Raw genomic sequence first — 288,358 nt, 5'->3', positions numbered from 1 at the left:
GTTAAGGGCCTTCTACGGCCCTGTCTAGCTCTCCTAGAGTAACTGCCTGTCTCCTGGAATCTCCTCCATGCTCTTGAGATTGTGCTGGGAGAAACAGGAAACTTTCTGACAATCGCACGTGTGCCATCCTGAAAGAGTTGGACTCCCTGTGCAACTTCTGTAGGGTCCAGGTATCACCCCATGCTACCAATAGTGACACTGACCCTAGCAAAAACTAGTGAAAACCAGTCAGCAAAGATGAGTAGGGGAAAAAATGTCAGTGGCCTCCGCCTATAAAATCATTCCTGTTTCAGGGGTAGTGTCATTGTACCCCATCTAGTGCACCTGTTGCTGATTTTTTTTTTTTATATTAACAATTTTTATTGGTTTTCGTGAAATACAAACAATATATTTCAAAGGATCAGAAGAGAAAATAAACATAACAGAAAGGTACATCGATGGCAGAGTTAAATAGGGTCAGGACCAGCTAAATCATAATTAACAGTGTGAAGAATATCAGGGCCTTGCAATGTGGGCCGGCATAGAAGAAGTGAAAGTATCCCATGGGAGCAAAATCATCTCAAATACAGCAAACGAACAACTATGTAGTGCAGTCAAATATTCCACCTGTCTTACATCAGCAATAAGTTTGTACAAAATTGGCATTGAAGGAGGATCAGAGGACAACCAACACATAGGAATGCTTCTCCTGGCCGTGGTCAGCACATGGACAGCGAGTTTCCTGGATAATTTAGGTAGTCCTGGGAATGGTAAACCCAGCAAAAAATGTAGTGGATCAAGTGGGAGAGAGACATGCAGCAATGAATTCAGAAGAGAGAACATCCTGCCAAAAAGGAGTAATGGAGCTGCATGTCCAAAAATATGATAGAGAGAACCGAGGTCTCTACTACAGCGCCAGCAATCAGGAGAAGCATTCGGATTATAAGCATGCAGAACTTCAGGTGTTTTGTACCATAACATCATGATCTTGTAAATATTTTCCTTAAAAACCACACAGACAGAAGATCTAGATGCATTTTCCCAAATTTTCTGCCATGTCAATAAATCAATATCGCATTGTATAAATTGAGACCACCTACGCATATAAAGGTGAATATTGTTGGATAAAGAGGGGGCTTCCATAAGAAGTTTATATGTATTAGAGATTATACCCCTGTGATGGGGACCCTGCATACATAGACGTTCGAAGGGAGTAGGCTTCCCCAGAGTGAATGAAGGTGATAAAGTGGAAAAAAAGTGGCGTATTTGAAGATAAATATATAGGTGTTGAGGAGGTAAAAGGGCTTTTTTCTGGAGAACTGGGAATGAGTGTAACTTACGAGTCACCGGGTGTACCAAGTGACGCAATTGAAAAAGGTTAGCTACAGCCCAATGAGACATCCGGGACATGGCCATGTTGTCTGGGAGATTAGGGTTACAGAGGATATTTGTCAGTGGGGAGCAATCATAGGCCAGTGAAAATTTAGCCTTACATTTCTGCCAAACAGTCAGAGAAAATTGCATGGGACCAAGGAATAAATGGCGAAAGGAGGAGACATCCACTGCTGAGGTCAACCAAAGGAGAGAACATAGATGGGCTGGGGACAGTTGCAAGGATTCGATCTCAGTCCATGTGTTGGGAGGATAATGGGAAGACCATGACATGAGAAAACGAAGGTGAGTTGCGTAGTAATATGTTACTATATCCGGAGCCCCCGAGCCCCCCCTAGATCGTGGGGATAGCAAAACAGAGCGTGCAATCCTGTGCCGCTTCTTGTGCCAAATAAAATGCAGGAAAGATTTCTGAACAGAGTGGAGTTTGGACATAGGAACGGGAACGGGGAGGGTCGCAAACAGGTATAAAAGTTTAGGTAACACTGTCATTTTTAATACATTAATGCGTCCGAGGAAAGAAATGGGCAGAGCATCCCATTGTTTCAGGGAGCGAGAAATTGCAATAAATAGTGGAGGGAAATTGGCCTCGTATATGGATTGGTAAGAGGAAGTAAGATTAGTACCTAAATATTTTAAAGAATGGGTGCACCACCGGTAGGGAAAAGCTTCCTGAAGCGAGGATAGAACGGCTGGTGAGACGTGTATTGGGAGTGCCTCAGTTTTAGACGTATTAACTTTGTAGCCTGATATAGCCCCAAATTGTTTCAAGGTCAGATACAAAATCGGTAAAGAAGTAAAGGGACTCGTGAGTGTGAGGAGAATGTCGTCCGCAAACAGCGATAACTTGTACTCATGGGTAAGGAAATGTATCCCGCGAATATCCGGATTCGGCCTGATGGATGTGGCCAACGGCTCCAGGCAAAGAATAAACAGCAAGGGAGAGAGTGGACAACCCTGACGAGTGCCATTGGACATCTGAAAAGGGAGTGAGAGAAAAGAGGCTAATCTGACCTGCAAAAATGGGAAAGAGTAAAGGGCCTTCAAGGCTGCTACAAATGGGCCTTTAAAACCAAATCTCTCCAAGACCATGAACATGTAAGGCCAACTTAACCGGTCGAAAACTTTTTGAGCGTCTAAGCTCAATAACACAGCAGGGGTGGAGGATCGGTTAACCAGATCAACCAGATCAATAGATCTCCTGGTGTTATCTGCAGCATGTCTGGAAGGTACAAAGCCCACTTGGTCCCTATGTATGAGTTTGGAAATAATTCCAGACAATCGGTTGGCTAAAATTTTAGTGAAAATCTTGTAGTCGGAATTAAGTAGTGCAATCGGACGATAGTTGTCTACAATAGAGAGATCTTTATTGGGTTTAGGGATAACCAAGATATAAGCACATGAAAAGTCAGTCTGGGGTGTGACCCCCTTAAAAAGGTTGCTATAAAGGGAAAGAAGATGGGGAGCCAGGATACCAATAAAGGATTTATAATAAGAGTAGGGTAATCCATCCGGACCCGGGGCCTTACGAGAAGGAAGATGTTTAATCGTGTCAAGTAGTTCCTTTAGCGTAATGTCAGCATTAAGGATGGCAATGTCTGGGGGTAATAGTCTCGGAAGTGACAAGGAATCAAAAAAGTCGTCAAAGGATGACTGTGTGAGAGGCGGGTGAAGGTCTGGGGTCAAACAGTTATACAGTTTCTCATAGTATGAGCCAAAAAGGGTTGCCATGACCTGAGGATCATAGGTAGGGCTTCCGTTTGGTTGGAATAAAAGATCAGGCATCGTAGAAGGAGACTGAGCTTTAAGTCGATTGACTAACATACGATGGGGTTTGTTGGAAAATTCATAAAATTTCTGTTTAACCCACAGGAGGGACTGTGCAGACTTACTGGAGTCAAGAGTTTTAATGCGGTCACGGAAAAATGTTACCCTCCGGAGCCCAGAAACGGACGGCTTGGCCATCAACCGTCGTTCCGCCAAAGATAGTTGATGTACAAGAGAGGCCCTAGCACTCGCCGCAGATTTCTTTAAACGCGAGCCCATAGAAATACAGAGTCCTCGAAATACCGCCTTATGAGCCTCCCATAAAGTTGAGGAGGAAGCTACGGAGCCAACATTATGGGTAAAATAGGTATCAAGTCCCCGAGACAATTCATCCCTAAGATGGTCTGTAGTGAGGAAAGTCTCATTAAGGCGCCAGTGACATGGTTTGGATATAGCAGGAGGAAAGAAAAGGTTTAAAGTCAGAGAGGCGTGGTCAGACCAGGTAATGGGATTAATTTCAGAAGTGACCAAGAGTGGAAGCAATGGGGCAGAGATGAAAAAGTGATCTAAGCGAGAATAGCTACGGTGAGGGGTGGAGTAGAAAGTAAATTGTTTATGGGTGGGGTGTTTAATCTGCCAAGCGTCGAAGAGACGATGCTCCCTTATCAGTCTACGAAAGGATTTTGAAGAGGAGCATTGCCGCTTTGAGGGTGTGGAGTCAAAAAGAACTTTCCTGTCCTTATGGGGGGAAAAAATCAAATTAAAATCACCCCCCACAATCACATGCGAGGTGGAAAAAGAATCTAAGGCAGCTAGTGTTTGGGAAAGAAATTGCAATTGACCTGTATTGGGGGCGTATAAATTCAACAGAACAAGGGGAGTGTCACCAAGCATACATTCCAAAATAATGAAGCAACCTTTTTGGTCAACTTTGGAGGAAACAACCCGAAGGGAGCAGTGCGACCCAATCAAGATTGCCACCCCAGCCTTCCCGGAGGGATCGAAGGCCGAATAGGCTTGGGGAAAAAACCTCGAGGCAAAACGAAAGGAGCCAGCTGATTTGAAATGGGTCTCTTGGACAAAAATAATGTCTGCTCCTGAGGATCGAAACTCCTTCAAAGCCATCCACCGTTTTTGAATGTAGTTGAGGCCCTTGACATTATATGACAGAAACCTCAAAGCCATTATAAAATAACAAGGATTGAAGCAAATGTGTTAGCATAAAAAAGAAATGAAATAGCATCGATGTAATAGAATAAAAAACAAAAAACAGTAAAATAACACATGAAGGTATAAACACAGAGATTGACATAAGTATCCGTGAGGATATAAACTTGGGATCAAGAAATTGGCCCAAGTTGTCTAGGCCTATGGCTAGACAAAATCGGGAGCAGCACGACAACCAGGACATCAGAAAGGTCGTCATGCCCGGCCAGACAAAACAGAAGTGAAAAAATGCACCCAACAATGGTTCGGCTGGACAGAAAAGAGAAACCTGAGGGAAAATTATGCAAGGGAAAAAAAGAAAAAAAAATCCAGGAGGGAAGGATCGTCACCGGAAACACCCCGGAAAGTCACCCCAGAGAGTCCTCAGACAGGCGGATCGGTCAACTGAGGATGACGTGGACGTTGTGGGGTACGTGAAAGTCTCTTCCGACCTCCGCGGACTGGGGTCCAGATCTTGCTGGGGGTGGCGGATGGACGAGACGGAGTCGGTGGCAGAGGAGACACATCTTCTGACAAAGGTGGAAGTCCCAGGCGCTTTAAGAAGGAATCCGCCTCAAGAAGATCACGAAGCACAACTTGGGTATTATCCCTAGTTACGACCAGCCGGAAGGGAAACCCCCATCGGTAAGGGACATGATGGCGTTGAAGGTGTGTGGTGATCGGCTTCAGGGCTCGCCTCTTGGCCAGGGTAATCGGGGACAAGTCGCAGAAGAGTTGGAGTCTGTCACCTTTAAATTCCAGAGAGGATGTGTGGCGAGCAGCTAATAATAAGGCTTCTTTGCTTTGAAAAAAGTGGAAGCGAACTATGACGTCACGTGGTCTAGTGCCTTCGGCAGGTTTTGGGCCCAATGAGCGATGAGCCCTGTCAATTCGCCAATCCGCTTCTGGAACCAGGGGGGCGGTTGCGATAAAGAAGGATAGAAGGTGACGGTGTAATTGTGTATCAGCGATAGATTCGGACATACCGCGTATACGGATATTTTGGCGCTGTTCCCTGTTTTCTAGATCCTCTTGCTGGAGCTGCATTTGGGACATGGAATGCTTCAAATATGCGTTATCCTCTTCCAGGACATGAACGTATTGCACCAAATCATCAAACTCAGTCTCCAATTTATTCGTGCAACCTCCAATCTGAGTTATTTCCCCTCTGAGATCTAATGCCAGCTTTCCAATGCGGTGATATTGCTTAGAAAAATTTGCAGCTTATCATCCAACGCTGAAATTGTGAGGGAAGGAGATGGTACAGTGTGCTGAGATATCTGGGTGGAGGGAGGACGATTCCCTGATGCAGAGCATTCCACTGCCCCCCCCAGATATATGCTGGGGATCAGAGTCCTCCATCTGGGGCTGGGTCAGGGCAGAGGCAGGCATGGAGGCTGAGATGCATGAGGGTGCAGTACCCTCCGTGACCACCGGGGGGGGGCCGGGATCTCTCCCTGGGCTCCTGGCCATACTAGAGGCCGGGGATTGCGGCCTGGACAGGAACCGCCGGAGCGGCGAGGGCCGCGACTCCTGTGGCTGCGGGGAGGGGGGCTTCCAGCGCCCTATCTTCCCCATACAGGTCTCTCCGAGGTGCCGGGCTGGGTGCCTGGTAGGTGTGACTCACCCTTGTGCACAAGGAAGCAGTGGCACGTGACGGGTGAGTCTGTGCTGGCCGGGGATGAGCGGAGCTCAGCTAAAACGCAACCGCCATCATCCCTGCCCGCGCATGCGCCCTCCGTTGCTGATTTTATTAACACCAAAGCAGCTGAAACTGATTAAAAACCCCCTCTGCTACTTAACTGACCAGATCAATATCCCAGTAATTTAACTGACTTGTTCCTTTAATTTTTTTGAGATATATATATATATACACACACACATATATACACACACACACACGGGTGAAGCTCACAACATTAGAATATCATGCAAAAGTTCATTTATTTCAGTAATGCAACTTAAAAGGTGAAACTAATATATGAGATATAAAAAATAGCACTCACTTCCTCTACCAAAACCCCAATAAGTTACTTAACATTCCTTCCCCTGAAGTACAAAAATAGTAATAATAGAAATAAGCAAACTTAGATAAGTAAATAAACAAAATATATAAGGTCCCATAAACCTAAAGTCCAAAGTAAAGTCCAAGTGTCCAAAAATCTTTGCAAGTGATTTCCCAGTAAATCTTTATCCCCGGATCAGATTGGTGGTATATTCCAGAAAATCTTCCAATACCCCAACATAGATAAAATCAGCATAGAATCCATAGTATAGATGAGAATGCCTCCAAACATAGTTCTAAAATCTTCTCCAGCCATTGCCCATAGACCTCATAAACAGACCAGGGATCAGTATGTGTATTAAAAGATAAACATATTTTATTGTAGCAACTTACATTAAAATTTGATGAGAACAGCTTCCTGTAGTGAGATAGTCCAGACAAACCCCACTCCTTGACAGTAACTCTTATTTAAAGCCACAGGGATCCCTGTTGAAAAAGTCCGGATGTGACAAAATGCGTCCGGGGCACATGACGTGGTGACGTATTGACGTTTTTTCCGGAAGTGCCGTGGCGGTCATTTTGGGTTCTGGAACACGCAGTTGTTCCAACCCTGGAGACTTCCATGTTTGCCTGGCTTTCCTTCTGAAGTGATAAGTGGCTTTAAATAAGAGTTACTGTCAAGGAGTGGGGTTTGTCTGGACTATCTCACTAGTTTCACCTTTTAAGTTGCATTACTGAAATAAATGAAATTTTGCACGATATTCTAATTTTTCGAGTTTCACCTGTGTGTGTATATATATATATATATATATATATATATATATATATTTATTCTGGGCTCCCTGTGGTGAGCAGTTCCCCCAGCAGGTCGTAACTCCTGGCCAGCAATCAAAGTCATGGTGAAGAGACACCAAAGGATGTACAGTTTTGCTTACAGTGTCTGATTAGGCTTCTCCTTTTTGGTTAATGATGAGTGCATTGGGGTGAAGGATTGGCACTGAGGATTTGCCACTCTTTTGGAATTTTAACACATTTTAATACTCAAAGCAGGGACTCCTGAATTGTCTATCCCCGCTCTTTTTTCATTGGATTATTTAATGAACTTTATTTATTTATTATTGCATTTAGCATTATTTTCACTTTATTCAGTGTATTATTTTTCATTGAGGTATTTATGCATTTTTTAATTTTAATTTATTGATTTCAAGTCATGTTAGATCATATGCACATATTAGTCACATTGGCTTTGGAGATATATGAATTAATTTTTCTCATTTCCTTTTTGGACGTATTCTCCAAAACCTAATTTTGATTGCACTTTATTTGTTGTATATATTTTTACTGGGTTGGTTTACCTTCAAGTGCTAGCAGCTCTCCTCTCTGAGTGCTTGCTATCTCTTGTTTTTTATGCAATTTTATGTTCCAACCTTTTTTAAAAAATGCTGCATGTTCTTCTTTTGATGTGGTTTGATTTGATTTTTGTCCCAAAGACTTTAATAGAATTGCACAAAAAACGAATGCATATGTGTGTTTTTTTCCATAGCAAAAGGGTTCCTCTCCTAGCAACTTACAGTATACTCTACAGCAGGGGCGGACTGACAACTCATGGGGCCCCCGGGCAATAGGGGATCATGGGGCCCCTGTGTCCTTGCCCAAACTCAAAAAAGTCTATGATAAAGGTATCAGGGGCATCTCATGGGGCCCCCTACTTATCCCGGGCCCTCGGGCAGTGCCCAAATTTCCAAATGGTCAGTCCGGCCCTGCTATACAGAGGCTACAAAGGAGATGCAGAAACAAGGCAACAACAAACACAATTGAATATACTGTAATTTATTAGGCAACATATCACCCAGAACTAGCCTATCCCTATATTTGCAGTCACTGAACGGGCCCAGTAACTTTGCTTCTTCTGCCTCTTCATCCATCAAACTTGCGGCAATAGGCAGCTGTTGCCATAAGCATTGATTAAGTGATCATGACAACATTGCAGCACAACTACACAGGCGTACAACAGAGGAAACAGGAAGCTTGAAGGAAGATGATGCAGAATGATGTCACTGGAGATGTTACTTGTCATTGACCAAAACAAAAAAAAAATGCATGAAAAACACGTGAAAATGCTTGAAAAAAGTGGTCCTGAAGGAATAAAGCACAGTGGCTAAATGGTTACCACTTCTGCCTGGCAGTACTAGGGTCGTTGGTTCAAATCTCAGCTATGGCACCACCTGCCTGGAGTTTGCATGTTCTCCCTGTGCCTGCGTGGGTTTCCTGTGGGTACTCCACTTTCCTCCCACACTCCAAAGACATGCTGGTAGGTTAATTGGATCCTGTCTAAATTGGCCCTAATATGTGTATGTATGAATGTAAGTTAGGGACCTTAGATTGTACACCCCTTGAGGGTTAAGGACTGATGTGAATGTACAATATATATGTGTAAAGCACTGTGTAAATTGACGGTGCTATATAAGTACCTGAAATAAATAAATGAATAAATAATGCATTCTATGGATTACAGTAAAAAACCTTCCAATATCAGCTCCCCCCAGCCCCCCTCCCTCCCAAATATTTATCTGGTTTCTCTTTCAATCCAGAACTGTGTCCAAGATCAGCATTGCTTCTCTCTCATCACAGGACATAGAGGCAGCCGCGGAAGCCATTGGCTACTGCTGCTGTCAATAAAATCCTGTGGGAAGGGAACAGGGGCGGGGACACACAGAGCCCAGCTTGGGAACAAACCCACATGTCTGCCCCCATAGCAAGTGCTAGGGGGGAACACACAGAAGAGGGGGAGCTAAGAGCACTGGCAGGGAACCAAGAACCTGAGGTTTGAGGCCACTCTGTGAAACTGCACAAAGCAGGTGACTATAACATGTTTATTTTTTAAAAATACAAAAAATTGCAGATAGAAAAGTGTGAACCTTGACTTTGGGCCCATTCACACCTTTGCATACTGATAACTTCTTTTTTTTTTTTTGCCTGATGCGTTTTACTCTAAAAGTAGCAAGTATGAATTAAATAAAAATGCTTGTCAACAGGCCTTTCCATGGGTTCCGTGGCATATTTTGCAATGCACTTTATATTGCACAAATTAATATGTTGATGTCCATCATAACATGCATTGAGGTGTTTGATGGTTTGACAATGATTTCCCTTGATTTTAACTGAAAAGGCATCAAGCAATAAAATGAAACATTGAAAGGTAAAACATAAACATTATAATAATAATAACCTATAATATACCTACTATACCCTCAATGAAAATCCATTTTACTTTTCCTTTAAATTTATTTCTTTGCAATAGGCAGCATATTATGTAAAAAAAGAAAAAAAAGCTCTGTATCACCTAAGCTACAAAGGAAGCTGCAGACAGAGGACCACTTATCTCTCTCATTAAATGCTGCTTAATTCTGCATTTCCGTCATAGGAGTATCTGCAAGATAAGCAGTTCCTGCCTTTTATAGCGTAACTACAGCATAAATCCATCAAGGATTAAAGCTCTGTGTATTTCTGATGTTTAAAAAACAGCAACTACAATGAAAGTACATTCTGCTATATATTCCATTTTATTGTAACATAATATCCTGTTTCTATCTCTGACATCTAAGGAGCAAACAATTGTGAGATTATTGTTTAAAAATAGAACATCTTGCAGCATCATGAAGCGGGTTTTTATAGCCATTAGGAAGGGACATATTACAGTTGTGTACTTTTATTATTAGTAAAATAATCTGGCACAAGCGACTCATTAAGGGTGAGGAAATAAATTAGTCAAACTGTAAGGTCCAGATAATGTTACCAGGTGTCCAGAGATGCCATTCTGATATAGGTCATACAAGGCCCAGTACTGCCAGAAATACAGCCAGGAAAATCTGTGGACAGTTGGAAATTTTCTCCTGAGTGCATGAACCACAATGCATGGAATAGGTGTATTGCCATTTTTTCTCAATGGCACCCCAATGCACATATACAATGGAAATAAATGCATCTGCTCTTCAGGGCACCAAAAGCAAGATATCAAAGCTATGTGTATTGTAGTTAGCTGTTCTGCCCAAAAGAAGTGCAGATTCTTTTTTCTTCTGTTGAGGTTGCTTAGGGGCCCATTCAAAGTGAGGTTGCATTGATGCAAGAAAAAACATGCATGTCACTCTAAATTGAGAGAGGATCAATATCCCACTACAGGAAATATATCCCCAGGTTATAATGGAAGCCCATTCCTATAGTCATCAGCCACTATCACACTCTGTGCAAGGTTCCAAAAAGAGGAAGAGGAGCCACTCACCACGTGAAAGCCTTGAAACAGTTTATTGAGTCATCCAATACAGAGACTGTTCCATCCAATGTGCAATCCCACTAACATGTTTCACTCGGTCAGGCTATTATTCAAGCAGTATAATACCTTGACAGGGGGTTCCAAAGCTTCCCTGCTTGCTGCAAAAAGAATATATATCGGCTGTATCCCTGCTGGAGAAATTTCCCATCCGGACATGAAATGGTGAAAGCAGGTTGTAAATTGGCTAGCTAGGTGCTGCCCCAGAAGGGAGACTTGGGGTTAATATTTTTCTTGACTCTTTGATTTGGTGGGTTTCCTTGGGTCTGACCCACTAGTCCTGTGTATAAAAAGGGGCAGCGGTCCAGAGCTGAGAGGGTTGAAGAGAGAAATGCGCCAAGCCCTTGATCCTGGAGTGCCATAACTCTAACACTGTTTGGAAGACTAGCATGATGTAGTAGGTCACTGAAACCTGAGGATCGGCCCTTAGACACCAGCCACTGGGAAATGCCACTAATGAACCTGATCACACATGGACTCTATCTTTGCAGGTATGCCGGAGCAGCACTTCGGCTACATCCACACTGAGCTGAGCTTTTCAGGTGTTTTTTTAAGTATTTTTTCAAGAGATTGTGATCTATTTTTTTTAGCAAATTTGCAAACATTCTAGGCATTTTTTAAGGTGTTTTTCGTTTAGGCGATTTTGCTGTGGCCAATAGAAACTTGTGTAGGCACATACAACAGGAAAAATAGAATCAAGGACATGACTGCTGTACACAGAATTTCTGTACCTTTCGCCTTTATCTGGAGAGTAGAGATGAGCGAATCGAAGTAGCCGAAGTGGAATTCGAGTCGAATATCGGAAAAATAGCCTAATTCGGACGCGCGAATCGAAATTTTTCCGAAAATGGCGGCTGACATGTGCGGCGACGGAGCGGGGATGTCTGGGAAGGCGCGCAGACAAGGCGCGCTGACCCATAATGCATTCCTCAACGACATGTGATCGCATCAGCCAATCAGCAGCCAGCCAGCTAGCACTGTGTAATGGTCGAGCTATAAATAGCGGCCATTTTGGAATTCTTCATTTGCCTGCAGTCATTGAACAGAGGCAGACCGCTCTGTATTAGGGACAGGGACAGAGTTAGGGCCACAGAAACGATACTTGGGGACAGAGAAACGATACTTAGGGACAGAGAACTATTACTCAGGGACACAGAATTGTTAATTAGGGCCACAGAATCGTTACTTAGGGACAAAGAAACGCTAGTTAGGGCCACAGAATTCATACTCAGGGACAGACAGAATTGTTACTGAGTGCCAGAGAATTGTTACTTAGGGCCACAGAAACGTTATTAGGGCCACAGAATTGTTACTGAGTGCCAGAGAATTGTTACTTAGGGCCACAGAAACGTTATTAGGGCCACAGAATTGTTACTCAGGGACAGACAGAATTGTTACTGAGTGCCAGATAATTGTTACTTAGGGCCACAGAAACGTTATTAGGGCCACAGAATTGTTACTCAGAGACAGACAGAATTGTTACTGAGTGCCAGAGAATTGTTACTTAGGGCCACAGAAACTTTAGTTAGGGCCACAGAATTGTTACTCAGGGACAGACACAGAATTGTTACTGAGGGCCACGGAACTGTTACTTAGGGCCACAGAATTGTTACTCGCACAGACACAGAATTGTTACTCGCACAGACACAGAATTGTTACTGAGGGCCACAGAACTGTTACTTAGGGCCACAGAATTGTTACTCGCACAGACACAGAATTGTTACACAGGGACACAGAACTGTTACTGAGGGCCACAGAACCGTTACTTAGGGCCACAGAATTGTTACTCGCACAGACACAGAATTGTTACTCGCACAGACACAGAATTGTTACTGAGGGCCACAGAACTGTTAGTTAGGGCCACAGAATTGTTACTCGCACAGACACAGAATTGTTACTCGCACAGACACAGAATTGTTACTGAGGGCCACAGAACTGTTACTTGGGGCCACAGAAACGTTAATCAGGGACACAGAATTGTTACTGAGGGCCACAGAACTGTTACTTAGGGCCACAGAATTGTTACTCGCACAGACACAGAATTGTTACTCGCACAGACACAGAATTGTTACTGAGGGCCACAGAACTGTTACTTAGGGCCACAGAATTGTTACTCGCACAGACACAGAATTGTTACACAGGGACACAGAACTGTTACTGAGGGCCACAGAACCGTTACTTAGGGCCACAGAATTGTTACTCGCACAGACACAGAATTGTTACTCGCACAGACACAGAATTGTTACTCGCACAGACACAGAATTGTTACTCGCACAGACACAGAATTGTTACTCAGGGACACAGAACTGTTACTGAGGGCCACAGAACTGTTACTTAGGGCCACAGAATTGTTGCTCGCACAGACACAGAATTCTTACTCGCACAGACACAGAATTGTTACTCAGGGACACAGAACTGTTACTTAGGGCCACAGAACTGTTAGTTAGGGCCACAGAATTGTTACTCGCACAGACACAGAATTGTTACTCGCACAGACACAGAATTGTTACTGAGGGCCACAGAACTGTTACTTGGGGCCACAGAAAGGTTAATCAGGGACACAGAATTGTTACTGAGGGCCACAGAACTGTTAGGGCCACAGAATTGTTACTCGCACAGACACAGAATTGTTACTGAGGGCCACAGAACTATTACTTAGGGCCACAGAATTGTTACTCGCACAGACACAGAATTGTTACTCGCACAGACACAGAATTGTTACTGAGGGCCACAGAACTGTTACTTAGGGCCACAGAATTGTTACTCGCACAGACACAGAATTGTTACACAGGGACACAGAACTGTTACTGAGGGCCACAGAACCGTTACTTAGGGCCACAGAATTGTTACTCGCACAGACACAGAATTGTTACTCGCACAGACACAGAATTGTTACTCAGGGACACAGAACTGTTACTGAGGGCCACAGAACTGTTACTTAGGGCCACAGAATTGTTGCTCGCACAGACACAGAATTCTTACTCGCACAGACACAAAATTGTTACTCAGGGACACAGAACTGTTACTTAGGGCCACAGAACTGTTAGTTAGGGCCACAGAATTGTTACTCGCACAGACACAGAATTGTTACTCGCACAGACACAGAATTGTTACTGAGGGCCACAGAACTGTTACTTGGGGCCACAGAAACGTTAATCAGGGACACAGAATTGTTACTGAGGGCCACAGAACTGTTACTTAGGGCCACAGAATTGTTACTCGCACAGACACAGAATTGTTACTGAGGGCCACAGAACTGTTACTTGGGGCCACAGAAACGTTAATCAGGGACACAGAATTGTTACTGAGGGCCACAGAACTGTTACTTAGGGCCACAGAATTGTTACTCGCACAGACACAGAATTGTTACTCAGGGACACAGAACTGTTACTGAGGGCCACAGAACTGTTACTTAGGGCCACAGAATTGTTACTCGCACAGACACAGAATTCTTACTCGCACAGACACAGAATTGTTACTGAGGGCCACAGAACTGTTACTTGGGGCCACAGAAACGTTAATCAGGGACACAGAATTGTTACTGAGGGCCACAGAACTGTTACTTAGGGCCACAGAATTGTTACTCGCACAGACACAGAATTGTTACTCGCACAGACACAGAATTGTTACTGAGGGCCACAGAACTGTTACTTGGGGCCACAGAAACGTTAATCAGGGACACAGAATTGTTACTGAGGGCCACAGAACTGTTAGGGCCACAGAATTGTTACTCGCACAGACACAGAATTGTTACTCGCACAGACACAGAATTGTTACTGAGGGCCACAGAACTGTTACTTGGGGCCACAGAAACGTTAATCAGGGACACAGAATTGTTACTGAGGGCCTCAGAACTGTTACTTAGGGCCACAGAATTGTTACTCGCACAGACACAGAATTGTTACACAGGGACACAGAACTGTTACTGAGGGCCACAGAACCATTACTTAGGGCCACAGAATTGTTACTCGCACAGACACAGAATTGTTACTCGCACAGACACAGAATTGTTACTCAGGGACACAGAACTGTTACTGAGGGCCACAGAACTGTTACTTAGGGCCACAGAATTGTTACTCGCACAGACACAGAATTCTTACTCGCACAGACACAGAATTGTTACTCAGGGACACAGAACTGTTACTGAGGGCCACAGAACTGTTACTTAGGGCCACAGAATTGTTACTCGCACAGACACAGAATTGTTACTCGCACAGACACAGAATTGTTACTGAGGGCCACAGAACTGTTACTTGGGGCCACAGAAACGTTAATCAGGGACACAGAATTGTTACTGAGGGCCACAGAACTGTTACTTAGGGCCACAGAATTGTTACTCGCACAGACACAGAATTGTTACTCAGGGACACAGAATTGTTACTCAGGGACACATAATCGTTTAATTAAAGAGTATGTCAGACAACATGCAGAGGAGTGGCAGAGGAGGCAATGTTTTAGGAGCGAGCAGACGTGGCAGCAGAGGAAGGGGTCGAGGCAGCACTATTCGCAGCCAGAGGCCAGTGCTCCCGGTATCATCCAGCGGTCGTGTCTCCACCGACAACCCTGCCGTCATCGATTGGTTGGCTCGGTCGTCTTCCTCTTCCCAGGTCACCTCTGACACCTACAGCCAACGGTCAGTGGGTACGTCAGACACAACCGTTAGTTGGCATGGCCCGGGACCAAGCCCACTGAAATCACGTGTCCTCTACCTGCCCCTGTCCTTTGGTGTTCCCTCACCAAGCGAAGTATCGCATGCTGTGGGCTCAGCCCCACTGTACAGTGAGGAAGAGCTAACAGAGGGCGGTCAGGAACGGGGGGAGACATCCACCTTTTCAGCAGCCAGGCGAAGAAGTAGTGGCGAGGAGAGTGGCCCGGTAGCCGGTCTAGAGACAGGTCTGTCTCCTGACCCAGACGCAGCCGAGGGGGCTAGTAGTGAGGCGGAGACCCTACTTGATGATGAGGAGGTTGATCGCACTTGGCAGCCTCGTCGTCATCAGGCAATTTCTTCCGCATCATCAGGAGAAGAGGGTGGCAGCTTGGCAGTGAGCGAAACAGTCGGTGGGTTGCCCAGGAGACAGCAGCAGGGTCGCAGCAGTGTCAGTGGAAGCAGTGTCAGTGGAGCCAAACGGCCACGGAGTAGAGCACCAGCTCCACTGCAGCCTACCACCACGGCCAGTAGTGGTGCCGGTGTGCACGGAGGAAGCAGCAGTCAGCCAGTGAGGAGTATCGGGGGCAAAGTTTCCTACTCGGCGGTGTGGCAATTTTTCGTCAAGCCGCCCGAGGAAGTAAACATAGCCGTATGTCGACTATGTGGCCAGAAAGTCAAGCGTGGCCAGGGGGCCCATGTTGGGACTACAGCGTTGCGGCAGCATATGCAGCGTCGCCATTTGGTGGCCTGGGAAAACCGTGATAAAGATACGGCGGTTCTGCCCGCCCCAGCCCCCGCTCCATCACCCGCTCCGTTACTTGCTCCGTCACCCGACGTCAATCGCCCTCCATCAGCCAGTCAAGGCTCCAACACCTCTGCTGAGGGGAGTTGTCGCTCGTTGGCATCTTCCGCTCATTCAGATGCTCCTTCTCCTGCTACTCCTCTTCACGGATTCCGTCAGCAGTCTTTCTTGGAATCCGTTTCCAAGAGACAACAGTTTGCGAGCACGCACCCGACGGTGCAAAAGCTGAACGTCCTCCTGTCCAAGTTGCTGGTGCTGCAGTCCCTCCCTTTCCAAGTGGTGGACTCAGCACCTTTCAGAGAAATGATGGCTTGTGCCGCGCCGCGGTGGAGAGTGCCAAGCCGTCATTTCTTCGCCAAAAAGGCAGTGCCAGCCCTGCATTCACATGTAGAAGACATGGTGGGCCAGTCTTTGAGCATGTCGGTCTCTGCCAAAGTGCACGGCAGCGCCGACGTGTGGAGCTGTAACTACGGTCAGGGACAGTACATGTCATTTACGGCCCACTGGGTGAACGTGGTGCCGTCACAGCCGCACCAGCAACTTGGACAGGTCACGCCGCTTTTGCATCCACGTTTGCACGTCCTTGGTCCGGCAAAGATGTCCGCCTCTACCACCTCTTCTTCCGCCGTGTCCTCAGCCGCCACCCCCGTGCCAAGTCCCATTACCCGACCGGCATATCACATGTGCAGGGCGCAACGGTGTCACGCTGTTCTGCACCTGGTATGCCTTGGCGAACGTAGTCACACAGGGGAGGAACTTCTGAGTGTAATGAACAGAGAAATCGACAGACGGCTGTCTCCGCGCAAACTGAAAATCGGAACCATGTTGACCGACAACGGAAAGAACATGGTGTCTGCTCTGCGTCAAGGAAGGTTGTGCCATGCGCCATGCATGGCTCACGTGTTCAATCTGGTTGTCAAGCGGTTCCTAAAATCCACCATCCCACTGCAAGACATCCTTAAAATGTCACGTAAACTTTGCATGCATTTCAGCCATTCCTACACCGCAAAGCACACCCTCCTTGAGCTGCAGCGGCAGAACGGAATTCCACATCATCGCCTGATCTGCGACGTTGCAACAAGGTGGAATTCAACCCTACACATGTTAGACCGCCTTTACGAGCAGCGAAAGGCCATCACCGATTTCCTGATGTTACAAGCGGATAAAGGTACTCCCCTGTGTAACTTCGATGTCAGCCATTGGCAGCTCATGCGTGACACCTGCCGCTTGCTCAGGCCCTTTGAGGAGGCCACGCTATTCGTGAGTCGGCAGGACTATGGGATGAACGACGTCATTCCTCTGTTGCACGTCCTTGAACAAATGCTGTTAACAATGGCTGGTCAGGGTGCGGTAGACGTGGCGCACAGATCTCAACGCCACATGACCCCTGTGGGGGCAGGACAGGAAGAAGAGGAGGAGGTAGAGGAGGACATTTGTGCTCAGGAATTATTGAGTGAAATGGGTGGTTTTTCCACTCAGCGGACAGGAGTGGAGGAGCAGGAGCATCTGGTAGAGGAGGAGGAGACAGAGGACCCAGACGCACCGTGGCAGTATGCTGTGGAGATGGAGGCAGGGAGTCCCTCGCATTCCTTGGCACAAATGGCCCATAGCATGCTCGGTTGCTTGCGTAGCGACAGCCGAATAATAACCATCAGACAGAGGGATGACTTTTGGCTGTCCACCTTGTTGGACCCTCGCTACCGTTCAAAAATGGTGGCCTTTTTCACACCTGCTGAGAGGGAGGCCAAAATAACGTACTATAAAAACCACCTATGTAGTCAGTTGGTCTCTGCCTTTGTGCGCCAACGTCCATCCTCAGACACTGTGGGCCCTGTGCGCTCGCGTTCCGCTGCCATGGCAGCAGGGGAGGGGTGGGGTGGTAGGAGCAGTGGCAGCTCCACCAGCAGCGGCTGCCTCAGTCTGCAGTCGATGATGAGTAGCTTTCTTCACCAGCGCAGTGAGGAAACTACTAACCAGCCGCAGCAGCAGCAGCATCAGGTGGACCTGGAGCAGGACCTCAAACAACAGGCTTGGGCCTACTTGGACAGCACCCTGCCAACCGAGGTAGACAATCCCCTTGACTACTGGGCAACGAAACTTGACCTTTGGCCCCAACTAGCTGAATTTGCCCTTGAAAGGCTGTCATGCCCGGCCAGTAGCGTGGCATCGGAGCGCGTGTTTAGTGCGGCAGGAGGTATTGTAACTCCACGGAGGACACGACTGTCCACCCAAAGTGTGGAGAGACTCACGTTTGTGAAAATGAATCAGGCGTGGATTAGTCTGGATTTCAAACCACCAGTTCCTGACACAACTGACTAAATCTGCCATGAATCATGCCTCAAACATGTGCCACTTTCAGGTCTCCTCACACACTGCTGGTGTGTTCCATTTTTTGTCATAGGGTGCTGGCAGATTACGGGCCTCCCATAGCTGCTGCCAGGCCCCTAATCTGCCATGGGCCCCTATATACCGCCTCCTCATGCTGCTGCCAGGTCCAGAGTCTCTCATGGGTCCCTGTACGGCCTCCCATTGCTGCTGTCTCCATCGCCACACTCTGCCATGTGCCACTTTCAGGTCTCCTCACACACTGCTGGTGTGTTGAATTTTTTGACATAGGGTGCTGGCAGATTACGGGCCTCCTATAGCTGCTGCCAGGCCCCTAATCTGCCATGGGCCCCTATATACCGCCTCCTCATGCTGCTGCCAGGTCCAGAATCTCTCATGGGTCCCTGTACGGCCTCCCATTGCTGCTGTCTCCATCGCCACACTCTGCCATGTGCCACTTTCAGGTCTCCTCACACACTGCTGGTGTGTTGAATTTTTTGACATAGGGTGCTGGCAGATTACGGGCCTCCTATAGCTGCTGCCAGGCCCCTAATCTGCCATGGGCCCCTATATACCGCCTCCTCATGCTGCTGCCAAGTCCAGAGTCTCTCATGGGTCCCTATACGGCCTCCCATTGCTGCTGTCTCCATCGCCACACTCTGCCATGTGCCACTTTCAGGTCTCCTCACACACTGCTGGTGTGTTGAATTTTTTGACATAGGGTGCTGGCAGATTACGGGCCTCCTATAGCTGCTGCCAGGCCCCTAATCTGCCATGGGCCCCTATATACCGCCTCCTCATGCTGCTGCCAGGTCCAGAGTCTCTCATGGGTCCCTATACGGCCTCCCATTGCTGCTGTCTCCATCGCCACACTCTGCCATGTGCCACTTTCAGGTCTCCTCACACACTGCTGGTGTGTAGAATTTTTTGACATAGGGTGCTGGCAGATTACGGGCCTCCCATAGCTGCTGCCAGGCCCCTAATCTGCCATAGGCCCCTATATACCGCCTCCTCATGCTGCTGCCAGGTCCAGAGTCTCTCATGGGTCCCTGTACGGCCTCCCATTGCTTCTGTCTCCATCGCCACACTCTGCCATGTGCCACTTTCAGGTCTCCTCACACACTGCTGGTGTGTAGAATTTTTTGACATAGGGTGCTGGCAGATTACGGGCCTCCTATAGCTGCTGCCAGGCCCCTAATCTGCCATAGGCCCCTATATACCGCCTCCTCATGCTGCTGCCAGGTCCAGAGTCTCTCATGGGTCCCTGTACGGCCTCCCATTGCTGCTGTCTCCATCGCCACACTCTGCCATGTGCCACTTTCAGGTCTCCTCACACACTGCTGGTGTGTAGAATTTTTTGACATAGGGTGCTGGCAGATTACGGGCCTCCTATAGCTGCTGCCAGGCCCCTAATCTGCCATAGGCCCCTATATACCGCCTCCTCATGCTGCTGCCAGGTCCAGAGTCTCTCATGGGTCCCTGTACGGCCTCCCATTGCTGCTGTCTCCATTGCCACACTCTGCCATGTGCCACTTTCAGGTCTCCTCACACTGCTGGTGTGTTCAATTTTTTGACATAGGGTGCTGGCAGATTACGGCCTCCTATAGCTGCTGCCAGGCCCCTAATCTGCCATAGGCCCCTATATACCGCCTCCTCATGCTGCTGCCAGGTCCAGAGTTTCTCATGGGTCCCTCTACGGCCTCCCATTGCTGCTGTCTCCATCGCCACACTCTGCCATGTGCCACTTTCAGGTCTCCTCACACACTGCTGGTGTGTAGAATTTTTTGACATAGGGTGCTGGCAGATTACGGGCCTCCCATTGCTGCTGCCAGGCCCCTAATCTGCCATAGGCCCCTATATACCGCCTCCTCATGCTGCTGCCAGGTCCAGAGTCTCTCATGGGTCCCTGTACGGCCTCCCATTGCTGCTGTCTCCATCGCCACACTCTGCCATGTGCCACTTTCAGGTCTCCTCACACACTGCTGGTGTGTAGAATTTTTTGACATAGGGTGCTGGCAGATTACGGGCCTCCCATTGCTGCTGCCAGGCCCCTAATCTGCCATGGGCCCCTATACCGCCTCCTCATGCTGCTGCCAAGTCCAGAGTCTCTCATGGGTCCCTGTACGGCCTCCCATTGCTGCTGTCTCCATCGCCACACTCTGCCATGTGCCACTTTCAGGTCTCCTCACACACTGCTGGTGTGTAGAATTTTTTGACATAGGGTGCTGGCAGATTACGGGCCTCCCATTGCTGCTGCCAGGCCCCTAATCTGCCATGGGCCCCTATACCGCCTCCTCATGCTGCTGCCAAGTCCAGAGTCTCTCATGGGTCCCTGTACGGCCTCCCATTGCTGCTGTCTCCATCGCCACACTCTGCCATGTGCCACTTTCAGGTCTCCTCACACACTGCTGGTGTGTAGAATTTTTTGACTTAGGGTGCTGGCAGATTACGGGCCTCCCATTGCTGCTGCCAGGCCCCTAATCTGCCATGGGCCCCTATACCGCCTCCTCATGCTGCTGCCAAGTCCAGAGTCTCTCATGGGTCCCTCTACGGCCTCCCATTGCTGCTGTCTCCATCGCCACACTCTGCCATGTGCCACTTTCAGGTCTCCTCACACACTGCTGGTGTGTAGAATTTTTTGACATAGGGTGCTGGCAGATTACGGGCCTCCCATAGCTGCTGCCAGGCCCCTAATCTGCCATAGGCCCCTATATACCGCCTCCTCATGCTGCTGCCAGGTCCAGAGTCTCTCATGGGTCCCTGTACGGCCTCCCATTGCTGCTGTCTCCATCGCCACACTCTGCCATGTGCCACTTTCAGGTCTCCTCACACACTGCTGGTGTGTAGAATTTTTTGACATAGGGTGCTGGCAGATTACGGGCCTCCTATAGCTGCTGCCAGGCCCCTAATCTGCCATAGGCCCCTATATACCGCCTCCTCATGCTGCTGCCAGGTCCAGAGTCTCTCATGGGTCCCTGTACGGCCTCCCATTGCTGCTGTCTCCATCGCCACACTCTGCCATGTGCCACTTTCAGGTCTCCTCACACACTGCTGGTGTGTAGAATTTTTTGACATAGGGTGCTGGCAGATTACGGGCCTCCCATTGCTGCTGCCAGGCCCCTAATCTGCCATAGGCCCCTATATACCGCCTCCTCATGCTGCTGCCAGGTCCAGAGTCTCTCATGGGTCCCTGTACGGCCTCCCATTGCTGCTGTCTCCATCGCCACACTCTGCCATGTGCCACTTTCAGGTCTCCTCACACTGCTGGTGTGTAGAATTTTTTGACATAGGGTGCTGGCAGATTACGGGCCTCCCATAGCTGCTGCCAGGCCCCTAATCTGCCATAGGCCCCTATATACCGCCTCCTCATGCTGCTGCCAGGTCCAGAGTCTCTCATGGGTCCCTGTACGGCCTCCCATTGCTGCTGTCTCCATCGCCACACTCTGCCATGTGCCACTTTCAGGTCTCCTCACACACTGCTGGTGTGTAGAATTTTTTGACATAGGGTGCTGGCAGATTACGGGCCTCCCATTGCTGCTGCCAGGCCCCTAATCTGCCATAGGCCCCTATATACCGCCTCCTCATGCTGCTGCCAGGTCCAGAGTCTCTCATGGGTCCCTGTACGGCCTCCCATTGCTGCTGTCTCCATCGCCACACTCTGCCATGTGCCACTTTCAGGTCTCCTCACACTGCTGGTGTGTAGAATTTTTTGACATAGGGTGCTGGCAGATTACGGGCCTCCCATAGCTGCTGCCAGGCCCCTAATCTGCCATAGGCCCCTATATACCGCCTCCTCATGCTGCTGCCAGGTCCAGAGTCTCTCATGGGTCCCTGTACGGCCTCCCATTGCTGCTGTCTCCATCGCCACACTCTGCCATGTGCCACTTTCAGGTCTCCTCACACTGCTGGTGTGTTCAATTTTTTGACATAGGGTGCTGGCAGATTACGGGCCTCCCATTGCTGCTGCCAGGCCCCTAATCTGCCATGGGCTCCCGTACCGACTCCTCATGCTGTGACGTTGCAACAAGGTGGAATTCAACCCTACATATGTTAGACCGCCTTTACGAACAGCGAAAGGCCATCACAGATTTCCTGATGTTAAAAGCGGATAAAGGTACTCCCTGTGTAACTTAGATGTCAGCCATTGGCAGCTCATGCGTGACACCTGCGCTTGCTCAGGCCCTTTGAGGAGGCCACGCTATTCGTGAGTCGGCAGGACTATGGGATGAACGACGTCATTCCTCTGTTGCACGTCCTGGAACAAAAGCTGTTAACAATGGCTGGTCAGGCTGCGGTAGACGTGGCGCACAGATCTCAACGCCACATGACCCCTGTGGGGGCAGGACAGGAAGAAGAGGAGGAGGTAGAGGAGGACATTGGTGCTCAGGAATTATTGAGTGAAATGGGTGGTTTTTCCACTCAGCGGACAGGAGTGGAGGAGCAGGAGCATCTGGTAGAGGAGGAGGAGGAGGAGACAGAGGACCCAGACGCACCGTGGCAGTATGCTGTGGAGATGGAGGTAGGGAGTCCCTCGCATTCCTTGGCACAAATGGCCCATAGCATGCTCGCTTGCTTGCGTAGCGACAGCCGAATAATAACCATCAGACAGAGGGATGACTTTTGGCTGTCCACCTTGTTGGACCCTCGCTACCGTTCAAAAATGGTGGCCTTTTTAACACCTGCTGAGAGGGAGGCCAAAATAACGTACTATAAAAACCACCTATGTAGTCAGCTGGTCTCTGCCTTTCTGCGCCAACGTCCATCCTCAGACACTGTGGGCCCTGTGCGCTCGCGTTACGCTGCCATGGCAGCAGGGGAGGGGTGGGGTGGTAGGAGCAGTGGCAGCTCCACCAGCAGCGGCTGCCTCAGTCTGCAGTCGATGATGAGTAGCTTTCTTCACCAGCGCAGTGAGGAAACTACTAACCAGCCGCAGCAGCAGCAGCATCAGGTGGACCTGGAGCAGGACCTCAAACAGGCTTAGGCCTACTTGGACAGCACCCTGCCAACCGAGGTAGACAATCCCCTTGACTACTGGGCAACGAAACTTGACCTTTGACCCCAACTAGCTGAATTTGCCCTTGAAAGGCTGTCATGCCCGGCCAGTAGCGTGGCATCGGAGCGCGTGTTTAGTGCGGCAGGAGGTATTGCAACTCCGCGGAGGACACGACTGTCCACCCAAAGTGTGGAGAGACTCACGTTTGTGAAAATGAATCAGGCGTGGATTAGTCTGGATTTCAAACCACTAGTTCCTGACACAACTGACTAAATCCGCCATGAATCATGCCCCAAACATGTGCCACTTTCAGGTCTCCTCACACACTGCTTGTGTTTTCAATTTTTTGACATAGGGTGCTGGCAGATTACGGGCCTCCCATAGCTGCTGCCAGGCCCCTAATCTGCCATGGGCCCCTATATACCGCCTCCTCATGCTGCTGCCAGGTCCAGAGTGTCTCATGCCATGTGCCACTTTCAGGTCTCCTCACACACTGCTGGTGTGTTCAATTTTTTGTCATAGGGTGCTGGCAGATTACGGGCCTCCTATAGCTGCTGCCAGGCCCCTAATCTGCCATGGGCCCCTATACCGCCTCCTCATGCTGCTGCCAGGTCCACAGTCTCTCATGGGTCCCTGTACGGCCTCCCATTGCTGCTGTCTCCATCGCCACACTCTGCCATGTGCCACTTTCAGGTCTCCTCACACACTGCTGGTGTGTTCCATTTTTTGTCATAGGGTGCTGGCAGATTACGGGCCTCCCATTGCTGCTGCCAGGCCTGTAATCTGCCATGGGCCCCCGTACCGCCTGGTCACGCTGCTGCTGGGTCCACAGTGTGACATGGGTCCTTGTACCGCCTCCCATTGCTCCCACTGCATGTGCCACTTTCAGGTCTCCTCACACTCCTGCTGGTTTCCATTTTGTCATAGGTTGCTGTATGGCCTCCCATTGCTGCTGCCTCCACCGCCACACTGTGGCTCCAAACACTGGTTTGGCCCCGTGACTGGCCAAATGAGTGAAGTGTGCGGTGATTCTAAGATCGACGGCACTCATCTGCATGTCATACTGAGTGACAGTATTATTTCTCTTCCCCAGCAGACTCCAAGGGCATTTAAATTAAAGGTACAGTGTTCTGCACTAATATTAAGTCTCTCTGAAGCCTAGAAACACCCTTTTTTAAGTTAAATTCACAGCGAATTTATTCGACTCGAATCGAATATTGTCCACGAATTCGCCGAATCAGTCGAATCGAATTTTTCATTTCTTCGCTCATCTCTACTGGAGAGCAGTGTAGCTGTAGCTTTCAGTGTGACAGCAAGTTTCATCCCACTTTCTCCCAGGCTCTGGTGGTTCTTGCCCGGATCTTATAATGGGGATCCCTAGGATTGTAGATGCAGGGGTGGCCACCCATGAGTGCAATGAATGCTTCCAGAAGCAGACTCTACATTTTGATCACAAGATGGGTGTTTATAAGGTGTGGAGTGATGCTAGAAAAGGGTAGCTGCTGTTTGAGCTGAAACCGTCTGGAAAAAAAAAGATTAAAAATGCTCATTTCTTAATCTTTAGGCATTTTCCATTCAAGTCTATGGGGACAAAAACATTCAAACCTGCTTTAAAAAGTAGCTCATGTACTTTTTTGAACAGGCATTTTGCTACTGGCAACAAAACACTGTGAACAGGGGCGATTGAAATTAATATAATTTTCCTTGTTGAGTGTTTCTGAGTGTCTAGCTTGGAGCTAAAGAATGCTGAAGTGTAAACGGGGCCTTAAACTTGAGTTAGGATTAGGGATTTAGGAAAAAGACTGTTTTGATCCATGGGACGCTGTAATATTTTGCTATTTTATAAGTAAAGTGTTGAAACTTTGCCTTCTGCCTGGTCTGAAGTCCTTTAAAGGAGTGTAATGCAAGTCACTTTGCTACAGTTTTGGATCGCTAACATATTGGGATATGAAGAGTCAGCACTAAAAAGAGTCATCATGGTGCAGTACTACAAGTGGTTGCAAAAAAAAAAATGCTTGGTACTTCCAGTATGAGGCACAGTCTCCCTGCCTCCAACAATGCAATGCTCTGTGTTTTAGTGGCCAATCACCAGGCCCGAATGCATGGTCAGCTGAACTTGCTTAGGCCTATGTAACTCTTGATAAATTACTGAAACCTGCACAGGAATTTCAGAGGCTGCAGCAGTGGATCCCATTGGCAGAAGGGAAACAGTTTAGAACAGTCACTTGGTTTTAAATTTGTTTTTTTTTGGCTACAGGTTCACTTTAATTAAATATATTACCAATGCCTCCAAGCTGTTATTTGACGATAGCAGAAGATCTTAAATAAAATCTTGCAGCCACTGGCAGTGACAAGGTTAAAGGTACGTGCAGCATCAATGGCAAATCGAATTCTGAAGGCTCTGATTCTGTTAATTTCATTAATACGTGCTCCTTGGGGAGCAGCCAGTAGGAGGGATGAGGATAACACAATTAACAGCAATTAGGACATCAAAACGAGGGGCAGGTGCCTTCACAAACCTGGGCGTGCACAAGCTGCTCAACTAACAGTCCAGTTTACAATGTGAATTTATCTTAACATAAAGAACGATCTATATAGATAGATCAATAGGACCAAATCACAATATGCCCTTATTCATAAGCTTCTGTTCTGATTACCTAAAGTACCAGATGGAACATACTAACAAAAACACAGCAGAGCTAAAGCTGAAGATAAAAGAAATTCATAGCAAGTGGAGGTTTTTGGTAGAAAAGTTTCCAAAAGTTCCTTTACCTGTTTGCTATCACATTGTAGTGTGCAATGCCGTAAATACTCCTGGCCTAAGATAGTGTCAACATAATGAAACTCCAGCTCACATGCCTCGTGGTGCACTGCAATGGATCTGGGTTAGAGCTTCTTGCCTTAGCATGCACTAATGTGGAAGCATGCTGCCCATTTCCAGTACATGTGACTAACACGTGCAACTGAGCCCCCACCTACACACTGAGATTCAGGGCCAACTATTATTTTCAGTGCCCAAGCTCAGACCTCAGACGCACCTCTCACACAGGGCCCTGTGATTTGTCATGGTCCAAGTTAAAGCATGAGGAATCCAACCAAACCCCTGGGGTCCACAAATGAAAAGGTCACCTGCCACATGTTGCATGAGGGGGTTCTCTCTTACTACCAGGATTGTGATTCCTGTCCCCTAACCACCATCCACTCCCAAGTTGACCAGGCTTGCACAGTTAAATAACACTTTACCTCTTCTTCTCACTGTAGCTTAACTTAAACCACGATATCCATTAGTAGTGTTCCTGAGCTGAGGCAAGAAATCTCTTTGCTTGTAAATTGAACAAGTGAACCCAACAAAACAAACCAGATCTTGGCATTTCTTCAGAGGAAATCACATACACATACACAATAACATACACATGAACATGAACTTTCCACATTACTGGTAATAAAGTTCCCAGGTAATATCCTATTACTAAATTATTAATTTCCTGGTATTCCTAAATAACTGTCCAACTAACTACAGAAGGCTGTGGTGCTTACACACGTTCTTCCAGACATGCTGCTCTGCCCAGGCCTTGGGTCTCCACTGGTCCAATTCATCCCCCCAGTCTCTAGGGGGAGCACTCCTCCTCAGAGGTCCATCTTCTTGCTGGCATCGCAGATCCAGATTGGCTCCTCACTTCACTATATAAAGGAAGAGGGCTCAGCTAACCCTAAAGTCGCCCCTACAAAAGGGGAGTGTATATGATCAAACATATTAACACTATTCATGAGTTGGTGTAGGGTGCTAGCGAACCAATTTGTGCATATATAAACGGTTGTTTCTTGTTTCAGTTTTGCTTATAACACTTTTAAATTTCACCATATTAGCTCACAAGTAATTATTGGCACTTGATATAAAAGGGGAGTGGTTTCAGCGAAAAGGAAACCTCTAATTAACCCCTGATTACAAACGCACCGCATCATTAACAAGTTGTGAATGGGCCCTCAGACAGTTGTAGGATATACCCTAACCTCTTGTTTTGGTGACTATTGAAAATTTTGGATTTCACATCACTTTCTTTCTCTGTGACTGTAGTCACCAGGTAAAATAAAGTGGTAAAGCTACCTAGTGGGGACATGGACAGTAAAAACAACTTTATAGGGGTGCTAATCTTTTCTTACAGTATCCAAAAATATTTTGGCTCTTAAAAAAAATCCTAGAGACATATTTTTCACTGCATTTATAAAGCATTTTTACCATCGAGTTTGCTCACAACTCAAAATGACTATAATTTAAAGGGGAATGGTACTTAGAGTACTCTATGGAACATTTGCTGTGCGTTCACCATAGAGTCTCACAAGATCTTTACTGAGAACAGATCACAAACAGCCCTATTCTAATAAAAAGCCTTAGTTCACCTTAAATCTGTTCCATAATTGTAAACTAATCCAATTTTAAACATTTCTATTTATGCTTCTCCCATACCTGTAGGATCTGTGTAGGTCCACACAGTGAAGCCTGTCCCAAACACTTCCATCCTGTCCTCTTCTGTAGGACGGACCAGCCTTTAGGAAAAGTGTCTCCTAATGGTACAGGAGCAAGTGCCATCCTTCTGAGGCTGGCACATGTGTTGGCAGGTGTGGTGCCCTTTATTTGATGCCACTCCCCTGGTGATGCAGTGGGTGGAGTCTGAGCCCTTGTAATACCAGTTGTGAGTGGGGCCTGAACATGTCATGCAAACATGTCACCCCTGACTAATATTGTGTAGATCTGGGACCTAGTGAGTGGGAGAGAGCCCTTTGTAGGGTCGGACTGCCAGGAGCATTGAATATAAACTTCCAAGGGATAAGGTGGAAGAACTTTGCTACCCCTGACCTTCGCTTAGCAGATCTGTAGCTTGGTTTAGGTAGGTTTCGGGGCCTGGGACTGAGGGACACCTTGTGTATGTAACCACCTTTTGGAGACTAACTAGAAACAACTGGGAAGATGGCTAGATGCAAGGTTCTTTGGTATGGCACTGAGTGTACTGCACTGAGACCAGGGGCGGACTGACCATTTGGAAAATCGGCACTGCCCGAGGGCCCGGGGTCAGTAGGGGGCCCCATGAGATGCCCCTGGTACCTTTTTCATAGGCTTTTTTGAGTTTGGGCAAGGACACAGGAGCCCCATGATCCCCTATTGCCCAGGGGCCCCATGAGTTATCAGTTTGCCCCTGACTGAGACTGTGTATCACAGGGTGCCAAATTTGTTGCAGTAAAGGGTTGAAAAAGCATCTTGTCTTTTATTCTGGGTAACAGGCCTAAGGCCAGGAATATGCAAAGAGATGGGCCTTAGGCTAGGAATATGACACAATATGGCAAAGTATCTCCAAAAAGACGGGTATGTGAGTATTTCAACTGGAGAAGAAGCCGGGCAGAACCTGGGACAGCTTGGCAGGAATCGCCGCTTAATTGAAGGTTCTTACATGCGCATCACAATTTCTTGTGCCATAGATCACCCTCGTAGCCCCTGGCCTCATCTGCTCAGTGGAGAGCACAATGTGCAAGTGTTGGGCAGAAAGACAGACGTTGCTCCCTCTTTTAATGTTAGAGAGTATTTTCTTTTACAGATGAATTAACCTGTTAACTCCTACCAAGACACTACAGTATTAACTCATAAAACTTTTTGCTTGGACACAATTAGTATAGTTAGGTGATGTACACAAATGCTGGCTAATGTGCGCAGAGCGGCTGCAATATATCTCTGGTGAAAGGGGTTATTTAGCATTCATGCTGCCATAGTAAATAGGAATCACACTATCCTTCATATAAGGACCCATCATATTTATTACAAACCAAATGACATTATTATAATTATGAGAATTAAAACCAAAATCCTCTTTTTGAAGAAGAAAATTTTTATTTAAGAAAAGAGAAACTACCTATTGATCTGCAAAGAGTCTTGAGATCGCTCCAAGCAGATGCATTATTGGACATCACTGATATATCAATGACTCTTCAAGGGAGAAAAAATGGAGAGAAAAATTTTTCTTTTTTTTTTTATCAGCCCTGTGCACATATTAAAGCCAAGTAATAAGTAACCAGGAAACAAACACGATTTGGGAATTTTGTGGGGAACTACACACCTATCTGCCACAGCTGTTGCTTCCCATGATGTTGTCCATATGTGAGTTCAGCCGCTGTCACTGAGATCAAACTATGCACATTTCATCTCCTATCATTTTAGGACAGGTGTGAAAGGGAAATTCTGGTTTATGCAATGTTTGTTTCAGAAAAAAAAACACGCTACAACATTGTAATACACATGCTGATAAATTGATCAAAATGCAAAATAATGATCAAGTTACTGAAAAATATGGCAGGGCCCATTCACTTATCTTACACTTTTATTGCTTTTATTTCCTAATTTTCTGTCCCAATTGCAACATCAATTTCCACAGTGAGAGAATTTCTAACCCTTCCCCACCCCATGGAAAACTAAAGAAAATTAAAAAAAGTCCCTCAATGCCATACCTAGGAGAAAAGCAGAGAAAAGTAACACACCTACAGCTACGTTTTGCAAACCCATTTAAGTGCGTGAAGAATTTGGGCATTTATTTATTCTATTGGCCAGAATATTAATTTATTATGGCCACTGAAATGAATGAACACTTAAGCGCTAAGTGTCTAGCATTCAGGTGAGTTTAGATGCGTTTACATGTGTTTACAGTCAAATTCCCTTTAAAATGGCGTTTTTTGCTTCCAGTGTACATGAGTTCTTAAAGCGTAACTCCAGTAACTCCACCCTTGCCATCTCTCATTCTCTGAAGAACCCCACACTTTAAAGGAAAGAGGATAAATATCTTTATTTCCAAGGGTCCTCTGGCTGGCCCAGTGACATCACCAGTCCATCCTTCTTCTTCCTCGCAAAACAGTGTGTAATCATTACTGCAGCACAGTTCACAGCAATTGGGTTAAATGACACCATTCAGTACGGTAAACTGGTGACATCTAAGGGCAGAAAAGAATTAATACAGGAGACCACTCTAGACTGAAGGTGAGTATTGCATGAAAGCTTCTTGCCCTCTTTCTTTTTTATATCTTCACATGTTTTGGGCTAGCCTTTTTTTTTAAATTATACTCCCAGGCTAAAATGTAACTACTGCACTTTAGTGAGTGGGGAAGGGGGGGGGGGTATAGTAAGAACATACACTATAATGCCAAAAGTGTTGGGAAACCCCTCCAAATCTTTCCATTCAGGTTTTCCAATCACCTTTATGGCCACAGGTATATAGATCAAGCACCTAGGCATGCAGACTGCTTCTACAAACATTTGTGAAAGAATGAATCGCTCTGAGGAGTTCAGTGAATGCAAGTGTGGTACAGTGATAGGTTGCCACCTGTGCAATAAGTCCATCTGTGACATTTCCTTGCTACTAAATATTCCACGGTCAACTGTTAGTGGTATTATAACAAAGTGGAAGCAACTGGGAACAACAGCAACTCAGCCATGAAGTGGTAGGCCACGTAAAATGACTAAGCGGGGTCAGCGCATGCTAAAGCGCACAGTGCACAGAAGTAGCCAACTGTCTGCAGAGTCAATAGCTAAAGACCCTCAAACTTCCTGTGGCCTTCAGATTAGCACAACAACAGTGCGTAGAGAGCTTCATGGAATGGGTTTCCATGGCTGAGTAGCTGCATCTAAGACTTACATCAGCAAGTGCAATGCAAAGTGTCGGATGCAGTGGTGTAAAACACGCCGCCACTGGACTCTGGAGCAGTGGAGACATGTTCCCTGGAGTGACAAATCACGCTTCTCTGTCTGGCAATCCGATAGACGTGTCTGGGTTTGGCAGTTGCCAGGAGAACAGTATTTGCATGACTGCATTGTCCCAAATGTAAAGTTTGGTGTTGAGGGGGGATTATGGTGTAGGGTTGTTTTTCAGGGGTTGGGCTTGGCCCTTTAGTAGCAGTGAAGGGAACTCTTAAGGTGTCAGCATACCAAGACATTTTGGACAATTTCATGCTCCCAACTTTGTGAGAACAGTTTGGGGATGGCCCCTTCCTGTTCCAACATGACTGCACACCAGTGCACAAAGCAAGGTCCATAAAGACATGGATGAGTGAGTTTGGGGTGAAGGAACTTGACTGGCGTGCACAGAGTCCTGACCTCAACGCAATAAAGCACCTTTGGGATGAATTAGAGTGGAGACTGCGAGCCAGGCCTTCTCATCTGACATCAGTGCCTGACCTCACCAATTCGCTTCTGGAAGAATGGTCAAACCTTCCCATAGACATGCTCCTAAACCTTGTGGACAGCCTTCCCAGAAAAGTTGAAGCTGTTATAGCTGAAAAGGGTGGTCCAACTCAATATTGAACCCTACGGACTAAGACTGGGATGCCATTAAAGTTCAAGCATGGCCTGTGCTGCCACTAGGCAACTTAGGCAGCCACATGGGCGCACTGCCCCGTAGGGGCACTCTCTCTGTGTGGGACACCGCCATGTCATGAATGATCCTTTAGCTGAGAGGAGGGGAAGCAGAGGGGAGGAAGAAAGGACAGAGGAAGATTCCGGGTGTCTGGTGCCAGTGTAGCAGCTGAGCTGCTGCTTCTTCCAGTGTTCCTTTCAGACTCAGTCCCATACTACAAGCCAGCTGGTGGCTGCTGATCACTCTGAGGTTCAAGCCCTTCTTTTCCCATTCATCAACAGAGTCGGAGCTGTGCCTGTGGAGGAAGGTAATGTCTGACTCTGATGTTTTGCGTGAGTGTGATCCAGCCAGCTGGCCATTTATCACATGTGCAATGTGTCATTCAGGGCTGGTGCTTCCACTAGGCAAACTAGGCAGCTGCCTAGGGCGCACTGCCACCTAAGAGCGCCTGGGTGCAGCCTATGGACGTCTTGTGTGAATTCCCTCTCCTCATACACAGGAAATCATGAGAAATGATGAGGGAATGATGGTACTTTTACTCTGACAGAGGAGCATGCCGGGTGTCTGGGGTCAGTGTAGCACTCCTTCCAGTGTTTCTCTCAGACTCAGTCCCTTACTGCAAGCTGGCTGGTGGCTGCTGACTGCTGTGGAGTTTTGTAACTGTCTCTCTTTTTTTTTTGTTTCACTGTCTGGTTAATACAGTTAATTTATATTTGCTTAATATATATTTTGTCTTTTATATTGGTGCTGGTGGCATCTTATGGCACTTATTTTTGCAAATTAAAAGAAATTTATCAGTGTCATGTTTTGTTGATTCAATATTTTCTACAGCTTCTTAAATCTTTTGATTAATTTATTTTATTTGGGGGGGGGGGTGCAAGTAGCTGGTCTTGCCTAGGGCGCAAAATAAGCTAGCACCAGCCCTGGTGTCAGTGAGTGATGACACTAGTGCCTGCTGATGTGTGCCAGTGTTGGTGGTGGTGTGTTGTGTCAGATCTGTCACTGCATGGGATTGCTCAGTTCAGGTGTTCTCTGTGTGTGGGCTGGGCTGCCTGCTGTCACAGCATTTTATCTCCCCCCCATTGCCTGGGGAATTCCAACCTGGGATCTGTCAGTGTGGATCCATCATCCTCCACTCACTGCAACTGTCACCCTGCCACTGCCAGCCACAGATACAGTCTGTTCGTGACACTGATTTTGTTTTTAATATTGGTGCTGGTGGCATCTTATGGCACTTATTTTTGCAAATTAAAAGAAATTTAGCAGTGTTTTGTTTGCTTAATATTTTTTACTGTTTTTATTTTTTTTTCTTTTGTGGGGAGAGGGGGGGCAAGTAGCTGGTCTTGCCTAGGGCGCAAAATAGTCTAGCACCGACCCTGAGTTCATGTGCATGTAAAGGAAGGCGTCCCAATACTTTCTGCAATATACTATGTCCAGATGTCTAGTATAGAACGGCAAGGGGCTGTTATTTCTATGTCATTGTTTACAACCATGCCTATAAACTCAGCCGAGTGCCATCTCCATCATTGTGGACCATTCTGCTGTCCTAAGCCTCCTACCTTCTTTATACACCAGGAAACATTATTCACATCAAACCTGCCTCCTTATAAGAAGCCCATTCAGATTTCTAAGAAACAATGTGTTTTTTGTGTATGGGTGTGGATTTTTTTTTACTGGTTCTACTAGTCACTAAGCTAGAACATAATTAACATACCATTCCCATGGGACATCTCCTATTTTCTGCACATCATTGCTGACAGGTTTAAGTAATAAAAAAAAATCTATGTAACCCTGCATCCCTTTGTATCGCACATATAAATAATCAGCTGCCACAGTAAGAGTTTGTAACCAAAATGACAAATTTTACATAATTCCCTACCTTCATCTCCCAAAGAAGTCCCATACCGCCAAATAAATATTTTGGTTGCCAGATGTGCACATTCAGGACTTCAGGGACAAAAATGCCTTTTTAGTATAATATTTTTACATATATAAATCATGGTCATATAAATGTATATTGCAATTTTGGCTAAATCTGTGGTTCTTTTTTATTTTTTAAGAGATTTGATCTGATCAAAAACTAAAGCATAGTATATTTAGAAAGGTCACTATATAAATAAAAACATGACAACTTTTAGTCAAGGATGATTGAGAGGAATAATATTTTTTTTTTACTACATGACTACAAACAGGAGAAGGTCTTTATCCCTATCGGTCCGTGGCCACCAGAAAATAGTTTATTTTGTTATTAGGGCATATGGACAGTTGAATTGGATCCTAAAATTAGATATACTTTTCATGTTCAGTGCATGCATGCTAAGTAATATCTAGGTGTAACATTTAGGGTATGTTTAGGCGTGCAGTTGGGGGCTGTAAAAATGCTTGATTGAACTGTGGTTTTAGCATCTCCCAACCCGCCACCCTTAAGCTTCAATTGCAGCACACAGGAGTGTTTACATACCACGGTCAAGATGCTTCGCTTCACCCCTGCAGCAAAAACTACCAAATACGTCACAAGTGAATAGGAAAGCAAAGCATGTGACCCAAAACCACGTGCATTTATGGGGTTAAAACAGGCAGTGAAGAGGCCTCACATCACCTCCTCACCTCCTGTCAATTGCCTCTGAAATGTTATCCAAAGGTTTCTAAATCTAGCCCTACAGGCATTTATTAGTTCTCACATAGATCACAGTGCTCCCCCTGACAATGCTTTTATCTGATTTTCTCTCTTGAAGGTTGCTACCATTTTATTTAGGCATCATTCAGGGTCTTCCTGGATTGAGATGTTTGTAAAGAGATGATACAGTAATATAAATCGCATTGTCCAAGCAGTTCTTGACTGCTACAATGTTTTAGTCTCATCACTGGGGGGAGAAGAGGTAGAGGAAATGCTTCCCTCTGCCTGCTGCAGACTGATGACATCTTAGTCTAGCCAAAGTCACCTAAATGTAGCTTAGGACCTGCTCTTTTTTAATGATAAAATGTCCTTTATTTTATTGTTACTGTATATTATGACATGTCAGAAATGTATTCACGCAGACTGGAGGGTCCATTTTTTATTTTTTTATTTTTTTTAATTTAAATATTTATTAAATTTTTCATGTTAATACAAAAACCCAAAAAGGGAAAAAATTCTCATACAAATAGACATTTATAACATTTCTACCTTTCCCTTACTAAAAACTCTTTTCTTTCCCATCCCACTACCCCCCCTTTCCGCCCCTCCTCCCCCCTCCTCCCCCTCTGCAGACTCTAGCCCATTCTAATCTCTTGAGGCTTATCAATTTTTTGCTAACATCCTAGTTCATATTTTCCTATATTTTTCTTTCAATCCTGCTCTTTCCCACTTTTCCCATCTCCTAAAATAAACTCTCATCCTATCTTCCTACATATGGTATGATCTTTCCATTCTACCTATCTGGTTTACTCTATTAATCCAGTCTTCCTCCTTCGGTACTGGATGGTCCATTTTATGGTACTTAACAGACATTAGATTGCAGTCTCTGGCTCCAGCTGTTTTAAACTGGATCAGGCCAAATTCTAATGACTACATGGTAGCCCAAATGGTCCTGAACAACTGTTAAGAAAACTTTGTCTGCTGTTTTCACTCCCAAGATAATCCAGTGCCAGAACCATAAGCATGCTCTTGCCTTCTTCTACCTCTTTGGAGAAAATACCAAAGTTCTTAAACTTCTGATAAGGCAGAAACTGTCCCAAAGAAGTGGGCAGTTCACACAGTGAGTTATAGGTACCAAGGGGGCACTGGTGCGCAGTGGGGGGACAAGAGGAGTACTGGTGCTCAGTGGAGTGACAAGAGGGGTACTGGTGCTCAGTGGGGGGGACAAGGGGGGCACTGGTACTCAGTGGAGGGATGGGGGGAATTGATGATCAGTGGGGGGACAAGAGGCGTACTGGTGCTCAGTGGGGGGACAATGGGGGGCACTGGTACTCAGTGGAGGGACAAAGAAAGCACTGGTGTTCAGTGAGGGAGCAAGGGGGGCACAGGTGCTCAGTGGGGAGACAAGAGGGTCATTGGTGCTCAATGGGGAGACAAGGGGCTCATTGGTGCTCAATGGGGAGACAAGGGGCACTGCTGTTCAGTGGGGGGACACGGGAGGCACTGGTGTTTAGTGGGGGGACAAAGGGAGCAACTAGTGCTCAGTCTGGATATATGGGAGGTCCTGGTGCTCAGTGGGGGGACAAGGGGACACTTGTGCTTAGTGGGGGGAGATGGAGGGCACTGGTGCTCAACAGGGAGACAATGGGCAATGCTGTTCAGTGGGGGAACATGGGAGGCACTGGTGCTTAGTGGGAGGAGATGGGGGTACTGGTGCTCAGTGGGGCACAAGGGGAGCAAATAGTGCTCAGTCTGGGTATATGTGGGGGGTCCTGGTGCTCAGTGGGGGGACAAGGGGGCACTGGTGCTTATTGAAGAGAAATGGGGGGTCCTGGTGCTTTGTGGTGGGAGATAGGGGGTCCTGGTGCTTATTGGGGGGGTTGGGGGCACTGACAATCAGTGGGGGAGATGGCACTGGTGCTCAGTAGGGGAACAAGGAGGGTACTGGTGCTCAATGGAGGGGAGCAGGGGGTGCATTGGTGCTCGGGGGAGAGACAAGGGGGGCACTGGTTCTCAGTGGGGAAACAAGTGGGGCACTGTTGCTCAGTGGGTGAGATGGGGGGTCCTTGTGCTCAGTGGGAGACAGAAGGGGACACTGGTGCTCAGTTGGGGAAGATGGGGGGTCCTGGTGCTCAGTGGGGGACAAGGTGGCACTGATGCTTAGTGGGGGAGCTGAGGAGCACTGCCAGTCAGTGGGGAAGGGGGGCACTAGTGCTCAATGGGGGGAGATGGGGGATCCTGGTGCTTAATGGAGGTAGAGTAGAGGCACTGCCAGTTGTGACGGACGTGGCATCAGACCCCCAGCCCTTCTCACCAACTCGTGACCGAAGGACTAGCCAATCTAAAACCGTAACAATACCACGCTCAGCTGCACCCTGCACAAAGATTTTCCAGCTAATGCACCACAACCTATGTGCCGCAGCCTGAGAGTGATTGTTACTGGGTCAGGTTAATTAACCAATTAACCCTTCACACTGCCACCACCACCTTTTTGTACAGAGTAGGAGTAAATTCACCAATATTAGCAATAACACTATGGTGTTTGAATAATCATCTTTATACCACTGTCACCGCAGGCAGAGATATATAGAGGTTTTACAACACACAGTAGCGCTCTTCAGAGACAGGGATTCTTAGTTTGCATTAAAGGGCTTTAGAAACAGTTCAACACTTTTCAGATAATAGGATTTATTACTAAAAAGGTCAAAAGGGTGCAATAAAAAAATTTACAGAAAAGATGTAGCCTATATATATATATATATATATATAAATACAGAGAGCAATAACACAGCAAAGAGATAACAGAAAGAAGTTTTAGAGAGGTAGAGTACTTGCCAAAAGTCCTGGGTTAAGCAGATCAAGTTTCAGAGCGAAAGGGTTGTTATCGCTCAAGTTGGTTCCGATGTTCAAAGGGAGATTTCTTCAACTTCAACTCAACTCTCTGCTCCAAGCATAACAGCCCTTTTTCTAGGAACTCATCAGGGTGTCTCCTTGAAGCAGAGAACCAATCGCCGCATTTGGGGAGGGTGTTGTAGGCAGGGGACTCAGGCTAGAACCAAAATCCCTCGCAAGTTATGCCAGGGCAATAACCTTCCCTAGGTACATGTAACATTCTATCCACAAGTAGATTAATATGCAGAATCATCTGCTGAACGTTTAGATATCAAACATGCCATAATTTACTATTTCAGCTAGAACTATATGCTTTCTGCTCTCCTGTAGACTTCAACTAGGGGGTGTAAGATATCAGGCGACTTGTATTAAATTGAGCTATCCGAATATATGCCTTGTTTTTATGTAATTATTTCCCAACTCCAAATATAAAAATATATGGAAAAGTGGGGTTTAAATGTGTTGTCTTGTTTTACGGCTAGCTGGAATGTCTTTGAAGCCCAGGGAAGGACTGGTTTATGCCTTTACGATCCTTTCCAAGCAAGAGTCTCACAGACATACTGGGGCCAGGCTAATTGGGGTTTATAACCATGAAGCTGTCCTGCTGGGCCTGATTGCCTGTGCACTTTTGAACCCAGCACACAGGGACCACATATCACTCAACAGAGATGGAGGGGGGAATTGCAGGGGGAGAGATACAAGATGGAGGATCCTTAGCAAGATGGATGTCAGCGTCCATCTCTGTGTGCACGATTGCTACACCAGTCAGTGGGGGAGGGGGCACTGATGCTCAATACATGGCTGCTTGATCCATCTGGAATCCTGTAGAAGAACCATCCCTCTCTCACTGTTCTTGTTTGCTGATGACTGATGTAAGACAGGATCATCTGGAGGGATGCCAGTGCAGCGATAGCTCAGACAAGCACTGCTGCCACTTGTCAACAAAGTGCCCAAAGCAAAACAAGACTTCCTTTACTCACTTATCTGCCAGATTCTGACTGAACTCTAATCTAATGCCGAGCCCAGCAGAGGAAGCCAGTGGTGGAAGTCTTCTTTTCTGCCTCTTTGTTTACATGGTTAAGCTGTCACTGCACTGACATCCCCAGCATCCCTGCAGAGGTGCCGGTCACAGGTGTTCTGATACCACTGTTATGACTCTCCGCAGTGGCGCACCCTCAATGCGGCGCGGGGGGCAAATGGTTTCTGCTATCTTTGTTCAGTTTTGTGGGTTGCTATTACCTATCGGATGTATTAGGATTAAAGCATATAAGCTCACCATGCCCGACTATCAGTCTCGATCTGCTTATGTATACAAGTCCAATCTAAAAAGTGCTGGAAACAGGTAAATACAAAAGTTAGCTATGAATAAGGTCTGTTTGTAGACTGAAACACGTTAGCGTTAGTTTGCAATGGAATATTTTTACTCCTTTATGCAATAAAAAAGATTTTTGTATGCACCTGTTGCTGACAACTTTTGGATTGGACTTGCTTTTCCATGTGGCCTGTGCTGCCACTATAAAGAGTTATTATCTGTATAATGTGATCCATTTCTGTTTGTGACATTAAACTTGGAATGAGCAAGTGAGCCACATGTATTTTCTGTTCTCTTCTTGATACAGATACTACAGGCTGCATCTTTGTCATACCTTGCATTTAGATCACCAAACATCCTTTAATAGCTGTAAAGTTGAGAAAATTTGTTTTTATTATTATTAAAAAAAATTAGTGTGCCCATTAAAGCTTCAAGTAATAAGTAACCATATGTGAATATTTTGTGAAGTGGTAACTACACATCTATCTGTTGCAGCTGCTATTTCCCAGTGTGTTGTCCAAGTACAGACACTATCACCGAGATCAAACTGCATACACCTCCTATGACCCCAGGACATGTCAAAGCTGGGAAAGAGAGATTCTAGTTCATGCAAAGTCTGTTTCAGAAACTACCATGTAATATAGTTAAAAGAGAAGTATGGCCAAAGCTTTTTGGGCTGTACTTCTCTTGTAGATCACAGGAGTGTGCTTACATTTGTACTCTTTAACCCAGCTTACAGTGGGCAATTGCTCATTATCAGCTGATGGAGCAGAGCTGCTTCAAGCTCTAAAACAGAGGCCTCCAAACTTTCTAAACAAAGGGCCAGTTTACTGCCCTTTAGGCTTTAGGGGGACCGGACTGTGGTCTGTGGGAGTGGAAAATGGTAGTGAAAAGAATGGTACCCCATCGATGGTGTCAGTAAAGGAATAGTGCTTCATCACTGGTGTCTGTGGAGGAATACCAACACATCTTTGGTGTTAGTGGGAGAAATAGTTTCTCAAGGGCTGGATAAAGGCAAGCAAAGGGTAGCATTCGGCCCCCAGTCCACAGTTTGGAAATCACTGCTCTAGAAGGATCTTAGCAGCATTGTTGCAACTGCCTGATTGACAACTGGCTCCACTGCCCATGGTTCAGAGCTGGAATCAACTGCGCCTATCCCATTTGCAGCCCAGAACTACAGTGAGCAGGCCAAGATATGAGCCATCAGAAGTATTGTGATTGTTCAGTTCTTGGTCTTAGAGCCAATGTTGGACAGCTTCAGCATAGGGTTGAGTAATTTTTTCATAAGCCCATACTTCTCCTTTGAAGGAGTGTATATGAAGTCAAAACTTTTTTCTTGATTTTGGAGAGAGTGTTGAGGGGTTAGGTTTTCATTGATGTCTGACTCCCCACTGGAGAGATTCACTTTCTCTGTTTACCTTGGTGACCACTGTCAAGTAAAAAAAAAATCCAAAATTGTCACCAGAAGAAGAATAGTAGGGAAATCTACCTATAGAGGCACTTGTTCCAGTGATAACAAAGGTAATGTCCTCACTTTGTAGAGATTTCCTGTTGCGTCAATGGCACAGAAAGTGAAGCCAAAAAAACAGTCATGTATTAAATGTTTATTTGTAAAACTAAAATTGCATATATATAGTAAAATAAATTAAAACAGTTATACCCTTAAAAAAGTTGGCCTAAACCTTTATACAGTTTCTATTTAGTAAAGCATAATATGAGTTCTGTGTAATCCACAGCAGCAAGATTTTAAGCTATTCACGTGTGTGGTGGGTGGGTCTGCCTCCTGAAGCCTGTATTGTATATCTTTGCCTACACTATCTCCAATCAGAAACAAACTTTCAAGGCAAAATAGAATCTTATTGAGGGCTTTGAGTCTTATTTACTGACTGATACAACAAGTTAGGCGTCTGCAGTGGGTGTGTTGGAGAAATGCTTTTCGATAATACAAGCTGGTAAATAACAATAGTTTGCAGATCATCAAAGAAAGTATTGGAGTGAACTAATGCCTGGATGAAGGAATGGAGCCTCTGTCCATTGTACCTTTAAAATATTTCTACTACAACACTGGCAGCTAACATTTGTCCCCTCGCTTCGATTCAGCTCCATAGCCTATGCTCTTGGACATTGCAATCCACCCTGACCCCATATCCCTTCATTACCTTAAAATAGTTAATGCAACCCCCAGATGTTTTACTTACCTAACCGGGCAATGTACCAACAGAACTAAAGATGGCTTTATGTTACAGCTGTAAAGGGAGGAGAGGCTAATGTTGCAACATTGGATAAGGGTATGTGTAAGTGGGGTTGTGGAAATATGCCCACCCTTATAAGAGGAGCAATGGCCTCTCCATTAAAGAGAACCATGAAGAGCTCCAAAGAGAAAACTGACCCCTTTACAAAATCACAACACAATTACACTGTAGTTTCAACGAAGTAATGATCCTTAGGGCCCTTTCACACTGCTTTGTTAAAAAAAATGCAGTAAAATGCATATGCATGTAGGCAGGTGCCTGAAAATCGGGCTGTTATTAGAGGGTTTTTGGGCTGCCCAAGCAGGGAAGGATTAACTCTGGGCTTGCCAGTTTTCCTGGCTTTATATACATGTACATAGGAGGAAAGCTGGGTCCAGAGAGAGCCAGCAGTCTAGAGTTCTGGAAGGGATCACATGGGAGCAAGGCCCAAGGTCCATGACAGGAAGTAGCCCACAGCAACCTGCAAACTCCTGCCTGAGAAACCACCAATAGGAAGCCACAGCTAAGTTAGTGAGGTGGACTGAGTTTGCACTTTGATCTGTAATGTTGCAGAAGCATTTAGTAAGGTTTCTTAAACTGCTCAAAAGTCTGGTCTGAATTTACTCAAAGGGGTTCATTTAGGTACATGGCATATCTAGAAGAACATGATCTGTAAAGCAGACATCGGGTAGAAGAGGAAGTTTGTCAATGGGGTTTAACTAGACAAAAGAGAGATGGAGGAGGGTAGTTGCCACAGGTAACCATGAACTGGTGAGCAGGTAACACATCCAGACATCAAGGAGCAGTACCAGGCTCGGGTGACAGGTAGCGAGGGGGAGTCTGTAGTCCACCTCTCTCCCTAGTGGTCGATTTCCCAAACAGAGGAGTTCTGGGACCAAACCCATGGTACAGAGACCTCATGTATCCAGCTGCATGGGTTGGGAGTACAAAGGAGTTAGCTGTGTGCACGCATGAGGTCCATGCTGGTGCATGGCGGGACCTCATTCTGTCACTGCACTATAACAGTACCCCCATTTGCATGGGCAAGGAGGTCCCTCACAAATGCATTTTTTATTATTTTTTTGTGCATTTTCTGGTTGCCTGCCTCCAGTCATACACTTGCAAAACATGGACATGTTACTCAAACACAGATCAGTGCTTCAGCCATTGGTTTTCCAGCAAGACTGTTTGACAGAAGCAGGTCATTAGAACAGAGAATGGAACACACGCATTGAAATTTGTCCATTTCCTGCTTAACTGTGTGAATTTCAATACTTGTAGGCCCTGCTTAACAATTATATCCTTACTGAACATCTAATTTTATTAGGATTAGCCCTATTTTGTGATCCTGAGGAAGGCATTTGTAACTTAAAGTAGGACATGCCTGTCCAAATATACGTAAACTGAGGGTGAACTTTGAACAGATTTGTGTTGCTACAGTGTGCATGTTAATGTGGAGATTTCAGACATTGAAGGGGAAGTACACCATTGTACAACTTGGTCATCACAACCATGACCCATTGAAATCTTCACTGATGCATTCCTTTTTCTTAGTTCTCACTTCTCAAATCCTAAAAAATCAGTCTAACATAAAGGACTGTACAGTAGGTATCTTTGATGCCTGAACCTGCCTTCTCTGAACTGCCTCCCCTCCATGATCTGCCATTGCAGATCCCTAAAATCCTATGAACATGCAATCATTTTGAAAGCATAATGTTTTGTATGTCTCCTCCCTTTGTTCACCATTTACCACAAGACAGCCTTCAGGCTTGGTGACTGGCTGTTGAGGGATGTGCAGTATTATAGGAGGCAGGGGGCATGTCACATATTTCCCCTTCCCAGAATTACTGCATTTTTGATGGGTATATAGTCACTACAAAGTGAACCTGTGTTTTTCCAGTGCGGTTAAAGTAACAGGTTAATTTAACTGCCCCCTTCCCATCTGCATATATTACTTTCCTTGACCAACTCCAAGTTGTGACACTCTCCCAGCCCTATGTGACAACACTAGGTTCCCGAGTAGCTAGTAACCAGTAATGTTACATTAAAAGAGATTAAGGTTGTTAAATTCTCCCCTTTAGGAGGCAATGGTTAAGTGAATGGATGAGACATATGAATATGGTGTAGATACCTCTGATGCTGATGTATGATGAATGGAAAGTAAGAGCCTTGCTGTTGATGCCTTTTTTTTTTTATTTATCTACATTTGCAGGTGCTATATTCATGTATTTTTAATACTTTTTTATTTGCTTTGTCTCTTAGTGCATGTATGTATCTTTGTATATGTGTATATGCATGTGTATATATGTATGTATATGCGTTTATAAAAACTACAAAAGATTGCACTTTAAATAACCCCCTCCAACCCCTCATCTTATAACAAGTAGAGGAGGTGGAGCTTTGCTCCCAAGGCATCAAGCCCTGGTTATTTACTACTTGACCTCCATACAGGTTGGTCATCAGCTCTGAGGAAAGGGATTCATCCCCGAAACGCGTCAGCCATTTGACCGCACTGACAGTGAGAACACCTTGCCTGCCGTTGTGGCCATTTTTCTATGCTTTTTAGATACATGCTTCGTCTGTGAGTATGTTTTTATTATTCTTTCACTCCTACAATAAACCTTGGATAATGCACTAGGTGTGTGCGCCTCCTGTTTTCTCTCTATCCAGTGGCTGATTTCCCCGTCTGAGGAGGGCTGCACCCCTGAAGCATTTCCTTTGGTTGTCGCTGTCCTGGTACCCTTGGCTTCCCTTTTGGCTGTGCATATCCTGAGGCGCTGGAGAGTACATACGATATCATGTAGCTGTACAGTCCATCCCTCCCTGCCCAGAAATAATCATTTTTGTGCACGCCTGTACATGCTGCTTAGAAGACTCGAAAATTCTACAATACATTTGAAGAAATTATTTTCCAAAATTTAACACAACAGTTGTGATAGGTCAGAGTTTCATCACATACTGTATAAAGGTGTTCTGTTGATGGGCTTTAAGTAAACCTGTTGCTTTGTTTGGCATGGGCAAAGCAAAGGTTCACTTTAGGCTGGCCATAGATACTAAGGAATGGGCATACTGTACATGCATAAGTATTGCCACTTGATATTGAATTTTTCTAACAAACCTAACATCAATTGATGTACTGTATTGCACACGATATATAAAACAGGACATCACAGATGCATTTTATTACATTTCTGAAGTATCAGAATTACTTGAAGGCAGGTTAGAAACAGTTATATTGCTTGAAACATCAAAAACAGCAGAACAATACTACAGACTGCAGTATTTTCTTTTATGCTGGGACTAGTTTACATAGAGGTACTTTAATGCCAGATGCCCCCAGAAACTCTACGTTCCAACAATATGCAAGGCCTTAAAACTCACTTCGCTCTGCCATTCTACCAAATTTTGCCATATGATGCTTGCCTAAAAAGGGACAGCCCTCTCCCAGGCTTGACCTTCCCTAGGAGGAATTCAGGGTGTTTGTAAAACACAACGTAAGCTTGGAAGAAGAGTCATTGCTCCTCATTAGGAATTTAGGCAGTACCGTTGCTTCTTCGTCTACTGTACTACCACCACCTGGAGCTCAAAAGACTACTCCCAATACCAAAAAGAGTGAGTGGTGTGAATTGCCCACAAGTGAGCATCTCACACAGTATATTTATACAGTAACTGTGTAATACTGCATTGTGTTTATACAGTGACTGTGTAATATCTGATTTCAATTATTAAAATCGAATGCATATACATTTTGGCTACCCATTTGGATTACTACCTGCTTTAGTAACCAACACAGCTTAACCAAGTCACTTTAGAAATATGACAGCATTATGATTTATTAGCCATAACTGGTGCTCTCTCATCTATACTTTAAGTGCTAATGAGGACAAGCAGCTCTTCAGTACGAACACATAAATTCATCAACCTTTGTTGCCTAAGGCTGATTATGTGTATGTAGTTGTAGAAAAACAGATGCATGACATCAACTAAGCATTAGTCTTTTGATCACAACAAAAGTCAATGATTACCATTGCTTCCACAATGCAAGAAGAGTCTACCTTTAATGGCCTGGCTCCTGTAATTAGCTGTTAGCCCTGTCACTGAATTGTCAGATCAGAGAAGTCACTATTAGTCAAGAATGTATTACAGGTAGCTTGGCTGTGGTTGTCTGCCTATTCTTCCCATTGTTTTGCTGTGGAGATGAAGGCACATCATACATTTCATTTGTATAGTCAGCAATGAATTTGTGGACATCACATATGGACAGCAGCCCAAAAAATGTACAGCCAGCTCAGACTTTTTAAGAACATATTTACCATGACAACATTCAACTTTCCATAATGATGATATATTTCATAATTATTTAGTTAGAAACATTTTAGTAATGATAGTATATGATAACATGGAACCCTTCTGTGTGACAGCCACTGGGGCAAGTTGACTTCACCCTGTAGAATGTTGAACAAAATACAGCCTTTCGGAGGCAAATAAAACATAGGTATTGAGGAAAGCAGCAAGGTAACATGTGATTAGGATGCTGTACTTGCTTTACATTGTTTTAAAAAATCAGTAATTTTTTCATGGACTTTAAGGATTTCCTCATGCAGCACAAACTTGAATAAATGTGTGAATGGCTGGCTACACCAATACTTTTCCTGTGTCAAAGGGTAACCTATGCTTCATTGAACCTCCTGTTATCACTTTGAAGATGGCTGAGCCAGCGCATAAGTTAGGGGACCTAGAGTCAAACATGTGATTTCTTCTTAAAGTGGACTTGAAGTCTTGTTTATTACAGGTTGCAAGCAGACAGGCTACTATCGCAAAAGAGACATGCATGTCTATTCTGCAATGATATGTATCTACATGTCTGCTCACAATGATCTCCACCATTTACACTGTGCAGCTCAGCTTATATTGCCAGACCATTTACTGTGTGCAGACATGAGTTGCTCCTGCACATGTGCAGGGGTGATGTCTTCCTGTTCCAGCCAATGAAGATGGCCAAAGGCCAGCACACAGAAGAAAGGGAACTATTTGAGGTAAGCAAATATTCCTTTACTTTTGCTTTAAGCCCATGCATGTGTAGCCAGGAGATGCAGCTGGCTCTGCACTACACCAGAAGAGACAGAGCCTGCCACTGGGGTGTCTGTGTCTACTGTCCATGTCCATCTAGAGTCTAGGGACAGATCCACAAAAAAGGTCTTTTGCTGAGCTGGGACCAGAGCTGGAGAGACCTGTTGCTTACACCAGTGAGAGAATAAGCCTTATGAGGACCTAATCGTGAATACAGGAGACTTCTGGGACAGCAGTCCACCAAGCATATGGGACCGGACCTATTGCATGCCAGGATCGGTCAGCAACGGTGCTAATCTCTAAACTGACACAGGTAATGCAACAGAGACTGTTCCTTGTTCAGCAGCCCATCAGCCATACTTTATGTTGTGACAGTGCAAGGATCTGCCAGTGTGGAAATGGTCAGGAAAAGGACATAGGGTTAGTGCGTCTTTTGAGTGCAGGACTAGAGAGTGTTCCTTTTGAACTGCTATTGCAGCTTTCTCCGGATTTTGGTGTTTCTGGATAGGACTGTGTAGTTTGGAGATTTCAAAGTTCCTTGGAAGGGAAGAAATCTTCAACCCAAAATCCAGTTTTTGTGGAAAACAAGCAGGGTGTGTGTCCGGGTGTACACAGCCCTTATAATGAAGTTCTGTTGAGAGTTGCAATTGTAGACGGAGTTGCGAGTTTGAGTTGCAGTTGTTGCCATGTGGGCACAGACCCCTGTCAGAAGAGCTGGTGGTTCCTATCAGAGACTGCATCCCTTGTGTTGGGGACTTTTTGCCAAAGAATTAGGAAACCCAGGACAGGTACGCAGTCTTTGGAGACCAAGAGTCTAGGAGGTTGAGAAAACTGAGGTGGTTAGTAGGTTCAGGAAGGCTGGAGGAAGTCTGGAGGTCTCTGAGAGAATAAGTTAACCCAGGGGGGCTGGGGGTAGCGAGGTGAATTAGCAGTTTTTGTTACTGCCATTATCCATATTTTGCTGGAGTGGAACCTCTGCTTGGGCAATCCATTAATGTTGGAGATTTGCTTTATTTTTGGCTTTTTTAATAAAAGAGGGCTACCAGGCCCTTAAAGTAAGGACTGATGTGAACTCCCTTGGAAAATGCATCTACCACTAGTGCTACACATCCTCCCAGATCACAAGTGGTGGAGGATGTGGGCAAGCAGATGGTAGAATCCGGATATTGGCTCCAACAGTGAGATCGTGTCAAGGACTGTGGTCTGTGTGTGGAAGAGCAGCCAGTCAGAAGGCATTTAAGATGGTGTACCTAAGAAGGGACTGTGTAGCCAGATGATGTGCATGGCTGAAAGGATGCCTCTGAGAGATCAGTTTAGAGGAGCTTCCTGTATTGGAAACTGCTGAAGGCGGGTGCAGGTAGTGCCTGGCAGCAGTAGCCATGCCTGAAAAGGAAGTGACAGTTGTTGTCCTCAACAAAAAGAGTTCAAGGATACCCCAGCATGGGAAGGGGACCAGCATAAAGAACCTGGAGGGGATATCTCCACTGGAGTTTGAGGTTGCTATGGGCTGATACGTTCTGCACCTGGTAGCGTTAAGCCTAGCTGTCAGGTAAGTGTATTATGTCACTCCTAGCCATGGTGATTCAGATGTGCTACAATGTGATAAAATCTCTCCACCTGGGAGAGCCACCCCTAAGGATCCCATGGTGTATGAGATCGTGGAAGGATGGTTCAAGCGGAACCAGGCTAAAGTACAAGAGGCTGAGATTTTGGCCTCCAACTACATACAACTAATGAGGCTGTCTGAAGAGATCGAGGATTTCCTGGCAGGATAAGATAGTGTCGCCACAAGGAGGAAACAGGCAGTATCCTGTGTGAGTTATAACCAACTGCCTGATAAGTGTAGTCTGCAGTTAGCCCTAGCAACTGGGAACCCGTTTTGCTTGCAAGGGGTGCTGGTGGGTCCGGAAGAGCTGCAGAGTCGCCCTGTGTCCGCATGGGGGAAACAGCCTGTGAAAATGCCACAGATAACAGACAGTGCACTCAAGTGAAGGCTTTAACACCTACTACAGGATCTGGTAAGACTTTAGAAGTTTATGGAACTGATCCCCATGAAGCGTGAGTGTGTCTGTTGGGGAGATCCGCTACATGTTTGAACATGGACTTGCTGCAGTGTGCTACCATGAGCAATGGGGAGACACAGGGTGAAACCCAACTGACAGCAGAGCTAAAGACTGAGAAGGATATGGGGACTCTGCATGTGGCTGATGGAATCAGGGTGCTGGGAGAGCTGTACTAGGGGTGACCAAAGCAATCCGTATACAATGTTCCCTAGTGACAGAGACAGGTGCTGCAGAGTTGCCCAGGAAAACTTCCCAGGAGCCCGCATTTACAGTATGGAAGGTTTCCCAGGTCAGCTGTGGAACTGACTGATTGGGAAAGAGAGCCCCTTTAAAGAGCGAGGGTGCTATGAGAAGCAGCTCACAGGCTCTGGTGGGTAATTGGCAGAGACAACCAAAAGCTGAAGTTATGTCTATGCATAATGATGATGCTGATGACATTGAAAAAAATATATTTCTGATCATGTTATATTAATGTCAGTAAAGGTAATAATGATTGAATGGCAAAGATGGTAGAATATCTCCCTTGACAACCAAAGGCACAGCTGCAGAGTTGTCCATGGAAGTCTCATGGGATATCCATGTATTGGAGCCAGTGGCTAGCCAGGACAGCTATGGTTCTGCTCTGGCAGAACAACTGGGAACTGCACTACACAGTGAGAGTGTGTGGATACAGATCACCTACCCTATTTGTGACCTGGCTGGTAAGGGGTTAAATCAGCCTGCTAAGGCTAACAGTACAAAGCTGGGTGCGTCGATAGCGCCACCAGAGCAAGCTGGTCAAAATTGTGTATTGCAGCCAGCCTTGGTTGATGATGTATCATTCCAATGTGATATATATGTGTTTTCACAATGTCATATCTATAAAAGTGACAAATTTGCTGTATTGGCTAATTAATTCAATGTTCCTATTGTGCCTTCTAGAGCAGGTACTGCAGTGCTGCAGAGCGCTAATGAAGAAGACACCATGGACTGGAATATTTGATACAAAGTAGCACTCGCAATACTCAACAAAGTGACCATGGTTGTAAGGCTATGTTGTGTAACAATGGGGTGAACATAGCACTGCTACGCCCAACAGAGGGATCTTAGAGTGGCCGGTGGTCAAGGACACATTGGCCCCTACAAAGATTGATCCTCTCCAGTCAGATGGACCAGTTAAAGGCGCATGCATGGCAGTTGTGTTATCCACAAAGCTAAAGAATATCGAGTGCAAAAATGTCAGTGTAACTAGTTGTGACCTGCAGTGGTTCTACTGAATCAGAGAAGATCAGCGTGAGACATGCATCTGACAGCGCTGTGGGGGAGTACCAGGCTGTTATGGCAGATACCTCAGGTGAGGTGGAGGTCTCTTAAAATGTCTTAATCTCTCAAGTTAAAGTGCTTAACAATATGGCAAGTGGTCTCGGGGTTCCCTGTGATGGTGCTTCCAGTTACTGGTTGGTATGGAAGGCACTTTGGAGAGCTGGTATAGACATCGGAGGTCACTCCGCCTGATGGGGAGAACACTTCTGTCAGTGTGGTCCAAGGTGTGGCTGAGTAGTGGTCGGTAGAGGGCACAAATACTGCCTCACCCACTAGGCCTCATGAGAAAGAAGGACCCTCAATAGACATGGCTGTAGCAGAGGTTCTGTCTGTCACTCATGAAGAGGTACAAGTTAAGGTACCCAGAAACACTGAAAAAGAGAGTACTTATGCTATCAGAAATTGTGACATTGAAAGGTATGATCTTTTAAGCATTGGCACTGTTAACATTGGTACTGGTGACTGTGACGTTGTAATGAGTAAACCAGTGGGTATTATTTTATAAAGCAATGGTTTGTACTTGGATCAATATCAATTGTTAGTACAACTGCCCACGGAGCGTTGAACAACAGACGAGGTGGAGCTTTGTGAAGATCTCATAGCATATAGTCACTCACCTGTGCATGGTCCCTGCTCAGTCCTGGTTCTAACAAATACTGAGAGAGAATGCTGCCAGTATTGACAATTGTGAAAAAGGTGACTCATCACTGAATGAACCTGTGAATAAGGATGTGGTTCCCAAGGGTAATTGCAGAAGAGTTGTTGAACTTAAAAGATCTACAATGATGGTTAAAATGGGTATCAGTGAGGGAAAAGGTGGTTCCTTATCAGGCATAGTGTCAGGAGCAGGTTCCCTACAACCCCAGAAGTGAGTTGAAAGGAAGTAGCAGGGAAGGCAAAGGGCCCCTAGAAAATAAATATAAGCCTAGGGACACCAAGAACAGAGCGAGAAGGCTGAGTATAAAGAATTGTAGGAGATTCAGGGTAGGGCGAGTCTGGAAACATACCCAGAAAAAAGGGCTGGGCCTACATAGCTAACAGCTGGCACAGTGGTGTCCCAACCACAGTGATGGGTTCTTGTGTTCTGATCTCTGGATTGAAACAAGGGGGGGGGTATGTGACTGTGCAAGATTCTGCCACTGTGGAAATTGTCAGAAAAAGGACATAGGGTTTGCTGAGTGCAGGACTACAGAATGTTAATTTTGAACAGAGAAAACTGCTTTTGGTATTTCTGGATGGGGCTCCATAGTTTGGAGACTTCAAAGTGTCATGGGAGGGAAGAAATTTTCCAAACCAATGTCCGGGTTTTGTGTAAAACAAGCATGGTGTGTGCCAATGTGCTCAGAGCCCTTATAATGACAGTCTGGTGAGAGTTGCAGTTGAAGGTTGAGTAGGGAGTTACAGTTGCTGTCACAATGTGGAGACAGACCCGCCAGGAGAGCTGGTGGTGTCTATTAGAGAGTGCATCCCTTGTGTTGGGGGCTTCTTGCCAAAGGACTAGTAAATCTGGGACAGTTACGCATACCTGGGAGACAAAGAGAGGGTCTGGAAGGTCGAGAAAACTAAGGCGGTTAGCGGGTCCAGGAAAGCTAGAGGAAGTTTGGAGGTCTCTGAGAGAGTGAGTGAACCCAGGGGTTGTGGAATCCTGTTGAGGCCTTGAGTAGGCCCCTGCAACGAGTTACTGCAAACTGAAGCTAAGTGAGCCAGGAAAAGCCAATGTACTAGCAGCAATAAGGCTGCCAAAGTGTAGCCAGGTGGATTGGCATTTTTGTCACTTACATAATTTGTATTTTCTGAAGAAGAACCCCTACATGGGCAATCCATTTATGTTGGACCTTTGCTTTATTTTTGCCTTTTTAATAAAAGGGCTACCAGGCCCTTAAAGTATGTACTTACGTTAAACTTGGAAAACACATCTACCTCTAGAACTACACATCCCCCAGGTGACAATATACTGTATATATAAATATACTAATACTCTTAAACCCCTTTGCACCAGTTATAAGTGTGTTTAGGATTGCCATCTTATGGGTCAGTGTTCCCATTGTCTAATATAGCATCTTTAAATTTGTTCAATTGTCTGTTTATGAATTCATGCCTTGTTTAACTACCTTGCCATATACATCCTTTCAATCCACCAGATGCTTGTGGCCTATTTTCTGTGCATTATTATAGAGTGGTAGCTTACTAACTTTTAAGTTACACAGGTGTGTCAGTGGAGACCGAGCAGCTTAAAGAGTTATGGCAGAACAGAGACCCCATCATCGCTAGCGGCTCCTGGGGGGGTAGCGCTACACATATACACATGCCAAGTGAAAAGGTGAACTAACACCATACACCGTTCCCACCCCCCTGATTCTCACTGTACTTACCTCCATGGATAATTAGCTTTAACTGCCCACGCAGCTGATACAGGGTTCGGTGCTGGATCTAGCATATGTGATCTGGGGGTGCAGTAAAGTCAGGGAGGCATAATGTACACACTGCGTGCGAGTCACTGATAGTCTATCACGCAGTGTGACAGAGATGCAGAGAACCAGTATTTGCTGTTTACTGGGCGTGCTTCTGTACCACAACCCATGATCTGGAACATCTGACAGGTAGTACAGAGGTAGTGCAAGAGTGAACACCAGTATGTATTAGGCTGATTTTTAGGTATTGAACAAAACTTGTGCCCCCTTATCTCAAGTGTCCCTATGAGAATCATCTCTTACATCAGGAGTCCTCATCACAGTACCTCCTTACATACATTGTCTGCATCAGAGTGCCTCTTACATCAATTTCCACCCTCACAGTGCTCCCTTACATCAACTGCCTCCATCAAAGTGCTCTTTACATCAAATGCCCCCATTAGACTCCCCCTTACATCAAATGTCCCGATGAGAGTATACCCTTACATCAATGTCCCTCATCAGAGTCCTCTGGGGAGGAGTGGTGCCTCTGCCACTGTCAGTCCCAAGGGGCATCACGGAAATGGGTGAGTGGGCAAATCGCAGGGAGCCAGCAGAGGAGAGAGCGATACTATCTCCTGCTCATTCACGCCATTTTATATAATGTTATGTACTAAAACCTTGCAAGTGTGATATTTATATTGATATGGTTATGACATCTATCGGGATTCTACATGATTTGCAATTCCTTTATTTCTTATAATGGTACATAGTTGCATTGTTAGTCTGGCTGAAAAAAGACAAAAGTCCATCCAGTTCAACCATAAAAAAAGCTATAATCCTACACCCACAGGTGATCCAGAGGAAGGCAAAAAACAGCAAAGCATGATACAATTTGCTCCTGTAGGGGAAAAAACTCCTTCCTGATCCCCCCGGGAGGCAATTATATATTCCCTGGATGAACTTTATCTATAAATGTTAGTAACCAGTTATATTCTGTGTATCCAAGAAAGAATCCAGGCCCTTATTAAAGCAATCCACTGAGCTGGCCAGAACCAACTCTTGATGGAGTCTATTCCACATTTTTCACAGCTCTTACTGTGAAGAAACCTTTCCGTATTTGGAGATTAAATTTAATTTCTTCCAGACGTAAAGAGTGCCCCCTCGTCCTCTGGATGACCTCAAGGTGGATAACTCAACACCGAGTTCACTATATGAACCACTGATGTATTTATACATGTTGATCATATCCCCGCTTAATCTCCTTCTCAAGAGAGAATAAATTCAGTTCCTCTAATCTTTCCTCATAGCTGATCTCCTCCATGCCTCTTATCAGTTTGGTTTCCCTTCTCTGTTCTTTCTCCAGTTCCCCAATGTTCTTTTTGTGAATTGGTGCCCAAAACTGAACTGCATATTCTAGATGAGGTGTTAGTAATGATTTGTACCGGGGTAATATGATATCTCTCTCTCTGGAGTCTATACCTCTTTTAATACAAGAGAGGATTTTGCTCACTTTAGAAACCGCAGCTTGGCATTGCATGCCATTATTAAGCTTGTGATCTACCAGAACTCCCAGATCCTTCTCCACCATTGATTCCCCCAGTTGTACCCCCCCTAGTATGTATGAAGCATGCATATTCTTAGCCCCCCAGTGCATAACCTTACATTGATCAACATTAAACCTCATTTGCCACATAGTTGCCCAATTACACAGTGCATTGAGGTCTGCTTGTAAGTTGGAGATATCCTGTAAGGACGTTTATCCACTGGAAAGCTTGGTGTCATCTGCAAAGACTCAAATGGGATTTATATTCCCAGACCCTCTATTGTTTATTAATGTATTAAACAGTAAGGGTCCCAACACTGAACCCTGGGGTACACCACTGACAACCCTAGGCCATTCAGCATATGAATTATTAACCTCTACTCTCTGAATACCATCTTTTAGCCAGTTTTCTATTCATTTACATACTAATTTTTCCAAGCCTGTAGACTTTACCTTACACATTAGCCATGTGTGGGGAACTCTGTCAAACGCTTTTGCAAAATCCAAGTATACCACGTCCACTGCCACCCCTCTGTCCAAGTATACCACGTCCACCGACACCCCTCTGTCCAAATATACCACGTCCACCACCACCCCTCTGTCCAAGTATACCACGTCCACCGCCACCCCTCTGTCCAAGTATACCACGTCCACCACCACCCCTCTGTCCAAGGTTTTGTTCACCTCCTCATAAAAAGAAATCATATTTGTTTGACAACTTCTGTCTTTCATGAATCCATGCTGTCTGTTGCTTAAAATATTTTTTTCCAGCAAGAACTCATCTATGTGGTGTTTTATTAAACTCTCTAGTATCTTCCCAACTATAGATGTCAAACTAACAGATCATTAATTACTTGGTAAAGTTTTTGACCCGTTTTTAAATATAGGCACCATAATGTGATGGCTATATACAGTATGTGGCTGGAGGAGATAATTAGAGGAAAGTATGCTATGATGGGATGTCTGAAACAGTGAGCAGGAGGGAGTGTAAGCACCCTAAAGGCTGTGTACACACAGGCCAAATATCGACCTGTTCAACAGAAACTGGCCAACATTTGGACAGTGTGTACAACAGCTTGTCCGACAGAAGCATCCAATGCCAATGGCTGCAAGCGCTGATCAGTGTTTTCTGGTGGGGGGGCTGTCTCTGTTTTTTTTGCTCAGTCCCCTGGGTTGAGCAAAAATAAAAACATATTATATGTACCTAGCAAAGAAGATCAAGATATACAGAGCTTTTCCATAATTCTTGAGACAAAAGAGCGGTTGAGTGCAGTTTAAATTTTAGTGGACGAATTCACACTTTTTGGTGGAGTAAATAAATGAAAAGTTGACACACTTTGCAAGAGGACAGTACTTGTGAATTACATTTTTTTCTGACAAGACTTTATTTTCGATTAAGACTTTTTATGTTATTTGGGGATTAATTATTTTTTTAATGATTGATTTATATTCACATGCTTCACAGGAGGCTGTGTGTATTAGGGCAAAGAGTTGCATTATTTATATATGTTTTGCTGGAATTTGGGGATTCATTTATATAGCAGATACTTTGGGATATCTAATTACTGTATATAGAGTATGGAGCAGATAAATCCTTTTAAACAATTACAGAAGTACTAATTGTATGTAAATCACCCAATCACATTAGACACATGTTGTGAGGGTATACATGTACATGTGTCTCAGTAAACAATACCATATGGCCCTTTATGTGTCAACAGTGTCACCATTGTCACCTAAAGTATAACATAGCAACTAAAGAAGTGCTCTTATCCTGTGGATTTGTAAAAATGTTCTTTACTTTAGTGCTCATTACATGTTAACTTGGTTATAACAATCAGCTGTCTAAGGTACAAATAACATTTTTAATGTTCAGTTGAGATTGTCTATGCTAACACATTCTCTCCTGTTGAATCTTTATATAGCTGTGTACATTTTGTTATGCAACTGTACTGTATGTTCATACTTGTTTTTAAAAATTATTTAACCATTTGCATTATTTACTTGTTTTTGCATTAGTTTGTACACAGCCAAGGGAGATTATGTCATCTTCTGAAGACAAAGTGGCCCTCTTTATAAGGTCCTTGATATTATAATTTTATACAGTATCTCTCACTTGTTGCTCATGGTAGTCTTTATGAGATAGGTACAGTAGTTATATATTTTTACACAACACTCATAAGTATGTTTATAGACTATGCTGGCTATACATGGCTCAAATTTAGCATTATACCTGCTGAATCAGCCAGAATTCAAGCTATGGGTGGCGCTGTTGGCCAAACCTGGGTTAAAAAACTTTGAATTATAAATAGAAAAAAAATAGAAGGATCTAGGTGGGATAACTGTATGCCAATTTATTGGTCTACAATTTTTGGTATTCAAGCAGTTGCAGGGGAATACAATAGCCAGCAGCAGAGATTCCTCCATCCATGCTGTTTAGCATGGATGAAGGAATCTATTTGATTTCTTATGTTCATTTCACGGGCTGAATGAAAAATCTATGTATATATGGTTGGCTTTACAATTGTGTGTCCCACAGTGCTGGCAATGACATTGTGAAAAAAGTGGAATTAAAGGATAATCTCCACATTTGCTGGTTCAGCTTGTGTCTATTGAAGTACCCATATAATATCTGTGGTGTCTTGTACACAGCCAGATATATAAAGACACATTAATGTAGCAATACGCTCTTACCAAGAACTGTAATTATATTCCCACTCAAAAACCTATTATAGGATCCTAACTTTCAGGGCATGTTTGCAATCTGATTGTTAGCTGAATGGAAGTACTGTAACTGCAATTCTTAGGCTACTTTCACGTTGCTCTCTTGCAAAAACTCAGTAAAAGTGCATATGCATTTGTGCCACGTTTTTAGAGTAAGTTCACACCAGGCATGCATTAGAATTGCAGCGGTACATACTGCACATTTCTGTGTGATTCACATGTGGCTCTGTACGGTGGAATTTCAAGCCCATTAACTTTAAATTGGCTCAGATCACACTGCACCGTGCCAAAAGTAGTGCATGCACTACTTTTTAAAATGCACTGTAACCGGATTGCATGGTACAAAGTATAATGTGATCCTGTGTGGACAAACGCACTGCATTTGCAACCTGCTTTTGGGTGTCGTTAACATTTTCTTGACATCCACTGCAGATCACAAGAGCATGCAATTCTAGTGTGGGCATGGTGTGAACAGGCACTTACTGCATTTTTGCTGTGTTTCCAGTGTATTTTGCATCTGTGAACAAAAACATGGACCAGTGTGAAAGCAGCCTTAGTAAATCAGAAAAAGGAATGGAGAGAGAGAGAACATATTTTTATTATAATTATATAATCTTAGACTATCCTTTCCATATATAGTATATATATTATATATAGAGGGAGAGAGTCACCCTGGAGCATGTATTTTTTATAAGCTAGATATGGTACTTATGAGCAATTTACATTTTCAATACTTTCCAATTAATCTAAAAGCCAGGCTGTAATTCCATGTGTTTCATAATTTAAATTGCTAAATGGAAATGACTACATAAAAAAACAAGCCTCTGATGTGAGATCACCAGTAATACTACTGCTCATGGGACTTGGTGCTACACAGTTGACTTTGTTGGTTGGTACAATCAGTTAGGCTTCTTTCTTGGGTACTACTGATGTGAGCACAGCATCTTAAGAACACCAGCACTGTCTGCTCGCATAGTAAATGGTCAGGGCAGTGGGGGTATTTGTCAGATCATCTTGGTTTAAATTAATTTGTATATAGTTCAGGCATCTTTAACAGTCTACTAGTTACTGTAAGGTTGCAGAGATAGTTACCGTCTTGCAATCCAATAGTGGAAGAGTGCCTCTCTTTGTCATTGTTGCCATGCTAACTCTTAAAAATATAAAAGCCACCCCACTAAAATCACCTGTTCAGAAAAGCAGATAATATGGCTAAAACTGGCCATATGTGTAAAAGCTGTAAAACTGGCCATAAAGTGAAAGTACTGCTCAACCTCCTCCCTCCTATCTCTAAAATATTTTTAGTGTTCTCTTTGAATTTGGGGAGCAGGTACCTCCTTTTTTATTTTTTTGTCAGGTACCCTCTCCCACTTCCTCAATTTTTGCCTATGTGGCTGATGTGGCCAAACCAGTGATGCAAATTGGGCAGCTTCCCTTTACCTACTGCAGTGCTAATCAATGTAAATCAAAGGGCCAACACTACAACTTTGCCTAATGCCCCATTCTGCGTTAATATGTTTCTGTTATACACAGTATTATAGAAAATGTACTTTTTTAGGTGCCCCAGGACTACATACACTGTATATGCTATCTTAAACATTATGAAAAATGTATGAATATCTTTGGTAAAAACATGCTACACATTACAAAACATGTTAAAAATTCCTGTACGGGTTATGTCACCCCCTCCTAATTCAGGATTTCTGCATGTCCAAAAGTAAATTGATTCCACAACATTTTTTGTGGGATAACGCTGCATCCTCAGGAGGATGGAGAACAATAGATCTGCAACATGCAGAAGAGTTGATCATGGACAGTACAAAATAAATGACTGATATATTGAAACATCATACATGATAAAGGTAAATACCTCAATTTAAAAAATAGCTTATGATATTTCAATATAACAATCAAAAATGTTGTATTGTGTAAGATCATCTCTTCTGCATTTTGTAGATTTTTTGCTCTCCGCCATCCTCATGAGGCTCTCTGCCATCCTCCCAAGGAAGCAAGGCTATCCTGTAAAATGCTCTGAGGAATCAAGTTCCCTTCAACAGGATAAAACATGTTTGATATTGACGGGCAAGTATTGTTCAAATCTAACAATATACAGTATGTTGCAAATGCTTGTGAAGAGAGATAGCAAGGGATAGTTAGGAAAGGGGTCGCATAATGGGTTTTTATTGTATTAAAAAGGTAATGTTTAAAAAGGTAATAATATATTTTGTAAAATGTTTAAGGTAGCATATGTGAAGTCCTTGGGCACCTTAACAGTCTATTTTCAATAATGCCGTGTATAATTTATCACAATTGAGATGTGGCACCCCTGCACACAACCTACCTAAATGTATGGATTCATTTAATTTTGTCTCTGCCCAGAGCTTGCCCCCTTTGAAAACAAGTCAGCTATTGCCGTTCCAAAATTTATATTTTCATAGGTTTATTTAAGGACACCATAGTGCAGCAATGGATTTGGCCAGCTTGGGTAATTCAACACAATGTGCGCAATGCCTGATGTTCAGTGAAAACAAAAAAAATTGAGTTAATTCTAAAGGAGATCCAACCACTCTCAAATGTCCTGTCCAACCCTTCTATCAGGACAGCTGATTGAAGAAGGCAATTTGTCAGTGAATTCCTTTATCAGACAGTAGCCTGCTCTTAGTGGCCTGACATAAATTGCCTTACAAAGACCCCCTTTTGTCTTCTAAGCCCTGTGTTTATGTGGCCTTTATCTCCCATAGAACTTGTGGTCTTAAACTGCCCATAACAGCAACTGTGACTAATCCATGTAATGTATGTGTTTCTTAAGGGTATTGAAGTCAATCCCACTGCAGACAGACAGAGCTTTCATGATGGCAGACTAATTACTTCACATCTCTAGGAAGTTTTTAAACCTCAGCTTTTAAAAGACCATTATACTGCAGTAATAAAACTTGTGTAAAAACAATGGGATGTCTACTTGATACACATTTCCATGCAACAATATGCATGAGTTTTTCTGCAGCAAAATGGACAGTTGTGAATAGGCTCCCATGGCTTGTTCACTGCTAGATGTGTGCGAAACTATATTTTTGTAACATATGCTCATAGGTGTGAGTGGTCCCTGAGGCGGAACTCTTCCGTGCACCTGGGATCATAGAACATAAAATTTGGGTGTATTTCTTTAGCCAGGAGCCACAAGTGATGAGTACAGTTGCCCATAAAAATCAATGGCTATATGCAGATATATACCAGTACCTGCATGTACACCCCTGGATGTACTGTAGACAGTCAGCGTCCAAGCTTGTACATCTGTATGCCCGTGTGTTTATGTAAGTACCTGTGTATACCCACGTACAGCCAATAATTTCCCTGGGCAGCTGTACAAAGCCCATGTGGTTCCCAGTTGGGAAAATACACTCATACACCCCCAGGAACCTGTGTGCTGAGGTCTATAGGCAGGCCTTTTTTTCCAGTGGGAACATGAGGAAACCGGCACCTCCAGTACTGAACTGGGGTGTGCTGGAAGGTCTATTGATGCTGGCTGCTGGGTGATCTATTTTCACTGGAGGAGATCTATTTGTGTATGGTGATCTATTGTTGGTGGGGAGATTTATTGTTGCAGGTAGGGGGTCTATTGTTGCTGGGGGGGGGTCAATTGTTGCTGGAAGGGATTTACTGGTTGCAGGAGGGGTCTATCGCTGCCTGCTGGAGAGTCTATTGATGCTGGCTGCTGGGAGACATATTGTTGCTGCTGTGGGTCTATTGCATGGTATTTTTTGCGGGGGTCCATTTTAGCTGTAAGAATCTATTGTTGCTGAGGGGGGGGGGGTTATTGCTGCTTGCTGCAGGGGATCTATTTTATTATTTATCTTGTTATTAACAAATTATTTAGCACCACAAAATTATACTTGGCTCTGTATTCTCTAAAAAGAGTGGCACTGGAGGTGGGTAGGGGGTGGAACTAATGGACGGTGATCGGAGGTGGGGGGGGGGGGGCAGAGACTAGAAGTGACTCAGAAGTGGGGAGTTACTGCACCTATTCTCTAGAAGCCCTGCCTATAGGTATCCACAAGCAAAAGGTATCCAATTATATCAGATGATAAATATTACCCCATTTCTAATCCATTAACGCAAATGTACAGCCTTGTTCCACATATATATATATATATATATATATATATATATATATATATATATATATATATGAGATCAGCTTGATATCATTTTTACCGAATCATGTTCATGTTTTTTTTTTTAAAAAACCTTGTTTTTACATGATCATATTTGTACACCTGGGCAGCTACCTGCGCTCATAACACATGCAGGCTCCTTTTCATTGCTACACTATGGTTGTGCTTTAAAACTTCTTCTCACGATGCATGCCAAGGAGTCAGCCAACTCACTGCAAATAGTGTAATCGTTGTGTGCCCAATATGTCAACAGTTATCAACAGAACAATAAGTAATTGACTGAGTAATTGAATGACCCCTAACCAGGGGCGGACTGACAACTCATGGGGCCCCCGGGCAATAGGGGATCATGGGGCCCTTGTGTCCTTGCCCAAACTCAAAAAAGCCTATGAAAAAGGTACCAGGGGCAACTCATGGCAGACCCTGGGCCCTCGTGCAGTGCCGAGTTTCCAAATGGTCAGTCCGCCCCTGCCCCTAACCATATATTGTCTAAATGTACAGAACCTGCAAAATAAAAAATAGTGAGTTTGATTTTTTATTTCCCATGATAGTTTCAGAAATGTTTTTTTAAAACTAGATTCTCAAGAAAATTATACTAAAATCACTATTTGCGCACATGAATACAAAATATCTTCCAAAATTCATACTAAATTTAAAACAGCATTGAGTTAATAAAAAGCTAAAAATCTTGGGGCTGGCTTCATGCCTATACTTTATCGCAATTCACAACGCCACCCCAACGAAACTTGTCAGCATAACTTAATGCCTGCATTTCAGTGCTGCACTGAAAAAAAGGTTAATGTCTGGTTTTTCATACATTGTGGTGTGCTGGTCAATTCCAAAAGAATATTCCAAAAAAAAAACTCACGTCAAAGAGACACTGTCACTGCCCATTCACAGCAAAGTGAAAAGCCCCCCCAATGATATACACTTTTTCAGTGATTGCCCACTGCTGCTATCTTCATTGCAGCAATAACTGAAAAACCCAATGTTGGAGTTTGAGCAGTTGTCATTATTATTATTATTATACAGGATTTATATAGCGCCAACAGTCTGCTCAGCGCTTTACAATATAACATACATTGTCATCAACACTGTTATTTTCCCCTAAGCTCCATGCACACAGGGCGTTTTAATAACGCTGGTCATGTTAGCTGTGTAAATTCACGTTAAAAAGATGAGTTTTTGTATTAGCGTTTAGCCACGTTTTTAGCGTTTGTGGTTTTTAGCGTGTTCTAGCGGGCGTTTTTTTTTACCAAAAATGCTGGTTTGCCGCGATTTACCATGTTTTACCACATTTCGCTGTATTTTTCAGTGTTAAAGCGTTTTTACAGCTAGAAAACTCCTCTAGAAACCCACTAGTTCTGGGGTTTTTTCCCAGCCAAAAAACGTCCCTGCTAAAAACGTTGATTACAGTCTATGTGTGGATGGACACATAGGATAACATGCTGGGGAGTTTACTAGCTGTAGAAAAAAATGTCAACAGCCAAAAACAGCCACTGTAAAAACGTCCAGTGTGCATGAAGACTTAATGGGCCCGTCCACACTTGTGCATTGTGTGAATGTGTAGAATATTGCTTGTGATAAAACAACTGTTTTACTGCACATGACTTCAATGTATAGCAAAACACATACCATATTGCATTGTCGTGCCATTCACAGCTAATGGCACCCCAACACACTACTATAGTAGTAAGCAATGTACTGGTACCTCGACCCATCACATCATCGATGTAGTATTGGGCCGGGGCAGCATTCAAAATGAATGGACTTCTGTGACGCACCACACCTTAATGTGTGTGGTAACGCACCACAACACAGTGCAAAATTTGTGAAGCCAGCCTAAAATTTGTGTGTGTAGGAGGGGTGGAAGTGTTTTTTCTTGTTTTTGTTTTTTTTGTAGTACTCTCACTAGAGGACAGATTCACATGCAAAGGCAGGTCCTGTTTAAGTGACATTCGGGATGACGTTCTCAGTCTCCTTTTCTTCCAGCACTGCATTGAACTTGGAAGTGCTCATAAGTGACTTAGGATTTACTTTCAGTCTGCAGAAGATCAGTAAATTATGCGAATCATGTTTACTGATCTCCTTGCTCTCCAATGAGACTGGAAAGAAAATACAGTCAGTTCTATTGCTGGGAATGAAAACAAAGTGGCTTGTTAGCATCCATTATTAGTTAGTGGTGATGGTCTTGGGCACCAGATGGCTGTAAGTTTTAGATTGCTCAACCAACCATAAATTTAAAGCCTGTAAAAATGAAGCCCCTGTAAAGCCGGCTCCATCTTCGCAACATTGCCAAGATACGTACCTTCCTCACCCTTGACACCACCAAACTTCTAGTACACTCCCTCATCATCTCACGCCTTGACTACTGTAATTCTCTTCTCACCGGCCTACCCAAGTGCAGGCTCTCCCCGCTCCAGACCATCCTGAACTCAGCGACTAGACTCATCCACCTCACCACCCGCTCCACCTCTGCCACCCCCCTCTGCCTCTCCCTCCACTGGCTCCCGATTGCCCAACGCATCAAATTTAAACTCCTAACCCTGACCTACAAAGCCGTTCACAACACTGCCCCTGATTACCTCACCAACCTGATCCCCAAGTACCGCCCTACCCATACCCTTCGCTCCTCACAGGACCTCTTTCTATCCTGCTCCCTGGTCTCCTCCTCCCATGCACGACTGCAGGACTTCTCCAGGTCCTCCCCCATCCTCTGGAACTCACTGCCCCAATCCATCAGACTGTTGCCTTCCCTCTTCACATTCAGGCGCTCCCTCAAAACCCATCTCTTCAGGGAAGCCTACCCCACCCTCACCTAACGGCCATTCTCCCTCTTTCCTCCCACCCCTCATTCCCCTCAGCCACTTCCTACTGTACCTTTACCCCCTCCCTCCTAGATTGTAAGCTCGAAAGAGTAGGGCCCTCTTACCCCTCGTACGTTGTTTGTTGTTGTTGTACTGTGCCATGTATTGTCCCCCCTTTATTGTACAGCGCTGAGCAAACCCTTTGGCGCTATATAAACTCGTAGTAATAATAATAATAAAAAAGCCTACTGACCTGGCGTGCTGCAAACCGTACTGCTCCTCCACCATGACTACTGCAGCAGTGGCTGTAAAAGTGGTTAAGCCACTATGAGATCTCAACATAGGTTAATCTACAAATCTCTATATGTAAATTACATTAACAACAACATGGAAGAACAAGCTTATGGACTTGTGAAAGTCATGCTTAAAATGACCAAATGACAAATACTGAAACAACAACCTTAAATAAGCACTCACTGACAATAAGTTATACTTCCCCTTTAAGATCAGCATAGAATACGTGAATAACCTACGGAACATGTTTTAAATCTTCCAAAAAGACAGCCATATCCCCAGTTATGAATTGCATACATCTTTGGTTAATCTCTTGATTTATGTGCATGGGCGGTAGAATATTAGGAGAGAAAACAATATCATAAATTAGTTCTGATGCATCATAACTCTTAAAACCAAAAAAAAGGGGCCATGGTCTCTAAAAAGAATCTACAGTGTTTTGTGTTTTTACCACCATGAGTACTTGTGATGAGAATAATACAAAGTATTATTCTGATGTGGTAATTATTAAAACGGAAGTGAACCCCCAACAACGAACCGCCCTTTTCTGGTCTGTTAAAGTATATGTGAATCCTTACATATACAGTATATAAGAGGGGCAATCAAGTCAAACTGGGACGGGGCAGACTGACCATTCGAGAACTCTGGCACTGCCCGAGGGCCCGGGGTCAGTGGGAGGCCTCATGAAATGCCCCTGGTACCTTTTTTATAGGCTTTTTTTGAGTGTGAGCAAGGACACAGGGGCCCCATGATCCCCTATTGCCCGAGGGCCCCATGAGTTGTCAGTCTGCCCCTGAACTGGGACATTTAATTTTCTAGGTACAGTATAAAAAGGAATGCTAGGTGGGTACTACACGCAGCAAGCGTGTCCTATTACTGATAGGTGGCGCACATGTCACCGGCCAGTCCAGAGACCTTTACTCAAGATAGCAGACAACAGTGTTAGTGTGTACACGGAATAGCGTGTGGTGACAAAGTTTCTTGTGAATGAAGGAGCAAAACCTACGGATATCTACAGAAGATTTCAAGCACAGTATGGTGGTGAGACGCTCAGCCGCAATAAGACATTTGAATGGTGTAAACATTTCAAAAATGGTCGTACGTCCGTCAGTGACGATCCCTGCCATGGTGGTTCCCAGCCCACAGCAGTCATTCCTTTGAACATTCAACATGTGGAACGCCTGATCCTGGATAATCGACTCATGACCTGTAGTGAAATTGCACAAGAGAGGAATCTTTCTGTGGGAACGGTGAACACAATGATGACAAAGTAAAGCAAGCGGTCCTAGGATGGTTCAGGTGTACTGGTAAATCTTTCTGTGCCAAAGCTTTCCAGGCATTTGTTAAATGTTAGGATAGGTGTGTAAATGTAGTGGGGGAGTATGTTGAAAAATAAATGCAATTTCCACTTCTTGAAATTTGATCTTTTATTATATAAACTCAAATGTCCCCGTTTGACTTAAATGCCCCATATATAAAAAAAACATTCTAAATACCTTGTTTCTATTTTTCTGTAAGTGATCACATGACCTCTGTTCTCAGCTGCATAAGTGGCTTGGAGAATTGGGGGTGTAAATTTCAGGGGTGCATATCAGCAGGAGGCAGTAAAACAGCAGTACACCAATCTTCCCAGCACAAAGTCTTGGCCTTTGGAGGACATGAAAGCTGACCATAGTGGAATGGATGTGCTTCTATGCCTAGCATGGTCAGTTTGAAATGGGAAAGCAGGGGGATTTGTAGGATCACCAGAGATTACACACAAAGGAAGCAATACAAAGAGAATAAGATACTTTTTAATATGGTACAACAAGCACATATCAGCAATATAAAAGGTTGCATAACAAACATGTAGCACCTTCCTAGTTTTGCTAAGGGGAGCTAGAGTCTTGATTGTAAGTAAGGAAGGCTAAGTAGCAACCTGGGTGTAATAGCCAGAAGGTCAAATTGTGGTCAGGAGCTGAGAGGCTCTGCAGGCCGGCCCCTCTGGAATTTCCCCCTGTTTTAGGGCTTTGGAGGAAGGCTCTAGAGGCAGTGGGTGGATCTGAGGAGTGGCTGGCTTGCACTCTTGGGGGTTCTAGCCAATCCCCAGCAGAAGGCTTGGCAAAGGGCTGGACACACCTAAAAGTGTTGGAGCCTGCTCAGCTGCAGGGAGAGTTTGGTGGAAGATAGTGAGGAAGATGTGAGGTAGAAGGCAGGAGGATGCGAGGAGGCCCAGTGGGATGCGGCCTACCTGCAGACCTGGCGTTTGAAAGGGAGTAGCTCAGAGGCTCACTGGCCCCCAGAGCAAGGACCACCTTTTTGGCAGGGAAGGAGTAGCCCAGCTAGAAAGACCTGCATGCAGCCACCAACCCATCAGCAGTAAAGGAGAGTGAGAACCCCCTGCACCCCCTGGGTGGATAGGGGAAGGAGCACTCTGGTGGGAAACCAGATTTGCCACCTTCCAGTGACTATTCATCTCTTAAAGTGATAGGAAACGGATCCCCTGTTCAGGGATACCTCCAGATTGCTGGGTGAAGAGGAGAAGTTCATCTAGGGTCTGGGGTGGTACATTGGGAGAGGTTGGCCAGCTCTTCATCAGAGACTGTGCTGCAGAGAAAGCTTGTAAATAGTTCCAGGAAGTTGTCCTCAGTTTATCAGTTTCCTTCGAAATCCTGTACACCCCTAACCTTATTCCAGTTCAATTCCCCTAAATAAAACAACCAAACCAAAGCTCAAGGACTGATTTCTGACTCTGGATGCAAGTCTTGGTGAAGATGTGTGATGCCTGGCTGTGCAGGACTATAGGGGGACTCAAATCTTCTATCGACTTCTAAGGGGTACTGCTACAAACATTTTAAGTGCTTTGTAAGCTAATGACCTAGAAGAAGTATACATATCAGATGTTCCGGGCATACAGTTCTGAATCAATAACTGTACTTGAACTAAATTCGTTGACAGAAAGGCAGCTAGCATTCCCTTAAGACCGCCATACACAGTACTCTTTTCTTTTGTTCAAACCAGAAACAAATCAGTCAGTTCCCCCATCTCAATGCTTACATTGTGGATGGAAGAATCACCACTGCTGGCTATTGTATTGAGACGCAGATACAAACATGGAACTGGACACATCAAAGCTGTACTTAATAACATTGGATTAACATGCCCTTTTGAAACTGTTCAAAGTTGTAAATCACAGTACAGATCTATATGGTATCTGCTTACCCAAGTATATGTAAACACAGTCAAAATTCCTAAACCCTGATGAAGGGGAAGTCTGGCTCCTGAAACGCATTGGATTTTTCTCCACTATCACCCAACTTTATCATTAAAACTTTGGACTCTTGGGTGTTTGTTTGGCACTCTCATTGGACTGTATGTATGTGTGCCTATTATATTCAGGCAGCTTTGGAATTCAGTGCTTCTGATAGGCAGCAGTGACTGCCTTGTTCAGTTGATTTTTAAAGCCTCATTACATGTTTCCTGTCACTTTAAATAGTTTGTTTGAGCCAATCTGGCCCATATAAACTATTTCCTTTACTAACTGATGCAGTGCTGACAACACTGTATAAACTGTATGTAGCATTAGCATTATGGCTGCAGTACCAGAATTTCCTGTCTGCTGCCGAAACAAAATCAATTCAGGCTGAATACTGCTCAGCCATTTACAGGAAGCCTTATCAGTGAATACAACACTTTCCCTGATTGGCTGAAGTTGCAAGGTGGGTGGATAATGTCACAGTCACCACCTCAACCAATCAGTGGAAGCCTTGTATTCATTGATAAAAATAAAATACTTCTTTGGAGTGTTTGAGAAGGCCTCAGCCCGACTCAATTTTGTTTTGGGGCATGGGACAGGAAGTCCCCATAATGCGGATAGAACACAGCACTGTATACTGTATGTAGCTTATGCTCCATACAGTTTATACAGCATTGGCAGCCCCTGCATCAATTAGTGAAGGAAACAGTTTGTTTGGCTTCTCGGCCTTTTGGCTAAGATCAAGTGTAGTATCTGTTCTTATCAGTGTCCAGTGGGGGTGCTCCCGACCATTCTAGCTTTGCGGGGATGGTTGTTGTATAGTACCCTCACTGGAATGATGGGGGTCCGGAAGGCTAGTACCGGAGGGACAGAAACCGGGGAGCGCCACGAGTTAAGCTGGGGCCCCGGGAGTAATTCCTCTGGGAAGACTGGAAAGACCCAGTTCCTCCTGATTTGAACAAGCTATCTTGGTCTGGCCAGGGGCTGGGAAGGCAAAAAGTCCGCAAACTCAGTGCCCCCTGGGGAGACGCGCTCAGGGGTGTCACTAGTAACACTTGGGTGTGGGACCCCACGGTGTGAAAATGACACTTGGTCACTGTTTTTACACTCCTTTTTGCACAGCGCCCTAAGGACCAGGCCTTTTGGCTAAGTCCAGGGCAATTTTTGCTACGGGCCTCAGGGCCTGGTCTGTGCACATTTCGGCATGGTACCTTTTTTTAAATTTTATTTACTTTACTTTATTTATTTATTATGCACTCCCACGTTTGTCACTTTTTTCTTTGCCTTATGTGTGTGTTTTTCACGGATGGAGGGTGTGGGTCCTCGGGCCTACCCTGAAGTCTAGGGGGAGGATGTGTGGCCATACGGTTCCTTCCTCCCCTGATCCCTAGGAGGCTCTTCTTCGGGAGAGCCTCCTTGCCTAGTACTGGATGTCCGGCTTCGGCTGGGCATAGGGAACGGTGGTCCACCAGGCCTTTTGGCCAGGAGGACCAATTAGGAACCTTGTCCCCGTCAGGAGCTTCGTGCCCCGGGGGATCAGGGTAAGCGGTCCAAGCCCCTTTAGGGGTAGGACACAGCACACCCCTAAGTGCACTTTTTCGTGTGGTGTTTTGCACTTGCACTTTTTTTGTGAACACTTACGGGTTTTTTCGTTATAGTTGCACGTTTGCGGACTTAAAAAAAAAAAAAAAAAAAAAAAAAACAGTTTGTTTGGGCCAGCTTGGTCCAGAAGAATTATTTAGAGACATGCTTTTCCTGGAGTTAGAGTTTAAGAACAACCAAAATGCCTAAGCCCTGATGAAGTCAGAGTTTGGCCCTGAAATGCGTCTTTTTTGTTTTAATGAATCAATTTTTTCAATAAAAAAGTTATGATTATGGAAAATTATTGAGTGCTCTTCAGCGGTCTTGTAGCATAATGACAGGTAAATGATGCTGTTACATAGTTATATTTCTCTGGATGATTATGCATCTCTATTTTACATCTTGTAACACTTCAATGTTTTGCATTGTAAATTGGATGGTAAATCTAATCTTGACTTTTGGATGATTTAGGACTCAAATTCTCTTATATGACTGTATTGAACTGTATGTGTGTGGCTATTGTATTCATTCAGCCTTGGAGTACAGAGGTGTTGATGGACAGTAGCTGCAACCCATAGGTTCAGTCAAGCTGATTTTTAAATTGACATTTCTGGATCCAGGCGGTACTTGCAGGGTCACCCATGGCTTGGATTCCAGCCGATTCAGCAGTAATTGCCCAAAACTGGTGCAATGCAGTGGTGCATTTAGATTTTGTGCTGCCCTTGTAAACACAGAAAATCTGCCCCCCCCGGAAACCGCCCCCGCAGACCACCAGCCCACCCACATGCGACCCCCTCTGCACACCACGGCCTCCAGACACAACATGGGAGAGAAGGAGAGAGACAGAGAGACTCACCATCACAGCTCCGGAATCCCGGCTCCCTTCCCGAAGTCTCACGGCCACTCCCACGGCTCCCCTCAATCCCCTTTTTTGCCTGCTGCCCAGCCCCGGTGCCTCTCAGAGCCTCATCGACATGACAAAGGACAACCAGCATCCCCTCTTCCAAGGGGCAGCACCACCACCCTGAAAAATGCTGCCAAGGGCAAATGCCTTGTTTGGCTTGCAGCAAATATGCCCCTACATCTATGGGGGATATTTGAAGTGGAACTAAGCTGTATCTGTATACCAAAGAAAGAAAATGTCCATGAGAATTCCTGGGATGTATGGTATCATTTTGGCCTAGGCCAGAAACCAGGAAGCAATAGAAGAAATGTAATTAAAAAAAAAGGAAATGTAAATATACCTTCCTATCTATTTACTAATGTGAGCAGCATAAGGATTTTTTTTTTCGCCCTATAAAAAAAAAAAAAGACCGATAATTTTGAGAAAAAAAACAATATTCTTGACGTTTGCTATTATTTGCTATTAAACATGTCCAGTGAAAAAATTAAAAAAATCAATTTTCGTCATAAATTTAAGCCAAAATGTATTCTGCTCCATGTCTTTGCTAACAAAAAACCCAAAACGTGTAAATTAAGTGGTTTTCGCATTTACAAATAGTGGTATAGATACTGGGATTTTTTTTTTTTTCTACTAGCAAGTGCGGCGATCAGCGACTTATAGCGGGACTGCGACGGGCATTCTGGCACTGAGGGGGGAGCTGACATGGTGTCACTGACATCACCAGTAACACCAATACAGTGATCAGTGCTAATAAAAAGCACTGACACTGTACTAATGGCACTGGGCGGTAAGGAGTTAAGATGTGGGGCAATCAAAGGGTTAAATGTGTGCTATTTTACTGGGGGCTGTGTTAGTGTTTTCAACTGTAAGCACACTGCTTTGTATGAGCCATACAAAGCAGTGTGCAGGAGCTGACAGGGGAGAGAACTGTATTGTTTACATACAGTTCTCTCCCTCCGTCGGTGATGCTTGACGATCACCGGGTACAATACCAGATCATACGATTTTTGTTTAATCAGTACAGTGTTTGTTTGAAAAAATCGGAAGAGCAAGACCACGCATGCTCAGAAACGAAAGAATACATTACAATACAACACATTACATCACGTTTGGAAGTTGTATTATGTCGTATGTGACTTTTCCCAACTTTATTAACCTCTTCATTTTCTATATAAGACTAGCTGGCAAAAAAAAAAGGAGGATCGTTTGTTCTATATTCTCATTGTGTGTACCAGACTTTAGGCTAGGTTCACACCAATGCGTTTTGCAGTGCATTTTCAGTTTTACGGAAACGCACTACAGTCCATTTAACATGATTTCCTATGGGTCTCGTTCACATCTGTGCATTTTTAAATGGTGCATTTTTTTAGAAAGGGTCAGGGACTTTTTTTGTCTGCAATAAGTTGCATTTTTGGTTCTGACAGGGGAGAGAACTGTATTGTTTACATACGGTTCTCTCCCTCCGTCGGTAATGCTCAGCGATCACCGGGTGCCTGCAAGTAATCACCGGCCAGGATCTGGTGATTGACAGCCGAGGCTGCGAATAGCCCCCTACCCTGAAATGCAAAATCACGTATATATGTGTGATTTTGCGCACCCCTGCCGCCCTGTAGCAGTATACAGGGCGGCGGGAAATCGGTTAAGGAGGGCAGCAAAGACTACCTACCTATTTCTCTCAGTATGGTCTTGTATGCCAATAACAATTAATGGTAGAATCTACAAATTGTAAGCTCATGAGCAGGAGCAACAGAACCCCCTTGTACTAAATTGTGTTGTAACCAGGGGCGGACTGACCATTGGAAACTCGGGCAGTGCCCGAGGACCCAGGGTCAGTAGGGGGCCCTATGAGATGCCCCTGGTACCTTTTTCATAGGCTTTTTTGAGTTTGGGCAAGGACACAGGGGCCCCATGATCCCCTATTGCCCGGGGCCCCATGAGTTGTCAGTCTGCCCCTGGTTGTAACTGTTTTATAAGGCACTGCACAAATGGTGTTATACAAATCCTGTATAATACTAATAATATGAGAACGGTGATCTCGAGATAGGAAAACATTTATCAGCAATCTTAGGCCAGACATAAGTATAATTTCACAGAAAATAAAACCTCTGGTCATGAAGAGGTTAAGGCCTAGGCCTAGAGGATGTGACTGCATGTCATGGGCCTGACAACCCTAAAGCCAATTTGGTAGTAAATGCAGTTACTTACCTGCTGTTTTCTTTTCTCTGTTCAGAGACTTTGCTAATGAATTTCCCTTGCACAGAACTAATATGCATCTCCTGAAAAGATGGCAGGCTTTTGTCCTCTTTCTAACTGACAACAGAATCTGTTTTCTTTGTAAGCAGGCTCAGTTTTAATTGTTTACATCAAAATGGATGGCTACAGGAAAGAATACTTACTTGCCATGATCTTGCCATGACATGTTCCAGGGAAAGCAGCCAAGACTCTAAAGCCCAGTACAAATGATCAGAAAATCGGATGAAAAATACCACTTTTGAAGCGATTGTACGATAATCTGCCCGTTCGTACACAGTTTTCATCCAAAATTATTACAAGGAACAAATACTACATTTTTTTTTTTCATACAATACCAGATCATACAATTTTTGTTTAATCACTTCAAATCCAGACACTTTCACCCCCTTCCGGCCCAGGCCAATTTTCAGCTTCCAGTGCTATCGCACTTTGAATGACAATTGCGCGGTCATACAACACTGTTCCCATATTAATTTTTTAGCATTTTTTTGAGACAGATAAAACTTTATTTTGGTGATATTTATTCACCACTGGGATTATTATTTGTGCTATATAAATGAAAAAGTCCAAACATTTTGAAAAAAAATGTTTTTCTTATGAAATTTTGCAAATAAATAATCTTTCTTCATATATCTTGGCCAAAATTATTATTATTATACAGGATTTATATAACGCCAACGGTTTTCTCAGCGCTTTACATTATAGTAGGAGACAATACAGTAACAATACAGTTTGATACAAGAGGGATTTGAGGGCCCTGCTCCTTGGAGCTTACAATCTAGGAGGGAGGGGTGAATGGTACAGTAGGTAGTCACTGTGGGGGATGGAGTGGTTGGAAGAGTAGAGGATTCCAGAATTAGTAGAGGGCGGGATAGGCTTCCCTGAAGAGAGGTTTTCAGTGATTGCCGAAAGCCAAAATGTATTCATCTATCTTTTTCTTAAAAAAAGTAACCCAAATTAGTTTATAACCAAAAATTATAATTTTTCTAAATTATTTTTACATTCTTAGCTTTTGTTTATATCATTATTTATGTTTTTTTTAACATACCGTCACCCTAGCAGTACAATGTCACCAAAGTGACACTGTACTACTTGTGGGGGGTGATGAAGGTTATATTTTTTTTTTTTTAACACTGATTGCTTTTACACCCATAAAGGCTGTAAAAGCAATCATTTCTCCTTCTCCCTGGATGCATTCTTGCAGCCGTTGAGAAATACTGTGAGAGCTGTGATTGGTCACAGCTTGTCACATGGTACAAGGCTGTTGTGAATAGCCTTGTACCATGTGACCTCTGTGGTCATTCACAGATTTCACAAGTAGTAACCAATGATGTCAGGAAGTGACATCTTGTCAGGGGCGGACTGACAACTCATGGGTCCCCCGGGCAATAGGGGATCATGGGGCCCCTGTGTCCTTGCCCAAACAAAAAAGCCTATGAAAAAGGTACCAGGGGCATCTCATGGGGCTCCTTACTGACCCCGGGCCCTCGGGCAGTGCCGGAGTTTCCAAATGGTCAGTCTGCCCCTGCATCTTGCTTACTACTATTCATGTGATCACTGATTGGCCAATCAGTGATCACATGATCGGGACCTCACACAGAGGCCCTGTACAGCGATCGGTGTTCCGCTGTGTCCTCTGGTCCTTCAAGACCTCAAGTGACGAAACGCGTTGGGCCTGGCCTAGTGGACGTGACGTTGGAACGTTCCTCCCAGCTGTCGGCTGTGTTGATCTCAGTGCAGGAGGTTCGTCCCTTGGTTTTTCCCTTGTGGATGTGGCATTTTAGAGGCTGTCATTGCTGGTGTCGGCTAGACACCTTCTTTGTGAGTGCAATACTTTATTAATAAAATTTTACTGGTTTTAAACGTCCTGCACCATCATATCTCTTCTTATTCCTCGAGCTTTGCCCATGTTATTGGAAGATCATTTGCTGCTTAGCTGTTCCATATGTGCTGCCTAGCTGTTCCATATGTGCAGATTGGATCACTATTGGTTGCTGTTCCTCTACTGGGATATCCTGCAGATCATTGCTCCCAGAGCAAAATGCTATCATGCTGGTTTATAATATAATCAGCATATAGCTCTGGTGAGTGTATTCATTTCATCTGGTGTCGGATTTGCACATGGGTGTTTGTTTTCAAGATTGATATTAGGTTGATATTGGACTATCACTGTTATGGTGGCTGGACTTATGTTTATATTTATGAATTCATTTATTTTTATTATTTATCCTTGCATGTTTTGTGAATAATTAGCGCACTTTTTATTTGTACACCATTTTACCTTTTTTGGTTAGAGGTGCTGCTTATTATTTGATTTATTTTGCATTTTCTGTGGCGCTTCTTGTATCTGCTACATGCTCACATATGTGTGTTTTTAAATGGTGCATTTTTTTTAGAAAGTGTCAGGGACTTTTTTCTCCGCAGTAGGTTGCATGTTTGGTTCCATAGATGAAAATGCTTGTGTTTTTGTTGCATTTCTGCTGCTTTTGCTGATTTCTCCCATGTGACAACACACACCTCCCAAAAATGCAAAATGTAAAAGGCATCAAAAACACATTAAAATATATGTCAAGAAAATGGAAAACACACCAGGAAAATGCATCAGCTGCAACCTGAGAGATGTGAACCTAGCCTATACTGCACTATACTGAAACGCAATGTAACACGTGTTTTGAATGACAACCCAATGCGCCTAGCTAGCCTTTCATGCATTTTAGCATGCCGCAAAGCACAGATGTGAGCCATCTGTGCTTTGTGGTGGGTAGTGTTGTAAAAAAGACTGCAGGTCCATTAAAACCTGCGTTGTGGGTGTTGGCAGAAAATTCGAAATGTATGAGCTTCCCTCCCACATGAGCAATAACGCACTGCAAAGGTCTGAATGCGACCTAAACATTTATATTTTTTTAAAGCATTAATTTTAATATATGTAAACATGTGTGCAGGCTAGACGTTGTTATAAATGGTGCTGGTCCACATACATGTAATGTGATGGTTTGAGTTGTCTGTTTTCAATGGGACAAAGGGCCTTATTATAGGGCCCACTAACAGTGCCGGATTAAATTTTGTAGAAGCCCCTAGCCTGTTGAAACCTTGTGGCCCCCCTCGCATTGTTTTTGGAGGTTTCTCATGCATGCTCATTGAATGAAGTAGCGTGCTCATTGGCCATCATCTAAAGATGACCATCGCTAATGTACATTACACTTACGTAGGTTGCATCAAATTTTTTTTATAAACTGACAGCTGAAAGAAGATGAGCTTGTAAGTGAAAAACTGCAATGTGACCCTGATGTCTATGATTCATGTACTCTACTTGTTATTGGGTACACTGAATACAGTATTTTCTCTATATAGGCTTTAATCGCTTGCCTGCTGCCCTATAGTAGAAGTACTGCTACAGGGTGGCAGGGCTGCTCAAAATCACATGTATATATACGTGATTTACATCTCCAGGTAGGGGGCGCTCGCGCTGCCCTACCCACGCTGCCATAGGTGGCTATGGATGTCAATCAAACACAACAAACACTTTTCTCCTGCGCTAGGAAAGGACTCAGTAGACCCAATAGGAATGTTCTGGAATATGCACTGCTTGCTGCCCTCAACAGACCGGGGTGGTCCAAATACACTAGATGCAAATGGAGAAACAGAAAGGGCGCACCGACCTAGTGCATTATCGTTTAAAATATTTATTGAAGAAACAAAGTAAGTATCATGCTTACAATAGACATAAAAACACAGGCATGTCAAACTGAACAAGATGTATGATCCAAACAACATCTGAGTCCATACGATGGAACCCTGGATGACCAACTTGCTAACACATTTCGAGGACACAACCTCTTCCTCAGAGCCAACCAATGTCAATCACCAGGTCCCAGCCAGAGATTCCCCACCGGCACCTGGCGATCGTTGGGCAAAGCTGACAGGGGAGAAACCTGTGTGTAAACCACACAGGTCTCTCTCCTGCCAGTAAGGATATGCTGCTGTGTATTTCTCTGCACAGCAGAGCGATACAAAGCAGCATGTCTCCATAGTAAAATACACACAGCACATAATGTAAAACAGCACACAGTTAACCCTTTGATCGCCCCAGATGTTAATGGCCCCAGTGCCATTAGTACAGTGTCAGTACTTTTTATTAGCACTGATCACTGTATTAGTGTCATTGGGATGTCATTGGCAGTTAGTCAGTTCCCACTCAGTGTTAAAATGCCCGCTGCAGTCCCGCTATAAGTTGCTGATCGCCGCCATTACTGGTATAACAAAAGTAAAAATAAAAATTCCAATATATACCGCCATTTGTAGATGCTATAACTTTCACGTAAACCACTTAATTTACATGTATTGGGATTTCTTTTAGCAAAGACATGTAGCAGAATACAGTTTTGCTGAAATGTATGCAGAAATTGGATTTTTTTTAAAAATTTTACTGGATATATTTTATAAAAAAAAGTAAAATATCGTTTGTTTTTTTTCAAAATCGTCGGTCTTTGTTTATAGTGCAAAAAAATTAAAAATGCACCAAAAGAAAGCTCTATTTGTGCTGAGAAAATGACATAAATTTATTTGTCAGTTAAATTAGAGCAGCACAGTATCACAAAAAATGTTATGGTCAGGAAGGGGGGAGGGTAAATCCACTGGAGGGCAAGTGGTTAATGTAAAGTTTTTGTTTGAGTTGATTTTTTTTTTCTATCTTTTGTAAACAATTTATGAAAGCTTCATTGTAATTTTCTTTTTATGATCAAATCAATATTATTTTAATCCTTTGTCATGGGGCCCATAGGCTGGTGCCCACTCTGCCTATTTGATGATCTGGCACTGCCTATTAATGACAGTGACAAAGCATGAATACATAAAAATGCACACAGAAAGGTAAGAATCCAACCTTAGGACCTATTTGCACTTGCATTTTGCTGTATGAAAATGCATTACAAATAGTTGTGGTAATACACAGTATTATGCATATATTACTGCACATTACTAAAACATGGTAGCATATGTTTTGAACGGCATCCCAACGCACCTAGCAGTGCACATTCCTTTTAGCATGCCAAAAAGCACTGATGTGAACCATCTGTAGTTTGTGGTAGGTGATGTTGTAAAAATATGCTGCAGGTCCATTAAAACCTGTGTTGTAGGGTGTTGGCAGCAAATTAAAAATAGATGGGCTGCATACCATATAAACATACACTATATTGCCAAAAGTATTGGTCGGCCTGCCTTTACACGCACATGAACTTTAATGGCATCCCAGTCTTAGTCCGTAGAGTTCAATATTGAGTTGGCCCACCCTTTGCAGTTATAACAGCTTCAACTCTTCTGGGAAGGCTGTCCACAAGGTTTAGGAGTGTGTCTATGGGAAGGTTTGACCATTCTTCCAGAAGTGCATTTGTGATGTCAGGCACTGATGTCAGACAAGAAGGTCTGGCTTGCAGTCTCCACTCCAATTCATCTCAAAGTTGTTCTGTTGGGTTGAGGTTAGGACTCTGTGCCGGTCAGTCAAGTTCCTCCACCCCAAACTCACTCATCCATGTCTTTATGGACCTTGCTTTGTGAACAGTCATTTTGTTCCTTCAGAGTTGGGAGCATAAAATTGTCTTGGTATGAAGACGCCTTAAGAGTTTCCTTCACTGGAACTAAGGGGCCAAGCCCGACCCCTGAAAAACAATCCCACACCATAATCCCTCCTCCACCAAATTTTACACTTGGCACAATGCAGTCAGGCAAGTACCCTTCTCCTGGCAACCACCAAACTCAGACACACCCATCAGATTGCTAGACAGAGAAGCGTGATTCGTCACTCCAGAGAACACATGTCCACTGCTCTAGAGTCCAGTGGTGGCGTGTTTTACACCACTGTATCCAAGGCTTTGCATTGCACTTGCTGATGTAAGGCTTGGATGCAGCTGCTCAGCCATGGGAACCCATTCCATGAAGCTCTCTATGCACTGTTGTTGTGCTAATCTAAAGGCCACACAAAGTTTGGAGGTCTTTAGCTATTGACTCTGCAGACATTTGGTGACTTCTGTGCGCTTCAGCATGCGCTGACCCCGCTCTTTCAGGGTCAGTGTACCACGCTTGAATTCACTGAGTTCCTGAGAGCGACCCATTCTTTTACAAATGTTTGTAGAAGCAGTCTGCATGCCTAGGTACTTGATTTTATACACCTGTGGCCATGGAGGTGATTGGAACACCTGAATCCAATGATTTGGAGGGCTGGCCCAGTATTTTTGGCAATATAGTGTATGTCCACAGGCTGGTGTTAGTCATTGTTTTAAATGGTGCTGGTTCACACATGTGATGCGAAGATTAAGACTACATTCACATGGGAGTGTGTGTGCAGATAGTTTGCTACATTCAGAGGAGGCTAACCACCACTTCTGCATGCAGCAACACTCTGTGCTCTGACCACATACAGATTGGTCAATTACCTGTGGCCAGTTTATGTGCGCCCAAAACTTGGCAAAAACACAGACTTTGGATGCACACTGGTTGTGTTCAGGGTCAGTATTCGACTGTAATTGCTCAGATGAGAAGTTACATGTGAACAGCAGCAGCGCCTACCATTATTTTGTCCAGAGTAAAAATCTGATGGCTGCCACTGACACCAGCAGCTGTGCGCACACTGTGTGTGCAACAGCATTTACAACCCATGGCAAGAATCTGCTGCTTCTTGTTAGTGGGTGCCCTGGCTGCATGTGAACTCCTGTCTGAATGTAGCCTTAAATGTTCAATTTTTAATGTTACAATAAGTCTTATTATTCGCTTGCTGACCACCTCATGTAGGAGTACAGTGGCAGAGCGGTTCTACTGTGCTGGATCACATATCTAATACGTGATCCAGCTCTTTCAGGTAGGAGGCACACACCGCCCTGGCTGTGCTGTGATTAGTCACAGCACAAGCCTATCAGCGAATCCCAGCCACTGATTGATGGCCAGGATCCACTGATCGGCGGAGAGGAAGACAGGACGGAGCTCTGTGATTGTAAATGACACAGAACTCTCTCCTGACAGCGGGGATGAGCCAGTTTTTGTTATCCTGCAAAGCAGGGAATAGAACCTGGCACATCCCTTAATAAAAACAGCACACAGTGAATATACCAAGCACTGTTAGGCACACAGTTAACCCTTTGATTGCCCCTAGATGGTAACCCCTTACTAGGATTTTTTTTACCAAAAATATGTAATAGAATACATTATGGCCTAAATTGTTAAAGAAATTTGATTTTTAAATTTTTTTATTGGATATGTTTTATAGCAAAAATTAAAAACATTTTTTTTCCAAAATATTTGGATGTTTTTGTTTATATAATAAAACAATTAAAAACCCAGTGGTGATCAAATACCAGTAAAAGAAAGCTCTATTCATGTGAAAAAAATTACATAACTTAGGTACAGTGTTGCATGACCACGCAATTGTGGTAGTAAAGTAGTGCAGTGCCAAATAGCAAAAAATGGCCTTGTCATGAAGGAGGTAAAATCTTCTGAAGGGCAAGTGGTTCTAGGAATTAGTAATGACAATGTCAGAGCAGGAAAAAGTGATTTTTAACACATTAAAAAAATCGCACACCAAAAGGTAAGAATCCAACATTAGGGTATATTCATGGTTTCTAAAGCTCATGCATTTGCTGCATGAAACTGCATTACAAGTAAAGTAGTCGTAGTTTCCTGCTGTACAAGGGTGGTTCACACCTTTACATTTTAGTCTGAGGGTAACTATATAGTCTCATTCACACATAGGTATGTGTTTTAGCATATATACTACAATGCATATGGAACTATATGAATCCAGTCCAAATGTTTGCTGGACAGCAAATAATCATTCTTAGGAAACAAACACACACATCCGTATTAGGTGGATAGGAGCCTTTGTCCCTTTATTTTAGGAATTGGGCAAGTGCTGGCTTGTCATGGATGAAAACAATAGCCATCAGCCCAGAAAATCCTTCCCTAGCTGATGCGTTTTCTCAAGTCTGTATATGCGTGTTTTTTTGTGCATTAGCATGCATCGTGGTAAAGGAATCCATTCGTTTTGAATGAGTTTTCAAGCCACAGCACTGAATGGAAAAACATGCACACTATAATGTACTGTATGCCACCACACACTGTACAATTAGTGTGCTGGGGGTTAAGAAAACATAGACGCAGGATTGGAGATTTCATCCCTCCCAGATCACTTTGAAATCTCCAGGCTCCAGATCCCAAAACTGACTTTACGTACAAATGAGGAAACTGAAAAGCCAGTTTCCTCTGCATTAAGTAAACCCTCTGGAGCCCCTCAACCTGTTTTAGTTGAGAATCCTGGGATATAACCTTGATTCTCACAGTGACAGTGCCCAGAACTGCCACGATAGTATTAGATGGACTGGACTAACAAAGCCGAACTCCAGATAACATGCCGTTACCAAAATGCATTAGTCTGAATTGGCCTGGAACATGAACCCATACTTTGCCCAATAAGGTGGAGTGTTAGGAGCAGGGGCGGACTGACAACTCATGGGGCCCCTGGGCAATAGGGGATCATAGGGCCCCTGTGTCCTTGCCCAACCTCAAAAAAGCCTATGAAAAAGGTACCAGGGGCATCTCATGGGGCCCCCTACTGACCCCGGGCCCTCAGGGAGTGCCCGAGTTTCCAAATGGTCAGTCCACCCCTGGTTAGGAGGGAAGAGAGGAAGTCGGGAGGAAGAGAGTATCAGCTTCACATCACAACTTGCAGGGTTCACTGTTTATCCCAGCTCAGCATTCTAGGAAAAGTTGATGTTTGAGTACATTTTAATCAGCCTTTGTCTTGATCTTCTGTGATTTTCATGGAAGGTACTGTACATGGAGCCTTATGAAATCCATGCACTTTACATCGCATAATCAGCTCGAGTCTAAGCCCCCATGAGCAAGTTGTCACACATTTCCAGAAGTGCAACAACCCTCGATAGTAAGTAAGGTTTCCATTATATGAGACCCAGTGATTGTCAAGACAAAGAAGTACAGGCAGCTTTTTGGTGCAGATAAATAAAAAAGAGAATATTCCCCTCGCTGCCAATTTGTGAATACAAAACAAAAAAACAATTGCTAATTGCTGCTGTGCTGTTCCCATACCAACTCAAGTCTTACTCTATAATTAGTGTGGCTCAACATAAGATTAATTAATCTGTGCTATCAAGCTAAACAATCACAATGTGTCTCACATATATTGTCTGTAACTTGCTATGAATGCACCATGTAAACCGTAAACCAACTTATGCACTTGTAAATTCAAACATATATACACTCGCCAGCCACTTTAGTACTGGGTTGGACCCTCTTTTGATTTCAGAACTGCCCTAATTCTTCATGGCGTAGCTTCAAGAAGGTGTTGGAAACATTACTCAGAGATTTGGTCCATATTGAGTTACGTTGCCTTTCTATCATCTCAAACCAGTCTGCCCATTCACTTCTGACATCAACAAGTCATTTTTGTCCACAGAACTGCGGCTCATGGGATATTTTCTCTTTTTCAGACCATTCTCTGTAAACCCTAGAGATGGTTGTGCATGTTGGAGACCTGGAAGGCAGAGGTAAGTATAAAAAAACAATACCCAATATAAAAGCTATCTTGTAAAATCCAAATCCTATGATAAAATATAAATTTATATTTACCTCTGCCTTCCAGATCTCCAACATGGTGCTCAGCTTGCTCCCACACTGAAGGCCAGCTATGGGATCTGCCTCTTAATGTTGTGCAAGTTTGCACATTTTTCGGCCTATAGACATTGAGCATTTTCTCCCCTAACTGCCAGTCTCCTCCTCCTAGTAACCTGCTTTCCATTGGCCTAAACAAAAATGCTTACAAAAGTCACCTGTAAAAGATGCTTTAAAAACGCTTGAGAAGGCCAACACTTGAGTGTGAACCCACCAAGGTAGTCTCCAGTACACAAACCATCATGTGTTACTTATCTTCTGATACCTCCCTGATACAAATTTCATAGCTGGTATTCTGATCCTCACCCCACAACCTAGGGCGTCACTGACTTGGACCAGGTATGCAAGATGGGTGTTCAGGCTTTCCGAATTCACTGGCTGTGCATTTCAGGATCAGGATGGTAACCTCGGAGCCTGCACCTTTTAAAAAGAAAGTTAACCTTGACAATTCCTGTATTTCTGTGCTCATAGGTTCACTTTAAATCAGTATTAAACCCAAAAACAAAAAATGTAATACCGGTATATTCCAATTTATCAATTCTTAGATGTGGTTGCTGCATTGGTTTTTCTTTTTTTTTTTTTTAGAATTGTTCTTTTATTTTCACCTGGTGATCTGGCCAGTAAATCTGTTAATTTTCAACTTCCTTTAATATACAATCTGCCCAGACAGTTAGAGTGTTGAGAAACCCATTTACCACTGACATGGCTGCTTACAGTGCTCAGCTTTTTATTCATTTATATCTTACTCTTACTCCTTGACCTTTCCGCGGCCTTCGACACAGTTGACCACCCCCTCCTCCTTAATAAACTACACTCCCTCGGGATCAGAGACTCCGCTCTCTCCTGGCTCTCCTCCTATCTATCCCAATGGTCCTTCAGCATTACCTATAATGCTACCACCTCCCCCTCTCTCCCCCTCTCTGTTGGGGTCCCCCAAGGCTCTGTCCTCGGGCCCCTTCTCTTCTCCATCTACACCCCCTCCCTCGGCAAACTGATATACTCCCACGGCTTCAACTATCACCTCTACGCCGATGACACGCAAATTTACCTCTCCACCCCTCACCTCACCCCTTCAGTCTCCGCCCGTATCACCCACCTACTGAATGACATATTAGACTGGATGTTGCTCCATTTCCTCAAATTGAACCTTTCCAAAACCGAGCTCCTAATTTTCCCCCCAGCCCGTGCCCCCCCCACCATCTCCATCACGACCAACAACGCCACCATCAGTCCCACCCCGCAAGCCAAAGTCCTAGGTGTCACTCTAGACTCAAACCTGTCTTTCCAACCCCATGTCCAATCGTTGGCAAACTCATGCAGGCTCCACCTCCGCAACATCTCCAAAATACGTACGTTCCTAACCCCAGACACTACTAAACAACTCGTTCACTCCCTTATTATCTCACGACTGGACTACTGCAACTCCCTCCTCACCGGCCTACCTCATCACAGACTCTCCCCGCTTCAGTCTATCCTGAACTCAGCGGCCAGACTCATCCACCTTACCAACCGCTCCGCTTCTGCCACCCCCCTCTGTCATTCCCTCCACTGGCTCCCGATTGCCCAACGCATCAAATTCAAACTACTAACATTGACGTACAAAGCCATTCATAATGCTGCCCCAAACTACCTCACCGACCTGATACCCAAATACCACCCTACCCGTACTCTTCGCTCCTCACAAGACCTCCTACTTTCTAGCTCCCTGGTCTCCACCTCCCACGCCCGACTGCAGGACTTCTCCAGGACTTCCCCCATCCTCTGGAACTCACTACCCCAATCCATCAGGCTGTCACCTACACTCCTCATCTTTAGGCGCACCCTGAAAACCTATCTCTTCAGGGAAGCCTACCCCATCCTCACCTAACAGCTGATCTCCTCCACTCCTCCTACCACTCCATCCCCCACAGCCACTTCCTCCTGTACCACTATCCCCTCCCTCCTAGATTGTAAGCTCGAAAGAGCAGGGCCCTTGAACCCCTCGTGTTTTGTTTTGTTACTGTATTGTCTCATGTACTGTCCCCCACTATAATGTACAGCTCTGAGCAAACCTTTTAGCGCTATATAAATACTGTAGAATAATAATAATGTATATGAAACCTTTATCCAAAAAAAAAAAAAACAGTTGCGACTGCTTAAAACGTGTTATCTGGAGTTCGGCTTTGTTAGTCCAGTCCACCTAATACTATCGTGGCAGTTCTGGGCACTGTCACTGTGAGAATCAAGGTTATATCCCAGGATTCTCACCTAAACAGGTTGAGGGGCTCCAGAGGGTTTACTTAATGCAGAGGAAACTGGCTTTTCAGTTTCCTCATTTGTTCGTAAACTCAGTTTTGGGATCTGGGAGGGATGAAATCTCCAATCCTAGGTCCATGTTTTCTTAACCCCCAGCACACTAATTCTACAGGTGTGTGCAGGGCTTTAAATAATAACCTGACTATGGTTCTGGTCTCCACCCCGGCAGACAAGAGGTCGTTGCCCAGTAATCATGATGGCTCTACCTAGGAGAGGTGGGAGCCAGGGTAGTAAGGGGCTGCTAGCTGTATGTCTGAGAGAGCCAGGAGGCTGAACCTTTGTTTTGTTTGTATTGATGGTCGATACCCCTGTGTGGGAAACCTGTATTGTGTGGAACTTTCTTTTAAATAAAATTGGGCAAAAGCGGCCCTTAAAAAGAAGAAAAGCGAGTGGCTGTGTGCTTCAAAAGCTCTACATGTGATGCTAGTTCCCACACTACCCTATCCACAGATTGACAATGCTGCTGTCCAAATGTGTCTTCGTTGCTCCTCCATCCAGAGCGGAGTTGCCCTTACACTGGAAATGTATTACTGGCCAGATCACCCTGTGAAATTAAAAGAAAAAAGCCTAAAATAAAGGACACTAATGCAGCCACATCTAAAGAATGGTAATCTGCAATATATACATTTTTTTATTTATGAGTAAGGACTGATTCAACCTATATATTTTATAATGCTGTGCTAAGCAATATATTATATAACTATTTCTTCATATCCGTCACAAATTGTCATAAATGTGAAGTTAACACTTGCTGGAGAATATTGAGTGGAGTTCTCCTTTAAATAGAATTCTGTTATTGACACTTGACCTGCCACTGATAACATATTTCTTGAAGTTGATAAAATACTGCTGGCTCAGGCAGTGTGTCTAATCACCTCCTATGAATTATCTATTAGGTCAACATTAACATAAGCAGTTTATATAATAAAGGTGAGGCCTGAAATGGAAAACACTCCAGTGCCAATCTATGATGTATAGTTGTTTTAGCCTAAATGAACGTAGACGTTTCCTGCCCCATCACTTTCTGTTCTGAGCACATCAGAGAGCAATAAATCCTCACAGGGGTCCCAACCCTTCACTGTTCTGGGGAAAAAAAAAAGAAAAGATGGATCCACTTCAGGGCTAGGTTCACATTTGTGCATTACAACACACAAATAATGATCACCCCTTTTGCAGGTGTGCAGAGGTGCCATTAATCTTATGGGCACCCCAATGCACCTTGCTAACAAAGTACCATGTGTTATGGTGCGCCGCAATTTTTCAAAAGGGTCATGCACTTCTTTTTTGCAATTTTTATGCATACGGTAGCCCATTAAAATAAATTAGCGGCTATAAATGTGATGTGTGAAATTGCTCCAGAACAATTGTGCACCCAAATAGGGGTCTAAAAACTAGTCACATTTGAGTGAAGTTTACATTTGTGTGTCGTGGGAACGTGCGCAAAAACGGATGGGGCTGAGCCACACTGTGTGTGTCTTTGGACAGGTAAATATAAACCTATGTATTTTAATTTAACTCCACCAAAAAAATAAAATAAAAAACAAGACTTTACAGTCACTTTAACCCTAGGTTCACACTTATGTGGATTTCAGTGTGTTTTCCAGTCTGTTTACCATGATTTCCTATGGATCGGGTTCACATCTGTGCGTTTTGAGCTGGTGCATTTTTTGGAAAGAGTCAGGGACTTTTTACATGCAGCAGCTTGCATTTTGCGTATAATAGACTTCAATGGACCTGCACGAAAAACGCAAGTGTTGCATTTTTTTTATGCGTTTTGTTTTTATTTTGTTTGCTAATATGAAAGTATGGCAGTTCTGTTCATGTAGTGCGATTTTGGTACAACTTTGATGTGACTTTACAATCTCTGACACTCAAGTGGCATCAAAGTCACATCACAGCAGTGCAGGAACCTGTGTCCAATAGTCGCATGTTAGGGTTAAGTGCTAGGGTTAAGGTTAAATGTTAGGGTTAGGGTTAATGGTTAGGGTTAAGGGTAGTCCTTAACCCTAAGCCTAACATTTAACCCTAACCCTAGCCTTTAGCCCTAACCCTAACATGCAATTTTGGACACGTAAAGGCTCCTGCACTGCTGGGATCCCTGGTGACAAAGTCCAGAAGTGACGAAGCGCGTTGGGCCACGTGACGTCTGACGAACTGACGTTTACCGGAAGTGCGACTGCAGCCATTTTTGTTTGTGGGAACACGCGGTTGTTCTCACTCTCTACGATTCCTGTGACAGCTGGCCTCTGTATTTTTATATGTAAGTTGGCTATTAAAATTGTTATCTTTTAATCACATCATCTCTAACCCCTGGTTTATTTGACGAGGACCCTGGATGTTTCTGACCTTATCGTTTGGGTTTATGAAGAGCTGATCATTATGCATATGAGGAGAGCTGGTGTTATATTGCATTAGGGTAATTATGCATTTTTCTCACACCTATTGCAGTGGAATACCTTTTCATATTTGATTTATTCAGTGCTTTTGGGTGCACGGTTGGGATTAGGTTTGTTGTTTTTTTGTTTTTGGGTTTTTTTTGGTTTTAGTTCTTTCTTTCCACGGTTTTGTGAGACATATATATTATATATATATAATTTTTTTTTTTTTTCACGTGTGTTTTGCACATGTTGTATTCCCTGCATGAGACACGAGTGTCACACCACTGTTATCCCAATGATAATATACTATGTGTAGTTTATTTTTGATTTGAGGTATTCGAAGACCCTGGGATTCTTCTTCAACATTTATGGGACTATTAATGCAAAGACTATAATTTGAAGGTGGACTTTGATCCCTATTCGAGATATTCTTAATGTTTATTATTTTTACGGGACCATTCTGTTCCATTATAATGTATATTTTCTTGGTTTATTTTGTTACTTTTGTGTTTTGAGTAAGTCTGCTTTGGATTATTGTATAATTTAATGCAACTTTGATGCTACTTGAGAGTTAGAGAGTATAAAGTCGCATCAAAGTTGCATCAAAGTCACACTACATGAACAGAACTGTCGTACTTTCCCATTGGCCAAAAAATCCCCAGCAAAACGCTCAAAAAAAGCGTCAAAAACACAAAATGCACCGCAATATGCACTGGAAAAGTGCATCAACCGCAACCTGCATAGATGTGAACCTAACCTAAATAAAACCTTGTTTGACGGTCTAAGGGTTCTTGATTGAAAGATGATCATGATCTAAATGCATCCATATGTGACAATGCAGGTAGAGTTGAGTTCAAGCTCCACTCTACAGATGTCTTGGCTCTGGTCTCATCCACCTTAGTGGTTTCCAACTTCTTGAACTGCATTCTTCAAACAATTTTAAAAAATCCATCAGGGAGAGTAGACCCCCTTGTAATGGCTGTGGCAGGTATGCAAAGTGAACGCACAGCGTGTACGAAATTGCGTAAACTGTTGGTTCTATATAAATGCCTGCAACAATAAATAAATGGGGCAGGGAATGTGTTAATGTCAGGATCACCAGCTGAAAGCAAAGGAAAAATTTTGAAAAAGAAAATGTATGCAGCCACCACATCTAAGCACTGGTAAGCTAAAATATATTACAGATGTTCTTGGGTTTAAAGATGCTTTAAAGAAGAAATAAATGATATGGAAAGAAGAATAACAGGGTAAATGTTGACAATCAGTGTATCAGGTCACATCATAAACAAGAAAAGAAGTCTTTTGGTCACTTCAGTAAACCAGAATCAGGTTTCCAGCCCAGCATGACCCTCTAGTAATCGCCCAGGGCTTGGACATTCAGCTGTTCCCACATTGGAATTAAATGTGGAGGAGCAGTCTTGGTGTTGATCTGTCACAGTTCTCACTAGTAAAGCCGTGGGTGTTGGGAGTAGATGGTGCCCAAATGTACAGCTGACTCTCTAGGGAGAACAGAAGGTGAAGAAGTCAAGCAGAGCAGAGGAGATCCAGAGGTCCAGCTGGTCTTCTCATTAGATAAAGGGCTTTGGAGGACAAAGAGAGGTATGTGATGTGTTTCCATAAAGTGAGAGTGATTATGGTAAGCCAGAATGAGCCCTGCCATATGACTTGCATCTCAATTATACTGCAAACTCTGGATTTTAACAAAGGATCCTGAAACTGAATTGTCCATATTATATTTATACAGACATTTGTAAGTCTGACACCAATGGATTTTTGAATCGCTGATGTTCACGCAGGAACAAAATCTGTATTCCTGGGTGATTCCTGCACTTTCCCCTGCAGTGTGATTTTGCAGCCCAATAATGTGCATGGACTGCAAATCGCACAGGAACATACAGAGGGTACAGTATGTACTACTTTTGAAAAATACACCAAACCAAATCTCATGGTACTACATTAGCATGTGATCTGGTGCCCTCAAATGCACTGCCTTTGCAATTTGCGTTTGGGGTGTTATTAATAACATATTGCCACCAGCAAAACGCAGGAAAATGCATACAAAATGTGTCTTTTCTGCACCGTTCTGGTATGAATGGCCCTGTGAGGGAACAATCCACTAAAGCAGCATGCCAAAAACTAAAATGTAACTTTTATGCTTTAAAGTGTTACTAAACCCACAACAGCAAAATCAGTCTGTATATTCAGTAAAGAATGCTTGTTATACTCACTGTGGAACCTAAGTAGTTAATTATCAGCATTTTGTAAAAAGACTGTTTGATCCTGTCTTCTCTGATCCTCCCCTTCTTCTGCTGTCCCCAATCCATCTGCTGATAGTGTAGAGCTCTAGGAGTCACTTTGCACATGCTCAGTTTAGTGTGCATGGCTAGAAAGCAGGGGCTGACTGACAACTCATGGGGATCATGGGGCCCCTGTGTCCTTGCCCAAACTCAATAAAAGCCTATGAAAAAGGTACCAGGGGCATCTCATGGGGCCCCCTACCGACCCTGGGCCCTTGGGCGGTGGCCGAGTTTCCAAATGGTCAGTCTGCCCCTGCTAGAAAGTTGTTGTTTTTTTTTCTTTGGGAGAGTGCATGTGATCAGCACAGGGCCAATCAACACTGTTTGGACAGAGGGTCAGGGGTTATGCAGCCTCATAGGACAGTCAGAGCAGAAGTAAAACTCCTATAAGCTTTAACCAGTGCTTGGCCAGACACTGATAGAAGTCACAAGATTGCTCTAACTGCTGATGAGAAAAGGTATTTAGCAGTTTATATTTACTAAAATAATTGCATTTCTATGTTCTGTGTACTGTGAGAGACCAGATATAGTGAATGCAGGGTCCTGGGTTTAGTAACACCATAGGTTGAAAAGAATAACTGAATGACAGATCTGACTCTTTTTTGGCAACATAAGTGCAGCTAATAAAGAGTACAGTACTGGTACATTTAAGGCCTCCTTATACTTGGTACAAATAGGCTGCAAATCAGGTGAAATTGGCCAGTTTAGCAGAAACTGGATAACTTTTGGGTACAGAAGCTGGTCTCATGACCAGGTTCTGTAGAATCGACATGCTGGAAAACTAGCATCTGACTCGCATCCAATCAGTGCTTGCAGCCAAAGGCTACGAGTGCTGATCAGTATGTTCTGGGAGGGAGTTAGATTCTGAATGGCCACGCTCAGAACCTAAACTCCAATCTTGACAGATACAGAAGACAGTAGGGTTCAAGAATTCAACTACCAGTCAATGTGAGTCTTGCAGTCATTCTATGGATAAAATGCCTGCTTTATACAAGGCCTGCTGGTCATTTCATGAGACAAAGCAACACACTTGCTGTAATAATTTTTCTATTTGTATAGTTACATTTTCAGGACAAGCTTTCAGGGGTCACCTTCTTTCTTCTAAAGTCAAAGAAAAACTGATGAGAAATAACCAGAGCTCTGACAATCATTTCCTTAACCTGACATACACATCCAGTGTACACTACAAGTCCAAGGTTCATATATGGCTACATTATCATTGCTTGCAGCAGACAGCACAAAATATTATCCTATTTTCCAATGCCAGCCACTTGGGCAGGATTCAACCATCCAAAAACAATCTGTCCCTCAACACCATCTATTTAGCCAACATACTCATCCACTCAATCCACCAAAAATTATATTTTTGCTTATACCTGGAGCCTGGTGGACCAAGGAATCCCATTCATGGTACTTCTGTACCATGCGATCCGATGCAGGTAAATGCACTGCATTTGCAACCTGATTTGAGGTGTCATTAGCATTGCACTGACACCCGCTGCAAATTGCAGGAGCAGTGCATTTTGTGCACAGAAGGCTGGTTTCTTGCATTGCATTTTGGTATAAGCTGGCCTTTAAGGTGGTTTTCCATGTTTTTTAACCCCTTCCTGCTGCCTCTGGCTAGCCCTTTAAGTGGGTTTAAATTGGCATGTGATCTCTGTGATTGGCTCTTACAGCGGTCACATGATTGGACGCCCATCTCACAGTAGCTCGATCACACATCGTAACAACTCAGTCAGTATTCTGGTAGCATGCAGTGAGTGTGGTCACGGCACAGAGCCTCAGACCACCAGGACGCATATGTGCAGCAACTGACCATCAAGGACCACTTTTTCTGTTGATGAAGATATACGTTACAGTGGCAGGAATGGTGCAATGGGCTTTAAATTGTACTTAAAGTTTAAAGAAGCTGAATTAAACTTTTCCAGAAATGTTCTCATGCAAGAAATTGGTTTCTCATTAGACTCATGTTTTTTGCTTTTATGGCAGAAAAAAAGTGATAGTTAAAAAAATTACAACATGTAAAGCAACAGTATGCAAATAGTGATGGGCCAAAGACCCCCCCGTTTGGTTCATGGTCAATCATTCAAATCGACCACGAACTTCGAACCGGAACAATTCAATAAGTGGTATCTTACAGCATCTGAGTATGCAGTAAGATACTGCACAGCATTTAAAAAAAAAACTACTAAAATACTGTATTAGTTATATTATTAAGTCATGCGATATTTTAGTCATGAAAACATGCTTTATTGTTTCAGCTGACAGCTGAATGTAAAATGAATTTCTGGCAATAAAATATTTTACAAAACAAAATGGTGTGGGGTTCACCATCATCCATACCAAGCCTTTCAGGTCTGGTATAAATTTTGGGAGGGACCCCCATGTCATTTAAAAAAAAATGAGGGCATGGTGTTTCCCCTCAAAAAAAAAAAAAATACCGCACAAACGATCAAATACTACCAAAAGAAAGCCCAATTCGTGGGAAAAAAAGGACGTAAATTTAATTTGGGTGCAGCGTTGCATGACCGTGCAATTGTCAGTTAAAGTAAAGAAGCGCCGTAATGCAAAAAATGGCCTGATCAGGAAGGGGGGTAAATCCTCAGGAGGGCAAGTGGTTAAAAATTAATAGAATGTCCCCCGAAATAGATCAAATGTCAATCGGCGCTACCACCGACCTGAAAAAAACCCCAAAACAAAGGCTCTACTCTCAACACAGGCTCCACCCCCCCCCGTCTGACAGCTCCCCTGACCTGACAGTTCTTAAATATCTAAGGGGCGAGGCTACCAAACACATTAAACTTGAACATCAAGCCTGACACTATATGAAAATACCCAAAGGGGGAAAAAACAAATACAAAGAACACTAAGAAAAATATACTATCCTGAACATGCCGACTAAATAAAGAAGAAAATTTTTTTTATTTTGCGATCCAATTCTGGTGCAGCCAAAATAAAGGGTCCTGCACTATTTTGGTGCGAATGTGTATGGCTTAAATTGCACTGCCCAGAAATCGCATGTGATTTGCACAGGAATGCGGTTCGGTTCCTATGCAAGTCTTCTGCGATGTGCCGCACCGCATCAATGTGAACCCAGGCTCAAAGAGGCCGAATTGTTGGTGCCACTTAGCTGGTGCCTCTGTGACCACAGTTGCCAATTTATTCCCCATGTTGCGAGGTACAGTATTAAAGGTTATGATGGCATGAATAGTTTCCAGGAAGACATCTTCTGATGAGCATAATCGCGGTCGACATGATCAACTGACCGAAAGAGACAAAAGGACATTCCTCAGGATTGTGATCCAGAATAAGAAAACAACTGATGCAAAAGTGACTGCAAAGCTCAATCTCAGTCCCATGAAGAACACCTGTAAATTATGTAGTGTTTCCATTTTTTTGGTCTAACCCCTATATGTAAAGCGCAGCATAAATTAATTGCACTATACAAGTACCCTGGGGTGCTCTAAGAAACCACGGGGTTCAATACAGCCAACCTGCCAAAAAAAAACCTCAGTTTACTAGGCTTCAGTTATAAATGAACACAGTGAGTGATTGGTACTGATCACATATTGTGTTCATTCACGGGCTGGTAAATGTGACATCCGGAAGAATCATATTGTGTGCTTGCAGCTGTTGGTGGGAAGGTAAAGGAGGGAAGCCAGAAGCATTGTGGGGGTGGGGCACAGAGGGGGGCCTGAGCAGCAGGGGTAAAAAGTATGGTGTACAGGGAGGTTGATGGGTGTGGTGGGGGGCAATTACTGGAACTGATCCCCTGTATGGCTCTCTTAGCAGCAGCTAAAAGCCCGTGGGAGGAAGAGGAGAAGATGCCAGTTTTCAGCTGCTGCAGAGAAAGCCATACAGGGGATCAGGGGCGGACTGACCATTTGAACACTCGGTCACTGCCCGAGAGCCCGGGGTCAGTAGGGGGCCCCATGAGATGCCCCTGGTACCTTTCATTGGCTTTTTCGGGTGTGGGTGAGGACACGGGGACCCCATTATCCCCTATTGCCCGGGGGGCCCCATGAGTTGTCAGTCCGCCCCTGCAGGGGATCATTTCCAATAATTGCCCCCCCCCCTGCCAATCACCCTTCCTGCCCACATCCAGTTCACCCAGCTGCCTGGGCCCCCTTGCTGGCCTGGACCCCGTACAGGAGGACTAGTGGTACCCCCTTATCCACGGCCCTGTAAGTACCAGTAATATTGAATGTCACCCAAATCACTGAGCTCATTCCCTAATAACCACCCTTTTTTTTTCAATCATTCCTTCTGCTCTCATCACCATCTACAGAGGTCACAAAGCACCAAGTTGTCCAGCAAATTAGGGTCACTGCATGCAGAAATCAGGCTGTTTATGGCCACCCACCTCTGTGTCTCCTTTATATTGTATGTCCTGAGCACAGAGTGTCAAGAAAATAAAATCAATTCATTATCTAACCCTGTCATACACTTGAAAGGGTGCACCAAACTGCAATTTGCAGCCCTGCCCCCCCCAGCTGCTGTCATCTGTATGCACATGTGTAGAGCTGCAGCGCTGGGACCTGTCCTCCTATTCAGCTGCTGCCTGGGAAGGGAGATCGCCTGGTGTGAGTTAAATGACATGTAAACTACAAACCCCAGTGTGCAAAGGGAGAAATCCGAGAGGATAGGAGGGGTTTTTGTAAATGAACTCTGCTTGGGAGGGGTTGCAAATTCTTGTAGGGAACATGGGGGATGGGACTGCTCTGTATTGTTAAGTCTGAATAGGAACTGACTCACTTCTCCATGCTCAAGGAATCTTGCACATTTGGATAGACACAGACCTCATGCACACTTTTAGGGGAGCTGGATCCACAGTGCTGGGAGCCTTCAGAACCATCCCTAGGACAATCTTGGAGGGACATATAAAGAACCTGACGATCAAACCAGCTTTTGCCTCAATCCTGCAACTTTGTTTTATTCCCTAACTGGATTTCTCAAGGTGTTTGCAAGAAAAAAAAATCCACATTCTTGTTCCCCCTCTTTAGTCCAGCAGATGGTTTAGATTAATCGTTCTTCCCTTGCCTCTGCATACTTCCACCAAGGGGATTTTGTCTACCTTTTTTGTCTTTTTTTTTTTTTTTATAATTTTTTAAGGCTTACTAGTTTTAAGTAGAAGAAAGGAGATCTTTTTGACCTGATCTGTTTTAGACACTTTTTAGACTTTTAAGGGCTAAGGAATAAGAATTTGGGGAAAACTTGTTTTCTTTTGATTAGTTTTTTTTTTCCTCCCCTTGAATTCTTGACATCAGCAGAAGGATTAAAGTGGAAAGCTACTTTGGAAAATAAAGGATCAGAGATTTCAAGTGAGTATAATGATTTTGTTATATTGTATTGCCCGTGTGTTGGTCTTGTACTATTGTAGACTTTTTTTGTTTCTTTTTCTTCCATCTACATTGTATTTTCTCTATGGTCATGTGCTATTGTAGACATTTTATTATGTTTCTTTTTTCTAATTACATTGTATTTTCTCTGTGCTTAAAGTCTCGTTCTAGTGCAGACTTGTTTGGGTTTTTTTTTTTTAATTTTTTTATTTGTTTTTGTAATTTTAGAACTTTGGTGCTGTATTGAAAAATACACTCGTGAAAGCTAGGCATCTTTTAATGTGGCCAAGGAAAATCAGCTAGAATCATTCTGAACATATGTTTTCTGTTGGAGCTTCCTGCCTGGTTCAGTGTATGTTTTCATACTTGTACAATAGTGAACTTAAAGCCTTCCCTCTCCATCCAATCCCACCACCAAGTTGTTTTTTTTTTTTTTTTTTTGTTTCCTTTACTTAGAGCATTTCCATAAGGATCTGAACTCAGGGAATAGTTACTTTTGGAACCTGACTGCATCATTGTGTGATCATTGTAAAGCTGTTATGTTTTAGGCTATGCAAAGACCTAAATTGGCATTAGGTGCGCTCAAATATTTCATATGGCCCTCCTCCATATGCATATTCCTTTTTATTTTTTTATTTTTTTTTTTACTTTACTTTTGGTATTGCATTTTTTATTTTGACATTGTTCAAATTGCCACAAATTTTTGAGATCAAAGATGGGAAAACTTGACCCCAGATTATGTTTAAGCTCTATATTCTATTTCTCACGTATTTGTCTGGGATAATTTTACAGCCTGTATTTATCCTACTTGCTTGGACTGGTTTCAATGGGATAAGTGATCATTTCATTCTGTGTTTCACCAGAACTACAAGTCTCAGCATGACACCCACATATGTACAACAGCTGCTTATAGCCAGCCTGCCTGTCTCCCCACACAATCACACTTGGAGTCTTGATTCTGACAGTGTTTGTAGTGTGTTTGCACTCTTCATCATTTTGCTGTTGTATGTTAAGCCCACAGCAAAGGATTATGCGCAGCCAGGCTCTTATTTCTTTAAAGGGACTTAGGAAAAAAGGGCATATTTGTTGATGGTAATCTGGTGTCTCCAGGTCTTATTCCCAGAGTAGGGGGAGGGTAAACCTTGTACCCCATCTACCCCAGGGCTGGTTTGTTTTTCTCTGACCGCCCCCCCCCCCCTTTTTAAACCTGGCTTCTTCAAAATCAATTGGCAGCAATGATTAAGCCTTAGCTAAAGCAACTGTCAGATTTTTAGATCATATTAAAGTTAATTATACAAAAGTGTGTAAAATGTAACTTGGGTCTTTCATTGAACAGCAGGCAAATATTCCAATAACAACTGATCTGTGTATGCCATTAATATGCCAGGTTTATGTATTTTAGGTACTTCTATAGTGCCGTCAATTTACACAGCGCTTGCCATATATATTGTACATTCACATCAGTCCCTAACCCTCAAGGGGCGTACAATCTAAGGTTAGTGGCCAATTCATGCATATTCATAATAAAACTCCAGATCATTCAGACTGGCACATTCTTGCAGTTGGTTAATGATCAGGCCAACTTTGCTCAAGCCAGGTTTGGCATTTCAGACTTTGGGTCAGGCCTATTTTGCCCAGACCTGAACCCTTTTACTAGGGAGTTGCGCATGGCAGAGAGAGAATAGGGTGCTTAGCATATATTTTTAAACCTGCCAAGTACTTTGGGGCAAAAAAATAAAGTTTGGAGTGCTGGCATTCAGCAATCCAGTCTGTTTGAAATGTTCCTCTGACACACACACACACTCACACTCACACACTCTTTTGCTCTCATTAATACCAAGCTGCTTGCCTCTTCATACTAATAATGGTTCATGTGCTCTATGCGACTCTTCTCCAACATCTTCTGCTCTATGCACCCTCAGCACCCAGACTTCCTAATCTCATTTGCATTTTGATATACAAGTAAACACAGGTGCAAGGCAGAGGTCTTGAAAGTGGATTCCAAAGGCTCAGAAACCTATCATAATTTATAAAAACTTAAAAAAGTAAGCTGGCAGTGTTTAACAGAGCAGCAAATCCATTTACGGCTGTCAGTTGCCTAGTGCAGGTTATAAAATGTAAGCTTAGACTTGATTGGTTGCTCTAGGTGACACATTTGGATTATTTTTTTTTATGTTTATCCAGTTATTATAAGCCCCAGCCCTGGTTCTAGACCCTCTTGGGCTACCAGTAAACATTCCAGACCCTGTGAGTGTGCATAGCGGTGTGTTTCTTTCTAGCATTAGGCACATGCATTTTCTTTGTACGTTGACATGCGTATTGATGAGTGATTTCAATGCATTTTTGAATTTAGGATTTGGAGCGGATAGGGTTAACATTGACCAAGGTTTGGTAATATCTGTTGCCTGAGCATCAAGTTGCATATTATATGCATTTTGATGTGCTGCCATTGACTTATTTAGGTCTAGTGTACTAAAATGCAGAGAAACATGGAAATGTATTTTTCAAAACACCCTACACTACAGCATAGAGACGGGAGCAGACTTTGTTTTATTATGGGGAAGTTGGACAAATGTATTAAAATACAACAGTGTCAATGGGCTCTCAATGATTGTCACCTGATTCAACCAGCTATAGCCAGAACCCATAAAAATCTCATTTATTGGTAGTATGTGACCATTACAGAAATCTGGCCAACTGAACTCTTATGTCTGAGCAAATCCTACTATTGATATTGCTCTTGAGATGACCGCAAAGGTACATTGTAGTCAGAATTGACATTCAAGCCTTAAATTACATACAGGGAACACTTTATTCATTTAGGGATATTATTTATTTATTATAGGTACTTGTATAGCGCCATCAATTTATGCATTCGCACCAGTCCCTAACCCTCAAGGGTGTACAATCTAAGGTCCCTAACTCCCATTCATACTTACACATACTAGGTCCAATTTAGACAGGAGCCAATCAGGCTACCAGCATGTCTTTGGAGTGCGGGAGGAAACTGGAGGAACTGGAGGAAACCCACGCAGGCACAGGGAGAATATGCAAGCTCCAGGCAGGTGGTGCCGTGGTTGGATTCGAACCAACGACCCGAGTACTGCCAAGCGGAAGTGTTAACCATTTAGCCACTGTGCTGCCCTTATAGGTGTTGTATGCCAGTCCTGCCATCTGCATTTGTCAGAATTGGGGACCTTTGTTTTTTTGTTTTTTTTTATTCTACACTTTTTGTATTACTTGAGAGAGATTCCTAAACACTGCAGCTCCTTTCTGCCACCCACAGATAGCTGGAGAATCAGTGCTAAAAAAATTTATTTATACAGGATTTATACAGCGCCAACAGTTTGCGCAGCACTTTACAATATAAGGGAGACAGTACAATTACAATACATTTTAGTATAGAAGGAATAGGAGGGCCCGGCTCATGGAGCTTACAATCTAGAGGAAGGGGGAGGTGGTACAAAAGGTGATAGCTGCAGGGGATGATCTGGTGGAGGAGATTCAAGTACAGTTTTTAGTTGTAGGAGATTCAAGTACAGTTTTTAGGTGGAGGTGGAGGTGGGGTAGGCTTCCCTGAATAAGTGAGTTTTCAAAGATCGCCTAAAGGCAGACAGGGTGGGGACTGATTGGACATACTGTGGTAGGGAGTTCCAGAGGATGGGAGAGGCTCTGGAGAGTTCCTGGAGGTGAACGTGGGAGGAGGTTATGAGGGAGCTAGAGAGGAAGATGTCTTGGGAGGAGCGGAGCGGGCGATTTGGGTGATATCTGCGGATGAGGTTGCTGATGTATCCAGTGTTGTGGATGGCTTTGTAAGCTGTGGTTTAGTATTTTGAATTTTATACATTGGGTTAGTGGAAGCTAGTGGAGGGATTGGCAGAGAGGGGCAGCAGTCACTGATCAGTTGGTAAGGTGTATATAAGTCTAGCAGCAGCATTCATAGTAGACTGAAGGGGGGATAACCTGTGTACCGGTACACCACACAACTACCAATCATATTCAGACTTGCTTTGAGAGGTTCAATTTGATTGGTGATACAGCATGCAGAGAGGAATGTGTATATCTTCCAACCAAATGTGGATCTCTACGAACTCTGGCTATACTGGATAAAAAATCTCATTTAATTTGTATGTATAGCTAAAACATATGGAGGGTTTTGGATAGTGGTAAGGGGTTAAAACTCTCACCAGGTTGTTACTTCTGTCTGTGTGCCCACTGAGAATTCACCCTCTCCAATTGTCCTGATTACCGCTGTCACCGGGAATGAAGATGGACATCTGAAATTCTGATCACCAGATCAGGGCCTGAAGGGAACTCTTCCAACTGGGACATTTCTAACTGTAACAACTGTCTAAGAAAGGGTATCCCTCACTTTTGTAAAGAGATGGCAAAAACCTGAGAGGTTTTAACCCGTTCTATCCAAAACTAAAAAAAAATGTTAACGTGTTACTAAACCCACAACAGTAAAATCAGTCTGTGTATACAGTAAAGCATGCTTGTTATACTCACTGCGCGACCTAATTGGTTAATCCTATACATTGTGTAAATATGCTGTTTGATCCTGTCTCCTCTGATCCTCCTCTTCTTCTACTGTCCCCAATCCATCTGCTGCTAGTACAGAGCCCTAGGAGTCACTCTGTGCATGCTCAGTTTAGTGTGTATGGCTAGGGATTTTTTTTTTCATTGGGAGGGAGCATGTGGTCAGCACAGGACCAATCGACACTGTCCAGACAGAGGGTCAGGGATTATGCAGCATCATAGGACGATTAGAGCAGAATGAAAACTCCTCCTACATGCTTTAACCAGTGCTCAGCTGGACACTGATAGAAGTCACAAGACTGCTATATACTGTGGATGAGAAAAGGTATTCTATTTACTAAAATAATTGCATTTCCATGTTGTGTGTGCTGTGGGAGACCAGATAGAGTGAATGAAGAGTCCTAGGTTAAGTAACATTTTAAGGTGCCAAAAGATTCAAAGACAGTCAGAAGTTCCAGATACAGAAACTTATGCACATTTTTCTGAAAAATTCTCTAGATAATAACTAGGAATCTAGCATTCAGACAAGACCATTGACTTAGAATCTGCGGCCATTGCTCCATGACAATTGCAGCAGCAGTTAATGGTTAATACCTAGGTGTCCATTTATCAATGTTTTCACCTAAGATTCACACACCACTTTTACCCAAGATGAACATTTTTCTAACTGAATCTTTGTGAAATATATGGGAATCTTGAGTTAAAACAATGATAAATAGCATAGCATTGCCCTTTGCATCATATTGTTAAAGCAATTTGTGACCCCAGATGATGGGGGCTGTAAAAGTACTGTCTTTCCATAGCTAGTGTCATTGCTACATTTACCACTAGCGTTGGTGAATAATCTTGTTCTCCCTTGCTGCAAATAGAATCCTGTTCTATTGTCTCCAGGCGTGTGTTACAAATGGGCCTGAATTACAGTAAATAATTAGATTAAACGATGGCGTTCTACATACGTCGATGATTTTCTCTCGCTTATCTCTCTAGCCATGACCTGGCTGACGTGAAGGTGTCTGTACAAGAAGAATAAAAAAAAAAAAACCCTTAGTGTCAAAGCCTGGGGGTACCTTCCTAGTGACGTTGTTAAAACACTTCTTTTAATTGTCTGACATAAGCAGATCTACAGTTTATTCTCTGTAAAGGCAAACCATTTTTAAAAAATGTTTCCAACTATAGCGTTTCCACTGAATTTTAATTATTAATAATTTTTTAACTATATATGCAGCACAGCTAATAGAAAAACCTCATTACATCTGTCCAGATCTTTATTAAGGAATTATTAAATGTATGTATTAAAGCAACTAGCATACGTACGTGACTTTGACTTGGTATCCGCGTCTTACAATCCACTGTGCTGCTGTACTGAGAGTGGGAGGTTTGGGAGCCAGTCAGGTGGGCTGTATGCAAATCTGCTGACAAGCAGCGTGAGATTGCAGAGTGAGTAGAGGGATGACCTCACCAGTTTACTGCTGCTCTTTCACCATCCAGTGAGAAGGCTTGTGGAGAAGATTCCACTGTATTCTGTAAATGCAAGTGGTGCCATCCACATTGTTTTTTTTTTTTGTTTTTTTTTCTGTTGGGAGGTTTGTGTAAATCCCAGGAATGGATGGACACAAATACAAACTTTTGGCATTTCAAAGCAGCTCCTCTATATGTACTGAATTTCATCTTTGTTTTTAGCTGTTTGTCTAGCGTTAAAGTATTATTAAATGAAAAACGCTTATTTTTTGTTTTAGACAGAGTAAGGCAGGATTAGAACCCCTATTGGGCAGCACAGTGGCTAAATGGTTAGCATTTCCACCTGGCAGTACTAGTCATTTATTTGAATCCCAACCACAGCACCACCTGCCTGGAGTTTGCATGTTCTCCTTGTGCCTGTGTGGGTTTTCTTCGGGTACTCCGGGTTCCTCCCAAACTCCAAAGACATGCTGGTAGGTGAATTGGCTCTTGTCTAAATTGGCCCTAGTATGTGTATGAATGTGAGTTAGGGACCTTAGATTGTACGCCCCTTAAGGGTTAGGGACTGAGATGTATCTATGTAAAGTGCTGTGTAAATTGACGGCGCTATATAAGTACCTGAAATAAATACATTTGGTTTTTCTTGCAGTCTGTTTGGACAGAGTAAAGCAGGATTAGAACCCCTATTAGGTTTTTCTTGCAGTCTGTGCCCCCGTTTTTCTTGCAGTCCGTGCCCCCATTGGGGAGTCACCCTATGTGTCCTGTTTACGGTTATCATTGAAAGTGAATGTAGCATTACCCTCTTAGGAGTCACTGAAGTTTTGGGTCCCCCTAATGTCCGGCACAGCCATTCAACACGCATCTCCTAGATTGTAAGCTCTCTGGGCCCTCTGTTTCCTCTTGTACCAAATTGTATTGTAACTGTAATGTCTGCCTTCATTTTGTAAAGCGCTGTGCAAACTGTTGGCGCTATATCAATTCTGTATAATAATAATTAACACATTAACTTGCATCCAGGAGACAGTAACCAAGCTGCCTAATGGAACTGTGAAACTGAGGACAACTTCATGGAACTATATACTAGTTTTCTTATGGCCAAAAATTCTCTTCTTGGAGAGCTAGACAGCATCTCCATTTGTACCACCCCAGACCCTAGATTCTGCTATCCAGCCAAACTGGGTAAGTCACTGAGCAGGAGATCCAGTGCCTGTCAATTTAAAGTAAGATGGTCCCGGGTAGTCACTAATCTGATTTCCCACCAGTGTGCTCCTTCCTTTATCTGACTCGGGGGGATGCAGGTTTACTTACTTATTCCTTCTCCTGTGTTGTTGGTCGGTCGGTGGTTGCTACCAGGCCTTCTAGTTGGGCTGCTCCTTCCCTGCCACAGGGGGCAGGTCAAGTCCCAAGCTTTCCTACTTCCAAGATCCTCCTGCATGGACGTGAGCCCCCCTCCCAGGCTCCTACTCTCCAGCCTCACTTCCTCATCTTCCAACTGAATTCTTCTCCAACTCTCCTGCTGCTGAGCAAGCTCAGTTACTCTTAAAGGCTGTCCAGGCCCCTGTTGGGGATTGGCCAGGATCCTCTAATAGTAAAGACCAACCACTCACCTTCGCTTACTGCTTCTAGATCTTTCTCCAATGTTCTAGACCAGGGGGAAATCTCAGAGAGCTGGTCTATAGTGTTCCTCAGCTCTGACCTAAATTTGACCCATCTGGCTATTACACCCTGGCTGCTACTCAACCTCTAACAATTAAAGCTATAGCTCCCCCTAACTACCTAGGAGGGTGCTACATAAAAGTAAAGGAAAACCCCAAATTTTGGGTTGACCCAAGAAAAGGATTAGGGGTAAAATTATCCAATGGCCTGAGGGTTTCCAAAGAATTCCCTTTTATTTGCAGGGATTTTGTCACTTCCTATTTTGGTGATGGGACAGGAAGTGAAAGTAAATCTCCCCAATGGGACACAGATGACAAAAAATACATTGACAGAGGTCATATCCCTCCCTTACTCTACTCTATCCAAAATCAAGAAAAAAAGTTTTGCCTATAGTCCTACTTTTAAGCTTGAAAGAAACCTGTAATGAGAAAAAGTCAAGGGCTGATATTGCCTATCTACTGAAAATCTTAGCTTTACTGTTTTCTATCACTTATCCAGAAAGGAAAGCATACCAGAAGAGTCGGAGAAAAGTGAAAAGTCATTAATTGCATACTTCCCAAATCTGAGACAATTGAAGACGGGTAAAATGATGGCTAGACTGCTAACATCTTCAGAAGGAGATGTTGACAATGGTAGCCTCTATATTCTGTCACTATAGGATTCCTCTAGGTCTACACTCAACAAATTTCAGGCCAAGTCAATGCTCCAGAAAACTGGTGACTTTTTGAAATGTTTCTGTTGCTAACAATGTTCTTTAAAGTTCTTGCTGGCTCCTACAGTGAACTGGCTTCATAAATGAATATTAAATTATGATCCAAAGCATGAAAGGTGATCCTTTATTCTCATTTCATACTCAGTTTAATTGCTTAGTGACAAAACCATGGGTGATGCTGACACATAACCCTGGCAGGATGCGTAATGAGGGCATCACTGGTAGAGTGCAAGAGCTGAAGTCAACATTGCTTCCCTGCCTCGAAGTCTTCTAATGGCAGAGCACAGCCAGTGTAAACATCATGGCCATAAAACATTTTGACACTTCTGGGTGCTGTAGGAGAGAACGACACAATGTGGCTTTTCATATAAACTGAAAAGATATATTGAAGTGTTTGTTTAGCAAGTTGAACTGGTTATTTTGCTCACACCAGTACCCAATAGGCAAGGATGACCATCTGGCTTAATTGCAAACCTTTGAAGTTACTCTGTTAGAGAGAAACAGAAGGGTAGGTGTCAAGAAGCTGTAGGCCACATGACCTGAAATTGTTTTTCCATGTGTCCTCCAAGACCCTGGAAAAATTACTTTTCCAGATGGAATCTTTAAAACAAAATGGTTAAAACACTCCGTCATGTAACAACCTACCTTGTTTGTTTTAGTTTGAGTTTAATTCCAACAGCCTTTTGCCATCACGATGGACTGGTTTAAACTGCTTAGTAGATGCATCTCTGTTGTAAATTTGGCTATATAAATGAAAAGGAATTCCTAAGATTGTTTTTGATTACACCTTAAATGTATTTGGTTACTCCTGCTTCTCCGATTAAAGGGATACATTAATTTACTGAACTTTGCTTGGTGCTGATAATTTAGAAAAGTGCGTACCGATTATATTGATCATATGCAGAGTTGTAATTAACCTGACCCTTTTAAATGTCTGAGTTTGGCTTTAGCACTTCCAAATAACAGCCCAGACAACACATGCAGAAAATGAAAGTCAGAAAATGTCTGAATTCCTTTTGTTAATGCTTGTTCCATTTTTGATTCAAAGTATTAAAACCAAAGCAGAAAGCATCACTATGACAGCCAGAAGACTAGCATTTTCAGAAAAAAACAGGGCAGCCAACCTTTTTCTTTAATTACGAGTGCTCTTTTATGTGGTTGTTTAATCCTCTAGCTTTCCATGGAGGAATGAAAGGGAGGAACTGGCTTTTGTGACCAGACTTTTCATTTTACTGGAACTGATTGTTACTGGAAGAGGGTCTTCAGTTATGACCATGTGTCAAGAGAACAAAGGGCCTGTACTATATGAATTGCAGACCACTGGGCCTGTGCCACGCACATTATACATATGCCTCAGATGTTTGTAGAAATTTTTCAAATGAAACACTCCTTGTGCTATCAGTGTGTATACGGTATAGTCACTGATTGCAGAGTTTAGACGAAGCTGTTGTGCTCTGCAGAGGAATTTGGGCAATGAGTAAGGGGGATCTGGTTTAAGAGGATCTATCCCAGCCACTAGAGAGAGAGAGAGTTGAATGCTGCTTCTCCTTGGATTAAGGTAGTCCTCTTTCGTCCAGATCACTCCTGTTATTGAATGTATCTTCTACTAGTGGCTCTGTTAGAGCTTTAAGATGGCTGTCTTTTTTGCGGGAAGTATGACCATTCTGAGCAATGTGTGCAACAATTGGTCTTTTTTCTGGGGCTAATCAAATAACAAGCATTTCTGATGGACTGACACTAGCCATTATCAACTTTACAACCTAGAAGAAAATTTGAACTTTGGTGAAAACCCAAAAATGGTTCAAAAGAATGAAATCCAGCCAAAACCTTTTTTTCCACCCACAACTGCAAAAACAAACAGCTAATTATGGAACTAGGCATGATAGGGTGGTGGTAATTATCTTGTTGACAGAGTTACATATTGCCTAAGGTTTATGTATGAACAGCTAGATCAAACCTTCCCTTTATTATAAAATTAATGTTTTCATAGCTCATATTGCTGAGGCCACTGACCACAGGGCTGTAGCTTCTTCTGATAACATTTATTAACTCTGTTTTCTTGGCTATAAAGCTGGATACACAGGAGTGTATTGCCCTGACTTTGTTCATCAAGGTACAAAGTTGTTAATTTTTGGCAAAGTCATCATGGATACCTAAATAGACAACGATGGGTAAATTTGTGTTGTTGCTTTCTTCCAAAGCAAAGCACCAGCTTTTATGTGGTCTAAAGCAGTGGTCTCCAGATGTGATCCTTTGGCTGCCTTTATCCGGCCCTTGGGGCAATTTTTCCACTGAGAATGATGCTGCACCATTTCTCCCACTTGGGGCACTATTCCTCCCACTAAAACTAACCACGGGACACTATTCTTCTCACTAAAACCAATCGTGGAGTTCTATTCCTTCCGCTAAAACCAATGATGGCCTTCCACTAAAACCAATCATGGGACACTATTCATCCCACTGATAGCAATGACTGGGCACTATTCCTTCAACTGGTACCAATGATGAGACACTATTCCTCCCACTGACACCAATGATAGGGCACTATTCCTCCCACTAAAACTAATGATGGGGCACAACTCCTTCCACTAAAACCAATGATGGGGTATTGTTTACTCTTGCATGTTCTACTCCCACCCCTGGCCACAGTCCAGCCCCCCTAAAGTCTGAAAGACCATAATCTGACCTGTTGCTTGGAAAGTTGGAGTCCCCTGGTCTAAAGTGATATGTCAGAAAATACAGATATGACAGGAGCTTTATCATGGTTCTAGCATAGCAAAGTGCATTATGATGGCTTTTTCCTCTAAAGAGGCCCTAGTTTTTTGAATATGGGGTATATGTTTGGTTTTTAATGTGGGAACTGGCTTTTGGCTTGATTATCATCTTGTAAGATTTGTTGAAGCTGGAGTTAGGGTGTTCAAAGTGGGCATTGATAGTGTCTTTTGCTGGCTATGTGAAGCAAGTATAATCATTTTTGTATTTGATAATCATTTTTAGTCTTGTTCCAGTCTTTGCAGGCTGCACACAAGATCAGATTTTGGATCAATCATTTCACTTAGTGACCAGAGCTTTGGGTGAACAAACAAGAATACAATTCAGTCTAGTAATGTGTACATTCAAATAAGGTAGTAGTTGAAATAACAACACTATGAAATATTCATGCTTTATAGCACCCTCACATGTTAACATGTTTCATGCACTGTGGGGAGTGAGTGAAGAGGGGGAACTTTAAACAGAAGGGGTGAGCACAGGGTTTTACCTGTTGGACAATGCTAATTCCAAGGCTTGCATACTGGGGCTCTTCTAAGCCATTTCTCCTGGCAGGCGAAAAGCAGATGCAAAAGTGCTCCTAAGCTGTGTTTTTTCAAATGCGTTTAGGCACATAAGTATTGTATTCAATTCATTGGCTAGAATATCAATTTATTCTGGCCACTGAAATGGGGAAAAAAAGCTCACATGCTAAACGTGCCTACTGTTAATGCACGTTTAGTTGCATGAGAAATTTTTTTTCTGCAAAAATGCTCCTCTTTTGAATGCACAAGTGAAGGGTGTTTTTTTTTGTTTTTTTTTTTTTTTGTTTTTTTTCTACCTCTAAATGCCCCTACTTCTAAAACTCTTGTAAACGCCTAGTGTGCTTAGACACATAGGTTAACATGGAGGGGAATTTAGAGGCAGAGAAAAAGGAAAAACACAAACACCTGTAAAAGCAGCGGTTTTGCGCTCAAGTGCGCATGAGACCTTACGCTGGCCATATACCAGTTACGTTTGAATGTTTGTATGGAAATTCAGAAAAATTATTAGTGCATTTCATAGACTATTAAAAAATTTAGTATGCACCTCTGAAAATATTTATGCCATGCCAAAGTTTTGACTCTGTTTGATTTTGGTAGGCAGATGTGCATTACAATAAGTACGGTGTAACTTTTTTTTTTTTCCCAAATACTATAGTCACCACACTAGTGGTGTCTCGCTTGGGCTAAATAGTGTGCCAGGGGTGTCAGAATCACAGGACTGAACAGGATTTCTTTTGGCAAGAAAAAAGCATGTGTTTCAAAAATGTACTTGCATACAGTAGCTGCATGACTGGAGCTCTACGTTTTTTATCATTTTTATTTATTTTAATTTAACACATTTCAACATGAACAAGGTTTGTGGAGTCGGTCAGATTGGTCTCCCAATAGGCGTCACTTGTTAAAATAACATTCTGCTGAGAAAGGATGACCATTCTTTCACTTAGAAGGGACTCATCAAAATTTTAGGTCCTCTTTAAATGTATACTTGTCACAAGCATTGTGCAATTTTTGGGCATATGATGAACACATGTACAAGCAGGGAGTACTTTCAGTGTGAAATCGATCAGCAGATCCACTCAAATTAAATGCAAATGTTTTACTTTTTTGAGTAAAAATCAAGTCTCGCCATGCCCCGTCTTCTGAAATCTTTCCTGAGCAGGAGAGCTAACCATCAAAATAACCAATAGTGAGGCTTGAGCGGCAGGAGGGGTGGAGCCCAATGCAACAACAATAGAAATATTTAAAATTTTACATAAAACTTTTATCTGTCTGTATCTCTGGATCCACTAATCATTTACACACATGGTTTTTAAAGGCACTTTCTGATTATGCATTATTTTTCATCATTTGCCCAATTGATTTACCCAGTCATGTGACCAGATTACTGTAAATGGGGAAATTGGTGTGCGTTTACAGATTATTTTTTCCCCCTTTTTTTTAATATCATTAGTTTGGACAAATTCACAAAAAAAGAATGTTAGTCTTGAAGTCAAGCCAATCCTTCCTCCACTGATGTATTTTTTTTTTTTCTGCAAATAATTTAGAGTCCCGTTAGCAAACTTGTGAAATCACTTTCTGTAATTTACATTTCTTTTCTTTTAATAGGATCATTTATTTGCTGCTGGCTGCATTACAAGTGTGTGTGTATGTCTAATTATTTCTGGCATTAGAAAACCTACTGACGCTTTTTAAACTGTTAAAATTTGTGAGCTAAGATCATTTGAGGGTATATTTCAAGTAAAATTATTTATGTTGCATGATTTGTTTTCATGGTTTCTTGAATTATTTAGTAATGTGTAAGGGTCCATTCACAGCTATGCAGGTGTGGCAGTACACGTGTGGTTTTTTTTTTTTTTTTTTTTTGCGTGCTGCTTTTAGGGCAACCTATTCATTTCAGTGGGCTGCCCTACGTGCAATAAATCACAAAAAAAAGAAGTGCATAGCCATTCTTTTTATTTATTTTTTTAACCATTGAGCCGTACACAAAGTGCATGGTACTTTGTCACTCAAATTAGCAAGGAGCATTGAGGTACCATTAAGAATGTAGAAGTGATGTGATTTTCACTCATTCCTGCAATTCACAAATGTGAACATAGCCTAATGGTGTGTATACCATTTGGCTTCTGCTTCTCTTGACAATCTTGCCACTTTTAAAGCCGCTGGATATTGCCCTATGAACTATATCCAGTGCTGTATGGCTTAACAGTAGCTGGCGCTGGTGTAAAGAATTGAGCCTCTCGCCCACCCCCTTCTGCCCGCTATTCCATTCAGAGACCTTGTACTGCTAATCTTCCACAACGCAATGGGTTCTGCGATGGGACAGTAGAGATCCTGTCGTTCATCCACTTCTCCTTTATCTACAGCAGCCTTTCTCAAACAGGGTGCTCTGAGGTTTCTTCAGGGATGCCTTGGCAAAATTGCCACAAACTTGTATACAAGCCAGCGGGTGGAACAAGCCTGCCTTTTAGTTACACAAAGCCATAGGTTTTCATTGTGCACCATTACAACCTTCTAGCTGCCAGCGTCCTGACAACCAATGACATCATCAGTTGATGAGGATGTCAGCTGCCTGCATAGCATCCTAGTTTTACCCTTCCCTGCCCCTTTCCATCAGTGCTGGGTGTCACATTAGCTCAGTGATGGAGAAAAACTGAAGGAGAAGAGAAACCTTGGAATACTAGTCAGTATCAGTCTGCAAAGTGTATTTGCTTTGAAAGAATAAATCGCCTCTAATGTTGGGTGTCTTACGAGTGTGGATGTTAGAATAGTCTTAGAATGGGGTGCCCTTTTAAAATGGTCAGTCTTGAGGCACCCCATTTTAGAATGGGGTGCCTAAAGACTATCAATTTAAAAGGGTACCTCGGGACTGTCCATAATTTTAAAGGGTGCCTTGACTGAAAAAGGGTTGAGAAACCCTGATCTACAGAATGTGATACACTGGGAACATAGTAATACAAGCACTCTGAATGGTGGAGCGGGAGGAAAAAAGTGTATGTGTGGCACAACTCTTCACACTCTTCGCAACAACACTGGAAGATAGCCACTCAGGGCAAGATCTAGCCTCTTTAAAGGCTGCAATACAGGAGGATTTTTACAAGAAACCACAGCCTGCAGGACATGGGATATACAGCATTACATGTGACTAATATGTTTAGTGTATGTTCCCCCCCCACCCCAAAAAAAAAAAATACAGCTTTAAACCCTAAACCCAATATCCATCCCTCCAGTCCGTACATCACTACTCATCCTGTAGAGGACAAAAGACACAACTAGAAGTGTGCTTGTTGCTGAGGTTATTTCAGCCAGCGAAATCCCTGAAGACAGCTTATATCTGTGACAGGAGGGGTAAGTATTAATACTTTTTTTTATTTTCTTAGCAGGCTTGGCTTTGGGAGTTGACAATAGCAATAGAATAGGGACTCTTTAAGGAAGCACACAGATAACTGTCCCAGATCCTGCAGTTTCTAAAACGAGCCTTTTTTTTTCCTGCTTCTTTTCTATCTTGACAGGTTCCCTTTACAACGTCAAGTAGTGAATAGAAAATATGTTAAACTGTGCTTTGATTGTAGGCTCAGTAACCTATCACCTATTATGTCACTAGATCCAAGTGAATAGAGCGGTTGAATAATACAATAATTGTTTCCATTGGGTTGGGAAATTGCACATGTCAAAGACTTTCATGGAATGAAGATATGAAACAAAATAATCTGCAGGGACTGTGGTGTAGTTCGACCTGTCTGGGCCACAGAATAATATAAACCAGGGTTTCTGAGCTATAGTACCATACCCACTGCTTCAGAATTAAAATCCACTATAAGACCCTCTTCATCTGACTTTCCCATTGCCTTTATCCCCTTTACCAAAAGCCTCCCAGCGCCTCTCATCTATTCTGCCATGCATGTCCCCTCTCCTCCAGGATTCCAGCACCACTATATTGTGGGTTTCCAAAGACAACTGTACGAGTGACTTTCCTGGAGCAATTTAGGCTTAAAATGATTGTGCAGAGGGCATTTGAATATGGCTGTTTGCTCCATGGATGCCCCTGGGAGCAGGGACACAGACTTTGCTACCTCTGTTCCTAAGCCACTGTGAAATGGCCCTTTTTTTTTTTTTTTTTTCATAGCAGTTGAGAGAAGCATGACACAAGCCTGAGGACAGATTTTCCAGCATTGTGGGGAATCCGTGCATGAGTCCCACTGGTTGAATTTCTTGGTCTTTCTCCAGTAAGACCACATTAGATCAAATATTTCATATTCATCTTTACTGCAAGCTTGCCAAGATCTCAAGATCCAGAAGGTGCATGAAAATTGATGGCCAACCTTTTAAAGAGTAAGTTCTACAGTTATCAATAAGGATGACTGTTCCAGGGTTCCTTTTGGCTTGTAGATTGTGCTGATTTACTTCTGACCTCTATGATGATTTGAAGTTGAGTTGAAATATGTATGCATATAACATAAATTAATTTTTTTTTTTTTTTTTTTTTACCCTGTCAAAATATTTGTAAGGCTTTTTACTCATGTCCACATTAGCCAACAAGGAGACACCACTTCCTCCTATGAAAACTTTGTCCCAGTGTGCTCACCGAACCATAAATGAATGATGAGCATCATCGCATTGCTGAGTCCTTCCTCTTCTGCTCTAAGCACCTAAATGCCAATTCCTATCCCCTAGTGCCTAAAAACATTTTGAATTGACAGCTGTGCGCAATGCAATAAAACTTGACTGACCTGCAGTCCTGTACCTTCCCTCTCGAAATATTGGTGTGCAAATTTGGTGAGGAAAAAATAAACATTTAGGGTGTGTGTATTTGTATGTGTATATATTTTTTCTTTTCCAAAAGATAAGGCGGCACTAAAAGGGCTTGAAAGGTGAATACTCAGTGATGAGGTTTATTTCCACAAGGATGCAGCTCATCTTTCTCTTCTAAATAAACCTTATCACTGAGTGTTCACCTTTCAAGCCCCCAGTGTTGCCTTATCTTTTGGATGATTTGTATCTCATGTTTTGCTGAGCGCCTGGGCATATTTTTAGTCAAGTGTGTGTGTTTTATATAATTTTTTTTCTTGTGTTTGTTTTTTATTCTTTTAATAGTTTTGCTTTTAAGCTTGACGAGTCCATTTTAAATTTTGTAAATGTATTTTGCAATAAGAAATTATATGATGGATGGTTAACATCACTTGCAACATTTGTATAGTGGATGCATGTAGCCAGCCAGACTCCCGGAAATGCAGAATTCCCCAGGCAGCTGCAATAACCCCTATATTTCCCTCATTTAATGTCTCTGTAATAATCATAAACATGAGGGGAAACAGATGTCCCTCTGGAATTGACCACTGGTCACCGGTTAAGATGTGACTAGTTTATGCATCTCTTGACGCTTGACATGCCCTGCAGTAAATTGAGGAAGTTTGTCTCGGTTGTACATTTTTCAGTTTTTCCAGGCCTGTCTACTCTTCCTTTTCCATATATCACAAATGTTCTGCCTAAATTGGAACCTGAAGAGTGTGTGGCGCTGGTCCTTACCGCAGAGTTTAATTATAAACACCCGTGTGAGGGAAAAAGCGAATTTCACGCTGGTTGTAGCATACAGTCAGACTGCGTTGTGTTTGCAGTTCAGGTTAATAAAGGTCACCTGATTGGTTGCTAGAGACAACAGCCCTCATTTTTTCAGCTATTGCTTTTAGTTGACTTTAAAAGAAATCTCTAAGGGAGCAGAAAGATTTGACTGTCCAGGAGCTGAGATGAGGTAATTGATAGAAGCGTTTGATATATATCTTTGAAGGGTCGTCGAATGTAAATTACAAAACGAACGGTTCCATGTGTTCAGTACTAAAAAAAAACCATATCTGCATCATTGCCATACATTGCTTTTGATGCACGCGATCTGCATATGTCTGGTGAGATGGATACAATCCATTTCAAAGAGAAACAAACAAATTGATTGTTTTTGTGCTACCATACTGAATGTGTCCAACCCAGTGGGAAGTGTTTAAGACTGCAGTCATGTAGTAAATGTGGTTTATTTTATTTTTTTGTTTTTTTTAGGGCCTATTCATGCTTAATATGTTAAATACATGTTTTGGGGCCCTTTATGTGTCCAGGAGCCAAAAATGTACCTTAGGGGAAAATGTGTGTGCTTACCTAAAATTTGTGTATTGTTCTGTCTCTCCAATCGAAGCATTGATAGTGTGATCCCTGTAACTTACAGTTGTGATGAGATAGCGATAACTTCAACCTCAGTTGGATACCACAGTCAGTGACTCAATAAGACATCTTGTAGATCTTGTGAAGTTTATTACATAAACTGAGAGAATCTTTCTAAAGCAGAGGTCCTAGAGAATAAATTGGTGGGTTTTGCAATTTTTTATGTCACATGGTATTTGCAAAGCGGTTTGTCAACACAATTTTTTTTGGAAAAAATGCGCTTTATTGAATTTTAATGCAAAAAAACACAAAATATCCAGATTTTTGTGGTAAAATATAAAAGATGATGTTATACTGAGTAAATAGATACCAAATATGTCATGGTTAAAAATTGTGCTTGCCCATGCAACGGTGACAAACAATGTAAATTTTACTATCCATAGGCGACGCATTAAAAACCTTTGATAGGTTACCACTTTAGATTTACCTCCATGATCTGACATTCACAGTGATGCCTCACATATGTGGGATGATCACTGTTTGCGTGTGTGCGAGACTGATACGTGCATTCACCTTTGTGCAAGCATGGGGGAAATGGGGCACTTTTATTTTATTTATTTTATTTTTTTTATACTGTTGCTTAATGTGCTTTTTTTTTTTTTTTTTTTTTTTTTTTTTATAACTTTTCTTGCTGTCACAAGGAATGCAAATATCCCTTGTGACAGCAATAGGCATGTTGCAGGTACTCTTTATGGAGAGATCTGAGGTTAATAAGACCCCAAATCTCTGCCCTTTTTAAAAGCATTTATTCACACCAAAATCGGTGTGATCAAATGCTTTTTCTTTTTAAAAATGGCGCCATTTATTTCCAAGTAAACCGGAAATGATGAAAGATCATCACTTCTGGGTCACTATAACGCAGACCTGAACAAAGAAAATCCGGTCTGTTCAACTTTGTGACCAGCCAGTGGAAGCGCCAGCTGCTCGTATGGGAAATCCAGGTAAAGCTCCCACTGCTTGTAATAGCAATCGCAGCTGCTAGTTAGCTGCTCCGATTGCTATTACAAGAGAGCTGACTGTTGACTCTAAAAAACGGTACTGGTATGATAGCTGCAGGCATCATCCTGGTATATCCACTTGAAGTCCAATGGTGTACTATGTCAGTGACTGGTCAGCAAGTGGATACTCTGTGTTGTGTATAAAAGTGAACGTCAACCTACATACACATATTCAGATTCAAAAAACTTTACTATTCCCGAATGGAAATTATCAAGTTACAAATATACTTAATGAATAAAAAAGCAAAACACAATAAGAAACATAACCTAAATCACCAATAACAGCAAGTTATATACAATAACATGAATTGAAATTAAAAACTAAATGAAAAAACTAAAAGCATGTAATGTGTAAAATGTCTAAATGTGCAATGAAATGCACCTGCATAGGTCTGAAGCTGTCCTTTTTAAAGTGATATTAAACAATATCCTTATTCTCCAAAAATATTCCATATACCTCAGCTACTTTAAGTCGAGGTCCAGTCAAATTCTAAAAAAATAAGTCCGCAGCTGCTGACTTTAAAAAAAAAAAAAAAAAAAAAAAGTCACCTGTCCCTTAATCCCGTGGCGTCTTCACCGCAGCCAATTTCCCTGTCTGTCCTCTCTCCCCAGTGCCAACATCATAAGTGTGGGCACCCTGATGTGACAGCTTGCGGCTTCACAGCCGGGTGCCTACTGTGCATGAGCTAGTGGCACTGCACCTTGTGAATGGTCCGGTAGTCTTCTGGGTCCCAGAAGACCTACAGGGAGGGAGGGGGAGGACAAGGTCCACTTGCAAATGCCTAGGCAATCGCAGCAGGCGTGAGATCAGGTACCTGTCTAAATCGGGTACCCGCTCCCCAAAGGTTCCAATCTTTAACGGGGAGTGAGGGACAAGGCCTTAAAGCAGAACTTCCCCTTTTGGGTTGAGCGCCTCTTTAATGGCCCTGTAATCAATTTTTCATGAAGTTGTTTCTTACTGTGTTTTTCTGCCTCTTTGTAATGTCATCCACGAGCTTCCCAACCTACTCACCCCCCCCTCCCCCTTTGTATGTGAACTGCTCTATGCATGCTACATATCCCATAGTCCAGGGGTAGGCAACCTGTGGCTCTCTAGCTGTTGTGGAACTACATTTCCCATGAGGCATTGCAAAGATTACAAAACTGACAGTTACAGCTCTGACTTGCAGAGGCATGATGGAACTTGTAGTCCTGCGGCTCTCAGGTTGTCTACCCCTGCCATAGTCCATCTTGGAAAAAAGCAAGAGAGGGTGGCTATGTTCCTACATACAGTGGGACCATGGAGAATGAACGTAGCCACTCTCTAATAGGAAGTTGGATCACAGCAACAGCCAAAACAGGCCAAGAACAATACATTGGACTTTTTTTTTTTTTAAAGGATTAGTTCACCTGTAAGGAAAAAATAATAAATCCAAATATTTTTACAGAATCCTGCAATACATTAATCAGTGGATTGCGAGTGCAATGTCAGGCTCCTGCATACTCTCCCTCCAGCTTTCTGCCTGTAACTCTACAAGCTTTCAGTTAGAGAGCTGGAGGGAGTGTGAATGGACTACAAGGGCACTGATCAGCAGACTCATAGTCCACTGAAAACTACAAGTCATCTGTCGCAGATGGGATTTTGTCGTTTATGCATTCACAGATCCCTGTCACCCTAGGAGAGAAAGTGTGTTCCTGGCAGGATCACACAGTGAAAAGGAAATAGAAATAAAAAGTGGGAAAAAAATAATCCAACCACTGCAAGGCAAGCTGCAGTACATGTAATTTTTTGTTTTTGGGTTTAGATACAATTTTAAAGTGCGATTTCTATAATATACAGAATCAAAGTGATAATAAACACACACTGTTTAATTTACATTATTCCTTTCTGTATGTGGAAGATAGCACTGTAATTATTTTAATAAAAACAATGTATGTACCTTTTTTATAATCGATATACAGCTGTCACATGACCCAACTCTTTTGCAGCCTGTCTGCAGGGAAACCTAACCAGGAGGGGCTTCTAGGCCTCTGCTACTGGTCATGTACAGGTGAAACTCGAAAAATTAGAATATCGTGCAAAAGTTCATTTATTTCAGTAATGCAACTTAAAAGGTGAAACTAATATATGAGATAGACTCATTATATGCAAAGCAAGATAGTTCAAGCTGTGATTTGTCATAATTGTGATGATTATGGCTTACAGCTCATGAAAACCCCAAATCCACAATCTCAGAAAATGAGAATATTCCATGCAATCAATAAAACAAGGATTGTACATAGAACAATATCGGACCTCTGAAAAGTAGAAGCATGCATATGTACTCAGTACTTGGTATGGGCCCCTTTTGCAGCAATTACTGCCTCAATGCGGCGTGGCATGGAAGCTATCAGCCTATGGCACTGCTGAGGTGTTATGGAAGACCAGGATGCTTCAATAGCGGCCTTCAGCTCTTCTGCATTGTTCGGTCTCATGTCTCATCTTTCTCTTGGCAATACCCCATAGATTCTCTATGAGGTTCAGGTCAGGCAAGTTTGCTGGCCAATCAAACACAGTAATCCCACGGTCATTGAACCAGGTTTTGGTGCTTTTGGCAGTGTGGGCTGGTGCCAAGTCCTGCTGGAAAATGAAGTCTGCATCCCCATAAAGCTCATCTGCGGAAGGAAGCATGAAGTGCTCCAAAATCTCCTGGTAGACGGCTGCGTTGACACTGGACGTAATGAAGCACAGTGGACCAACACCAGCAGATGACATGGCTCCCCAAATCAACACAGACTGTGTAAACTTCACACTGGACTTCAAGCATCTTGCAGTGTGTGCCTCTCCATTCTTCCTCCATACTCTGGGTCCTTGGTTTCTTTAGCCCAGGTAAGATGCTTCTGACGTTTGTTGTTCAGGAGCAGCTTGACAAGAGGAATACGACATTTGAAGCCCATGTCCAGGATCCATCTGTGTGTGGTAGCTCTTGATGCACTGAATCCAGCCTCAGTCCACTCCTTGTGAAAGTCCCCAACACTTTTGAATTGCCTTTTCCTGACAGTCCTCTCCAGGCTGCGGTCATCCCTGCTGCTTGTGCACCTTTTTTCTTCCACACTTTTCCCTTCCACATAACGTTCTATTAATGTGCTTTGATACAGCACTTTGGGAACATCCAACTTCTTTTGCAATTACCTTTTTTGAGGCTTTCCCTCCTTATGGAGGGTGTCAATGATGGTTTTCTGCACAACGGTCAGGTCAGCAGTCTTTCCCATGATTGTGATTCCTACTGAACCAGACTGAGAGACCATTTAATGGCTCAGGAACCCTTTGCAGGTGTTATGGCTTAATTAGCTGATTAGAGTGGGACACTTTGAGCTGAGAATATTGCACCTTTTCACAATATTCTAATTTTCTGAGATTGTGGATTTGGGGTTTTCATGAGCTGTAAGCCATAATCATCACAATTATGACAAATCACAGCTTGAACTATCTTGCTTTGCATGTAATGAGTCTATCTCATATATTAGTTTTTACCTTTTTTAAGTTGCATTACTGAAATAAATGAACTTTTGCACGATATTCTAATTTTTCGAGTTTCACCTGTATATGGCAATAACGTGGTGTGGGACGATTTCACTCCCTTCCAGCCTGTGACTCAGAATAATGGAGGTGAAGCCTCCATCAGTCAAGATGTAATATCCTACCCCCATTGTGTTTAGCTGGTTAGTGGGCATGAAGGAGGAGAGAGGGATTGGGCTGTCATTTACCACTGTGAACACGCCCACATGTGTGACTATAGTCACATGGGCTGCTCAGATGTGGATAGGAAGGAAATGCTCAGCATAGAAACTCACTGAAAACATGTGCAGTAGCTGCCAACACTGCTCTGCAAAATCCCCAAATGCACTGGGGAGACGGACAGCAAGGTGAGATGGAGAACAGCAGGATTAACCAGGTTTTTTGCAGAATACAAAAAAGAATCCCAGAGTGAGTGAGTATAAACAGCATGTAATACAGCATTTATTGATAGTTTGATTTTTTTTTTTTTTTAAAGTGGGTTTAGTGACACTTTAAGTTCCCTTACAGTGATTCACTCCTCCTTGCCATGATGCATAGTCAGCAGCATGACTACTGAGTGGCAGCTTTCTCTGCCATAAGTCTGGTCAATGAACAATGAAATGGCAATATGATGACGACGGTTGTGAATCACAAGGATGGCTGAACTGCATTGCAAATCTTTGGTTGGTAAAGCAGTCCTATAGGTACTCTAGCTGAGTGGTTAGTGATTTGCCTTGAAATACACTTTGACACTTGATTCTGTGTAGTTACTTTGTGCATCCAATAGGACCCTGTGGAAGGGCATTGTAAACTCATGAATAATGTATCCTGAATAATGTATCCAGAACATATGTAATTGACCACGTGATGTAGGAAATTAAAATGCAGGCCAAGAACACAGGCATCTCCTAGTATTAAAACCATGTGGCTGAACCCCACAGGTGACAGCTAATTATTTTTCTGACATGCTGGCATGCATTTGCCTTGGGAGCATGCATATTGCTTTAATTACGTTATGTAGCCTAAATGTGCACATATATACATATTGTACATGCCATTGTCACCGAATCTAAAAGTGATGGAAGATCCATAATTTTACAATTTGTCTCCTGAGCAAGAATAGAGGGAAGTCTTCAAATTTGGGCACATTTTTTGGAGACAATGGCCTTAAGCTCACCACGCATGTTATCTGACTGTACAATGTTTATTTAAATTTACCAAAAATGTGTGATCTGAGGCTCTACCTTAACTGTCTATGCAGGCAGGCCCTTGTACAGTCAGATTGCAATGTGTGTGATGACCTTAGGATTTCCTTTCACTTTTGGTGAGACCTACACTCATTTTCTGTTGTCTCCAAAATGGGAAGTAAAAGAAAAGTACCCCAATGGGATGTAAGAAATAAATCTCAAAAGGGTTCTAACCATTCCTTCTCCCCTATAAATAAATAAACATTTTCGATATATTTTAAATACCTATCGAAAGTATTGCACAAAAATACACTGAAATGTATTGAATATACCTACCTAAATCCTAATATTTTAAGTTAAAAAAAGAGTATTTAATATCACTTTTATTTAAAATAGAGGTTATACTTGCCTGCTTTGTGCAACAATATTGCACCGAGTGATCCTTTTACCTCCTCTTTGGGAGTCCCCTACCAGCATTTTCTGCTCTTCCTGCCTCCGGGTGCCTCCTTAGCAAGGTGTGTGCTAAGTGGCAAACCGTGCATGCATTCTCTTGAACGGGCTGTGTGTGTCCACAGACACACAGTGCTGGCAAGCCATGCTCCTGCACCCTTCCCACAGGAGATTGACTGACAGTAGCATGAGCCTATGTCTCCCACTGCTCTCAGAATCCCCTGTGAGACCAGGAAGCAAGAAGAATGGTGCTGTAGCCAGGGGCATTAGAGCAGTGGAGGCATCAAGTAAGTGTTTAGGGATGAAGGGGGGACTAGAACAAGTAGTGGAGTGTTTTTTACCTTTTATGTAGAGAATGCATTAGGGTAAAAAAAACTTGAGTTTAGAACCACTAAGGGAATATTCCCTCTCATAAACTTCAGAACACAGATGCCTATTTTGTTTTTTTTGTTTTTGCTTGTCTTTGCTTGAAATTGCCTTGAGCTTTTGGATTTGAGTTGACACTTAGTTGTGTTTTTTTTTTTTTTTTTTACTTTAAAGGCAATTTAGTACTTAATGGTTCTTTGCAGCTTGCAATGCTATAATGTGATTTTACTTGGTGGGGGGATTAGATATAGAACAGTTATTTGCTCCAGTCATTTTCATACTATTTCGAGAAATTGGATAGACTTGCTATTAATGAATTGATTGATTCCAGTTTTTGAAATTTGTTATAAATGGATTCACACTTGTTCGTGTAGTTGGATGCGTTCTGATCTGAAGTAGAGGGTTATCAACATAGTCCCAAACTGTTTGTTGAACACTGAGCTTATTTTTTTTATGGTACTACTTTTTTTTTTTTTTTTTTTTTTCATATTAAAATTTTAGATGCAATAATTCATATTCATTCTCTCTCTTTTATTTATATATATATATATATATATATTTATATATTATTATTATTTTTTTTTTTAAAAATAACTGTGGAGAAGAAATACTTTTAAGAATATCTGATAATCATTTTGTCATAGAATACAAGCCATGTTGTGGGGTTTTAGAACATGAGCCATTTTAAAACTTGGTAAAACACGCTGTGGTTTTGATTCTTTGCAAAAACAATTGCTGCTCTCATGCTCACTCGAATGTCAACGCAACCCATTCAAGTGAATGTGGAAGCACCGCAGACGCCCTGCAACGACCTCACATCACCACCTCACTGCCTCTCGAACAGCTCTCGCTCTCTCTCTTTCTCTCGCTCTTATTTCTATTTTTATAATTTTTTTTTTTTTAAATAACAGTGGAGAAATTAAAACTATTATGGAGTGTTTAATCCAAGTGAATACACCAGTGTTTGGCTGCCTCCAGCCTCTGCGACAAGATGTAGACAACAAGTATGCTGCAAGTTCCAGCTGAGTGGCAATCCATTTCCTCTTTCTTTTCCTGGGCCAAATAGGCCTGAAATTTGCCCTACAGTCATGTCACCATCTGTTTTGACTGATTTTCACATACCATTTCTCATTGTTGACTGAAAATACTACAATGTCCTACACTAAAATCATGGAATCCAAACAAAAACCCTCCAGTTTATCTAACCTCTGCAAAATTCTGGAAATGGAAAAGAAACATGAGTTTGTACAGTCAAAACTTCTAGTTTGCATCTTCAGGACAGGAAGTGAAGGGAAATCTCCCCAATGGAAAGGCAACAAAAATCTACTGTACTGGCAGGGTTTCTACCCTCCTATGGTATTACAAAGCACACCAAAAACGTTTGGGCTATAGATACTTTAATGTGGTTGTAAAGCCTGAAGGTTTTTTACCTTTCATGCATTTTATATATGAAGATAAATCTTCAGTATGCAGCTCCCCCAAACTTTCCCGATCCAGCGATGTGCATGAGAGCTGCTGCTGTCCTGGCTCTCTGCCTCCTCATTGGCTTAGAGACCGCAGTGGGAGCTATTGGTTCCTGCTGCTTTCAAACACAGCCAGTGAGGATAGCGTAGGCGGTGGGGCCGTGCCGCACTCTGTGTCTTATGGACACACTGAGCTGGGCTCGGGAGTGCTGATGCACTAGTGCCCCCATAGAAAGCTGCATACTCTGGGGGTACTCAGCAGGTAGGAGGAGCCGAGAGTGCCAGCGAGAGACCCCAGAAGAGGAGGGTCAGTGTTGCTCTGTGCAAAACCCTTGCGCGGATTGGGTAAGTATAACATGTTTGTTTTTGTTTTGTTTTTTAAAAAGCCTTAGTATCACTTTAAAGTGTTCAATAAATGGCCAAGAAAGGTGGTTTTAAACCTTGCTGTTAATTGGCCAGCATGAGTATCTCTTGACCGTTGAGGATAATGCATGAATGATTTGCTGAACTGCTGCATGTCCCGACGTGATGTGGGCATTCAACATGGGTGTCTTTTTGTTGAATTCACAGACTTATTTATTGCAAAACAGCTAAGACTGAAAAGTGTTAGGTGGCTCATTATGACCATGTATATTCCCCTCCCTCCTGGATTGTAAACTCGAAAGAGCAGGGCCCTCAATCCCCTCATGTTTTGCATTGTATTGGTATTGTTCTGTCACATGTTCTGTCCCCCTTTGTAATGTACAGCGCTGAGCGAACTATTGGCGCTTTATAAATACTGTATAATAATAATAATAATAATAATGTATACTATTTAAAAAAAAAATCTAAAAAACATTTGATAAATGATGTATGGCCAGTGGGACATCTGTCTCCAACAAGATTAGATTTCTGTGTTGTAATGAGTAATGTGCATTAAGTCATTTTGTGTATCCAGATTTTAAATGTGGGACCAAACCTGTGGCTCAAAGGTCCCTCGGTACTTACTGTGTGGCCCTTGGGGCTTCCACAGACAGTGGTTTACTTGTGGTGCTTACTGAAGCCAGTAAAGGAAATGCATTCCTTAGATTGACTTCTAGTAGTTTAATGGTTTGGTTTTTCTTTCACGCTCTTTACTGTGCTATTACTTCTCTATTTTTACGTTTTTTTTTCCTCCTGATTCTTTCTTTATAATGGATCTTGAGAAATATAATATGTGGGAGAAGTAATTTTTGAGAAGGATGTAGGGAACACAGATGTGAAAACATTGACTTTTGTAAAGGGGTTCTAATAGCTGTGAGAGATATATAGATATATATATATATAGATAGATAGATAGATAGATATCTCAGTCTAATGTAACGGTTTCCTAGTCTGACTGTCTCTTGAAGCATGTCCCCAGTCTCCAACAACTTCTATGGCATGTTCAGTCTCTCACTACCTCCTGTTGCATGTTTTCAGCCTCTGATGGCTTACTAATGCAGTACATTGAATAGTACGTGTGGTCCTTTGGTTATGTCAGAGGCCATTCTTGAGGCTCCCTATATCAAGCTGACCACCACTGTTCTGGATCCCTGTTAGCTAGCAGATTACATATCATTTGCATGCGCCTATGAAAATAGGGGTGTAAAGAACCAATTTTCTTTAGTTATTTTCTTCGTTTTTATTTTTTTTTTATTGTTTATTGGCTGAGAAATCTTCTAGGGGTTGAAATGAGAGCTCATGCCTGACAAACTTAATTGCAGTGTTTTGTTTTTGTTTTGTTTTTTTTCTTCTACCTTTTCAGATTTTAATAATAAAAACTGCTAATCATTTTGTTCACAAAGTATGAAGATGTCATAGAGTACAAGCCATGTTGTGGGGTTTTAGAACATGAGCCATTTTAAAACTTGGTAAAACATGCTGTGGTTTTGATTCTTTGCAAAAACTCACTACTCTAATGCTCACTCGAATGTCAACGCAACCCATTCGAGTGAATGTGGAAGCACCGCAGACGCCCTGCAACAACATCACATCGCCTCCTTACTGTCTCTCAAACGTCTCAGAAAAGCAAACATGGATCGCTTTTCAGAGGTTCTGCAGTTTGGAAACAAGTCTGAAATTAGCCTTAATGTTGTGACTTTTTAATTGCATTCTGCTGCCAGCTGTGGTTTCTATAGCTGCTAAAAGAAACAAAAATCTCTTCTTGCACCTATGGTAGGTAGGATTTTCTATAATCTTAAATCCCTTCTGATGTAATTGGCTCATTGCCTTTCTACAGGTCTCAAGGTCAGATTAGATGCAGAGTCCAGCACATGTGCTGGGAGATGGGTTTGGGGTTGTAGTGTATGCTATTTAAGTAGGGACTGCCTTCACTAGAATCACATAATCGGTCCCAACATTTAGCACATTCTTGCCACTCACTGTTAGCATGTATGTTGGTATGGCCTCCGTTAGTATTTTATAGAACAGGAGCAGGTGAGACTCTGCAATAACATTTTGTTTTTACTTGCAAGCTTTATTTTAAGGAACTATCATAATTATTTTCCCCCCTATAGTACATGAAAGGTTTCAGAAGGTCCTGTGATCTTCTCCAAACCATTGTAAAATTCTAATTTCCCTTATACATTTTTACACACTACTCTTATCTGCTAAAAAAAAAAAAAAAAAAAAAAAAAAGCTAGTTGCTGTTATCTGTTTCTCCAGTTTTTCCCCTAAAGGTCTTCTGACCATGACCTTGCTTCCCATACAATTTTTCTAGTTTTTCTTAACTGATTCTTTTTTTCTTGTATTTTTACAGGTGTGGAGTGAGGCTTGTCTCCCCTCGACACTGGAGACCTCATGGATTCCTGTACTCTGCACTAGCCAAGTTGGGATGTTCTCTGGAAGGTCCTTGTTCCTCTGGGGTGTCCTGCTTGGCGCTGCTATCTCAGCTGCCCGGCCCCCTTCCACCTTGCCGGACCAAGGTAGGATTTTGTTTTGTGTGTTGTAGGTGAATCTTGATATTTAGGCTTCAGAAGCAAGCTTTTCTGTGTTACATGATTAGTTAAACTGAGAGGGACCTTTTTCTAAATTTTCATTACATGATCTCTGTTGCGTTTAGTTAGGGAAGTTGAAGTCCTACACTCCCTCTGCCATTCTCATTGCCTGTCCTCTGTGTTTTTAAATCTGATCAACTTTGGCCTGGGCAGGAACCTGGAGCAATTATTGTACCTCAAAAGACTTCCAGCCATGCGAATTACTGTAGAGGTAGAGCAAACTAAACCCCCTCTAATAAGTGCAGCGCTAAAAATGATAGATGAAAACATATATATCCCACATAAGAATTAGCAATAAATTATTATAAATAATTGTATATAAAAATGACAGTCTGTGTGGATATAAGGTGCAAAATGGTAATGAAATCAAGTGCTGGTGCTCCAAATGGTGTGGTAAAACTACACACTCGCCAGATGCGTAATTTGGGTACGCATTAAGTGTAACAGCAAGGGTCTCCTTAACAGGTAAAGGTCTGGTCAGGTGCGCAGATAATCCTCCTTCAGGGTGGTGATGTTAAAAGCCCAGCGGAGAGTAAGTAGATCCAGGTAGCCAGAGGTCCCTTTTAAGGGATGAATGGGTAAAGATGCCTGCTTACAGGAACTCCCTTCTCTGGATTCAGTGGATGGATGGATGACTGGTGCCTCTGATCAGACCTTTACCTATTAAGGAGACCCTTGCTGGTACATTTAATGCATACCCAAATTAAGCATCTGGTGAGTGCGTAATTTTACCACACCATTTGGAGCACCATCACTGGATTTCATTACCATTTTGCACCTTATATCTACACAGACTGTCACTTTTATTGAACTTTTATATACAATTATTTATTATAATTTATTGCTAATTCTTATGTGGGATATATATGTTTTCATCTATCATTTTTAGCGCTGCACTTATTTATTAGATGTTTATGATCAGGTTTTTATTTTGGTTACCTTGAGTGTTCAAGCTGCTGATTGGATAGCGCTCACTTTAACATTTTTCTATTTATTGTTCCTTTTAAACTAAACCCCCACCGTTCAAAATGCTTGTTTTTGGAAGTGACCGTGTACCCGTTAGCTGTGTTTCCTATCAACAGCATCTTGTGGAATGAGTTTATAGCTAGACGATAGCTAGTTTAATAGCTAGACGATCCGAAGGTCCAGTGCATTGTGAATAAATTGACTAAATAGAAGTCCTTACTCAAAACCTCCTGTTCCCACCGTATGGAAGTAACAAGTTAAAATTTCACTTACTGTTTGGTGTCTTATATCAGTATTGATTGATTTATTATTATTATACAGGATTTATGTAGCGCCAACAGTTTACTATTACTCTTGTGCGAGTGATATTGGCCTGCACTGCTGTGGTTTATTTTGGCGTGCACCCGAACTTCTATTGCTCTTCTTTTTGATTGCAGGTACCAACACTTTTACATTTTTATATGGCTAGACCTAGATATAAAGGCACCTTGTTTTATTCAAAGGAGATACATTTCCCAGTAGCTGCTAATATGGAACTAAGTAGGTTCTCAGCCCAGAGGCACAAACTTAATCCAGTGCAGACTTCCTGTCCTGCCTTTGTCCCAGCAAAGAACTTGTCTTTCCTTTCCATAGCCCCAGGCTGTCTTTACTACTCTTCTGGGTAAACATCGTGCATACCTCTCTGTCAGCCTGGTGTACATGGAGCAGAACACAGCCCCAGGTTACTGATTGCTGTATGCACCTACACAGATAGGATTACATATAGACACAAGATTATGTGGGCATGAAAAGCGAGAAGTAAAAATGAGTTGTAAGTGTAAACATGTCACCTATATTAGTACGGCGAGTGATCTGAAACCATGCTTTGGTGTGTCTCTGTAGCAGTGTGAACACTGCATTCACAGCCAGGGATAGGTAGTGGAAATTTTTGGCTCTTCTGTTGCTATGTTTGTTCCTCTAATGGGGAGATTGCACAAGTATACTCAAATCATAAGCATACTAAGAGTATATAAGTGTACTGTCATTCCCAGGACTTTTAGCTATTGTCCCTAAATATGTACCGGTAAATACCTTGTGGCTCATCGTGCACTGCTACTTGTAGTACTTATGCAATCAATGCCTGAAATATTGGTTTCTGTTGCAAATATTGTAGCTGTTCACTTGTTTTCTTGTTTTCTTTTGCAAGAAGAATGCGTTCGATTAGTCTAGTACCCACACGAGTCACTGTAGGGTTTTCTGTTTATGTTCATCTCTTATGGAGAGGAAAAAGCTTTCCTAAAAAGAAAATGGCTTTACTAGAAAAGACTCCAATGTATATTGCTTCTTTCCAGACGAGAACATCTTTATCTGTTCTAGAAATCTTGTTTGTACATCACTTGCAAGACCCTCACCTAGAGAGTGTCTATATGTGAAGACCCATTTCCCATAATGCAACAACAAATTATTGCTGTCAACATTTAGAAATCGTTTCAATGGTCAGGATTTGTTTCCTGCCGGACCAGTGAAACTTAAGCCTAGTACATACGATGAGAAAATTGGACGAATAATATGATTTTCGGAGCAATTGTCTGATAATCTGATCCTTAGTACATCGCTTTCAAGAGCCGATCACAACAGTTGATGCAAAATTATCCAAAGGGACAAGCGTGAAAATTTTCGATACGATACTAGAACGAACAATTTTGTTTAATTAGTATAGTATTCATTCGAAAAAAATCAAGCGACCAAAACCATGCATGCTTGGAAACCAAAGTAACTTCTTCATTTTTGATATGCGAATAGCATGCAAAAAAAGACGATCATTCATCTGATATTCTCATCTCGTGTATGAGGTTTTAGCAAATCGAAGGGAAGATTGCTTCTGAGAAAGACAGATTACTACATTTCACATTAGAACAGGTCCTAGGACCCACTTATTCCATGTTTAAATCTCTAAACTGATCTAAAAATATGAATGTAAAAGGAAAACATTAAAATATTCACTTTCACGTTACAGAAATAGAGTTCCCCGCCAATATGGTTAGTTCTGCAGCAGTGAAAATCACCAGCCTTACTGCTATGGCTAACCAGAGATTTGTCTGCCAACAGTTAAAGTGCATCTGTAGCCAATTTTTCTTTTCTTTTTTTTTTGCATAGGGGAAGGCATGATATTTTTGTTAACATGTATGTGTTTCATTTGGGGACATTTCCTCTAAATTTCCAGCCTAGAGACAACAGGGAGTGAGAGGAAATTTCTTCCAAATCTTGCCCATTATAAGATTTCCCCTCCATTCCTTTTTCTATTGCCAACCATTAAAAACGTATCAGTCTCTGGCCTACGGACATTGTTTACTAGGACAGCTAGGGTGAATTCCCCCAATGGACACAGCATTAAGAACCTGGCAGACATTCTAAACCTTCACTCCCTTGTCCAAGACTAGGTTTGAATAGAGATGCATTTTAAAACAAACTTGTAGTTGAGATTAAATGTTTAAATTTAAGCTTGCATATTATGTTTGAAAAGGTGTATGAGTGTTTCACCACCTTTATTATAAACCCCTTCAATGATAGCTGTAACATCCTCAATATCTTGTATAAATGTCTGCCTCATGTGACAGTTTCTAGGCTTGGCGGGAAGTCAAAAACCGGTTCAAGTAAAGCTGAAGGTGCATTCCTGTAGGCCATACAGGCTTAGGTTTAGTTAAATTGATCTTAAGTAGAGGTTAATTTTCAAAAGTATTTCTCCAAGTAATGGTTGTCACGCAATTTTGCCACCTCCCAATCGTATCAGACTCCCGACTCCAATAAGACACAAATAAAATGCCTATAGAAAGTGGTTGGACAGTACATCATTGTGAAGGCTTTATTAATACTTTTTGGTTGTCACAGCAGGTCAGCCCTACTTTACCCTTGTCACTTATCACAAAAGGCTCAACCCCTCCTCTCAAAGCATGACATCATCTCTGGATGATCCCATGCCTGGTATTTTTTTCCTCAATATTCAATATGAGCCATGGAAGTTTTATTGCACTTCTTAAGATGATTGGTGTTGAATCTGAATTGCAGAAATGCAATCAACTGATTGTACAGTTTATCAGAAATATAGGGTTCTTCCAAGCAAAATAAAATCCAGGGACAAACCTTAACAACCTAGTCCTGTCTTGAGAGAATATTTAAAAAAAAAAAAAAAAAAGTATAATTTATTATTTTTATATTCTATATAAAAGACATAGGACTTAAAAAAAAAAAGTTGTGTAACAACAAACTGGCATATAACAGTAACAAGATGTATCAATTGGCTAATGATGTAAAGGCTAAAATTATTGTTGCTGAAGCAAAAAAAATCAGATCACATCTGTAACACCTGATACATTTGGGAACCAAGTTACATTTGTGAACTCTTTTTTTCACTTTAGAAGGCAAATTGCCTCTGGTGAAGCACATATTACAGGATACCTATTTTTCCATTACTGCCCTATTTTTTTTTCTCAAAAGATTCCAGAACATTTAGACATTTGTGGTTAAATATTGTTATTTTTTAAACCAAAGTCTCTGAGCGCCTTAACAGTTAATGTTGTCAAGTCAGCATTGACTGCAGAGAGTCTAAAGTGTAAACATTTACTTATACTTAGTACAGTTTAACCTTACTGAGCAGCCTTTGTATCTGGGAGGTAAAGCAATGTTCTTTGTCCTAGGAAAGAAGATAAAGATGCACTCCAGAAAAAAAACATGTGTACCCATTACATCGAAATCAACAAATGCATTTTACATGAAACTTCTAGAAGTTCCTGAATTTTTCCTGATGAGAATGAAGAACCACACAGGAAATTTGAACATTCAGATATGTAACTTTGTTGTATGGTTTCTGGGGGTTAGAATGCACTCCTTTCATAAGGGCTTTTGAGTTTATGATGTATGCTAGACTGAAAACTAGGTATGTAGTTGAGTTGGATGAGTATTATATAGCACATTATAATTAGGTTGCTGCCTAAAACAGCTGCTGACATGTGGTTCAATAACCATATCTCGTGTTCAGTCTGGCCTATATCATACTCTCAAAAGACCTGAAGAGAGTGTTTTCTGACCCTCAAACCGCACTGGCTGTATGGCAAATCTTTTATCCTATATTGGAATAAATTAATCTGGATGTTCAAATTCCCAGTCTGGTGCTTCATGTTCAGATTTTTTTTTTTTTGTAGACACAAACCTAGGAAGTGGAGATCCTTTGACAACCAATAACCCAGATGCCCTGTCCAAATCCATTTTTTTTTTTTTTTTTTTTTTTTTTTTATATAACTCTTACAACATTGGGATAATTCTAAATCCCCAGTGCTTATATTCCATTTTCCCCAAACTGAATCCAGTTAAGCTGGCCATGGATGGACCAAAATTTGGCCACTTCAGCAGGGACAAGACAAATTTCAGAGTGTGGTCATCCCCATTTAACAGAAGTAAGTCATTACATCAATTCTGTCAACAGCCAACCTGGAAAACCTTTGTCCAACAGAAGATGCAGCTGTTTGGTGAATTTTGACAGTGGACATTCTTAGTTATCAGAATACAATGTTCCATCAGATGAGGATTCTTCCATCCACCTTGCTTGTGTGGATAGAGGATTTTTTTTTTATTTATGCAAAGTATCTATGGCCAGCTAGTGCTCCTTCATTGCACAATCCGCAAACTCCAGTGAGTGCAAGGCAAAACTGTGATGTGGCTATATTAGATGAGGACCTGGTTAACAAGACTGAACAGAATTTTAAATCCTTTGCTGTTCTCTCGCTTTCGATCCTTGTGATGGTGGTCACCAGGATGACTAGAGAAGGTGAAGCCATAATTGCCAAATAAAAATGGAAATTGAAGAGTCACACCACTGCTAAGATTGGTCCAGATACAGCTTCATCTCCATAAAAGTAAGGAGGACAGTCCAAGGACGGCTACTCTTTGGATTGTCCTCCTGACTTTTATTGGAATAATGTTGTATCAGAACCTCTTAGCAATTGTGTGGCTCTTCAATTTCCATTTTTGTTAGGTTACACTACAAACAAAGGAAACCATGGAAATCCTCTGGGATGTACAAGCTACCTGTCCAGGAACCAGATTATTTATATCAACATCAATACTTTAAGATAGCAATACTGATAGGATAACCTTATGGTCCCAGTGCTATTTTTCCACCTTCCTCAGCTGTAAAAACCTGACTGGTTCCAACCCCTCCCAAATTTCACAAAGGTCTCATTCATACTATGGATGTGTTTAGGTTAGCTGTGCTTAGAGAAGATAGAATTCTGTGCATCCAGGGTATGACTAGAAACTCCCAAGGCCTCATGTACACTGGGCATTTACCCCTGTTTATCAAAACCTGGATATTTCACCTGTGCCTTTTGGGTGACTGAAAATGCCAGGATTTGATGCACAGGGACTAATTTCCCAGTGTGCATGTAGCCTGAGGCCCTGTTCATCTAAGCAAGGGTCATGCTTACCTGCATGGAGATGTACAAGCTTTCGTGCTTCCCCATGCAGACTGTGCCATTGATGTCTATTGGGACTCAGTGGCTGTTCCCAATTTAACATTCATGCAGGTGCATGGCCCCAAATGCAGACATTTTTGTGTTCAGGACTATGCAGCCACACGAATATCAAATTGGGAGCTGCGGCTTTGTGCACGAAACACCTGTACCTCCCCATGTGGATAAACACGACCCTTGCACGAGTGTACACTGAATGAGATGAAAATGTGGCCAAATGCAGGGAAAATCAAAAAGCAGGAAAAAGTGATCTGGCAGAGATAAAGGTTGTGTATACTTCTCGAATAACTGTAGAGAACTATACACAGGAGTGCCAGTGTGCATGAGACCTAAAACTAATTTTTTTAAAAAAAGTGTTTGTCTTTAGATTCACCTTTCAAAAAGTGTTTTGTCTTTAGATAACCATAGATCAAGTGGGGTTATTTTAAATCCTAACGAAAAACCTCTTTAATGTGGCTCTTTGTGAGTGTGTGTGTGGTGTAGATGTTAATTTTCCCTTTTTCCTATCCCTTTTTTATTAGCTAAATACTAGTTTCATCGGATTTCCTGATCAGTGAAAGCTCTGTGCCAAAAAAAAAATAACAACTTCCACTGATGTGGGGATTGCAGCTTGTGTGCCTTTCCATTCAGGCCGCAGCTTGTGTTTAGAATGAAAGCTCTGTCACACACACTCTGCTGAGAGGAAGTAGATTAACATATATAAACAGTCATTTTGACCCATACACTTCATTAGCCAAAGGGGCCAGCAACATTTTTGTGCTGCTTCACACAAGGAGCACTAAGGAAGCTTTTGTGTCTGGGCTTGTGAGGAAAGGGGGGGAGGGGAGCGCCCACTTCACAAGAGGGGTGAGGGGTAAAAATCACACTTAAGAAAAGCAAAAGGTCAGAGGCCAACTGGAACAGCTGGGGCCCTGTGTATGCGTGTATATATGTTCGTTTTTTTTTCTTCAGGAATTAATCCTGAGGAATAAAATCTTGACTTGAAATTCTAAAGCACTCATCCATGTAACCCTTTTCTGATCTTCTTTTCACCAGATAATTTACAAATAAAGTACAGTTTAGCATATTTTTTAATATTCTTTGTAGGTTTGGATTGCATTGTGACCTCTCATTTTGTATAAAAATTGCTAAAATGTAAAAGTAAACTTTCACCTCCAGGTCATCTAAGGCTCATTGCCTCCGCAATATGAATTGGCATCACTTCCCCACCACCATTCTTGTCTAGGTAAAAATGAGCTGTTCCTGCTGCCTCAGCATCCTGGAATTCTTTGTCCCATATCCCAGGAGGCTGCAGGAATAGGGAATAACAAAGGTCAGTTGGGCAGGGCTGTGGTCTTCATCGGAGGCCACCTGCCTGACCCAGAAGAGGCAGCTGGCTTCCAATGCCTGAAGCCAGCCATAGGCGTTCGAATCTCAGCTGGTTCAGCAGGATCCGGTTGCGATTTTGAACCATGTGTGGGATAGCTGAATGTAGCCACGTTGATTGATCAATCAACTTGGGTACAACCAGCCTGCAGGATTTTACATGAGATTATTGCTAGCAGCTGGTATAGCCACTAGCAATAATCACTGTTTTTTTTCCCGGCAGGGACAGCTTCCCATGCCTCCCTGCCGGAAGAACACACCCTTGGTTGCAGGAAAGACATTCGCACTGTCTACAGTTGCAAGAAAAAGTATGTGAACCCCTTGGGATTACGTGGAGTTTTGCATGAATTGGGCATAAAATGTGCTCTGAACGTCATCTAAGTCACAACAATAGAAGAACACAGTCTGCTGAACATAATACTACACAAACAGATGTTGCCATGGTTTAATTGCACATAACATGTAAACATTCACAGTGCAGGGAGGAAAAAGTATGTGAACCTTTTGGACTTAATAACTGGTTGACCCTCCTTTGGCAGCAATAACCTCAACCAAACGTTTCCTGTAGTTGCAGATCAGACCTGCACAACGATCTGGAGTAATTTTGGACCACTCCTCTTCACAAAACTGTTTCAGTGAAGCAATATTCTTGGGATGTCTGATGTGAATCGCTCTCTTAAGGTCATGCCACAGCATTTCAATCGGGTTGAGGTCAGGACTCTGACTGGGCCACTCCAGAAGACGTATTCTGTGCTGTTGCAGCCATTGTTTTGTTGAATTACTTGTATGCTTTGGGTCATTGTCCTGTTGCATCACCCATCCTCTGCGTAGCTTCAGTTGGCGAACAGATGGTCGTACGTTTTCCTGAAAAATGTCTTGATAAACTCTGGAATTCATTTTCCCATCAATGACAACAATCCGTCCAGGCCCTGAGGCAGCAAAGCAGCCCCAAACCATGATGCTCCCTCCACCATGTTTTACAGTGGGGATGAGGTTTTGATGTTGGTGTGCTGTGCCTTTTTTTTTTCTCCACACATAGTGTTGTTTGTTCTTCCCAAACAACTCAATCTTGGTTTCATCTGTCCACAGTAGATTTTGCCAGTAGTGCTGTGGAACATCCAGGTGCTCTTTTGCAAACTTCAAACGTGCTGCAATATTCTTTTTGGACAACAATGGCTTCCTCCGTGGTGTCCTCCCATGTACTCCATTCTTGTTTAATGTTTTTCTTATTGTAGATGTGTCAACAAAAATGTTAGCATGTGCCAGAGATTTCTGTAGGTCTTTAGCTGACACTCTGGGATTCTTCTTTACCTCATGCAGCATTCTGCGCTGTGCTCTTGCAGTCATTTTTGCAGGACGACCACGCCTAGGGAGAGTAGCAACAGTGCTAAACTTTCTCCATTTGTAGACAGTCTGTCTTACTGTGGACACATGAACATCAAGGCTTTTGGAGATACTTTTGTAACCCTTTCCAGCTTCATGCAAGTCAACAATTCTTGATCGTAGGTCTTGTGAGAGCTCTTTTTTCTGCGAGGCATGGTTCACATCAGACAGTGCTTCTTGAAACCAGTAAACCCAAAACAGGTGTGTGTTTTTTAAGGGCAGGACAGCTGTCAGCAACACATCCAATATCATCACACTGATTGGAGTCAAGGTTGTCTCACTCCTGGCTCCAATTAGCTCTGGGAGAAGTCATTAAGCTAGGGCCTCACATACTTTTTCCTCCCTGCACTGTGAATGTTTACATGTTATGTGCAATTAAACCATGGCAACATCTAATGTTTGTGTAGTATTATGTTCAGCAGACTGTGTTCTTCTATTGTGACTTAGATGACGTTCAGAGCACATTTTATGCCCAATTCATGCAAAACTCCACGTAATCCCAAGGGGTTCACATACTTTTTCTTGCAACTGTATGGCCAGCCTGAGTAAGACCAAGATGGCTGTGCGGGATCTGTGCTGCTGCACCTGATCAGCGGATCGCAACAGGTCAATGCTGGATCTACTGGGCAGGTGAGTATCTGAATCCGGGACAGCAGTGCATGAAATGTAGGTTTAGCTAAAAAAAAAAAAAATCATAGGAGTGACGGAAGTTCCTCTTTAAAGTGACCTGATCAGGCTTAAGCAAAACTGTTTGAAAGAAGCAGGATAATACTTCCCTGACCAGTTGGCAAGTTAGCTTAAAGCAGTACTGAAATTGCACTGTAAGAAGCAGTGAGCAGGCAGGCTTTTACTGCAGAATAGACATGCACTTTCCCTCCTACTATAGAATACCCCTACATACCTGCTCACTGTGTTCTCTGGGGCTGTACACTGAACTGTGCAGCGTAGCCACACACATGTGCAGGAGTGAGATCATCCACTGTCAGCCAATGAAGTGGCCCAAAGACCAGCACTCTGAAGAAGATACCAGCATCAGTTCAGGACTGTTGGACAGATAAGTGTTAGGATTTTAGTTCCACTTTAAGCTTTTCTCCCCATTGCCAGTACCATCCAACATACAGTATCTGGCCTCTAGAATAGAGCAGTGTTTCTCAACCAGAGTGCCATGGCACCCTAGTGTGTCATTTGAGTTCCCCTGGGGTGCAATGAGCACAAGACTCAGTTTGTCTTTGGTCAGAGATAGATGAAAGGACTCTGTGATTGGGGGACTCTATGGAGTTGGGGAGTCTCTGATGTGATGGAGGGGACTGTGTCATGGGGAAAAGTGAGCATGGCTTCAAATCTTTGCAGGACACAGTAGTGTTGTAGGACCAGCAGGTTGGACACTACCCCACACACCAGGGATGTTGGATCATGTTGGCTCACAGCACTTGCAAGAGACCTGCCAGACAGGTAAGTATAAACATGCTTCTTTCACAGGGTTTTGCTGTTTGAATTTCTTTTATCCCACTAACCGGGTCGCTGTAAGCGCGCATGTGTGTGTAATATGAGCCCTTAATGTGAATCCATGGACCATACCCCCTTTTTTTTTTTTCCAGTGCATCACAAAGCATCCAAGTGTTTTATTTCTTGCATTGTGTCAAATACATCTGTTTTGTCCTTGTATACATGTTTGGGTGTAGCCTAGACAGCCAGCAGGCCACTCGAGCCAAAACTGAAATATTGTTTTTTGGGAACATTGTGCAAAAAGCAATAGTATATTGTATAGAGATTTGAGTTTTTCATTGTGCAGTTATCAAACAACCAATGTGGTACCCTCATAGTGCTTAATGTACAAAGGCTGCGAAAAGAATTCTCTTGTACCCTGCTGGCTTTAGGTTTGCATATTTAGGTAATGATTTGGCAAACAGTGAGTGCAAGCAATCACTGGCAGTCGCTGTTTTGGTATTCAGCAGACGCAGGTCCCACTGGCTGTTGAAGACAATAGCCAGCAGGGGAGATTCCTTTATCCATGCTGTTTTAGCTTGGATGGGGGAATCAACTGAGTTTGCTGAGAGAAGTCTAAAGGTGTACAGCTGGCTTTGGCCGAGCTTCCAGATCACATTAATATTCTCATTTTACAAAGCTTTTTATGGGGATAAGGATGCTTTTCAGTCATGTGACAGACTAATTTTTAAATCTCATTGGAATCTCTTGCACTTGGTCTCATGTATATATTATGAGCTTTGCCAGTGTGAACTGACTTGGGGTGTAACAGTCCCATATTTGCACATATTTTAAAAGTAGCCATACAGTAAGTGACTGTTGCCTTCTCCTTCTGATACTGACTACTTGATTCTAATAAATTTTCAAATAACTGGTTAAATACACTGATATCGATTTTGTTATTTGATCTTTAACAAAAAAAAAACACTTTAGCCAAAGCATATATTCAGTGATATGGAGTGGGGAAGGTGTAGAGCCCGTGTTATACTTTTTATTACTTTTTTTTATTATTTTTATTACTAACCTGTCCCACACTGTCACCCACAATTGGTATAGAAGAGTGCATGGCCAATGGTGACACCGTATAAATCCAAATGACAGAAATGACCAGTATTCCTTGAACACTATGTAATAGAACAGAGGTGCTAGTTTCATATATGTGCAAAACAATGTGGAAGCCATGCTGCCTTGTCAAGGCCTTTAGTGTATAGTGTGCTCCAACTCTAACCAACAGGTGTTTTTGTTTTTTTTTGTTTTTACTGTCTAAAACAATTGAGGAGACTTGTCAAAACAAGGCCAATCAAAACTCCACGCAGGGAGAGATGGACTGCATCTCAAATAGCATGAAGTTACTAGCGTACTATTCGATCTGCATTATAGCATTATAACAAAATACAGTAAAGCATTCATGTGCGAAAGCTGTCACATAATGAAAAGTTAAACCAGTATATCATTTTATGATACTATATACCAGGAGATTGCCAAAAGCCCCACCTCATCCATAGCCCTGGGCTACTAGTCTAATAATCCACAGATGGGATCAGAGTAAGGAATAAAAGGAGGGGGTGAGTATTGGAGGGATAGGGGTACCCGTGGGCTGAGTTGATGGGTGATAACTCGCCCTGATGTATAGGAAAGCTACCCAAAATATCAAGGCTTCAACAAAGTAGGGTCAAAGTCTGATGGTCGGAATTTATCGACCCAGGGTTGCCAAACCTTCCAGTATGACCAAACTCTGTCCTGTTGTTTTGTATTTTTTTTTTTTAACATGAGAGATGTGGGTTTTTGGGGGGGGGGGGGTTTGCTTTCTTTCTGGAGGACCAAAGAAAATTCTTAAAATTTTAGATCTATACAAATCTATTTGGTCATCATGCAATGGGTTCTTCTTTTCCTTCCAAAGATTAAATGGTGGCTGCAATTCATAAACAGAATTTCAGCAAATTTGGACTTAAAATTGCTATTCTGTGCAGATATTTGGTACCTGTTATGACTTCACTGAACTGAAATGATGCCACTATACATTATTACTTGTTTTAGAAATAAATTCAAACCGAACTGGCCACTGACAGGTCCTCTTAACACCTTCGCTACACCCCTTTGCTCTGCTGTCCTTATGTCCGAGTAAATACACAGTACTTTGGGCATGGAGGAGTGTATGACCTCTCTTACTCCCAAGAAGCAGTGCTAGGACCTAAGTGTCAAATCATCAGGCCCCAATACTGTTACATTGGGGGGAGGGAGGGACTCTAACCTTGTGTAAGCTCCTGAATGGAGCTGACACATGGATCAGGCTAAGCAGGTGAACAGGACTGCATGGGGTATTTATCCTTTGAGGGCTAATAGGGCAAAGTTTCAGGTTCATTTTTAAACTTCCCCCAACAGCTTATTGTACAATCTCCTTTATATTCACCAAGCAGCTGTACGGTTCAATTAGGTAAGAAATGGATAAAGTCTAAATGGTGGAGGAGGTTTTTTTTTTTTTTTGTTATATTTACAGGTAATCTAAAGAGCACTGCCATTGTAAGTTATAGAAATCTTGTTTAGTCCTTGGATTGTGTCTTTTCTTAAAAAGTTGAATGAATTTGAAGAGGCAGAGTCATTTTTGTATTGATGACTTTTTTCCTGCACAACTCAGGCAACAAGTCTATTTTTAACATAGAATGGTGTTTTATTTCCCTATGTTTGCATAATGCTTGTAAGTGCATTCTTGAGGATTGTGAGCCTTTATTAACCCGGCTGAGGGTCAGCAGACTCCTGGGCTTGTATGTGCAGAATTAATGAAGACCTGCCCCCACCAGTCACCGCTCACAGCAAACAAAAGGGTGTTTGCCTGTCCTAGAGGTATTTCCTGGGCTAGGATGGATGAGGGATTTGAATGTTTAATGGAAAAACAAATCAACTTACAGGGGAATAGTTAACTAGCGATAGTTTTGGGGATAATCCAAAATGTAATTAGCAGCATGCAATTAAATGATATTTATCCCAGCATGCGTGTAAATAATGAGGAATCATTTGTAAAGCTGGCACTCGGTTTTCTGCAGTCAGATTGTATTTGGAGCATAATTCTTCCTATATGGATATTTGTGCAAAAGCAATATAGGCTTTTAGTTAAGCTGGTGCAGAGTTATGATGGGTAGTAAACCGTAGTACCAAATCAGAGTTCAGCTTTCAGCAATTGAGAATATTCATACTAATAAAACGATTTCCCGGGGCTTACCATGTGATCATTACCTATGCACTTTGTTTTCCATTTTAAAAGTGTACCTTAAAACTTTGTGAAGCAGTACTGCTTGGACCTTGAAGGGGACCTACCCCAAAAGTTGCTCCTGAAAATTGTATGGTAGAGCAAATAAAAAAAGTATCACAGACAGTACTCAATTGTTCCATTTCAAAGGGCAACTATAATTGATTTTCTGCAAGTACACCTTATGTGGAAGTATTATTATTATTATTCATTAATAATATATTCATGATGCTGATGGTTCACACTCAATAAGTTTTTATCAAAGGATTTTAAAGAGCCTTAATTGGCACAGATGCATTTTAACAAAGCTCACATTACCTCTCATGCATGGGGTGAACAGGACACATAAAAAACGATTGTTCTCTGTGCCCTTGCGTCGAGCAATGCAAATAACCATAGCTCAATGGGCATGGTGTGAATGAGCCCTTAAACTCCCTTTTCACACTTGTGTGTTGACTTGGTTAGATTTGAAGTTGGATTTTTAGATGCTTATTCATATTCATTGCTGGACCAAACACATATCTGTTTTGCTGTCTTCCAAATCGCCAACTGTGTTAGCACATGCATCACAATGTAGAGAGAAGCAGTTGCATTGGTTTTGTCTGCAAAATACAGCAGCATGGATTAACGTGTGGTACAATGCATGCGTACGAATGTGAGCAGTCCTGTTCTGAGGTGCACCCTGCTTTTTACAGCAATGTGGAAAACCCCCTCATGCGGGGTCATCTGAGATAGATCATTGGGATTCACTGCCAGTCTGCAGCTATACACCTTTTAGATGTGGGGGCACAGGGCCGAAGGAGAGAAATCAATCAATTCCCTCAAGCGTGGATGGAGGTATCTCCACTGCCCACTATTGTACTCCGCTGCTAGCAGGACCTGCAGCTTTCAAATTGGATTCAGTCACTGTTTGGCCAACAAATTTCCACCTGACAGAAGTGCTTTTGCACACCTACAGCTCAAATTATGGCTGATTTAAGCAGGACGTAGATGAAACTCAAGCAGCGTATGGCCAACTTCAGCTTGCTAGTGGGCTAGGAAGCATCCATCCTTTTTTGTGCATTAGCAGTGCAAGGCTGCAAAGGGGGTTGTCTGTATATAGTGAAAGCATGGATCATAAGGCCAAGTTCATTCATACATCTTTCCTATAAGATTTGTATACACACGTCAAATGCTATCTTTTGCGGTAGCCTTGTAAGAAACATGACTTCAGGGACAGAAATGCTACTTCTAGATTTATGGGGATGAACCCACTTGTCATTTTCCTGGGTCTGCTTGTATATTAACATGGTCCCATAAATAACATCGAGATCTAGAGAGATATTTTCATCAGGGATTGTCAACCTCCTAATACAACAAGCTTGATGTTAGTTCGACTGCATTTTGGCCCTTGATTACACACTTTTTTTTGATGGCCAAATTATCAACAAGCAGCTTCCCTGTTGTTGAATGTGGATTAAAAGGTGTTATGTGGCTGAGTGCTTTCGCTTTTATTCCTGCTCTAATATGTGGGAAACTTCTGACCCCCATCCCGGTACTGAGGTTTTGGGATTAGGGTACCCACAGGCCTTTTTGTATGCTTCAGGAAGTAGAAGGGAAAAATTTAACTAGGCCCCATTGGTGTTTCCATGGAAACCAGCTAGTGCCTGCTGCTTAGAGCCATTCACTCCCTTTTGTCCTAGTTAGGCATTGTTTAAGGCCTTTATGGCTAACTCTCCATCAGCATCAGCTTAACTAAAGTTTTGCATCCCATACTTTGCTGTATTTGCATTTGAAAGCAGCAATGTTTTTAATTTTTTCCCTCCTTTTTTTTTTTTTCTGTTTAAACATGTTGTATCAGTTTCCCTTCATGTTTATTTTTTAACATTCCTTCCGCATGTGGTATGTACAGGTCTGTTTTTAGTTTTCTCCTGATTTTTCTTTAAACTTTTTTTCGTGTGTGTGTGCACACTTTCTTTTTTTTTTTTTTTAGTTCCTCAAGACATCATAGTATAAACTCTTGGGGATGTTAAAAACATTTTCAATTACTTTTTTGCTTTTTTAATCTTGTCATGAAAATATATTTGTTTATTATTTAAAAGTTAATTTTGCGTTTTTTAGTCTAACTAAAATGGAAGTTTCACATTTAAAAAAAAAAAGGATTCTTTTACAGCAGTAACGCGTGTGTGTGCACACTTTTTTTTTTTTTTTTTACAATTTTCACAAATCTGTGTATGTGTAAACTATGGCACTTCAAAGATCGTTGTGCAATGTAATTCAGCAACCAATCAGAATGTTGCTTATGGTGATCACACAATTTGATCATTTTTCTTAATCTGAACAATGTGAGATTCGGTCAAAATGAATGAATCAAAAGTGATCAAAAAATCTGCAAACAATTGGAAAGCCCTTCCCTTTCAATCGATTCAGATTTAATTTTGATCAGATTCTATCAAACTGAGTCGATCAGCCAGGACGGAATATTATTGATCGGTATACATTTTTTGGCAGCACTCAGATTTTTTTGTTTTGTTTTTAAATACTTAAGTATTTTGATCAATCAGATTATGAGATTGAATGGTGGAAACAGAGATTACCAACAAGTTACCATCATATCTTAACTATTGATAAAAATGCTACACATGAGGAAGTGGATATCGATCAGATGGTTTTTTGACTGTAGAACGACTTTTACTTTCTGCAGAGATCAACAGAAAAAAAGTCAATTGTTTGTTGATGTGTGTATGGCCAGTTGTCCACCAAAGGTCTATGCTTAACATCTGAAATTGGGTTGTGGTCGTCATTTGCATACCATCAATGTATTATTGCAATTGTTTATTTCTCAAGATGTCTTTTGTAACCATAAAATGTTTTCTATAGAGTTTTCTGATTTGTGTAGGAGTGTACGCTGTCATTTTGATTTAATTCTTAACACTTTAGAAATGAAGGTGATGGAAGTGCGGAGCCATTTTTTGCATATTGGGTTGACTGTTTGCCCCATGGAATTGAAAGGTTAACGCGGCTCTAAGATTTCATCTTGTTTTCTGCTACTTTGTTGGGAGGTCAAAGGGAGGAGGTAGAAAGGATTTAATTTCAAAGGAAATCTTATTTCCCACCTCGGAGAATCCAGCCACATTCACACAAAAGCCTCAAGCAGCAAACAGGGATAGAAAGGCACGTAATATCCAAGTAGATGTTTTGTAGCGACCAAAGAATTTGTTACCTTGGTGCATCCAATCAAATTCAGCCTTTTGATTTACACTTCTCTCTTTGATTGGTGCTGTTTATATACAGGCAGCACTGGTTTTAACTTTTGCTAATGGGTATTATAGACATCTTCGACAAATTGGTCCCCATGTATTTTGACAGCTATATGCTAGTCTGTATATAGTGAAAGCTTGGAACAGACTAAAACTGCAATTGTAGACGTTCTAAAGCCCTGTACACATGATTAAAAATATCGGACGAATGATCACCCGAGGCTACTAAAGTTATGAAAATTCTTGTATGACAGAATAATAACTTGAAAGTGATGTGTTGTATTGTATTTTTGGACGAAAACTGTACTGATTAAATGAAAAGCCTATGATTGTGGAATCGTACGAGAACACATTTTCGTGGTTGACAGTACAAAGCTTTCTTCTGGAATTATTTGAAGCAACAATCAGATAATTGTTCGATCTCTTTGGAAGCGATATTTTATTGTACGATTTTCTGATCATGTTTACTAGACTTTATTCCTTACATGGAAGAAGGTTGATTTTGAGAATACTGGAAACATAGAATCTTTTTGTAGGGGTCCCTCAAGGTTCTGTCCTTGGACCCCTTCTCTTCATCATCTACACCTCCTCCCTTGGTCACTTGATAAACTCCCATGGCTTTAAGTACCATCTCTTTGCTGATGACACACAAATCTATCTTTCTACCCCTCACCTCACCATTTCAGTCTCCCCCCAGCCCGTGCCCCCTCCCCTGACTTCTCCATCAAGATCAATAACACAATCATTCCCTCCCCTCATGCCAGGGTACGAGGTGTAATCCTAGACTCCCATCTGTCCTTTCACCCCAAATCCAATCGCTGTCCAGATCTTGTAGACTTCACCTCCGCAACATCTCCAAGATACACCCATTCTTAACCTCGGAAACCACTAAGCAACTTATTCACTCCCTTGTTATATCTCACCTTGACTATTGTAACTCCCTCATTGGCCTACCGAATCTCAGGCTATCCCCTCTTCAGTCTATCATGAATGCTGCTGCCAGACTTATCCACCTTACTAACCGTTCTATGTCTGCCACCCCTCTCTGCCAATTTCTCCATTGGCTTCCCATTGCCCGACAGATAAAATTCAAAACATTAACAATAACGTATAAAGCCATTTATAACTCTGCCCCAAATTACATCACCGGTCTTGTCTGCAAATATCACCCAAACCATACTTTCCGCTCCTCGCAAAACCTCCTGCTCTCTAGCTCCCTTGTCATCTCCTCCCATACTCATCTCCAGGACTTCTCCAGAGCTTCCCCCATCCTCTGGAATTCTCTACCCCAATTTATCAGACTGTCGCCTACTCTGCTCACTTTTAGGCGATCTCTGAAAACCTAAAAATAATAAAATCAAGCGCTGGGTACAGGGAAAAGAGACACAACAATGAATAAATGAACAAAAACGTACTAGCTGCTAGCATAAAAGTCACCTCAGGACATTGCAGTAATAAATGTATAATGAAATGTACGCTAGTATATCTGTGACATTCACAGATATATCAATACAAATAAATACAGTTAATGACAGATATAAAGTTCCCAAATAATAAGTGCAGAATAAAGTGGAGGTTCTGTGACTCCTGTGGCGGTGAAGAGGAATATAGATATACACTAACCAGATAGATGAAATGCTTGCGCATGGAGTATATAAGACCTACTCCTGGTACTCAGGATGTGAATCACTGGAATAGGCAGTAGTCATCTAAGCCTCAGCCACCAGGTGTCATGGGTCTGTAATACATCAGGGGTCTCCTGGGATGTTGACTTCAGCCACCAGAGGGGGTATTAAACCCAGACATCAAACTTCGAGTAGGCAGGAATCAGGTAGACCTTCAAAGAATGGGGCTCCCATGGCATAAACAGGGCCCCAGACAAAGCTTCTGATAGTGTAGTAACTTTAATGCAGTAAGTGATAAGCATACAAGGAAAACACACTTGCATTAGGAAATCCAAGATGGCTGCCGGCTGTGTATAGTAAGCAATGCGGTGTAGTAATCAATACAGTCCAGTAGAGGGCCCTCCAGCGCTAGTGAAAATGAAAGTGCTGTTGAGGTAAAATCCCAATAAAATTAAACAGTAATTTAAACATATGAAATTACAACTAATGGGAAAACTGGGGATGCTTCTTGCTCTTGATAAGTGTCTCAAAGTCTGGGGTGATGGTAGGGGCATTAGAGAGGCCTGGGGGGGCACTTGCCCCGCGGCCCAGTCCTCCCCAAAAGTGGGTTGTGACCCATTAGTGTTTTTTGTGAAACACCGATATTGAGCAAGTAAAAAACAAAATCCGTTTCAAAATATTTATACTAAGGGTTTTTTTTTTTTTCTTTCAAAAAAGCAAACGTGTCATACTTACCTGCAGCCCCAGTTCTACTCTTCTTGGGTCTTCCACTACAACTCCTGGCTCCTCCCCCTTGCTGAGTGTCCCCCGTGCAAGCTGCTTGCTCTGGGGGTACTCTTACATGCTTGCTCCCAAGTTGCCTCTGTGTCTATAAGACAGAGTGTGGATCGGCCCTGACCCCCGCTTTCTCTTCCCGGGCTGTGATTAACAGCAGTGGGAACCAATGGCAAGACCCCGGGAGAGCCACTGCTCTTGTGCACATTGCTGAATTGACATTGGGCTTGGTCCACCTGCCTGGAGTTTGCATGTGCTCCCTCTGCCTGCGCGTGGGTTTCCTCCGGGTTCTCTGGTTTACTCCCATACTCCAAAGACTTACTGGTAGGTTTATTGGATCCTGTCTAAATTGGCCCTAGTATGTGTATGTATGAATGTAAGTTGGGGACCTTAGATTGTATGCCCCTTGAGGGTAAGAGACTGATGTGAATGTAATAAATATATATATATATATATATATATATATATATTCTGTAAAGTTCTGCATAACGGCTATATAATTACCAGTAGTAGTAATAAGTGTTAGGGGGGCTGAGGGGGGAGCTGCACACTAAAAGGTTTTTTACTTGCATGCGTAGAATGCATGAAGGTTAAAAAAAAACTTCAGCCTTTAGAACCATTTTAAATTATGCTATGTGAATATTAATAGGTATCAAATATAAAGTACTGTAGGTGATATCCCAATTTGGCTAAAAAAGTGGAAATGCATAGTGGAAAGAAGTGGAAATGCATAACCCCCAGCCAAAATTGCAACTGCGCCATTCTGAACCCCATTTCTATGTCAGATTATAACTCTCAGGATGCATCCTAGTTCTTGGACAGGAAAACCGAATTCACAACGTTCTTTTGTTTTGGGACAGAATCCCTTTTACACCTGATTTGGTTGCTTTGACCAACACCTCCTGTGTTTTTTTTTTTTTTTTGTTTTTTTTTTGTTTTTTTTTTTTTTCTTTTTTTGTTTGTTTTTCTTTTAATTGTTAGACACTGGATCCACAGATATATATAATATCTATCTATCTCTATATATATTATACATACATACATACATACATACATACCAGTATCTCACGGAAGTGAGTACACCCCTCACATTTTCATGTGACAACACTGAAGAAATCACACTTTGCTACAATGTGACGTAGTGAGTGTACAGCTTGTATAACAATGTAAATTTGCTGTCCCCTCAAAATAACTCCACACACAGCCATTAATGTCTAAACCGCTGCTAACAAGTGAGTCCACCCCTAAGTGACAATGTCCAAATTGGGTCCAAAGTGTCAATATTTTGTGTGTCCATTATTCTCCAGCACTGCCTTAACCCTCTTGGGCATGGAGTTCACCAGAGCTTCACAGGTCGCCACTGGAGTCCTCTTCCACTCCTCCATGATGACATCACGGAGCTGGTGGATGTTAGAGACCTTGCGCTCCTCCACCTTCCATTTGAGGATGCCCCACAGATGCTCAATAGGGTTTAGGTCTGGAGAAATGCTTTACCCTCAGCTTCTTTAGCAAGGCAGTGGTCATCTTGGAAGTATGCTTAGGGTCGTTATCATGTTGGAATACTGCCCTGCAGCCCAGTCTCTGAAGGGAGGGGATAGTGCTCTGCTTCAGTATGTCACAGTACATGTTGGCATTCATGGTTCCCTCAATGGACTGTAGCTCCCCAGTGCCGGCAGCACTCATGCAGCCCCAGACCATGACACTCCCACCATCCCACCACCATGCTTGACTGTAGGCAAGATACACTTGTCTTTGTACTCCTCACCTGGTTGCCGCCACACACGCTTGACACCATCTGAACCAAATAAGTTTATCTTGGTCTCATCAGACCACAGGAAATGGTTCCAGTAATCCATGTCCTTAGTCTGCTTGTCTTCAGCAAACTGTTTGCTGGCTTTCTGGTGCATCATCTTCCTTCTGGGATGACAGCCATGCAGACCAATTTGATGCAGTGTGCGGCGTATGGTCTGAGCACTGACAGGCTGACACACCCCCCCCCACACACACACACCCCTTCAACCTCTGCAGCAACGCTGGCAGCACTCATAAGTCTATTTCCCAAAGACAACCTCTGGATATGATGCTGGCACGTGCACTCAACTTCTTTGGTCGACCATGGCATGGCCTGTTTTGAGTGGAACCTGTCCTGTTAAATCGCTGTATGGTCTTGGCCACTGTGCTGCAGCTCAGTTTCAGAGTCTTGGCAATCTTCTTATAGCCTAGGCCATCTTTATGTAGAGCAACAATTCTTTTTTTCAGATCCTCAGAGAGTTCTTTGCCATGAAGTGCCATGTTGAACCTCCAGTGACCAGTATGAGAGAGTGAGAGCTATAAAACCAAATTTCACACCTGAGACCTTGTAACACGAATGAATCACATGACACCAGGGAGGGAAAATTGGCTAATTGGGCCCAATTTGGAAATTTTTCATTTAGGGGTGTACTCACTTTTGTTGTCAGTGGTTTAGACATTAATGGCTGTGTGTTGAGTTATTTTGAGGGGACAGAAAATTTACACTGTTATACAAGCTGTACACTCACTACGTCACATTGTAGCAAAGTGTCATTTCTTCAGTGTTGTCACATGAAAAGATATAATAAAATATTTACAAAAATGTAAGGGCTGTACTCAATTCTGTGAGATACTGTGTGTGTGATATGTATGTGTGGAGAATATATATATATGTGTGTGTGTGTGTGTGTGTGTGTGTGTGTGTATGTATATATTTATATAAAATACACACAACCTATTCCAATCCAATTAGAAAAATGTGTGAATTTTGGGTTGAATTTATCAGTAGACCCCAGTGTGTTGTATACAGAAAGACTGTGCACTCTTTACCCTTTCCTGTGAAGAATAGAGTTAAACATTATCAAACTCGAGAGGGTAATGGTTGAGGATTCTTGTTATGTGCAAGCTAAGTTAATGAAGTATTATGGTGGTTAGTGAGACAGAAATCCTCTGCTTAATCAGCTGCTGTGATTAGGAGCTCATAAAGTAAAGTGCATTGCAGTTCAGGAATGTCATTATCAGCGGGTATGGTGCACAGTATAGCATGTTTTATGTTGGATATTTCTGTGGCCCTGCACAAAGCTGCCACAACAGGGTGTTGGTGTGCATTCCTTATGCATGCCAGTTACCTTCCAGATGCCAGAGCTGAAAGTGCGTTTGGCCCAAAGGAGTTTAAACATTAGTATGTTAAATAAGTAACAGACCGACATCTGAATTTATAGTTGCTGTACATATAGATGACCTGCTTTAATGGCAAAAGGTTTTGTAATTCTGTCCAAACTAGTCTTGTGATTTAAATGCCAGATAGCATAGCCAAGTTGGGTTGACACCATCTTGTTACAAAGTTAGGCAGCCCATACATGATTCAGTTTTTTTAATTCAGCGGGTTGTATGTAAAAAAAAAAAAAAAGTTAACTCCATTACCCTATCCACACATTTGAGTTGGATGGGGGAATCCTCCATGTTGACCTGTTGTTGTATTTTATAATAGTGCTGTAAGAATATGCTGATCAATGCTGCTGGCTATAGCTGGCAGTGCTGATCAAACGGCAGAAATCTGACAGAAGTTGTACATAAGTTTATCAGTAGATGGGCTGCATGCAGGGGTGGACTGACCATTTGGAAACTTGGGCACTGGCCGAGGGCCCGGGGTAAGTAGGGGGCCCCATAAGATGCCCCTGGTACCTTTTTCATAGGCTTTTTTGAGCTTGGGCAAGGACACAGGCCCCATGATCCCCTATTGCCCGGAGGCCCCATGAGTTGTCAGTCCGCCCCTGGCTACATGCTAACCATAAGTCGATTGAAATTTGGCAAAAAAAAAAAATGCAGAAGGCAAAAAGCCTAGAAAGTATTGTCCAATTTGTTCTTGTCCCCCCCCCCCCCCAAAAGAGACAATTGGGTATCCTCCTGATCAACAACCTTTCGTGTTATTACCTAATAAATGTTCTATTTTGTGCATTTAGGAATGCATCCAGTCCTCTTTTAAAGAAATCTACTTAGCTGACCAGAACTGATACTTGAGGAAACCTTTTACACACTTTCACAGCTCTTACTGTGAAGAAGGCTTTCTCTCTGTGGAGTTTCTCTTTTCTTCCAGAAGTAAAGGGTGCCCCCTTATCCTTTGAGTAGCACTACCCCCTTAGGAGTTGCAAGAGATTTGGAGCCCCGTATAGTCCTGCACAGCCAGGCATCATGCATTTCCTCATTCAGACTTGCATTTGGAGACAGAAACCAGTCCTTGAGCTTGTTGTGAAGTTTTATATAGGGGAACTTGTATGGGATAAGGGGATGTATGGGATGGCCAAGGGAAATGGCAACTGAGGACAAACTCCTTAGCAACTATGTACAAGTCTCTACAGCAAAGTTTTTCTCTTCTGGAGAGCTAGCCAGCATCTCCTGATCTCCTGTAATACCACCCTATACACCTGATGACTTCTCTCCTCATCCAGTTGTACTGGGTAAGATAGCAAATCCAGTTCCCCACTAGAGTGCTCCCTTCCCTTTACTGGCCCGGGACTGTAGGTTTACTCTTTTGGTGCCTCTCCTGTGCTGCCAGTGGGTCGGTGGCTGCTAACAGGCCTTCTAGCTGGGTCGCTTCTTCCCTGCCACATAGGTGGTCCCCTCTCAGGGGGCTGGTGAAGTCCACATTTTCCACCTTCCAAGGTTCTCCACCTGCAGTTGAGTCCCTCTCCATCTGGGCACCATCACAGGCCCCCTCCCATCCTTCTCTCTTCCACTTCTCCTCCAACTCTTCACCAGCTGAGCAGGCTATTCTAATGTTAAGCGTTGTCCTGGCACCATGCCAAGCCTCCTGTTGGGGATTGGCCTTGATCCCTCAAGAGTACAAGCCAGCCACTCCTCAGATCCATCCACTGATTCTAGACCTTCCTCCAAATCTCTAGAGCAGGGGGAAATTCCAGAGAGGCTGGCCTGCAGAGCTTCTCGGCCCTGACCAGAATTTGACCTCCTGACTATTACACCAAGGCTGCTACTCAGCTCTGTAACAATCTGGACTCTAGCTCCTCCTAGCTAACTAGGAGAGTGCTACATTTGTAATAACCCTAAATTGGCTACACTAAGCTTAATATAAGGACCACTTGTGTATTTATACAGGGTGATCAAATTCTTACCTTAAAAACTTGTCTTCTGTAGTGCGAACAAATTCAATTCAGCTAATCTTTCCTCATAGCCAAGGTCCTCCATGTCTTATCAACTTGGTTGACCACCACCTCTGCACTTTCACCAGTTCCCCAATATTCATTTTGTGAACTAGTTCTCAAAACTGAGCTGCATATTCTTTTTCAGTTCCATTGCAGGAATGCAGCTTGGTCCCCAATCCATCGCCAGCCTGCTAATTTTGATAATGAACTAGCCTAACCACACCAATGTCACTCTGCTCATTGCTTCTCTGTGTTCTATTGACAGCACTTTGCAATGCAATAGAGGTTGATTGGCTTAAAGTGCAACCACTCTGAATTCTTACAGGACTACAGTGAGCCAATATAAATGTATACAACATTAGAAATAACTGTAAATATCCTCCTGCACTTATTGCGGAAGTCACAAACCTAAACTAAAGTTGCTGCCACTTGACTTAAACCAATAAGTAATATTGCAAAATAACTGTGAATAGTGCAGCGCTAGAAACAAAATCTATCTAATAAGTAAAATTAGTGTTAAATATTGCTTGCCATGCAAACACAATGGTGCTCAGTGAAAAATTATTGCAAACAAATACATCTCATTCAACAAATATATAAGTGAAACAAAACCTTATTATAGTGACATAATACAAATAGTAGTGAAGTTGTTCTTTAAGGAGAAAAAAACATCCAGTGCTATATATCAATCTCTAAAAAACACTGTATGTGACCAAACCGCAAACAAATCAAATTGTATCTGTGTTATTTGAAAACATAAAGTCCATTTTTGAGATTGATATATAGCACTGGATGTTTTTTTCTCCTTAACCTCCCTAGCGGTATTCCTGAGTGTAGCTCGGCGTAAAATGTCAGTACCAAAAGCGGTAACCCCGAGCTACACTCGGGCTTACCATGCGGCGCTGCATAGGGATTCCCTGCAGAGCTTACCTTGTCCTGCGCTCCCGCGATGTGTCCCCTGCAGCGTCCCCGGCCATCTCCCCCGGCCGATGCCGGTATCCGGCTTCTGTGTTCCTGTCCCTGTGACGTCGGGACATACGGGCGCCGGGAAATTTGAAAATTAAAAAAAATGACATTTTTTTCCAAACAAATTTTACATAGTAAAACATTGCTGTTTCAACCCATTTCACATACATTTTGTCCTTAGTGCTTTGTCCTGTGCCCTGTCTGCATTTTGATTGTTCTTTCTGCCTGGAAACTGAGAAAAGTCCATGGCGTCCAAAAAGCATCCCTTTAGGTCAAAAGCGGGTTTAGATCAGCTAGAGAACAGCGATAGTAAATCAGAACCACTTGCAGAATTGAGTGATAATGATTCGTGGGGAAATTCGTCATCAGGCACTGAAAACGATTTTGTGACTTTGCTCAGCAATGTGTGAACTTGGCGCTCTATTTCAAATTTCAGTGTTTTTGGTTTGATTATATTATTGAATTAAATGTATTATATTATTTTTTATGATTATTAAATTATAATTTATGATTTTGTGTTTAAAATTTTATCATACCCGGGATGTTTACTAGACTCTTGTTCGTACAGATTTCAGTGAGTTATTCCTAAATATTACAGCCTACCAAAAAAAAAAAAACTACATATTTCCATGCAAAATAATGGTACCGCTTTCAGCACCAGAAATCTGAAATAATCATACCGCTAGGGAGGTTAAAGAACCACTTCACTACTATTTGTATTATGTCACTATAATAAGGTTATGTTTCACTTATATATTTGTTGAATGAGATGTATTTGTTTGCAATTTTTCACTGAGCACCATTGTGTTTGCATGACAAGCATTATTTAACACTAATTTTACTTATTAGATAGATTTTGTTTATAGTGCTGCACTATTCACAGTTATTATGTATACAACATTGCTGAATTAAATGAAGATGTTTTCTACTGCCCAGAGATATCTTGTAAATGCTGGTTTAAAAGGAATCGGTTCTTTTAAGCAAAACAAAGATTTTTAGCAAGTGTTAGCACTGCTTTGGATGCTTTTGCTTTGGTTTTAAGATGACTGCTTTAGTAAAACTTCACAAATACTTTTTAAAATTGACGGTATACAGACTATTATTTAACAAAAGCTAATATGAAACCATGCCTGTGTATATAAAAGGCCTAAAAGCTAATTCTCATAGGCAAACGCATGCCTATCAATGCCAAGTGTTCTCCTGGGAAAAGACATGTATTGGGATATACAGTATGTAAGCATCTCAGTACAAGCCACACTTATCATGGAGGTTAACATTCATCAACGTCTCATGTGAATAGGCCCTAAAATGTATAATTGTTTTTTTGCTTGAACACTTAATAAAGTGAACAATTGTCTACAGTGTTGTACAATGTTGCTACATTCTTTAAAGTGCATGGGGACGTATTGTCACCTAATAGCACTTTGTGAGCAGTCCAGGAAGGATATACACACCTAAAAAGTATAATTTCTATTATACTAGGGGACTAGAGGAAACACATCCTGACTTGGCACGTAAAGCTCTATAGAGTTTTTTCCAGGGGCGATTCCTACTTCGTTCTGTATCTATACCTAGGAAGTTCTCAATATAAGATCACCTAACAAGAAAACAAACACCTTGTATCAGATGTTCACATTTGCAGAAGAGGAGTGTTCCCACCAAGATATTAGCTGGAGGGCAGTTGTTTTCAACTAGTTCTTAACTTTCTACATGGGCTGAACCACCTAACTAAACATTTGTTTTATTTGGTGCAGGAAGAGATTCCTAACATGCAATTTCTGAGGTTTTGTTTTTATATGTTGCTGTAAGACGTGGGTTAACTAAATCTCAGGTTTGTCTATCATGAGTGAAATATGGGAAAATGAAGGTCTGTTGGCACAAGTTCCCAACCTTCCATAAAAAGGTGGTTAGGTCTTTCATGAACAGAACAAAACCCTTACAAAAGAGGTTGACCTAAAAAGAAAAATGTACATTCAGTGGGAAAGGGTCATTAAAGATGTATTTGTACAAAAAAAGACAAGGTGCACATCCATTAGAGTTAGAAATAATTATAGTAAAAAAGATTTTGATGAGTTCTAGCCCTTTTGAAGAGAGCTCACATCCTTTTAACACATTTTGGTTTCTTTATTTTTTTTTTTTTTCTCTACCAATTGAATTTGGTGACCATATCCCCAATCCATCTCTACCTAACCCTTGTCTACAACCTCTGTGAGGTTTCTGGGCTTTTTACCATACTGTAACAAATATAATGTAGCCATTACCGACGGCATTTTGAAGACCGCAGTTGCCTTGTTGTAGTAGCTTCTGGGTTCCAGTACAAGAATGTAGATCAGGAAAGTTAGAGTGACATCACAAGACGGGATCTGCATGCTTGTTCCAGAGTGCTGACACAAGAGGATTGGAGTAATAATTGGATCTAAGCTTTGGTGTGCCACACCAAAATGTTAAATTCAAAATGGAAGGTTTACAAAACGTGTAGTAAACTCAATAGCCAATGTGTTTAGGGGAGCTTAGCCCATCCCCCTCCATCAGGGTTGAGACCCCCAAAATGGGTTGGCTATTGAGTTCGCTACATGTTTTGTAATAAAACCTTCATTTTGGATTCATACATTTCAGTGTGGTGCTCCAAATCCTTGATCCAACTATTATCCCGATTGCCCAAGGTTTCCCTCAGAGGTCCTACACATCACCCCGATGCCCAACTAGGATAATAGTAGTAGAGTATTTTGACAATACCAATCATATGTACCGAGTAGAATTCACCTGGGGTCTCATTGCCATTCAATCTACCATGCCAAGTATCCACAAGAGAATCAAAAGACTGCTAACATTTTCAGAATGAGAGATGAACATTGGAATCTCCCGTTTGTCTCATGACAGGTCTCCTTTATTTACCATCAAACGGAGAGGATTGGATGAACGTTCTCTCATTTCTGTTGATAACCTTGGTTAGGCTAGAAACTGCTGAATGGATGTAATTTATTTGAGGGACGTATTCTTGCATTTTGATATTTAAACATATATTTTCTTAAAAATGTCAACAAAAGAGACTGTTGGCCATGATATTATTTGTAGTTTAATACATTTTCAGGCTTCCTTCTAAACTTGGTTTACAATGGTTATGTCTGGATCAGGGGCGGACTGACCATTTGGAAACTCTGGCACTGCCCGAGGGCCTGGGGTAAGTAGGGGGCCCCTTGAGATGCCCCTGGTACCTTTTTCATAGGCTTTTTTTGAATTTGGGCAAGGACACAGGGGCCCCATGATCCCCTATTGCCCGGGGGCCCCATGAGTTGTCAGTCCGCCCCTGGTCTGGATTCGTATTCCCTGTAGGACTTTGTATCACTATTGGTATATCATTGCTACCTGGTCATCCAGTTTTGACAGAATAAGAGTTTCATATTTAAATTTGTGTGTTTTTTCAAACTACTGAAAAGTTACACGTTTTAAAGTGTAGTATTTTTGTAAGGTGTGTTAGTCTAAATCTGTCTGTAACCTCTTGATACAAACATTTTTAATCAACAACTGGCATAATATTAGTGCTCTATAATACAAGCTTTTCATATGATTAAATTTTTCACAGGTATTTGTTCTCCAATTTAATATAACAAGCCAGGGGCAGGACTGAAATTAAATCCTCTTCTATGTCCATCTTGCCACCTGAGCATCATTATTCAAAGCCGTCACCCCAGGCTAAAATTTGAGCTCTTAAGTTAATTTTTTCAGCAGCGCTCACCGTCACATGGGGAGGAACGGCAGATTAAATAAGGCTGTTTGCCTCAGTTCTCGGCAGACTTGCAATTGGCAATAACAGAAATCGTACGCTCATGTAACCTCATATCAGAAACACTGGCATTTAATTTCATTATTAACAAATCAGAACGTTGCCACCTTACCAGTCTAACCTTTTGTACAGGGCTTTTCTCGTAATGGGCCCCATTATTGGTGTAAAATGGCTATTCGCTCTACCGTCTAAAGCTTTATGGCCATATAAAGCTGCATAAAGAACAGAAGCTGCATCTGTCAATCTTAGAGGCTTCTTTGGAGAAAGCACACAGCGAGCTGTTAAAATGCTAAACAGAGCAGATTGAGTACTTTACCTTTAAAAAAGAAAAGATTGCTTAGCAACGTGTTTCCTCTTTAAAGCTTCTTTACTGATGCGTCTTTCAAGAGGATCAATACATTGTGGCTTTTTTTTCTGTTTAAGACACTCAGACAGCAGATTTTATAATTGCAATTATAATTTTATTTCTAAATGTTCTTAAAAGTTTTTGTCTTTATTCATGTGTTGTAATGGCTCGTTTAGATAGCCAATTTTGCATTTTATGTAGTCTTTTGTGCTCATTGGCATGCTTGTAAATGCCTGAGGCTAAAGGAACAATATGGAACAAACTTTGTTTTCCTGCACAGTTACAGAAAAATCCTTCCTTTTTCTTGCCTGTGAGAAATTAGCATGGCGTGGCTCTGTGCTAGATCAAAGACAATCATCTTATGTTTATGAATTCCTTTAAGGGGTTTTATGCATATAACAGTCCAGACTGTGTGATTAGATCTATGCATTATGCAGATTTTTTTTTTTTAGGCCAATGTTTGTGATTGCTTAGTGATAAATCTGGTTCCAGGGGTGTCTTGGCCTTTGCATGAACATGCAAGTGAGTAATATGAACATGTTTCACAAATGTTTTAACTTGTATGTTGTTGTTTGGGTAGCTTAAAGTGATATTTTTGGGAAAAACTAACTAATACTTCCCTTGTGTTCGGACTGCATGCAAAGTCTCTTCTTCTCTAGGATGGCAGGATGCTCTAATGTGCAAGTAGCTTAGCTTCTATGGCCCCACCTCTCAATTTGTTATTGGTGGGCCAGTCATTGGTGTGAGAGGTTGCAGGTCACTGCAAGCAACCATGGATGTTCATCTTTCTATGCATAATAAAGCACCCCCCACCCTCCCATACAGAGATCCTAGGGCTCTTCAGAGGAGAGAAGGCAATTTTATCAATTCCATTTTTTTCTTCCAAGTTTACTTTTAAAGAGTGTCTGCTAAGCTGATTGCTGCATCTATCTTGAGCACATTACCCCAAATCTGTTTTTTGAAAATATCCTTGTGAAGGGAAAAAAATTGGAATCCACCTACTCTAGGACTTGCTTCATACCAGCCCTTTTCTCTTAATGTCATAACAGAGTAACTCTGAATTGGGAACCAAAAAAAGGTTTGGGCTCATAAGACAGGAAGTTAAGTGGAATATCTCTGGCAGGACACAGACTGGGGAAAAATTTACCTGATATGGTTTTAATCCTTCTGTTCTCTACCCAAAACAGTTTGGGATATATATATATATATATATATATATATATATATATATATATATATATATGCTTATTGTGAGCTTTTCAGTGTGCATTAGAATCTGCAGCAAGTTAGAGCCTGATTCATGATGGAGGGCATCAGCATCATCTAACTTTTCTCCACAGCCTTTTAGACCTACCTCTTTCAGTCATTGCATTTAATCTTTCAATCATGGAGGTTCTCAGCATCGCATGTGGGTGTTACCTAGGCCATGCAAATGTAGTCTACAAAGTAATGCCCATCCCTCCCAACTGACATCCACCCATCAAGGCATTTTGGTGTTTTCATAACTCCTCCCAAGAGCTAGCCCACTGCTTGCATCAGGACTGACTGCTTACATCCTGTGACCTGTTTTCTGCCATCAGCGGGCTAAAGTCCTCTGTTGGCTGATGTCACTGAGCTGGTCCTTTTAAAGTCGGGATCTACCCAGATGCCTGGACTGGCAGCTGGCTCAGCCTCTCGGTAAGCCGCTCCCACCCATTCCACAGCCCATCACTCCAGTGAGTGCTGGAGGGGCAAACCGGAGAGCCAGTGACTGACAGTCATTACTCTCTTCTCAGTGAAGACCAAGAACTGAGCAGAGCAATCCGCATTCTTCGATTGCTCACTTCCCAGTCTTAAAAGTGGTGGGGGACTGATGATGCATCCATCTAGATCAGGGGTGTTGAATTGGCAGCCCTCCAGCTGTTGCGAAATTACAAGTCCCATCATGCCTCTGTCTTTGGGAGTCATGATTGTTACGGTCAGCTTTGCAATGCCTCATGGGACTTGTAGTTTGGCAACAGCTGGAGGGCCACCAGTTTGACACCCCTGACTTCGATGAATATTTATGTATGTTTTTTTTTTTTTTAACATCCCGAACCTCTCTTTAAAGGACATACTTGATAGTAACCTTTTAGTTACACTCATCATTGCAGTGTTAGTCACCACTCGACTGCCTCTGTCATGAAAGAACACTTAGTACTACTGATTCATAGCTGGACTCTGATCATGACTTTTATAAACCTCCCTAGCACAGGACAAAGGTCACATTAATCAGCTCATCCTAGAGCCAAACTTTACATAACATTACTGCTATAAAAGACTAGTAGCTTCATTCCTTTCACAAACGTTCACATATTTTCATAAGTTTACTCATAAAAAGAATGATGGTTTTATTCCCATGGCAAACTTTCACGTTTTGGAATTCGATTTAACCAAAAAAATGTAAACCCAAACCTAAAACCTTTTACCACATGGTGTTTATTGAAAGTCTTCACTAAGCTATATTGGGAATTTCTGCCCTTTATCAATGATAATATCTGATACTGGCACCCTACAATACTTAGATTATTATATTACAATCGGGCGGACTGACAACTCATGGGGCCCCCGGGCAATAGGGGATCATGGGGCCCCTGTGGCCTTGCCCAAACTAAAAAAAAGCCTATGAAAAAGGTACCGGGGGCATCTCATGGGGCCCCCTACTGACCCCATGTCTTCGGGCAGTGCCCGAGTTTCCAAACGGTCAGTCCGCCTCTGTTTACAATTTTGCATGGAGTTCCATGGTTGTACAATGGGTAGGCTAAAACTAATTGACACAAAATGGACACACATGTGGAGATGTTGATGGGGACTCAACACATGGAACTTGGGTGAATTTTCAGGTCTGTGGGACACCTACTATGCATTTCTAATCTAAAAACTAGTACAAAACTAGACTTTTGGGAGGCATGCAAATCCAAAGCCTTGATGCATCAAAAAATATGCACCCTAATATGTTCAAATTTGTAATCTAATTATGTGTTTTTTAGTAATCTACATTTAATTATTCTCAAGCTAAATTCCCAGGATGCATTGCTGTTGTGCTACTACAGTATTTGATGTCTTTGCTCAGAGAAGCACAAATCTCTATATTTCTATTTATGACAGATTTCTTAAACCGATTGTATGTTATCTAATTGATTAATTTACCATAGCGCTTTTAAGCAAATATTAACTTAATTGGGTCAGAAAATGTTTTAAATTGACATGTGTAAAAAGTACCAAACCCATGATACCAAACCATATGTAAAAAGGATTAAGTGAAGGGAAGTGATACAATGCATATATTGCTTCCTATTGCTTTGTTCAGTAAACGTATGCTGTGTATCTTAGGAAGAGACCTCTGTACTCTGAAGGTCATAGGCAGCATTTGTCAGTTGATGTTTGCTTATATAATGTGCTTAATTGGTGAAGCCTTGCAAATATAATGCATCTTTTTCTTCCTGTGTGTCCAAGTGTTTACTTGGGACCCTTCTCTTATCTTTGACCTTGATAAGGAGAGGGCAAGAAAAAAAACTGGTTTCCTTTGCAGAGACTCAAACTGCAGGCCATGATTGTTTTTTCCAACTAGTGAAAATTTTTTTTTTTTTTTTTTTTTTTTTTTTAATGCTTAATCTTAGGGATCACTTTTTTTAGAATCCTGTACTACTACTAGGTATGTGCGTGGCCTTTAAGCAGTCAATGTACAAATGCTGTTCTGTGATTAAAAGAGGGTAGGAAAACTTAGGGGAAAAGGTACATTGTGTAGCCCCTAGAAACTTCAATATAAACACTGAATATTTTTGGTTTAGTCATTGCACTTTTTTTTGCTTTCCTTTTTAAAAAAAAAATTGCCATCACTCCCTGTGAAAACTTTTGATTTTAGAGTTTTGTTTGAATTGTAATGTAAATTGTTCTGAACTTTGATGAAGTATATTTAAAACCAAAAGCTCTCAGTTTTTTATTGCTGTCTATGTCTCCAGTGAGAAGGTTCACTCTTCTCTTTTTCCAGAAGGGTATTGTTTCTAGTACTGAAAGTGATGCCAAATACAAAATGTTAGCATTGTTACCAGAACACTAGGTGAGGAGAAATCTTCCAGTAGGGATATCTGTTCCATTGAAAACTGCCCAAACTGACCACAGATTGTGATTTTCTTTCCAGCGGGGTGGAAGGATCGATTCCATACCACAGTGCTATTGTGTTCAATGATTATTGCTAGCAGCTATAGCCACCAGCTAATTGCATGTAAAAAATCCGACAGGCTGGTTGTATCCAAGCTGATCGATGGATCAACTTGGCTGCAACTAGCCTGCCCATAGATGGATCGAATCTCGGCCAGTCCCCACTGAACCAACCAAAATTTGATCCATCTATGGGTGGCTTAAGGGCGCATTTCCCCTCATCTTTTTAAATGTTTCTGTTGTGTCCCTTGGGCAGGAAATAAGAGAACTCTCTTCAATGGGACACCATACAAAAAAAAAAAAAACCTGACGGGTCTAAATACCTATCCTCTTACAAACAAAATGGTCTTGCATATACTTTTTTAAATTGTTTTTGCTATGTTTATGTATCTCATGCTGGTGAGTGTCAATTGTTTTAATGTTTACATTGCTTTGCTACTATGTTAACATGTTCTTGGATGTTTTATGCCATGGGCAATTATGATAGACTGCTTTGAATAATATGCTCATTGGCTAATAATTTATTAAACACTAACCCTTTGAAGCTTGGCTTTCAACCTGTTCTTCACCCATGAAGCACCTGCATAGTTTTTTTTTATTATTTACCACTAAAAGAATGCCAGCTTTTTTTAAAAAAACTGATACTGTGTTTTAGGAGAATAGTCACAATTAGGGGCTATTATTAGAAGACCTAAATCAAGTGTTTTAAGACCATTCTATTATAGTCACAGATCTCAAGTAATCTTGAGAAACGCCTGTTATTAATCAAATATATTCTATATATATTCTATACAATATAGATTGTGGCACCTCCACCTGAATTTTTTTTAAGGACTAGAGAGACGGACACATTCTTTCTACTGTGCCCATCTTCCCTGATCCAGCATTTTTATAGTCCTGTGCCATGCACATACATGTAAAGTTCCTTTCAGGGCTACTGTGCCACGTGTTTAAAGATTCCCATCTGATCTGCTAGGAGATAACTGTCTGACATATTGTGCAGATGGAGCACCTGAATCAAAATTGTATACAGAGACATTCCTGTGGCCATCTATAATGGTGGCTTGGAGAAACAAGGGTATGGAGGAAAATATTTACACAACTCCCTCTTTTAACACCCTGCAAGCCCTTCTCTATCCAAAAATATACAACGTAGATCCTTATCAGGATCATTCCTAGTTGTGAAACAGAAAGTACAAGCAGTGCCAGGTAGAACTTTCTTGGTTCTAGGTCACCTCCGCTTTAAGGACTTTCAATTTTCAGGCCATCTTTCATTAAATATTATTTGAAGGTTAACCTGACTGTGGGTAATCAGAAACCTCTTCAACCTGGAAATTCATATATTTTCACAAAAAGATTGCATTCATGCAAAAAAAGTATAATTCACTTTTCTTGTCCAATCCCAACTAGTTAACATGAGCCACCTGTGCTTACCAGACTTAGAAAATAAAGGCCTCCCTATTTTTTTTTTTAATTCGGATTTCTTTGTTCCCCACTTAGTTGGCCAAGCAGCCAAACCAGAAATGGAATCGTATTTGGCTCGCCCTGGAGACTCGATAGTTTTACAGTGCAGGCTTCGAGAGGATGTTCAGAGCATCAGCTGGGTGAAAAGCGGAGTTCAGCTTTCGGAGACTAACCGCACGCGCATAAAAGGGGACGTGATCCAGATTCTCAACGCAGGGCTGGAGGATTCTGGGTTGTATACCTGTGTGACTAGCGGCCCATCTGGATCTGATACCGTGTTGTTCAGAGTTAACATATCAGGTTTGTAGCTGCTGTTCACCTGATTGTGAAACCATGCAATGCTGTTTTCGATTTGGAGGAAAAGCTTGTGTAAACCTAATGTTCCTTTACAGAAAGAGAGATCTGGCAGAAACTACAGGTATATGCAATGGTCTTCAGAACCTTTGAACGGGCATTGCACACAAAAGATTTGTATGAGATGGAAGATCTCAAGGCTGGGCCCTCATTCCAGTTCCTGATTTCTTCTGAAGGTTCCAGGCTAGCATTTCACTGGGGTTGCAATAGCTGCTGTCAAAGCCGTGGCTGGTAGGTCAGACAAAATCTTCCATAAATATTATGAAAAAGTGTTAGACATTAAGCTAGACCTGGAAAATCCAATATGAGTGTCTGATTATAAAAAATAAACTGTCAGCTACCTTTTAGTGCAAACCTAATGTCAAAATGATTAGTAGATCCAGAGATACAGGCCATTGAAGTTTTAAGCAGATCTCAACATCTTCTTACCGCCCTCCGATTCCTTTTTCCTACCATCTGAGCCTCCCGGTTGGTGATGGGCAGCCTCACTGACCAATAGGGAGGCAGGAAAGTGTGGTGTCAAGCTTGATACTTACAGGTAAAGTAGTAATTACAATTGGCTATCTCTGAATCCTAGGATTGTTTTGACATGCAATTTTCAGTTCAGGTAACCTCTGCTTGTGCATTATATCATCACATGCTAAGTCTGACTTGACCAGTTTTATAAAAGGTTGTGTTCATTAGCATGAAAATCAAGTTTCTGCTCACTTAAACACCTAGTTATTTAGGCAAATATTGTTCACATGACTACACAACTGAAGATCCAATAACACATTTTATAAATTGCAGCTAATCCTTTCTTAGTGGCTGTGGCTGCTTTTAGTTTTCTTGTTCAGACTTTTTGCTATTTATGTTCACCTGATGACACACTGATGGCCAGTAACACACTTCAGCTTCTGAGGTGACCACGCTTACTTGCTATACTGTATCTATGGAGAAGCACTGTTGTCACCCAAAGATAGGAATTGTTAGAACTGCAGAACACTTTATAATTTCCCCATCTTCATAACATGGGGGGAGTTGTTCTGTGGTGTTTACACACTTTCTAATTGTTTTAAATAGCACTGCAGAGTGCACAGGACAGCACAGCAGATATTGCAAATTGGTATTTTTAACAGACCAAAGGGGTGCAAATAATAGTTAATTGTTGGGGTCTATGTATATTTTAAAAAGAACTAATCACTGGTGGTAAGTAATATTCCTCGAGCATCCATTCATTTTAATTTGCTGCTTTGCTTTGCCGACGGGCCAGTTTACCAAAAACTGATGTTTAGTTGTGGTAGATGCCACGCAGCCTGAATCTACATGGACCTTATAAAAGGTGGACTGGATTTTCATGGTTGGGGCCTGAAGGCACACAACTTTTTGTGAACAAAGCAATGCCTTTATTGTAGAAATCTCAATTCTACATTGAACCATTTCATTGTTTTACTGTGATTTAACATGGTTTACAATATTGTCAATTTATATAAACTTATGTAAGATGGCCATATTTCTACTGATCATAGAAAATGTAGTATGGCCAAGAAGCCCGTTTTTCCTCTGCTGTCTGTAGGCACTGGCCTACTCCTACAATGGTGAATAAAAAAAAAAAATTATAATAGTTTTTAATCCACTTCAGAATACATGGTCTAAATTTTATTTAGCCATTTGGTCATGATTGGCTAAGTTGTATACTCCTACTTCACAATAACTGAATTAACCCCTGCTATGATTATACAGGCTTTTATTATTAATTGTTTACATTAACGATAGAAGTGCAAAATCCTATTTGGATGCCCTTTATCCACTCTGCTTGTAATGAAATGCATATCATTCTAACACTTTCCCAGTCTTTATCTGGGAGGGCCCAGCAGGACCCCATGCTGCTAGTTTGATCCCTCACCAGTTGATCAAAGAGGGGTAGCTAATTATGTTAAGCACAGTAAAAATCACTGATGATGTGAATGCCAGCTGTAGCAGTGTTTAGAAATGTCACCTCTTCAGCCTGCTGGTATCATGTGCAGGGCGTGAGTGTTAAAGGAACATTGAAGACTTGGTGGGATGTGTTTGTCCAAGTTCTTCTCAAGATATTTGGCCACAATTCTTTAAATGTGTTTAATGTGCCCTTTAGTGTAAACATTTTGTTATTTAGATTTTTTTCCATATTGGACAAGGTTTATCAAAATAACTGAGAAATGCCAAACAGAAGTTTATTTTTTATTTTTTTCATTATAGGGTTGGAACTAATGCAGGCCATAGACGGGTTGAAAATCGGCCGATTTTTCGGCCGAAAAAAAAATCAGCCGATTTTCGCACCATTAATGGGTTAATTGGTAGGCCATTTTTCAGGGTTTTTGCACATTTTTACCGGTCCAGTTGGAAAATGATGGGCAAATCAGCCGATAAAAAATCTGGGCATGAGCTGTGGCCTGGAAGGAGAAAAAGAATAAGAATTCCAGTCTGCTATTAAATTTGACATGAAAAAGTATTGCTGTTGCAACAATGTATCTATTCGTATCCAAATAGAAACATCTGTATCCGAAATGGATACATTGTTGCAACCGCAATACTTTTCATGTCAAATATAATAGCGGAGCTCTCTGCAGGGACAGAAGTAATTAAATGCCGGCCGTAGACTATACGAAAATCAGCCCAATTTTTTTTTTTTTACCGTTGGTGGTAACGGCCTATTGAATGACCGATTTTTTTAAAAAACTAAGCGTCTGGTTTTCGACCCGTCTATGGCCTGGATACAGCTGGCCATAGATAGACTGTTCGAATCTCAGCCAGTTCAGCAGGGACCGGCTGAGATTCAAACCATGTATGGGTAGATTGAATGTACCCAAGTTGTTTGATCAACTGTTTGGTCAAATTTTACATGTGATTATTGCTAGCAGCTATTAAAGCCACTAGTAGTAATTACTGGGGGGGGGGGGGGGCTCCCCCCTGCCGGGAAAACACACTGGCTTTGCAGGAGGCTTTCCCCCATCAACACAGATTGTTTTGATGGGGGAATCTATTTTCTTTCCTGCATCTCGTAGTTGCAGGAAACAAAAATTGCTCCATCTATGGCTGCCTTAAGTTGGAGATTCAGACTGGTTATTCTCAACATAGTTCAATTTTAGTTTGTCACTATAGAGCAATCTTCACAGCCTCGCACAAGTTCTTAGTGCTCAGACCTGCCCATCTTTGACAGTGGTCTTGGGCCTTTAGTGATAATTTGGTCATCTATGTAGTGTTGAAAAGGTTTATTTTCCTTCAAAAACAGGGACTGACTGAAGTCTAGAAATCAGACACAACAACCCGCATGCATGACTTCAAATTGATAACTTGCACTGTACCCATCTGTCTGTTATTTTTAACCTTCCTTTTAACATACCCAGCTGGCCAGCAAAAGTGTCAGTTAAAGGATTGAGGCAAACCATGTACCATTGACAGGGGTTATTTCAATGGTCAAATTTAAAAACTCTAATCGAAAAAAAAAAATTCTGTAACTCCCTCAAAAGTATCAGCTTTAGTCAGGCTTTAATTTGTTAATTGCTTATTTAAAGGAGAGGTACAACCAAAGCTCTTTCTGTGGATCACAGTAGTGCAGTTCTTTCTGCACTCCTGTAAACTGTTTTCAGCTGACAGAGGACTGAACCCGCTGTTGGCTGATGCCACTTCAGCCAGTCCAGGCTGAGGAAAGATCCCGACTTTGAAGTCAGCATTCACCCCAGAGTCTGGAGCGGCACCCGGCTCAGCCTCTCAGTGAGTCACCTCTCGCAGTGGCAGTGAGAACTCGGCGATCAGCCCACACGCGGGGGACAGATGCATCATCTGATCGATGCTGCATCCTCCTAGGTAAACAAAAGCAGACAAGGGCGCACTCTCATCGTGCATTACCGTGGTACACCATGTATTTATTGTGTAGAAAAATGGATATATACTCACAAACCAATGGAAATGAAAAGCAGAATAAGTAGTCCGCAATAAGTAGTCAGCTCTGAGGAAGGGGGTTAGTCTCCCGAATTAAGGGCACATTATTGCATTGACTGTTATTACAGACTACTTATTCTGCTTTTAATTTCCATTGGTTTGTGAGTATATATCCATTTTTCTACACAATAAATCCGTGGTGTACCACGGTAATGCACGATGAGAGTGCGCCCTTGTCTGCTTTTAATCACCAGTGTCCAGATTTCCTGATCTTTGAAGGGCATCACCTCTTCGTTTGGCATTCGGAAATTTCCTTTGGTCTGCATGAGGATTTGAGCGCTGGTTTCGTTTGTCGTTGGATTGCATCCACCTAGGTAAGTATAATTTTGAAAAAAAAAACACACTTCTTTTAAAGTCTATCTAAGTCTTCTACTCCATTTAACATTGTCCTCTCCAGATAATGCTGCTATGCAGTGGTGTCTACGATGCTGCTTTATAGATAAACCGGAAGTGTGTTACTAGCCAGATGGCTGGGTAAAATTAAAAAAAAAAAAAAAGTCTTAAAAAAAAAAAACTGGTTAAAACATCTAAGGATTGGTAAGCTGCAATATAATAAATCTTGTATTTTAGGGTTTAGATATGCTTAAAATCAAACAAAAAAAACTTGTTTTTGCATACAGTTTGTAATTGTGTAAGTACCTTGGGGCAGCCATATTTCTTTTATGTTGTACTGCGCAATGGTTGTTCACTGCTTCTTTACCTAGTGCAATTCGGATAAATTGCTCCATAATTGCAGTGCTGCACCCAATTTTAAGCATCACTTGTCATTATCCTGCTGTTTCTGATCACTTCAGAGAGATAATGAGCACCTCCCTTAGGCAAATGAGCTCATTGCATGGGCAAAGTTTCAAGATCCTTTCTTTTGCTCCATAGCAAAGTTGCGCATGTTCACTGTACAATAAACATTGCAGTGTGCCTAGCACAGACTACTCCTATAAGGAGTGGCAGGTATCTCCACATCCAACGTCTGACCTAATCAAAAAGACTCTTTATAATGCCAGTTGAGCTTTTCTAAGCTGTCCTCAAGTAGACTCTTTAATCACATTTCATCATAATAAAATTGAAAAATCACTTTAGAAATCTGTTTAAAAAGTACAATATTAATATGGAAAAACAAGTACTATGGGGCCACTTGTGCGAGCGAGCTCCTGAGCCCAACTCTGTGTCCTTAAAGCGGAGTTCCACTCACTCTGTAAAAAAAAAAAATAAAAGTCAGCAGCTACAAAAACTGTGGCTGCTGACTTTTAAAAAAAACAGCCACTCACCTGTCCCATGATCCCGCATTGCCCCCGCTGCAGCCTGTTTCACCAGCCGTCCTGTATTCCAGGTGCTGGAAGCTTGCGGCTTCACAACGGGGTGCCCAATGTGCATGCGCGAGTAGTGCTGTGCTTCCTGAATGGCCCCATCGTCTTCTGGGACCTGTCACGTGTCCCACAAGACTTTGGGGAGGGAGGGTAGGAGGACAACTTCCGTTTCTGATCGCCGCGGAAGTGTGAGCGGGTACCTATCAAAATTTGTACCCCCCACCCCGCTCCCCAAAGGTTCCAATCCTTAATGGGGAGCGGGGGACCAATCTTTAAAGCGGAACTTCCCCTTTTGGGTGGAACTCCGCTTTAAGACACACAAAGCTTGACCCTGCTCCCCACACCCTCTTCACTGGCAGTGATTGACAGCAGCGGGAGCCAATGACTGTCTGAGGCAAAAAGGAGGCAGAGAGCCGATGGTCTCTACCCTTGTGCACATAGCTGGATTGAGATCAGCCTCAGGTAAGTATAAGAGGGGGCTGGCGGGGAAAGCATAGAATACATGAAAGAAAAAAAACTTTCTGCCTTTAGAACCGCTTTAAAGGGACCTTTTTACAAGACCTAAAGTAGAATTCAAACCTAACACTAACTAGCCTTTAAAAAGGACCTCTCCTCCTACTTATGCTGCCTAACCTGATTAAAAAAGGATGGGTATATGTCTCTATTTTTGGACTGCTCCAGTTCTGTCACATGAATTGACTCTTCTACAGTGAGTAAATTTGCTAGCAAGTTCAGAGGCACAGGAAAGTCAATAAAATAGTTTATGGAAAGGAATATTGTTGCAAGTTGGCATTTAAAATGCATTTACCTGCAATTTAAATTGATGGTAGGGTCTCTTTATAAGGGGACTGATTGGGCAGACATTAGGCAAGAGAAGAGCTGCAGGGTAGTAAGTGCCTGCCACATAAAAAAATGTTCCAAAATGTTTAAGACACAAGATGTGTTATTGCTTCCTAACCCTACACAGCTTGATAATCTCAAAAAGCTGTCATAAGTGACTCTGTATCCAGTTATCGGGCCATTGATCAGCAGCCCAAAGCTCCTACAGACTAGCCCCATCCAGGTGTTTGTATTTGGATCAGTTAACAGTATTATGTCTGTAGGAGCTGCCCAAACCTTGCAAATATTATCTGCCCAAGCCTTCTCAGGAAAGAGTGTTGGGGTGTGTTTCCTGCTGATCACCATTATTTACCCCTGGGGTAGGATGGCCTAGGGAATGTCCATGGATTGCACTCTCCTCCATAGGAACAAATCTACATGTTCTACCAGTAGAAGTGTGCATGTCTATCCTCAAGAAAAGTTCATAGCCACTGCAGTGAGATATCAATAGGCACCTTCACACTATAGACTTCATTCCAGTACGCTTGTTGTTAGCCTTGCATTACCTGAGTGACTTGTTTCATGCAATCAATTTTGCAATACTTTTTATATTGCTACTAACAATTGTAATATATTGTAGCAGCATCAGCAGCAGGTCATGATCAATTGGTATTGTGCCTTTTTTAAAGTGTATTTCCCCCTTTGCAGTCAAATATGAAAAACACTTATTTCTTTGAAAATATGGCAAAGTGGAGATAAGCAATAGACATACAGTAAAGGGACATAGTTCTAAAGCGGGACAATTATTTTTCTTTTAAATATTGAAAGCCTGTACCGTAAGATACTTTTTGTTTTTGGTTTTTTTTTCCATTTACACTTGCTTTAGGAAAAAGTGGTTTCCAATGTTTTTATCACCCTCCAGCTGCTCCTCCTTAAGCTGCCAAGGCAGCAGACAAAGGTGTACAAGCGCCACACTGCAAAAAATATCTTCCCATTGAGGAGAATAGGACCGACTGTGTGCAGTGCACTTGGTATTCAGCAAGATGGTTTGGGCTTTTAAGGATTTAAGCAGGCAGTGAGGAAGTGACATAACATTTCCTCACTGCCTGTCCAATGTTTCTGAAAGCCATCCATTGTGGCATGCTCTTCAGAGGGGCACACTTGTATAGACTAGAACTTTAAAGTAAACTGCAGCAATAAATAAATTCCCTGCAATGCAATTCCATAATGTAGTAGTATGCATTGCATGCTAGCACATTATGAAATACTTGCCTTAGAACAAAGCCCTCCAGCAGCTTGCTGTCACCGCTGACAGGGTCTCCCCCTGATCTTCCTTCCGGGTGCACGAGCACCAGCTGTCTGACTGGTCAAGTCGCTAAGATGTCCCTCCCGTGCGCATGCCATGTCACGGGCCACTGCATATACGCTGGCTGTCAAAAAGCAGATATCTCCTAAACAGTGCAAGTTTAGGAGATATTCATTTACCTACAGGTATGATTTATTATAAGCCTACTTGTAGGTAAAAATCACAAAGCTGTAAAAAAACAAAACCTCAGCGCTCAGGACTTCCTATTTACCATACAAATCCCCGTGAGATGCTGCTGTGCACAGGTACAAAAGACCAAAAAACTTTTAACAATGAAAACCAGCGCAAACCCACATGATCAATTACATTACTCAGTTTAAAAAAACATTAATGTGCTAATGAAGATATATATAGTAAATTATATATAAAATATATTGATATAAAAATATATAAAAATTAAAATTATAAGTCCAGTGACAAAAAAGCAAAGTGACAAAAAATCAAAAAAAACCCAGAAAATATATATATATATATATATATATATATATATATATATATATATAATTACAGTCCCGTGACAAAATTAAATCAAATTAAAATATATTTTCCATTTGATTCTTCCGTGTTACTGATCCCTTCACCATTCACCAGTGCAGAAATCAACATTAACCGCACTCACCAGATAATGGTGAGCCATACGCCTTTCAGGATTGTTAAGGGCTCCTGGACCCCCTTTACTTTGTCCGAGACCTCCAAGTGCTGTTTCCTCTTATGTCTAGGTACCTCTTCTGCTTACTCCTCTCACCGAATCCCCCAAAGGAAAATCAGGAAGAAGAAAAGACCATAGCGTGATACCGCAGTAACTTCTCCTCAAATTAATCTCTCCAGACCACTCACATTCTTTTGCGGGATATAGCCCGCTTTTTATTCAAAACAACAGCGATTCTCTTCAAAAATGATCCACTTTTCATGTACACCGATTATACAAGGACCCCACAATTTAGTGTGCAGCAGGATGGCAGACCTCAGCTACAGACTCCTCTACTTAGGCTAAGATGGCCCCTTGGAACGCACCGCTCGGCGTGCGCTCCACTCACCGGAAATGACGTCAGACGACGGACCAGGCAACCGGAAGTGCGTCAACGCGTTTCGCCCCACCCACAGGGGGTTATCAAGACGCTCATTACCACTTCCCAGCCGCTTATAAAGCTTTGGGAGATCCCTCCCACTAATTCCTCTGGCACAAAAACCTGGATACAAGCATGTCAATCACCGCCATCCATCTGCACACCCATGTGGGGTCCCTTTACATCAGAAACCATTACAAGAAATATATTACTTAAAGGATACATTACTTCAAAAACATACTTTACTTAAAAAACCTTCTTTAGATAAAAAATAAAAAATAATACTTTTAATCATAAGTCTTCAACCCCACACACAAGGGAGAAGACCAATAAAAATAAATATAAATGCAAGTAAAAATAAAAATGAAAATAAAATTGAAATAAAAATAAAAATAAAAATAAAATAAAATAAAAATAAAAATAAAAAAATATAAAAGTAGAAATAAAAATAAAAATAAAAATAGAAATAAATATAAAAATAAAAATATAAAAATAAAAATAAAATAAATATAAATCAAAAATAAAAAATAAAATAAAAAGAAATAAACTAACCTAATTAAAATAAAAACCTAATCATGAACACGCACTACGGACCTATAACTGGATATTACCAATTCGACAAGAAACAGTTTATATCAATATCTACATTCAACCCATTAGGATGCAATGTACCCATTTGATAAATCCACTTCGTTTCATTTTGGGACACATTTATTACCATATTACCTCCCCTCCATGGGGCTTCTACTCTATCTATCCCACAAAATTTCAACGACGCCGGATCTCTATTATGATATCTTCTAAAATGATATGATAAACTATGATGTTTGAATCCCTTCTTTATGTTCCTAATATGTTCTCCCAATCTGGTGGCAAGTTTCCTAGTTGTTCTCCCTATATACTGGAGCTTGCAGGGGCACTCCAGCAGATAGGTCACATGCGTACTATCACATGATATGAATTTATTGATCTTATGGGATCCTCCATTATAACAGGATTGAAAAACCTTTATTTGCTTCTTTTTATCCCCTTTCAGGGTTCTACAAACCAAACACCTCCCACATTTGAAAAAACCAGCCCTATCCAAGAAAGTAACCAATTTTTTAGGTACATCTGGAACATTTTTAAGTCTAGACCTTAAAGTAGTCGGTTTTCTATATATAAACAAGGGTTTACTAGGTAACACTTTCCCAAGCGTTTCATCCCTCATCAAAATAGACCAATATTTTTTAATTATGTTTTCAACTAATTTGTAATGCTTAGAATATCCTGTGATAAACGCCACATCCCCCAACTTGTTTTTACTTGCTTTTTTCTTAAGAAGTTCATCTCTACTAATCTTTTTAACCTGTTCTAATGAAACAGCCAAATTTTCTTCTCTATATCCTTTCTCCCTAAACCTTTGCAATAACACCTCAGCCTGTTCCAAAAAAACACCTTCATCATCACAATTACGTTTGATCCTAATAAGCTGACTCTTAGGGATGGATTTTAGCCAATTTTTATGGTGACAACTAAAACTTGGGATATATCCATTCCTATCTACTTGCTTGAAATATGTCTTAGTGTAGAACCTGTCATCTTTCTTGTAAATTGTCAGATCCAAAAAATCAACTGCCACCTCACTAATATTAATACTAAAATCACAAAGCAAACTTTACTAGTGCTTTAAGCTGTTCAAATCTTACGCAGGCCATAGACTGGTCGTTTCTCGGCTGAATTTTCAAAAATCGGCCGATATTCACACCGTTAGTGGGGCAATGCCATCGGCCGTTTTTCACAGATCTTCTCGGTTTTTTTTGTTATCGGTCATGCTTGAAAATCTGCAAAAAACGGCCGTTTTTCATAAGCATTGGTGGCAGCATCCATGGCAGCACCAATTTTCCTGTCTATGGCCAGCCTTAGCCAGTTCAGCAGGGACCGGCTGAGATTCAAAGCATGTATGGGCAGGCTAAATGGATGGATCAACGAGCCTGTCAGATTTTACATGGGATTATTGCTAGCAGCTATTATAGCCACTAGCAGTAATCACTGTGTTCTCCCAGCATGCGATAAGTTATGCAAATAAGTAATTGTAATACTAATATCACATACAATAAATGTTAGTGAATAGACCCCTAAGAGACAGTGTGTGCCCATACAATGGCTTGAAATCTTTAACCCTTTGTTATGATGCACAGTTCTGCACATCTAGTTAAAAACCAATAATGAGATCTGTCAGCACAATACAGACAGGGTTAATTATGGCAAACACAGCTCCCTCATAAACATTACATAGGCAGGGAGAACGAAGTAGGATTTTTCACGTTCAGTAATTTATCATTTGTAATATATTTTCAACAAATTCACATATAGTATTAGTGTCATCCACCCTTAATTGGTATACAATTTTTTTTTAAATTGTTGTTACAGTTGTGCTCAAAAGTTTACATACCCTGGCAGAAATTGTGAAATTTTGGCATTGATATTGAAAATATGACATCATGCCAAAAAATGCTCTTTTATTGAAGGATAATGATCATATGAAGCCATTTATTATCATATAGTTGTTTGGCTCCTTTTTAAATCATAATGATAACAGAAATCACCCAAATGGCCATGATCAAAAGTTTACATCCCCTGGAATGTCTGGCCTTGGTACAGATACACAAGGTGACACACATGGGCTAAAATGCCAATTAGAGGTTAATGTCCCTCATCTGTGGCTTTTTAAATTGCAATTAGTGTCAGTGTATAAATAGTCAATGACTTTGTTAGCTCTTACGTGGAAGCACTGACTAGGCTAGATACTGAGCCATGGGGATCAGAAAAGAGCTGTCAAAAGTCCTGCATAACAAGGTAATGGAACTTTATAAAGATGGAAAAGGATATAAAAAGATGTCCAAAGCTTTGAATATGCCAATCAGTACTGTTAAATCACCTATTAAGAAGTGGAATGTTCGGGGATCTCTTGATTCTAAGCCAAGGTCAGGTAGACCAAGAAAGATTGCAGCCATAATTGACAGCAGAATTGACCGGGATTCAAAGAAAAACCTACAGGCAACCTCAAAAGAAAAACTGGCTGCTCTGGAAAAAGATGGTGTGGTTGTTTTTAAGGAGTACAATACGGTGATACTTGAACAAAAATTAGCTGTTTGGTCGAGGTGCCAGAAGGAAGCTTTTACTGCACCAATGCCACAAAAAAGCCCAGTTACAATATGCCTGACAACACCTTGACATGCCTAACCAGGCCTTTTTGTGTCATTGATGCAGTAAAGGCTTCTTTATACATACACGGAGTGTGTATAAATAAATATATATATGTAGATTTGTGTGTGGCTGCATCCCAATTTGTCTGCGAAAGTGGAAATACACTTTAGATTTTCAGTATAAGCACTCCAAAAAATAAGTCCATTTGCCTTTGCATTAATTTGCATGCCCGCTGCTGTAATCTGTAACGCTGTATTGTATTCTATGAAAATTATGTTTTTTTTTTAACATTTTTATTTGTTATAATGAATATGCAGCCGTCTCTAATGCTATGCGTAGAAATTCATTATGCAGTTGAATGAAAGTAGACCGTGCCTCCAGTGGTCAATGGAGCACTATTAATAGTAGATGACTCGGTATTCTGCCATAAGTTCTAAAAAAAGCATAAATTACACATTTAATCATGTTTGTGTGTGTTTTTTTTGTTTTGTATTTTGTTATATTTTTGTTTTGTTTTTTTCCTAAGGTCATTTTTTACAAATATTTTTTTAATAGCAGATTTAACTTATTGTATCATTACTCCGTACCAATTCTGCGATATATAATGGTTTAAATATAAAGTGCAAATCCTATTTAGACAAGTGCTCCTCAGGATGTGAGTATAATTGCATCCAGATGCAGACCGTATCTAACCAACGCAATCTTAATGTGCCAAAAAACCAATATGTGAAAAATAAAATAAAAAATATATATGTATAACAAGTGCAAATATATGCGTGTGCAAATATATCTTAAATCTCATCAAATATATATAATATATCCATAACCACCAATATCGAAGTGACAATGTGTCCAATTAAATATCACTATGTTAAAACGTCCATAAATGAATGTGCAAAAAATATATACAGTGGGGCAAAAAAGTATTTAGTCAGCCACCAATTGTGCAAGTTCTTCCTCTTAAAAAGATGAGAGAGGCCTGTAATTGGCATCATAGCTAGACCTCAACTATGAGAGACCAAATGAGAAAAAAACAGACAATCACATTGGCTGATTTGGAAAGAATTTATTTGCAAATTATGGTGGAAAATAAGTATTTGGTCAATATCAAAAGTTCAATACTTTGTTATATATCCTTTGTTGGCAATGACAGAGGTCAAACGTTTCCTGTAAGTCTTCACAAGGTTGGCACACACTGTTGCTGGTATGTTGGCCCATTCCTCCATGCAGATCTCCTCTAGAGCAGTGATGTTTTGGGGCTGTTGCTGGGCAACACGGACTTTCAACTCCCTCCCAAAGGTTTTCTATGGGGTTGAGATCTGGAGACTGGCTAGGCCACTCCAGGACCTTGAAATGCTTCTTACGAAGCCACTCCTTTGTTGCCCGGGCGGTATGTTTGGGATCATTGTCATGTTGGAAGACCCAGCCACGTTTCATCTTCAATGCCCTTGCTGATGGAAGGAGGTTTGCACTCAAAATCTCACGATACATGACCCCATTCATTCTGTCCTGTACATGGATCAGTCGTCTTGGTCCCTTGCGGAGAAACAGCCCCAAAGCATGATGTTGCCACCCCCATGCTTCACAGTAGGTATGGTGTTCTTTGGATGCAACTCAGCATTCTCTCTCCTCCAAACACGACAAGTTGTGTTTCTACCAAACGGTTCTATTTTGGCTTCATCTGACCATATGACATTCTCCCAATCCTCTTCTGGATCCTCCAAATGCTCTCTAGCAAACTTCAGACGGGCCCAGACATGTACTGGCTTAAGCAGGGGGACACGTCTGGCACTGCAGGATCTGAGTCCCTGGCGGCGTAGTGTGTTACTGATGGTAGCCTTTGTTATGTTGGTCCCAGCTCTCTGCAGGTCATTCACTAGGTCCCCCCGTGTGGTCCTGGGATTTTTGCTCACCGTTCTTGTGATCATTTTGACCACACGGGGTGAGATCTTGCGTGGAGCCCCAGGATCGAGGGAGATTATCAGTGGTCTTGTATGTCTTCCATTTTCTAAATATTGCTCCCACAGTTGATTTGTTCACACCAAGCTGCTTGCCTATTGCAGATTCAGTCCTCCCAGCCTGGTGCAGGTCTACAATTTTGTTTCTGGTGTCCTTAGACAGCTCTTTGGTCTTCACCATAGTGGAGTTTGGAGTGTGACTTGTGGTTGTGGACAGGTGTCTTTTATACTGATAACAAGTTCAAACAGGTGCCATTGATACAGGTAATGAGTGCAGGACAGAGGAGCCTCTTAAAGAAGAAGGTACAGGTCTGTGAGAGCCAGAAATCTTGCTTGTTTGTAGGTGACGAAATACTTTTTTTCCACCATAATTTGCAAATAAATTCTTTCCAAATCAGCCAATGTGATTGTCTGGATTTTTTTTCTCATTTTGTCTCTCATAGTTGAGGTCTACCTATGATGCCAATTACAGGCCTCTCTCATCTTTTTAAGTGGGAGAACTTGCACAATTGGTGGCTGACTAAATACTTTTTTGCCCCACTGTACGCCCTTCTTGTTATCTTTATGGATATTCGTGTTATTTAAACACCACCACACTGTGCCAAATCCACCACCAAACAAATTGAATGAACTCACCAGAGCTCCATGCTGGTAATGTTATAAACCAGCTAATGAGCAGTGGCTCTGGGAGCAAATCATCTGCAGGAATGCCGACAGCCTCTACAACTCTGTGGATGAATCCTCGTTTGTGTGTGTGTGTGTGTGTGTCTATATATATATATATATATATATATATATATATATATATATATAGCACCATATGAAAGGAAGACGTAACTTCATAGTGTACAACCATTAAAATAATTTTATTCCACTAAAAAGCATAAACCGCACTCACAAAGCAAAGGGTCATAGCCGACACCAGAAACAAACGCATGTGTAAAACAATCTGATCGGCTCCGGGCTCGCCCAACACCGGCAGCTCACCCCTATGTAGTATTGTACAGCGCTGGGCAAACCCTTTGGCGCTATATAAACTCGTAGTAATAATAATAATAATGTAGTGACATCACCTCCAAGACCCCGCCCTACAAGTCTTGTCATTTCTAGGTCCTCCAGGAGCGGCAGGAGGACATCAAATTTAATGGTTTTACGCTATGAAGCTTCTTTGTTTCCTTTCATATGGTATGTGTGTATGTATGTATGTGTGTATATATGTATGTGTGTGTATATGTGTGTGTGTGTATATATATATATATATATATATATATATATATATATATATATGTGTGTGTGTGTGTGTGTGTTGTAGAGGCTGTCGGCATTGCTGCAGATCGTTGCTCCCAGAGCCACTGCTTGTTAGCTGGTTTATAACATCACCAGCAAACTGAATAGGTTCAACATTCCCCACTTTCCCAATATACAAAGCTGCAGACGCTTTAAGAGGACATCCTTCCTTAGTAAATTTTAACTAGCAATTAAATCTTGCGCTAAGTATGAAAGAAAAAGATTCTATTAAAAATGAATTAATCATGTGAACAACTATACATGCACAGTACAATGTGCAAAAGAATGCCTGTAAGTAATATCATATATGATCCATATAAGGAACAATACAATGTTCAAAGTCCATGTGAATAACCGCTTCCACAAACACTTCGTGAAAAAGAAAATGCATTTCTTGAGTGCAATATTAATAGCATTGATCTTCTTTTCATCCAATAAATCACCAACGTGAACAGACCACCACTGTATGTGTAAAATGGAAGCTTACCAGATGAGAAGACCCCTTGTTATAGGGGGTCTAATAAGTCTCTATATAGATGGTGGACAGCGCGATGACATCGGAGGCTCCGCCCAACAATGTAATTATTTCCCTCAGTCCCGTGTATATGGCTAAAATGGACTCCATTTCAAATCGAGGCTTGGTCCGAGAAATGTTTGTTTCCAGTTCCTATATATAGTTGAAGTTGGCTCTGTTCCAAATCGAGGCTTGTTCTTTATGCGCAATGACAGAGGATGGTTCCCTAGCCCCGGAAGATTTCTGTTAATGATGAAATGCGTCGGGCGGAGCCTCCCTCTGACGTCATCTCGCTGTCCGCCATTTTGGAAGCTGTATTTGCTGATAATCCTTCTATGTTTTGTAAGTAGAATTTTGCTTGCGCATTAAAGGCCCTTAGCTTTTACTACACTATGAGAGGCATGTTTAATTTTACATGACACTGTCTTGCTTCTGATGTGGGAATGGCTTAAATGGAATCTGGGTCCCGGTTGCAACATAGAGGTTCGGACGGCGTTACATTTATATAGAGCCTCATTAGACCCCCTATAACAAGGGGTCTTCTCATCTGGTAAGCCTCCATTTGACACATATAGTGGTGGTCCATTCATTTTGTTAATTTATTGGATGAAAAGAATATCAATACTATTAATATTGCACTTAAATGCATGTTCTTTTTCACGAAGTGTTTGTGGAAGCTGTCATTCATGTGGACTTTGAACCAGCAGCAGACTGACCATTTGGAAACTCGGGCACTGCCCGAGGGCCCGGGGTCAGTAGGGGGCCCCATAAGATGCCCCTGGTACCTTTTTCATAGGCTTTTTTGAGTTTGGGCTAGGACACAGGGGCCCCATGATCCCCTAGTGCCCAGGGCCCCGTGAGTTGTCAGCCTACCCCTGCTTTGAACATTGTATTGTTCCTTATATGGATCCTATATGATATCACTTATAGGCATTAATTTGCACATTGTACTGTGTATGTTGTTCACATGATTAATTTTTAATACAATCTCTTTCTTTCACACTTAGCACAACATTTAATTGCTATTTATAACATTACCAGCATGGAGCTCTAGTGAGTTCATTCAATTTGTTCGGTGGAATTTGAATGGTTTAACATAGTGATATTTACTTGATGGACACATAGTCACTTATGTTTTAGTGGTTATGGATATATGATATATATTTGATGAGATATAATATTTGTTACACTTTGTTATACATATACATTTTTTATTTTATTGTTATTTTTCACATATTGGTTTTTTGGCACATTAAGATTGTGTTGCTTAGATATGGTCTGCATTTGGATGCGATTATACTCCCATTCTGAGGAGCGCTTGTCTAAATAGATTTGCACTATATTACTCTTGGTTTCCAAGTATTAAAGAGCTGCTCCTACCTTCCCTTTTATTTTATAGTGTTACATATGTCCATTGGCGCCATCCAATAGTAAGATATACATAATTGTTTAAATGTAGCTGAGGAAACCTTGCTTGGATTGCTTTGGTGTTGCAAATAGAGGAGTCACACTCATATCAACTGTACATGCACAATTTTTATTGCTATCAGTTCTGCAACCTACACACGGACGGTCTTACACAAAGATATCACACACCATGAGTTACTGACAGTAGCATCAATTAGTAGCTATTAGAGGAAGAACTACTTAAAAGCATGGTAGCATGATTTACAATACAGAGACAAGGGAAGGGGAGTAACACACCTCCCTAATATTAATGAAGATTAAGTGCCAACATCCTCTACAGCCTTGTGCAAAGTGCAAACATCATAAAACATGAACACAAGTCATATAAACACTTGCTCTGCCAGCTTTCAGTTTAGTTTATGATTGGGAAGGGTTAGAACTTTTCTCCTTCCCTTTGAATGAACAGACAAGAGAAAATCTCTTCCCATAGGCAAAGTAGAGACGACTAGGGCGGAGAAGGGTTAGCACCAGGGGCGGACTGACCATTCGAGCACTCGGGCACTGGGCCTGGGGTCAGTAGGGGGCCCCATGAAATGCCCCTGGTACCTTTTTTATAGGCTTTTTTGAGTGTGGGCAAGGACTTAGGGGCCCCATGATCCCCTATTGCCCGGGGGCCCCATGAGTTGTCAGTCCGCCCCTGGTTATCACCTCTGTCAAATTATAATTTACTGCTTGTATTCCCATTGTGGAGATTTTGCCTCATGCACGCTGGACATTTTTACAGCAGATATTTTTGGCTTTTGTCATTTTTTTCTACGGCTAGTAAACTCCCCAGCATGTTATCCTATGTGTCCATGCACACATAGACTGAAATCAACGTTTTTTGGCAGGGATGTTTTTTGGCTGGAAAAAAAACCTAGGACTAGTGGGTTTCTAGAGTTTTTTTTTGTTAGCTGTAAAAATGCTCTAATGCTGTAAAACACCCTAAACCGGTGTTTTTGGACCTTTTTTGACCCCAAAAAAATGCAAATACGGGAAAACTCCGCTGGGCAGCACAGTAGCTAAATGGTTAGCACTTCCACCTGGCAGTATAAGGTTGTTGGTTTGAATCCCAGCCACGGCACCACCTGCCTGGAGTTTGTATGTTCTCCCTGTGCCTGTGTGAGTTTCCAGGTACTCCGGTTTCCTCCGACACTCCAAAGACATGCTGGTAGGTTAATTGGATGCTGTCCAAATTGTCCCTAGTATGTGTATGTATGAATGTAAGTTAGGGACCTTAGATTGTTCACCCCTAGAGGATTAGGGACTGATGTGAATGTATAATATATATATGTAAAGCGCTGCATAAATTGATGGCGCTATATAAATACCTGAAATAAATAAATAGGTAAACACTAATGCAAAAACGCTAAAAAAAGCTGAAAAACTCAAGTTTTTTTAACGTGACTTTACACCGCACATAATTTACCAGCATTATCAAAATGCCCCGTGTGGATGGAGCCTTAGTGTTAGCCAGACATAACAGGAAGTGAGGGATTACCTCTTCAATGGAGATGCACAGCATTTAGGCCTCATGCACACAGGGTGTTTTTGCAGCCTCTTTTAGGGGAGTCAGGCGTTTGTTTTGTTTGTTTTTTTTTTTCTTTTTTACTGCTTCCAAATGGCCCTCCATCTTATCCTAAGTGTCCATGCGCACATAGACTTTTAGAAGCTTTTAGCTGCAGGGAAAAAAAACATGCCAGCGCGTCCAGGAGCAGCAGTGTTTTGGCACAAAAAATGCTTAACGTGACTAAACGCATTTAAAAGCGTGTTAATGCTAGGCGCGTTTAGCGCTTGAGCTTGAATTAATTTCAGTGGCCAGAATAAATTATTATTCTTGCCAATGAAATGAATTAACACCCAAGCACTTGATGCTTGGAAAAGTGTTAAATATATTTACAAACGTCAGATGTTTTTTCTGCAAAAATGCTGCTGCCAGGAGGAAGGCTTATAGGAGGTGTTTTGTTTTATTTTTTGTTTGTTTTTTTCTTATTTTGTTTTGTTTTTTTATAACATCCTGTGTGAATGGGGTCTTAAAATCTGATGGTGGTACCAACCCTTACATAGTATATCGGGACAAAGTAGTGTTCTCACCAACGAAGGAAAAGAACACCAGGCAGCACAGTGGCTAAATGCTTAGCACTTCCACCTGGCAGTACTAGGGTCGTTGGTTCGAATCCCAACCATGACATGCTGGTAGGTGAATTGGATCCTGTCTAAATTGGCCCTAGTATGTGTATGTATGAATGTGAGTTAGGGACCTTAGATTGTACACCCCTTGAGGGTTAGGGACTGATATGAATGTACAATATATATGTAAAGTGCTGTGTAAATTGACAGCGCTATAGAAGTACCTGAAATAAATAAAATAAACACCAGTTTAATTTGTGCCTCTAAATGCCTTGGTTATGTGTAGTAGGTGAGTTTATGATCACCTAGGAAGGTGTAGTCTCTAAAAATCCATTTGCACACATGTACAGGAGATCACACTGTGCTTCAATGACATGAGCATTGTACGCACCATATGCTGATGTCTATAAACTACATCTGTGGTGGTCCCCTCTGGCATTCAGGCCTAGCCCAGACCAGGTAATATAGAGATCTGTCTACGTACTCCACTCTCCTGACCAGGGGAGACTGACAACTCATGGGGCCCCCGGGCAATAGGGGATCATGGGGCCCCTGTGTCCTTGCCCAAACTCAAAAAAGCCTATGAAAAAGGTACCAGGGGCATCTCAAGGGGCCCACTACTGACCTCGGGCAGTGCCCAAGTTTCCAAATGGTCAGTCCACCCCTGCTCCTGACTAAATCCTAATGAAATTGCCTTTGTAAAGATATCAATGTTTGCCCTGATTTAACTGTTTTAGGTGAAAACAGCCATAGAGTGCACTTAAATTTTTATTGCATGACGAATACAAAGGACTGCTCCCTACCTAGAGACCTTTGGTCAAAGTGGGCCGCAAAATAAGAGTGGCCTACAAGAGCATGCATCTGAAATTGGATCCTAAAACAAATTCAAGAAAATTCCTAATAAAAAAAAAAAAATTTATATAGCTGCAAACTGTAAACCTATTTCAAGGTAATTTTTTTTACATAGCTTTTAGTTTTATTTATGACTGCTATTGGTTTTCAGATGACAAATAGTTTGCAAATATAGCTAAAATATGTTGAACGGAAAATGTGAAAAATATTCTCATGATAATGTGCCATACCTGTCAGTGTATTTTATTGCACAGTTCTCTTCTGCATGCTTAATTCTCTAAGCCTGTGTAATAAATATGAAAACAATGTGACATGTTTGTACTTGGGGTTTATATATGGCTAAGTGAGTGAATATTTTACCTTTTCTTACCATAGATGCCTTACCTTCTGCCGAAGATGAAGATGATGACGACGATAATTCTTCTTCAGAAGAGAAGGCAACAGAGAACTCTAAACCCAATCGTAAGTAAACATATGATATTTCATTCATGTACATCAAAAATCCCTATTACATGATTTGATACAGTGACCAGCTATTCATCATTTAGTCGTAAATCATCCCAGAATGTAATATACTGTATGTTTCCTCTGGCTCCCACAATTGCGGATAAATATATGGATGTGCACCTATTACTATTTGGCCACCTAAGGGGTCAAGTCATTTCACAAGCATGTTGGCTAATGTTTTTTTTTTTTTTTTTCTTCTTTTTAAGATAGCACTACCTTCTGGCTGGTTTTAAAGTTTGCATGTGGGCAAAAAAAAGAAAAAACAATATCCGTATATATCTGCAATACTTACAAAATGTTTATTCCTTAAAATTGCTGCACGTACCTGCAAAAAGTAAAGAGCCCCTTGCCACAGTCCTTCTTTTTTTTTTTTTTTTTTTTTTTTTTTTTTTTTCTTTAAGCTGCCAGCCAGTTGTGACAAATGTAAATCACTTACTGTGTGTACATCTCAATAGGAGGCGCTATTACAAGCATCTTATTATATATGAATAAAAATTAAATATACTCAATTTATTGGAATTCAGTGCAATTCTACAATCCCAATATTAAAGTAGATTAAAAAATTAACAAGTGAAATATAAACAAATATGGAAATGAAAAATATGCATAGTGTCCATAGATATACAATCTTAGTGAAATGAGTTGCTTGCTCCTAATATTCCTTCACCACACAGTATCCATGCTTCACCCATTGAGAAAACAATGCTTAAAACACTCACCAGATGAATATGACCTCTTTAGTTAAAAAGAAGGTCTAGTGCGCTTGTTTGTCCAATCAGGATATAGAATTTCCCAGGTGGTATGGTAACTCAGATATATCTTCTTATTCACTTTATCATCCCACATCATCTATGCCCCTGCATTGGCATAGATGAATGAGCTAGATGTATTGATGCTGGTGCAGCTACTCCGTACAACCCTGCAGCAGCGTGCGTTCCATTGACTGGAAATAGCATGACCTGAACTTGGCAACCAGAACTTGGCAACTCCTTGAATGCGTTTTTGCCACTCTGCTTCCTGATGACTTCAGAGTGTCCAAAACACGTTCTAGTAAGAACATCCAGTTGCCGACTTCCTGGTCATGCCACTTCCAGTCACTGTAATGCACGCTGGTTCGATGGCCTTTTTAAAATGGAACTGAAAGGCAAAATATTTTGTGTACATATAAAAACATTATAAATGCCTTTTTCCCCTTTTTATAAGTTCTAATATTCCATCAGTTCCCAGTTTCATAAGGATCTCAGGGAGGAAAAACGGCAGCACACTGATCTTCCCATTGAATGGCTGTGCAGAGGGAGGGGTGTCAGGAAAAGTCTAATCATTGGAGGAGTGCAGATTGAGTTCTTAGCACAGCTAGAAAACTGACCACTGTACTTTCATGCCCAATGTAGTCAGTTTTTAATATGAAAGCAGAGGGACTGGCAGGAACACCAGGGATTTCACACAAAGGATGCAATACAAAGTGAACACAATAATTTTTAATACAGTTCATGATACAGCAGGCACATATCAAGAATTTGAAATGTATTTACATATTCTTTAAGTTGGCATCGCTGAGAGCCTGAGCCAGCCTCTCCTGGCCACTCTCCAGTCAGGCACTCCAGTGAATGCTGAAGGGACAGAGCCAGTGACTGACAGTGACCGCTCTGTACTGACAGCAGACCCAAGAACATCAGCTGTCTTTGATTAAGTCTTTGACGGTGTAGAGCCAGAGAGGGACAGCTTTAGCATTAGACTGATGCTGCAGCCATCTAGGTGAGTATGTAGGCTTCCTTTTTTTTTTTTTTTTTTTTTTTTTTTTACATTTTTGCATTTCTCTTTTAATACTGCTTTAACTACTGAGGATCTGAGAACGGCAGCTTTTCCAAGGACTATGAACCTTTCTACACCTGGGTATGAAACAGAGAATTGGGAGCCTGTGTACACTATTATGATAATGAAAGTATTCAACACCCATGACTTAAAACTACATTTTTCCACTTTTCCTTAAGGGCTTTGCATGATGCCCACATTGTACATTTTCAGTTAAAAACTTTGTGTCTGGAAGCTAAATGATGTTTGCTCCTGCAGGGAATCCTTTTCCCACAAATCATCATGATTTCAAAGTTATCTATACATGGCAGACCAGTGCACCTGACACTTGGCCGCTGGTGATTTCTGATTTGAAATAGTTCCATATCCATTGCCAGATATGGGTAATGGGTGCATATAGTGACCATATATTTTGTGTGGCAGCCAAGAAAGATAGTCATACCAAAAAAGCATACACATATTAGTGCAGTACTCTTCCCATCAGATTCCTTCATCGTGAGTTTTTAATATCTGAGCAGACGCTTGCTTGCCTTGAAAGTTGGAGACCCATATATGGCCAACTGTTGGCAGCAAAAGACCTAGAATGACCTTTCTTTACTGCATTTCAAAAGAAGCAATGGCTACACGTGACTGTAGATGATAATATATAATTATCTATTGGTAATAGCTTCCTTTGGCATTAAGCTGTGTTTAACCGAGAACCTTTTCTTTAACAAAACAAAACCTGAGATCCAGACACAGGAAGACATCCAGAAGTAATCTCTACTTAAAGATTTAATACAAGCATCCTTGACATTTCTAATCATAAACCAGAGAAACGAAAGCGGTCTTTTGTGACACCCACTTAAACAAAAACCCCTTCTCTTTCAGCCAGCACCGATTGGCCACTTAGACATCACAAAAGACTCACTTAGTTTTGGGAAACAATAGTATATTGGTTATTATGTGATCATTATGTTCCCACTTGAACTGACTTTCCTATTTTCGCTATGTTCCCACTTCAGCTGTTTTTTGTATTATTGGAAACATCAGAGGAGTCCTACAGAGTTAAAAAAAAACAAAAATTTGTTCTGGTATTGTAGTTTTCTAAGATAGAAATAGATGCACGTTAGATTCTCAGTGACATTAAAAGTCTGTGTGAATATATCCCTGATGTCACAAACTACAAACAAACTTTTTGTCTAACGTTAGAGCAGATTTAGCTTCAGCCAAGTAACTGTGCCTAGGAACAGTCTCGCAGTATGTCTTAACAACCAGGAAACATTGGGGTGCATTCACGCATGTGAATGCACCCGAGCCCCGATTTTGAAGGACGTACTCCAGCAGGGATTCTGATTATGGGAGGCTAGCAGCTCTCGCAACTAATAGCAGCCAATCACATGTACTCGCTCATGCAGTGATCACATGCAAGTGATTGGCGTTGGACCCAGACTGTCTTCATCCAGGGCAAATCACTTGCATGTGATTACTGCATGAGTAATTACATACAAATGGCCATGATTGCTTTCAATGGGACTGCCTCTCGCAGCTAATTGTGGGAACCCACACTGGGGTATCGCATACGTATATTTGGAGGCAGGGTGCATTTGCAGGTATGAATGCAGCCTTAAGAAATAAGGGAAATAAAAATGTGTTGCACTAGACAGAAACAACCATAGTGCAGAAATATACATTAAATACATAATACAATATACAAAAAAACTTACAGTGAAAAGTTAAGTTAAATGAGTCCACAAACCGTCCCATCCAAGGATGTGCAAGAAAGTGAAGCCACGCCTCTTTCCGAAATCTTATATATGTAATCGAGTACTTGCTTACCAACTTCCCATGACCCACTTAGACTTAAGAGTCATAGAGCGCTTATGCAATCTCTCAGGACATCTGAGTCCCCTTCCAAGCTGCCTGGGTGTATCGCCCAGGAACACCATCAATAAGGTAGGTATATGCATATTTTCCACATTAAAATTCATGTAAGGCAAGAAATAGAGAGCCTGTCCATAGTTTAAAAACCTTTTCAAATAATTTATTATAACCAAGAAATACACTCACATAAGTAAAAACACGTGTCTGTACATATAGTTACTGGACCGGCATCAGAATCCACTTCCTAGAATTCTTCCAGGAAATGTGTCTAAGGAAATTGCTTCTTCCTGTCTGCAGTAGACTGTCATGCCCAGTGATCACTGAGACTATACATTGTGACTTTATTAGGCTACATGTACAGTAAGCTCCCTTGGACGCCAAGCTCTCATCAGCTGAGAAATGCTAAACGTGGCTAAAACACATATACACGTTTTTGCAACGTTTCACGCTTTTTGGCCATAATGTTCCTCTTCTGAATGTGATTATTCTGCGTTCAGGAGAGGGATGTTTAACTTGCCCTAAAAGCTGCTGCTAAATTCTGATAAAAGCCTGTATGTGTATGGGCACATAGGCTTTTACTGAGCTGAGTTTACGGGCTTTTTTTTTTTTTTTTTTTATGCCAAACGCTCCTAAACTCGCGTTTAGGAGCAGCAGTGTACATGAGGCCTTAAAGTCACAGAGTGAAGGTAAGCAATAGTGTATGCACTTTGTGAGACAATTTCTTTTCTATGTTTTCACTTTGAAACAAGCCTGTCAGTGTGCTGATGACGTGTTTCATTTATGTCGTGCAATCAGTCCCCACAAAGCTACTTCTCTTAGCTGCTTGTCCTGTCATGGCTTCTACAGCAATAACATGCACATTTTAGAGCCAGGAGCCCTGAATTGTGGGGATGTTGAGGGTCCTACACCAAGAGTACCAAAGGAGTTTGGAATAAGGTGAGCATTGCTTGGAGTTCAGCTTTAAACATCCAGTTTAGTCTACTGAATTTTCTGTCCATTCGCCATACTAAGTACCAATTTTCTTGTGGCACACAAAGTATTTTAAGGCCCTGTTAACATGGGGAGATTAGCTACATAACCCACGCAGGACAGTCTTTTACCACGTGTCCCTGAATGCACTCTGGGTACCTTTTTGGAGCTATGCACCCTTACGAATGTGCATTTAGCCTCGTGTCCCAGTAGACATCTATGGGACTCTGGCTCGGAGATGCACGCAACACCTGTGTATCTGTGTGCCAGTAAAAGACAGCCTTACATAGGGTGCATAGCTCATTTCCCAGTGTGAATGGGGCCTGAGGCTGCATGCTTCAAAATATTGCTTTATTCTAGAAAATTGTTGACAACAGGTCAACTTTACCAATGTGACACATGCTTCTGGGTATTGCTGGCAAATGTTTAAATCTACAACAAAAGGTCAGAATAACTGACTGAGGCATAGCAATATTTTCCTAAAAACCATTCTGTGGAGAAACGTCAGAACAGACCTTTGTGTAAGAGCTCGTCTGTGTTATACAAATTTATATTCCCAGAATCGTTCAACCGCCCCCCTACATTCATCCGTTTTAATGTCAAGCAGCCACATGATCTCCCTTTCTCCCATTAACAGTTCACATTTAAACAACACATACCTTAAATTCCTGTGGGATTCCTCCAGCCCCATGCAATCCTAATTGAGTAAAGATCCCAGTACACCATTAACACTTGCAGTGCTAGGAAAGATTTGTGTGAGCAGAAGGTCATAACTTTGCTTGAAAAGAAAACACCTAGTCCAAAAATTGTTTGAATTGGGTGGAGTTTATTCTTTTTGTACTTGGCAATAAATTGAAGAACCGTAGTGGTTCAAATTTCACATACAATGCAAAAAGAAAACTACCCATATACAGTATAGTCACTGTAAAGGCTAAGTCCACCCAAAAAGATGTTTATTTTTGGGTGATTACTATGGTCTTGTTTACAAGATATCCTCATCAGGCTTACTAGATCTCTCTTCAAACCATGGCACAATGAAGCCATAAAAAGATGTTTTTGTTTTTTTACTTTCTGATGTTTATGGGAAATAAATCCATGTTTTTATATTGAAAATATTTGCCTCTTTTCTTTTCACAGGACCGTATTGGGCAAACCCGGAAAAGATGGAGAAGAAATTACATGCTGTACCGGCAGCCAAAACCGTGAAGTTCAGGTGTCCGGCAGGCGGGACACCTACACCCACACTACGCTGGCTAAAGAACGGCAAAGAGTTCAAACCAGATCACCGCATCGGTGGTTATAAGGTACAGATTGTCTTTGAAACACATGACTTGATGCATTATGGGTTACAGAATTTAGAATGTAATTTGTAATGCAAGCTGACAGCTACTATTGCTCAGCAAGGGCAGGTTTTTGGAGCTTACACCAGCCATATCACAAATTGATCTCAATCTGAGAGGCTCTATCCCTTCTTACATAATTATTACTAGGACAAGTGAAACAAGAATATACAACTTAAGGTAGGATGCTTTCTACTTTCTTTACAGATCTTCTGTTGACTGCAGAGGAAAAGGAGAGGCAACAAGGAGTCTTTGGATTCCTCTCAGCAGTACCCTTGCTCTATTTCCACTTCACCTCTCTGTCTAAATTTACCCAGCATAGTCTAGCAGTGATTGGACAAGACAAATGAAAATGTCAGGTTGCACATGTGGGTTTTTGTTGCCACCTAAGACCCTGCTGCCATAGGCCCTTGATTGTCTTGTGATAAATAGGGCCATACGGCTCAAGCTAGCCCCTAGGGTGGCTGGATTTCTATCACTTTTGGTCATACTTGATTATAGCTTTATTTGAAAAAAGAGAAGGGAAGTGCATCACTCTGAATTAGTCAACCAGCTTACAGTATATACTTGAATGTAACAAAGAAGTAGTAAAACACAATCGGAAGCAGAGCCTATGTAAGTAATGAACAAATATAGCTGCACCCAGATAAATATTTCAAATGTATGTAAACCCTGGCAATGAACTTCTCTAACTTACTCCCTTTTGGTCTATTTAAATATTTATTAGTTAATTAGCGCCAACAATTTCCAAACTTCACATATTGTACATTCACATCGGTCCCTACCCTGAAGGAACTTACAATCTAAACTCTCCTTCCTTCACATGCCACAGGCAAATTTAGATAGGAGCCAATTAACCTACCAGCATGTCTTAGGAATGTGGAGGAAACAGGAGGATCTGGAGGAAACCCACACCAACTCAGTGCAGACAGTGTCCTGGTTATGATTCCAACCAAGCACACCCCAATGTACTATTTAAAGTGTTTTCTTATATCTGTTAAGTGCAAAAAAAAATCTTGGGAGCTGATAACTTCCTATAGCACAATTAAGGAATCCAGGTAAGTGTGATTGATAAATTGTATGACTTTCTGGAAATTGGACAATATACAAATGTTCAGCAAAATCAAATTGTTTCTATAATAGAGATTCCCCTGATTTGCAAACACTGCTAGTCATTTAAAAAAAAGACCTCATGCATTCTGGGCATTTTTACAGCTGCTGTTTTTGGCTTCTGGAATTTTTCTACAGCCAGTAAACTCCCCAGCATGTTATCCTACGTGTCCATGCACACATAGGCTTACATAAGCATTTTTTGGCAGGGGCACTTTCTGTCTAGAACCCCCCCCCCCCTAGAACTAGTGGGGTTCAAGAGGAGGTTTTTTTAGCTGTAAAAACTCTAACGCTAGTTAATGTGGCAAACTGGTGTTTTTGAGCCAATTTGTTTTGTGCTAAAAACGCAGCTAAACGCTGATGAAAAATGCTCAAAAAAACCCAACAGAAAAACTTGCATTTTTATTGTAACTTAATACAGCTAATGCCCCCAGTGAGCATGAGGCATTAAGGTTGTGATAAAAGCTGTTGTTCTTGATGACAATTTACTGTTTATAAACATTTAGAATTTAGTAACCATTTATTTATAATTCTCTTTATGGTGCAAAACCCTAAAGCAACCTTCACCCATTCAAAGAAACCTTATACGTGAGTTACTGGCGTTTGCAAAGTGTTGACAACAACTTAGTGTGTATGTATATCCAAAACATTTTTCTAATCTTAGGATTACGTAGAAAAGGGTTAAAAAAAAAAAAGCACTAGTTTTTTTTTTCTGGTCTGGACACCATTTTGGGAAATTACCCTTACCTTCTTGTTCTAGAGATGCAATAGGGAGTTTAAGGACATCTCCCAAAGTGATAGGGAAATTCCCCTCTTAGACAGTTGGACCCGGAACAAGTATCCCTATTGGAAGATTTTCCCTCACTTTTTGTTCTAAAGGTGACTTAAAATTTTTGAATTTACATTTTTTGTAACAATAGTCACTAGCAAAAATAGGTGAATCTCTCCAATGGGGACACAGACAGTCAGGGCTTTTTTTCAGTGGGAGCGTGGGGGAACTCAGTTCCAGAACCTTCAGCACTGGATGTATGTAATGGCAAGGGGTGCTGGGGTGTTCTGGAGGGTCTATTGATGCTTGCTATTTTTCATTGAGGGGTCTATTGTTGCTGGTGGGGAATATGTTGTTGCTGGGGGGGGTCTTATGTTTCGGGGGGGGGTCACTTGTTGCTGGGAAATAGCTACTGTTGATGGAGGGGGCCTATTATTGCTGGAAGCTGGAGGGTTTAGAGATCTGTTGTTGCAGATGGGGTCTATTGTTGCTGGGGGATCTACTTTTGCTGGGGGGGGTCTATTGTAGCTGGCTGCAGGGGACCTATTTTGCTGCTTTTCTTGTTTTCATTTATAAACTTCAAAATTGCTTAGCACAACAATATGATACTTTTTGTTCTGTATTCTCTAAAATGGGCAGTACTGAAAGGTGGGTAGGAGGTGGAACCAAAGGACAGTGCTCGGAGGTGGGTAGGGGGCAGAGACAGGGGTGACCCAGAAGAGGAGAGTATTCTTTAAGGGAAAAAAAAGCTCTGCAGATCATAATAAAAACTTGAGAGGGTCTTTCCTCCAAACCTTCAATAAATTGTCTTGCCAGGAGGTACACTTTAGGTTTATATTAACACAACTTTTGACCAAACCTGTGCTTAGTTTTGAGCACCTCAATGGGAACAGTTGTTCATGGGTATGCATCCTTGTATAGATGCTTGACAACAAATACAGCAATACTGCTATAATGGGTTGTTAAAAGAGCTGACCTTTAGTATACCAACAGAAGAGCAGCATAAGCCCCAGTCCAGAAGGTAGTCTAGCAAAGTTGTGCAGTAGCTCTTCGGTCTCCTCTCATTGAGACTGCCTGGTGTTTATGACTATATTAGTGATGCTCCACTTTAACTGGGAAGCTGCCAGGACATGAGATCACCTTGCGTGCCAGTCCAGATTTGAAGTTGGGCCATCTTTTCTCTCGTCCCAGCATGCTATCTTCTTTAGTTTAGCAGAAGTTTTAGAAGTTGAGGCTCATTAATCTCTCCCCCTGCTGATTACTGAGCTTGTTAGATGGTCTAACAAGCTGCGGGTAATTAAGAAGTATAGAAAAGGAAGCAAAGCTTGTTATACGTGCTAGATCTAATCTATCAAATCTAATCTATCAAATCTAATCTATCTATCGAATCTAATCTATCTATCTTTTTTTTAATCAACTCCTAGCAAGCTGCCATTTGTGCTTCTGTATAGTGTGTTCCAGCAGAGTCTTAGTACTTGGGTCTGAGGCGGTTTGTCTTTCTTGCATATCTCCATAGACATGTCTTCTGTCCTGGGTGTCGGAACGTTCACACTTTGACCATTGTTAAAATCATAAATATGACCAGACATGACCTTAGCTGTTTTTCTTCCTTGGCAAATTACTAGGGCATGCCAAGGAGGAGGGGTGTCCATACGAAGGGTGGTTGTTTTTTCCGAAGTGTAAGAATGTTAGGTGGCCAGTTTACATACACAAAGTGCTTTACAGAAATCATCTTTTTGTAAATTGAACGTCATGCCACAAAAGCATTATGCAAAAAAGAAAATTTTTTTTTTTTTTCATTTGTAGGTCCGTTCTCAGACATGGAGTCTTATAATGGATTCGGTTGTTCCATCTGACAAGGGGAATTACACCTGTATTGTAGAGAACAAGTATGGCAATATTAACCACACGTATCAGCTGGATGTAGTCGGTAAGAGCTCAAATTTTTTAAATTAAAAGATCTGAAAAGCATGTCAATTAATTCAAGCTTGCAGTTATGATCTATACTTCCTCTGAGACCACAGATCCTGCTGGAATGTTCTTGTACATCTGTTCCTTGATTATATTATAAACACTTTATGGATCAATGCTGAATATACAGTTAGGGCTTCCACAGCTTAAGCAGAACTGATCTACCTGCAATCAAAATTTTGGATCTTTTATAGATATTCCTGATGTGAACTCTGGACAAAGTAAAGTGGTAGCTGATACAGGTTGTGTTGAATCATCCATCACGGTAATATGGTGCAACTCAGTGCACGGAAGAGCACTGTTAGCCAGGTTTTCAACCAATGCTAGTGCATGTGTAAGCCATGTACCGGGGTGGGCTCCCCAGGATACAGTGAAGTCACGAACGAGGAAAGCAACCCCAACACCTGCTTTTGCCACAACAGAATTTTGCTTAGATGTGGCAAATAAACACAACCACAAATGCTGGAAACATACAATAAATTTACATACACCCAGCCCAAAGGCTGAGACCCTTGTGCTGCACAGCACGGTGCCTTCTGATGGATGAAGGTAGAAAGTGAAGTAATTTACCTACTGGCGTCCACAACTAAGCTGCCACACCTTAACTGTTATTACCCTAAAAGAGCAGGAATCAGTGTATGGGTGTGTGGTATGGGCTAGCCTGCGGTGCAGCACAACAGCTTACAATCTTACACAAATCTACAGTATTCCCCCTCCCATAACTGGTCCTGTAGCACGTGCCCGAGTATTCCTTCTGAGCAAAACGCCAGTCTGGCTTAAGTTTGTAGGATTTTATCAGCTCTCCAATGTGAAATGTCACTTTAAGTTGTGGAGCCCTTCCAATGATCAGTAACAACACTTGTGGCCTGACACAAACAGAGACCCTAACTAACTAACTAACTATAGGCCTGGACTCAGTCTCAAGGTGCCAACACTGAAATGAGGTGCGTGCACGATCTTACCGACCTGGGTCTGCTTTGCATCCTCTGGTGACTCTGAACAGAACAAATGTCTCTCCAACAAGCATGCAGTCTCGCCGTATATGTTGCTTAGTTCCTCTGGTCTTATCAGCATTCCTGACAGCAATTTCATCAGCATTCCTGGCAGCAATCTCATCAGCTTCACGTAGCTGCAGCTCTGGTTACGGAGGGACACTTTCACACCTGGATGTCATCAGATTCTCAGCTCACAGGGCCCCTTATTCACTATGCTCCAAAACATGGCTTCTCTCCTTCCTGTTCTCTCAAACTCTGTGTGCAAAACTCCACCTCTTCATGAATATACAAATCTCTATGCAGTCTGGTGTTAGAAAACCAGTGACATCTTGTGGCTAAACTGCAGAATGTCAGTCAAAACATTAATTTACTTCCACACAAACAGTGTTCAAACAATGAGAGCTGTTTCCCCATCTCACACGTTTTGATTCTTCCAGTGGGGCCTAGTAATTTGTTACATTTAATATACACCCATTAATAGAGAATTGTCAGCAATGCTCAGCTTTGTTCATCCCCAGGAATACAAAAGAACTGAAACTAGTTTTATAGATTGCCACCTAGTAATTGAGAATACTGCTTTGAGTGAACTCCTTTTAGGGTAGGTGAGCCTTCCTCCATGTCACTGCGTTGAGCACCAGAATTTAGGTTGACATAAAAGGCCTACCCCGGGGTGGGTTCATCTGGGCAACGATAGATATGATGGATGGGGCCACTCACCCTGCACATGGGGTGCCTTTTGCTATGTCGCTCTCATCAATGCCCTGGGACAAGACAAGGACCGCTTTCAGGGAAAATCAACATTAAGATGATCCTCCAGCTTAGAGATGGGCATTACACCATGTACTTTGAGTGAATAAACTGGATTTTAGTTAACCAACTGGTCTTGTGTCAATGAACACCTTGACTGTAACTGTTGGCAATTAGGAGGGACATGCTGAGCTCTTGCCGATTCCACCTATTCAGTGTACCTCTGTCCCCTCACTCCTAGTGACAGAATGGGATCTCACTATGCACATAGCACATACCTATGCATGCTCTTTGTTCTTCTTGTTCTTCCATACCTGATGGCTAGGTCAAGGGCCTCGCGATGCTGATCTGCTCCAATTAATATGGGAAACAGACTGCTAGGGAGGGAGCCCAAAGCAGAGACCCCATTTAGCACCGGTACCACATTTCCTAATAGGCTGCTTATACTGGTTACTAATCTCTTTACTCCTGGCAACTGCTGGCTTTTCCTTTGTACTATGTTTACTCTTGCAGAGACTGACTTCATGCCTCAATGTGCTTTAACTGACCCAAACTTCAGATGTGTATGTGTGTTGGTTACTTCTATGCACCCCATTTAGACCTTTTCAAAGGACAACATTTGAAAGGCTTTACTGAGAAAATGTTAGCACAGCATGCCTGCATAGGTAGAGTCCAATAGAGGCAAGTCCAGAGTGATGGTGGTCCATGGCGATAGTGTCCTGATGAGTGGGTGTCTTCACAGAGAAGAGTCCCTGAAGACCCTCTATATGACATTTTTGTGGTTCTTCTAGAAGAATTTAATGGGAGAAAACGATTACACCCCCCCCCCCCTTTCCTCCTTCTTGTTATACACAGGATAGGTGACCCAGACAAAGAAACAAATCTTCGCAAACATTGAACCGTCCATGCTCCGTGGTTCTGTCTGTCAGCCCTTATATCATTACAGGGTACAGTGGTGTGGTAGGGGCCTACAAGAATGAACCAACCATGGCACTCAGTGGGAAATCAGGCATTCAACACACCTGGAATTATCTCTGATGCCGAAGAGGTTTCCAGAAAGCAGTGTGGACAGTGGGACATGTACTTAAAGCCTTTTTTTAGGAACATGTGCACTTTAAAGCACAGCCATAGTATATCTAAATCCCAAGAAGGCGTACTTGCAGACACACAAAGGCATAATTTGTCATATAGCTAAAACTGCTTTTTATGTGAGCATGCATGTCCACAGAAGCTCACAGAATTGTCAACGTGTATAGCTAACCTTTTAAAAGTACAACTGCTCTTGTAGAAGTTGTGATGGGGTTAATTCTGGGTTTGTATTCACACACCTGGTGCCTGCTCAAGAAAGCAGTTAGGTGAAGTTACTCTTAACTAGGTGACTATATGTGCAAAAACCTCTGCATTCTGTTCCATTTGACTGACAAAGGCCTCAAGGACTAAATCCATAGGATAATAAATGCCCGGCATTGCATAAACTGTACTGATTGCCTTTAATGTAGCTGAGGTAATTTGGTGATTCCTAAGCCAGTTATATCACGAATGAATGCTGTGTAATCACTCCGAGGGAACCATTTTTAATTCCCCTCACAGATGTCTCATATGATACGCTCCAGAAAAAAAAAATCAAAACAAATATTTCACAAGCAGCTGTGTTATTTGAGACAAGAATGGAAAGAAATTAGGCATTTGTGCATGTTATGATAGCACTGGGCTGGTTTTCAGGCAGGGAAGAAAAAATGTACTTGTTTTTCTGCCCTCTATCTGACAAATCAAGAAATTACCCTCCATTTCCTCAAGTAAGTAGCCAATTCTTCACTCAAATATTTCCTTCATTCAACATCCGACTTTAATTATGCTACATATTTTAGCCGCTCTGACTCCCCACCACCCCCATTTCCACCTCACAGATCCTATTAAATTTCAGATATTTCCTGTGCAGGGGGCAATGAGGCCTAGTTTAAGGTGCTGAATTTATTTAGTCTGTCAGCATTTTTTCCCCCTGGTCTCCAGCCTGCTTCTGCTACACGTCCTTTATTCATTTTGACTGCTTTCTTCCTGGATGTGGAAAAAAAAAATTAACTCAAACAAAGCCTAATTTATTTCGGTTTGTCAAAAAAGCAGACTTGTTGGCTTTTATGAAGAGGACGGCAAGTTGGAAACTGGTTACTTCTGACAACACGGAGGGCTCTTCTTTACCCAGTACTTTGATGACTGATGCCCAGTTGGTCCTATTTATCAAATTGTGAGACAGGAAAGCACCTTTGGTGTATCCTGCAGGTAGGCAGCTTCAAGCTGCCATCTTTTTTAAAGTCGGTTTGAAAATATGTAGAAAATAACTGATTTTTCCTGTCCATTGATGATAGCTGTGTGGCTGATCTCTGACAGCTGGATGAAAATGTTTTGTCTAATATGTAGTAACCCACTGCATGTAACTCCTGTTGTATGCATGTTTTTTTTTTTTTTCCTTTTTTTTTTTTTTTAATACCAGTAGTTATGCAGATATATATCAATCAGCCATAACATTATAACTCGCCTAATATTGGGTAGGTCCCCCTTTTGCTGCCTAAACAGCCCCGATCTATCACAGCATGGATGACACTAGACCTCTAAAGGTATGCTGTGGTATCTGACACCAAGCTGCAAGTAGCGGATCCTTTTAAGTCTTGTAAGTTGTGAGGTGGGAGCTCCATGGATTGGTTTTTATTTTTCCAGCATATCCAATAGATGCACAATGGATTGAGATCTGGTGAATTTGGAGACCAATTCAACACCTCAAACTGTTGAACCATTTTTGCAGCATAGCAGGAAGCATTATCGTGCTAAAAGAGGTCACTGCCACCAGGGAATACCACCACCACCACATGAAGGGGTCTACTTGGTCAGCAACAATGTTTAGGTAGGTGGTATGTAACATGAATAGCAGGACCCAAGGCTTCCCAACAGAACATTTCCCAAAGCATCACACTGCCTCTGTCGGCTTGCCTTCTTCCCTTACTGCATCCTGATACAATTTCTTCCCCAGGTACATGATGCACATGCACTCAGCCATGATCATATTATGTAACAAAATATGTGATTCATCAGACCAGGCCACAGTCTTCTATTGCTCTTCTGCTCATGTGACCATTGTTGGCATTTTTGGCTGTGGACACTGGTCCGCATGGCTATCCTTACTGCTCTGTGGTTACGCAGCCCCATATACAACAAACTGAAATCCCCATTTTTTTGCTTTCAACACATCAACTTCATGGACAACATGTTTATTTGCTGCCTAATATATCCCGCCGACATTCAGATGTTGTTGTAACTAGTTCATTGTTATTCACTTTACCGCTAAATAATAATGTTTAGGTTGATTGGTGTATGCTGATGGTGCACAGATGTGTCTAGACATTTTCAGCCAAATTCAGTAATGGAATGTTAAACAAGCCTGTGGAAACACAGCTCTGACCAGACCGGTTCACAATGGGCTTCGACTGCACTTTGTGCTTGGTCATGCTATCTGATTGGGAACATTACATGGCCAAGCAGTGGGAAGAATCAAGAAGGCTCCCTATGTGGGGTACCAGTGGCTTCTCTGCACTGTATTGCTGGTGACGGTATTTGCTATTTCACCTCTTGCACTGGCAAGCTGGACTTTTTTGGAAGACTTAAGGGGCAGTATCCACCAAAAGGAGGAATACAGTATATCCAAGATGTTAGAAAATAGTTTTATTAATGAAATTGTAATGTATTCACACTGCATTTGGGACTAAAAGCGATGGAATTGCATTTTATATTTCTTTTTTTCCCTCAGAGCGTTCCCCTCACCGGCCAATCCTTCAAGCTGGACTGCCAGCGAATACATCAGTCACTGTTGGAAGTAATGCCGAGTTCTACTGCAAAGTGTACAGTGATCCACAGCCTCACATACAATGGCTTAGGCACATTGAGATCAACGGGAGCAAAATAGCCTCCGATGGCTACCCTTATGTGGAGATTCTGAAAGTAGGTATTCTGATATAATATCCCTGTGTTTGATGACATCTGGCTCTGGGAGTAATGGGGTTAATATAGGTAGCTGCTCCTGGTCTTGTTTAGTGCAAAAAGCCCGATGGAAAATCAGCCAACCAGATGCAGCACATTGAGTCTGCCGAATACAATTAGTCAGGGTTTGTATTATTTATTAACTAGGGGGGTTGCTAAATATAGAGCCGTCTATGGCCATATCCTGACAACAGGCTCTGGCGCACTGACGCAGTGTGACGAGGCAGCCGTCTCCTTCACATTGAATGTACCAGCGGGCTTGTCTTCTAGAGTCTGCTTCAAGTTAGAAAGTATTTTATTCATTTGGTAATGTTTTCAAATTTTATTGAGCTTTACAGTGTGTTCAGTAAGACCATAAGTGCACTTTGCTTTTTTTTTTAATGTTTAAAATGCAGCTTTTGGTGAGATGGATATTTTAGATTTTTTGCTCATTTTCTAGTATAGGACCAGGTTTGTTACATATATCAAGTTGTTATAAAATGTGGTTGTAAAGGCTCAAGGTTATTTATCTTCATGCTTTCTATGCATCAAGGTAAAAAAAAACCACCTGTGTGCAACAGCCACCCAGCTCCCCTAATACTTACCCTAATCCTTACCCTAATCCCATCATGATCTAGTGATGTGCACGAGAGCCATGGCTCTCTGAGGACTCTCCCTCACCATTGGCTACCACTGCTGTCAATCATAGCCAGAGAGGTAATGAGAAGAGAGAAGGGTAGGGGTCAAGCCACAGCTCAGTGTGTGAATGGACACGCAGAGCAGTGGCTCAAGAGTGAGCCTGCTTGGGTGCCCCTATAGCAAGCTGCTTGCTATTGGGGAACTCAGCAGGAGGGAAGGGCCAAGAGCACCAGCGGGGAATCCAAGCAGAGGAGTATCAGGGCTGCTGTGTGCAAAACCACTGCACAGAGCAGGTAAGTATAACATGTTTGTTTTTTTTGTTTTTTTTAATTGCCTTTAATATTGTAACTTAGGATAAGTTCACCTTTGGAACATGTAACATGTTCCCATAGCCGCAGCCATGCCCGATTTCTCCCCGTACGATCTGTTCGATATAAAAATCGTGCAGCCATGCGGGTCTCCAGCTGTAGGTCTGCGTCCCTCATTCAGTGTTCTGTGAATGAGTGCCTACAAGTCCCAACATTGTCAGTGGCTGTGGGCTTGTAGCTTTCAATGAACTACCATGGCCCTGTGGAGCGCCGTGGTAATGCATTGAAGTTTCCTGTCCGTATATCTGCTTACTCGCACATCCTGTACAGCAAGCAGATATTCTGACAGGTCTGCAGGAGACCTGCATGGCATCAGCAATCTACTGATCTCTGGTGCAATGCTTTCCAGGCTCCTTTGGACAAAAATAATAAATGCACATTTTTTTACCCGCAAAAAAATGCGTATTATTGTCCAAAAGGTGAACATATCCTTTAATAAAATTTGAAGATCAGTTGTAGCCAAAACATATACATTTGAGTAGAGTAGAGAAGGGTTAGAACATCTCTTTGGTTTTTTATTGCTGTCTTTACCTACAGAGGGGAAATTACCTCTCAGAAGGGACAGAAAGTGATGTGAGATCTCAGATTGAAACGAGAATACAGTTTTTTTAGAGGGGAAATGTTGGAAGCCTTGTGAGATTTTTCCAGCTTGTCTATTCCTTCCTCTCCCAGTGACACCAGTTCCCCTCATTTTATGTCCTTGTGTCATCTTCTCAGCTGGGTCACAGACTGTAAGAAAAATCTGACAAAGGTTCAATTTATCAAAAACTAAATTTAAATGGAGTGTTTTGGTTGAAAGGAGGAAGAGTTTGAGAAATTCATAATAACTCATTAATGTGTTAAAGAATCATAAATAGCATTCACAGATACATATGTATCCAAACCTGCATAAAGATGAAGATTTTTTTCAGATTTCTGTAGCCCTTTGACTTTTTTGTTGTCATATTACATAAAAGGTGACACCAAAATGACAGCGGTAGTTGTATTTTTGTGGGAGCATTAAACAGGTCAGTGGTTTGTTCGAAAACATTTCTCCCAAAAATGTAAACATCATCTTAAAAATCCTCTTTAGTTGAAATCTCCTAAATCTAACACATTCATTTGTGAATGCTCTTACAGCCTTTTCACTTACAGTGGTATTAAACCACAAACCAAAAATATAATATATTGCAATTTACCGATCATTAGATGTGGTGGCTACATTTGTTTTCTTTTTTTAACCCTTTTTCCCTCTTTTCACCTGGTGCTCTGGCCATTAACACACCCTCTATTAGAGTGCCTCCACACTGGATAAAGGAGCACATGTGGTTGCTTTGGACAGCAGCATTGTTAATCTGAGGGGGGGGGGGGATGTAAGATGCACTAGCAGATTTAGATACACTAAAATCTGAAGCTAAACTCCAGCTAACACTACTTAAAGCGGAGTTCCACTCACCTGTCAAAAAATAAAAGTCAGCAGCTAAAAGAACTGTAGCTGCTGACGTTTAAAAAAAAAAAACAGCCACTTACCTGTCCCTCGGTCCTGTGGTGTGTCCCCCGCAGCCCTTTTCACCGGCCATCCTGGATTCAAGGAGGCCAGCATCTTTAGTGTGGGCACCCGGCTGTGATAGCTTGCGGCTTCACAGCCGGGTACCCACTGCGCATTCACGAGTAGCGCTGCACATCATGAATGGTCCTGTAGTCTTCTGGGACCTGTCACATGCCCCAATAGACTACAGGAAGGGAGGGAGGGAAGACACCTTCCGTTTCCGATCGCCAAGGCAATCGGAGCGTAAGTGGGAGCGGGTACCTAGGGGCGGACTGACAACTCATGGGGCCCCCGGGCAATAGGGGATCATAGGGCCCCTGTGTCCTTGCCCAAACTCAATGCCTATTAAAAAGGTACCAGGGGCATCTTATGGGGCCCCCTACTGACCCCGGGCCCTCGGGCAGTGCCTGAGTTTCCAAATGGTCAGTCCGCCCTTGCAGGTACCCACTCCCCGCCCCCCAAAGGTGCCAATTCTTAACGGGGAGCAGTCCTTAAAGCGTAACTTCCCCTTTTGGGTGGAGCTCCGCTTTAAGTACTTACAGCATTTTTATTTTCTTTTGGGGATAAAGGGTTTACCTAAATACAAGCTGATCATTGTAAGCACCCCTGTCAGTGGTATATGGTTTGTCTCAAACCTGTAACCACTACATTTACAGAACAACTTGTTTTGTTGTAAAGCAACAGACTTACGGGACAGATCACAGGTGAATATAAAAGAATGCATAAGACAGTCATCGCATCTAAGAATTAGTAAGCTACAATATAATATTTGCTTTTGGGTTTAATACCACTTTAAATCAATTATTCCTTTGTGTTCAATTGCCATTTATTATGAATGCTGTTTAAAGGACTAGGTTACCCCAAAGAGAAAAAAAACAGGTAGTGTTTCATAAATAAAATGTGATCCCTTTTGGAGCTGTCAAATTTATTGTGAGCAGGCTAATCCGATTTCGTAAATATCTATTACCTGGTAAGCAGCTCACTGAGTATTGGATTTTGCTTTGAGAATCTGCTGTTAATACATGTATCCAGCTTGACTTTGTAAATGTAAAATGTGAATTAGATGTGTGTGTAAATTATTACATCTTGTGATATTTTGGGATACCCAAGACCAGATTTATTAAAATATACAAAAGAGTAATTTTTGCAAAATCTATTTAAAGTACTTGCAATAATGAAAAATTTGGACCCATATAACTGCAGCTAGAAAATTGCAGGCATCCAATCTAATGCTAGGCTCTAATACTACAGAACAGCAATTACACTTCATGTAGAGACCTAATCTGGTGGGCCAGTAAGTGCAACCAATCCTGCGAACAATATTGGTGTTAATTTACTAAAGGCAGATACTGTGCACTTTGCAGTCAGCAGAGCTTCTGCTCATTTACTAAGCTCTGGAGCAACTGCACATGCAGAGTGCCCAGTCTATTTGCCTTTAGTAAATCAGCTCCTTTGTGTTATTAAACTCCTGTACTGCTATTCATCCCTGATGCTGGGTTCACACTAGGCTGCGGGCTGTTTACTGGGTGCAGGAACCGCACCTGTTCCCAAACCCATAGCCAAATCACACTGCTCTTCTGAATGACACCCCCACTCATCTCAGCCTGCAGCGCGATTGGGGGTGCGGGAACCGCAGGGAGATGGCATGGTCAAAAAGACCAGTTTTCCTGCGTCCAAGTTTTTAAAAAAGGTGTGTTCACCTTTTTTTGGGCACAACAGCCCCTTCAAATGAATGGGCCACGGTGCCCGAGCAAACACAGGTTGCACAGCCAGCACTAGTGGGAACCTAGCCTTAAATACGTAAACCTAACAGCCATCTCACATGATCATATGATTCACACATATAAAGATATATTGGGGATGCTTTCCTAAAACTGCAGAGTGCAAAATCGAAAATCTGCTGCAGCTATTATTATAATTATACAGGATTTATATAGCACCAAGTTTGCTCAGCGCTTTACAATATAAAGGGAGACAATACAGCAACAATACAGTTCAATGCAAGAGGGTTAGGATGGCCCTGATCCTTGGAGCTTACACTCTAAGCTATGCATGGTAGCCAATCGGCTTCTAACTTCAGCTTGTTCAATTAAGCTTTGGAATAAAAAAAAACCTGAAAGCTGATTGGTTTCTTTGCAGAGCTGCACCAGATTTTGCGGTCTCCAGGTTTAGGAAATCAACCCCACTGTGTATAATAATAATATATACATACATACATACTTTATTTTTTTGTGTGTGTGCACAGCACTACTCCTATTGTGATCATACAGTACATAAAGTAAAAAAAGAATTCCAACCACATATACTTCTGAAGTGACAAAACCTACTCACATGTGCATTTTTATTATGAACAAAGTGAAATTCCGAAATCAACCACATCAGTCTCGAGTGCTGGATAATATAAAACATTTCTTCTTGTCAATGTGCAAAAAATCACCAGTGATTCACACCACTCCTCCTCCGCCACAGTGCTTCACTCAAGATGTGCTCTCACCTTAAAGGAATAACCTGTATATTGTGGAGTGTATGTATGTGTGTATATATGTGTGTGTGTGTGTGTGTGTGTGTGTGTATGTATGTATATGTATGTATGTATATGTATATATATATATAATATATAAAATAATCTTTTTTTATTCCCCCTCTTTGGGGTCCAGGTGTCGGTGTCTACTCCCTCATGATCACTCAAGACAAGTAGATACATATCACATAGCAGGAGATTTACTAAAATTAGTGCGCGCAAAAGCTGGTGGAGCTGTGCATAGTAACCAATCAGCTTCTAGGTTTTATTGTCAAAGCTTAAAGTGTTACTAAACCCCTAGACCATACATTCATTATCTCCTGTCTTCCACAGTACACACAACATCAACATGCAATTATTGTAGTAAATATTAAACTACCAAATACCTTTTCCCATCAGCAGTATATAGCAGTCTTGTGATTTCTATCAGTGTCTGGCCGAGCAGTGCTTAATCTTGTAGGAAGAGTTTTCATTCTCCTCTGACTGTCCTATGAGGCTGCATAACCCCGACCCTCTGTCTGGACAGTGCTGATTGGCCCTGTGCCAATTACATGCACCCTCCCAAAAAAAAAAATTATAATTCTAGCATTACACACAGAACAGCAGTGCAAGTCTGCACATGATCTGTTTGAACTATTGTGGATGGATTGGGGACAGCAAAAGAAGGGGAGGATCAGAGAAGACAGGATCAGACCGCTTTTTTACACAATGCAGAAGATTAACCCCTTAGGTTCCATAGTGAGTATAACAAGGATGCTTTACTGCATATATAGATAGATTTTACTGTTGTGGTTTTAGTAACATTTCATTTAATAAGCTGAAGTTAGAAGCTGATTGGTTACACCAGATTCTGTGTGCACTAGTGTTAGTAAATCTACTGCATAGTGTTTTCCATTTTTAAAACGACATGTTTAAGAACCATTAAAAACACACATTTTCCATCTCCTAGGTGCACATAGGTAAACCACAATGTCCATAAAACACCACTGTTTTGCATACAGCATAAATCAGCATGAAAATTCTGTCAACCAAGTTGCTTCCTGGTCTACCTGACAGATAGTCAGCTCAGATGCAGTGATCTCATCCCTAATTTCCTGACAGGCTTGAATGATTTTTTTTTTTTTCTATTAGCTGACATTGACATACAGGAATAACACCTAATGCATTTTATTGTCTGCTTTGATCGTTTTCAGTCATTTTTTTGCCTACAGTTAGGCTGCAGAAAAACCAGTCTCTGATCCCACTTCTCTGTGTTTGGTAATAGTGTATGGGTCCACTTTTTAATTTACTGTGGAAAACCCTTTTAAATTCTGTATTGGCATTTTTAAAAGAAAAAGCTAAACACCACCTCTGGATGCAGCAGCACGCTATACTCTGGCCGCATTCAAACTGGCCAATTAGCTGCCGCTGTGCGTTACCTAAAACGCTGTCACTAAACACAGACTGCCTCTGTCTAGGACCGGCCAAGGGCTCTGTTTGCATGTAAGCACTTGCATGTGAACAGTGGTGGTGCGAGCCATTCATTTGTACAGGTGACTGCACCGCTGTTTTTCGTATGCAGTGTGTGCACGCAGCTGTCCTTCCACCAGCAAGAATCAGCCGACAGCTGCCCATGTGAAGGACACCTAAATCACTCTGATACAAGTGCCTGAATTATACAATACAATGTTTTCCTGTATTCAAAATGCTATGGCTTCAAATAGTATGAGCCTTGATGGCATGTTCTTCACTGTTCCAGGTGAAAGCATATGGCCTACTGTTACTTTTTATATAAAATGATTTGCCCACGTTCAAAACTAAAAGCATATGCAAAAATTCAGTAGCTTGTAGGTATCCAAGTAATGCTGCGCATAGACAACTTGGAAATGTGGCACAAGTGAGTTTTAGTAAATCTGGCTCTTGGTTTGTGGGAAATATCAGCTCTGTGTTTGTTGCTGTGTTTGACATCCTCATGTATTCGGTTTATTTCAGCACTCTGGGATTTATAGCTCAGACGCAGAAGTTTTGACCCTGTACAATGTGACAGAGGCAGAGAGTGGGGAGTACATATGTAAAGTGTCCAATTATATTGGTGAGGCCAATCAGTCTGCGTGGCTTACCGTCACCAGACCCATGACTCAAGGTAAAAAGAAAATCGGTGGCACCTCCTGAGCTAAATTAAGTCAAACTAGACCTTTGGGACAATTGCTCTCCAAAAACCAGTTGGTGGGCATATTGTACGTCTACCCCCTTTTTTTGTCTGCTTTATTTCCATGGAAAAATACTTTTGCGTGTGGCCTGGTTTAGTTTCAGCAATCTTTCTCCCTCTTTCTAACTCTCCTGTCTGTGTTTGGAACTCTTAATAACTGTACACTTTGCTCAGCTGCTTCCAGGACCCCAGTTTCCAGGAGGGGAAAACCATTTTAATTCTATGTAATGCTTTTCTGCAGAAAGAAACTTTAATTTTCACTATGACACTACTTCCTGTTACTGCTGGAATCCAGAAATTATACACATCGTAACAATCCATCTGGAAATTAAAGATGTCTTTGTCTATGAAGAGTGGAAAACATGTTCTGTTCCAAAATGAACAGCTTTTCAGAACGTTTGAAGGGCTTGGCTGTTTTCCTTTGGTTCTTGGAACAGACTGCAGTCATATCAGTCAGTACAGATGATCCAAAATGGCTGTGAGAGGAAGTACTGAAATTTTTATTTCATTTTGCAAAGTTATGGGGTTTGAACCATTTCCCTAAATTCATTTTTGTTCCAGATTGTGACTTAGAGTTCATACTCCACATATTTAGATTTGCGTATTTCCAAAACCAAACTTTTTTATCATTTTGGATAGAGTCGTTAATGGTTAAAACATCTGCAGAGTTTTTTTTTCTGTGCCTTATTGCAGAGAACTACCTTGACTTCCTGTCCTGTAGAGACAACAGGATGTAAAGGAAACTCTCTTCAAAGTAAGGCAAATCCCATCTTTGTCATCACTAAGCTGTTTCTATTGCACGATTGCACTTATTTTTTTTTTGGTGATGAATTTTATTTTTTGCCACATTTTTAGTCCTGGTGACAAGTGTTCACCAGGACAAAGAGTGTCAGGAACACACACAACAATCAAAATCTGGCAGGGTTCAAACCCTTCTCCCAATCCCCCACACTTCAAGTCCAGGAATCAGATTGCCAAAGCACTGAAGAACAGAGCATATGGCACTTCTAGAAGAATTTCTATTAGTAAAAGTAAACTCCAGCATAGGTGAAGAACATAGTATAGAAAACTTACTGCTTGCTGGGGCTCACAAAATTGTAGAAAGTGATAAACTACATTTTCACACCCCAGCCCACTTAAATCAAATAGGTGGCTTTCTTTGGTGCAACCTGTTACTAAATTTCTCTAACTGAATTACATATTGTGTATTTAATCACCCCTGGTTTTTTTTTGTCTACTAGAGTTAGCTTTAACTCCTATTCCAATCTACAATAACATCACTAAAATGAGATCTTAATAAACTTGAAAGACTTTCACAATTCTTAAGGCCCCTCTAAATTTTTTCCAGCAGTTGAATTTGGGTGTAATAAGGATATTAATGGCATGAAATACTATACGTTCTTAGTTGGGATGCAGACTTACTCTTTTCTTTGCTTTCTCTATCATCCTGTTTTTCAGAAATGAACAAGGCCATAATGCTCGGGTTTCATTTTTCCATGTGTTCAATCTCCAGCATGTTATAAGTGGGCAGGAGGTCTCGATTTTGGTGACGGGTTTAACTTAAGTTAGCTTCTCTTTAGGCCAGGCTTAAGGGAAAAGTATTCTTTAAATCTTCTAACCATATTTCTTCCAGTGGTTTCTTTTCTTTGTCCGTGGCACCATCTGGTTCCAGGACAATACCTGCCCACACCTCTTCTGGTTCTCATGGCATTTCGCTTGTCCGTCTTCCCCCCCCCCCCCCCCTTCCCTTCTTCGATGCTGTTCTCTGTAGACTGCAGGAGTCAACACCACCGACAAGGAGATGGAGGTTCTCCACCTGACGAATGTCACTTTTGAGGATGCTGGCCAGTATACCTGCCTGGCCGCTAACTCCATTGGGCTCTCTCATCACTCTGCATGGTTGACCGTTCTTGAAGGTATATATGGTTCTGTTCTGTCCTCTCCTCTTAATGTTACATGCATTTCTGATTCAAAAGGTACCATCTTTCAATACAAAAATACTCTTTTTAGCTAAACTACAGTGCAATTTGTGCTATACTTTTGCCATGATTTTTAAAAAGAAATAAATAAGATAAATGGTTTTAAAATGAAGTACTATTTTCTGTAACTGCTCCTCCCCCAGCTGAGAGAATTAAAAAAAAAAAAAAAAAAAGAGGTTTCTCATAATTCTATCTAGGAACACAACTTCTGTTATTATCAAATAACCTTTGTTAAAGATTATGGTCTGTAGAGAACACTGATAAATGTACATGTCTGGAGCCCTTTGAGTTGATCATCACTGATCTACAATATTTTAACTGGTAAAAATGTACTCATTGAGTAAAAATTGCATGTACAAAATCATGATTATTTGTAAGGACCTGAAATTTTGCTACAGGAAAGGTTTCCTATCCAGAGAACTATCAAGTACCATGTTACCTCTACCGTTCCATCTCTTCTCCATTCTCCTGTCTGTATACTTCATGTCCCATGCACTTACCCCTATCCTTTAATATGCTCCCTTTTCTTTGCTCTTCCCTTCCCCATGTTATCAACTTTGTTTCCTTAACAGACTTAATCTGCTTGTGCCATTTTTTTTTTATACCCCTTTTCATATAGCACATTATTTTTGGGCTGTGAATATTTGGTTGCCAGTTTTTCAGATTCCACAGCAATCTAACTGTTCCTTTTTAGCACCCATGGTCGCTGACTAAAAATAATAAAGTCAGAAGCAGCCAAGCAGTTTTTCAAAGGCAGGTTTCCACTAACATGTAACCTGTCCACAACACCCCCCACCCCACCCCCCAACATACACACTTTCCTTAAAGCTTATAGTGTTACTAAACCCCGGACCCTGCATTCATATCTGGTCTCCTACAGTACACACTACATGGAAGTGCAATTTATTTTAGTAAATATAAACTTCTAAATACCTTCTTTTCATCAGCAGTTAAAGCAGTCTTGTGACTTCTATCAGTGTTCAGCAGAGTACTGGTTAAAGCTTGTAGGAAGAGTTTTTTCTGCTCTAGGAGGATGCAGAACCCCTGACCTCTGTCTGGATAGTGCTGATTGTCCTTGTGCTGATCACATGCACCCTCCCAAGAAAAAAAAAACTCTCTAGCAAAATACACCAAATTGAGCATGTGCATAGTGTCTCCACACAATATCTCTTATCAGGAGAGAAGAGTGGGGACACTGGAAGGATCAGAGAAGACAGGATCAAACAGCATTTTTACACAATGCAGAGGATTAAGTCCTTAGGTTCCACAGTGATTATAACAAGCATGCTTTACTGCATATACAGTACAGTGGCTAAATGGTTAGAACTTCTGCCTGGCAGTACTTGGGTCGCTGGTTTGAATCCCAACCATGGCATCACCAGCCTGGAGTTTTGCATGTTCTCCCTGTGCCTGCGTGGGTTTCCTCCGGGTACTCCCGATTTCTTCCCACACTCCAAAGATATGCTGGTAGGTTAATTGGATCCTGTCTAAATTGTCCCTAATATGTATGAATGTAAGTTAAGGTCTTTAGATTGTATGCCGCTTGAGGGTTAGGGACTGATGTGAATATAGAATATATATGTAAAGCGCTGTGTAAATTGACAGCACTATAGAAGTACCTGTAATAATAATAAATAATATACAGCCTGTTTTTACTGTTATGGGTTTAGTAACATTTTAACACTTGACCAATCTTTAAAAAGTAATCTTCCAGAACTAATGCTTAATCCTTGCCCTACTTCTGGCTACCCTTAACCCTGTCCTAACATGTAGCCCCATCTATTTTCTTGGCCTACTCCCACATAAATGTGGTTTCCAGGTGTTTAAGGTTCCATTTGCCTTACATTGCTAAGAGAGGAAAGGAAATAAGTATTGAAATCCCCTTAAACCGCTCTCTCTACTCATCTGTATCAGTAATAACACAACTGTTTTTCTTGATACAGAGTTGATTGCTCACATTCTTTAGATGTATTTATTACACAATCCAAGGGGAAGTAATTAAACCATTCCAGGGAAGAATTTCTATATGAAAAGTTGAATTTAATTCCCATTCTCATATCAGCTGAAGGCTCCATTGTGTTGCCTTGAGACACATTTTCTTATTAAAATCAAGTTTTCTAATTTTGGCTGTTTTGTTTTTATGTGGCTTAACCCCTATAAGCATAAATTAGACTGAAGTATAAGCAGAATAATAGAACCTTTTTTTCTAGAAGTTATTCCACCCACTTTTATTTCCTAAAAGAGAACAGCACCAAGATTGCTAAATGACTTGTACTGTGTTAGCTAAAGATGATGGTAAAGAGTGAAAAATACACAAGATGCTTTTTATTGGCTGAATATACTGTAGTGTTGGGTTTCAAGACTTAAATTGCAGTGTACTGTATGGCAAAAAATGTGTAGACACTCCTCCAAATAATTGAGTTCAGGTGTTTCCAATGAAGGGTACTGTTTAAACCATTTTAGACAATCGTATGCTTTCAACCTTGTGGTAAAAGTTGCGAAAAAGCTCTTTTCTGTTTTAGCATGACTTTTCCCTTGAGAACAAAGTTGGGCCCATAAAAACATGTTTTCTTGAGTTTGCTGTGGAGGAAATTGAGTGGCCAGCACAGGGTCCTACCTCAATCCTATTAAACACCTCTGGGAGGAATTGGAACACGGATTGTGAACCAGGTCTTTTTGTCCACCATCAGTTGGACAAAAAGTCCAATGCTACAAAAATGTTTTAGTGGAAGTTGAGTTTAGGTGTCATCCTTACCTGCTTACATCTGTGCTGCTAATACCAGTTAACCTTAAATGTCTAAAGTAAATTAAGTATACATAAAACAGGGAAAATCAGATCATTTTTAGTGAATATGTTTAGTACTGGACAATTATACTGTAAGTCCTAAATCAAACTCTTCACTCATAAATTAGATATTTTACCTGATTTATATGTCAGAATGGCCACAGCCAGGCAGTATTTGATGTACAAGTAAAGTGTGTTCAGTTTACAGCTGTTCATATGAGCTCACAAGTAGATACTATGTGTTTTAACTCTAGTGTGAACAATTTTTCTGATTTATTAACAACTTAGTAAATAGAGCGTTTAATGGACCCTTGTGACCTGTATTGTCCTGACTTTACTCACAGCTGGAGGATTGCTCTGAAAGTTACAGATTAATAATGCTTCACTTTGAAATGTCCCCAAGTCAATTGTCCTTTTGGCTCATATAAAATGCATGTGTTTTGTCAGTGCTCCAGTGTTTTGGGGGGTTATAAAGCCAGTTTTTTTTTTTTTTTTCATTTTACAACAATGTGCATGTATTTTGTGCGGAAAAGGTTAATGGAGTTGATTTACAATAACTTAAACTACACAAGCTGCAAATCTCTAGTTTGGCTTTATTAACCCAAATAGTCACTGGAAGTACTAATATGTTAATGGGATTTTCTTTCTTTTCTATCCGTCTTGCGGATATGGCATCTATCTTTTCTCTATTATTCTGCCATATATTGTATTTTCTATCCGCCTTCATTTCTGTTTTTACTATTGTACATGTATGTTTAAAAATTTGTTTTTTTGTGTGTTTTTTTATCACTCATGAGGATCTGTTCTTTATTTATTTGTCCTAGCAAATAGGCAAAATAGGTTACTTTAAAATACACCTATCATGATAGAACTATGTGGTCTGTTTCTATTTCCATGTAAAGGACAATGGCTTTGACATGGCTTTGCCATATGACTCCTATAAGTGTGATAGGTATCCCCAAAATTATGGCTGTATGGTGTATTTACAGAATGTCTTTTTGGGTCTGTAACTCACAAGTATTGAAGTCCGAGACAGCATTTTCATAAGGATGCCTGCAATGACCGCCCCTCTGCCTTCTTCTCTCATGAGAGGTGTATTCTTTTTCGTCGGAGACATTTAGGCATTTATTGTTAGCAAATTGGCAGCACACTAAAATATTATGGCAGTAAGATGAATGTCTTAACCATGGAATGCATATGTCTCCAAGTATCAACCATTGCAAATTGAGTCAGGAGTTTACCAGATCTCCCAATATGAGATGGAGTGGGGACAGACGGATTGGAACCTAGTTTGTCAAGACTGGGATCTATCACAGTGTTAAAGTCTCCCAACCATAAAGCGGGGATGTTGGGCCATAAAGGCCAACCCCTTGGTCAGAATATGTGTTATAACTTTTTTCTTTTTTTTTTTTTGTATACATATATTTTGTACACAAATGCATTCTTATCTGTCCCAAAGTTCAGCTTTAAATTAATATTAAATAAAAAAAATTATAATATATACATTTCAAATAGGGTCATGCATATCTATATTAGCCCTCTAGTAAAGGAATGTTGGAGAAACAACACTATTACATATTTCTCACTAGCCCATTACCCTAAATGATTTGAGGCTTTGTGGATAAGGAACTGTGAACATTTACAGCATATGTACAGGTTTATGCATGGCCACACTTTTACCCATAAATAATTAATGAACACATATTTATACAAATGTATAATGCTTTTATTACAATAATAACCCTTTCATGTACATGGACACAGCTGTGGATGAGAAACCAGCACACATGACGTCCTCACTGCACCTTGAAATTATAATTTACTGCACGGGAGCTGCTATTGTGTCTGCCATGTTTGTGACCATCATTATCTTCAAGATGAAGCATCCTTCCAAGAAGTCTGACTTCAACAGCCAACTGGCCGTCCACAAGCTGGCCAAGAGCATTCCACTGCGCAGACAGGTAACAGAAAGTATATAGGGGGTTTACATGCCTTACACACCACACATTGATCAGTGCCGATAGTTGCAATATGCTAGGTTTGTTATGGTGAAAATAAGGTCACAGTGCTTTGTGGCGGACATAGACAATTTATATCAGTTCCGACTACAGAGGAGATTACAGTCTAATATTGCTACTGCAGTGATACGTACCTGTGCATAGAAGGCTGGGTCTAGTTTGTGAGCTTACCTGCATGAATTTGGGTAGTGGAAGAAAGCTCTTATACCCAGAGGAAACTTATACAAACCACCATGCAATATAGAGAAAATACTATACACCAGGTTCAGAAATGTCCTTGTTGGGTGAATCGCTTTGGTAAGTGAGGATTCCAGATCAGTGTTTGCTCCATATTGTTTGGCGAACTTTGAGTGGAGATTGGCTCTGAAGGTGTACCTGCGCCCAGGTGGAAAGCAGATATACACACGTGGGCTTTTTGGATTATGCAAATCATGTCCTTCATGTGACTTGGATTTGAGCCACCAGTAATAATGCTGACCACTTAGTTACTGAGCCGCCTAATTGTTAGTAATTGTATGCATTAATAATAATAAAAAAACAAAACGGAGAACTACAGGAAATATAACTAGAAACAGTGGTTGGTAAGCATATTGTGTGTTTAAGTCACAGCTCTCTGAAAACCTGCCATGTCGGCAACTAAAAAAAAGACTGTTTAACTAAAGTTGCCACATTGGCAACATTAGTTAAACATATCTGGTCTGTGAGCTCTGTGCTTCTAGTCATTGCTATTTTATGAATGGAATTTGTTGATGCTAATGGTGACCCAATGGAAATTTGTTGCAGTGACCAATTTTTTTCATAAAATAGCAGCCTAAACCAAAAAACTATACCCTAGTCAAGAAAAGATTGCATCAAATTGATTCTACTTTACTTTGTTTTAAATAAGTTCACTCTAGTATTTTTTTAAATAAAAACTACTCTGTTGCTAACATAAATCTTTATGCAAAGAAGACATGGGATACTTGCCTCCTGCCATTCATCTCTGCAATATTGAAGAGCAAGCAGCCGATAAAAATCCTCCAAAATCAGATGCTTCTAGGAGTGTCAATTTCCTGGTCTCCCACTATGTGCTGTGATTTCTTCTGCCCCCCCTCCCCCCCCCCCCTCCCTTCACCCGGCCATGTTACTACAGGACACCATTCCAGTGGATATATCAAGTATCCAAAAATTTGGAAGTGTTTTGAATCTGCAGCTTGTTCAGTGTCTGCTGCCCATCTCTGCAGTATTGATGAGAAAGCACCCAAAGTGTGTATCCCATCCCTTCTGTGCAAAGGCAGCTATATTTTGATTTATATTAAAGTGGAGTTCCATCCATTTTGATATTCTCCTGTGATCACAATGCCCACCCACAGTACAGTCGGAAATTTTTTATTTTTTTTCTTAAATTATTATTTCTAAATACCTTTTTTATGTATGTTGGTGGCACTTCCAGTCCCGGCTGCCCAGGTGATGTCATCATTAGGCGATTCCCAAACACTTCTGGGATATCTGCATCCTCTATCCCAGAAGTCTTTGGGAATCCTAATGGCTGAAATTTAGATTGACAGGTTGCCATAACAATTTGGCGGAAACTTCTATTGAAACTGCCATTGCTATGGCAACCTGTAATCAACAAAGTGTGCCATGCAGTGTCATTACTGCACAGGCATGAGATCGGGAGGTGCATGCTGCATAGCCAGCTGCACCGAATTTCGGAAATAAATAGGAGTGGGCTTCAGATGCCCACATCAGAGATGGCCGCTGCCTGCTGGGATCATGTAAGTAATCGAAGATTTAAAACTACAGAGCATGAAGACACTAATTACAATATCCAAATTATACAGCAGGAGTAATAAGAATCACGGGGGTAAAAAATTGCTTAGGAGATTGGAGCTCCACTTTAACAAATAAACTCATCAATATTTTTCACCCAAGATTCACACAACTCTCACCCAAGATTCACCCCTTTTTCTAATAGAATCTTATATTAAAAATCTGTAAATCTTGGGTGAAAACATTTAAAAATAGACTCCTAGGCGTTGTGACTAAAGCAGATTATACACTTTACAATGTATGTGTGCAATCTCCTTTAGATTCACCAAAATATATAAAGTGAGAACCTACCAAAACAACCTATTAAATTTTGTTTTGAATCAGGCAAGTTTATGCACTACTACTAGCTGTTGGTAGAGCTGAAAAAAAAACAAAAAAAAACCAAACTTGTGTATGGTGAGATTTAAGCTGGCCATGCATAAAGAAAAGTTTAGCCAGTTCAGTTTAGCCAGCCTTTGATTGAAAAATTAAGGGAGCCAGCAGTAGATCCTCAGTTGAACTGCACCTGCATCTATTCAGATGCAGGTACTGTTCAGGTATTTTGACAACCAGTGGGGCCAACTGTCAAAATACAATAGCTGCTATATTCATCCTTGTGTGCTGTTTAGCAGGCAATTAGGAATCTGTAGATTTTTTTAATTAAGTCTGTAGGCTTTATTTAAAAAAAAAGATGTTTAACTGTCTGGTTTCTTCAGTTTAGCAGTGCAAGAAGCAATGCAGATGTGCATGGTCTGTTAGCATACACAAATCATATCAATAAAAGATCACTTCTTAGTGATTAATATGGTCAAACATTGCTCTTTGCCTTTAGTGCCTAATATCAAATGTTTTTCCAAATCATAATAGTCCTTTTTTAAACAAAATCTGCCCTTTTGTAGCTTTACTTTCCCAATACTCTTCCAGCTCAGTCACTTTTTTCAGCTGTTGCTTAAAATATCATCTTGCGCAATCCCTTTCCGTTCATTCTTCCTTCACAACACCTCCAGGTAAATACTTTTATCTCTGACTCATTCCCAAACTCTGTCACTACCTGACCTATTGACCACAGGGCTATTTCCTGCTGCTGCTTTTCCAATATTTGTTCTAAGAGAAACATAATTGTAGCAGTAATGCTAGATGTGGACACATCCGTTTCTTCGTATGGATGGATCCTTTACAGAGCTGCTGCCACCTACACACCAGTACACCATAAACAAGCACTTTAAAGTGCAAGATATGTTAAATTTACTTTGTGATGTAGATTGTGCATGTACAAGAAGGAATGGCTCATTGCCGTAAGCAGTGTGAAGCTACACAGTGTTGGAGGCAAAATAGGAAACGTTCTCTTGATAAACTTCAAATACCTTTTATTATTCTTAGAGCAACTTCAAATATCATAGCGTATATAATCACAGAGCATCATTTTTTATATTTCATTATTTTCATGTATATGCATATAGTTGGAAAATATCAATTCTCTGGAACTTTTTTATTTATTTTGTCGTCCCTGCCCTCAAGGAGCCTCAAATCCAAGGTCCCTAATTCTCATTTATACATACAATACACATACTAGGGCCAATTTAAGCAGAAGCTTTGGCGTGTAGGAGGAAACCGGAGTACCTGGAGAAAACCCATACAGACACAGGGAGAACATGCAAACTCAGTTGCTGGCAGTGCCATGGTTGGGACCGTATTTTATAGCAGTTTTTGGTGTTTACCTTAAGAGTAGAAGGTTTGACAGTTTTTGTAAACGTACAATTTTATGGCCTAAACAAAATTTTTAGAACACATTTGCTGATTATTTAGAGCTGCTCTGTTTGTTCTGTTCATAAGGTAACCTGCTGTTATTGGTCCTCCCAAAAACAGGTGTCTGCAGATTCCAGCTCTTCAATGAATTCTGGAGTAATATTGGTTAGGCCTTCTCGGCTGTCATCAAGTGGAACACCAATGTTAGCTGGTGTATCTGAATATGAGCTTCCTGAAGACCCCAGATGGGAAGTAGCAAGGGACAGGTGAGGTTTTTTTTTTTTAATTTTGCTCTATCTTATTACTGTTCATCCACATATGTTTTACAAAAACAATTATGTTTTTACATAGGTTAATTCTTGGAAAGCCACTTGGAGAAGGCTGTTTTGGTCAAGTAGTTATGGCAGAGGCTATCGGGTTAGACAAGGAAAAACCAAACAGGGTCACAAAAGTTGCAGTCAAAATGCTTAAATGTAAGTTTGATCTTTTCATCAAGAGTTTAACAAGTTGAAGACCTCTTTTTCTCCCTATGACGTTATGTTTGGCAGGGAGTGTACTTTCTCCCTTTGAGAACTGCAACAATATTTCAGTTGTTTCATTTTGTGTAACCCTACAAACAGCCAAGACAGCACAAAACAATGACAATTCCTGCACAAATGATGACGGGGCAGACATACTGTCCCCGTTTCAAACATTCATGTTGCAGCAGGGAGCTTTACTGCACCTGCTATAACACCTGAAGAAAGCAGGTTGAACCTCCCAGGAGGGCATGGGACTTTATTGCACCACTAGAAAAGCATGGAACGTTATCTGACGTTCACACAAATAAAGCCTTCATGACTACTGATGTTCCTGTGTTAGCGGGGATCCCGCGTAATGAAAGGGAGCATAATATCTGAAAGACAAATGGGCCAATGAAATCTATGGTTCCATAACCAGCTTGATGGCTACAGGTTGATCATGTATCTTCTAAAATATAGAATATGAGTAAAATATTGCAGAAAAGTTTAACACAATGCTCCCAGGCCCAGTGATTACCATGACTGCATCAAAGCACTGAGGTCATGAGTTTAAATCCATCCAAGGCACGGTCTGTATAGGTTTTCTGCTTCCTCTCTAGGTATGTGTGAGATTCTTCTAAAAACATGCTTGCTGACATTGAAATTAGGCCTAGACTGTTGATGGTGCTGGTGGGATTGTAGTACAGATATTTGATTGTGGGCTCCACTAGGACAGGATGTGATCAGAATGGAGATCAATTCTATGAGTTCAGTAAGCCCCTATACCGCTCGTCCAGGTCTTCCTTCTCTCTCTTCCCTTCTTTTTTTTTTTTTTTCACATTTTTTTCTCTTTCCTACTTCTTACTGCTCCTTCCTATGGTGTTTCTTCTCATTTATTTTTATTTTCATGTTAGAGTCCCATAGTTGTGCTTCCATAATTTATGGCACGTGGGAGTTACATAGTCCATCTCTGCACTAACCTCTTAGGCTTATTCGCACAGACGTATGTGAACATATCAATATATTCTTCATTAACATAGAGCATTTTATCTCTTCAATGGGAGACTACTGATCTTTTATTACTATGTTGATGTTAATCTTCTTCTATTTCATACTGCTTACTGAGACCTGTATTGATGATGCTAGGCCAAGGTTTTTGCGTACATTTTGTGTGCACACAGTAATTTATATCCCTTAAAACAATAAAAAGATTAAAAGAATAATGTAGATAATACAATAATTGCTTGCAAATACAGATAATAAGAGTAATATTATGTATAACTATAACCACTAATAACAAAGCAATTTGTTTGTTTCAGCTGATGCAAGTGAGAAGGACCTGTCAGACCTTATTTCAGAAATGGAAATGATGAAAATGATCGGAAAGCACAAAAATATCATCAATCTTCTTGGGGCCTGCACTCAGGATGGTAAGTCCCAGTGCAGTTATAACAGTGGAAATGCTTAATAAGAGACTGTGTTAAATCTTATAGTGTGGCGCACTGTCCTTACCCCAACAACCATTTTAAATAAAAATTGTTTTGATTTCTACTCGGAGATAACAGCTTTACTAGAGATGGTTGAGAACTGTTCAGAGAAAGATGTCCTGCCTTCAACATGCTATTGGCTGATCTCTGTTACTCAATTATTTGCAATAGACTCCATTTTCCTTTTCACCTTCTCCCAGGGTTTATGGTAGAAAAGATTGGAGGGGAGTAGTTGTAAAGGTAACTCTCAATGTCCTATGTTGGGAATCACCACTGGGGATCACAGGTTTACAGTGATAATCAGTCTTGTGCCAGTATTTCTCCAGTATATCTTGTGCCAGTTGAACTCCAGGGAGATACAGTATAAAAGGTACAAAGAAATGAAGATCTAGATTTGTGTGGGTTATTTTTTTTTTTGTTTTTGTATTTTTTTTTTTTTTTAATGCAAGCAGTGTAAGTGCCTGAATCGGCCTTGGTGTCTGCCTTTTGCAGTTTACCACACAACAGAGCACAGACATGGGGTGGGAAAAGCAGCACAAGCAACCAGTCAGTTGTGCTGCAGTGCTCATGTGACAGGAGAGACCAGTATGACACATTTAATCTGATCGGTTTGTGGATTCTTTTTTCATTGACCAGTCAAAGGCTGGGGGTGGAGCAATCATACTACGGTAATGTAAACGATAGTACACAGCTTTCAAGAGCCAATCATGACCGTTAATGCAAAATTATCTGATGGAGCAAGGTCAAAATTTTTTCTCAACCAAGAACAGGACAAACGGTTTTCATTTAAGCAGCATAGTATTCATTCATAAAAAAAATTGAGTGACCAAGATCGCGCATGCGCATGACCAAGATCGCGAATACATTACATTTCAATACAATATAATATATCACATCATCTCGGGAACTCTAGTAACCCATTAGTTTTCAATATGAGACTAGCATGCAAAAAAAAGAACGATTGTCTGATATTCTCATCATGTGTATTAGGCTTTAGTGCTAACTGCAGACAAGTCTGCTCTGACAGACAAGGCTGTGCTGTATGACAGAGCTGTGTATACAGTATCTTAGAAGTGGATGAACAGATATTCAAATAATTTTGCAGTTAAAACTGCTCCTTTTACATGTATATATATTATCTGTGTTTAGCTATTTGCTTGGAGTTCAGCTTTAAGTATCAAGAAACGTTGACTTTTTTTTTTTTTTCCTTCCCTGGTACATGAAACTCATGAGCTTTGACTAACTTGATTACTGGTATAGGCTGCTTAGAATCCTATTTGCATGCACTGAATCCTATTGTGATTATTCTAGGCCCTTTATATGTGATCGTTGAATATGCTGCTAAAGGGAATCTCCGAGAATATCTTCGAGCAAGGCGTCCACCTGGTATGGAATATTGTTACAACCCTAGCTGTGCCCCCGATGAGCAGCTCACCTTTAAAGACCTGGTCTCCTGTGCCTATCAGGTGGCACGAGGCATGGAATACCTGGCTTCCAAAAAGGTAGCAAACTCTTTTTGACACATCGGTTTTAGCCCTTATGTTAGTGCTGTAAGTGGATTGACCCCTCATGCATTTTGCTTAAATTGGAGAAGCTGAACAGAAAATAAATCTATAAAGTTTTAGCAACCTTGTGAATCCCATCAAGAACACAAACACACAAAACAGGACATCTTATCTGAGATAACCAACATTAAAATGAGTGTTGCTCCCCTTTTCAGTGCATCCACAGAGATCTGGCTGCTCGGAATGTTCTCGTAACAGAGGATAATGTCATGAAAATTGCTGATTTTGGCCTTGCTCGTGATATCCACCATATTGATTATTACAAAAAGACAACAAATGTAAGTATTGTTTTCATTGGTGCTGATAAATGTTTCTCTACTGAACCACGATCATGTTCTAACCTCTGCTACCTGACCCTCAATATGCTTTTGTTGCTCATGTTATTTGATGCCATTATATAGGGTTTTTTTTTAAAGCACTCAGAAAAGGGGGCACCAATAAATTGCAAGTCTTGATTATGTTCCTAGTGCTCTACAAAGCCAAGAGATCCTTGTGTTATTGAAGCATTGGGGGGTAATATCTGAAATATTGCCTCAAAAAATTTAAAATGTTGAACACCTAAAGGATTTAGGTTTCCTTGGTTTGCTGACAAATACCATTTTGAAGTCACATTGATTATAGCATTGCCCTCCGAACCTATGGAATTCCAGGTTTCCCCCTATTTAGCCTGGCTTTGCCAGTGCTAATTGTTTAGATCGTATAGTGTATTTTACTTATCTACACAGAAGCTACTTCACTAAAATGTTATCTGGAAACATGGAGGATAGTGTGCTATTTCGACATGTAAGTAATCAGTGTCTTGGTATAACAGAGGGTTGATGTCTGAATTTGTTGACAGGGCCGCTTGCCGGTAAAATGGATGGCTCCTGAAGCTCTATTTGACCGAATCTACACTCATCAAAGTGACGTGTAAGTATGTTGTGTATTATTTATTGATATAAGCAGAGCATGAGCCAAATGGTTTTAATGTATCTTTCATCTGTGCTCAGCAGTTTTTACAGTTAATTGCAGAATGTGACGCAGATAGGGATACATGTATCATGCATGTGTTTTTTGGAAAGTGTTCAAAGTGTACACTTTGGAATTCTTTGTTCTTTCTTAGATTTAGCTGTAAATCGTTTTCTGCCAAGGCATTCAGATTGCTAATCTATCATAAAATCAGACCCATGCTCACAATGTAGTCCATGAGTTGCTGAATATGACATCCTGTGTATATTAAAAAAAAAAAAAAAAAAAAAAAAAGCCTTTGTTGCTAGTCCTATATAGACTGGCAGAAAATTCATTATTTCAGTATAGATGAAAAATTTTTAGGCATTGAGCTGCACTATCTGCTGTCATAATCACAGTACCTCAACTATTTTTCTTTGTGAAAATGGTTCTATGCTGCCCACAGATACATACGGATTGGAAGCTTTCTCTTCTAAATATAATTGTTCAGTGCAAGTTTTGATCTTTTGGTGGCTGATGGAAAACGGCTAAGCTGAGTTTCTGGCAAGTAAAACATGGTTAAAATACATATTTGGGTACTGGTTTACCTGCCAAAGAATTTCTAATTAAAATGGAACTAAAAGCTCTTTTTTTAAATTGCCAGGAGGTAGTCTTTTATTGCAGAAGAGACTCTTGTCTCCTCTGCAAACAAAGCTCATTTTCTTCCTGCCAGCATGTTTCTTTTAGTTATACACTGAGCCACGAATCCACAGCTTAGTATACATTCTTAGCATGCTGTGGGTGCTGGAACAAAGTAAGTCTCATACGGGAGTTAGGTCATTTCAGGCCAGTCAATCAGTACAACTGCACACTCTGGACCCAGAAGAAGTCTAGGATCAGATTTCGGCAGTGATGGAATGATGATGGTGAGCATGCATGTTGCTTCACTGGAGGAAGGCACTTTCGGAGACATGTTTACTATAATTAACAAATATGCTATATATTTGTGCACATTATGACAGAAGCCCATGCCAACCTGAAATATTTTTGTAGTACAGCCGGGTTTATGATCAGACACCACTGCCAGAGCACAGCCAGTAAATTGGTTGTCCTAAAGCTGCACAGTTTGGTCAAGAACACCCCCAGCCTGCTAGTTGGACAATGAAGAATTGCAGTACAGGGTTTGGTTATATGGTAACTTCCTTAACGTATAAGTTGACATTCCCAGTGTTAATGAGGGGGTGAAGACTCAGCTCCTTGCACAGATCAAAAGGGCTGGGACAGTGATGATAATGGGGGATTTTTATTTTCCGGAAATTGACTGGAGTAATGGTTTTGCAGGAACAGTTAAAGGGCAAACATTTTTAAACCCACTACAGGGCAATTTTATGATACAGTTCATAGAGGCCCAAACTAGGAATGATGCTCTGCTGGACCTGGTAATCTCAAACCATGCAGAGCTTATTACAAATGTCCATATAAAAGAACATCTGGGTAGCGGTGACCATAACATGATTTTGTTTATTGTTACATATGAAAGCACATATGAAAAAAATAAAAACTCTCAATTTTAAGAGAACTAATTTTCCAAGGCTGAGAGTTGCTCTCCAAGACTGACTCGGAGGGAATATTGGCATCAATAAACACAACACAGAAATGGGAGGTCTGCATAAAGACTGCATGTGAACACACTGCAAAATATATTACCATGGGCAACAAGTTTAAAAGGCTAAAAATCAAACCTATGTGGCTTACGGCCAAAGTTAAAAAACCTATAGATAATAAGAAAAGAGCTTTTATTGAATATAAAAATGAAGGCATGCAAATGGATAGAAAACTGGCTAAAAGATTGTATTCAGAGAGTAGTGTTTTAATGATTCATACTCTGAATGGTCTAGGGTTGTCAGTGGTGTACCCCAAGGTTCAGTGTTGGGACCCTTACTTTTTAATATATTTATAAACAATATAGGGTCTGGGATTAAAAATCCCATTTCAGTCTTTGCAGATGACACCAAGCTGTGCAGTGGAATAATGTCCTTACAGGATGTCTCCAACTTACAAGCCGACCTCAATGCACTGTATAATTTGGCAACTATGTGGCAGATGAGGTTTAATGTTGATAAATGTAAGGTTATGCACTTGGGGGCTAAGAATATGCATGCATCATACATACTAGGGGGGGTACAACTGGGGGAATCAATGGTGGAGAAGGATCTGGGAGTTCTGGTAGATCACAAGCTTAATAATGGCATGCAATGCCAAGCTGCAGCTTCTAAAGCGATGAAAATCCTCTCTTGTATTAAGAGGTATAGACTCCAGAGAGAGAGATATCATATTACCCCGGTACAAATCATTAGTAACACCTCATCTGGAATATGCAGTTCAGTTTTGGGCACCAATTCACAAAAAGAACATTGGGGAACTGGAGAAAGTATAAAGAAGGGCAACTAAACTGATAAGAGGCATGGAGGAGCTCAGCTATGAGGAAAGATTAGAGGAACTGAATTTATTCTCTCTTGAGAAGAGGAGATTAAGGGAGGATATGATCTCCATGTATAAATATATCAGTAGTTCATATAGTGAACTCGGTGTAGAGTTATTCACCCTGAGGTCATCACAGAGGACAAGGGGGCACTCTACATCTGGGGGAAAAGAAATGAAATTTAATCTCCAAACACAGAAAGGTTTCTTCACAGTGAGAGCTGTGAAAATGTGGAATAGTCTCCCTCAAGAGTTGGTTCTGGCCAGCTCAGTGGATTGCTTTAAAAAAGCCCTGAATTATTTCCTAGATACACAGAATATAACTGGTTACTAACATTTATAAGTAAATTTGATCCAGGGAATATCTGATTGCCTCTCGGGGGATCAGGAAATAATTTTTTTTCCCTGCAGGAGCAAATTGGATCATGCTTTGCTGTTTTTTTTGCCTTCCTCTGGATCAACTGCGGGTATTGGATTATAATTTTTTTTTTTTTTTTTAACGGGGTAACTGGATGAACTTTTGTCTTATTTTTTCAGCCAGAATAACTATGTAAAGGGTAACTCCACTTTCATGGGAAAAATAGCAAATAAAAAAAAAATATAGAGTTTACTATTGTGACTCAAGTCATTGCATACGAATGTTATTAAAAATGACCTTTACTTTTCAATCTGCAGCACTGTTATTTTCTGCAAAATGCAATATGGCTATGTGAAGACATTCTGTGCGCATATGGTGTACAGAACACCCCCTGAAAATGTAATTTCCTGCTTGTGTGATTGGCTTACTGATTTTCCCAGAAGTCTGCACTAAGATGCAGACCCTGCCACTTTCTTCATTAGAGCCCTGCAGGTGCAGAATCTGATTAATAATTATAAAATCACTCCCATACAGATTCACCCTCCACATGGACAGAAATTGCTATTTCTTCACAATAACAAACAGTAGGATTCTGAAACAAAGTCTAACATCCTTGCAATGTACATAGATCACCCAGAGGGGAATGGTTTTTTTATGTTTTCAACAAAAGTGGAGTTACTTTAAGTATTCCAGTGATAGTATGCAAACATAACATAGAGCTTCCTAGTGCCACATCCTAAAAGATGTAAGAAAAATATTGCTGGACAGAAATTGTATGGCCAAGCTAGAAAATTTTTAAGGCACAGTAAGAGATAACACCATCATGTAAAATTATCACAGTTTGTTCACATAAAATAGTCACAGAAAATATGTTTGACGGAAACAATCCGTACATAAACCCAGATACATGAAGGGGGAATAGAAGATTAGTACATTGCCTATCCCCTGACATATGACACGTCGCCTATCGCACAATTGTTGGTTCCAGTAATAAAGTAGAAAAGTAGAAAACAGTCAACGCGTTTCGCCTGTACTTCTACCTTCTTCAGGACTGTAACTTCTATATAAGGGAACGCAGTACTGCTGCATATAAAATATAAAGAAAAACAAACAATGTATACATACACACCATCAATTATGTACAATACAATAAAAAAGACATCTAATGAACAAATGATAATCATCGGCTTATTAGTATTGTTGACATTGGAAAGAAGTCTAATGGAAAAAGTTTCAATGTATAGACTTCCAGATCACAGAGCCAAGGTTATAATCAAACAGGAGCCCAGCGTCTATAGTGGTGTATATAAAGGGTATCACCTATATTGCCATAAAACAAAGTAAAACACTCAGGAAATGTACAAATGACCCATAAGGATAATAACCCACTGTATATGGCAGTACTAGGGTCGTTGCTTCGAATCCCAACCATGACATGCTGGTAGGTGAATTGGCTCCTGTCTAAATTGGCCCTAGTATGTGTATGTATGAATGTAAGTTGGGGACCTTAGATTGTACACCCCTTGAGGGTTAGGGACTGATGTGAATGTACAATACATATGTAAAAGCTCTGCGTAAATTGACGGCACTATATAAGTACCTGTAATAGTATATACTGCTGTATATAGTACTACACTTTGAGCAGTGATCCAGATGAAGAAACGATGTGATATGCTTGCACCAAATCCTTATACAAGTCCCTATGAAAAGGACAATGAATAGCACATTAGACCAGTGAAACCACCAAACCCGTGTACATAATCCTACAATGGGGCAAAGGGAATTGTAGCAGCCCATACCAAAGTCCGTCACCAAGCCCAGCAAATGTAGTGCTCCCACCGCACCAGTTGTAGCTGGCCGCGTGTGAATCACTGCAGCCAGTCGCCATGATGGCGCAGACTGTGTCCGCCTTAAATGTGGCTGCGTGAGTGATGTCAGATGCACGTCACACCAATGGGGCAATGCACATGCGCCAAAAAGCCAATGTCGCAGGCGCACTGACAGGGAACATGGCGGCCAGCCCCCAGAGGAATCGGGGACACAGCAAGCCTCCCCATTGTCGCAATCCCAATCTGGGACAGTGGGCAGACAGGACATATATGCCCGCCCCAAGACCAACACTCACGGCCACCGCCACCTACAAAAGACCGAAAGCCCAGGACAGCACAACAACAAACATTTTTTTTTTTGCATGATACATATCAAGTTGATAATTACAACAAGATGCGTAAAACACGCAAATCAATCCAAATCCATAGCAAAAACACATACAATTAAACAGCTTGATATTGGACGCTTCTCATAGCATATCAAAGAAAGGATGGTAATAGAGTAAGTGTGATAACAAACCCACAATATTGAATAGATTATAAACAAGGTTTATAACTCAATTTCTTTTAAACCAGGGAGTGTGGTAGTCTTTGGACGATATATCCAACGTGCTTCTCGCTGCAAGATATACAGTCAGGTCCATAAATATATACTGGCAGAGCATCACCAGGGATGAAACCCAGCGTCTGGTGATGTCTATGAGTTCCAGACTTCAGGCTGTAATTGACTGCAAAGGATTTGCAACCAAGTATTAAAAAGTGAAAGTTTGATTTATGATTATTATTATGTCTCATTACTTTTGGTCCCTTAACAAGTGGGAGGCACATATGCAAACTGTTGTAATTCCTACACCGGTCACCTGATTTGGCTGTAAATACCCTCAAATTAAAGCTGACAGTCTGCAGTTAAAGCACATCTTGTTCGTTTCATTTCAAATCCATTGTGGTGGTGTACAGTGCCAAAAATGTTAGAATTGTGTCGATGTCCCAATATTTATGGACCTGACTGTATTTATCAAAATTACCTCCTCTTGGGTTTTCTTTTATGCATTCCAGTGCAGCAAGCCTCACTACCTCACTGTTTATTTTCATGGCATAGTCCCACATTTCTCCCTATTGGGGTAGATAATAAATTAAAATGCCCACATAGAATTCTCCGCATTGACAGAACGTGATGTAAACAATAGTTTGACAATCCACATAATGTCTAATAGAGTGAAGTGGGCCATAAGGCAAGTACAATGATTGATTTTCATACATCCAATTACAGAAATTGCATTTACAACATTTCCAAGTACCACATACCTGATGGTCCTTTTTGGGTCCTGCCTGTTCAAAATGGCTCCTAGTAATTCTGTCTCTAATGGACTGGGCTCTCTTGTAGGTAGTTTCTGGATAATCCTTAACATATTTTTTGAGGAAAGTATCATGAGAGTAGCCTCAGTCCACTCCTTGTGAAAGTCCCCAACACTTTTGGATGGCCTATTCCTGACAATCCTCTCCAGGCTGCGGTCATCCCTGCTACTTGTGCACCTTTTTCTTCCACACTTTTCCTTCCACATAACTTTCTATTAATGTACTTTGATACAGCACTTTGGGAACATCCAACTTCTTTTGCAATTACCTTCAGAGGCTTTCCCTCCTTATGGAGGGTGTCGATGGTTTTCTGCACAAATGTCAGGTCAGCAGTCTTTCACATGATTGTGATTCCTACTGAACCAGACTGAGAGACCATTTAAAGGCTCAGGAACCCTTTGCTTAATTATCTGATTAGAGTGGGACACTGCGAGCCAAGAATATTGCACCTTTTTACAATATTCTAATTTTCTGATATTGTGGATTTGGGGTTTTCATGAGCTGTAAGCCATAATCATCACAATTATGACAAATCACAGCTTGAACTATCTTGCTTTGCATGCAATAGAATGTTAGAATGTGTTCCAATAGAGCCAGTATGAAATCGCTATATACATATGCTTCCTGAGGTCTCTCTAAGGAAGCATTTGATCACAGAGAGGCCTTTAGAATGAGGTATACTGCTGTACAGAGCTTCTACATCAATCGCAGCCAATTTTGTATTAGGGGGCTCCTGTATCCCTTCCAGATGCTTAAGTAGACCCAGAGTATCTTGAATATAAGATGGTACTGTTGTAACATGAGGATGCAAATATGCATCAACCAAACGACTAACTAATTCAGTATAGGATCCAATGCCTGAACCTATTTGAAATTGTGCTATAGGTGATGTGCCATATGTCAAGGGATTGGCGATGTACTAATCTTCTATTCCCCCTTTTGTGTGTCTGGGGGTTATGTACATATTGTTTGTTTCAAACATATTTTATGTGAATATTTTATGTGAATAAACTGTGATAATTTTACATGATAGTGTGGTCTCTTACTGTGCCTTAATAATCCGCTAGCTTGGCCGTACAATTTTTGTCTGGCAATATTTTTCTTTCAGTGATGGTATGCCTCACACACCTGCTCTACTGGAGTTTTAATTTTTTGGTTTATATTACAGAGCATGTAGTTCAGTGACATTGGGTCTTCTGCACTAATGACATGGATTATTACAGGTGGTCCTTTGGGGTATTACTGTGGGAAATTTTTACACTTGGAGGCTCGCCATATCCTGGTGTCCCTATGGAAGAACTTTTTAAGTTACTAAAAGAAGGACATCGGATGGACAAGCCCACAAATTGCACCAATGAACTGTGAGTACTGAATATTTTCTGCATGTTTGCTGTCACTGTTCTGTTACTAATCCTAAGAATTAGAAAAAACTTCAGAAGTAGACGATAGGTGAGGATGGGTTCTGTTTAAAAATGTTTTCCAATCATATTGTAAAACTTCTTTAACTAGCTGCCGACCACAGATAGCCGAATGATGGCTACACTGCGGCCGGCCAGTTCTGAGTGGACGTCATATGACGTCCTCCCAGAACGCGCTCTCCTGGGGCGCGCACCCGGCGATCTCCGTGATCGCTGTGTCCTACGGACACAGCTGATCACGTGATGTGGTAAAAGGCCAATCACAGCGGCCTTTTACCACATGATCAGCGGTGTCCAATGACACGCTGATCAGAGGGAAATGCAAGTGCCGGTTCTCGGCTGCACTTTCCTCACGCTGTCAGATCGTGAGGAAAGTACTGCCGAGAACCGGCAGTTGTCAGAGCGGGGATCGGCACCGATCATCAGGGCACTGATGATCAGTGCCCTGATGATCGGTGCCCAGCAGTGCCACCCGCAAGTTCCGCCCACCTGTGCCCAGCAGTGCGCCCACTAGCTCCGCCCACCTGTGCCCAGCAGTGCACCCACCTGTGCCCAGCAGTGCACCCACCTGTGCCCAGCAGTGCACCCACCTGTGCCACTCTGCAGTGCCACCCACCTGTGCCACTCTGCAGTGCCACCCACCTGTGCCCACCAGTGCCGCCCACCAGTGCCACCCACCTGTGCCCACCCACCAGTGCTGCCCACCAGTGCAGCCCAGCAGTGCTGCCAGTCAGTGCCCAGGGGTTGTGCCAGTCAGTGCCGCCAGTCAGTGCCCAGGGGTTGTGCCAGTCAGTGCCGCCAGTCAGTGCCCAGGGGTTGTGCCAGTCAGTGCCGCCAGTCAGTGCCCAGGGGTTGTGCCAGTCAGTGCCGCCAGTCAGTGCCCAGGGGTTGTGCCAGTCAGTGCCGTCTATCAGTACCCATCATCAGTGTCACCTATCCATGACACCTCATTAGTGCTGTCTATCAGTGCCGCCTATCCGTGCCACCTCATTAGTACTGCCTATCAGTGCCCTTTAGTGCTGCCTATCAGTGCCCATCAGTGCTGCCTCATCAACGCACATCAGTGAAGGAGAAAAATTACCTGTTTGAAAAATTTTATAATAGAAACAAAGAAACTTTTTCTTTTTTTGCACTTTTTTTATTTATAGCACAAAAAGTAAAGTGCCCAGTGGCGATTAAATACCACCAAAAGAAAGCTCTATTTGTGAGAAAAAAATGATCAAAATTTCATATGGGTACAATGTTGCATGACCGCGCAATTGTCAATCAAAGTGCGGCAGCGCTGAAAGCTGAAAATTGGCCTGGTAAAGAAGGGGGTATAAGTGCCTGGTAGGCAAGTGGTTAAGGATACCTGAAAGAAATATTTGCTATTTCTTACCTAGCTTTTGAAAATACTAGTTGCTTGTTTTATTATTCCTTACTTTTTAATGTTTTGACGTTACTGGGAAATAACTGGCTGCATACATGTTAATTCTACACATTTTAATTATGTTAATTATATTTTGTAAAAGCAAAACCTATGTTTGCAATTATGACCCAAAGAATAGAAGAAATCTTTTTGTTGAGTCTGTTGCAAAATATATTACCTGCCAGTTACTGTGCTATCCCTTTCAGGTGGACAACAGTAAGCTGCTGCTTTGCAATTAGCAGCAATATTGCCAGCTTGCTGTACAATCTTTGTGTTGGCCATTCTGCCTATCATAACTGCAAAGGGCATGCATGGTTCTCATAGGCTGCCCAACCACCCAATGAAAGAGTTTGCAGACTGGCAAGACTACCGCTAATTGAAAGGAATCAGCTTAGCTGTATTAGTCTGAAACAGGAAGTGGTATTAATGGAATGATCTACAGGTAATAATCTTTGCAGCAGTTGGGCTGGGTATTGGGTGGCTGTTCCACTTCTAATATACAATTTCTTTATCTGTTTAATTCATCTCTTTTCAAGATATAAAATATTCTTTAAAACCTCCTGGAGCACTTTTGTGCTGTGTTGTGACCTTTCTTCATTCAGAAAAAGCAACACAAAATTACAGTAGGCACCTACAACACTGCATTGTGTATTAAAAAAAAAAAACCCCCAAAAAACTACAGGTTCAGTGTTTGCCATTGCTGTGTTTTGGTAGACTGTTCAAAATGAAGGGGCTGCCTTATCCCCACCATCGATTGGCATGCTTTCATTAAAGCACCACAACAGAGCTTGCAGTCTTAAGAAGAGTTAGTCTATCCAGAGCTGATGTTTTTGACACTTGTTAATGTATTAATTAGCTAATGCATCATACAGTACACCCAAAATTCACTGTTTAAATAATTGCCCCATTTTGTTATTGAACTAAATTTAATGGATTACTGTCTAATTAGGAAGCTGTTTTAACCACCATGATCCATTTATCATAGATGGTTAAAAAAACTGGCATTTTGCTCACAACAAACCAGTATTGTGTTTTATAATCTTCTAGATTTGTTGACTGTTCCTTTTTATGTTGTAATATTTCACCAGGTACATGATGATGAGAGACTGTTGGCATGCGGTGCCATGCCAGAGACCCACCTTTGTACAGCTGGTGGAAGATCTGGACCGTATAGTGGCCCTCAGTTCTAACCAGGTAAATGTCATGTTGCAAGTGGGTGCTGAGCTCAAGCACATTAATACGTAATCATACTGTATAATACATAAATAACTCTGTGCTTTCTCTTTTCCATAGGAGTACCTTGATCTGGCCATGCCAGTGAGTCAGTATTCTCCATGTTTCCCAGACACAAGAAGCTCCACGTGTTCTTCAGGGGAAGATTCTGTTTTTTCTCATGATCCGTTACCAGATGAGCCTTGTCTTCCCAAATACCCCAATGGAGGACTTAAAAAACGCTGACCATCTAATCAGAGGTTCACTCTCTGACTTTTTATAACTTTCATGCATTCCCCAAAAATGAACATTAATTCTACATTTTAGTTCCCAAGAACCATGGTACGATTCCAGATCATGTTTTCAGTCTTACCTCATACTTTGAAGGACCTCTGGGATTCTGATATTTGAAGTGGAAAAAAGACCAAGTATTGCATACCTTATAGCCTGTGTCCACACTAATATACTCTGGTGACAGTGTAGGTACAATGATGTCAACTTATAAGGAAATCTCATCCATCACACTAATCTAAGGAATGCCAACTGTCCTTAAGTGAACTGTTTGGATCTTTGAGGTCATTTAAATGCCACCTCAGGATATTGCCTCCTAGCTTATCTTTTTCAGAGACTTTGACTACAGTTCATATTGATGTTGCACTTGGCCATTTTAAGCATTCATTTGGAGCATGCCTTAACCTTAAAAAACATTTGGAGATCAAGATAATGTAGCCCATAGTTGAAGTACTCCAAATCGCGTTTGGATAAGCTCTTCCTTTCAAGATGCACCACAAATGTCTTCTGTCCACAATTAGTTGAACTGGCTGATACATGCAGAAACACTAATGAGGACATCATTATGCTTCATATTTGAATGTCTATGTCTTAACAAATTGAAGGAATGTTTTAAAGCACCTATCACAAGTGGACTATGCCTAAATCTTGAACATCGACTTTTAACTTCTGCTGGCCAGCTAACGGTACAAAGAATAGACCAGTTCACTTGCTGCTGGTTTTCTTGTTTGTCTGATCTAGGCCTGTGTCTCAACTCTTGCCTGAAATCCTGCTTGTCTTATAGTTCTTTTAATAAATCTTATAGGTCAGACAAACAGCCGGAGGGAATGTATTGGAGATATTGGTCTAGTTCACATTATTCTGAAAAATGGGAGATGTTATTTCCTTTTAACAGGTTTCAAGCTAATTGTAATATAAATATGGGTAGCAGAACCCGTTAATGCTTTCCTTGTGTATATAGCTAGAAAATGTATAAATATGAATTATATATTTACATGTCTTTTTAAGAAAAAAAAAAAGTTATGAAATATATACCAGTTTGGTAGTAAAGTGGCTGGTAGCTGTCAGTTGCTATAAACAAAAAAAATCATATATTTTGCTACATTTTCAGTTTGTATTTTTTTTTTAAATTATGTTCTAAGATTTTCTTATTTCCAGTACAAGTCCCTTAATAAAGAGAATCGGCTTCAGTTGATGTTTTTATATATGGTTTCTACTTTTTTAATTGGAAGTACATTTCCTGTGGTTTTATATTTTATTACTTTTTTCCTTTTTTGTTTTTTATTTTTGTTTTTTTTTATTATTTTAATTCAATGTATATTTTGTTCATGTGTGGGTCATTTCTCTTTTCATTGCTTGAGGTTGAAAAAATTACACAGTCCCTGCAAATAGATGATCCATTCCTCTTTCTGGCAAAGAAAGAGGCATGTGTAGAGACTTGGGTCATATGGACTCTTTTCCATGAGGCTCTATGAGAGGCTCCCCAGAAGAACAAAGCCAAGTCTCTTCCCTTCTAGACCACTTTTAGGGCTCGTTTGCACTTGTGGTTGTGAGACAGCAAACACAGTTGGCTTCGCAAGTACACATACTTTGAGTTTAACAGGGGCCATGATCACTGACGTAAGCCTTACAAAAAGGACAGCAAAAGGGCTAAAGAAACTTTCTAAAAAAAAAAAAAAAAAATACATTATGTTCTATACTGTATATACAGTATGTGAGGACTCAAACTACATTTTACAAATCTAAAACAGGGTAATCATTCTTATTTAAATAGTTATTTTACACTGCGTTCAATGAGATTTGAAATTTACAGACATAGGTAAAAACAAAATCCTAGTGTAAAGCTTTGAGTATTGAGGCTATTCTGTAAATTATATAAAATTACCTTTCCATGTCATTCTGCTCCTCTTCTGATGTTCTAAGTGTGTCAAAGAATGTAATTTGTTTGCAATAAGGGAATTCTGTACACTAAAACCATGCTTGTGTAATTTTCTCTGCTTTTCCAACAAGGTTGTGTAGACATGGAAGTCAAACGGGTTGCATCCCCTGCAATAGATTTTTTTTGTTGCTTAGATTTGCTGTCACATACATACAGTACAATGCAGTTTATTAGAACATTTCTCAGGTGATGATCCATAAGGATTTGTAGCCCTCTTACTTACAAATCAGTTTGAGGTAAGACAAACGGCAATTTTGTCTGAATCCACAATAATTTGCTGAAATATTTGCAATGTATATAATTCACAAGGGGACTTTTATTTTTTTCCAAAAGTCATCTAACGTTTTGCCTAGGTAGATAAGAAGCCTATGGGGATGATTTACTAAAACCGGAGCATGCAAAATCTTGTGTAGATCTGTATAGAAACCAATTGGTTGCCAGGATTATTGTCAAAGATTAATTGAACAAGCTCTACACTAAGATGCAAATAAAATTTTAGGCATCCCCCTGAAATACTGTAGGAACGTCATTTTTGATAAAATACTCAGCGTTAACTACCACTAAAGATAAGCAGATGCTGCAGCTTTCCTCATTAAAGAAAAAATATATGAAAGTACACTATGTGGTTATAATGGACAAAAAAACCCACCATTTTTCTCTAAAATAACATGGAACTGACCAAAATAGTTGGCATTCATCATTGTTCCATATTTTAAAATAAATCAGACTTGCTTTTTACTTAACAGAATAAATCATTAAAACAAATGAAATTGAGAAAAATGAAGTGACCCTTAACCTAATATTTTAACTGTCTGACAATCATTTCAAGCAAGCAATTTCTTTAGCTCTCAGTGAGACTTTTGTACTTGCCAAAAGATAGTTTGACCCACTTTTCTTGAACTTCTCCAGCTCTCTCAGGTTTAAAGGGTACCTTCTCCAGACTGCATGTTTCAGCTTATTCCATAGATGTTTGATTGGATTTAGACCAGGGCTCTAGAAAGCCACTTTAGAATAGTCCTATGTTTGGTTCTTTAGTAGTTCTTGGCTGCTTTCAGCAGTGTGTGTTTTGGGTCATTATCCTGTTGGGAAGACCCATGACCTGCTACTGAGAGAGGGCTTTCTGACTGGGCAGTAAATTTTGCTCCAGAATTCCTTGATATTTCATAATGCTGTGCACAGATTTAATTTGCAGAGTTTGGAGGTCAAGTCAACACCTCAAACCTGAGGGGGTGTACTTGGTCAGCAACAATGTTTAGATAGGTGGTACATGTCAAGTAAAATCCACATGAATATCAGGACCCTAGCCGAACGTTGCCCAAAGCATCACACTGCCACCAACAGCTTGTTTTCGTCCCCAGGTAAGTGACGGACATGCATCGGGCCATCCACATGATGTAAAAAAGAAAAATGTGATTCAACAGACCAGGCCATCTTCCATTGTTTTGATGCTCCACATGCCCATTGTTGGCACTTTGGGCTGTGGACATGGGTCAGCATGAGCACCCTGACCAATCTGCAGCTACACACCCCATACATAACAAACTGCGATGCCCATTTTCGCTGCTTTCAGCACATCAACTTCAGGGACAACATGTTTACTTGCTGCCTAATTTATCCCACCAACATTTCCATACCGTTGTAAAGAGAATCAATGTTTTTCACTTAACCTGTCAGTGGTCATAAAGTTATGACTGATCAGTGTAATAGATTTGTAACCTGGACTGTAGCTGATAAATGCTGTGAAATTCTTCCTTGTTTGCTTATGTATTATCCTTCTGCAGTGTGAACAGGGTTAAACTGAATATTCATTACTGCAGAAATGCAGCAGCCATCTTTAAAAGGTTCTTCAGTCCCTTGTGTGAAAAGTCATCAACTACATAAACTATAGTTGCTGACATTTAAAAAAACAGCCACTCACCCGTCAAGGGATTTAGCGCCAAGCTTATCTGAACCACTTTCTTCACTGCTCCTGGCTCCCTGGCATCTTACCTATGGGCAGCAGACTGTGACTGCTTGCAGCTTCACTGCTGGCTGCCCCCTTCGTATTTTTGAGCTGCGTTGTGCTTTGTAAATAGTCCCTTAGTCTCTTGGGATCTGTGATGTACAGAAGGAAAAGAGGGACTGTCTCAGCAGGATTGAAAGAGAGAAATCACAGTAACTCTTTTCCTGTGTGAGGTCTTGAACTGAATCAGAGCATGTCTCCGGAGACCCAGAAGAGGTCACCCTGGATCTGGTAAGAGACGAACACTGTACAGGTTAATCTGTTGTCTGCTGGGAAATGCACTTTCTTCAAGAACCCCAACTTTGCTGGCCAACAGTTTTATATTTGTCTTTCATCAATCATTGGCCAGTAGGATAAAACTGGGACTTTTATAACAAGTTAGAACTGTCTTTTTATACTGTTGCTAGATAAATACAATTCAGTTCTGTTAATTGTTAGTCAGAACACTACAGATGTTTAATTATATCTCTCATAGTAACATTATTGTCTTATTGATTGTACACTTGCTAATTCTCTCTCCTTTTAGGTTATTCTTGGCCTAATAAATTATTTGAAATGCCTCAAGGTGTGTTTGGTAAATGGTGGGTGAGCACGGTGTTTCGTCTTCAGGTGTGAAGAAAAATCATTGGCTGGGAAGGGGTTAATATCTTGGGGTAATGTAGGGGTTACCTGTGTGCCTTTCAACAGTTAATGTGTGTAGTATGTGCTGATTTTCACTACAGATTGATTTGTTTTGTTCCCTACTTTGCAGGGAAAGAAAGCATTTGCTCCCTCTGTTCAGAGCTCTGTGTTGTTTATCAACACAGGGCTGTGAACTGACAGTCGATCAGCAAGTCCCAGCTATGAATCATTGGCTGGGATCTGCTGACAAACTCCCGCTGTGTCATATCGCAGGAGGTTAGGTGGGCGGAGGCACGCGCCCAACCCCGGAAACTGCTTCTGACATACAGGTGCGTTATTGTGCCAAGCTGCCCCGCCACAGTAAATGCAGATTAACCACTTGGTATCCCATCCACAGTACTTTTGCTGTGGGTGAGTAGCATGTACAGGCACAGTGACGGGCCTGTAAGTCATTTTGGGCATGCGCCTGCTCATAAAGGGGGTAAAACCTTCCAGAGGTCAAGTGGTAAAGTTTGATTCAGTTGAAACAATCCTCAAGCAAAAGCTGTACATTGCACAGCTCAAACCAAATGTCTGATGAGGTCAGGAGGAATACACATTGGAAAAATTACAGGGCAACTGGAATTCAGAATTAGTTATTGGTAATACCTCATCTGGAATACACAGCTCAGTTTGGGCACCAGTAAATAAAAGGATTATTATTATTATTATTACTACGAGTTTATATAGCGCCAAAGGGTTTGCTCAGCGCTGTACAATAGGATATTGGGAAACCAGAGAAAGTACAGAGAAGAGCAACCAAACTGATAAGAGGCATGGAGGAGCTCAGCTATGAGGAAAGATTAGAGGAACTGAATGTATTCTCCTAAAAAGAGAAGATTAAGGGGGGATATGAGCATCATGTGTAAATACATCAGTGGTCCATATAGTGAACTTGGTGCAGATATTTTCAATTCAAGGTTATTACAGAGGACAAGGGGGAACTCTTTATGTCTGGAGGAAAAGAGATTTAAGCTCCAAATACAGAATTATTTTTTTCAGTAAGAGCTGTAAAAATGTGGAATAGACACTCAAGAGCTGGTTCTGGCCAGCACAGTGGATTGCTTTTAAAAAAAAAAAAAAAAAAAGGCCTGGATTATTTCCTAAATGCTCGGAATATAACTGAATATTATCATGTATAGGTAAAGTTGATCCAGGGAATATCCAATTGCCTCTCGGGGGATCAGGAAGGGATTTTTTTTTCCCCTGCAGGAGCAAATTGCATCATGCTTTGGTGGAGGGGGGGGGTTGCCTTCCTCTGGATCAACTGTGGGTATTAGATTGTGTATATAGGAATGTATACACTTTTTTTTTTTTTATTGGTTGAACTGGATGGACTTGTCTTTTTCCAACCAGACTAACTATGGAGCTATATATCATTTCTTATGAACCCTGCGCTGTGGTCTCCAAACTGGTGATGATACAATGTAGACAGTAACTCCAACATGACTGTAAGGCAGATGCAAAATAAAAAGACCTGGAGTGTACAAAAAGGTACATGGGGGATGGGGAGAGACTAACATAGGCCCTAGAGCCAAAGGTAATGATCATACTACCTACTTTGACAAATGTAAGATTAAGCAATATTTAATTATTTCAGGTACTTGTATAGCGCTGTCAATATATATCCCCTCTGATGATGTGCCTTAGCATGAAAGGCCTCACGAGGAACTGACAGCCTGTGACGCCTGATTTTGCCGCCCAGACCACGTGGAGGTCTGGCGGCCAGCTGTTGTTAGGTCAGTAATACATCTTCTATATTTGCTTTTATTTCTGTGCTTTTCTGGCATTTGCCAGCAATATTACTGACCTGTCTCACAAAGATTTTCATTTACCAATAAAATACTTGGCATACTACACTATGGGTACTCTCCCATTTTATGCCCCTCATTGAGGGGCCGACAGACACAGCTACGTATTCTACCCAGAGGAGGGAAGCCTGTACCTGGAAGGAACGTGTATTCTGGCTGACTCAAACCTAAGGAGGCCCTGTAAGCCCAGCAGATCGATTGATGACACTTCTTCCTGGAGGATAACGGCATCTGTGGGATTTGATATACACATGTGCATTTCCTATGCGCGGTCGGTGAGTGCGCATTTCTGCCATTTTACGGATCCATTATAAGCTGTGTTCACCACATTTACAGATCGATCGCAGGATTTTATGAACATTTATTCTTGACCGAACATTTTAGATCGAATTTTGTAGAATTTTATATCGTGTTCTATAGCGCTGCACTTATTTATTTATATCAGAGGTGGTTGTGATCATCTTCAGTGCTTCTAGCTGCTTACTTGCCATTTCATTAGTAGCGCTCACTTTGTTTTATATTATATACTGTGTGTATGTATGTGTGTGTATATATATGTATGTGTGTGTATATATATATATATGTGTGTGTGTGTATGTATATGTATATGTGTGTATATATATATATATATATATATATATATATATATATAAAATACTATACATTCACATCAGTCCTTAACCCTCAAGGGGTGTACAATCTAGGGTCACTAACCTGCATTCATACATACACATAGTAGGGCCAATTTAGACAAGATCCAATTAACCTACCAGCATGTGTTTGGAGTGTGGGAGGAAACCCACGCAGGCACAGGGAGAACATGCAAACTCCAGGCAGGTGGTGCCGTGGTTGTGATTTGAACTAACGACCCTAGAACTGCCAGGCGGAAGTGATAATCATTTAGCCACTGTGCTGCCCCAGTATGGGTGTGCTTCATGTCATAATCAACACCGATTTCTGTAGCTAAAGATAAAAAGGGCTAAGGGAGACCTTCACCCTCCCCGTACCTGTGTCTCAATTATCTGCAACTGCATTAGAGTAGTATATCCATCCTGCCCATACAGTATATCCCTATATTTTTCCAGTGTATTTTGGCAGTATTGTAGCACTACCCCCTTAGGAGCTGCTGTTGAATTTGGGTCCCCCTATAGCCCTGCACAGCCAGTCAGTTAGCATTTTCCACACAGCTTTCATCCACAGAGAAAAATCAGGCTTTGATCATTTGGTTTTGTTATTTTATTGAGGGGATTAAACTTGGATAGGGTACAGGGGTATATAGGATGCCCAAGGGAACTTAAATCTGAGGACAATTTCCTGAACTATTCACAGCTTCTTTCTCTGACACAGTCCCTGTTGGGAGTGCTAGCCAGCAGCTCCAGTTGTACTTCCCCCATACTCTAGATCAGGGGTGTCAAAGTGGCGGCCCTCCAGCTGTTGCAAAACTACAAGTTCCATAATGCATCTGCCTTTGGAAGTCATGCTTGTAACTGTCAACCTTGCAATGCCTCATGGGACTTGTAGTTTGGCAACAACTGGAGGGCCACCAGTTTGACACCTGTGCTCTAGATGAACTCCTATTCACCCAGCAATCTGAAGGTTTTCTTCCTGAGCAGGGGATCTGGTTCCTGTTCCCTTAAGTGAAGTGCACAGTCACTAGCAGAGAGTTAATTTGGTTTCCCACCAGAGTGCTCCTTCCCCTATCTGCCGAGGGGGTGAAGGTGTATTCACTCAGACCCTCTCCTGTACCCTTTGGGGAATGGTTGCTGCTACAAGGCTTATCAGCTGGACTGCTCCTTCCTTGCCACACAGGTGGTCCTCTCTTGGCTGGTCAGTGAGTCCTGATGTTTCTTCTTTTCCAGCTCCAGGCTCGCAGGCAGGCTCCATTCCAGCAGGCCTCCTGGAAACCTTCTTCCTCCAGCCTCACATCTTCCTGACTTTCACTCCTCTCGCACCACCACACTCGAACTTTTGCAGACTCTAGCACCTCTTAAGGGAGTCCAGCCCCTTGTCAAGCCTCAGATCCACTCACTGTCTCCAAGGCCCCCCTCCAAAAGCCTCAGAGCAGGTAGAAATTCCAGAGGGGTTGGCCTGCAGAGTCTCTTATCCTTGACCTTCTGGCTATTGCACCTGAGCTGCTATTCAGCTCCTGTCTAACCATTAGGATCTATCTACCTAGTGTAACTATAGGGTGCTACAGTATGAACCCAGCACTCAGCTTCCATGATACCATTCACCTCCTTCCTCCAATCCAAGATGGTGGGACAAGCAGTTTGTTTCCAAAATTTTGGGATCAGACTCTTAGCTGTGTTAAGTAAATGAGGGGTAACCCTGTTCTTATATGACTTAAAAATGGTGAGTGTCCATGGAAAAGATAGAAAGATAGTGGAGGGGTGTAATCTTCATTGGTTTAAGGGTGGTCTTCTGTATCAAAGGGGAGAAAGAATCCCAGGAGCTCTTGATGTTAGGGCATGGCCATCATATATGCAAAAAGTTCCCTTTTAATTACTTCCTCTTCAACGCCTTCCTGTGAGGTTTTTACTTCTATCTGGAGCGCTGTTAGAAAGATTTTCCCCTTACTTCCTGTTCTTCTGATAACCGTTTTACCAAACAGGAAGTGATGGAAAATCTCGAACAGGAACAGAGCAATAAAAATCTGAGGGCTGCTAACCTTCCCTTACTCTTCCTAATAAAGATTTGTGTTGTTTTTTTGTTTTTTTTTAATATTACTGTCTGTATTCTTGCTGGTGATTTTGCCTCGCTCTCTTTTAAAACATTGTCAACATGAGTGAACGTGAGAGGAGCTCTCTCTGACAGAGCCTTAGATAGCAAGCAAAACTGACAGGGGTTCTAATCCTTTCCTACTCTATCCAAATCTTAAGTCCTCATGCACACTGGACATTTTTACAGCTGCTGTTTTTGGCTTTTCACACAATTTTTTTCTACAGCTAGTAAACCCAACAGCATGTGTCCATGCACACATAGACTGTAATCAGCGGTTTTTGGCGGGGACGTTTTTTGGCTGGAAAAAAAACCCAGGACTAGTAGGTTTCTAGAGAAGTTTTTTAGCTGTAAAAACGCTCTAACGCTGGAAAACACGGTAAAATGTGGTAAACCGCTGCAAACCGGCGTTTTTGGATGTTTTTTTGACCAAAAAAAATGTTTGGGTTTTTTTTGGTAAAAAAAAAAACACTAAAAAACGCAAATGTGGAAAAACACGGGTAAACGCTAATGCAAAAACACAAAAAAAAGCTGAAAAACTCATGTTTTTAACGAGACTTTACACAGCTAACGTTACCAGAGTTATCAAAACGTCACGTGTGCATGAGGACTTAAGGATAAGTTCACATTTGGAACATTGTATATGTTCCACCTGTTCTTAGGTTGGAAATATGTTACATGTTCAAGCATATACAGCCTCTCCCCTCCAATCCCAATCCCTGTGACAGGGGGCAAGGGATCCTCTTCCTGCACCCACTGTCACAATTTTTAAAACAGCGTGGCCAAGAGGACTCCACCCACAGGGCCACATCATTTATTCACAGATTCCTGTGAATGGCAGATTACAAGTACCAGCAGCCATTGTAGTTTGTAGTTCTCAACAAACTACGATGGTGTTGGTGAATGCTCTCGTAGTCCATTGATCTTTCTGCCCTCAAGTAACTGCCTGCCTGTATGAGGTATGGGTAGACAGCTATGCTGAGAGACTGCAGGAGCCTGAGATTGCAGGATCTTGGGTGCAATGCTCTGCAGGCTTCTTAGAAAAAATTCATGAATGCACATTTTTTACCTGCAAAAAATGTGCACGTATTTTTTTATTTTCATATGGTGAACTTAGGCCTGGTTTACTCCAATGTGATTTTAGTGCATTTTGAATTTTTCAGAAATTCACTAAAGTCCATTTAACATGGTTTCCTAAGGGACACAATCACATCTATGTATTTTTTAGCCACTGTATTTTTGGAAAGGGCCAGGGACTTTTTTAAGCACAACACCGTGCATTTTTGGTTCAAAAGACTACAGTGGACACACGGCAAAAATGCATGTAGTGTGTTTTGCGTTTTGTTTTGTTTTTTTTTGCCAGTAGGAAACACACTTATCCAAAGTCCCATCCAAGTCACACTCATCCAAAGTTGCATCAAAGTTGCACCAAAGTCACATGAAAGTTATATCAAAGTCAATACTTTCCTATTGGCAAAAAAAATGCAAAACGCATAAAAAGGCATCAGAAGTGCAAAACACACCAGAAAAATACATCAGTCACAACATTCAGAGGTGTGAACCTAGCCTATGCCTTTAAAACATAAAGTATTTGCTGGACATACACTTTAGGGTCAATGACTCTTGTCCCAACTGACACTGCCGGATGCCATGCATATCTCTACAAAAGGGTAGGGGTGGGTATAAAACATTTGCTATGAAGCCCCTTGTAGTGTAGTTATGTCTACTCCTAATGGACCACAATCAGATCACTCATCTTCTCTGATCACATCTCATGGTCAGATCTCACTGCTTTCTCTCGTCTGATTGGTAAGTATTGCATGCCAGTGTGCCATGAATCAGTCAGAAGTCTCTCAATAAGAGGTAAAGTTTATCCATGTGAGATATAAGAGGCCATGTTTGAGACACTCAAAAATGTATAAATAAGATGCACGCTGCTCATTTTGATTTATAAAGCAGATAAAATCTGCAGTGTGTATGTTTCATTTTTATTACCACCATCTGTCTCAATCCCTTATTATTACCTGGTGGCAAGGCTTCCGAGGCTCATTAACCAGATGAGAGATGCTGACATGTATGCTATGAAATAGAAACACCAGTTATGAACAAAGTCCTGCATCTGAGAAAGAACTATTCATTTATTTCACTTTTTCTATAGAGAACAGAACAAATAGGGGTAAATGCTTGAGCAATATGCAGTCACATTTTATTCAACGTGACTCTGTTGATTACAAAAAAAATGTTCTAACGTTACCTGCAAAAGAAGAGTTTTACTACTTACCTCTCCCACCGGAGGCAAGAATCTCTCTCTTCAAGAAGTCTTCAGAAGAATCTTCAGCATCCAACACTTTTGAATGTGTCAGATGCCCCCCCATAGAATGCTTCAGTTCCTTTGGCTGGCCCCTACATTGCCATTGTGTCCTATAGTGATGTAGACGCAAGCCGGGTGGAACCACAGCACATAGTGAGGGATGATGCTGAAAAGTCTGTTGGAGACCATAGCACTTGAAGGCACTACATTGATTCGCTGCCCCACCAAGGAAGTGATACAATCTTCTAATCTTCTCTCGTAGGCAACTTTGTAGAATTTTGTTAAGCAACAGAGCATTATCGCAAATGCTCGACTGCAGTTGTTGCCGCCAAGGCTGGCACAACCAGTTATTAGATTTAGGGGGCAATTACTTTTTCAGATAGGGCCAGGCAGGTTTGGACAGCATTTTTCCCCTAATAAATGAAATCATCATTTAAAAACTGCATTTTGCATTTACCTGGGTTATCTTTGTGAAATATTAAAATTAGTTTGATGATCTGAATCATTTAAGTGTGCAAAAAAAAAAAAAAATCAGGAAGGGGCAAATACTTTTTCACAGCACTGTATCTCCAATCACTAGAGCATCTCCTTAGGGCAAGGTCATGAGGTTTAAACTTTGCCCTTAGAGCCAGGTTGTTGGGTGCCCATTATTTGTGATTCTGATGTTTTCTCAAAGTTCTGTTTTTGCACCGTTTTGCAATTGTTTATTGGTATTGTTGTTTTCTTTTACTGCTGAACATGTCACCCAAATAAACAAACCTTTGAGCTTTGGTAAGTCAGAAAGTGCGGTGCTGCCTAGTCAGTCGTGAACACCAGGAAGAGGGAAAACTAAACATAAGTGGTGCCTACAGGGGTGCTACAACAAAAATAGCCAGCAGGGGTTTAACTAAAAAACTGCATTTTTTTCTGCTATATTTACCTCTTGTCCACTGCTGCACCCTGCTCCAGTCATCCAGTGTTGGTCCTCTTTCAGGATGAATTAATCAACCAACTTGCCCAGGGCACCATGGATCCACTCACTGGGGGCACATTATCAGGCCATCTTGGATTCACTAGAAAATGCTGCAGAGAAACGCATTATACAATGCTGCTCTCTCCAGCAATCAGGACCCACCTACCTCCAGAAGAGGAAGAAGACCCATGATGACATTAAGATACCTAAAAAAGAGATATGGGAGGAAGCTGATGTTGGCCTTTAAAGCTGATTTCCATGCCAATATAATAACAATAATAATACTGTTTATTCCATTTCTAGGTTAATTAAAAATCATGTAGAAAACTAAGTTAGGGACCTTGTTATCCCTCTCTTGTAATCCTCTGCACTTTAGCACTCACACTGGGTGAGGGAGAAGCAGACCTGTTAAGCAATCAGGCTCAGGTAAATTGCACAATGCCGTGCATTCAATACTTCCTGAGAGGAGAGAGCATGATTATCATATTTGTGTAAAGCTGCTCCTTCATTATTCAATCACAGCCTGGGGAAGGTTCTGGACCCAGCTTTACTGCCCAACTGCAATGTAGACTGAAGAGAGATCTCAGAAGGCACAGCAGTAGGTGGTTCTGTAAGGCAGGTGGGCCTGAATTACAAAATTGGTTAAATAGAGTTACAAATCATTCCAACTTTAAGTCAAGGTGTGCTAAAATGTTTGATGTAATGTTAATCAGGCTTTTGGCTGGCTTTAGCAAATTGTGGTCAGTGTTGAGAGTTTCTACAACATCCGAAAAAATCTGAACTAAAACCATTTGTTACACTTCACTAACTGTGCCATTAGATATAATGCCTAATTAACTGAAGTCTCATTGTTAAGGAGAAGTGACTTTCGGAGTTTGCTGAAATTTGGGCAATATTTCTAAGTTTAATGCAAACTTGGTTTTGAATGGCTTTTGTGCATTTGGGAATCTGAGACTGCTTCAATGCCCAAACGCCACTAATCCGAATAGTATCAACATACCCATGTCACTCAAACTAACCGGGGTCTCAACCCTAGGGCCACTGCACAAACTTTTATAAAGCTAATTTCCCCCTGCAGTGCCACATGAAGGAATCAGAGGCTAACTTCAACTACATTTTAGCAAAGGCAAAAAGCACACATTATTCTTATTCAATATCTATTTTTGAGTCTTGATTTTCAATCTGATAACAATTTTATATAGAAAAACAAAATCTGTTTGTCATTATATTTTGAAATGCGCACACAGTTTTAACCAATGCTAATTTACACTGTCGTGTTGCACGAAACTAAAATACATTTCAAACCTCTTTAAAAACAATGCCTGTTTCCATCTCAGTGCTGGAGTGCAGTGCATTTAGAACAATGCAACATTTTCATTTTTTCTGTGTTTTAAATGTGTTGGGAGATCTTTAAAAGTCAATGGAAACAGGCATTAACAAGCCTTGGTCAATGGCTGTGAACCCTATTCACTCCAAATTCTACATTTAAAAATGCACATCAATGCTTGTCAAAACACGTCAACATACAAAGGAAAAGTATGTTGAGCCATGACAATGCATCTGCCTAATGTAAAAAAAAACAAACAGATCTAAATGGGCCCTAAAATACAAGCTCAGCATTTTCAGAGCTGCTAGAAAAAGTGATAAAACCTCTTTGCAAAATACAGTAGTTGACATGTCCCACACAAAGCTTTCTTTATAAACGGGTTAGTAACAATACTCCTGTCATCGTCTTTATCCAGCATGTCTGTGACTTATGTTTACATACTATGGTGTTTAGATAATCTGGGTCTTAGTTGCACACCTGGCTGATCATCAATGAATGCATTACCATCCAATCATACAGGAGCTTTACAGATAATTGGGCTATAACTGAAATTTAGAAAATGGGAACTGTGGAGTTTGATGCTAAAGATTTGAGGAAATAAATTTCTCCACAAATGTGATTAATTAAGAGGCATTTTCTCCTAGTCACTTGGAATCTCACAAAAATACACTCCTGCAAGGGAATTTCAGGCACCTAGATTTCCCAGGAAGAAGTGGTGAGGTTTTTTTGACATCACCTTAGCCTCCTGGAAGCATCAGAAGCTGGGACCGAGGTAAGTATATGTCTATCATTTTGTCAACACTTTATATATGGAAGGTTCACTTTAAAGCTGGACTCCAGGCATAAGAACTTTCACTGTAATATATACCTCCATATCTACAAAGAATATATATTTACTATGTGTGCACCAAATGCCATCGAAGACCCAGGTATTACCTTGTAAGGCTTCATGTACACGTGCATCTGCTAAACTTGAGTTTAGGAGCTTTTGCCATTTTTTTGCCAAAGCTCCTAAACTCAATTCCATAAAAACCTATGTGTCCATGTACACATAGGCTTTTAGGAGCTTCCGTGTTTAAGTGAGGGTAAACCTCCCTCTCCTGAATGTGGAAGAATCGCGTTCAGGATCAGAACGTTTTGACTGCTGATTGTGGGAAAACGCAAAACGCAGCAAAACCGCTGCAAAATCACATTACCGCGGTTACTGCAGTAACATCAGCACTTTGCCGTACATAGCCTGTGCTAATAGCAGAGCGGTGGGAGAAGATAAACAGGTTCCACCAACTATAGGCTTGTAGGCAGGTGCCTAAAACGTTACTTGTGATCTTCACTCATAGGGTTGATGGGGTGCTGTGGTGTGTCTACTGTTTTGGCCTGTGGTGCTTTCTGTGGGGAGTTATACATTATATAAGCGATAGGGGACGAGTCCAGTATGGTTGTAGGTCATGTGAGTTGGAAGGACCATACACAAGCAGATGTGGTGTTGCACCTAAAGTGGGGTTACCCCTTGGCAGGACCTAGAAACAGGACTGTATAGTTGAAGCCATATCACTATTAGATGGAAACTACCACAAGCTAAAGGTATAAACATGACAGTAAAGTCCAGCACAGCAGCAGCTACACATGTATGAGAAAGGAGAGAAGGAGCTGCCATGTTTGCTAACTTGTTGCTGTGCCTATGTAACTATTGGAGAACTATAATGTGGAGTTGCTAAGGAACTCTTATGCCTTTTATTCAAGTAAAAAGAGTTCTAATTTAGTAACAAGGACTGGTCTGATTTACTATGAGGAGAGAGTGGGAGTATGCTCCTACAATGAATGGAAATGGGTAATGAAGTAAACCTTCATGATGGAGAGTAAGAAGTAAAGGGAAGAAGGAGCAGCTAGCTCTGGAGAGGAAGCAGTGGTGACTGGTGATGAGGTTCTGTTACAGGGGTGGGTTGGTGGCTGTATGGTCTACCCTTCTAAGCAGCAGAATTCCTCTGTTAGGGCTCACTACATAACAGAACCCTTCTAGGGACTGAGCTTGGACCACGAGTGTGGAAGGCCTTGCGAAGTATACCGTAGCTTCCCTTCATGCCTTTGGGCTGAAGTAAGTAGATATCATGTAATGTGTGTAAACAGCTGGTTGAGGAAAATCAATGTTCCTCACTATTTCCCTAAAAATGTCTCTGTAGTCAGTGCCAAGACAGGTGCCAATGGCAAGTTGTGGGGTAAGTGGATGGTGGTAACGTCCTCCATGTTTTCCAGTTAACTAATTGGGGGGGGAAAGTCTAAGTTACAGACACGTGGGGTATCTTTACTCTGTGCCAATTTCACCAGTGCTTTGGAATAAGGCTGAGGTTGCCATCAGGGAATACTCAACCTTAATGCGGGCCTCTATTTTTAGAGATAAACAAACACACGTACATTTACACAACAACTGTCCTTCAGTTAAAACTCAGGTCCCTGTTTAAATGTACATCTTCCCACTGTAGCTTGCAATGAGCAGGCCATGCCAAGTACTGTCCACAGTCACCTGTGCACCGTTTTCCACTACCGGTCCTAGTAACAGCATGGAACCCTTCTGCATGGTTCCAACCATGCACTTGACTTACTCTTGGGCTGCTGTACCGTTGTACAGGATGGAGACCTCTGCAAAGCAGTTCCATTCTGGTTGGTATGGGAGACAGAATGCGGCGTAGGGAGTGCTGACAACATCTCCTTCGCAGCTAGAGGCAATTCTACCTATAACAGGTACATGTTTACAACAGGCTGCTTGCTAACTGTATCTTGCTTTGTTTATCGTAACCACTCACATTACTTGCATTAAAATGACTCTGCCAAATGTCCTAATCCCTACTGCTTACCAGGCTATGTGCTGCCCTGGTGTACCTGCAAAGGTAGATTCCAAGTCATTACAGAGTGTATCAAAGGCATACTCCAGGAGCTGGTGTCTGTGGGGAGAACCCCAAGTTCTAATGTCTTCACATTTGGGTGGCAGATGATGGCATCCTTGTACCTCTCCCAGGTGCAGTTCTCTTCAGGGAACCAGGGAGATGGGCAAGAACGTGGAACAGAAGCAAGGCTAGACAAGGGCAACAGCAATGGCAATGGCTCTCTGGACTCAGACAGTTGTTAACTTTTATATGCACAGGTGCAGTGGGTTGGACCCAAAGATCCCTCCAAAAGCCAAAGAACCGGCAAAGGCTATAACCAGTGCTTTGGGGCAGCAAGCACCTATCTAGCTAATTTCAACCAGCTTACAAAGTGAAAAGATGTGGGGCCTGGTGAAATAATTTGGCCTTTGGCCATGAGGGGCACTAACTCACACATAAGAAATATAATCATGTTAATACTTGACAACAGTAATCTAATAAGGTACAATGCGGTTGCCCTATGCAGAAAACTATAGGAGGGGGCAGAGACAAGACCAGTCACCATGCACATGGAGAGAGAGCAGCAGTGACCAGTCTTTATTACATGAAGTTCCTGCACAGAGGGAAAGTTTTACACTGCATTACTGCTCAAATCTAAAAGAAATACACACAGCATACCAAGATTCAAGTTAAAATACACATGACTCATATATTTAGACACTATTTGCTTATTCCTTAAGTTCAGCTTTTAAATATGTGCTCACTAAAAGTTTTCTACACTGTATGTTTGCAGAAAAGCATCATATCCTAACAATTGTAAAGGTCTGCATCATATCCTAACAATTGTAAAGGTCTCAACTCTTTCTGGGGGAAGGTTTAAATTCAAAACCTTATTTATATATTATCCCCCCTTCATTATGTACAGCTAAAGTTTTCTGCAGAAACTTTTTTTGGAATACAGAACTGCATAGTGCTCATTTTTAGAGGCTGGAAATGAGAAGTAACATTTTGCAGCAAATAGAAAATGTGAGTAATCTGTTTATAAATAGGCAGAATGTGTTTTTCCGCAGCCATGCAGAAAATAAGTTTTACCTGCCATTTGGCATTAAGACGGTTGATCAGGTAGAGGATATAAGATGAGGTGTGCATTTTCCATGAGATAACCCACTGTAATGACTCATTGAGTTTTCTATGGAGTTCTCGGGAAATGGTGGAGACACACTTGTTTTGCCCTGTCTAATTAAAGCTGTGGGCAGACGGCAGAACATAAATAATCAGCCTGCGCAAAGGCTGAGAACAGAAAAAATGTGTTTTGCATTGATCGTTCATAATGAAACAACTTTGAAAATGATCCATTAGAAGTCAGTCTGTATTGTCACATCGAACTGTATAGTGAATATATTATAGTCATTTATTAATGCAGTTCTGAAATATATGGAGGAGTAGAAAGGATCCTGATAAATAAATCAGGGTCTGCAGGCTAAAACTGGGATTTGAAGCAGCAAGAGGAACGTAAATGTATCCACAGACATGAGATGACGCTTACCCAGTCAAACTGATTCCGGTGCAATAGGCAATGAATAATTTATGATTATTCAGCCGATATTCATTGTTTCCAATGTGATAAAGCAAGTTTTATGGGGTCTGCCTTCTCTGCTCTATGAATATAATATAGAAGACTTAGGCCTCATTCAGATGAGCATAGACATTGGTGCTGCGTGCATGCTGCTTGTGTTATTGTGGCTGCATCCATCTTGCAAAAATAAACTTGGTTTTACTTGCAGAAAGGTTGTCAATGCTGTTAGAGATTCTGTATATAGCCCCACAGAACAAACAGTGCACAGTCCACATGTGTTTTCCTGCTGTTTCTCTGCTAACAGGAGAAAGAAACTTTTTTCAGGAAGAAGATATAGAGTATAATCATAGATACAGCTACAAATTTATAAACACTGCCATCTACTGTAGTTGTTGCACAAAATACATGAACACTGTATTCCAACACCTCCACTCAACAACTACTCCTTATTAGTCCCATTTCAGGACTCAGTTATAGAAATCAGTAGCTCAGAAAGTGTCCATGATTGCAGTTCACTAAGAGATGTCATCTCTTCATCAGCAGCTCTAATCCACTTTTGTTTCTCATGGGTTGGAAGTCTTTGCATCTCACTCCGTGAGTCTGGCTTTGGTTTTATTGCTACGTGAGCAACATAGGACAGACGTTTGTCTGGGATGGCTTTATTGCTTCTGGTGGATTTCCTGATTGAAGCCTCTTGTGTCCTGGTTTCTTCTTTTATAATACTTGGATTGTCTGCATTCATTTCTATTTCTCTGTCACTATGTTGCCTATCTTCATGTCAGGGGCGGACTGACCATTTGGGAACTCGGGCACTGCCCAAGGGCCCGGGGTCATAAGGGGGCCCCATGAGATGCCCCTGGTACCTTTCATAGGCTTTTTTGGATGTGGTTTGAGTGTGGGCAAGGACACAGGGGCCCCATGATCCCCTATTCCCCGGGGGCTCCATGAGTTGTCAGTCCACCCCTGCTTCATGTAACACTGATGTAGAATTTCCCTCAGTTTGAAGCAATTGTGTTAGTTCATGAACTTTTGAACAAACTGAAGTTTACACATCTACTGATGGTTACCTTGTTTGTGTCTCAGTGTAGAATTCTGTATCCATTTTGACACCGACAGTACCCCACAAGTACAACTCCCTTTGCGCAAGCATCCCATTTTGTACATTTTTCTTTTGGGATGTGCACATATGCTTTACTTCCAACATTTTTTTAGATGCTTCAAATTTGGGGCTTTTCCACTCCACAGTTCATATGGAGTTTTCTCAGTTGAATTTCCTGGTGGTCAATTTTGGAGATAGCATGGGGTCAAAATTGCCTCCTCCCAGTATGTGGTTGGCATTTCAGAATCAAACAGCATGGTTCTTCCACACTCACACAGAGTACGGTTCATTCTTTTTGCAACCCTGTTTTGCTATGCCATGCTTTCTGAGAATCTGTGTGTTATCACCTGTATATTCGGTTCCATTGTCTGTGCGCAATACACTCAGCATTTTGCCAACTTTGTTGCTTACTTGAGCCAAATACTGTTCAAGTTTCTCTGGTACTTCACTCTTGTTGTGTAACAGATATAGCATAGTATAATTAGAGCAATCATCTTTAAAAATGAGAAAATACCTCTTTTTTACCCCTTTTTTCCAGCAGTAAATTTTTCAATTATACTGCAAAGATCTCAATGAATTAAGTCCAGAGGTTTTTTTAGCTCTTCTGTTACTCTTCTTTGGAAAGGATTTTCTTGTCATCTTTCCTTTTATACAGCTGATGCATTTCATTGTTTGATCACATGGACTCATTTTTATTCCACTTGCATATTCATTCTCAGTTAATATCTTTATTATGTCAGTACTTCTGTGACCAAGTTGTCTGTGCCATGTGTGAATGCAGTTTAAATGTTTTTCCACCTCGGCAGTATTACCCACTTCATTGCAGTTTAGCAGATACAGTTCATTTGTAATTTTAGCCTTTGCAAGTAAGATATCCCCTTTTGTGATTGCACACCTTGGAAGGTCACTTCATTGACTTGTTTTTTGAGCTTCTTCACTGACAAAAGATCAGTTTCAAGAGCAGGGACATACAGGACATTTTTCACAGGTATCTTTCTGGTGACACTCTGGGAAATAGGATAGTAAAGAAAATTGTATCCTATTCCTTTTAATTCCATTATTTGTCCATTCGCTGTGCTGATTATTCTGCTTTACTCTGGTCAAGGTGAATAAAGACATTTTTGGCATTTGTCATGTGACTCATAGCTCCTGTAACAACACACCATGCCTACAAAAATGAGGTTCAACTTTTGGATTGAAAAACCTATTCATTATTTGAAGAAAAATCAGTTTCTTCCTGCACACTTTTGGCCTTTTGTAGTTTAGTCTGTTTTTGCATTCTAGCTTTCCAGATTCTGCAATATGCTTTTAAATAACTTTTTTTCTTGCACACTCTTTTTATGAGGGGGTGAGCAAAACCTTGGAAAGAGGGGTGGCGGTGGATGTGGTATACTTGGATTTTGCTAAAGCGTTTGACACAGTTCCTAACACATGGCTAATGTGTAAGGTAAAGTCTACAGGCTTGGAAAATCCGTATGTAAATGGATAGAAAACTGGCTAAAAGATCATATTCAGAGAGCAGTGGTTAATGATTCATACTCTGAATGGTCTGGGGTCATCAGTGGTGTAACCCAAGGTTCAGTGTTGGGACCCTTACTTTTTAATATATTTATAAACGATATAGGGTCTGGGATTATAAATCCCATTTCAGTCTTTGCAGATGACACCAAGCTGTGCAGTGGAATAACGTCCTTACAGGATGCCTTCAACTTACAAGCCAAACTCAATGCACTTTTAATTGGGCAACTATGTGGCAAATGAGATTTAATGTTAATAAATGTAAGGTTATGCACTTGGGGGCTAAGAATATACATGCATCATACATACTAGGGGGGGTTCAACTGGGGGAATCAATGGTGGAGAAGGATCTGGGGGTTCTGGTAGATCACAAGCTTAATAATGGCATGCAATGCCAAGCTGTGGTTTTTAAAGCGAGCAAAATCCTCTCTTGTATTAAAAGAGGTATAGACTCCAGAGAGAGAGATATCATATTACCCCAGTACAAATCATTAGTAACACCTCATCTAGAATATGCAGTTCAGTTTTGGGCACCAATTCACAAAGAACATTGGGGAACTGGAGAAAGTACAGAGAAGGGCAACTAAACTGATAAGAGCCATGGAGGAGCTCAGCTATGAGGAAAGATTAGAGGAACTGAATTTATTCTCTCTTGAGAAGAGGAGATTAGAGAGATATGATCAACATGTATAAATACATCAGTGGTTCATATAGTGAACTCGGTGTAGAGCTATTCAACCTGAGGTCATCACAGACAACAAGGGAGCACTCTTTACGTTTGGAAGAAAAGAAATTTAATCTCCAAACACGGAAAGGTTTCTTCACAGTGAGAGCTGTGAAAATGTGGAATAGACTCCCTCAAGAGTTGCTTCTGGCCAGCTCAGTGGATTGCTTCAAAAAAGGCCTGGATTCTTTCTTAGATACACAGAATATAACTAGATACTAACATTTATAGGTAAAGTTGATCCAGGGAGTATCTGATTGCCTCTCAGGGCATCAGGAAGGATTTTTTTTTCCCAGCAGGTGCAAATTGGATCATACTTTGCTGGGGGGGGTTTTGCCTTCCTCTGAATCAACTGTGGGTATAAGATTATAACTTTTTTTTTTCTATGGTTGAACTGGATGGACTTTTGTCTTTTTTCAGCCGGACTAACTATGTAACTATGTAACAAAGCATTGTGTATAAAACTGACAGGCAGTCTCCTGCCTGTCAGGTGGAAGCAGTCAGGTGGCTCCACTGCAGCCGATTGCTTCAACAGCCCCTAATTCTGGTGTCCCCCATGGGCGCGCTCCCATCTTGCCCATCTGCGGGCCCAGGGAGCGCCATGCCAGCAGGTGGAGGGGAGAGAGGAGAGTGGACAAATGTCTCCTCCCCTCTCCTTCTTTCTGTGACCTGGAAGGCAACATCCATGACATCACTTCTGGGTCACTGCTGTCACTTTCCCTTCTAAAATATCCCGGTCTTTTAGATCTTGCATGTCTCAATAAAGTGAACCTGTCACCAAAAAATCATCACATAGGGGACTTTGTGTACCATATTTGAAGAAAAAAAAGTTAAGTAAACACATTTTTTTTTTCAAAAAAATAAAGTTACACCCAAGCACATAACATCCCCCCAGGAAAATTTTGAGCCCCCCCACCCTTACATACAAGCACGTACGAACATAAAAGCACACGTCGGGGTTTTTTGTGTAATCCTCAGGCCTAAAATGATTTTTTAAACATGTGTGCAAAAAATGCAATAACGGCTCTGGCAGCGAAAAGGGTTAAAGCATACCATGTGACAGAGGCACCATCAGTATTAATGCTCTCTGTTCACCAACTGGACATTTATCAAGTGCTGTGACAACCATTTGGTAAACCACTAAGTAATAGTGCTGCGACAAGCAAATCTTTTATTTTTTTTCCTATACCTCTCAGGCGTTCAATTTCCGGTGTGTCTTATGTGATCCATTTTGTGGTCTTTCATAAGCATGGTCTGATGTAGCTTTCTAATCAAATACAGTTTATCGCTGTGATTAGCTCTTTCATGCACCTTTTGTAATCCTTCCCACATTTCTGTAGCAGTTTCACACTCACATATACAGTATGTATGATTTGATCATCTTCTATGCTAAGAGAGATTGTGCTTTGAGCTTTCTGATCTTTCTCTATCCATTCATCTGAGGGCTGTTCTGGCCTGACTTCATTTATACATTTCCAGGTACCTTCTCTTAGCAGCATTTTCATAGAATTTCAACGACTGGTAGTTCTGGTTTGTCAGATTTGTAAATGAAAGGTTTGTTGTAGCTGTGTTATTGGCCATGTTTTTTTATTCTGTTGTGGTCTTCTTTCTGTTGCTGTATCTTGCACTTCTTTTGCTGTAGCAGGCTATGACTGGGTGTCAGGGCATGGTTTCTAATAACCTGTTAGAAATTCTGTATGTAGCCATACAGAACAGACAAAACAAACTCTACATGTGTTTTTCTGCTGCTTATCTGATAGGAAACAGGAACTTTTTGTAGGAACAGATACAGAATGCATGATTATATACAACCTTGTCACTTCACTAAAGTTGCAAATCAGGATCAAATCCAGATACAAAATCCTATGTTACAGGCACAGTAGCTTCAATAATTAACTGGTCCACCTCTTCCCCCTAGCTTCCCTCCTAGTTTCTGACAGACATGCACTGTGTGGCTCCCTGGGAGTCGCACAGTCCCAGCTGTAAAGTCCCCTGGCAGGGTGGCAGTTTTTAGATCTGCACAGGTGCAGAAGAATCTCCATTCATAATTATGGAGAGGCCATTAACCATTGGAAAGAAGAATAAAATAAACTTTTGGGATTGCTACAAGAGAGAACTGGAGGTGGGGGGAATAAGTCACAAGCTGTATCCATGCAAGGAGTGAAGAAAATACCCCATACGTCTTGGTACTAAAGAGCATGTGATTGACTATCCTTCCCCTCTGTGCCATTTCAAAAGTACATTTGAGGTGAGAATTGTGAGTTAATTACCCCAATAACACCTCTAAACTCTGATCTCTTATCTCTTACAAAAGCATTTACTGCTGAAGTGTGTAAAAAAATACTTTGTGTATAAATCAGTGGGTTTATGAACCATTTTTCAAAAATGTATAAAGCCTGAAGAAGGGATATACACTATTTTGAAAGCTTGCATCTTTAATAACTTAAGTTAGCTAATAAAAGGTATCACTTAAAGTGGTATTAAACTGAAAGTCTAAAAAACTAAAAAAAATATTATATTGTAGCTTACCAATACCTGCATTATTTTATTTTTTATGTTTTTTTACGCTTTATTTTCACCTAGTGATTTGTCCAGTAAGTCTGTTATATTTTAACCCAAAAGAAAACATTTCAATTTTAATTAGCCATGTCCATCTAAATCTGCCAGTGCATCTAACTCTACTCTCTCCCCAGACTGACAATGCAGCTATCCAAAGGTGTCACAGTTCCTTCTCCATCCACATTGGAGACACCCTAAGACAGGAAGTGTTACTGGCTCAATAACCAGGAAAAACTAAAAGAAAACTAATACAGCCACCACATTTAGGGATTTGGTAAGCTGCAGTATATTGCATTTTGGGGTTTTTGGGTTTAATACCACTTTCAACTCCAAACTTTGTGCATTCTTTTTTGCTATACAAGTCTCATATGTGTATATGTTTGTTTAAGGTCTTCAGCTGAATCTCATTTATTAAAAGGAAAAGTACAGTGAACAGACTCCCCTAGATTTAGAATAAGTTCTGGTTCAGTCTCAGAAAGGCTGTAGCATTCTGCTCTGTTAGATGTACCAGATGCAGTTTCATCAAATGATAGACTTGTCTCTGAAGCCGTTAATTTACTTTATTGAAGCCATCTGCAGGATAAACACTGTTCTATTCTGGAATCCTTATTCAGTTTTCTTAGCAAAGAGAGAAGTTACACTAACTGCAAGTATTAACACTTACTGAGGATTTCATAGGGACTAGGGATTCTACTGACACCAATTCTATGTGAACTCAGAAAATGTCTGTCTGTTGAATCGGGTCCTCTGCTGTTGTCTCATCACCACTGGAGGTCTTAACCTCACTGACACCACCAATATATATATCTTTCTAAACACTTAAATAGGCACAGAAGAATAAGACTCAAAGCTCTATGAGAAACAGCAGAATGCATTGGCAAGGTCAACCAACATAAGACATAACAATGGAAAACACAACTAGGTAAATGAAGTTCCTTGCAGTCATTTTAACTCCCAGTTTATACTGTAACTCCAATAGCATAAACTAGAGTCATCCTCATAGGATGAGCAGCAGCAAGTGATCAGAGAATAACAAATCTGGGTATGGGCTAAGTCACTTAGGGGCTCTCACAATGAGGGACTAAGGCTAGGCCTATGGCGAACTGGTCAAGGTTAAATGCAGTTCTGCCTTCAGGATCAAGTAGCCTGAATACTGTCCTTAGCATTACTCTTCTGCCAGCTGAGTTGGGGCCCTTGAACACGTTGGCGCACATAATCAAGATATGTCTATGGTGTAAGTAGTTATAATCTTGCACCCAGTGGATGGGCTGTAAGGTGGGGGGTTCTTTACAACCCAATTTCAACATCTGGGTGAAAAAAGCAGATAAAAGAGGTCAAATTGGTCCTAGTTCTGCAAACAGGGGAACGCTAGGGCAATTGTATGTTTTGGTTTACAAGCACAAATTCCTTGCATGGGGACAGTATAAATTATATCAGTATTCCAGCATGACTGTGGGTTGGAGACACTCTCACCGCTCAGTTCACCTTCTCAGTTCAGTGCACAGAACGTTATAAAGACCAATGTTTATGGCAGTAACAACAAGTAATTTTCAGTAAATGCAAAAAATGATATTGGTCTGAATAACGAGCTTTAATGCAGCCACCACATCTAAGGAACTATGGCTTGCAATATATTAAATTTTTTTCTTGGTTTTAGATATACTTTAGGTTTTGTACCCACCCTTTGAGGAAGTGTTGTATTTACTGTATATATCATTGGATTGCTTAGTGTTTGAGAGAAGATGGTACTAGACTGACATTTTGTGAATGCTGTGCTGTAAACCTTAGTATTATGCCTGTTGTTGTCTTTGCTATTATATGCAATTAAAGAATCCTAAATTGCTGTTGACTCTTAGCAGCTTTTGTTTCTGGATAGACTAATGCTGGTCAATGTACCCCGTTATGCCTGGGGAGCTCTTACCAGAAACAGGAATTAATTATATTGAAGCCTCCTGCAGTTTAGGGTTATTTAATTTATACAAAAAGCTGATTAGAAATTTGTTTTGAAATCATAACATGTATAAAAGTGGCCATGAACTAAAAAAGTGAAGATCTGCTACCTTATACAAAAAAATCATAAAATGCTATTGTGCCCAAGCAGTACCCTGAAAAACTAACCATTGTATTTCAACTCCTACTTCTCCTACTGACATATGATTTGTGCCTAGGCACTCCTGTTCTATAGCCCATATATCTACACTGTAAGAACCTTTGAGGCTGTCTCTGACTGCTAGTCTCTCAAGATTAGGAGTGAGAGTTGGTGATGTCGCTACTGTGTTGCTTATTTTTCTCCTTGCTGGAGTGGAGGCTGTACCTGAAGGCTAGCAGTGCAAGGATACTCTTGCTTCTGCTTTTTTCATTCTACCGCAATGGCTGCTTTCTTACAAAGACACGGTGTGGAACAAGACATGGTTCCACACAGTGGAAGATATCAGGCCATACTGGTGACTATTCGTTTGTCCTCTGGTTACCTTTGTGGGCATGGTTATCACGGTTATCACAGTTCTAATCCTTTTCAAAAAAGAATCTGCCACTTCATTTTTAGGGGCACTATGGTTTATTTTGAGATACATTAAAGCACACATGGATTAAGCAGAGATGAATAAAATAAGAATTCATTCAAACAGCCCACATGCTCTATAATTTGATGTGAATTATTGTAAAACCCAGAAAAGTATCTGATTTTTAATAGACTGCTGCTTCAATTCCTTTGACCGCAGCTCCTAGAAGTTTTGTCCACAAATTCCTCAAACTGTTTTGGACCTTTAGAAGCAGGATTATCACCTGCCTGTGCTTTTCTTGGATTTCCTCTGTTTTTATTTCTTGGAATTTAGAACTCAAATGATTATCAAGAAAAGAGGAAAAAAGAAACATCTTTTCATTTTATAAGAACTTATCTGTCTAAGGGGTAAGGTGTGCTTGTAAAAGGGACCTTTCATAGAAAGGGTAAATAAGTAAATTCTTTAAGATCAGTTCTGGATCGCATGATGAAACAAAGAAAATAATTTTGGAAGAATTTTAAGGCAAAGTTCCACATAAAGCTCTATAAATTTCCTTCGGAAAAAAGTGATTTAGGCCAGCCTGTGTGTAAAATGGTGGTGAAGTAATGCTAAAAAAATGAAGTTCCTCCAACAATCTCATTGCTAGGAGGTACCTGTCTGGAACTGAAAAGTATTTTTACACTGAAGCAAACAATACTAACAGTCTGGTTGGCTGCATGCTGTGGAGACCATACTTTGTGCTAGGTATGTACATAAGGACTAGAAATATAATTTAACTAATAGGTTTTTTCCATCATCTTCCCCAAAATTTCAAAATGTTACTTAAAAATCTATGGTTGAATAGAAGGGTTACACCAAACTGTGTCTTAATGACACTGAATATACACATCAACTAGCACATATTAGAGGTTCTTTGGTTTCCATTTCAAGAAAAGCTTTTCAGTTTTGCTAGCAGAAGGATAACATGGTGTTTAATGAGGTTATTTTGATATGTTTAGTACAGTGAAAGAGACCCGGAAGACAGAACCCTCAGTATAAATTGTGCTGGTAATGCAACATGGCTACAGCTTTATGGATCAGCTGGGGTCATATTCCTCTGTATACCTTCAGTATCACTTTTGGCTGCAAGCTGTAGGATCAATAGCTAAGGCCTTCCTTGGCACCTTGTAAAACACAGCAAAGCTGGACCTAGATCATTCACAAAGTGGCCTTTATATTTTTACAACTATCATTTTTTCCCAGAGAACCCTGGATTTCCACTGACTGCCCTCCCTGGGAACACATTCCCCATAAGCTTCCACTGCAGCATCTCGGTTTAGTGGAGGGAAGGATTTCCTCCTGCTGGGCTGTGGCTGCAGCTAAATACCATTCCAGTGCTGTGCCTGTCTTCAGCTGCACTCTCCCCTCTTCCTCTTCTCCCAGCCATTGGCTCCTGCTGCTGTGAATCAAATCCAGTGCGGAGGGAGCAGGGAGGGCGGCACTGAGCCACACCATGTGTGTCTATGGATGCACACATCCCAGCTTGGGAGTGCATTCGCAAAAGTGCAGTCAGCTTGCTATGGGGGCATTTACAGAAGAGGAAGAGCGGGACCCCAGAAGAGGAGATCCCATTGGAGTTCCACTGCACAGAGCAGGTAAGTATAACATCTTTTTTATTTCAGTTAAAAAAATTAGCCTTCATGACCGCTTTAAAGTGTTACTAAACCCAGGACCCTGCATTCACTATATCTGGTCTCCCCAGACCCCGCATTCACTATATCTGGTCTCCCCGGACCCTGCATTCACTATATCTGGTCTCCCCGGACCCTGCATTCACTATATCTGGTCTCCCCGGACCCCGCATTCACTATATCTGGTCTCCCCGGACCCTGCATTCACTATATCTGGTCTCCCCGGACCCTGCATTCACTATATCTGGTCTCCCACAGTACACATAACATGGAAATGCAATAATTTTAGTAGATATAAACTGCTAAATAGCTTTCCTCATCAGCAGTTAGATCAGTCTTGTGACTTTTATCAGTGTCCAGCAGAACACTGGTTAAAGCTTGTAGGAGGAGTTTTCTCTAGGAGGATGCAGTACCCCTGACCTCTGTCTGGACAGTGCTGATTGGCCCTGTGCTGATCACATGCAATCTCCGAAGAAAAAAAAAACCTCTCTAGCAATACACACCAAACTGAACATTTGTAGAGTGACTCCACACGATATGTATTTTTTGTGTATTTGCATTAGTTTAGCCGCGTTTTTCCGCATTAGCGGTTTTTACACAAAAAAAATAAATTGCCTCAAAAAATGCTCAAAAACGCTGGTTTGCCATGTTTTACCAGTAGTAGAGCATTTTTACAGCTAAAAGACTCCTCTTGAAACCCACTAGTTCTGGGAGTTTTTTTCAGCCAAAAAATGCTGATTAAAGCCTATGTGTGCATGGACACATAGGATAACATGCTGGGGAGTTTACTGGATGTAGAAAAAAATACCAGAAGCTAGAAACAGCCATTGTAAAAATGCCCAGTGTGCATGAGGCTAATTCAGTCAGTGTCCAAAGTAAAGTTACAAACAGTGAAAGAAACATTTATGCCTGAGATCAGTCATGTTGAAAAATCTCCTGTATCTTACTGATGAAAGAATTATTGAAGCTTCCATGATGATTTTCTGCTGCTGATTGCTCGGCAATAGCAGCATAAATAAAAAACAGTAAAAGCAATTTCTGCAATGTCTCTGCTGCCCTCATGTGTGCCACTTTTAATTTATTATGTCTCTTTCAGATTTAAATGTTGAATCATAGATAATTTCCATCTAGTACCTGCCAACACAAATATATGGAATTTATTGTTTAACTAGACTCCAGTCTACACCCATAATGGACTATGAAGCCGACATTTTAAAAGGTGTCACTAATTGGCTGTTATCGGAGGGCAGAGCATCAATCACCAGACTGACATCCATCATTTCATATATTTTCTGTGCATCTACTATAAGTCTATATACATCCACTTCTCCAGGGAATTGATTTGAAAATATGAACAGTAAACACCTGTAGCATGTTTCCAAATGAATAATTCATGTGCGTGTATTAGGAAGACAAATTGCTGTGAACAGGTTTACCATTTATATAAGGCTGTTGAATGGTCAGTTATGTATAATAATACATATGACTTCATAAGATAAATGGCGTTTCTCTAAGAGCCACAAAGAGCATATAAACAGCTTATTTACTGTCTCACATAGTTAACTATGCCAGTGAGGAGAATACATTTCTGTAACCCCTCAAAAATTATGATTCTCACATTAAAGAAGTGGTAGTTCGGAGTACTTTCTATTACATAGGGGAATAATAAACTAAGTTTGCTACTTACCTACATTTGTAAAACATTAGGCCAATTTCCATGCAATACAAAGAGGACATGTTCTTTAAGTTTCAGCCTTAGCCCTCCTCTTCCAGTCTCATCTCCCCCATCCCATCTCCTGTTCCTCCTCAAGTCCCATTTCCCCATCCCATGTCCTCCTCTTCCAGTCTCATCTCCTCCATACAATGTCTTCCTCTTCTCCAGTCTCATCTTCTCTATTCCATGTCCTCCTCCTCCAGTCCCATCTACTCCATCCAATGTCCACTTCCTCCAGTCCCATCTCCTCCATCCCATGTTCTGCTCCTCCAGCCCCATCTGCTCCATCCCATGTTCTGCCCCTCCATCCCATGACCTCTTCCAGTCTCACCTACTCCATCCCATGTCCTCCTCCTCTTCCAGTCCCATCTCTTCCATCCCATGCCCTCCTCCTCCTCCAGTCCCATCTCCTCCTCCTCCAGTCCCATCTCCTCAACCAACAGGAAGGGGCAGTGGGACAGGTGGGGGGTAGTGGGACAGGCGGGGGGCACCGGAACAGTAGGGGACAGTAGGACAGGTGGGGGACAGTGTCACAGGAGAGGGGCAGTGTCACAGGAGAGGGGAAACAGGAAAGGAGGGGGGCAGCACAAAAGGAGGGGGGCAGCGGAACAGAAGGGGGGGCAGCAGGCCAAGATGGCAGTGTCACAATAGGGGGGCAGGGAGACAGGAAGGGGGCAATGAGGTAGGAGGAGGGCAGTGTCACATACACCTTGAGAAGCACCTTTCCTTTCAGCTCTCACCTGTCCTGCAGCAGCTTCTCCAGATGGTGTCAATGGAGAGGATCTGATGTCAGGAGGAGTAGCTGAGCCTTTGTCCCATGTCCACCAAGATCTCCAGTGGCAACTGCAACAAAGAGCGGGGAAATTCCTCCACCCTGACCTTGCCTTCTTCTTTCTCTTCCTCCTCCATGGGACCCTCCGCTAGAACCCCCTGGCCTGACCCACTGCGCACAGCCGGGCACATACTGCCATTCCTGACTGCAGCCTGCCTGGCAGTGGGCTCTCCCACCCAGCACTCCACCCTTCTCTGCATGCCAGCAAGTCCGTTCTGCCCAGGGCAGCTGCCCTGCATTAATGATGGCCATGGCTGGGCCCTGGGCCCCTCGGGATGCCCTGGCTCCCTACGTGTGTATGGACTGTCCCCCCCCCGATGGCAGACCTGTTTACAAGGTTCTCTTGAACAGGTAGACAGCTTAGGTAGATCACTTTCATAGCAAAGATTCTCTGTAAACAGTTTTCACTTCTTGCCAGTATTTTGCTGGTGACAAATTTCAGTTTAGCGTCAGATTGGGTACCTGCCCCTGGGCCTAATTAAAGGAAATCTGTGTGACAAGAGGAACCCACCAGATGAAAATTCTGTATTCTGCTTCTTAAAATACATGTCATGTTGATCCTATTGCCTCAATTCAATCATGCATCCAGGACCTCTGCTCAACTCTGATTTCACGAGTTGCTTTGGTGTTTCAGGTCAGATACTGAGAAACTATTGTGGTCACTGGACTAGTAAAATGGCCAGCAACTAGCATTTCCTGAAGGAGCTCAGATTTTCAGACTACATACAGATTTCCATTCAGTTATAAAATCAGACACTACTTGCCATTTGGCAGTCAAGGTATACTATATGGCCAAATGTTTCTGACACCTAGCCATCTTTATGATTTTGTTGGACATCCAATTCCAAAACCAGGTGCATAGAATCAAGATCATAGTCATGTCATACATTGACAAACATTACCATCAGACCTTTCAGACAATTGTGTGCTTCCGATCTTATGGCAACAGTATAGCAAAGGCCATTTCTGTTCCAGCATGAAAGTGCCCCATGCATGAAGCCAGCTCCATAAGGACATGGTTTGTTGAGCTTGGTGTAGAGAAAATTACGCAGCCCTAGCCTCAGTGACATTGAACACCTTTGGAATGAACTGGAGCAGTGATTTCAAGACAGTCTTCTTGTCCAGCCTTAGTACCCAACTCTACAAATTATATTTTGCCTGAATGGGAATGACCCCTCCCCAGTGTTACGTACCTGGATAGTGAGCCTGACGTGAAGATGCAGGCTTCCCGTACAACTCCGGCTCAAGGACTTCTGATGGTGAGACAGCGGTCGCAGGGGCACGGTAGGGTATGAGTGCTTGTGTTCAGTCCAGTAATAGCTGATGAGCTGATGAGTTGTAGGCAGGAAGCAGGGTTCTGATGTGGCCGTGCAGGATGGATGGATACTCAAGCACAGCGTGTTGAGGATGCAGGGTCAGACGAGCCGGGTTCGATATCAGTCAGGCAGATCAGGCTTAAAGCGGCAGGAGGAAGAGTAGTCAGGTCACAGGCCAGGTCAGCAACGGAAGATCAATCAGACAGGAGAGGAGACAGAAGAATAATCCAAAGACAAGCCGGAGGTCAGGGCAGGAAGCAATCAAGCAGAGATCAGGAACAGGCTGGTTCCGTATCAAGAGTCAATCACAAGAATCAGGGAACATGAGCAGGGAAAAGACCATACGGCAATGGGACAACTACTGCAGCCAGTTTAAATAGCCCTTTTGGCGCCAGCATTAGTGACAGGCGCACACCCGTATGTGCAAGTGCACGCCTATGTCCAAGTGCCTGCACATCTGTTCGGTTCACAAGGACTCTGCCCTTGCGCATATTTGTGCGCCGTGGAACTTCACCTGCACTATGGGCAGGCCTTTTCTGGCACCCAGACATACTCAAAAACATGGTGGAAAGCCTTCTTGGAAGAGTGTTAGAGCCTCAAAAGGGGAAGGAGGGCAGAATGGGATGCCAAACAATTGTATATAGGTTTGATGGTCAGGTACCCACATGCTATTGGCCATATAGTGTATGTTTTAGAAGACTAGGTGTATTTGACATTACCTAAGTTCCCATGGGATGCTGAGCCTCATTTAATCCTGTACAAATATGGAAAAATCCATCATGTGAATTATGTATCACTGCACTGTTTCTCGATGTCCATAAAATCTGGATCAACAAACATTCTGTTTTTTACTCGGTGAAGACTGTAAAACATATTCTACAACCATTGGAAAGAACAATGCTAACTAAGCTCTCTACCAGTGGAAACTCCAAAGGGTAAAAGAGCAAAGTAGAGCAGATTCAATATAAGTTTACCAGCTCATTTCTATAACCTGCATTCATGTAATACAGAGGGTGATTAAACAGTAGGCACAGTAGTGGGTTACAGCTAAATGGGTGATTTTCAATCTCAAGGAAGAAAGAAACCTGCAACCAACTGAACATTAGTGCTGGGCAACTGTGTGCAATCAACTTTGCTGGATCTGGATTGGAGGGGGATCAGGTAAGGAGTGGGGGGGGGGGGGGGGGCTGAAGGGGCCGCTGCCTTTGCTAACCTTGAGCCTTCAGAACCACTTTAATTATCCTTTTTACTTGCTTTAACAAGTACTATCTACTAGGGGTGCATTTGACAGGGTGGCGACAGAGGAGCACAACTGGGAAACACTTCTCACCCTGTAACAGGAAGAGTCTGAACAAAGACCTTCATGTCAGAATCACCAAATATATTTTCTATCAAAGTTTCAGATTTAAAGCAGAGCATTTTTGCACATTATGGCACACTTACCTATTAAAGCAATCCCTGCTAGTGTTGTAATGTCCATGCTGCCCTGCAGTGCAGGCGCTTCCATCTTCAACTGGTCTTCTTCTGAGTTTGATTTTTCTCCCATCTTGATTGGCTGGGCTGGGATGACGTAGCTGCGCATGCACACAGGAGTTATTTTGTCTCATCACGGAAGTGTGCTAAAACTGAGCTGCGCATATACGGCTCGGTATACACTTAGAAAAAAAATGCTAACAGGCAGGTATAAAAATCTGACAGAAGAAACAAGTACAGTCTTTTCATAAAACTGAAAATTACTTTTGAAATGACATTAACATGTTCAGTCCTGTATGAGCTTTTAGTGATTAGGTGTAGATCTACTTTTAAAGTGGTAGTAAACCTTCATTCCTAAGTTTTCCCCATGTCACTGTCTTTTGTATTGCTCTGAAATGCACCCTACAGAAGATAAAGCCTGATCATCAGAATAGTGATGTCTCCATCGCATGCGCTTTTATTCCCCAAGGCATGGCATGCTCAGTATGCCATCAATTAACACTTCCTAATGCCATGCCTCCGTCTTCAGCCATCACAGCATTGCTCAGCAATATCATAAGACTCCTAACCCATGGCTGAGTTCCTGAAAAACACCATGTGACTTGACACATCATGGGGGTTCAACAACAGCCTTCATGAAACTGAGACTTGGATAATTGCTAATGCGCATGCATGAGATTACTGGAAAGGATACAGGAGAAAAAACAGAAGTTTACTTCTGAAAGCAGAAGAGAACAGATAAGATGGAGCAGACTTCAGCAACAAAACATAATAAATAAAGCAAAAAAAGAAGCATATGTAACACCCTGCAGCAATACTAGTTGCAAGGTGTTCTGCAGACTCTGTTGAAGAAAAGCTTTGTAGGACTTGTAGGCTGATAGCAGGACTTCACTGTGTAATAACGAGCTAACAAACTACATTTCCCAGAGCAATTGGCTGATGGGAGGAGACAGATAAATACAGAAGCCCAGGAACCCGAGGTCAGGAAGCAGACGGCGAGAGCTGGAGAGCAGGTGTAAGGACAAGGCTGTAGGTCCAGCTGGGCCAGGCCATAGAGAGTGAAGGAATGAGGAGGGATCGCTGACAGCCGACACCACTGACAAGCCGGACTGATAATCCTTTGAGAAGACGAACCAGAGTGCTGTCATCTAGAGTGATCTTTGATGGAAGAACCAAGAGAACACAGGGCCCCCCGTCAACAGGGAGACTATCCGCTACCTGACTGAGGCCACGGATCGGGTGAGAGAGCTTCATAAACAAATCATCTAAGTTGCAAGTGACATTGCCAAGTTCAGTTACTTTCTTCTCCATTTACATAGTTACAGTGGGGCAAAAAAGTATTTAGTCAGCCACCAATTGTGCAAGTTCTCCCACTTAAAAAGATGAGAGAGGCCTGTAATTGGCATCATAGGTAGACCTCAACTATGAGAGACAAAATGAGAAAAAAAATCCAGACAATCACATTGGCTGATTTGGAAAGAATTTATTTGCAAATTATGGTGGAAAATAAGTATTTGGTCACCTACAAACAAGCAAGATTTCTGGCTCTCACAGACCTGTACCCTCTTCTTTAAGAGGCTCCTCTGTCCTGCACTCATTACCTGTATCAATGGCACCTGTTTGAACTTAAATGAAACACAAATGATGCAGCACTACTACCATAAAAATTCTTCACACATAAATTAATAAGTGAAACAGTGCAAAATTAGTGACACAAATAACATAAACACACAATATTAACTAGTGCCAAAAAACTCATAAATAATCACATGTGACAAGTGTCAATACGAGGTCCTAAAAGGACCAAATAACATAAATTACCAAGGACCAAATAACATAAACAAGTAATCCAATGGGATCCAATAGTGCTCCAAATCAAACAATTAAGTCACAACAGGACTCAATGTGCTAAAAAACCTCCCATCGGAACTAAAAATCAGTTCCCACCATATAACACAAAACACGTGCATCCCAATAAACGCATAAACTAAGAACTGATCATGCAAACAAACATGAATAAATGAATAAATATATAAAGTCCCGCGAGATGTAAAACACCTGACAATATACAAAAAAACATATATAAAGTCCACAGCAATTCTTGAAGCAGAAAAAAAAAAGTGCTGATAAATGTGCAGAGATATCCAAAAATGGCTGAATTGCCCGCTCACCTCCCTCTTGCGACCCGCACAGGGTCAAAAGGCCTTCAGGATCACTAATATATTTATATATGTTTTTTTGTATATTGTCAGGTGTTTTACATCTCACGGGACTTTATATATTTATTCATTTATTCATGTTTGTTTGCATGATCAGTTCTTAGTTTATGCGTTTATTGGGATGCACGTGTGTTTTGTATTATATGGTGGGAACTGATTTTTAGTTCCAGTGGGAGGTTTTTTTAGCACATTGAGTCCTGTTGTGACTTACTTGTTTGATTTGCAGCACTATTGGATCCCATTGGATTACTTGGGGCACCATTTATGTTATTTGGTCCTTTTAGGACCTCGTATTGACACTTGTCACATGTGAATATTTATGAGTTTTTTGGCACTATTTAATATTGTGTGTTTATGTTATTTGTGTCACTAATTTTGCACTGTTTCACTTATTCATTTATGTGTGAAGAATTTTTATGGTAGTAGCACTGCATCATTTGTGTTTCATTTATATTTTTTGTCTATGGGTATATGACTGTATGTAGCAGCTTTACTTTTGTTGGTAGGTATTAGTTTTTAGGTAGGAGTGCAGGAGTTTGTCACATTGATTTACCTGTTTGAACTTGTTATCAGTATAAAAGACACCTGTCCACAACCTCAAACAGTCACACTCCAAACTCCACTATGGTGAAGACCAAAGAGCTGTCGAAGGACACCAGAATCAAAATTGTAGACCTGCACCAGGCTGGGAAGACTGAATCTGCAATAGACAAGCAGCTTGATGTGAACAAATCAACTGTGGGAGCAATAATTAGAAAATGAAAGACATGCAAGACCACTGATAATCTCCCTCGATCTGGGGCTCCACGCAAGATCTCACCCCGTAGGGTCAAACTGATCACAAGAACGGTGAGCAAAAATCCCAGGACCACACGGGGGGACCTAGTGAATGACCTGCAGAGAGCTGGGACCAACGTATCAAAGGCTACCATCAGTAACACACTACGCCACCAGGGACTCAGATCCTGCAGTGCCAGACGTGTCCCCCTGCTTAAGCCAGTACATGTCCGGGCCCATCTGAAGTTTGCTAGAGAGCATTTGGATGATCCAGAAGAGGATTGGGAGAATGTCATATGGTCAGATTAAACCAAAATAGAACTGTTTGGTAGAAACACAACTCGTTGTGTTTGGAGGAGAGAGAATGCTGAGTTGCATCCAAAGAACACCACACCTACTGTGAAGCATGGGGGTGGCAACATCATGCTTTGGGGCTGTTTCTCTACAAAGGGACCAGGACGACTGATCCATGTACAGGACAGAATGAATGGGGCCATGTATCGTGAGATTTTGAGTGCAAACCTCCTTCCATCAGCAAGGGCATTGAAGATGAAACGTGGCTGGGTCTTCCAACATGACAAGGTCCTGGAGTGGCCTAGCCAGCCTCCAGATCTCAACCCCATAGAAAACCTTTGGAGGGAGTTGAAAGACCGTTTTGCCCAGCGACAGCCCCAAAACATCACTGCTCTAGAGGAGATCTGCATGGAGGAATGGGCCAACATACCAGCAACAGTGTGGTGCCAACCTTGTGAAGACTTACAGGAAACGTTTGACCTCTGTCATTGCCAACAAAGGATATATAACAAAGTATTGAGATGAACTTTTGATATTGACCAAATACTTATTTTCCACCATAATTTGCAAATAAATTCTTTCCAAATCAGCCAATGTGATTGTCTGGATTTTTTTTCTCATTTTGTCTCTCATAGTTGAGGTCTACCTATGATGCCAATTACAGGCCTCTCTCATCATTTTAAGTGGGAGAACTTGTACAATTGGTGGCTGACAAAATGCTTTTTTGCCCCACTGTATATTTTTTTTTTTATTGCGGCAGCTGAGTGTACTACCACCTTAAGTTGTAGGAGAAAGAACGGGACTTGAGCTTCTCAGTCTCCTGCAGGGCAATCATTGAAGATGGCATCACACTGTAAATAATCTCAAGTTCAGGTTAAACAGAAATCACCCAGTTCTGTCTATCTGTGTTAGATTTTCCATCCATAACCTTCTGTCCCTATGGGCAGAGTGCAGTCTAGATTTGCTTACATTGTGGTTGTGTTTCCTAGTCGTTGTCTCTTGTTAACATGGAGTGATTTCAATAATTTATTTGAACCTATTTCAGGATATTCGGAGTCTAGAGACTTGTCAAACACGTCAGCTTAAAACCTGAGAACTTGCCTGAACCATACCCGGAACTGAACGCACGCTAATGTGGTTTAATTAAATGAGGCCCAGTTCTGGGTGCCTTTCAAAAGAAACATTTTGAAACCCACACAAGTCCAGGTTTGTTCAGAAGTTCTGAAACTTGCTTTAAACCACATCCTTCCCTGAAAAAAAATGAAAAGCAAACGTTTATCTTGGCAGCTCAGAATAAATTCTATGTTTCAGGCAGTCTGGTACAATGATGTGTGCCCTAATCAGTTGTATTTAATGTTACCTTTTCACGCCATAGAATCAATACATAGGCTTTGTACCAACTGAGTATATACATCTTCCATTACAAATTAATGTCCTAAATGTACATTTCATCATACAGATCTATTCATGACCTTCAAGAATTCCAGTGATTTATCTCTATACCTGAACCTCAACCCTAATAAAGAGCATAAAAAGGGCAGTGGAAGTCAAATTGTATTGTGCATTTAGGTTCACTTTGGGTATTTAAAATCTCTTATTAGACAGAAAAACAAAATAGCAGTGAAATTAAATGTAAAATAGAATGTAATAAATATTACTCCTAGGAAGCTACAGTCTGCTATTATGCTTGTGTATCAGCATGGGCTCTTGCTGTTGCTCCTGGCTGTAGTCTTTTAAAGGGGTTGAAGCTAGGTTTTGCTCCATTCATAGTTAAGTCTAGTCTTAGGCTAGGTTCACGTTGCGTTTTGCCAGGCATTTTTGCGTTTTTCTAACAGGTTTTTATGCATTTTTGATCCATTTTGCTTTCTTTTGTCAATACGAAAGTTTCGACTTTGATGCCACTTTGATCTGACTTTGGATGGGTGCAACTTTGATGTGCCTCTTTTTTTTTTGCTAATAGAAAAGTAGAACAGTTCTGCTCGTGTAATGCAACTTTGATGCGACTCTCTGGCACTCAAGTAGCATTAAAGTAGTATTAAAGTTCCACTGCATGAACAGGACTTTTATACTTTCCTATTATCAAAAAAAGTCGCAACAAAGTCACACCCATCCAAAGTCACATCAATGTCGTATCCAAGTTGCATCAAAGCCGCACACATTCAAAGTTGCATCAAAGTCACATCCAAGTTGCATCAAACTCACACCCATCCAAAGTCACATCCAAGTGGTATCAAAGTTGCATCAAAGTTGCACCCATCCAAAATCAAATCAAACTCGCACCCACCCAATTTTGCCTCAAAGTCAATACTTTCCTATTAGAAAAAAACACATAAAAATGCATAAAAAACACACAAAATGCAATCTGCTATGGGAAAAAAGTCTGACCCTTTCCAAAAAACGCAGACTCAAAACGCATAGATGTGAACTAGATCTATAGGAAATCATGCTAAACGGATTGTAGTGTGTTTCTGCAAACTGGAAAACGCACTGAATTCAGCATAATTGTGAACCAAAGAGAATCAATGCTGAGTGGTCCTCAGCAGTGTCCTGTATCTGTTCTCTTGTTTTTGCCTGTGCTGTTAACAACCCAGCCTGTTTCTCCTAACTTGCTCCTGGATTCTTCTGCATCTTATTTCGCCTTCAGTCTTTGCCTGCCTGTTATCAGCTTCGGTAAGCCCTGCGATTGTTCACACTAACTGAATTGGTACCCTGCTGGTTGCCTGTTGCTGACTTCAGCTTGTTACCAGCACTGTGACTGCTACCTCCAGTTCTCATGTGAACATGTTCCCGAGTTCCTAGTACCCCTGTACACAGGGGTGTATTTACCACAAGGCAAAAAAGGCATTTGCCTAGGGTGGCATTTTTCAGGGGGGCAGCACTGGGGACCAGGTGGGATCTGAGAGAGGCTGCAGGCTGCTTGATGGTGTATGTGTAAGATGGGGAAACAGCTCTCATTGTTTGAACACTGTTTGGAGTAAATCAAATGTTTTGACTGACATTCTGCGGTTTAGCCACAAGATGTCACTGTTTTTCTAACACAGCCTCAGACTGCATAGATACTTCTATATTCATGAAGGGGTGGGGTTTTCACTCAGGAGTTGAGTGAACAGGAAGAGGAGACAGCAGCCATGCTTTGGAGAATGGGGCTGTGTGTGAGCTGAGAATCCGATGCCATCCAGGTGTGAGAACATCCCTCCGTAATCAGAAATGCAGCTAAGTGAAGCTGATGGTGTTCAAGACGCTGATCCTGTTCAGAGAAAGGAAGATTTCTGCCAGGAATGCTGATGAGATTGCTGCTTGTTGGAGAGACATTTGTTCTGTTCAGAGTCATCAGCGGATGCAAAGAAGACCCGGGTCAGTAAGATCGTGCACGCACCTCATTTCAGTGTTGGCGCCTTGAGACTAAGACAGGCCTATAGTAAGTTAGTTAGGGTCTCTGTTTGTGTCAGGCCACAAGTGTTGTTACTGATCATTGGAAGGACTCCACAACTTAAAGTGACATTTCACATTGGAGAGCTGATAAAATCCCACAAACTCAAGCCAGACTGGCGTTTTGCTCAGAAGGAATATTCAGGCACGTGCTACAGGACCAGTTATGGGAGGGGGAATACTGTAGATTTGTGTAAGATTGTAAGCTGTTGTGCTGCACCGCAGGCTAGCCCATACCATACACCCATACACTGATTCCTGCTCTTTTAGGGTAATAACGGGTAAGGTGTGGCAGCTTAGTTGTGCCCGCCAGTAGGTAAATTACTACACTTTCTACCTTCATCCATCAGAAGGCGCCGTGCTGGGCAGCACAAGGGTCTCAGCCTTTGGGCTGGGTGTATGTAAATTTATTGTATGTTTCCAGCATTTGTGGTTGTGTTTATTTGCCACATCTAAGTAAAATTCTGTTGTTGCAAAAGCTGGTGTCAGGGTTGCTTTCCTCGTTCGTGACTTCATTGTATCCTGGGGAGCCCACCCCGGTACACGGCTTACATATGCAGAGCCTGACTCTTGTTCCCAGGGATATCTGAAGCTGTGAAGGTGAGTGTCTTTCTCTCTCTGGGAATGGGGGGCTCCAATTTTTTTTTGTTGCCTAGGGCAGCACAAAACCAAAATGCACCACTGCCTGTACATTACAGGCATTTTTGTGATTCTGCTTAACCACTTGTCATACCCTCCAAGGTTACATGGGCTAAAGGTGCAAGAAACCTTTTATTGCTATGAGTAGACCAGTTGCAGGGTATGATTCTGAAACATTCATCAAGCTAATTAGCATTTACGTTTTATGTATCCAGTTGCAAATCAGGGTTTTAATCCTGCGTAGCCAACTAAGATGGGCTTGCAAAGGTCTGATGAGATTTTAACTAAAAAAACAAGCACGGTGAGAAAATTGCCAAGAGCCAATCTTATACTGTTGTTCTGCTACTTTGGAGCAGCAGAGGGTTGGATTTATTAAATATACTGCAATCCTATATTAAATCTGTTTTATAAGCTCACTGCTACTGTTATGCATGGCCTTACTATGTGACAGCATTGATAAATGTCCTCCATAGTGTTTAACATACGAGGATAACTAAACACTTCAAGCATGGGAAAGGAAATTGTTGAAGAAATTTTTTGGAGAATGGAATATGGAAAATACTGTTAAGTACACTTTAAGAAATAGCAAACTGATCTACAGACCAGACTTTGTACATTCCTAATCTATACGTAGCACTACCCCCTCAGAGGCTGCTGAGTAATTTTTGGGTTCCCTGTCTTGCCTGACCTAACTCTGAAAGCCCAACCCCTGCTGACACCACCTTAAACCTCTGGCCAGAACAACCCTCTGGTTGCAACCACAAAATAGACTCACACACAGTTTATAGTGAACTGATATTTTGGTTGTATTAAGGTAAAAAGTAAGCACAGTAAGGCAACAAAAATATGTGCATGAAATAAGTTATCATTCTTAATAACTTCAAATAAGGGTCACAACACAGCATAATTTCAATCAGTTCTACATGCCTTGCAATTCAGAATTTAAACAGTAGCCCCAGTCCTGAGATATTTCTTTCCCAGTGAAAAAAGGGAGACACTAGCTCACTTTGGGCTCTCAGGGGCTGGTGACTGGGTTTAATTCTGAGAAAAGAGCTCTTCAATTAAATAGGCCAATGTCCCTTTAAACTGCAGTATCTGATCTTCTGTGTGCTCTATGGGGCCTTAGTTGGTGCACATAAAGATTAAAATCTTCCTTAAGGCAAGGTAGAAGTTCCTTCTTAAAGGGTGAAAAGCAGCTGCCCCTTTAATTGTCCCTTGAACTCCCAGAAGATGAAATGTAGGATTAGGCAAAAACTAATGAATGGGCAAGACACTCTTCTATAGTGATTAGTTCCTCTTTGGACCACAGCGGCAAACTGCGGCAATGAAGAAGCTCCTTGGCGAACAAGGCCTGCTGTGTTGAAAGCAATAGTACAGCTTGACCTGCAGAGGGCAAACACTGCAGTGGGCTCTTGTAATTGGCTATGCTGAGAGTGCAGTAACTAGTAGGCCAAGAGAGCTTGGCCTTAACACATGTAACTTGGAAAACAATGTCAGTCAAACTGGGTGGAAAGTAGCTGAATTGAGTAGTTTTATTTGTAACTTAAATTTCTTGAAAGTGGAACTTTCTCACTCAATCTGTGGCCTTGGTCAGGTAGCGGACAGATTCTCTGTAGACAGGGGCCCCTGTGTTCTTGTGGTTCCTCCTGCAGAGATCACTCCAGGCAACAGCACTTCGGTCAGCCTGCTCACAAGGCAGTTCACCAGACTCACCAGCATTTTCAGCGGTGAGCAATTTCTCCTTTCTCCTCCACTCTCGGAACCTTGACCAGGCCAGGACCTCCAGCATCCTGCAAAGCCTTCTCCTCACACTTGCTCTGCAGCACTCCCCATTCACTTCCTGTCCCTGGGTTCCCGGGCTTCTGTATTTATTTGCCTCTGCCCACTCACCAGCTCCTCTAGGAAATGTAGTTCATTAGTTCACTGTCAAACAGCAAAATCCTGCAGTCAGCCAACGAATTCCACAAAGCTTTTCAACACAGTCTGTACAACTGGGCTGCAGGACACTGCCATCAGTGTCCACTTAACATCCTGCAACCAGTATTACAGCAGGGTGTTACGTATACATACAGTGGGGATCGAAAGTTTGGGCACCCCAGCTAAAAATTTGTATTAATGTGCATAAAGAAGCCAAGGAAAGATGGAAAAATCTCCAAAAGGCATCAAATTACAGATTAGACATTCTTATAATATGTCAACAAAAGTTAGATTTTATTTCCATCATTTACACTTTCAAAATAACAGAAAACAAAAAAATGGCGTCTGCAAAAGTTTGGGCACCCTGCAGAATTTATAGCATGCACTGCCCCCTTTGCCAAGCTGAGACCTGCCAGTGTCATGGATTGTTCTCAATCATCGTCTGGGAAGACCAGGTGATGTCAATCTCAAAGGTTTTAAATGCCCAGACTCATCTGACCTTGCCCCAACAATCAGCACCATGGGTTCTTTGAAGCAGTTGTCTAGAAAACTGAAACTGAAAATAGTTGACACTCACAAAGCTGGAGAAGGCTATAAGAAGATAGCAATCGTTTTCAGATGTCAATATCCTCTGTTCAGAATTTAATTAAGAAATGGCAGTCATCAGGAACAGTGGAAGTTAAAGCAAGATCTGGAAGAAAGACCAAGAAAAATAGACAGAACAGCTCGCAGGATTGTGAGAAAAACAATTCAAAACCCACGTTTGACTGCACGATCCCTCCAGAAAGATCTGGCAGACACTGGAGTTGTGGTACACTATTCCACTATAAAGAGATACTTGTACAAATATGGTCTTCATGGAAGAGTCATCAGAAGAAAACCTCTTCTACGTCCTCACCACAAAAATCATCGTTTGAACTTTGCAAATGAACATATAGACAAGCCTGATGCATTTTGGAAGCAAGTTCTGTGGACCGATGAGGTTAAAATTGAACTTTTTGGCCGGAATGAGCAAAGGTACGTTTGGAGAAGAAGGGGCACAGAATTTAATGAAAAGAACCTCTGTCCAACTGTTAAGCATGTGGTTGGATCAATCATGCTTTGGGGTTGTGTTGCAGCCAGTGGCACAGGGAACATCTCACGAGTAGAAGGAAAAATGGATTCAATAAAATTTCAGCAAATTTTGGATGGTAACTTGATGCCATCTGTGAAAAAGCTGAAGTTAAAGAGAGGATGGCTTCTACAAATGGATAATGATCCTAAACACACCTTGAAATCCACGGGGGATTACATCAAGAGGCGTAAACTGAAGGTTTTGCCATGGCCTTCACAATCTCCTGACCTCAACATAATTGAAAATCTATGGATAGACCTTAAAAGAGCAGTGCGTGACAGACAGCCCAGAAATCTCAAAGAACTGGAAGACTTTTGTAAGGAAGAATGGGCAAAGATACCTCAAACAAGAATTGAAAGACTCTTGGCTGGCTACAAAAAGCGTTTACAAGCTGTGATACTTGCCAAAGGGGGCAGTAGAAGATATTAACTCTGCAGGGTGCCCAAACTTTTGCAGACGCCATTTTTTTGTTTTCTGTTATTTTGAAAGTGTAAATGATGGAAATAAAATCTAACTTTTGTTGACATATTATAAGAATGTCTAATCTGTAATTTGATGCCTTTTGGAGATTTTTCCATCTTTCCTTGGCTTCTTTATGCACATTAATACAAATGTTTAGCTGGGGTGCCCAAACTTTCGATCCCCACTGTACATATGAGGTGTGTCCAGCATATAATGAGAATTAAGGTCCTATGCTCGAGAAGGGCTCTATGAAGGGAAAAGCTGGCCATGGTCACTCGGGGTGGGGTGCCAGGTATACATTAAAGTACTGCTCAGTTGCATTCCAGCCCTGTCAAAAGTTGAGACATTCTTTTTTGTAACATCCTATTCAAGTGCCAGGTTTTAAGAAACATGTATGCAAGTTTGGAACAGCAGTATGGGATAACATTTTGTGTGAATTTGGTTTAAAGTGCATCAGAAACTTTGGAAATGGGGCGGAAAGCTTATGGAGAAGCTGTGCTATCATCTGCACAAGTGTACCAGTGGCACAAGGCCTTCAAGGAAGGACGAGAAGGTATTGAAGATAAACAACGATCAGGACGCCCCTCTTTGTAAAAACTGGAGCAGAATGTGGATGCAGTGAGGTCTGTTCTCAACCATGACCGACAGCTCACTATCAGAATGATTGCAGAGGAAATGGGAATTACCAAGTCAATTGTTCATGAAATCATGACTCAAGAGAGAGCCTGATTTTTTAGTTGAGTGATCAGGGACCTGAGAAGAAATAAAGTTCAGAATGGCACAAACCCACATCACCTCACCCCAAGAAAGCTTGAATGAACAAATCAAAAATCAAATCAATGGTCATTGTTGCTTTTTTTGTCCATAAGGAATTTGTACCTACTGGTCAAACTGTGAATCAAGGATTTTACCTGGAAGTTCTTGGTCGCACGAAACAGAGTTTTTTGTGTGCGTCCTAACATCAGCTCAACTTGGTTCCGTCACCACGACAATGCTTGACACAGTGCTTTTTGAGAGTGAGAGTTTTTGGCTGAAAAACATCACGGTGCTTTCCCATCCACCCGATAGCTCCTACTTGGCTCCTTGTGACATTGTCATATTCACAAAGATGAAGAAGAGTTTGAAAGGGCACCATCTTGATAGTGTAGATAATGCCCCAAAAGCCATCACACCATCCCACTTGAAGACTAACAGGGAAGCTATGAAGAATGGAAAAATTGCTGGAGCGTTGTGTACATTCAGAAGGCACATACTTTGAAGACTAACAGGGAAGCTATGAAGAATGGAAAAATTGCTGGAGCGTTGTGTACATTCAGAAGGCACATACTTTGAAGACTAACAGGGAAGCTATGAAGAATGGAAAAATTGCTGGAGCGTTGTGTACACTCAGAAGGCACATACTTTGAAGGAGACAATGTTCAATTGTAAAACTTTTCAATAAAAGATTATATTTAAAATATCATTCTCATTACTTCCAGGACACATGTCATACAGCACAGAAAGATAAATGATTGAGATGAATATGTAGAGAAAATGGAGAACGGGTAACAGGTTAAGGCAAACAGGAAGATAGCAGAAATATCCTGGCATGTCAGAGAAAAGCTACAGATGATGCCAAGTAATATTTAGATGGTTCTACTGAACAGGAAGTTAGAAATTTCCTTTAATGGGATAAAAACAGTGAAGACAACCTGACCCTGGTGTCAGCCATTACTTGCTCTATCCACATCTATGTGTAGCCAGGTGTGGGCTACTAGAAAACGGAGAAGAGACATTGCTAAAAAGAATACTAGACTATTTATTCTCTTCTTATGCTCAGAAAAAAGGTAATTGCACCATCTCCAACCTCTAGAGGGGGATCGCTCTTCTTGTCTAAGAGCAGAGGATCTTGGGACCTGTAGTCCTGCAACTAACATATATTGAATCCTTAAGTCACTTTGGAACTGCAACTTCCAGTGATCCAAAACAGCAGGGGATTCTGGGATAGTCTACTGTATAAATTTGACTGTAACTGGTGGGCTCATTCTCTTGGCCCAGGGGCATCTAAGAGGTCAGTTAGGTACTGCCATTCTGCTATAGCTGCATAGAGATACAGCGATCCAGCCTCACACCACTGGCAGTGCTCTACACCAGCACCAGGTTCAGTGACACCACACATCCCTATACCTGACACTCATCTACACAGCTGTCCTCAGTGTCTGAGAAGCATAAAGTCACCCACACCCATCGCCACCTGTGATCTCTCGCCAATGCTACTTCAGCTCGCTGTGTGCTTGCTACTCAATCCTACCATGCATCCAAAGCCTGCTCATCCACTTTCTCACATCAGAGTCCTACCATTATAATCCACCTTTTTTCACCCAATGGTTCAGCATTATCTGTTTAAATTTGCCTAGTGATTATTAGCTGTGGTAAATCTACTACTTCTTAAAGCACCCGAAAAAAACCCAAAAACAATAATGGGCCCCCTGCAGGTTTAGGTCATAATGTACTAGTATGCACCACTACTATCTTCACCAGGTCTTCCTTCTGGTTTTGCAGGCCCCAGCAGTATGAATGGCCAGAGCCGCGATGACGCCACTTTCACGCTTGCATGCAGGAGCACTAGGCTGCGGCACGGAGCTCTGAGGGTCTAGCACGCTGTGCCGTCCCTTCAGAGCGCATGCGCCGGTGATATCACCAATTGCATGCTGTGTGAATATCTCCTAAGTGGTGCAAGTTTAGGAGATATTCACTGTACCTATAGGTAAGCCTTAACCACTTGCCATCCTGAGGATTCACCCCCCTTCCTGACAAGGCCATTTTTTGCATTACGGCGTTGCATTACTTTAACTGACAATTGCGCGGTCATGCAACGCTGCACCCAAATTAAATTTACATCCTTTTTTTCCCACAAATTGAGCTTTCTTTCGCGGGTATTTTTAAATTTTTGCACTATAAGCAAAAGAAGACCGACAATTTTGAAAATAAAACAATATTTTGCAATTTTTGCTATTAAACATGTCCAGTAAAAAAAATTTAAAAATCTAATTTTGGCATAAATTTAGGCCAAAATGTATTCTGCTCCATTTTTTTGCTAAACAAAAACCCAATACGTGTAAATTAATTGGTTTATGTGAAAGTTATAGTGTTTACAAATTGTGGTATAGATGCTGGGATTTTTTTTTTCTACTAGTAATGACGGCAATCAGTGACTTTTAGCGAGACTGAGGCGGACATTCTGACACTGAGGGGGAACTAACTTGGTGTCACTGACATCCCCAGTGACACGAATACAGTGATCAATGTTAAAAAGAAAAGCACTGACACTGTACTAATGGCACTGGGCAGGAAGGGGTTAATGCGAAGGGCGATCAAAGAGTTAACTATGTGCTGGGAGTGTTTCACTGGGAGGCAGGGTAGGTGTGCTTTACTGTAAGCACACTGATTGGGATGGCTGTACTGTGCACAGCCATCCCGAGCAGTGTGCTTGAGCAAACAGGGAGGAAGACTGTTTGTAAACAAAACAGTCTTCCTCCCCGTTGGTGGTTGTCGGTAATCACCGGGTGCCGGAGGGTAATTACACGCACCCCCTACCCGGAAATGCTAAATGCAATTTATTTTGCGCACAGGTGCCGCCGTGTAGCAGTATATGGCGGCGTGGAAGCAGTTAATATAGGCTTACCTGTAGGCACAACTTACAAACTGGACTTTACTGATTATTGCTGCAAGCAGAGTGTTTCTCTACATTTGACTTGAATTACTCTGAAATACTCAATACAACAGAGTTTACTGAAATCCATGCTCATTGTATTTACTCTGTGCTGGGTATTGTTGGTGACCAGATTACTAAACATTGTCTGCTTAATCCCAGTCTGAAACTAGAGTGTCAAAAGAACTGAGGTGTTTGCAAGGTCAGAAGAGTTTTAGAGTACAAGCATCACTCAGTGGCCCTTCCAGGGGTAGCGCTACATCTGAAAAACATTTTTGGCCGTTTTTTATACTCGACCCACCACTATAGAAAGACAGAAGTGTACTTTGTGTTCGCTTTGGGGTTTTTGTGTGAGATTTATGAGCTTTGACTATTGCGGCTGAGTCTGGGAAGCTGTTAACGATCTTTTACTATAAAGAAAACATGGAGATTTGCTGACAAGGTGTAACAGGAAAGGGAAGGCTTCTTTGCACGGCTGGAGAGAGGGAAGTGGCTTTGTGCTCACAGCAGCTGTTCTGGAGAAATCGCTCCATGGCACTGCTCCCAATTTCAGTTTTGGAAAAGACCCCGGGGCGTTTGGCAGAAGCAAGCTGTATGGATCATACTGTAAAAGCCTGTCCATTCACAAAATGAAAATGATTGATTCCTCAATATGCATGCTGAGTATTCTGATATCATGTTCTCTTTTTGTAAGGACTGCAGCATCTCATTACACATTTTTCAGCATCTTTGAAGTACAGTATATTGATTCACATTGACCTGGACAAGAGGAGTCGTTAGAAGGGCAGTGTGAAGAAAATGTTAGGGACACCGGGGTAACCAAGTGTCCCCATGGGACTTGTCACCTCCTACAACCAACCCCTCCTTTCCTTCCTGTATGGTCTTCCATGGTTCTCAGCTTTAATTGAATTAGCGCAATAAAAGATATAGAATTTCTGCTTGTTTTTTCTGTTTCTTTTTTAGTTTCTGGGAGATCTCTCCCCTCTCCACCTCACATCCTGGTCACTGATAAGATAGCAAAGAAGACGGCTATTGCCAGAAGATAATCACTGCTTGATCCTGGGCAGTTAAAAAATTGCTTAGAAATGAAATTTGAAAGTCAATCAAGCAACCAGTGGGGATGAAGTTTGTTCCTTTATAGGTGCCAACATCTGTGGTCTGGTACAACAGTCTGAATCTTCAATCAAGCTGTCATCTCCCCTCCCTCCCTTTGTTGCGGTTCTAACTTTATTGGAATAATGTTGCCCCACAGGTGGGAGCGGACACGATTTATGGTGGTACTTGGTGGTTGGTACAGTTATTTGGTGCTGAGTCCTAAAAGACTGAGCAGGTGGTTTGGTTAAAGTTTTAACCCTTTCGCCGCCAAGTCCGTACGTCATACGGACCTGACAGCGCGGGGACTTTATACATAATCTGGTGGCTGCAGCCACCGTGTGCAAAACTGACATAAAACCGTGTATTGTGTATAAAACTGACAGGCAGACTCCTGAGCTGCTGCCCGATCACTTTCACAGCCCTTGGTAACGATGCCCCTGAGCGTGAGCTCCTGCAATGTAACCAGGCTCAGGAAGCGCCATGACAGGTACCGGTGGGTGGAGGGTAGAGAGGAGAGCAGATGAATGTCCGCTCTTCTCTCCTTGTTTCTGTGACCTGGAAGGTGACGTGTGTGACGTCACTTTCAGGTCACAGCTGTCACGTTCTCTACTAGCACATCTGAGAAACAATGTATTACAATGCGGTCTGCATTGCAATACATTGATTGGAGGCTAGAGCATGTTAGACCCTACATGTCTCAATAAGGAGAACCTATCACCTAAAAATCTTCATATAGGGGAGGTCCCACCACCCCCACCTATAGGCACATACAAACATAACCGCACACATCAGGGCACCTATGTGTGAAAACTCTGATTGCAATACAGATGTTACATATCGCCACAGGGGCGGACTGACAACTCATGGGGCCCCTGGGCAATAGGGGATCATGGGGCCCCTGTGTACTTGCCCACACTCAAAAAAAGCCTATAAAAAGGTACCAGGGGCATTTCATGGGGCCCCCTACTGACCCCGGGCCCTCGGGCAGTGCCCGAGTAGTCGAATGGTCAGTCCACCCCTGCGCAGGAGCCAAAGTGAGAGCAATAATTCTAGCACAAGACCTCCTCTGTAGTGCTAAACTGATGACCTAAAGGGGCTTCTGAAGTCGCCATTTCCTAGGCACACACAAATTTAAGGTTTGACATATTGGGTATCTGTTTACTCAGCGCAACCTCATCTTTTATATTTTACAAAATATGTGGATAATTTATTGCATTTGTTTGCCCTAAAATTCAGTTTAGCGTGTTGTTTACTGAAATTTCGCATTTCCTAGACCTTTGCGGTAATATCGTGTGACATAAAAAATTGGAACTACCACTATTTTATTCTCTAGAGTGTCTACTTTCAGAAAATATATATTATTTTGGGGGTTTTGTGTAATCTTCAGGCCAAAAGGATTTTTTAAACGTGTGCAAAAAATGCAAAAACTGCTCTGGCAGCAAAAGGGTGGTGGAATTGGTCTGTATGTTCAATGTTAAAGGTATGGTACAGCAAAGGTTAAAGGTTATCATATTTGTTTTAAAACCCAAATAAAGGAGCCTTGGCCATATTTTCCACACTTCAATTTCATGGTTTTCTTTACTATCATGATTGATATGGATTGAGATGGTTATGGTGTGGTGAAATCAGGGTGGTTGTTTGTGGGGTTGTACAGTCCCATGCCTTTACTAAAGACATTCAACAAATCCATAATACATTGCAATGGAGCTTGCAGAATCTAGCAACAAACTATGTGACCAAGCACTGCCTAAAATTTAAAATGGCAACACACTAAATCATGCTCTTTGGTTCAGTGACATTGAATATCTCTGTAGGCTGGCTTGGGGCTGTGGTATCCAACCTCAGAGAGATCACACACATACAGTCTGGGATGTTATATAATACCCTATATTGCCAAAAGTATTGGGATGCCTGCCTTTACACGTACATGAACTTTAATGCCATCCCAGTCTTAGTCCGTAGGTTTCAATATTGAGTTGGCCCCGCCCTTTGCAGCTATAACAGCTTCAACTCTTCTGGGAAGGCTGTCCACCAGGTTTAGGAGTGTGTCTATGGGAATGTTTGACCATTCTTCCAGAAGTGCATTTGTGAGGTCAGGCACTGATGTCGGACGAGAAGGCCTGGCTCCTAGTCTGTTCTGCTATAATTCATTCCAAAGGTGTTCTATCGGGCTGGGGTCAGGACTCTGCCAGGCCAGTCAAGACCCTCCACCCCAAACTCACTCATCCATGTCTTTATGGGCCTTGCTTTGTGAACTGGTGCGCAGTCATGTTGGAACAGGAAGGGGCCATCCCCAAACTGTTCCCACAAAGTTGGGAGCATGAAATTGTCCAAAATGTCTTGCTATACTGCCTCCTTAAGAGATCCCTTCACTGGAACTAAGCGGCCAAGCCCAACCCCTAAAAAAACAACCCCACACCATAATCCCCCCTCCACCAAACTTTACACTTGGCACATTACAGTCAGGCAAGTACGTTCTCTTGGCAATCACCAAACCCAGACACATCCATCAGATTGCCAGACAGAGAAGCATGATTCGTTGCTCCAGAGAACACGGCTTCACTGTTCTACAGTCCAGTGGCGAAGTGCTTTACACTAGTGCATCCGACGCTTTGTATTGCACTTGGTGATGTAAGGCTTGGATGCAGCAACTCAGCCATAGAAACCCATTCCATGAAGCTCTCTATACACTGTTGTTGTGCTAATATGAAGGTCACACAAAGTTTGGAGGTCTTTAGCTATTGACTCTGCAGACAGTTGGTGACTTCTGTGCACTGTGCGCTTCAGCATGTGCTGACCCCGCTCTGTTATTTTACGTGGCCCACCACTTTGTGGCTGAGTTGCTGTTGTTCCCAGTTGCTTCCACTTTGTTATAATATCACTAACAGTTGACTGTGAAATATTTAGCAGCCAGGAAATTTCACAGATGGACTGATTGCACAGGAGGCAACCTATCCCAGTACCACACTTAAATTCACTGAGCTCCTGAGAGCGACCCATTCTTTCACAAATGTTTGTAGAAGCAGTCTGCATGCCTATGGGCTTGATTTTATACACCTGTGGCCATGGAGGCGATTGGAACACCTGAATCCAATGATTTGGAGGGCTGGCACAATACTTTTGACAATATAGTGTATCTTGTATATGGTAATAAGGTTAACAGCGATATTTGCAGATAGTAGCTATAGGCACTGTTATTCAAGTAACAAGCTGTAGGATGTATATACTATTACCATTTAACACTTAGTAAAGGAATGGATCATTATTCAACAATGGTACAGTCTATTATTCAACAATGGCACAGTATTGCAGGAATGTATTACATGGAAAAGGCACACTATTTCAGCAACTAAATACTTGGCAATGGCACTGTATTGCCTTTCCACTTGGCAGCTGAAGAGTGTATCTCTATACACTGATAGTGAACACTGCGCTCTGTATAATGATGACGAGTATCTCTATACACTGATAGTGAACACTGCGCTCTGTATAATGATGACGAGTATCTCTATACACTGATAGTGAACACTGCGCTCTGTATAATGATGACGAGTATCTCTATACACTGATAGTGAACACTGCGCTCTGTATAATGATGACGGGTATCGCTATACACTGATAGTGAACACTGCGCTCTGTATAATGATGACGAGTATCTCTATACACTGATAGTGAACACTGCGCTCTGTATAATGATGACGGGTATCTCTATACACTGATAGTGAACACTGCGCTCTGTATAATGATGACAGGTATCTCTATACACTGATAGTGAACACTGCGCTCTGTATAATGATGACGGGTATCTCTATACACCGATAGTGAACACTGCGCTCTGTATAATGATGACGGGTATCTCTATACACCGATAGCGAACACTGCGCTCTGTATAATGATGACGGGTATCTCTATACACCGATAGCGAACACTGCGCTCTGTATAATGATGACGGGTATCTCTATACACCGATAGCGAACACTGCGCTCTGTATAATGATGACGGGTATCTCTATACACTGATAGCGAACACTGCGCTCTGTATAATGATGACGGGTATCTCTATACACTGATAGCGAACACTGCGCTCCGTATAATGATGACGGGTATCTCTATACACTGATAGCGAACACTGCGCTCCGTATAATGATGACGAGTATCTCTATACACTGATAGCGAACACTGCGCTCCGTATAATGATGACGAGTATCTCTATATACTGATAGTGAACACTGCGCTCTGTATAATGACGATGAGTATCTCTGTACACTGATAGTGAACACTGCGCTCCGTATAATGATGACGAGTATCTCTATACACTGATAGTGAACACTGCGCTCTGTATAATGATGATGAGTATCTCTATATACTGATAGTGAACACTGCGCTCTGTATAATGATAATGAGAATCTCTATACTCTGATAGTGAACACTGCGCTCTGTATAATGACGATGAGTATCTCTGTACACTGATAGTGAACACTGTGCTCTGTATAATGATGATCTCCTGCTATCTCTGGACTCCTGCTATCTCTGGGTAAATTGCTGCTATCTCCTCTCTCCACTCTAAACTGCAAAAACACATGGACTCCTGTTAATTTCAGAACAAATAGTGTGTATATATTTTTGTCTATGTTGATTAGTTCTCACCTCTTGCTGCACTCTTTTTATGACTGTGGCCTGTGTCTAGTCTGTGTTTGAGAAACATCCCCCCCTATTCATGTGATCCTTATCAGTTCCTAATTTGGGGCGGGGAAGAGTGCTCATTTGACCATCTCCCTATAAATTTAGATCAGCTCATGGGGGTGGTCACAGATCGGAGGGTATAGTCACAGATGGGGTGCTGTTTTATGCGTGAGTGCTGTTTTTGATGGAGTGATAAGAAGCAGTTGAACACAGCAGTTGAACTAAAGCAGGATAACTCAAGCAGCAGGAAGATACAACAACAGCAAGTAACTCTACTGCACGCTGGATAGGCTGCAAGCAAACACCCTGGGAAACATCTCTTACAAGTCTGAGTCCCACTCCGTGTACCTTTTAATATGTCCCCTCTACTCCTCCTTTTCATTTTATTATCCTGCGTTCCCAAAATCTCACTTCTTTACCCCTCTGCTCGACCCCAAAACTTGTACATCTCACCCTCACTCCCTACTACTGCTCTCAGCACCTCCTGCTGATACTTCACTCACCTGCTGACCCAAATACCAGGACTGGAAGGCATGTGCACTCGTGTACATCCCGCTCCCATGCTAATTTCCTCACCCTTCTTTTTCTCCTAACCTCTGGGGATATCTCCCCAAACCCTGGTCCTCATTCCCACACCAGGCATCCTCTTTCTTCCGGGAATAGCCGCAATCCCCTCAATTTAATATCTATCCCCATGGTCCCAAAAACCACCCTCCCTTTTTCATGTGCACTCTGGAATGCATGCTCTGTCTGTAATAAACTCACCTCTGTCCATGACCTTTTTGTCTCCCGCTCCCTTAACTTACTAGCAATTACAGAAACCTGGATTCAAGCAGCAGATTCTTCTTCTCCCACAGCACTTTCCTATGGAGGACTTCTCTGGACTCTCTCACCCAGACCCAGTGGTCGGAAAGGAGGTGGAGTTGGTTTGCTTCTATCCACACTGAGCACCTTTCAAGTCCTCCATAACCCTCCCTCTCTATCTTTCGCTTCTTTCGAGACTCACTGCATCTGGCTATTTTCTCCCATTTCTCTGAGGATTGCAGTGATCTATCGGCCTCCTGGACCGGTGTCCCGCTTTTTTGATGATTTCTCCGCCTGGCTACCCTACTTTCTCTCCTCTGAACTACCCACTATCATTCTCGGAGACATCCCTATTAATGTCAACAACCCGGCTACATCCCAACTCTTCAACTTAACCTCATCTTTTGCATTAGCACAATGTATGCAGTCCTCCACTCACTCTGATGGGAATACATTAGACCTTGTTTTCTCCCGTCTTTGCACTCCCTACAACCTCACAAACACCCCCTTTCCTCTGTCTGATCACAATCTCATCACCTTCACAGTGTCCTCGTCTTCTAACACCTATCCCTCCAAGCAGCAAACAATTACCCACAGAAACCTTCACAACTTGAACCCTGCTCCTTTCCACTCTGCAACTGACCAATTCTATGACAGAATCTCTCCCCTGTCCTGCCCTAACCTGGCCACTGCTGTCTATAACAGTTCGCTTTCATCCACATTAGACTCACTTGCTCCTTTAACAACACAAAGCATCAGGCCCAACCATTACAACCTTGGCAGAATGACGACACCAGAAATCTTAAATGACATAGCCATGCGCTGGAGCGATAGTGGCCTAAAACTAAATCTCAACAAGCATTCACTCTATATAAATCTGCTTTCTTAACATACAATTCCTCCCTTCATGCTGCCAAACAAGCCTACTTTGTCACTCTTAATAATACCTTGTCATCCAGTCCTCGTCGTCTCTTCTCTACTTTTAACTCTCTACTTTCTCCACCTCCACCCAGTACCTCACTCACTGCTCACGAGATTGCAAATCATTTCAAAAACTAGATTGACGCAATTCGTAGGGGCATGCCAATGCACAATGCACAGACATCCATCCCACTTAGCATACCTTATACTAAACCTCCCTCAACACTTTCCTCTTTTGACCTTGCTACTATCGAAGAGGTCACTAAGGTTTTCTCAGAAGCCCGTCTCACTACCTGCCCCCTGGATCCTGTCCCCTCACAACTACTACGGTCACCCTTTTCTTCCATCCTATGCTCCATCACTCATATCTTCAATCTTTCCCTCTCTGCTGGTGCCTTCCCCTCCCCTCTAAAGCATGCGCACATCACTCCCATACCTAAAAAGTCCTCCCTGGACCCCACCAACCTGAACAACTTATGACCCATCTCCCTGATGCCATTTACCTCTAAACTCCTAGAACGCTTAGTCTACAATCGCCTGAGCTCCTACCTCACTGACAACAACCTTCTTGACCCTCTACAGTGTGGATTTCGCTCACTACATTCCACTGAAACTGCCCTACTAAAACTCACTAATGATCTACTAACAGCTAAAACCAATGGCCACTACTCCATACTCTTACTACTTGACCTCTCTGCGGCTTTTGATACTGTTGACCATCCCCTCCTCCTAAAAAAACTCCACTCTCTTGGCCTCAGAGACTCTGCTCTCTCCTGGTTCTCCTACCTATCGCAGCGCTCCTTCAGCGTTACCTATAACGCTGCCTCCTCCCTCTTTCTGTAGGGGTCCCTCAAGGTTCTGTCCTTGGACCCCTTCTCTTCTCCATCTACACCTTCTCCCTTGGTCACTTGATAAACTCCCATGGTTTTAAGTACCATCTCTATGCTGATGACACACAAATCTATCTTTCTACCCCTCACCTCTTTAGTCTCCTCTCGCATTGCTAACCTACTAAGTGACAAATCGGCATGGATTTCACTCCACTTCCTCAAACTTAATCTTTCCAAAACTGATCTCATACTATTCTCTTCAGTCCATGCCCCCTCCCCTGATTTCTCCATCAAGATCAATAACGCAATCATCAGTCCCTCCCCTCATGCCAGGGTACTAGGTGTAATCCTAGACTCCCATCTGTCCTTTCAGTCCCAAATCCATTCACTGTCCAAATCTTGTAGACTTCACCTCCGCAACATCTCCAACATACGCCAGTTCCTAACCTCGGAAACCACTAAGCAACGTATTCACTCCCTTGTTATATCTCGCCTTGACTATTGTAACTCCCTCCTACCTAATCGCAGGCTATCCCTTCTTCAGTCTTTCATGAACGCTGCTGCCAGACTCATCCACCTTACTAACCATTCTGTATCTGCCACCCCTCTCTGCCAATCCCTCCAGTGACTTTCCATTGCCCAATGGATAAAATTCAAAACATTAACAATAACGTATAAAGCCATTTATAACTCTGCCCCAAATTATATCACAGATCTTGTCTCTAAATATCACCCAAACCGTCCTCTCCGCTCCTCGCATGACCTCCTACTCTCTAGCTCCCTTGTCTCCTCCTCCCATGCTCATCTTCAGGACTCTAGAGCTTCCCCAATCCTCTGGAACTCTCTACCCCAATTTATCAGACTATTGCATACTCTGTTCACTTTTAGGCGATCTATGAAAACCTATCTCTTCAGGGAAGCCTATCCTGCCCTCAGCTAATACTAGAATCTTCTACTTCTAGAATCCCCCACCGTTACTACCTTTTGTACCACTAGCCCCTCCCTCCTAGATTGTAAGCTCCAAGGAGCAGGGCCCTCCTATCCCTCTTGTGTTGAACTGTATTGTTGCTGTATTGTCTCCCGTTATATTGTAAAGCGCTGAGCAAACTGTTGGCGTTATATAAATCCTGTATAATAATAATAATAATGAGTATCTCTGTACACTGATAATGAACACTGCGCTCTGCATAATGATGACGAGTATCTCTATACACTGATAGTGAACACTGCGGTCTGTATAATGATGACGGGTATCTCTATACACTTTTAGTGGAGGCGCATATATACCCCTTGGAACAGCAGGCATATGGTGGTTTGGTAAGGTGTACTACTTTATGGGACTGGATGCATAGATGTTAATCACGTGGGAATTTAAAGTGATACTATAGGTTCACATTTTTTTTTTTAAATAACAAAGTTGTTATACTTACCTGCTCTGTGCAATGGGTTTGTACAGAGCAGCCCCGATCCTCCTCTTCTCAGGTCTCTCACTAGCACTCTTGGCTCCTCCCCTCTGCTGAGTGCTGCCAGAGCAAGCTGCTTGCTCTGGTGGCACTTGTGCATGCTCACTCCCAAGCCACCCCTATGTGTCTCTCCTCACTGGCTGTGATTGCCAGCAGAGGGAGCCTATAGAGAGGGAGAGACCCGGGAGAGCTTCTGCTCTTGTGCACATTGCTGGATCGAGATCAGGCTCAGGTACGTATTGGTGGGGAGGGAAGGTGAGGGGGGAGCTGAAGCTTTTTTACATTCATGCATTAAATGCATGAAGGTAAACAAACCTTCAGCCTTTAGAGCCACTTTCGTGATTTTTGTACTAAGAATTTCACCTAAATGTGCGCGCAATTATTGTGGAATATTATTTGCATAAAAAATGTGTTACACTATCATAGAATTTGTTATTTGGGTATTTTAATATTGAGGATTCCAACATTGAAAATTTTAGTGGAAAGCAGTGAAAGAGAATATATGAGATTTTACATTTACTAAGAGTAGATAGGACAAGGGGGATTGTAGAGAGCCCAGGGTGTTTTGCGGCACAAACACAATTACTGCATGTGAGCACAATAATTTTTGTTTGTGATTTTTAATAAATTAGAGCATACTACACTATATTCTTTTACCCTTTTGTCTTGTTTTTTTACAATCATTGGATATAACAGCACCTTGTGGATGGTGGAGAGATAAATAAATAAAGACAAGGCACACGTTAATGTTTTTATGATCACACTTTATTTTGACCCATACACATGAAGGGTCATTGCATCTGGTGAGAGTCTAAAGATCCTGAGGATTATAATATATATTGGGACATTGGACAGATTTTATTCTAGCACTGGTTTTGATGTAACATACATTTGTATTAATAGGAGTAGGGCCACCTTACATAGGTGGTTAGTGGAGAATGCTCCCTTACATTGGTGGTCAGTATAAAAGGGTTGCCTAAAATTGCTTCTTAGTGGGAGAAGGGCATCATTACATTGGTAATTAGTAGGGAAAGGGTCATCTTATGTTGGTGGACAGTGCCACCCTACATTGGTGGTCAATGGAGATGGGCCACCTTTCATTGGTATCACTTTGAGAATGGCCCCTTTACATTGGTGTTCACCTTCATTGGTGGTGAGTGGCGATGGGCCACCTTACATTGATATTGGTGAGAGAGGTGCCTTCTTCAATTGGCAGTCAATGGTTACTTTGGTTACTTACCTCAAGCAGGAGTTGTAGAGAAGACTGAGATGCTACTACTGGCACTTCTAAATGATATTGACACAAAAACTAGGTTTGATCCTTTAGGAAAAGGATCAATGCCCCAAAGAGTAGGGTTGGAGTCTTGTGGAAGAAATTTAATGAAAGTCCACCAATGAGTATCTAGTCTCTGAAGTCCTGGGGTCCTTTACAAGTAAGAGGGGCCCGTTTCTGTAATAGATCCCTGGACATCAGAGGACCTGCACAGTGAAACTGCACAGATGGTAGATCACAAAAGGTCCATTCCTGCTATTTGGTGAAATTACATGAGCTGTAAAGATCAAAGAATGCTGAAAGATCCATTTTACAAGCTTGTATCATTAATAGTCCTGAGTGATTTATGAACATGACTGTTTTAGCAAGACTAGAAAGTAAATCTGTTACAGACTGGCACAAAAACAAAGACACTTCTTGCAGAAGGTCAGATCTGTACATGAAAATGTCACTCAAAGAGCTACATTGGGTCTTCCAGTCATCGCACTCAAAATATTATTTCAACCACCTGTTTTGATTTATGATCATATAGACTTCAACAGATTGAAATGGAAAATAAAAAAATACTTCTAGCAGGTTTCTGAATTAACACTGAGCAAAGAGAGTTACAGATGTATAAAGGATAGAAACTCATAGCAACCAATCAAAATAAGTGCATTTTAGGTAAAACAACATGAATTTAAATTTTTTGAAAATTCAGAGAAATATCAGAACATCTCAACTGCATAACTGTTTCAGGTCAGTGACTGAAGCCAGAAGATAAGTATATTGCAGCCAGATGGTAAGTACACTATATTATCAAAAGTATTAGGACACCCCTCCAAATCATTGGATTCAGGTGTTCCAATCACCTCCATTGCCACAGGTATATAAAATCAAGCACTCAGGCATGCAGACTGCTTCTACAAACATTTGTGAAAGAGTGGGTCACTCTCAGGAGCTCAGTGAATTCCACCTGCGCAATAAGTCAGTGCTCATCAGTGCCTCGTCCCAGTGCCCATCAGTGCCACATATCAGTGCATACCAGTGCACATCAATGCCACATATCAGTGCCCAAATGAGCTGCCTTTCAATGTCACCCATCAGTGCCAGTCAGTGCCATCTATCAATGCCAATCAGTGCCACCTATCAGTGCTGCCAATCAGTGCCACCTATCAGTGCCAGTCAGTGTCGCCTATCAATGCGCATCAGTGCCGCCTATTAGTGCCAGTCAGTGCCGCCTATCAGTGCCAGTCAGTGCCGCCTAACAGTGCCAGTCAGTGCCGCCTAACAGTGCCACCTATCAGTGCCATATATCAGTGTCATGTATCAGTGCTGCCTATCAGTGCCACCTATCAGTGTCCATCAGTGCAGCCTATCAGTGCCCATCACTGCAGCCTCATTAGCACACATCAGTGAAGGAGAAAAATCACTTATTTACAAAATTGTATAACAAAAACCTTTTTTTTTCAAAATTTTCAGTGGTTTTTGGTTTGTTTAGAAAAAAATTAAAATCCCAGAGGTGATTAAATACCACCAAAATAAAGCTCTATCTGTCTCAAAAAAATTATAAAAATTTCATATGGGTACAGTGTTGCATGACCGCGCAATTGTCATTCAAAGTATGAGAGCGCTGAAAGCTGGAAATTGGCAGGAAGGGGGTATAAGTGCCCTGTAGGCTAGTGGTTAAATAGCATGTCTGGGGGGTGCCTTAGAACTGCTTGTGAAGTGGCGCACGTGTACAATGTACAAAAGCAAAAGTGATATTTAATTTGCCAGGCACTAAATGACAGTTACCTGCAACATTGTTCTGTTTGTAAAGAAACCAGCTGGGGATAACCATCCTAGATGAGGGTCTGGTTGGAAGTGGGATGTGGGATTCTGGTTGCTAGGACACTGGACTGCCTCTTAGCAACCAAATACACTATGTGGCCTTGGCAACCAATGATGCTAGTGACCAGCACAGTGGAAAGTTGTTACTTAATGGCAGTAGTAAAAGACCAAATAGTTGACCTGGATTGCAAACTTCATTGTGAACCTTGCATTGACAAGAACCTGGACTCCATTTGTGTTTATAAAGACTCTTCAGAAGGTCTTTTTTAACTATATAATACAGCAACTCCTGACTGTCAAGATGACAAATGTGGTTGTGTGGGGAAGCAATGTCTCTTCAACGTCTCCTTAAAACAAGCAAATATGATATACTTTCCTATATATTTACTAATACTAGCAGCATAAGAAATAAAAATAGTCAATGTTTATTGAGAGAGTGAAGCTCCACTTTAGTTCCACTGGTTCAGCCAAGTAGCATTGGCCCCAGAACTATGCAGGCACCATCAAATGGGATGACAGTGAATTACAGCTCAAGATACCCCTAGCAACCTATGGAGGAACCCTAGGATTGAGAAAGGCAGCCTTGAACTTTCAAAGACCCCAAAAGCTTGCCCTGAAAATGAAACTATGAATACTATAGCCAGTTCTCATCTGTATTGTTTCAGAGGATAATACTCATGTGATACCTAAACCTTAAGGATCTTTTGATGGCTGGAGCAGATAACACTGTTTTATTACTTACCTGCTGGTTTTTGTTTGAAGCATGAAGTTATTATTAAGACTACATTGGTGTCCTTAATGTAGTACTATCCCCTCATTGGCCGCTGAGTAATGTTTGGGTTCCCTGTCTTGCCTGACCCCGCTCTAAAAGCCCAACCCCTGCTGACACCCCGTTAAACCTCTGGCTGTAACCATACAATAGACTCACACAGTTTAGAGTGAACTGATATTTTTGTTGTATCGTCAAATGTAAGCACAGTAAGGCAACAAAAAAATATGTGCATGAAATAACAGTTATCACTCTTAATAACTTCAAATATGGGTCACAACACAGCACAATCTCAATCAATTATAGATGTCCTACAATTCATAATTTAAACAGTAGCCCCAG

General features: G+C 41.8%; 1 protein-coding gene and 1 pseudogene across 6 annotated transcripts; both read left to right on the top strand.

Moving 5' to 3' along the window:
• Positions 1–67,197: 67,197 nt before the first annotated feature.
• On the top strand, positions 67,198–67,313 carry LOC149436976 (U2 spliceosomal RNA; annotated as a pseudogene).
• Positions 67,314–92,577: 25,264 nt separating this feature from the next.
• Positions 92,578–227,460, top strand: FGFR1 (fibroblast growth factor receptor 1). Of its 6 annotated transcripts, none has more exons than XM_089661321.1 (18): positions 92,578–93,184; positions 121,804–121,969; positions 157,573–157,836; positions 178,158–178,244; positions 184,071–184,237; positions 187,959–188,082; positions 193,662–193,852; positions 200,898–201,048; positions 207,643–207,839; positions 211,554–211,699; positions 211,785–211,906; positions 213,253–213,363; positions 214,732–214,922; positions 215,141–215,263; positions 215,824–215,894; positions 223,160–223,297; positions 225,851–225,956; positions 226,056–227,460. In XM_089661321.1, exons 2-18 carry the CDS (start codon positions 121,879–121,881, stop codon positions 226,218–226,220), a joined length of 2,445 nt encoding a protein of 814 aa, XP_089517447.1. In that variant the 5' UTR covers positions 92,578–93,184; positions 121,804–121,878; the 3' UTR covers positions 226,221–227,460. The 6 variants fall into 6 exon arrangements, with proteins under 6 accessions (XP_089517447.1, XP_089517445.1, XP_089517449.1 ...); XM_089661319.1 differs by having other exon boundaries at positions 92,579–93,184; positions 207,643–207,846; positions 211,555–211,699; XM_089661322.1 differs by lacking the exon at positions 200,898–201,048 and adding an exon at positions 202,886–203,030 and having other exon boundaries at positions 92,581–93,184.
• Positions 227,461–288,358: the final 60,898 nt, after the last annotated feature.

The sequence above is a fragment of the Staurois parvus genome, unplaced genomic scaffold (assembly GCF_062004578.1).
Source record: "Staurois parvus isolate SC_StPar_1 unplaced genomic scaffold, SC_StPar_1.0 ptg001328l, whole genome shotgun sequence".
Taxonomy (NCBI): Eukaryota; Metazoa; Chordata; class Amphibia; order Anura; family Ranidae; genus Staurois; species Staurois parvus.
Note: the sequence above shows the minus strand (reverse complement) of the source record. Positions and strands in the feature narration are given on the sequence as shown.

Bases quoted from the DNA above. Each gene is read 5' to 3' on its own strand.
- FGFR1 (XM_089661319.1), top strand. From the start codon at position 121,879: ATGTTCTCTGGAAGGTCCTTGTTCCTCTGGGGTGTCCTGCTTGGCGCT. The intron at 157,837-178,157 runs GTTTGTAGCTGC...TTCTTACCATAG, and splicing joins GTTCAGAGTTAACATATCAG to ATGCCTTACCTTCTGCCGAA. The intron at 193,853-200,897 runs GTAGGTATTCTG...GGTTTATTTCAG, and splicing joins CTTATGTGGAGATTCTGAAA to CACTCTGGGATTTATAGCTC.